Here is a 259,321-nt window from a genome sequence, read left to right as displayed (position 1 = left end):
TCAGATTAAGACCTGCTCTTGATCTAAACATCAAGCCTGGAACCTGTCTTGAAAACGTCTCTCAAACTTCCCTTCCTCCTCCTCTCCGTCCGTTAGCTGTGGCGATACACATCTTACAGCCAGGAAATTCCTCCAATGTAAAAGTCTGCCTGGGCTTCCTGTTTCAGCTGGGCTCCTGCTCTTCGCGTCTCCGTTACACTCAAACACACACGCTTTACATGCACACACACACACACACACACACTGGGTTCCTATCTGTGTCCGCTCTGACATTCCCCATGTGAAGGAGGACGGGGGGTGGTGAGGTGTTGCTGATTGCTGCAGCCAGGCCGAGGCATCGCACGCTGGACGACAGATCTGTCATGAAGGGCTGGAAGTCCTGAGCTGGCCGGCGTTACTGAGCGGACCGTCCATTGTTTTCAACACAAGCTCTTAGCAACGTAGTGGCCGAGTGAATCATATGATTGTTTTAGAAGGAGAAATCATCCCTCAGGCTCCTTACAAGGCAAAGATCACCCGCCCTTCTGCAATATGGTTTCCTCCTGTGAGCTTTTACTGTCAATCCAGACAAATTGGGACAACGTGTGTGGGTGAGAGAGAGTGATGATCCCAAACAGTGTCCATTGTTTAGCTGCCTCGTTAAAACGGCCGCAAAAACGCCTGAAAATGAGCAGTTGTGGTTTTATGTACATCTGCTAATCAGTCTGAGGAAGCAGAGCTGTAAAGCAGCGGCGTGCAGGGCTGCTGGGGGGGGGGGGAACGACCTCGCAACCAGCAGCTTCTTCTCCACACACCATAATACACACAAGTGTCCACAAACAACAACTCTCACCCCTGTGTACATCTACAGCCAGCGCTGTGCTCCACGGCCTGTTTAGTCTCCGTCCCGGCTCGCAGAACTTGTTTACTTGAAAACAAAAACCTTTTAAGAGGCGGCGTAACATGCTTGACATCCTTTAATGGGAGGTCACTGCGGTAGATAAACCCAGGCGAGCTGCGAGAACCTGAGCGCAGAAATTGGCAGAAGGTAGAAAATACCAGAATCGAGAAGCTGTTTTTTTTCCCCCCGAACAAAGGCGACCACTGTGTCGTTTTTGGATAGCGTGCCATCATTCTGGCACCAAAAGAGACATGACATGTAAGATCAAATTACAGGAGTATCAGTCGGAGGACAAATTTGGTTCCTGGAGCTCGGTCGACCTCCTCGATTGGCGGAGGTCATCGGGTCATGTGAGCTGTGTACCGACCCGGTCTTAAACCGGCCAAGCTGCTCACAGCCTTTATTTGTTATGGTGTTGGCAGGCAACAGTAAACAGCAATCGTACTACTTTTGACAGATATTAAAACTGATGGTTAAATCTAAACCGTCTCTAGAGGTTGAAGAGCTTCCAGAACTTGCCTTTGTCTCGCAGACATTTTCAGACATTGAGTTAGCTGCTAACAGCTGTTAGCTGCTCCTTACAGCGGTGATCAGCTGCTCCAGACGGCCACGGTGTTGTAAATATTTGTGTATCGGAATGCAATGAAAAATGAGAAGAGCCTTTTGTGTGTTCCCTCTTGAGCGGTCTGCTCGTGTGCTGATATGTATTTGCCGAACAGTCGGCCAGAGGGATTTCTCTCCGGGCTCTGATGAGGGCCGACTGGCTGCAACAGTGACACAAGCAAAATTTAGGGATGAGACGCTCACTGACACTTACACAGATGTCTGTGTAAGTGTCAGTCCCATCGTCTCATCCCTAAATTTTGCTTGTCAGTTGTGTTACTGTAAGGGTCCGTCCACATGGAAACACTTTTGTGTGCAAACACACGTTTTGCATCATTTTGGCCGATCGTCCACATGGATCCTGTAAACACACTTTTTTTAAACCTGGTCTCGGGGTGAAAACAGTCACAACAGCAAACTTGTAGCGTACTTGTAGTCCGCCAACAACAACAATGGCGGACTACATGCTGGTGTTCGTGCTGCAGAAGATATTGAGCCTATCAGGGTTACTAGGGCCAAATATTCTGCTCCTCTGCCACAACGCTGAGCAAAAAAGGATTATGGACAACCGTCTAGCCATTTTCATCTTCTTCTTGTGCTCGGTTTCTCCTTCTGTCTGTTGTATACAGTGCGCAAGTTTTATGTGCATGCTCCGTCTCTTCTTCTTCTGTTGGTGAATTTCAGACGCCACCTATAGACCTGGAATATGAACTAAAGCGCATTGAGTCGTTTACAATGGATCAATTTGGACGCAAATATTCTTGAAATGATGCAAAGTAAGACGGGGGGAAAAAAGATCGTTTTGGTATCATCGTGTGGACGTGGACTGAATCCGCTACCTGCTCAGAGGCAGAACAACAATGCTCGCCCCTTTCCTTTGTCTTCTTACCTTTCATACAGAACAGCAAGGTGTAACAAAGGTGCGACGTTCCCACCTTGAGCCGGCTGCGTAAAAGGGCGCTAGTGAAACATAAAACTGGTCACATTCTGTGCTGGATCACAGCAGGCAATATTTGCAGCTCATCGTAATGGAAGAACAACAAATAAAAACCACGGAGGGTACGATTTCAAAAATTCTTTGATTGTGAAAAACTCCTTACAGGAATGTTTGAGTCGAACGATGACATTAAACAAGACATGTGCTCACAGCCAGCCGTCCAGTTATGCATTCGTGGTCCCGTGTTTGGGGTGTCATGTTTTATTTGGATGGCCTATTTGTCTCTCGGAGTAATGGCGTGCCCCCCTGACCCCCTCCTGTGTTTTGCTATTGGGGCGGGCGTGCTGCTGAGGCCGCCGCCAGGCCCTCGGAGTTCAGGAATGTGGCTGTAAAATGTGTGTATCTGGGGGTACAGCAGGCGAGGGCAGTGAATCAGTGTGATCACTGGAGAGCCTCGGGGTATTGTTTTTCACACACACACACACACACACACACACACACACACACACGTTTAACCATTCACACATTCCCACCAATTTGCCGCTGTTGCTTTCCCACACCCACTCCCCTCGGCACCGAACATGTTCGACACAATGCATATGGAAACAGACGCGCCCGGCTTCCCATGCCAAAAACAAACTGCTTTCGCAACGTTAAAAAATAGATAAGCACAGATAGCAATTCTTCTTATATCTTAGACACAAACATAAACATTCTCTTGCGCGACAGAATAAACCGCTGCCGTTTTTAAACACACACCAGTTCGTATTAGACGTATGATTGAAGAGGGCACGCCAGGCTTTAAAAAACAAGGCCTTTGGAAAGCTCCACTTGTGTTGTGACTTGAGTAATCTCCTGGTAATGAATGGTTGGTGGCACCAGTAGACACAACACCATGGCACGGACTTTCAACATCTCATCAGATGTACGCCGACATGTACTTCCTCCACAGACGGAGACGTTTTTCAAGATGCGATCGATGGAAAAAACAATGGTGGCGGAAAACAAAAAGCTTCCCATAATGTCTCTGACATGCTGCTGTGGACAATGGAGCAGTCTATAGATTTACTATCATCATGTGTCATCTACCCCGACATTATGGGTGTAACACATGCCTGTAGTTTCCTGAATGTTTCTTGGTTTAATATGTTCAAGTTGTCTCTTCCTTCCTGTGGCTCACATTTATCACTGCGGTAATTTTCACTGTCGTGCAGCAGGAGATCGCCAGATACTCGTTACTATATGATTTAACAAAACAGTAAAGGTATACAAGAGTCTGCAGCCACCAGCAGCTCTGTTAGGCTGTACTTAAAGGCACGGCTTTGAGGCAAATGAGGACTTCTGCATGCTAAAACGTGCACAATGATACACTTTACCATTCTGAACACGCTCACCATATACATATAATTTGGTTTTACTTGTATTTTGGACACTAAAAACACATTCATTGCCAGAAAGCTACTTATTTTACTTAAAGGGATATTCCGGTGTAAATTTAATCCATGGTCTAAATCACAGTGAAACTGTGTTAGACTCCCTCTCGAGAGATCAAGTTAGCAGACCGCTAATTTACGGAGTTTTATCAACCTCAGAAACGACCGCACGACAACAATACACTGCAGTAAATGGATCCAAATATAAACCGCCACCAAAAAGTCACAAATAATGCTCAGAACAGCACCAAACTTCAGCAACAGTACAAATAGGGTCTCAGCACATAGTCCGGGGCATCTAACCTCCGCTAGCTTAGCTGGATTTCTGTTGTGAAGCTAAAAACAGAGTTCAACTCTCCTCCATCAGCTTCCGGGTCGGGGAAGTCCCGACGCGACGATTGCCGAGTGCGGTTAGAAATGCTCAATTCCGTTCTTTTCCCTGTCCGCTCTCGATAATAACTGTTATAAACTGGCAGGTAAGACACATATGAACTTTGATTGCTTTTCCATGGAGTCATAATCATACATTTTCATCCATGAGCCGCGGAACTCTACTGCACTCGGTAATCGACTCGTCGGGACTTCCCGTCAACAGGAAGCTGTTGCAGAAGAGTGGTAAATTTAGTCAGCTTTTCAGTAGAAATCCAGCTAAGCTAGCGGAGGTTAGATGCCCCGGACTATGTGCTGAGACCCTATTTGTACTGTTGCTGAAGTTTGGTGCTGTTCTGAGCATTATTTGTGGCTTTTTGGTGGCGGTTTATATTTGGATCCATTTACTGCAGTGTATTGTTGTCGTGCGGTCGTTTCTGAGGTTGATAAAACTCCGTAAATTAGCGGTCTGCTAACTTGATCTCTCCAGAGGGAGTCTAACACAGTTTCACAGTGATTTAGTCCATGGATTAAACTTACACCGGAATATCCCTTTGAGAACAGTTAAAATCAGACACTTTTTTGACATTACTTCACAGGCGTAATATTTTAAAACACAATATCTTTCCTCTTACTCAAGCGTGACACCTCAACATCTTGCGTTCTGGTGACCAGCGTTTCCCACTCTATCTCTCATCTGACCACTTCCTGGTGTATTGTGTGTTATGTCCTGTCCAGACTGCGTTGCTGATGAACAACACGGCGGGTTCTTGAACTATGTGGAGGTCTCAGAAGAATGTAACCGTACTTCAGCTGTGTCACCTTCTGTAAACATTAAAAACAATGTTTGGGGGGTGGTGAGTCACAATGCCCGGCCCTTCTCCATCCAGCTCCATTCAATCTGCCCCCGCCGCTCCTCCTTATAAGTCAATGTTGATGCTAATGCTGTCCAGACCACCGAGGTGTCATGCACACTTTGCACGGCCTTATATAGAAGCCATCAGAGGTTTATGATCGGTGCATTAGCGGTATCAGTCGGCCCTGATGCAACATGCAGAGGGGGTATTCTGTCATCTTGCTAATGTACAAGTCATAACAAGGTCAGTACCCGGCGGTGGTCTGGTGGAGAAGCTCGTGTATGTTACCTTATATGAGAGGGGGTCTCTCCCAGGATGAGGGGGGGTCCTGGGAAACGATCTGCAGGGTATCAGGGGGTTGAGATTAATGAAGGCGTCAGGGAAGAGCTGGCACGTAGCATGTCCTCTGCCTGGATTGGGTTACATCCCAAACAAACCGGAGCATGCACACAAGCAAACATCGCACAGAGGAAGCGTCCTCTCTAATGAAAGGTTGCGAGGTCAGCAGTGTTATGATGCTCCAACCGCAGGTTTGTCTTCCACTTGAAATCTGACACAACACAGCTTCACGAGTTTGAACATCTCCACCTGCTCTCTGGATTTATCTGTTCGATGATGATACGAGCCAGCAGATAATCGTATGACGCGAACATGTCGTCCAAAATCAACATTTAGATTCAGACAAAACACAATGAAGGGAGGAAAAGAAATCCTGGCAGGTATTTTTATTGCCGCCGCCTCTCGCTCTGGGACATCTTCATGGAAAATCTCCTCTTGCTCGTGGGACAGTCGTTAATACCGAATCGGCAACAGCTTGTACGACTTCTCTCCTGTCTGTAAGGAATCTATAATTCAAACAGCCTGCTGTGCCGACTAAAAATAGCTTTTCCATCCTGTCTGTTATTTTGCTCAGGAAAAAAAAAAGGCAGGTTTTAATCCAAACCCACACCGCGAGCCCAAAGCAAGAGGCGCCATCTTACCCCTGCGTAACCCTTTATTTGTGGTTATTATGAGTAAGGATCGGGAACTGGACCTCTCACCGACCTGCCGACCCGGTCCAGCCCATCAAACCACCTGCGTCTCATCAGCTCAGCCGCCTCCACCGTCCGGATGCCATCACCTGTGGAACCCACACAGGTAAGTCAAACCATCTCTCTCCCGTTCGTCTCAAGTTCTTATAACCGTCCCCCCCGCCAAGCCCCTCTCTTTCTCCACCATCCTTTGACATCTCCATCCCACAGCAAAAAGATACCACAGAAGAGGGACCAGGGTCATCCAGCACAGGAACCACGGGCGCGGGGGGGACTCCTCTTTTCTATCCTCTCCAAATATTCCCAACAATTTAAACAAACTACTTCATACAGTAAAACTTGGTCTTGTTAGTGAACACGTTGATTCTTTGCATGCTTTGTCGGTGGGTGGGTGGGTGGGTCGGAGGGGAGACACATTATTAGGAGAGTGCCACGCTGCCACAGCCAAGATTTTCAAACAATCCCAGTCTTCCTGCGTTTGTGTTGAGGAATGTTGTGTTTTCGGTGTCTGCTGATGAATCGCCCGCTCCTCAAAGGAAAAGCGACTCGTTTAACGGCTCGTTCAACGTCACATTTCGTTGAGCGGAATGTGTTGACGTCTCCAAATTGTAATTGCTCCATGTGAGGCCAGAAGGAATGCTGCTTCATTTCTAAAAAAAAAAAAAAAAAAAAACATTACACTTTAATCCTCCTAATTATATTAAACACACTGACAGAATGCATTTTCCTGACCACACAGAACCGGTAATGTAATATAACACAGCTCCGGGCTCAGTGATGGACCACCTACACGCTGCAGAAGCAAACGGTGTCTTCCCTAATATACATTTTTAACAGCAGCGCTTCACTTTCGCTTCCTACTTCCACTAAAACAAACACATTTTTCAATAATGGAACACCCAGGTGGGGAAAACAACAGGAAAGCATTATCTTGCCAGTAGCAAACATACTATTAAACTACCACAGGAGGCGGAAGGTTTGTATCACACACATAAAGTCAAACTCGGATGAGCCAGAAATTCATTAAGGCTCTTAATTATCTCAGCCAGGCGTAGACCTGGAGGGGATCATGTGTTAGGTCACGTATGAGTGAGCGTCTGTGTATCCGTCGGCACTTTATTCCACACAGTGCTGTTCTCAGACCAGTTGTTTCTGTGCAAATGTATGCTCAAGGACTCGTGGTTGCAGTGAGTCACATTTTTGTTTTATTCATTCCTCTGTAATAAACAGTATTGTTAGCTGACCCCTCACTCCTCTTAAAACAACCCTTTAGATATTGCAGACGATCACTCAGTACTTCTAAGAATACCAACAGAACTACGAACGATCAATCTGTGCCAAGTTTTGGGAACTTCAGAGCAGATTGTGTTGTGAATTCAAATAACTGCGAACCGTAGACATTCATCTTTGCAGCAGCTGTCACCATTTTACATGATTTGATTAGACATTTCGTGCAGTCGGCCAGAATAAAGATAAGACTAGTGTGCTGCAGGCCAAATTTAGATTAATCTTCATGCCTAATAGAGTATGATCCACTGACTTTAGACACAAATCAAAGCATGAATAAACCTTCTTGACTGTTACCCTGGAAGAGCTCTTCACTCTTTCTCTTTCAGGCTTTGTTTCATATAACCAAGTCTACCACAACATTTTTTTCCTATGACACTTTCAAAACATATACATGAAATTTCCCACGGACGATTTATGCACAGAGGTGGCTCTGGCTGTGGCTGTGGCTCCGGCGGTAGAGTGGCTAGTCAACTTAGGTTTCGACGGTTTGATCCCCAGCTGCACGTCAAAGTGTCCTCCGGTCAGATACTAATAACTCCAGATGGCTGTTATATCAGCGTGTGTGAGTCTGTGAATGGCTGAGAGTAGATATATTAGTTAGGAGGCGCTGTATCGATGAAGATTTCCCCCTCGAGCTGACAATAGAAGAGAAATAAGAGGAGCAGATATCAGATATGTCACGTTGTTGTCTTGTTCGCTTTGATATTATAGCTGATTTAAAGTTAACTGAATGAGGGTTATCTTTAATCAAATCAAATTAAATCATGACTGCTTTTATCTAATATCAAAGAAAACGTTCAGCTGCTGACACAAAATATCTCCCTTCAGACATAATTCATCATCAAAGTAGGATCAACTTGACCGATAAATAGATAAATGACGGAGAAATTAGTTTGAGACTCTATTTTTCAGGTTCATGCCAACGTAGAGAAAGAAAGACAGCTAACGAGCTGTTTGTGACAAGTTAGGTTAATTAAATAAAGCATCAGCGACCTCCATTTTTTATTCAGAGCAGCGCTACATCACAAGCTGTTCCAAACTGAAGCAGAATAAAATATTACCATTTAGTTTCCAGTCATTCAGGAAGTGACAGCCCTGTTCTAAAAGCTGATTCATTTCCACCACCTGGAGACTAAATGTCTCACTCTGAGGAGGAACTGACCATTCATGGTAATATCTATCTCTCACACAACGGCTGCTGAGCATAAACACCAACACCTTAATGTTTGTGCTCGAATGCTGATTCACTCTCTGCTAATGAATTCCCTTCAGGAGAGAGACAGTGTGCTGCGGATGCCTTGTGACTCAAACCCTCTTCCAACTGCGATTCTAAATAAGGCAGTGTAGTTCTCGGTAGAGTTTTATCAGCTCGCTCCCCGATGACTGGTACTCACTGTCCCTGCTTATGACCTGACATGCAGGCGGAAAAAAAAAAAACACTGAAGAGGAGCCTCTGTTCTTCACTCGCCGGATGTTCTCGCACATGACCGGCGTTGGAGCTTCACGGGGCAAAGAGAGGGATGATGGTAAGAAAAATGTGATGCCAGGGTAAGATTTATATGGAGAGGAGAGGAGAGGAGGCTGGAAAGGTCTGGCAAAACATCTGATTCACAAAATGATGATGATGATGATGATGGTGATGAGTCATCTAATCTGAAGTCCCAGTGTCCCAAATTACACAAGTATTCCCACTCTTCCCCCTCTTTTCCCATTTCAGACATAGTTTGTTTAGAAACACACTATTACGCCATATTCAACTTCTCAACCCTGTTCAGACCCGGTGTGAACATCTGCCCTGATGTGATCCCATCATAGTTAGTGACAGCTCCATCAGTTTCCACCTGGCAAATAAACACATGTAGCAATCGGACACAGTGTTATTTTTATACAAAGATAAATGGAACTTAATGTGTAACATTTGCCGAATTTACGAGAAAGCCTAGATGATTATGAATTTTTGTAATCACCGTTACACAATGTGGAATAAGTTTCTTTCTTCATCAGCAACTCAAAAAGTTGCACAATTTTAAAAGGGAGTCTGGTCTTTTTCTCCACAGGGTAACCACAGTGATTTTGGTTACTTTATCTTAAAATTTGACATGTTTGATATCAATAAAATGATACATTCTTTCTAAATGTTTCGTGAATATCAGTTGAAACTGTTTGTTCAGACAGCTGCGAAATGTTGGCAAGTAAGATGCACTGTAGCCACAGCAGCAGAGATGCTGGTACAGCTATGCCATGACAAAATAACACTCCACACAAGGAAAGAAACAATTTAATGTATTGCATTTACAGCCGAATTTACAAGAAGAACACAAAAGATATAGAATTTGTCAAAGACGTTTCAAAAAGTTTTTTAAGTTTCTCCTCACTCGACAACTCTCAAGAAATGTGTATTTTTTGAAGGGAGTCTGGGGACCACAGGTTAAAAAACCTTTATTGGTTACTGTTTGCTGTTTTTGTACAGTTTGATGTGTTTAACAATAATAAAATTGTCTGTTCTTTCATACAGTTCGGTGAAATCAGTTGTAACAGTGTGTTTAAGAGGCTGCTAAATGTCGGCAGATAAGATACATTGCCATGACAAACTGACACTTAATACAAGGATAGAAACAATTTCACGTATTGCAATTAATGCCGAATTTACAAGAAGTCACAAATGGTTTAGAACTTGCCATAACTGTTTTGCAAAGTTTCTCCTTACCCAACAAATCTCAAAATCATGCAATTTGTTAATGGAGTCTGGTGGTGTTGCAGCGACTAGTTCAGTGGTAAGATCGGGTGAAACAGACAGCATGTTCACAAACATCAGCTGCTAATATTGCCAGGTTAAGATGTATTTTTGTAGCTTTTGGTTGTTTGACGGAGGATGTCAGATAAGTAGGTAGTTGATGTGGACCAGGACACACAGTGAGGGCCTTCACACCTGTACTGTACCTGTACTGTACCTGTACTCTACCTGTAGCTGCCTGCTTGTGCATCCATCAGGACGGATGTTAATATCAGGTCCGAACGCAGCCGTTTTCTCTCTCTCCACGTTTATTGTCATCGCTGCTGGCTGCGTGTCAGTACGCTGTCAGTGAGTTCGCAGTTAAAGCTGGGTGGTTATCTGTGTGTGTGCATGTGGTTGTAGTTAGGTTCTTTATCCGTTAAGCCAAATCAAGACGACGTCGGGCAGCAGAGTATTTTCTCACATATACAGCAGACTCAGTCCTGAAGAATTATCTCAGTTAAGTGCTATGCCGACTTCCTGCTTATCGGTGAGGAGTGCTCATCTTGCGGGCTGAATGGAGAAATCTTAAATACAGAAAAAGGGAGTCGACGCTCCCGTCCCTGGCTGGCTCCGAGGGCAAATAACGGTTAAAAGTTTGTTATCTGCCCAGTTCCTTCTTGCTTTCTTTCCTTTTTTTTTCACCTACTTGACTCCCCACCTCCTCTCCAGCGGTTCCCTCTGGAGCTGTGCAGCGAAAAAGCCCTCACTCCTCATGTGTCTGGTTTCTATTAGTGAGTTGGAACAGGCCTCTGCGTGCGTTCTGCTTAGGTACGGGAGCTGTTAAGGCAGAAATTTCCCTTTTTTACAACACAGCCCCCATCCCTCAGTCTGTCTCTCTCACTTTGACTCACACACATTTGCTCTAACAGGATATATATAATGTTAAATCCCCCGGCCGCACCCCCAACTATCCCAAACCCTGCAACCAGGAGGGGGGCAGACGGACAACCCGGAACATTTGAGTAAACTCGTGTGTGTGTGTTAATACTTCTGTTTCCAGGGGTAACAAGGAGGAGTGGATTCCCTGAGGAGCGGCTGTCATGGGCGCGTCCAGCTTTTTTGGACGGGCCCACGACGAGCTCATCAGGATCTGGCCGAAATCTCAGCCGCGGAGGAGTTGGGTAACTCCTGGAAGACGTATGTTGTTGTCTTGTAACACCCCATGTGATGTGAACGGTAATAACCTCTGCATCGGTGAAGGAAAAAAAAAAAATGAAAAATAGTACTGGTATGATGGGAGGATCAGAGGAAATGTTGGCTGAGCCTGTGAGAAGTAAGCGGCGAGAGAAATTATCATCTGGATTTGGAAATAATTGCATGGATCCTGTGAGAATCAAAGCCGCTGGTGTGGATCCAGAGAGACTGACCGTATCTTTGGCCCTGCCTTTTTTTTTTTGCCAATTACTGCAATTTGCATGTTTTTCTTACATTCCTGCTCACCATTTTTAAAGCATACCAGGAGTTTTTGGATTGATTTGCTCTTCTTGTTGGCAGAAGCTTCAGTTACAGTATGAATGAGACAAACGTTTCAGAGCCATTCAGTCACACTTGTTTTCAAAGTTGTGATATTGTTGCATGATGCTACTAATATTAGAAGACACTGCTTTGAAAGTTTGTGTTTGTCTTTTTCTGGAGATGTCTCTTCATCAGAAGCTATACGACGCAGATAAGTTAGTTTTTTCAACACAGCAGGATTCAGTGACTTCTTTTTTAGGTTCCTTGGGCTTCATCAGGAAACCGAGTCAAAAACTTCAGAGGCTAACGTCAGCACAAAGCACACCGCCCCTGAGCCAAGTTAGCTCAATTAGCACAAAGCACACCGCCCCTGAGCCAAGCTAACCTAGTCAGCACAAAGCACACCGCCCCTGAGCCAAGTTAACTCAATTAGCACAAAGCACACCAGCCCTGAGCCAAGTTAACCTAGTCAGCACAAAGCACACAGCCCCTGAGCCAAGTTAGCTCAATTAGCACAAAGCACACCAGCCCCTGAGCCAAGTTATCTCAATCAGCATGAAGCACACCACCCCTGAGCCAAGTTAGCTCAATTAGCACAAAGCACACCGCCCCTGAGCCAAGCTAACCTAGTCAGCACAAAGCACACAGCCCCTGAGCCAAGTTAGCTCAATTAGCACAAAGCACAACCACCCCTGAGCCAAGCTAACCTAGTCAAGCACAAGCACACCGCCCCTGAGCCAAGTTAGCTCAATTAGCACAAAGCACACCAGCCCTGAGCCAAGTTAACTCAATTAGCACAAAGCACACCGCCCCTGAGCCAAGCTAAGCTAGTCAGCACAAAGCACACAGCCCCTGAGCCAAGTTAGCTCAATTAGCACAAAGCACACCGCCCCTGAGACAAGCTAACCCAGTCAGCACAAAGCACAAAGCCCCTGAGCCAAGTTAACTCAATAAGCATGAAGCACACCAACCTTGAGCCAAGTTAACTCAGTTAGCACAAAGCCCACAGCTACACCAGTAAAGCCTGGTAGCCTTTTCAAATTGAGGTACGTTCACGACTGCTATTTTGTCTGTGTTTATATGATTGTGTCATTTGACAGAGTTGTTTAGTTGTGTGTTTATTAAACTAAGAAAGCTATGAGAGCTTGTTGAATTTAGCAAACTAGCCGCTAACACATCTGCCTGCTGGCCAGTGACAGCTACCGTCAGGCAGTGCTCTTGCTGGTTTCCTCAGTCTTACCAACCCCTGATTTAATGAGATAAAACATGTAAACATCACATTAACTGCTTCTAGATGAGCACTACAATTTATTATGGCACTTCCATAAAGTTTGTAAGACATAGATTGAATTAAAAAAGGTTGATATCCTGACACTTCATCTGTAACTGAGTCCAAAAATGTGGATCCTACACGCCACATTTCTTCAACATGATAGCATCATTAGACACCCACCCTGTTCAAACCCTACGTCCACACTTTGTCATGCAGGCTTCTGTGTTGAGATAACCCTCATGACATCATCAGGGTTATTTTCATCGCTTTGACTTCACAAAGCTTCTCCAGAGCCACAGAGGACATTACACAGCTGACAAGCACTCCACGTAACCAGTAAACTGATCTTCAAGAGCAAAAATCAGTGTCGCTTTAACCAGCATTTGCTCTAATCCCCCATTTTCTGGTACAAGACGCTCATAAAAAGTTTTCCTTTCCATAACACCGCTCTTCCTGACGGGCCCTCCTGGATCAGCGCTCGGTGCGCTGGCATGCTCACACGAATAGGCAGAGCTTTGATTTTCGTAGGTTGCTCAGATTTTTTCGACTTCACCCTGCTGCTATAATTGCTTCCATGTCTCTCAGTTGTGGTGCAGGGCCATGCTGATGATGTTAGCGAGAGGTGGAGAGAGAGAGAGAGAGAGAGAGAGAGAGGAGGGTTTTTTGGATGAGGACAGCAGAGAACAGCTGGGTGGGGTCATTTACTGGCTGTGGAGGGAGCCCGTCCTCTCAGCTGAGAGGCCTGCACGCTGATGACACAGCTCTGGAGACCTCTGAGTGAGTGTGTGCTGTATGAGTAAGGCTTTCCTCTGCTCATAACGTGATGTTTCCATGGGAGTCATGTCGGGCGTCTTTACGTCTTTAACCGCAGCCTCCTACAGCTAATTACAGCCACCGCACGCTGAGCAGAGAAAGGAGGGGAATTAGGTAGATTCAGTACATGTAAACTGCTCGAACTCAGACGTGAACTGGAGATGTATTGATTTGAAACACTGTTTCCAGTTAAGAGATCTTTTTGATCTCTGTTGAAAATCTGCAGACGCTTCTGAAGATTTTTTTCTCTTTTTTTATCATCACATGTCAATCTGATTAAAAAAAAAAACCTCAGACAGACAGGTATTTTTAAGCGAAACAGAAAGAACGCGGTGTCCAGACGATATCCAGGTGTTTCGGACGCTTACACACACACACACACACACACACACACTCCTCCCTGGCAGCAGGTGAGGAGGATGAATTCCACAGGTGCACATCTGGTCGGACCAGGTGTGAAGATGCCTTTTTTTTTCTTGATAGGAGCAGATTCGAGGTGATCCCGGGACAAACATGTGCGTCTCTCTCTGGAAAGAGAACTGAAATGATTAACTGATACCAACCTCTGTCTCACCCCACATCACAGAGAAACTCAAGACGAGCCGGATCAGCGACTTCACCAGAACAACAGCCAATTGTTCCCCCCCTGCTCAGAAGAAGAACTGGAGCGTCTTCATTTACCACATTTACGACAGATTCAAGGGTGGTCCGCACTTTCTGTAGCTGATATTTACCACATTAAAAGCTTGAAGCTCAAATCACTCCGATAATACAATTGGATGCATTGTTAAAAACGGGGTTCGGTCGGCCTGACAGATGAGGAAACTTTGCAGAACAACTCTTACTCACTTCCAGCGTCTGAAAGTCCAAGCAGACGTCTGTTCTCTCTGCTGAGTCGCACACATCAGTGATGCAACACAAACAATCTGTGGTTTCACAGAGAGAAGTTCGCGCTGTGACGATGTCTTGACCGGGCGCAGAGACTTTCTGGAGTCTTGTCATCGGTGTGAGGTCGCTGACTCCTCTCTGTGGTTTCCCTTTCAGAACATACTTGACAGAATAAATAACAGAATAACTGTAAAAACTTTATTTGTTCGCTCGTAGATAAGTCGCGCTGAAACGCTCGAGTGTCGGGACAAAAAATGTCTCCCAGGAGATCCACGTGAAAGCCGCAGAACATCCGGTTGTCTGACTGTGAGAACAGACGAGCATCTCAGACTAAAACATCATTTGTCTAGAACAGTCACATCGAGTCAGTCTGTATAAATGTAATCATCTAAACACCAGATTAAAGTCAATTAGTGCAGATTTATCCATAAACCCTCTACATAAAAATAATGGATTTTCCAAGTGTTACACATAAAAGTGATGATGTTAAAGTGGTTATTCTTTCTCCTGTAATAAATAACACATCTCGTTATCCAACTCATACACTTTGACTCAACACGATAGAAATACGTTGCGATAAATGTGACACTTTAGGTACATATTGTGTAACTTCTGATGACATATGAAGCCCCACTCCTGTTTGGTGGATATGAAGCTAAAGAGCTAGTTAGCTTAGCACGAACCTAAAAATCCACAAACCAGCATCTCTAAACAAATTAGATCTTAGGGAGTTAATAACGGCGCTCTAGTGATGTTGGCGGGAAGATTTCAGCCAGGTCAGCATCCAGTTGTGATGCTAAGCTACGCTAACTGTCTCCTGGCTCTGCAGCTCCACACTCAACCACGGACATTAGAGCAATTGATCTTCTCGTTACATCTAAGCAAGAAAGCAAATTTAAGTATTTCCTGTTGAGAATACAGCCACCACTTCTTTTGTTGCAGAGGAAGAAAACAGGAAACGTTCTTCATTCTACAAAGAACATTTTATGTTTTGGAGGATGAAGCGTCCTTGCAGAAATGTTCCAGTTCATCTCAGCACAGTGTGTGATATTTATTTATTTATTCATTTGTTTATTTATTGGTGCATCGATCTGGAGCATAGACGAGAACATTGTAAGTAAAAGAATGCTTATTTGCAGGCACATTAAGTCTTTGTAGAGACGTTTATATTAACACAAATAATAAAAATTCTATTTGTTTGCCACAGTCGACATAAACACACAATAATAACTGCAACTGTGTTTCCTGGTTGAATCCATTTGACCCCTGACACTTGCTAAAAAGAGTAAAAAGAAAGCTGTTGCAACAGCATCACTGCGGTTTGAGCAGAGATAAGCAGAGCGAAGCTAAAAAAAAGGGTGTTGCTTCCTGTTTTTCATCACACTTGTGTCACTTCAGTGTTTCATCTCTGTCACGTCTCGTTTGGCCCCTGATGGCTCAATTCTCAAAGACTCACAAAAAGGTCAATGCAGAAGCTTTTTTGGGGTCGTTTTTCTGGTAACTTTCCTTCAGCTGAATGCAACAAGAGACGGTGATGATGGTCGATGAGAGTGTGTGACTTTATTTTCCTTTTTAGGGATTAAAGAGACTCAGACGGATTTAATGCACTGCACTAATGCCTATGTAAACTGAGATGATTAAAAAAAAAACATGAAACTTATCTCAAGTTGTAAAAACAGACTAATGCCACTTTTCGAACAGAACTGTAGCCGAAGAAATGAAGGTTTAAAGCATCACAAGTACAGAAATGAATTGAAAGTAGCAGATTGATACCAGTGTCACGTCTGCACACTATGTGAAAACCTGTTAGCTTAGCTTAGCTTAGCTTAGCTTAGCATAAGGACTGGAAACAAGCAGCAGCTAGCCTTGCTCTCACAACCTTCAGGGTTCTTACAGGGACATCGTGCAGGCCAAAATCTAAATACTGAATATTCATTTTCTGATTTTTCTGATCATCAGTTACTTACTAACTTCTAATCGAGCTAATATCTACACTACCGCCACATCTCTTCAGAAAAAGAGCTTCATCTTCGCCTGAAAATTCAAGGGGCCATCGATTAAAATCAGAAGACTACATCCACAATGCAGATGAGTTTAGAGAGGATACACAATGAAACGTGCTTACATGGCAACAGCTGTGTTTTCAAACAACACAGCATGAGCGTAGATGAGATGCTGTGGACTGATTTCCTCCTCGCAACTTATGGAAGAAGCGGCCTCGTGTTACAGACAGCGAGACTCATCCTCCGTCCAAGTTTCCTGGAAATCTTTTCAATAGTTTTTATGTAATCCTGCTGACAAACCTCGTGGGGCTCATGCCCGAAACGGGCACGATGCCTCCGGGTTGTCACTGTCTAGCACATTTAGAGAAAAATCCCCCTGTTTCAAGACTGCAAGCTAACCGGCTGCAGCTTCATGGTGGCAAAACAGCATTTTTCCGTTTTTTAATACACATTCACAATGTTTGAGGAAAGACACATATTTCATAACTTCCCTCCAAACCAGCTCAAAGTTTCCTCGTCTCTCAGATCGTGGAACATTTTTCTCAGTGCCTCTGTCGATCCCGTCCACTTCCTCTTTCTGCAGCTCAATTTTCCCGCAACCTTCTCCACATGCGGGAGCACCCATGCTGGGCCGAGGCACCGGGCACCCTCATTAGCACAGCGTGGGGCTTTGACTTCCCCTGCTCTCTAATAGGGACACGCCCTGCACCGACGGTGATTTACAGCCAAGCGTTAACAGCGAGGGTTCCTAAACCCTCCACACTCATATATCACCTGTCACAATCCGGCACTCATCACTCTCTTTACACGGGATCTGCTTCATTATTTTCCCATCGCCTCTAATCTTTGTTCCATACGTCTAAATGCGAGTCATAAAATCAGGGTTGGAGGATTGCTCAGTCTGATTCAAAACAGTCAAGAATACCACATAAATACAAGAGCGAGCCTTCTGCGATGACAAAGAAAGGAAAGAAAACATTAAAAGGTAACGACTGAGGAGCAGCTGTTAGTTCAAAACCCAACACAAAGTCTTCTGTGACTCACCCCGCAATCAGCGACAACAAGATTCGGGGGGGGGGGAAACAGACCTTCAGGTGATTCGACAAAGAGTGCGTTGATTCACCTGCCAGCTGCTGGTGAAGGGGGTCTGGCTGCTCAGGAAGGGGAGGAGGGGGAGGCTGTGATTAATAGAAGGCTGGGAGATGACCTCCCCTCCCCGGGTGAGCGGCCGCACTCTGCAGGAGCCTAATGAATGCAGAGGAAGGCGAGCCGGGTCAGAGCCAGAGAGAAACTGCAGAACCCTCTAATCTGCTGACACACAGCACAGTGTGTGTGTGTGTGTGTGTGTGTGTGTGTGTGTGTGTGTGTGTGTGTGTCACTGTATGATTTTGTGCTCTTTTAAAAAGGGTCAGTTCACTGAAAATGAACATTTTCTGGCTGTCTTTCTCAGATTTTCTTTCTAGATTTTCTCTTGATAACTTTGGTCCAAACAATACAGGTGACTTGTAACATCAGCACATCTTTTCAGTTACATATTACCTGTTGTTGCTCTGGACACTCAAGACAACCGAATTATTGTGTTAGTCCGGCTATGATCAGATTTTTAAGATGCATGTATACACCTGAGTCTGACTAAAATCAGGCCAGATCGGATTTCACATAGTCGAATTAAAGCACCCAGATTATTCGATTGAAAGTCGCATTACTCCTGCATGTATACGCTCCATCAAATCGGATCGGATTTTGCGTGATGCGCAGGCGTGAGATTTCTTTCCCGGGGCCGCGAGCCGGAAGTAGAAGGACAGTGACAGCGGCGTCTTTCCTCCGAAACAACCGCAAGAAAGAGCGCCATTGTGCATCTAGTTTGTGTAATTATCATGTACAACATATACGAAATGTACAAAGATGTAGCTTCGTCTCGCTCTTCGTACGCCATCTTTCTCGAATACCGAGGCAGCTGGTGACCTAAAGAGGTCAGCCGGAGGTGGCTCTGTTACCACTAGTTGAAATGGGCACAGCGCCACCTAGCGTACCGGGTATGACATGCTTCAGCCCAATAATCCGATTTTCTCATCGGCATGTATACTCGGATAATTGCTGTTGTCTGATTGAGTAGCACAGTCGAACTATGGCTGTAATCCGACTAAGCTGTGCATGTAAACGTACTGAGTGTCAATACTTCAACCTTACCCAACCATACCAAGGTGAACGCCAGAATAAATGTCTGCAGTGTTCGTTTCTGCAAACCACAGATATGTTGAAACTGTAAATGTCTTGATGTTGCTGCTACAACCTGTACAAACTTTGTTTTGTTTGGTTCAGTTACCAGTTTAATGTTGTGACAACGTTGTGTTTATGCTCTCATTAGGATCACGTCACACACCTGGTTTCCAAAACAAGTCGGATTGCATGTAAGCGTATGAGAAAATGACCCTACTTCTCCCCGGATGAATACCTCATTTAATTTATGATGGAGTGGAATTTATGGTACCAATTACAAGTTTTAAGTCTCCTTCAACACAACATGATGTTCATTTACTAAATTATGGTTCAAATTAGAGGAAAATAGGCGATAAATGAGGGATTGACACGCCGCTACCACAGCGTGTTCTCGGTCAAATCCAATCAGGATGTTCCTCCCCAGCTCCACGCTCTCGTCCTCATATGGTCACTCCTTCACAGACCGACCCAGTCACCAGGATTTTAATGTCCGCAGTCAGCATTTCCATCCATTTTTGTGGCGTCAACACTGGCTGTTTTTTAAGGAGAGCTGCAGACTTTTACACCGGTTTTTGTGGCGAAACAAAACTGCCAATTCTGCCAGAAACCGTGACGCTTTCCTAACCCTAACCGAGGCGGTTTCTGTCCCTAAACCTAAACAGAGCTTAAGCACAAGAGAGAAGAAGAAAACGCAACCTAAACAAATGGAGAGTTGCAACATGAAGAAACGTCCAGTTTAATTTATCTGTGATTTATCGGCTAACATTTGTCGAAACACTCGTCCACAAGCAATCTGTGACGTCACAGAGGATTTACATTTGGGCCGGATGCAGAGGAAGTGGAATTAAGAGGTGCTGGTTGGAGAGATTTTACCCTTTCCTGCTTCTTTATGCTAAGCTAATAGCCTCACATTTAGCATGAAAGTGGCCTCAATCTTCTCATCTGGCTCTTGTCAAGAAATCAGGTGTGTCTCCCAAAATGTTGAACTCTTTATTCAACATGTTGTTCGTGAGTTTGCTCAGTCAGACTGTTTGCATGGTAACCGCACTGGAGGTGCGTGAGCGTACATGTTTTTTTCATAATTACGGTAAACCGACCCTTTAAAAAGGCCAATTTGGCTAAATCATAAGTCAAACCGACCCTTTCAATGGGAAAAGTGCTTTAATGGTGGAACAACAACAAGGAGAAAGTGTTTCAGCCAACAATATGAAATATGGGGGATTGCCCATCAGTCAGTGGGACGCGAGCCCGGGCGTCTGCTCAGAGAAGAGTTCGCTCACGTATCCAAAACATCCCCGAGAAACACACCTCCAACGCAAAACACACAAAGATCTCATTTTAATGTGTCATTAGGCGAGGACGAGACGACTGAGTGCGTCTAATCTGAGCGTTTGTTCCCACAACAAACAGCGACTTTTCTTTGCTTACAGCCTCGAGGGAAAATGCTGGCCTGTGGGAAACAGCACCAGAGGGTGAAATGAGGCGGATCGGGACATATTCTAATCATTAACCATCTCGCTGTTCTCCAGTTCACGTTACGCCGCTAAGAATTTATGGCAGCTTGAACTCCTCGTCTCTTTCTCTCTCTTTCTCTCCCCTGGAGCTTAATCTCAGGGAGGGCGTTTTGAGTTTCTATTGAAACATTTTATCAGCTCCCAGGATGCTGTCTGACACGGGAGTCCTCTGATGTTTTTCAGGGAACGTCTCGTCAGTCTCAGTTAACCCTTAAAAAAAAACCCTGACGGATGAAGATCCACCGGTAACCAGATTTCCTCGATTGTTCCTTTGAAAAGTCATCCCATCTCACGAAGTGCTGAACCGTAACATTTTGTCTGGGAGCAGCTGGTCATTAAAGGATGAAGACGGAGATCAGATTGACATTCAGCAGAGTCGTGACCTCCTAACTCTGCCCTCTTGCTGCTGCATAATCCCCCCCTCTCTTTACCGGTTTTCACAGCTCAGGTGACTCTTCTTTTAGAGCTGAACACTGTAAACAAAAGAGGTGAAATGTTTCTCTGCACCTGGTTTGTTTTTCAGTGATTTATCTGAGGCATAAACGTGAAAAATGACCAAGACAGAGGGGTCAACTCGGCATTCCAGAGCGTCAGAGAGCTTAACCCTTAACGTTCATTTGGCTGAACTGATCTGTGATCTGTTATCGGCTGCTCACACTTAAAAACTTGACATCAGCTCACAGATGCAGAGCAGATCTTTAAAAAGCCAAACTCTGAATGACCTCACGGTACTTTTGTAGTCTCTCAGTGTCCGGTTTATTCTTAGAGAGCGTCCCCTGATGCTTCCAGTCTCTCCGAGGGGGGATCCCCTTTCCGCTAAAACCCCTCAGAGAGGCTATAAATAACCTTCCTGAAGTCACCACTGATGCGTAATTAATTTTCAGCGGCAGTTCCACGGTGATGAAGCGCCGCCGTGTTATGACAAGCCCCTCCATCAAAACCCGTCACCTGTTGGACTCACGCTACGCCTGTTTTCCCAGCAGTAACCCGAGACTGGGCCCCGATTCCCAGCACGCAGTGGCACCGATGAGACAGCGGGGAAAAAATAGAGTTTGTGTACGACGACATGTCTTTATATTTAGGATGGGAGAGTATTTAACGTATTTCTTAATAGCCAACAAGTTTAGGCACGTGTGAATGACGGCTGCAAAAGTTTTCCTTTTTGTTTCCTGTCCGCAGCCTCCCTGTTCTGTCCTCTCTTGTGAGTTGTGTGGTGATTCAGGCCCTTGGCGCTGATTGGTGCAACCTGCACACCTGTAATGTCTGCACACCTGCCGTCAATCACCTAATTAACCCTGCAGTACTCCTCTACTCCTCCTCTTCACTCAGGCTACGTTTACATGACGGTCTGAACAGAAGACGCAAAAGTGGCGTCGCGTCTTCACTTTTTATTCCGCGTTTAGACGAGCGTTTTCGGGAGGAAATCTGCGTGCATACGGTGATGCAAAAGAAGTGTGTGGAATTCGATTTTCACGCCACGCATTTTCATCAGCTACTCCTTCCACAATGTTATCCCACCATCGACGAGATCTCCCAGGTCTCGTCCAAAGCCGCCTGGGTCGCCTCCGACGAATTGGTGCATCCAAAATCTGATAGAGGTAAGTACAGATCCTCCTCTGATCCTCCTGTACATTTCGTGGAAAGACTCCTGTACGTTTATTAGAGCTGCCAGAGCAGCTTGAAGGTCCGATGCATGGAAATAATCCGACATGGTTTGTTTATTTCCCTGTACTGGCGCATGTATGTGACGTAAACGCGTACGCGACGTGAGCAGATCTGAGCAGAGTTTTGCGTTTTGCCAGTGTACACGGAAACGCTGCGGCGGAGCGTATTCAACTTTTCCACTCTGGAGGGTGGTTTCAGATTTTTGCGTTTTTAAGCCCCAAAAACGCCGTCACCGTGTAAACGACAGGGAACTTCCGATTAAAATATTTTGTCGCTTTTACCCGCAAGCGTCCTCGTGTAAACGGGGTCTCAGTTGCTGTGTCTAAATTCAGGGTCTGGATCCTTCGGAGGAGCGTTGAAAGCCAATTACGTCCCAATTCGAAGGCTCCTCCAGATGCTCCTTCTTTTCCCTCTTTTTGGAGGATGCACCGCTACTATCCTTCGTGGCCTCACATATCCCAAGATTCTTGCGCGCCCAAAAAAGAAGAAAGAAGGAGAGAAAATGGCGACATCGCGCGGCGTAGATCGTCACTTTCGCTGGCCTGAGCGGCAGAAATGGTGACTTAAGTGTAAAACATCTGGTGACGCAACCAGGAAATGCTCCAAAGGCTAGACCGTCACATTTAACAACGAAGGACTCACCTTCAGAGACCGCAAAGGCCGGGTCCTTCGAAGGATGCAGACCCTGAAATGAGGTCACTAAACACCAGTTTAGTGATCACCTTGAATCGTGTATTCAAGTTATTTCTCATGTTTTCTTGCCTGCATGTCTGCAAGTCTGCTCAGCTCGTCGTCACCATTTCCCCTTCAGATCACTCACGCTCAAACCTTCCACCGCCTCATTCAACGCTGTGAAATAAATCAGCTTTATTGCACCTTTAACCGAAGTCAGATTACACTTTCGAGCCCACCAGTTGTTTCGTAATAGGAAGTTTGTCCGTTAAAAGAAAGATCTTTGCAAAGCAGTGTCCGCGTGTCTGCAAGCCTTGAAATTCCCAAACTGATTGCTGGAATACTTTACATTTCTTTAGGTTCAATTTCTTGTTGTGATGTAGGTTTAGGCTCAAAAACTTGTTGGTTAGGATCAGGAAAAGATCCTGTTTTGGTCTTAAATGCCTGTTTTCGTTGCCACAAACACGACTGGAAAACGTCCCACGGTCTCATTAAAAACATCTGGTTTTGTCGCTACAAATGCGGCTAAATTGTGCCAAGGTTACCTCAAAATATCCAGTGATGTCACACTTACAAATGCTGAAACGCCATCTTGAAACTGAAAGCTACAACTGTCAGCATTTTAGTCAGGCGGGAAATCTTGTGTGAGACACTTAAAGGGTTAACAAAAACAGCAAGAAAAGCTTTTAATTGATCTCATTACTTGAATTATTTCAATCGCTGCTTTTACAATGACTCAGAAACAGCGAGTCAAAATACAAGTAATCTTATCAGCTTTAAAATAAACTGAACCTGAAGCCTCGAGCAGCACGTTTCCTGAACGCACTCCACCCTTTCAGATTATTCACAAATGGAAAGCTCTCCACCCTCCAACATCTCTTCCCCAAACACACACACACACACACACACACACACACACACACACACACACTTCTGCTTCTGCATACATGTTTCCATGACACCGAGGGCGATGAGAGGAAAAAAAAAACACTCCAACATACACAGTTTGGAAACTCTTATCCACAGAGACGACGGGGCAAAGCTTTGTTGTTACAGGTAGTCCGGTCCATGAAATGAGGTCATTTGGATAAAAAAACCTAAATCTAAAATCTATATACAAAAGCCGCTACTGAAAACTGGACTCCTATAAATGTCAGCGCAGTCTGGCCCCTGCTGGGAGAGACTACAACAGCCAGCTTTATGGAAGTGAGACAGAAACACACAGAGTACTGTTGGACCTGGTGTTGATTACAGCTGAGGAGTCAGTGGTCGTGGTCCTGATGGGGGTCAGACATTTACCAAAGCAGGGACTTTTTTACATGATTCACTAAATTGTCCGTTAGGGAATAGGGCACATGCACAGGAAGTGATTCTACATCCTTTCCCAGATCCGAGAAAAGCACATATTCCTCTTATTCCCAGCACAAAGTCTGACCCCTGCAAACATGCTATTGATCACGGGAGCCCGAGGCGACAGCCGCGTCGGGATCAATGGCAGAAAAGAGCCGTAACATCATTGTTAGTGCGTTCACACAGCCACATGTGTTGAAACGCAATTTAAACACTCCTCTTTCTCTCTCTCTCTCATTCTCAGGCTTTGATGCTGGAGGACAAAGTCTATTGACACGAGCAGCTCTGTGAGACTACACAAGCACAGAAGTTGTCACGATCAATCATTTCAGCTACAATTTATTTGTGTTTTCTGGGGTTTTCTTCCTCCTGTTTTCTTTCGCTCCTCACCAGCCTGATTTTTCCCACCAAACTTGTCCAGCATCTCCTTCGTTAGCCCGGTTCTGTTCCCATTATCACGTTGAGCGGCATTACAACTATGCCAAACCTATGAACGGCAGTGTAGAGAGAAGGATGAAGCCATGCAAGCCAATCAGAATCCAACGAATAACACGAGCGACTTCCTGTTCTTTTCAAAACAACAAATATGGCGCGAGGTTCGTTCATGTGGAAAGACAGCGATAGGGAATCAGCGAATCACATGATGTTAAGCATTTTCTGGCGCATGACGTGACTGTTTCTCCCAGTTGACATGGCAACACATAACCAGCGTTTTCAGAAATCTCCACTTTGGCCGGAGTCTTTGGAAATAATCGTTTTCTGTGATAAAAACTGCGTTTTCGTGTAAATGAGATGCCAAACCGCAGGGAAATATCTGCGTCTTCCCTTGGTGTAAACAGGGCCCAAGTTATCAGTGCATCCTTTATTTCCTGAAGCCTGGCAAGATGGATTTGCAAGATTACACACCTGTGATCTCGCAAGGTAAAAAGGTAAAAATCCACCTACATCTGTTCGGCAACAAATGATAGCTGGAAACACTGAGAGACGAGCGGGTGAAAAAAGTGGAGCATGGATATATCTCAGGATTTGGTAGAGACCATAAACAGAGCTGAAAAAGTGTGAATATCAGACATATTCATCAGGTGGACGGGAACATGACTCAAAATAAATGATTATGTCGCTCCAGAGCTGCTGGTCATATAATTAATCAATCTTCTGCTAATAATTGTGGTGGGCTGAGGCTGATTGGATGAAAGTTTGAGGGTGTTCGAGAAGTGTTGAACAAGATGAGACATCAGGGGAACAAACGTACCAGTTTTCACAACAATCCACCTTATAGTTGTTCTGTCATTCTGTCAGGGAGCCTTGAATATCCATACCAAACTTTGTGGCAGTTCAAACAGTTCATGTGGAGATATTTTCCCAGAAAAGTGAAAACACAGAGAGATTTCAGACGCGAGCGAAGCAGCCAACTGACCAAGGTCTTTATCTTGAGATGTGGAGCGAGAGCGTGAACTGTATTGTCATCGAAAATGAGCAACAACATTATTTTAATGACATAATATTACCTCATCAGAGGGATATCATCATTCATCCATCAGTCCGTGAACCTCGCCACCTTTTGTCCCGTTAACGTCATCCACTGTAACTGTTCACTTCCCACTTTTACACAATTAAAAATGAGCCGGTTCGTCTAATTGTTCACCCTCAAAGCTTCAGCGGTCGGACGAGAGACAGAGAGGGAGACTCCTCTTCCACCAGATACCTCTGATGTGAAGTCACCTCTTTTCTCTCCGCGGGGGAACATTCACGTGAGGTTACCCTGCTGGCTGTCGTTTAAGAGGCTGTGTAATCATATAGATATTCCACCTCCGAGGAAATCTGGGCCCGCAGCCAGCAGCTTAGCTAATGGGATGGTTTTTATTACGGGACTGAAAAAGAATCAAGAACATGTAACAGTAAGAAAAAAAGGAAACATCTGCAAGAACAGAAACTAGATGCTGCTTTTTTTTTTCTTTCTTTCTTTCTTTCTTTCAGGAACTTCCACGGTGTATATAGCGGTTTTGAGTTGTTGTTAGGGAAGTTGGATGTAGCGATGACGAACGTGTCCTTGGGGACCGGCAGGCAGCGCAAGACACACCATATTTCATACAGCTGTGGACACACAGCTGGTTTTCTGGTTGTGCTGGGAGTCTCTCTGCTGCGTTGCCATGCTTTTGCTTTCTTTCAGTTTTTCTTTTTTGTTGTTTGTTCAGGCGGTGCCATCGTGTACCCAGAGCTCGATGGGGTAATAGAAATCTGCGTGGGTTTTTTTTTTTTGCACATTCATGATCTCAAACTTTGGACTGCATCGCCACAGAGTGAATCATATGGAAACATTTTGTTCTGGTACACAAACACAAAAATACGATTCCAGTGGTGCTAATGATGATTTATGGAGTTTTCTACAGCTGTGCCTGTAGTATGGAGGAGCAAAGGGGTCACGGAGATGGTTTTAAAGCATCTACAAGCTTGTTGAGAACAATAATTCACCGTTTTACGGGGGTTGATGTGCCGTATGATTACTAATTCAGGAAACTTCTGGTCCGAGGGGAGAAATCTGGGGTTTAATCCCGCTTCTTGTTGTCCATTTAAAAGTCCATATGTTGATAAAAACCGAATATATTCTACTCTTGACCCAATCTGTTAAGTCATACAGTCGCTCTGGTAACGTCTTGTTTATCTTGCGGCTCTGATTCAGCAGTTTATGAGCGGTAGTTTTCCCAGTAAACACATCAACCTCTTCGGCCTCCTTCTTGCTGATCCTACAGTTTACAATCCGCCGCATCAGCTACAAACCAACCGGAAGAAAAACACAGACTCCAATACCGTTAACACCAGACGACTGTACATACAGTTAGGAAATACTACACTAGCTAGATAATTCTTGACTAATTTGGGGTGCGATTAAAGAGAAAATTCAAGCCAAGCCGAGGTGGAATCTGCTGCGGGATACATATTAAGTCATTGCTTCATTTTGAGTGAGAACCACTGCTTTAAGACACCCTACACAGCATACATTACACTTATTATATACTCGTATAATAAAAAGTAGCTCATATATCTCAAAGACCAGAGGCCGTAAAAGAGGATGGATTTCTTTGAGCACCAATTATGTCAAGAAGCTCTTACAGATTTATTTCCATTTTCGCTGACGGGCTCAAAGAGAAAGTAAAAGCAGTTTTCGGTTTTCAGTTTGACCTTCACTGCACTCGTCGTTTCCCCCCTCGTCGTTTGGATCCTCTCTCCCGAGCACACAGAATGAACTTCACGTCGGGAGGGTCTGGATTTCCCTCCTCAGTTCAGCCAGCATGCGAGGCTGCAGGACAGACTAGTGAAAATACCATGAGCCGGTTTTATGAATAGTGCCATTTAAAAGGGATTGGTTTCGGTGAGCGGGCCCTAATGATGCCATAGCGCTGGCGTCACAGCGAGGGGAAAGAGGGAGCATTCTTTCCAGGCGCTGGAGCTGCATTTTCAGACTGGTCGACTGGAGTGAGGCGGTGTGGCAGCTTTCCACCTCGCATACGTCACACCTAATGCCCGCTTGCTCTCCGAGGCCTTTGGCCAGTCACAACACTAAAAGTCCAGATAAGGCTGGCGATTTCACACATCTGTCAACGCGCTCTGAGGGGACTGTGGGAGCCGTTCCCCTCCTAACGATTATGATGGTTTTTTTAATGTCTTCTCAAAAATCTTTCCACGGGCTCGGGGCGATTGGCTCCGTCAGCAGCCCTGACACTATCAGACCCGGCTGAGTTCTTCCGGTCATTGGAGAGGTAGAACAATAGAGAGCCAGAGGCCGGAAAGGTTAAACAGATGATGCATAGCTCTCAGAGCTGTGCACCGCTGCCACAATTGTTCCACCGGTTCCAGAGGTAATTTGTTTCTGCATGTTTGTGGTGTTTTGTTTACGTGTGTGTGGGCCCAACTCTCAGACTGTTGGCTGACTCCACGATGGCACACATACAAACACAATCTCACCGTGACTGGCACAGAAGAGAAGGGGAATTTTAATCAGGTAACTGCGAGTGAGGAGAGGCTTAAAGCGAAACTCTCACCAAAATGCAACATAGGCTTTTTTTGTGAATGTTACACGAGTCGAACCTTCGTGTAAAAGCATAATTACGAGGATCTTTTAAGATTTACCGTATTTTCGTTTTCGGGTCAAGCTCATTTTCAGTGGGAGTGCTACGGGCACTTTAGCGATAGCATCAAAATCTCTATTTTTAAAACACTAAGAAGGCTCGACACAACATGAAACTTTGCTCGTAGTATCACCAGGGTCTCTACACATGAACACGAGCATTGAGAACATTGTTTGTGTACACAGAGTTTACTAAAAAGAAGGTTTTTGAACAACTCACGTTAGCAGTAGCTTGTTCCGCTCGCCGTCGTCATGGCAGTTAAGGTGGAACTACTGCCGTCCAGCAACAACTATCCACGCAAGATCTCTCTTGACTTTTCCGGCTTTTTTATTCAAGTATTGTTCCTTATATGAGGCTCCTTTTTCAACTTCAAGGTCAATATTGTTTTTCACTAACGACAAAACAACTAATTATCCGTGCATTTATATGGAACTAAGCTTTAGGAGCGTTCCACCTTAACTGTCCTCCAGGTTACGTCACATTCTGAGATCGACACTTCTCCACTGGCAGGACGGCGGCGAGCGGAACAAGCTACTGCTAACGTGAGTTGTTCAAAAACCTTCTTTTTAGTAAACTCTGTGTACACAAACAATGTTCTCAATGCTCGTGTTCATGTGTAGAGACCCTGGTGATACTAAGAGCAAAGTTTCATGTTGTGTCGAGCCTTCTTAGTGTTTTAAAAATAGAGATTTGCTGCTATCGTAAAAGTGCCCGTAGCACTCCCACTGAAAATGAGTTTGACCCGAAAACAAAAAAATCTTAAAAGTGCCTCTTTTATCGTAATTATGCTTTTACACGAAGGTTTGACTCGTATACATTCACAAAAAAAGCCTAGGTTGCATTTTGGCGAGCGTTTTGCTTTAAAGGGGCACATCAGATTTACTGTTGTACCTCAGCAAAGGACGCCGGTTCTGTTCAGAAGCACAGCTCGAAATGTGGTAAGTATTCGAGTCTTTACCTGATCTTGTGAACCCTGCTGGATCCTAGACTTCCCATAATGCAACCATCTTTCATCAGCCTGATAAACGCCAACGTCTTTAAAACTCCTTGGCTGTAAATCTGTCCTCTTAAAACCTCAACGTTAGTAAAAGAAACCTAATGATGTCTGGAACTTCATGTGTAAAATCTGCGTAGTGCCCTTTAATAAAACAATATGTATGCCCTCTCTTAAAGGGATATTCCGGTGTAAATTTAATCCATGGTCTAACACACCGTGAAACTGTGTTAGACTCCCTCTCGAGAGATCAAGTTAGCAGACCGCTAATTTACGGAGTTTTATCAACCTCAGAAACGACCGCACGACAACAATACACTGCAGTAAATGGATCCAAATATAAACCGCCACCAAAAAGCCACAAATAATGCTCAGAACAGCACCAAACTTCAGCAACAGTACAAATAGGGTCTCAGCACATAGTCCGGGGCATCTAACCTCCGCTAGCTTAGCTGGATTTCTACTGAAAAGCTGACTAAATTTACCACTCTTCTGCAGCAGCTTCCTGTTGACGGGAAGTCCCGACGAGTCGATTACCGAGTGCAGTAGAGTTCCGCGGCTCATGGATGAAAATGTATGATTATGACTCCATGGAAAAGCAATCAAAGTTCATATGTGTCTTACCTGCCAGTTTATAACAGTTATTATCCAGAGCGGACAGGGAAAAGAACGGAATTGAGCATTTCTAACTGCACTCGGTAATCGTCACGTCGGGACTTCCCCGACCCGGAAGCTGATGGAGGAGAGTTGAACTCTGTTTTTAGCTTTTCAGTAGAAATCCAGCTAAGCTAGCGGAGGTTAGATGCCCCGGACTATGTGCTGAGACCCTATTTGTACTGTTGCTGAAGTTTGGTGCTGTTCTGAGCATTATTTGTGGCTTTTTGGTGGCGGTTTATATTTGGATCCATTTACTGCAGTGTATTGTTGTCGTGCAGTCGTTTCTGAGGTTGATAAAACTCCGTAAATTAGCGGTCTGCTAACTTGATCTCTCGAGAGGGAGTCTAACACAGTTTCACGGTGTGTTAGACCATGGATTAAACTTACACCGGAATATCCCTTTAAGGTCCAGTGTGTAGGATTAAGTGGCGACATCTAGTGGTGAGGTTGCACATTGCAACCAACAAAATATCCCTCGCCTGGCTACGAAAGGTGCTGAGAAAGTGTTCCCCCTGAATTATACAAACAAGACCTTTTAAGATATTAGCAACCTTTAAAGGAACTCGCTGGACAATCGCTGATGTGACTTGTTATTTGTACCAGGGTCATTATCAGCACTTGATTTGCAAAAGCGAGAGGAAGGAAAGTGAACGTCAGCGCAGTGGGCCTGCATCCTGCATCCCACAGCAGAGACCTCAGAGCCGTGTGGGTAACACTGGCAACCGGCCGCTCACGAGAAGCCACTTCTGGCTCGGTCCAGCGGGGAATAAAGGGGAGACATTGTGTCACTTTCCCCCAGCGAGCGACTTCCTGCCATTGAGGAGAAAAGCCAGCAAATATTTTGGCTTCCACAATCAGTTGTTGTACCCGGCAGAGAAGCGAGAGGCCCCTTTTTATAAGCTGAGAGATAACTTTATAAAAAGGGAAGTGACTTGATGGTTGTTCTTGGGAATCAAACCTTTAACTGTCTGTGTTAATATCTATAATCCTGTGGCATGATTTCAGTAACAGCTGCAGTGAATATGTGATATATGTGACACATTTATCAGTACTGAGCATGTTGTGTTCAGGAGGAATGCGCTGAGTTTATGCTGCCATCTGGTGGTCAGAGGTTGTGCTGCAGCCTGCAGACAGTCTTTGTCATGACCTCCAGTGTCAGAATGAGGACAAAGGCTTCACATTTCACACAGGATGCACAAAATCCTCACAGTTTTAGATCAATAACATCAGTCTGCAGTGAGTAAATGTAATAATAAAATAGACAAAGCTCGGAAATAATAATCTAATCATTTTCAAACTAGAAACACTGAAATATATGAAAAATATTTGCTTTGGAGCTGATTTCTCCTCAAATTCATATCAAGGAAAATATGTAAGATTTGAAGAGAACTGAGAACAGTAAAATTATAATTCTTTTAAATAGATCAAGACAGATTTTGTGAATAACTGATCCATATCTAGCTAAATCAAGGTCGTGGCAAAAGGTCATAAAAATAGGAGTATGCTGCCAAAACAGTCCAAGGTGAGCAAGACATGAAACTCAAACTGTAGCGCTCCAATATCCACTTATTAAATGCAACATTTAACACATTAAATATCATTTGTTGTATTAAATATGTGGATTTTGGAGCTCTGCAGTTTCCTAGACATTTTGTTTTAAGGCAAAAGGTCATCAAAACCCCTACAATCATGCAAAATAAAGATTTATTTCTAACTAATATCAACACAACACACAGAAAACATTCTCCTTTTTAAAATGAGTGTTTTATTGTTTTTTATTTTTGTATAAAAAAAAACCTTTTTTGTCCACTTTAGGCAACAGTTAGCATGAGAGTCGCTCTCACAGCTTTTTAGATGAAGAAGTCTAAACGTGTCAGTCTTTTTCAACAATCACACACTCTCCTTTCACACGGAGAAAACACACAATCACGTAGTGTAGTGGAGTTGATATGATGCAGTGGTCCCAAACCGAAAGTCTATTAGTAGAAAGCCGAGGACAAAAGCGCAACAATAGGCAGCTTGTAATCATCATCACTTCAAAGATGGCACTATGTCAAGGCAAGTCACGCGAAACACAAAAGGGCCACAATGATTCTCCAGCCTCACAATAACTGCATGAGACCGCTTTGTTAACGTCTGATGGATGAAAGCGTCGTTTTTTTTTAATTAAGGTTTGAAACCACTGCTTTTGGCGCAACTCTTTAAGTAGATTTATATTAAGACGATTAAAGAAAAACAAAAAAAGAAGGCAAAGAAATACATCAGACGTCTCATACACAGCAGCACGTCCTGTGTTACCGACAGCAACGGCCACAAAGTCCCTTTCGGCGACAACACGGAGGACTGATTTTGTGTAAGAAGAGTCGGCACACTTACGCAGATCGGCATTAATCAGACGTAGTTTAGAAAAAGACATTTAAAGACCAGAAATGTTATACAATTTGCAATTTTTTTTTTACATACTCGATGACAAAAAACACCTCATTCCGAAAACAACAAAAAAAAAAGGAAATCGCCACATCGATGATTTGCAGTGCAGTAGCTATTGCGTTCCTACGAGAGGCTCTCCGACACGTCGTACATCAGTCGTCGAGGAACTTCTCCTCGAAATCAGATTCCTCGTGACGGCGGGGGAGAAAGATCGGTGAATTGTAAATCTATAACATCAGCACCTTTTTCTTTTTTTTTCAGGAATAAAATATGTATCCTCACTAATATACTCCCTCCCCCCCCAATTATTATTTTATAATAATACAGCACATACACATGTGCATGCACGACTCTCTCACACACACACACACACACACACACACACACAGATGTAAAATAGGCACACACACACACACACACACACATACTGTACAGATTGAACATAAAATATACAAAATCCATGTCGTGGTCAATCTGCTTCATAAATTAGTAACATCACATCGTTTCGTACAACTACTTTCACTTTGACTCTTTGAGTGTCAATGTCATCGATCCACAATCAACTCCCCATCGTGGTTTGACTCGTTAAAGGAGCTATATGTAAGATTTTTAATGTATACCGACAAAATAACAGTGTTGGCGTTCTGTCAAAGATCTCATGTTGCAAAGTTGGCTGCTAAAAAAAGAAAAAGGACTTAAACTTTCCTTTTCAGCAGATCCTGTGACCTCTAAGTTGCTTTTTTTTGCTAATGTTTTCTCGTTCACTGTTGCTTCTCCTGTAGCACTTTGAGATTTTTTTAAATGTATAGTGTGCAATGTACAAATTAAATGTATTATCATTATTATTATCATTACAGGAGTTAGCATGCTAACCATTTAGCAGCTAGAGTTGTCTCGTAGAACCACGTTGTCATCGCTCTCAGTCTCAGTCCAAAAAGAGACGCTTGTGTAGGGCTGCTGTCAAAGCTAACATATAGTTAATGCTAACATGTAGTTAATGCTAACATATAGTTAATGCTAACATATAGTTAATGCTGTCAATGCTATCATTGGCTATAGATCTTATATTAAGTACAGCTGGATGGAAGCTGCGATGACGACGATGACAGTGGTTTTGTATTTTTTGAGTTTTTGGGGTTGCTACGCTTTTCTAAAGCTGAAGTAGTGTGTCCTCTCTGAGTTACCGTACGAGGAGATATACGCTGCCGATCAGTTTGGTAGAGTGCGAGGGATTCAAAGAGATATTTCGGCAATCTTACCTCAAGTCTTGAGTATGTTGTGACATCTAGAGCTGCTGTAAACGGTTTAGTTACCTCCGACTGAAACTGAGGTGTTGGCTTCGTCTAACTGGGCAGGTTTAATAAGGAATAATAAACACGAGTGCACTGAGCAGCTGTAAACTTCTTTTCTACAGGTGAACGATTCTTACATATAGCACCTTCTTAAAAAAGAGGAGAAGATTGTGAAGATCTATTCTGGCATTTCATCGTGACAGGACACGACCGGACTACATGGCGTTACAGTGCAGCCGCGTGAAGAAATAACACTTTTCTTTCATTCATAAGAAAAAAAAAAACAAGGACTGCGAGGACTTCAAACCGACAGTATCTAAACCACAAAAGACACATTACTCAAAAGAAATAATAAGTAATATCATAGGCATTGTAACTACAGGTAAACTAGGGGTTTTTTTTCGTTGACAAATCGACTGCATTTGCACGAGCAGCCCAAGGTGAGCAGGAGCAACAACTAAGGCCAGTGCTGATCTGCTGCTCAGCGTTGGTTTACCTTCATCACAGCAGAGCCGCAACACTCGCTGCGCTCGGTTCACAATGTGCATACAGATCAAGTAAGCAGCGACCTCGGCTCTGCAAACGCATATACAGTACACAAAAACAAGTATTTCCAGGATTATTAGGTCTGTCTTCGGCGGAGGGTACGATCAGAGGCCTTTCATTTGGCTTGGCTTACAGCACGCGCGTGCCGTCATGGAAAGTGAGCCAGCGAGAGTCGAAACGCGCCGGGCTTCTCACGCGCGGCAAAACGATTCGTGTTTAGTGTTGATAGCTTAATACATCACCGAACAAAAAAGGCTTATGTCAGCATTCACACGTTGTGTTTTTCTGTTTGCTGCGCTGGAAATGAACAAAGCTCTACTTGCTGCACTTTCTCATCGACAAATGACGCCTACACACGCAAGTTATGTTTTCCATTAAGGCCGCGTTCATCACCCCCAACAGAGTTACGTACAATGTTGCCCTGTAACTGCATCCATATTACTTCCGGGGAGTGACTTCTTCTTCATGTATCGTACCACTCAGGCTCGTTCTCCACATTATTCAACGACAGCCACTACAAGAGATTGCAACCTGTAATCGTTCTTGATGATAGCGGTAATAATAATGTGAAACATGTAATTTTTTTTTCATCTTAGATGAAGCTATTGTGCAAAACATCTGCAGAGAAGCTAAGACTAAACTTCAGGAGGCAGTGGATGGACTTCTCCCTCCAGGCAGGACCCCCGGTGGCACTGATCCTCGGGGAGGCTCCTCTCCTCCTCCTCCACATCCACACGCTCCTCTGAGCGCAGAATCACATTGGACGAAGGCTTGCCCGAGCTCTGCCTGCAGGTGATCTCTTCAGGCTTGTCAACCTTCGACTCGTCTCCTCCTTCTTGTTTCCTCTCCAAACACTCGCCCCCTCCTGAATCTCTCGCCTCCTCCTGTTGGGCCTCCTCCGCTCTGGGCAGGGTCTCAAAGGCTCCGGGCTCTATGGGACTGAGCTGATAGTACAGCAGAGAAGTGGAGTCTTTGAGGAGGTCAGAGGGGCTCTCCTCCTGGTTGTCAGTGATGCAGAGCACCGTGGCCCCCGTGGGGAACGGCCCCTGCAGGAGGACCTGCTCCACGCCCGGCACCTCCGCCTGCTCCCCTCCCATGAGGCAGAGCGGCTGCTCCGCGAGGCCTCCGGCGCCCAGCTCCTGCTGCACCGCCTCCCCCTCGGCCTCCTCCCTCTCCCTCCTCTCCTGCTCCTCCGCGCTCTGCAGGTGCAGAACAGCTGTCTCGTTCTCTCGCTCCAGAATGTCCTGCTCTGCCAGGAGATCCTGCACCACCACCGTCTGCACCTCGCTCTCCTCCAGCTCAGAGTCTAGGCCGGCCACCGAGGACAGGTCCGGAGAAGTGGGGCAGGTGGAGGAGGGGGAGGACAGCGGGTCGGATTCAGAAAACTGGTCCCCGTTCCCTTGTATCAGCATCCTCCTCTTCTCCAGGTCCAGCTTCATGATGGTGTGCAGGTAATGAGTTCTGACACGAAGAGGGTTGAACTCGATGCGACCCGCCACGTTGCCGCAGCCGTCCCGAGAGCAGCCGCACGGGAACGACATCCTGTCCACCTGCGGAGGAACAAAGAGGATCTCAGCTCCAGTTTTATTTGACCTGAACAGGAAACAAGTCGAGCTAACGATCAGAATATCCTCATCTATTTACGTAAGTGTTACATTATGAGTTACGTAAGAGTTTGTTGTGGAAAAGCACAAAGACAGATGACACACACGCCGAGATAAGATGAAAAATCACGGCAACCGAGAGAGTGCGCGGTGTAATAAGTCGGCTGGAGATGAGAGTTGTGTTTCCTCCTAACGAGATAAAACAGAACTAGAAAAGAGAAAGATGATTTATAAAGTTAAACACTCCAAACATTACCAATACTAGAGCTACAAAGAATGAATATTTCCACGGTCCAGGTCTGTAAAACATCAGAAAATGGTAAAACAAAAAAAAAAGACAAAAAAATCCTCACATTTTTGAGAAGTTTGAACATCTGAAACATCAAATTTTTGATATTTTTGCTTAAAAAATGGCTTCAACTATAAATCCACTGTCAAAATATTTGCTAACAGCTGTTTAACACCTAATCATTAATTGCTTAAAGGGCTTATCGCAGCTTTAAATAATACATACATAGAGAGAAACAGCCTTTTATATTATATACTTTTCTTTCTGAGCGAGCAAACAATAAAATCTATACTTTTGTTTATTATTATTCTTTTCCTTTACTGACACGACGAGCATATGAACATTCAGCACGTACAAAGAGGTAAAAGGATTTTAGTATTAATAATTTTTGATCACCATCTTTGATTTCAGTAAATTGATGAGAGAGAAAGATAAATGAAGAGTACAAATATATGATGGTGTAATGATTTGATTCCCTCACTGCTTCATCGTTCTGCTGATTTTACAGCATCGAACAATAAAATAAACATTTTATTTCAACCTCAATGTTTTGTTCGCTTTCATTTTTCAAACAACGAGTCGCGTCTCAGAGGAACAATGGAGCCTGTCACGCGCTGCAGGCCTGGATACAGATTTAAACTTTGTTTGACCATAAAATCAAATCAAATCCACAGAACATTCAATATTTGTGTTGAATGAAATAAAGCGACCTTTTTCACAGCAGGTATCTTGGCCTGTCACAGCAGGAGAACCACAGGCGTTAGTGATAGCATTAATTAGTGCTCTTTCCTATTAAAGTGATCCGGTAAGATCATAACAGTGTGACAGTGAGGCTGCATGCACGATGCTGAAGCAGCTAAACGGAGTTCATCATTAATTTTACGATTTACAGTTTGTTCTTCCTGCTGTGACACGTAAAAAGATTCCCCCTGACAAAAAAAACCTGTGGGAGAATGAACTGCACATATTACTGAGTATATTAGTGAAATGATTCAATTTGATAAAGAGGGCACTCGTTTTATTGAACAGAGTCGGGGTCGTTCGAGTCTCAGCGATCTCCTTCCCGCACACGGACGAGCCGACGCCTCTCACCTGGCACTTGATGCCGGCCTGGCTGCAGCCGCAGTGGCGCGGGTCGCAGTACAGGCGGCAGTCGCAGCCGCACTCCTCCCGCGAGAGCCGGATGGTTCTGAGCTCCGCCTTCTCGCGGGCGTCGATGCGGGCGATGCCGGAGGCTCTCAGGAGGGCCCGGCGCCGCTTCGTGGGCAGCGGCTGGAGGAAGAAGCAGTCGTCCACCTCCACCCCGTCCACGTCGAGGTCCTCGTCCGATACGTCCTCCAGAGTCAGCAGGTCGGCCTGGGCGCACTCCACCGTGCCGTTCCTCGTCAGCTGTGGGCGACAGTTAGTCGAGAACTTTGAGCTGGAACTGATTCATTGATTATCAAAATAATCGGTGAGCTAATCGTAAGGGGCGGCTGTAGCTCAGTGGGTAGAGCTGGTGGACCAGTGATTGGAAGGTTCGAATCCTGGCTCCCCTTGGACTGAGCTACATGTTGAAGTATCCTTGAGCAAGATACTGAACCCCAGAATTGCTCCTGATGTGCAGTTGGCACCTTGTGTGGCAGCCATCGCCCATCGAGTAAACTAGATTTAGCCCCAGTTAGGGGGGGGGAAAAAAAAGTGGCAACATCCCCGCGACCCTCACGGACAAGCGGAAAGAAAACGCAACAGAACTAATCGTTAAATCGTTGCAGCTCTACAAGGATGCATCACATTTTGCAAGTCACCAGATGCACAAAATACCAACGTGACTGATTAGAAATGAACCCTACCTTCATCTTGCGGGCATTGAGCTTCTCTTGGCGCAGGTGCTGGCGTAAAGTGTGCCGGTGGCTCGTCTCCTGCTCGCGGGCGAACTCTCCCAGCGTGTAGTGTCTGATGGAGGAGTGATGGCGGGCCATGCCCAGGGAGCTGCCCCCCTGGCTGGGCACGCTGGTGAATCCCTGCCGCCGGGGGAAGTAATACACCGTCACCACATCGAACCGTACCCGCTTGCCGCCCGGTGACGGCTTGTGGTGTCTGAGGATGGAGGTGGCTGAAGAGGGGGACAAAGGTGGAAACATTTTGGGATGTTAAGACATAAAGACTTGTAATAAACTCTAAGTTGATGTAACACGTGTCTCCCGTTGGCGCTCACGGGTAAATGCAGTGCTAGAAGGGGGGTTGAGGCTGTCACAGCTGTCCGCGCTGTCACTGCTGGAGATGTCATCGTCTGAGTCCTTCGGTGTAGAGAATGGAGAGCTGTTGTCCACCTCTTCATATCGTCGTTTGAGGCTGAGGGACGAACCTGCCTCCATGGAAACTGGGAGTCTGGGGGGCACAGAGCAGCAACACGTGAGGCCGCGGACACAGACGGCACCAGGAAATGTGAACAAAGAGACGTGTGAGAGTGGATTATTATCATTCAAAGGATAAAAATCCCATTAGTCATCTCAGGAAAATGTCAGATATATTAATTAATGTCAGTTACAGGTGCTGATTATCTGCACAAATACTTTTTTGGTGCTAAAAACCTCTTTATTCGGACCTAAAGGAACAGTTCACCCAAAAGTTTTAATTCTGTTATTTCCACAGTGGTGCAGGAACTTGATTTTAAAACTGAAAATACACAAAATGGCTCCATAAAACTCGTCCGTGTCTCCGGAAGCTCCGAGGTGCAGAACTAATTTGAAAACTCTGAGAGGCAATCAAGCTCAATTACACAGATTTCAGCTTTAAAAAGACACGGAGTAGACATGGCCGAGCTGCGTGGAGCCATTTCCTGTCCATTTGTTTACATTTTAAACTTTACTTCGGTTGTTTAGCAGAATGCTCACCAGATTTTCAATCTGTGTGGACACAAACAGTCATTTTTTCTGGGTTAACTAATCCTTTTAATTAATGAGCAGCAGGGTGGATGATCACTGATGATTCACTAATTGAAGAAGACAGAAATGCTCCTGTTCTAACCGAGCGGGATCGTCTGTATCAAACAGTTCCTGTGCGAGGTGGAACACAGGAACCAAACGGTGACATCAGCTGTTTGTACCTGTCTCCTTTCATTTGTATTCCAGCTCCATCACTCCCTCCCTCCCTCCCTCTCTCCCTCCCTCCCTCATCTCACATGAAATCCTACTTTGAAATCATCAAGTCCCCGAAAACGTCACCATGGCAACTAGGCAAGCACAGTGCATGCGTGCAGCCTTGAAGCGAGCGATCTCTGTGGCTCCTTCGCTCTACTTTTCTATCAATTCTGACACAAACAGAGCAGCGGGGATCGATACGAGTGGATCTGAACGCCGGAGCCGATCAAACGAACCCCCCCAACAGGAGAAGGTCGAACAAGGTGAACGAGAGCAGCTGAACGTACGGCGTTACGCTCTATAGATTTGTGGTCGAAACTGCATCTCGTAAAGTTTTATATCCTCCAAAACACGATGCAAATCGATGACTACTGCCTGCATAAAGACAATATCTGTACCTCGGGCTTATTATATTAGTATTCCCCATGAATAAGGTATTTTCAGAGGTAATCAATAGTTTGCAACTCTACATCTGTGTGAGTTAAATGTTTAACCAGGCAACGTGCAACCAGCATTTCTGCATGTGACGGCGCTAAATGAGCCATTATCAAGGAGCTCTAACATGCAACATTTCTGTCAGACTGTACAGTGAAGAACAGAGAGGTGATGTAACGATGATGTCATCTGAAGACAAATCCTGGAGCTGCTGTGTGAATAATGAAACAACTCCTGCAGCCACAGTGATTCTGCCGCTACACACGGACTCCTTAAATGAGATGAAATGTCTTAAATATGAATTACAGCTGCAGGTTGGGAAACTAATTCAGGACTTTAATGTGTAGAATGATGCGTTAGAAGTTTGGTTGTGGCGTTACTGTGCAAAAATCAGCGATCGACGCATGTTTTTTTTGTCAGGGTCGATACCGATTATCAGAAATCAAGGAGGATGTTGAAAATATTCACATTTAAGAAGCTGGAATCAGAGAACTTTGACTTTCTTTTACTCAAACAGATTATCAGAATAGTTGGTGATTAATTTGATAGCAAGCGATGGAATGTAATTAACGCCTGTTTACTCAGTTTTGAGGTAATTAAAGGTGCATTATGTAGTTTTGGGACATTTTAATCAGAAGAGACAGATCTGCGTTGACTGATTTTCAAATGCCTAAACAAACTAAACTCATGATTTTAATGAATAAACTGAATAAACAAACTGACCTTGGAGAACAACACATTTCATACTGTCTTACTTTGTTTAAATGTGGCGGACCCCGCCACATTTCTAGCTTCAAACACTGTCCTGGACCTTATTTTCCTCTGAGAACAGCTTGTTAATTCAGTTTTTTTGAGTTTGTGTTATTACCTCATTAGTATTGTTGAGTTTGAACTTATTCTCTAAAACTACCTACTGATTAATTTATGTATTTATTTAGTTTATGCTGATTTATTTGATCACTTTGCAGACTCTTTGCAGATCGTTCATTGATTATCGTCTATTGCTCGTGACATGTAACCAATCAGATAAGTGTTTCAGACGGGACATAGAGATCAGATGCTACATCAGAGCCAACGTAGTGCATTTCTAAATCAATCTAAAGGTGCAGTATGTAGTTTTAGAAAATATTATAATCATTGAAATCATTACAGCGGCGCACAAACTCACAGTTAAATGTGAATTTGCCCTTTATGGAGTGATGTTTTAACCTAACGGAGCACATGTGAAGATGCTGTGAGGAAGAAGCACAAGTCTAAAAGTGACAATATGTACAAAAATTCAGGTGTAAACTTAAAAATATCAATGACAACATTCATTTTGTAAAGATATCCACTAATGTTTGCATGCTAACCAGCTAGCCCTGACCTGTACCGGTCGTGGATGTTATGTTACATCTGCACACAGCGTTCACTGATAGGAAAATACCAATTGAGCCGGCTAACTTCCACTTTAGCGCCTCGCTAACTTAAATGGGGATATGATCATTTAGTCCCGCGTCTCTTCTTGACTCTCTGAATTTTAATGGATCGAATGGCTTTAATTTTATCCAGCTGCTCTTTTTCACAATGTAATCTTGTGAGGAAAAAGGTCTTTTTGGGCCTCGGTGCATCACGTGACGATGTAATTAAACAGTTGGGACGCTACAAAAAACCGTCTTCAGGGCCTGCTGCTCCTCCTGAGGGGGCTTCAGTTCCTGCACTGTAAACACTAACACATCCCTGGCTGCATGGCTAACTGAGCTAGTTAGCATTGGCTAATTCTTACATATGGCCCCTTTAAACGTCCCATGATGAAGCTGCAGGTGTGGTTCCAGCACCAGTGTGAACCGAGCGCTCCACCTGGGGGACTCCAGTGTAAATAGGGCAAAACACAGAGCAGAGGCTGAATGTTGATTAGTATGAAAATGAGCCCGCTGTCCCCCTTTAAGCACAGACAGGATACAGTCCTGTGTTTACCTGTGTGTGTGCGCGTGTGTGTGTGTGTGTGTGCAGGGATGTATTTGTCTTAACTGTGTGTGCATGCAGCAGCTGATCAGACTCTGTGTGTGTGTGTGTGTGTGTGTGGAGGCTGGATTTTATCAGTCTGACAGGCAAAGACTCGACCTCTCTCTCTTTCTTTCTCTCGCTCTACCCATTTTTCACACACACACACACACACACACACACAATGGCAAGCCGCCCGGTTAATGAAACACTGAACCCTCTTACCTGGGGCAGAAACAGGGACCCTTATTCCAACCAGCTCGCAGGTCTGTCTCCAGTGTGAGCTGCACATCAATCTCTGATCGCCCTTTTCCTTTTTCCTCTCTTTCTTATTTTTTTTCTCTCTCTTTTTTGGTGCCAAACCCCTGAAAAACCCGAGTGTCCACACTTTGCACTCGCACTACGGCAACCCGAAGTGATCTGGCTTGAGAAAGCTTTGCGTGACTGTCAATTTTTGTTGGTGTTGTAGTGAAATCTGAGGCTCACTTCACTTCAGTGCTCCATGCTCATTGTTCTGCACAGATCTGTGTGTTGGACCTGCGGGCTTTTTTTTTTTTTTTTTTCCTGGAAACGTTGCATGCCTCTCTGTCTCTCTCTCTCTCTCTCTTTTTCTATCTGTCTGTCCTGTCTTGTCTCTTATCTATTTAAAGGGCAGACAGCAGAAACAGGGACGTCATTGTGTTCACTTGGTTTCCCCCCCAACACATGAATAATGTAAAAAAAAAAAAAAAAAAGCAAAAAAGAAAAGCAAGCAGCCTCTAAAATGTCTTATCGTCCTGCAGGAAGCCTTCATCAACTGCTTGCGATGGAGAGAAATCCGCTGACATCTGTGCTGGTTTTATCCCTTTCTTTCTCAGCGGGGCGGGTTCGGTTCGGTTCGGCTGGTTTTCTTTCAACCTCGCTTGTCTTCTCGCTTTGACGCGGGTCGGGTTTTTTTTTTTGGTGGTTCGGTGTCAAAATGTTGTAAATGGACCGAGAGAGAGAGAGAGAACGCCTTTTCCTTCCCCCCGGTTCGGCCCCGGCCCCGGTTGTTACAATGTAACAATGGAGGAAGAAATTCTTCCCTGTAGCCGTATATATACTTATTGTGACATCACAGGCATGCCTTGCGCCGGGGCATGCTGGGAAATGAAGTGCTTTTCCTCAAATCTGCTGTTTTTTGGGTCTTCTTTGTTCACATTGAGCGGAAGCACACGTGCACAATTTGATAGTATTGATACAAAGATGTTTCTTTTATCAATATCAACACAAACCTGCATCTTACATTTTTATTATTATTAATGCGTCTTGTTAAAGCTGCAGTTTCCATGGCAACAAAATGACTGTGCAAGTCTGTCATAAGCCTGCACATCTGTCCAGCCAAAGGTAAAAAATAATAAGAAGGGATGAAATCTGAGGTGATGAAACATCCACTACGATGATTAATACACATTTTCTTTCATTTCTGCAATGATTGTGAATAGGATTAGGACCATATGAAGATGTTATGTCGGGATTATACCGGACAAAATAATCGCAATTCATGATATTAACCAGATAATCAAGAAAGCATGGTTAAAAATCTTAAATTTGTAGTAAAATATACTGAAATCTCTTCACATTTTGTCCCTTTGTTGACAGTTTGTTTATTTTTTTATCATGAAATAAGTTTAATTTCTTCCTTAAAACTACATAATGCACCTTTAATTTACCAACATCGCTAAGTGGAGAAATATCAGCTCTGATAATTGTTAAATTCCTGGTAAAATCACGTTTCTTAATAGGACGATATGAAAATGTTATGCCCAGGACAATATCGACCAAAATTATTGTAATTTATATTATCCCAATAATCAACAAAATAAGCTTAAAACTCTTAAAATGACACTAAAACATCCTGAAATCACATCAGAGTGTTTGTTTATTCAAATTAGAAGTATGTAGTTTCAGAAAAAAGACACCAAACTCATATTATTTACTCATACTGGATATAAAATGTCTTTACGTCATTATTTTATCCTGTGTGAAATATTTGTGTGCAACAGTGTCATAATTATCATATGAAGCTCTATATCACCAGCACGGAGGTACACAAACTCAAATATCAATTGAATTCTCTTGTTTTTTGGGTAAAAATACTCTTTAAAGCTACTAAAGGAACTCTTTCAGACTCAACGTGAACTTTGTTTTAGCGCCGTACCACCAGACTGCAGAACAGCTTCTTCCTTCAGGCTGCGCGGCTCCTCAATTCATCCTCAGCACTCCGGCGTAACAAAAAAACATTTTACTTTAATCTAATCCAACTCTGTAAAGTCAGCGTGTGACCCACAACTATTCAAAGCTTACAGTTACAGCCAATCCTCTGGCTGAAGGCCTCATTTGCCTATGCAAAGAGGGATCAGTAGTCAAATGAGACCGTTTCAATATCAGATAAAAGTTCTTTGTTGGACGTTTGAATTTGCAAGATCCCAAATTATTAGTTATGTCATAAACTAAAGACAGTTTGTGCAAGAAGTCAGTCAATTAAAGTAAACTGGGATTCGAGTATAACTGGAAAAGACATTTGCATCTATAAAGATTGTTCTGGCATAAACACAAGAGAGAGAAAACCACCTGATTATGCGTTACCTCGTTTGTCTCTCAGGGCTTCTCTTTAACACCTTTATGCATCTTAACAGCAGCAACGGTTTGTAAGAAGACAGACAACAGATGGCGACCAGTACATGGGTCAGTACTTTAATAATGCTGATGACGTTGGGGGGCAAAGATGGACATCTAAAAAAAATGTCAAGCTATCAATTCCATGTAAGCAGTACAACGGACCAAACATAAACTAATCAAACCTCTTTCACATGCAGCTCTGGTGTGACCAACAGCCCATCACATGTTTATTAGTATCTGGAAGTGGTGACATCCAAAAACACTGATGAAGAGAGTCAAGTATGTTAAAAAGATTAATAAAAAAAAACAAAACTGCCAAAGTAACACACGATTCCTTTTGAAGACGCTTTAAAACAATGTAATCTATGTACAAATAAAGTCGGGAAATGGCTAAAAAAAAAAAAAGGAACAAGAAGGCGCAAAGACAATTTGCTGGTGTTGCCACTGTAATCACTAATATTGACAGTGTTTCATCATCATTCAAGATCCATACGTAACAACCACGAGTACCAGTTTACGCTCTACATGATATTCAAGGACCAACTGGGAGTCTGGAAAAGTTAAAAAGAAACAGTTCGATCCAGTGAAAGACTGTTGGCTTGTTAGCTTCTAAAGGAATCGCAGATGTTAAAGGAGAACAGCTGGATTCCAGCAGTTTCTCCTAATGTCCCGTTTGCCTCCTGCGGTTCTTTGATGCGACTGCGATTGTGTTAGCGAAACCGTGTTTCTTGCAGACTCTGCTTGACTGGATCCCGCAAGGCAAGACGAGAGAAATCAAGCTGCGCTGCCGAGTTAGAGAGTCAAGTCTGTCGGACTCTGTCCCGCTTTAATTTATCATTTTTTCCTTTCTTTTGGTTGTTGTTGTTTTGTTTTTTTTGAAGAGCTGACAGGCAAAGCTTTGGCACACCAGATGCTCAGCTAACAAAAACAGTGAAAGCAGCTGCAGTGCCATTCACCTCTTTCATGAGACATAAGCGACAAGAGGAAAATGCGAACGATTTAATAGTGGAGACAACTGCAGGGCGAGAAGGAGGTCGTTACTTCAGCTGTGGCTCCCTCTAAAAGTAAGACAGTAAGGTAAAGTGAGGAGAGGGCGGGTTGCTTCAGTCACATAATCCTCCTAGCAGCCTCAAGAAGTTTCTTGGGGGGGGGCATCTCCATGTATTCCAGGAAGAACGAGGAGTATGACGCTCTAGAGGGGCTGACCGGAAAAAGAAGACAGCAACGCTTTTTTTTCTCCAGCTCGGTATTCACTTCAGGATGATGTGGTAACCGTCATTTGTGTCATCTGGAAAAGAACAAGGGAAAACGTAGCGGGGAGAGGGTGTTATAAATAAACCCGCCATGATTGAGTTCATCAAAGCTCCGTGTTAAATATAGAAACAGATAAATCATCATCATTTATTAGTGCCGCGCTCGAATACCTTTCATTGTGTCCAATACAAAACATACTTCATCCTGGAAGTTCTGAATCATCTGTGAAAAGGAGAGTAGACGTTGACGCAGGCGGGAATCTGTGTGGTTTTGATGTTGCAGCGAGCAGAAAGAAAAACTTGACCTCACCTCGTCACTGACCAGTACGTGGATGCCGGTGGGACCCTGTTTGAAGATCTGATTTATCTGTCTGGGTGAGATGTTGAAGAGCTGAGCGATTTTCTCCGTCAGCTCAGCAGCCGTGAGCTCCTCAAGGTAAATGGCGTGATATACTGCAGGTGATAAAAACAGGTACAAAATGTAGAGAAATACACAGTTTTGCCTTCCATTTCTATAAAATAAGATCTGTAATTGACGATCTTGCAGACAGAGAACCTTAAAAAGCTACGCCAGCAACTTGTTTGACATAAATTCAAGAATCTTATAGTAGGCATGAACAGCAGCAGCTACAATTTCCAGGAAATGTAAAAGAAAACTACTTGATAATAATATAAAATCGTGTCATGAATTCAGAGTTTCTTCTTTACATTTTGCTACACCAAACACACGTGAACCTCTGATGTTCACCGACCAAAGAAAGTGTTGGCGGCAGCGTCTCCGTTTTCATGTTTCACTTGCTGCTCCCGCGTCTGCTGAGACTCCTGGCAAACGTAGATGGTCAGCCTCGGGCGTACGATCCTGTGCACGGCATCCAGAGAGAGAATATTACACAGTGTCCACAAATGGATGAAGCCGTTCTTTAGACGATAAACAGGCAAAATAGATGTTGTCAGATGGGATTCAACTGGAGATCACCCACCGTCCTTTCAGTGCATTAAAGAGCCTTATTCCATCAGCTGGCCCACAGATCTGAATCACATCCTCCCTGGTCAGCTTCAACAGGTCTGCCCCTGGTACACAGAAACAAGACCCAGCGTGTTATAAAACCACTTCCCTCCACATATGAACATGAGCTTTATCCCATCAGCAGAGAGGGTCAGCTACAGACCGGTCCTCGGGGCTCGTGTCTGGCTAAAAGACACTCCAGCAGATGCTTTGTGTAATGCAGGGTTAAAGTCTTGGTCCTCAAGACAATAACAGCCTCTTTTCATCTTGTTTTCTCACACTGTCACCCTCTAAATACAACATGATGTCTTGTCTGCAGCGCTCTTTTCACACATAGGATATGTAACACGGTCGGCTTCATCCATCTCATGAAGTCCTGACGTGGTAATGAGAGAATGTTTTGCTGGATATTTATGTATTCATCCATGCGTTCTGTAGCGATTGTAAAATGACTATTAAAGGGATATTCCGGTGTATGTTTAATCCATGGTCTAACACACCGTGAAACTGTGTTAGACTCCCTCTCGAGAGATCAAGTTAGCAGACCGCTAATTTACGGAGTTTTATCAACCTCAGAAACGACCGCACGACAACAACACACTGCAGTAAATGGATCCAAATATAAACCGCCACCAAAAAGCCACAAATAATGCTCAGACAGCACCAAACTTCAGCAACAGTACAAATAGGGTCCAGCACATAGTCCTGGGGCATCTAACCTCCGCTAGCTTAGCTGGATTTTCATTGGAAGCTAGACTAAAATTTCACCATTTCTTCTGCAGCAGCTTCCTGTTGACGGAAAGTCCCGACGAGTCGACAGATTGCCGTAGAGTCCGCGGTTGGATAAAATGTCAATCTGACTCCCTGGTCCGCACTCAAATTCAACGTTCTTACTGCAGTAAGACACAGATCTTGATTGCGCGCGGACAGGAAAAGACCGGAATTGACATTCTAACGCACTCGTAATCGCTCGCCGGGACTTCCCCCGCCGGAAGCTGATGGCAGAAAGAAGTCTGTTTTTCAGCTTCCATGAAATCCAGCTAAGCTAGCGGAGGTTAGATGCCCCGGACTATGTGCTGAGACCCTATTTGTACTGTTGCTGAAGTTTGGTGCTGTTCTGAGCATTATTTGTGGCTTTTTGGTGGCGGTTTATATTTGGATCCATTTACTGCAGTGTATTGTTGTCGTGCGGTCGTTTCTGAGGTTGATAAAACTCCGTAAATTCGCGGTCTGCTAACTTGATCTCTCGAGAGGGAGTCTAACACAGTTTCACAATGTGTTAGACCATGGATTAAACTTACACCGGAATATCCTTTTAAATGAACATTTTCTGACAGTGATACAGGAATGTTAAAGCTGTCGTGACTCCAATATAAAAAGTGACTCAGGTGCTTATTCAGACACAAGACCCTCGTGTGAAATTGCCATCACATTTACATAATGAGGCAAATGCCTGAGAGGGACTCGTTTTCCACTCACATTTCTGGGTCTCGACTCGCCAAAAATTTTACAAACGATCAGAGACAGGACACGGAATTCTGTCGAATGGTTTTTGCGACAGGTGATGTGTGTTATAGAGCAGTTTTACCTGAGAAGTTGGTGAAGAGGCGACAGTAGGGCGAGAAGCGGTTTATTAAAAGCCACTGTTGTGCATCTTGCGGTGTTGCTGTGGGTAACAAATTCTGAGAAGAAAGAAAAAAAAAACAAGACAGGACCCAGAATTAAATATTTAATTAGAACATACAACAAAGAGTATCTCAGAGTTAGAGGTACCGCATTGTCTGAAATCAGCCAAACACGTGTACAGTGTGCGTGTACTGACCAAGTCCCAAAGACGAGCGGCACACTGGGCAGTCTAAGGAGATTATTTGTAGCATCATCATCGTGCAGAAACCAACGACAGTTCAGGGAGAATAGCATTTCAACGTTAAAACATAAATACCTCGACAAAATGTCAATGCTTTGGATTTGATATATAAATCCCAAATATACAAAGAAATAATAGAGTCGTACTTTTTGTACTAAATTGACAAGAAACATGTAAAGACACACACAAAAAGAAATGGAGAGATTAGATCAAGGCTGACTTTTATGACTTCATTTTAAGGACATTTCAGTCGTCAACATATCAGACATTAACAATTACAGAAAGTCTATTTTAAAGTGACAGCGAGGAACTCCTAGCGGCTCGATTGACAATAGCTGCTGCTGTTGTAAAGCAGGTGACGCATCCAGGACAGATGTGTCACCTGCATCTGTCCTGGAAGTGAGTGACAGAGATCATACGATGGATCGCAATGAGGTAACGTATTTAAATGTGATTGGACCCGAGTACAGCAGTCTATTCGTCGATGGTCTCGTTTGCTGTCACAGGTCATTTATAATCATCAGAGGAAACACGAGACTGTTTCATAAACACTTTAAAGTTCCTCGTGGTCACTTTAAATAGAGAAAGTAACATGATGCAAGACTCAGGATCAACTTGTTAACAGACTAGTCTGTCAGTGTAAGAAACCAAAGCATGACGTCTCAGCAGACATCTATCCAAATATATAGCAAGCACAGCATGAAATATTCTGACAAGTCCTCTTTCAAGGTTAAACAATAGAGGCACTGAATCATTGTCTGGTTCCCAGAGAGAAGGGTTCTGATGTCATGTCTGTGATGTGAGTTGACCTTGTATTTCTGATTTATCATTGTTAAATTCTGTCATGCACACCTTCAGGCAGATTAGGCTTATTTTTGTTTACTGCCTCAGAGGATCGAGGCAGCGGTTTAACACGCAGATGTCAGCTTTGCATTTGTGAATATTAATAACCGACGCTTCAGTGAGGCAGTGAGGAGGAAGCCAGGCAGTAAATCCAGAGTGTGAACATGTACTTGTACTTACATCCGTTACCTGAACGACCGGTTCAGGCGGCTGGTGGTTTGGTGATCCATTTCTAAACAAAGGATGAAAAATTGACCGTGTCAGAAATCCACGATTAGGAAGAAACACAGTGCAACTATGTGGATTTTACGGTAAATTAAATTTGAAGCAGCATTAATCATTAAGTGCTGGCAAAAAACATGAAGCGCTCATACCCCTCTGCAACGGGGAAGCTGTTGTGTGTGCTGTTGAAGCCCGGAGAAGGGGAGTTGCTGACGTATGTGACCTCTGGCCAGGGACAGCACTGCAGAAGAACGACACTTTTGTTACTGTAGCTTTGAAATAACCTGATAAATGTATCTCTGCTCTCAACCGTTATAAACTGAAGCATTCCTTTGCATTTAATCTATCTGAACTGTGTGTTATTCCAATTGTGTGTCATCCAGAATGTCACTTCCAAGGAGGGGAAATCTCCATGAATCGATTAGTTGTTTGGTCCATGAAATGTTTAGAAAATGGTGAAAAATGTTTCCCAAAAGCCAAAGATGACGTCCTCTAACATCTTGTTTTGTCCACATCCCAAAGACATTCTGTTAACTGTCATTAAGGAGTAGAGAAGCCAGATAATACACAAGCTGAATCATTTATATCATTGTGAAGTGAATGTCTTTGATTTTGGACTGTTGGTGAGACAAAACAAAACATTAGGTGTCTGATTACGTGAAGAGCAGGATCCACAAAATCATTCTCTCTGTAACAGGTCAGTAACGAGCTAACCTCTGTCAGGATTGTTGTTTCATAGGAGGGCTGGTACTTTTCCTTCTCCTGCGGCGCCCTCTTCTCCATCTTCTCTCTGTCCGTCTTCTGCTTCCTGTCTGCACCTTTAGGCTGAAACCAGTCAGATGGAGGTCAATCAGGTGGTTGTCTCTGATAGCAAATGTTTTCATTGCCATACATCGATGTTTCCTCTCATTCCCCTCACCTTGAAGACTTTGACCTGACAGGAGGCAGAGTGGAGGTGCTCTGTGTACTCTTCGCTCTCGTTTGCTTTAAATGTGTCGATCTGGATGCGGAAAGGCACACCCTTTTCTCCTCCATGCTTGCGCATGGTGAATTCTGTGCTGATGCAGTGTACCTAAAAAAGTTTAAAAAAAAGGAACATGAAACTAAAATATACGGGAATGATGACATATCACAAATCTTAAATCTTATAGAGACACGGTTGTATTAGTTATTACTGTCTGCCATTTCTGCCAAACAGAACAGATGAGTGCACTAAATGTTAACAAGCTTAGCTCATGATGCTCAAAACTGCCTCAGATCACTGCCGTTGCTTTTAATGAATGAAAGTAATTTAGGACAACAGGTGTCCGTCATGCTACCTGGATAAAAACTGAGGTTCTTTTTGATGGGTCCCAAAGGAACTCCACAGTGTTAAGCTGAGTAGGGTTAGCCCTGGGGTCGATTATGCCGACGGACATGGGGATATCTGCAACGGATCAATGTGAAACAAGCTGTTATCAAAAGAGTTCTTAACACACAGCAACTTCTCCATAATATCACCACTGTCTTCTAAACCTTGTACTCACAGATCCTTAACTACTGGATGGTTAATACACATAAAAAAAGGCTGCACAGCAACATTCTTCTCACACACAAATCCAAAACAACACCCTCAGAACAAGAACCTTCTGGATTCATCAAAGTCAGCGCTCACCCAGGTCAAGGATGCGATCCCCGGGCCTGTTCCAGCGCCAGCCTTCCAGCTGCTGGTGCTCTGTGTACTGAAGTCGTCGGTCATGAAACACCACACGGATGATGCTCTGGAATTCAGTTTCGCAAACAATTCAAGGCCAATGTTAATGCTATGTAAGCTATATATACATAATACGTGTTAAAGCAGCATCTCAGAGACTCACCTTCACCATTTTACCAGTGATTTCCGGAAGCTCCCCAATTTTCCGATTGTCAAGCATTCTAATTTCATAGGACTGGCCTGCAATGGAAGATCAATACAGTTGAGATCTCAGTTCCTACAAGAATGTCACCAAACATTCACAGTTGACCTTCCAGAGTCATAATCATGACAATAATACATAATTTCTACATCACTGACAATTATTTTCATGACATGAGTCACAGAGTAAATCATCTCCCTCTCCTTTGTTTGGGTGACGATTTGGACATGTTCTTCTATATACGTCATCCCTGGACCCTCAACACAGTCTGGCCCTTAAGATCGTCTTAATAATCATGATACAGTATGTTGACCTTGGTCACAATGGCATGAATACAAACCCAAGTCTAGGGGTGGGTATTGGCAAGAACCTCACGATATGATACATATCACAATACTTTGGTAACGATACGATACGTATCACGATATTGCGATTTAAATAAAGATGAAAACACAAGTACCTGGATATGTACATCAGATGATATTGATCAGAGGACAAACTGAGTCAAAACTATTTCATTCAAAACAGCCTCTCCATTTTATTAATTCCCATAATATTTCCGGGCAGTAATATTCTCTTTGTCCAGCTCGTTGTTCTTGCTATTGCTCTTAACTTTGAAGCCAAAGTGCTTCCAAACATCAACTTTAATTGCGTAGGCGTTGTTAACTTGCCATCCATTTTGCAAAGACCTCAGCCACTCTCTCTACTACAGAAATACACCCGCCGCACAGCAGAGTCGCTCTTCGGCGATATATCGATATTTGGAGTTGAAAAATCAATATTGTATTGGGCGGCAAAGTATCACGATATATTGCCGTATCGATATTTTTGCCCACCCCTACCCAAGTCTGCAATACCACATATATTCATAGCTAATAATGGCACACCAAAATATCTGTTTAACAGAAATGAAAAGATATGTCTTTCAAACCTATCAGGAAAGAGTGCATCGCTCTATTGGCACCAGGGAAACACACACTCCCACGGACCATACAGCAATATTTTTCCATATCGATTTCCCCCCCGCCCAGACTCTCCATTATCATTAAAAATCTGTCTGTGAAGATTTGAAGTCACTCAATTATTAAAATATCTGGAATTACTTGTTCAAAGGGCAACTAAAACCTCTTCCAGTGGCGTTTTATTTAGTATTCTCAGACATCAATACATTTACAGAATGCTGGAAACCACACTGTGGTTGTGAATCCTGATGCTGACCTTGGTTGAGGTAGGTGAGTGTTTCATCATGCAGTTTAACAGCAGGCGAGGTAGCTGCACACAGAACATACTGAAATGGAAGGATCTTGTTCTCACTGTCTGGAGGCAAATTTGACTCCTCCTGCTTGAAGATGGGGAGTGCAAGCACATCGCTGGAGAACAGGAGAGACAAGAGAAAAACGCTTTTTATTAAATATATATCTTAATATTCAATTGTTAAAAATGATTTCAACCAGGATAAGTAAAATGGAGAGTGTACATCTCCCATTCATAACTAAGCTACACTGAATGATGGATTACTGTGTCCCAAAGCTTTACAGTTCATTAATTATACTGAAGACAACTGGGGCAACACTGCTAAATACTCAGGTATCCAGTCAGGATCTTACTGCGGCTCTCAACAGTGGAATTTCAGGAACAAGCGAGCACTTTGCAGCTGGTACAGTATCATTTACCAGTGCACTTAACCAGCCAGAAAAGGGCACAAAAGAGATGGATCTTCCTCCAGCAAAGCAGAGCGCTTGAGTCAGCAAAGCCCAAATGGATTTCAAATCATTTCCATCACAAAAGGCTGAGCACAAGCATCATCAATATCTACTGTGACTTAAGACTTAAGACAAATAGAATAAAAAATAAAAAAACACAGAAATGTCTGCAGATATCTTTACACTAATCTATCAGGGGACATGCTGCATAGTGGATGCCCCTTTCAGATTTCTCCAGAGTATTCTGAATTGAATAGTCGCTGCTTTGCAAGGCACCTGCATGTGAAGATTAATCTGCTATCTATAAGTGCAGGACGTCACGCTTCAATGTACAGAGATTTTTCAGCTCGACTGTCATGCTGACGTGGACAAAAAGCCAAGCTGGAGGAAAAGTTCAGTCTTTCTTATCTTTGCAAAGAATCTCTGATCCATTCCACAAAACATGTGCTGCAAACTGTTTTGAGGATGGATTTTCAAAACAAAAACATTTGAAAATAATAATAAAAAACATATATATATATATATCTGAAACAATCTACAGTAAAAGTTCAGCAGTCACACACTGTTAGGTCAAGTGAAAACACACACTGGTGAAATGTAAACTTTAGCAGCTGACTCAGATTCTCTACCTTTAGAAAGTGACACCTGATGAAGGAACACCTTGAGGGTGCCATTACTGTCCTTGTTTAGATCAATAATTAAGCCCTCACACAAGAGAAAGAGATAATTGTATATTAATATTAATGGCTGTAAGAAGTCCCAAATTAGATGACGTACTATCAATGTGTAGCATGTCTAGCTGGACTTCATCAGGATACTTAAACCCACACAGTACCTCATGCTATATGCCCCAGCACCGAGCTCCTGACCGATGCCCGAGAGACTGGCATCAAAGTCCTGTGCCAGCCCGGACTCGATCACTTCATCCGTGAGAGGCAGCTTCAGAGCCCACGCCATGGTGACGACGAGGAGATCTTACGGAGTGCAGTTCCGGTTAAAACTTAAGTTTTTACGTGTTTCCCACAACCTTCCAATCTTCAAGAGAGAAAGTGAAATAAGTTAATAACAAACGAATGAGGCTGAAACTTTTAAACCGCACAGAGGAGGTTTAATGGAGAGGAAAACTCACACACACACAAAAAAAAAACAACAAGACAATAAGGATCAAATTAGCAAACTGCGTAAGGGTTCTTTAATCATTCTTTAATGCAGAGCTTCTGTCGGTAACGTTAACAGCGCACCAAGATGAGAATAACTCGTGTTAAGCCATACCATTTCTCGTTTTTACTCATGATTTAGCAAGTTAAGATACTTCTCTAAGAAAATACACAGCATACCTTAAGGTGAAAGTGTAGCTACGCGCTAGCACTGCGACAGTGTCATGCCATCATGTCGCGCTCCTTCGCTCCAGCACTAAAATAAACATGTCGAGCTAACCACCACTACAAGCTGCATAGCCTGCCAGCTAACTCAGCAAGTACGATGCTAGCCCTTCTTTCCCTCGCTTATTGCGGATTTACGAAAATGAATTATTCCTGGTAGACATATCAATAAATTTATTACATCTAATTTGGCTATTTTTGCCCCTAAATTTCTGAAATATAATGTCTTGCTTTTGTTTGTTTATCTAGCTTCGTCAGGAAAAGGAGCATCCGTAACATCCGGTTTGTCTTCTTCTTCGTGGGATTTCAAGGTACATGCACAGAGCGATGGTGCTCATTAGCGCCTCCCTCTGCTTATGGCCAATACAACATAAGAATGTTTTACTGCTTTTAGAAGAAATATTAATATGTTTGACCTTTAAAATAAACTATTTTATTAATTCTCAGATCAGTGGTCACTATCAAATACAACAAATGCAAATGCTGTAAAAAAAAAATTATAAAAATCAACACACAACATGAGAAGTTATTAATAAAGACAAGATTTATTCGATTAATCTGACAGAAAATGACAAAAAAAATCATCCAACATTTGTTTTTCCCTTGTCTCATAAAGACCTGAACTTATGTGCTTTGCAGAGTCAAATAACTAAAAGGCTGATATCTTATAATCATAATTTAGCTCTTTTTTCTCCACTGATAACTTAGTATATTAAACAATATGATGTATTGTCTTACCATATTAAAACAAAAAAAAGACAAAACGCATGTTAAAGCAAGACCTTTGCATTATTAATTAGTTTCTATGTTTACTATATGTCCACTGCTATTTAGGCCTACTGTTATTCAAAAGGCAAACATGAGATGGACTATAAAATGCACCATATAACTCACAAATTCAAAGAATGTGATTAATGCATATTAGAGTGTATATTTAATCTGCAGTATTTTTTTACATTTCATCTGCTTAAAAAGTACATTTACTTAAGGATGCTGATGATTGCAATTTTGCCAGTACTGCTACATTTTATAAAGCAAAGATTCGTGCCATTCAAGAAACATTAAAATTCAGAAATTAAATTCTCTCACATTCATCACTGAAACCTTGCACCGGGCATTAACCATTTGTAACTCTTTTACGTTCCCTCCTGTCACTAAAGTGCAAAGAATTCTTGAAGAGTTGGCAAAGATAAAGAAAACCACCATTGTATTGTTCCTACAGCTAAGAACATCTCACTGCACATGCAAACACTCTTATAACCCATTCAGGTTGAAAGTCGTAACACACTGAACCACAATCCTACTTCCCTTGGCTAAACAGTAAGTCTTTTTTTCATTAAGTGAATCAATTTGATTGATATTTGGCTTAGTAAAAGTATCGCAAGGCGTTAACGTTCCGAGGCAACATGAGATTATTTTAAGTTGACTTCATAATAGTCCAATTAAGATCCTATTTTGCAAATACGCTTTATCTAACTTGTAAACTGCAGCAGAAGCATTGTCAAGCCATGAAGGGAACAGTCACAACAGTGAATAAAGAGGAAACACAAAATACTCTCAGAGTATTATAAGCACATTAAACCGAAAGTGTAAAAACAGGACAAAACTGTGGTGAATTCACACACGAATCACCCACATATGCAGTATAGTTGTGGCGTCATCGGCAAAGGCCATGGCTACAACTTTATTTCGATAAGAACCGTTTGTCCATGGAACATCAGAAATGACCCTCTTTATGGACGCACAACAGCGTGAGCATCAACGCCACACAAGAGGAAATGACATCAGATTTTAAGCCCATCTTTGCGATTATCAATAAGAAACATGAGATGATGATTGTCCCAAACTTTGTTGCAACTACAAGTCCATAGCAAAGTAATTTTTGGCGTTCCCTAGACAACTAATCCTGATGAAAATAAGGTTATAGATTATCTTTTTCAGTCAGAATCTTGTATATGTTTACAGAGCTGCTCATATAGTACAAATACTACGTGAATACAAAACAAATGAGCAGCTAGAATGTTAGAAACATCTGTGGTGGAAAAAGCATGTTATGAAATATCAGCGTAACGTCAGTCGCAAGTGACAAATATGTGACAAAAATCAATGTGACTCAATGCACTGCCACTTAATATTTTTAGAGGGGTATCCTATAAAATCACTTGTATAAAAGTTCAAATGTTTTTAAATATTACATGTTATCATCACTGTATTATTATCCCTATGTATGATAAAAGGACCATGCAGTTTGACTTAGTACCCACCACACATACGTACTGTACACTTATACAGTCTCGAAATACAATAACTCACTTTTTAAACTCTTTCATAAACACTCACATTACGATTCCTTTCTTTTCTCAAAAAGTTCATATTCTCTCAACCGTGCTGGAGTTTAGCTTGTATTTACAACACAATCTGAATCTGTGCTGCTGTTAGAAATGTTCAACTTGTGGCGAACCCTCCCAAAAACGAGGTCGCTATTGAACCTGGAAGACATTGATCTTGCTCGTGTTTTTCAACGTCTGTCGCCGGTTGCAGAACCAAACTCGCACAACCTCCCGGTCATAGTTTAGCTCTCGTGCAATTTCTGTAATCTCTTGGCCTGTTGGCAATGCGTTCTTCTCAAAGTAGGAGTTGAGAACTTCTATTGCCTGCGGCGTGAAACTAGTGCGTCGCTTGCGTTTTTTGGATGGTTCGCCGCCAACAAACTCCATCAGATTCTGCTGGCCTTTCTGGTTCCAGTGCTCGGCCTCAGCCAGCCACTTCTCCAACACCGGCTTCAGCTTCTGAGCACTCTTCGGGGTGATATCCAGCTTTTCAAACCTGCGGTACAAAAGAAAGTCCAGTCTGAGCCATTTAATGACAACGCACTTTGTATGAACTGCATCTCAAATTCAATCCTGTGAATTCACATAGACCCAATTTGCAGGAAAGTAACTGAGATATTTTGCGTACTTTTCTCTTTATTTTACTTCATGTACTTACGTCCCTTCATATAAGGATGATTCCATCGCATTTGTTTAAAGGAATATTTTTACATTTTGGGAACTATGCCTGCTCTATTTTAGGAGTTAGACAAGAAGATTGGTTCACAAACTTGTTTGGTCAGTATGAAACTACAGCCTGTTACTGGTTTACTCAACTGAGCATAAAGACTCGAAACGAGAGGAACCAGCCGGTCTGGGCTCTGCAGAGAATGAAGGAAACAAAATCCGATTAAGTTCGCTAATTCACACGTTATATCTTGTTTGTTTCATCCATACTAAACTAGATGCTAGTAAGCTAAGCTAAATGGCTGCTGGTTGTGGCTTTATACTGAATTAACAGTTTGGTATGAATTCTCTCATCACTCCTTAAAAAAGCAAATAAGCATATTTCCTTAATGTCAAATAAATCCTTTAAAATCATTTTGCGTTATAGGAAATAAGTTGCTGTTTTTTATTGATCAATTTGCTCTTATTTGGGCTTGACAATTTCTTTATTGTTATTACCTCGGTTACCACTATATCTGTTTTGTTTTATCCCGTATGCATGTGAATACAGGGCAATATTGCAAAAGAGCTTAATTCTCACTCAGTGAGTCGATGGATGATGATGATAAAACAATAATTCACAAGTTTTACAATTCATACTTACAGACATCCTTATTTTTATGTAGAATGGAGCCAAAACAAGGGAAATGATTTGACTGTTATCTTTACCGTAACACATTCACATCAATACATTATCTTAAGGATTTAATACTACAGACTTTTACAAATGTCCCACATTTGCTTTAAAAGCTGTAACAAATAGTTCAAAGCCTCAAAGCTTTATTCACAATGTTGACAATCGAATTCTAAATGGAAATTTTAATGCGGTGCAGGTTTTGTCTTGTCATTTTAAACACTGTATTTCTGCACAGCTGCTGATCATTGTTGTTATTATTATAACACTGTTTGTAGAAATGGACTCTTGCGGTGGCTGTGTAGAATTGTTTCCAACTCATGTGATCCAAACATTTCCAATAACTCCAGAGCAGTGTAAAGTCCAAAAGTCAAAATTGACTGAAAATGAATATTCTGCTTCAATCCATTTTTGTTTGTGTTTGTGTTTAGCCTTTAAAAGAATATATCATCACCTCACTCTAAAGACTGTTTTCTCTCCCTTTCCCGAAACAAGGAAGACACACATGTTTTAACGGAGGTATCTAATATTTTGAGTTACATTTACTAAAGGAAGCTGATTTATTAAAACAGAGGAGAAACTAAATTAATCCGATGAATCACTTAATTCAAATTGAACATTTTACTCCATGGTGGAGACATCATTAACTATGATGACAGAAGTTCAAAGCGTTAATGGAAAATCTGGATAGAAGCTTAAAATATTTTTTAAAATGTCTTTTCATCGCAGTCCTAATATGCTTAGTGGAGTGAGTGAATCACAGTGACACGACTGCTCTCAGATAATGAGAGTAGATGAGCAGACGTCTGCCTTCACTACATTCATGTTTTAATAATAGTATTGGAATTGTATGAATTTGTGAGATTCAATTGAATTTGTGTGCAAGCAAATTAGTTCAGCGTATACACATATGAAACCGTATGCACCCTGTCATTGATCAATCACTGATGCTTAAAAAAGAGTTTTTTTCTTATAATACATTAGTGAAGGAAGCTTCCATATGCAGGGAAACACCAACAGAGGAGTCACTTACCTGCAAATGGCAGACTGGCTGTAGGCCGGACCCTCGGTCGCAGTCAGAGCCTGTCCTACTTGTGTCTGAGTAAGCCCCAAGGAGAGCCGTCGGATCTTGAAATTCTTGGCAAACTCGCGGATTTCCTCCAGATTAATGCCTTCCTCACCGCTGACTACCTGCTGGGGTTCTACAATTGAGAAGAATCTGGTTAAAAATACCTACCTACTTAAAATGGATCTATGTTTAGATACATGAAGCAGGTGTACATACTGCTGACAAGCTGGCCCACTTTGGCTATGTCTCCACAGGTGATGGGTACTGTGGAGGAGAGGGTGGTGGCAGTCTTCAGAACAGACGGCTGCGGGGCGATGACAACCGGCGACTGAGTGGCAGTTGTTACCAAAGCCTGAAAGAGAACAAATCAAATATATTCTCAGATGTGACCTGCAGAAATGCATCATATATAAATATCTTCAGAAATAGCTGTGAGCATCGACACTGATGAATAATAACGTTCTGAAAAACAGCAGCAGCACTGAGCATTCGCTGCACGCTCCAGCAGTAATGGAAGCTTTGGGAACTGGATATCAATGTTACGGCTGTATGTCGTACTGAGAGACAAAAACAGAAAATCCCCAGAAGGATATGGTTTCATGAAATTCCTTTAAAGATGAGAGGAGTTAGGAGAGTCCAAAACTCTGTTAGGACAATTTTAATTTATACTTTTTTGTGTGAGTCTACACCAGTTATCCTGTCGACTGCTGTAAAAGGACATCAAAACAAACTTCAGAGACCTCATCAGCACCAAAGATTGTTTGGCAGTATGTCTCAGGTAAAGTTACATTTTTAATATGTAATTTGCAGAATAGTATAAGTTTAATAAACTGTATAATTAACAAGGACTGAGAAACTAAAGTAGACCATCTACAAAGTGTCTTCTAAATGTCATCAATTAGCTTAAATAAAAAAAAAGGTGTATACAGAAACCAATATTAAAAGCACTCCCTCTGGGAAAGATAAATGAACAAGAGCAACCACTTTTGTGTTGGTGACATATACTGTGCATGACATTGTACAAAAATAAACGTTAGTGGCACAATTCATGTCCTCGCCGTTCACGACAATAGAATTTTTTCTGAAATATGGTCCAATAAGGGACTTTCCCTTTCTCTTAACTGAGTCTAATCAAAGATCAAACTGTAACGTTCGGTCTGTTCTAACTTAAGATGATACAGATAAAGTGTAAATGCAGAAAGACGATATTCAGACAGGTCTGTGTTGTCTACCTGTGTGTTAGGTTTGCTGAGTGTCGGAGGAGCACTGGCTTTGGTCAGAACTGCAGCAGAGGTTACAACCGCTGCAGGTCCGTTCCCCACAGTGGCAATGATCTGACCCTGGGTGTTGAGAAGCAGCTGTGGGGTGACAGTCTGGACCTGGAGTCCCTGGAGCCCCTGGAGTCCCTGGAGTCCCTGGAGTCCCTGGAGTCCCTGGAGCCCCTGGAGACCTTGGAGACCCTGGAGACCCTGGAAACCTTGTAGACCCTGGAGAGGAAGGGTGGATGTCGCAGCCCCTCCAGCCAGAGATGCTGGGTTCACCAACAGCGGAAGGGTTCCTATGACCTGCAGATATTATTGGAGTGTAAGAGAAATATATAAAAGTATCTGTATGTAACCTCAGTCATAGTTATTTCGCTTACCAGCATCAACAAGCTGGCATGGAAGTGTTTTTGCCTCTTAGAAATAAATAAGTCCTATTAGCAGTTTACTAAAAATCATGTCTGTCAAGATTAAACACCACACTATTAACTCCAATGAGCTGCAATAATGGTAAGAGTGTGTACTGGAACTGTTTGAGAGGACAAATCAGTTTTCAGGGAAATGGTGTTATGCTTCACTGACTTGAATTAACACTGTTGATTGATGTTCTCTGGAGGCTCTGGCTTTTATTCCCAAAACAGAAACACAACACAGAAACATTCTGATAGTCCTTGGAGAGGGTGTGATTACCACTTACTACACATCAACACTAACACCTGCAAGAAGTGGCACTATATGTAAATTGTACAAACTAGTGTATGTGCACACTAATATCTGTACATTACTTGTTTTTACGCCTCTCCTGTTTTGTAATGAGGTCTGTAATGTCTCTCTTGGCTTATGATGCACCACTACAAAGACAGAGAGGACGTGTTTATCTTCTTAAAACCATCTTCCCTTTTGCTGGAAGGATAAAGTAGAGTGTGGGGGTTGGCACACAAGACGGTGATTAAAGTCGCCGCAGTTTATTGGACTCACCTGTCCCTGGGCATTTGTGATGATTTGGCTGGTGATACCAGCCATGTTGGACATTGCACTGGTGATGATGGGAGTGGAGGTGAGGGAACTGAGAAACTGAGGCTGAGCGCCCAGTGAAGCAGCATTGATCTGCGCAGAAATCCAAAACATGTGTAAAAACCACAGGAGACATAGTACAGTAGAGAAACTATGAACTGATATAATTCTTGGAGCAGCATTCTTACAATGGCAGGATTGATTGAGAGTCCTGCTGTCTGGAGTGCTGCTACAGATATGTTGGACGGAGACACGGTCGTGGTGGCCGAGGTCACCTGGGCTGCCGCCATCTGAGCAGCGGTGGCCTGTGCATTGGTCACCTGTGTTTGCTGAGACGTCACCTGCTGCACAGCGGCCTGCACTGGCTGTAGGGAAGCTGCTTGAGGCTGGAACATCGTCTGTGCATTTGTGTGCAGCTGGGGCTGGACCGAGTTCAGGACTGTAGCAGCTGAGGAAAATAATGCAATGTTTACTGTTATTGTTCTGTTCTGGTGGCAAGTACAAGTAGAGGTAAGTAAGTAGTCACTAGAAGTACAGAAACTACTGTACTTCTAGCCAAGGAAAAGTAGGAAAGTACGGGCTCTGAAATGTACTCAGAGTATTAAAGAAGATGTATCTACTTCTATACTGCGTATGAGATGCACTGACAGGTTGAAATCAGTCTTGTGATGTTAGGAAGGCGGCGTGCAATGATGCGAAATAAAAATAATCGATAATATATATACACACATATAATAATTCCCCTCAAATGTATTTAAAATAAAAACTAACAAGCCTGTTTACAAAATGTAACGGGTAGAATGTAGATATTTGTGTTACTTCCCACCTCCGTCTGTAATCAAGTTACTCATTGTGAGAAAACAGACGAAAGACATTTTGCTTTACTACCACACATAGTGCTTTGAGCTAAATGCTTCCGTCAGTACGCTAAGCAGCTCCAAATGACAATGCAAACATGCTTGTTTACACTTGTCACAAAAGGAAAGTTACCACATCACTTAAGTTAATACAATCCATCCTCATAAGAACATGAATGTCTGGACCAAATTTCATTACAATTGTTGAAAAGCAGTTGAGACATTTCACTTAAAATCACTAACGTGGACCTCAAGACGGTGGTGGTCATTAGGAGTCTTCCTATGAAAGTCTGCACAAACTTAAAAACAAACAAAAGCCTCGCTCTAGAAAAATCCTGTTATTGTCCATGTTAGAAGATCGCAATTTTGAAGTTAAGTGTCAGCTGCGATCTAGCCAAAATAAAGTTGTTAGATTGTGTTTGTGTTGTACCTTGGAGGCCAGCAAAAGGCAGTTTGAGGAGGTTTCCGGCCGCATTAGCTGCTGCGAACGCAGGGAGAGTAGCTACACTGGTGGTGGGCAGGGTGAGAACAGCCAGACCGCCCTGGCCACCGATGGAGCCGGCCATACTGAGGGGGATGAGCAGGGGCTGCCCCAGGGACCCTGTCTGGGCCATCATACCAGTCATCAGAGTGGCCAGACTCTCCTGGGTCAGCACCTAATGTAGCATGAAAATGAATATTTGCTTTACATCAACATTATCAAGCGACTGGCGATGCTTTTTCCGATTATGTTTGTACCTCATTTATGACATTTCTACTGACGTTCTGGTGTTTTCAAGGGGCCATTTTTCCTGAACTGTTTTCCTTTTTCACTCTATTATTTACTTGTTTTACGTTTTGTTGTTACAATGTTATGGTCTGAATTTTCTCCATTTCCTGGAAATCTCCAGCCTCAGGTTCTGCATTAAGGTGCTCTGGACCACATTTGTTCTATTTTTCACATTTACAATGCACTGGAGATGTCTGCCTCGGGCAGTGGCTCGGGTAAATCACCTACAGTAGTCTGTGGGTGAAAACAGCGATATTAATTCCTCTGACACATGAATATAGGGCAAGAAATAATATGTGAACAGGGTGAAATGCAAATAGGGTCCTCGTAAATCTAAGGATCTTTTGTTTCTGTCTCATTTTAAATTTCACAGACATTTACTGCACCAGTGCACCCAAAGCTCTTGTTAATTTCTGTCCCTGGTTTCAGATCAGGAAATAATCGCGACACACCCGAGTGTACTCACTATGTAAATTCACAATCGTACCTGAGGACAGCCTTGTACAGTGATGGGCATGGTGGCCTGGTGCTGTGACAAAGAAACACTGACGGGAACAGCAGGAGTCAAGGTTTGGACAGCAGGGGCCGAAGCCTCTACAGACACCAACTGCTGCTCGCCCAGCACTGCGGGAGCACAGCCAGGGTTCAGTCTCACTGACATTTGAAGTGGTTTTCACAGCTGCGATGAACATTTCTGTGCAACTCTGTCATATATGTATGAATAATAAGTCATCTGCAATCCATCATTATGATTTACCTACTCCCCCTGCGCTCTGGGGCACAGTGAGGCCATCCTGTGCACAGACATCCTCAGGTTGCTCTGCAGGCTGAGCGGCTCCCTCATCAGCTTTACCGTCTGTCTTCCCATCGGGTACCGATGATGGCAGAGACGCATCGACCTCCACCTCTAGCACACGAATGGTCTCATGACCAGACATCACAATGACCTGCACAGTAATAAGGAGTGAAAGATGAGATTAGATTTTTTCAGGCAATAAATCAGTTATAATTGTCTTATTTTTTAATGAAACACCTAAGAACCCAGTTACACCTGATATCAAAGGATAAGTTCACCCAAAAATAAAAAATTCAGTCATTATCTCCTCACCCCAGTGCAAAACAGTGTCGTGGCATTCTCCTAAAATACTACGTCAGTTTTGTGGAGTTAAAAACCACTTTCCATCGGCATGAGGGTGGGTTTATAATAACTCATGCGTGGAGCTGATCTGCTGTTAACAAGGCATATAATGTATCTAGTCAGAGAAAAACTTACATGCCAGTACTAAGAAAGAAATAATTTAATGTTTTACAATTGCCGAATTTAGAGGCGGGGAAAAACATTTAGAACTTGTTGTGGACGTCATTCTGCACATTTTTTCTAAGAGAGTCTGGCTGATTTGTTGCCATCTCAAATTGCTCACGTACAAGTTTTACTGTGGAGGACGAGGATCTGATCTCAGCTAGCAAAGGCAGGATCAGATTGTTTATCATCTGGATAATGATTTCAGATACAGCTTCCATTTCCATACCAGGTGAAAACAGGTCGAAAAAATAAAACATGATAAGTCTCACTTGATCTAGCACCTGAGGGGTCACAAAAATATCCAATAGCTACATTTACTATTTATCAAGTTCCCCTTGGACTACATGCAGGGATTTTGACCGTAACTTAACCCATAATTCATGATATGCATAAATGAAAGGCCTAGAGGAGACACAGCGAGACAACCTGGGCTGGAGGACAAGGCGCAGAGAGACAAGGCAGGAAGATAGAGGAGGAGGATGCATACCTGGTTGTCTTTGGCAGGGAATTTCAAAGTGCAGGATTTAAATGGCTGAAAAAAGACTTCTGCAGTCAGACAGTGAATGGCTAAGGAGAACAGAGAAGCCGAGCACATGTTAGGACACAATGACCCAAAACAAAACAAACACCAAAAAAAAGAAAAAAAGAGAGACACAAATGGAAAGAGCATGAGTACAACAAAAACACAACGATGAGAGCATCAGCCAACAAGCAGCTCGAGCAATGCTTTCGTCAAGCCTCCCTACGCACTCCCGTGAACAGCATTGCTTTTGTTTGCCGACTATGTCTACACAAAATGCTACTAGAGAGAGAAAAAAAACGCGATTAATTATTAAGCATGGCAGTTTAGAAACCATCACAAGCACACAGCAGCAGGTATTATCAGGTGATAAAACACAAAAGTGGGTCCTGAGCTGAATGACCGCGCGGGAAAGTTAATCGTTCCATTATGATGTGGTATGGATGGAGCAAAACAGGAGCGGAGCACTTGAAGGCAACATGAATTGTCAGGGTTCTGGTTAAGCTCGGTGGGGTCACAGCTGGAAGACATGGTCCTCCACTGTGCTGTAACAGACAGGTGAGGTGTTACCTGCTCATTGACAGTAAGTGGGGCATCTTTGGCAGGGAGATCCTGGGAGTTCATGGCTCGCTGCACCACCACAGGTCACTGTCTTCCTGGCATTCTGGGTAAACAAACATTTCAGTCAACAAACTCTGGAAGATTTGTCTTTTTGATTCACTGTCTCACTCCTTATAGTACTTCAGGGACAAAAACACATAACAGCTTCCATGCTGGTGGCCAGTTTAGGGGCAGATGCTGGTTAAAACAGACCCACCATGCAGAGGACGAGTTTGTTCTTTTTATTATACGTGGCTATTTCTGTCATTGCAGGACCAGACTATTTTGGAGGGGCCTACTATAAACAGGCCACACTGTGTTGCACTAAAAGCTGCAGACAAACGTGCCGAAACACGCTGATCGTGGGGACACGAAGTGGCAGCAAATTCACCCCGGATCAACAACAACAACAAAAAAAAAAGATCCACGACGGTGCATTTCCTACTGCAATGCCCCGCTAGAAATGAGGATCTGTCAAAACTTCAGCGGGGTGTTGATGGGCTCCCCACCCCCACATCCTGCCCAATAAAACTCTCACCGCGTCGGCCACTTTTGGAGACAAGCACTAACCACCAGGCACAGGCGACAGGAATCACCTCGACCCGTGCCTAGAGACCGAATATTATGTATTTCCCTCTCTTTATCATAAATATATAAATTATGCTAATTACGAACATTGCATATTAACCAAAACTCATTTCCTCTCGCCATTTCGCTGCTATGCGCGAACAGCAGGCTACAACAAGACTCCGGTTATTATATTCAACTTACCGCGTAAATGCAGCTTATTTCCTGTAATCCCCCCGCTCTTATATAGAAAAAAGGTCCTTGTCACAGTTTGTTTCAGTCACACATAATTAAAAATTCATCTCAGCTTCCCAGACAGGCGCTGTGACTGCACACAAAAGAGGTATTTGCATTGATAAGGAGGGCTGTGCAATGTTAGGATCTCCTTCTCTCTTAATATTTAATGACGATGCCCTTTCGGCAACAGTTCAGATCATCGGGAATCCTTCACGTGTCTCACAAAATCCTATCTGAGCTGGAAAGTCGGACAAAAATTGCCACAAAATTGGCCTTTTGCACTACGTCATGAACATAATTTATGCAAGGAAAAATCTTGCATTGAAAAATGTCTGCCTCGACTTGAGAGGTGCCATGGTTCTCTTAAAGGGGACGTGCCTCCAATAAGAGCCGACACACACACCGAGGCACAGACACAGAATAACAGACAAAAACACCGTGCTGACATGAGAACAGTCACTTCATACTGCCCTCTGCACATAAATAGTCATTTTAAACGACACACAAGCTGTTTACGTCCTTAAATTAATATAAACTTTTGAAATGAACACAAAAAGTGCTCTTGTATTTTTGGAGATGCTTTGCTTTTTTTAAAAGGCCTGATATGTCCGTTGTATATATATGCCACATTAAAGGTTCCCTGTAGTCTGGACTTCTCTCTGCCTAATGTGACTAGTAAGGTCTCGCCTGCCGTGTTTTTGTATGTTTTGTTCAACCAAGAACAGCAACAGACTGATACCGAGACTCAGGAAATAACAACGCCTCGCAGCAACACCCACGCAACACACACACACATAATTTAAATGACTTATTATTTAAATTTGATCACTGTAACTAAAACTGCACCTTCTGTCTCTTTATCTTGCACCTTAAAAATCAACTAAGTTCCACTTTGCTTGTGTATTTAATCTTATTCTGGGAACTGCTAAGCATCCTATTGTATATAGTGTATAGTTTTGCATATTGTGTACTGTACTGTTTTTAATATCAATATTGTGTATAGGACTATTGTTAATATCAATATTGTGTATTGGACTGTTCAACTTCAAAAAGACAGAAGAAAAGCATCTGTTTAGTTCACAAACTTTAAAAATATAAGCTATATTTTCTCTTATCAGTTGTCTTCAAACAACAAATTGTACAGACTTACTTGAACACTGTAGATATGCCTACGCTGAACATTTTGGGGCCCTATTCATTATATGTAGGTCTGAATCCTGACATAATGAAATAATCACTTCCATCCAACAGCATTTAGGTGCACTTTGTATCTGTAATTACTCGTTTCATTAACATGAACATATGACCTGTGTCAAACAATGTATTGATGACTTTAAATTGGCCTTTTCACAGCAGACATTTTGACTTGTACAAGAAAAAGCACAGGTGTCTCTAATAACAATGCCCTGAGCCGAGAAAACTGAAGCACCTGAAGGCAATGCAGCCATCCTTTCCATCATTTAAATATGTGTTTTTCTAACTCTGACATGTCATGAAAAATTTGCATTAAAAAAACCAGAAAGTCAAGACGATACAGGTATTGTGCCTGCAGGCTCACTGTTACACCTGTTTTTCTACCATGACAAGTCAAAATGTCTGCTGTGACGGAGGCAAACTGTGTAAAATTTATCTATTAAAATTATTGTATTGCTAAATCATATTAATAAGACAGAACTAGGACTATAAATTAGACTTGGATTCACTATTGACAAGTATATAAACAGGCGTTATCTTTTATATAGTAGTATGGGCTAATTTGTAGCCTTACTTCAGTTTCTAATAAAGCTATTTGAGGCTTTTTTTTCATTATTATTTTCTTGTCTACCCTTTCAATGTTCTATCTATCTATCTATCTATCTATCTATTTATCTATCTGCTGTGACTGTTGATCTGGTTAGCTAGCTAGCTAGCTAAGGTTAGCAAAGTCAACTATCTAGCCATCTTTGGTTGATTTTCAGCGTATATTCTCGACGTGAACACACCTTTGTCTTGCCCCCTGTATATTTAACAGTCTGTGCGTATGAACATATGCCTGTCTCAAAAGGTAAAATCTAATTATTTAGTGTTTTACAGGAGTCAACAGTTCACCTTCATTCACTCTTGAGCTCCCCTCCGCTTCTTAACTGTAGGGGGCGCGCGCACGTAAAGCCCTGTGCGTCGTACCACCGATAGAGAACGGCTGACGTCACCACTTCCACAACAACAAGAAGCTGAAAAACAAGGAAGTGAATGATTGTGAAGCCGTAACCAGTTATAAGGCCGTGACAAGACACGCAGAGCTCCGTTAAATCTGATATTCCTCAGTCTCCGGATCAGTCCAGAACAATGAACAACAAAGGTATTTATCCAGACATTTTTTAGGTAATAAGTCAGCTGTTCGCTCTGCGACGCTGACGTTATAACTAAAGATGAAGACCTGCCGTTATGGCTATTTGAAGCGGACTTCACGTTTAGCTACGTATGTGGCAATAAACGGACGCTTTTTTGATGACAAGTGTAGCAAACACGTCGAGGTTTGACATCTAGATTAATTATAAAATACTGTAGCCGTAAATAATGAGCAGTTAAATCCACTGTCACCTTACATAACCCCGGTTTTTGTGGCCAGGTCACATATTCTGTTAGCTAGCTTCACTCAACATAGGCAGATTTAAAGGCGAAGCTGACATGTTGTTTCTGTTTTGGTTACATCCATGAGAATCTGAAATCTGTTTCAAGAATCGTACGGTCGTTTCTTTGTCGTTACTTGAGATTAAACGGTGCTGTTAGTGTATTTTGTACATTATGTTTCTTTTTTCATTTTTTATACGAAGCTACATGCACCATTTTTGAACACACTCAGATCTTTTGTTGTTAGCCATACATCCATGCACTTGAGCCGTAGGGCTGCAAATAACGGTTATATGTATTTTACCGGTTAATGAACCGATTTTTCCCCCCTCAACTAATTACTTAGTTAGCGAATGAATGTCAGCTAACAGCACATATTGAGCATCGCATGTTAGTGATGCCTTAAAGACTTGTTTCTTCCGACCAGAATACAAAGAAAACCAGAAAAAAATGGACAAAACTGGAACCAAGTTTTTTTTTTTTTTTTTTTTTTTTTTTTTCTTGCTTTAATAATTAGTCAAAAGATTCATCCTTTAATCAATATATTTTTTGTGGTAATTAACTAATCTAGTCATTAACTTGTATTTTCAGCTCTATTTAGATGAAAATTTTTTTTTACTTGATTTTTTATTAAAAACATTTTTTTTAAATGATAAGTCAGTTTTTAAACCCTGGCCCTAAAAAAATAATAATTAACTAACTTCATATATTCTTATAGGATTTATTGGCATTGGCAGAGCATAAAATAAGTTCAACTTATGGTTTCAATGTCCATATTTGATATTAAAACATTTTCTATTAATTCAGAATATGTGGTATTCTTTACTTTATCCTCACAGTAAATAAAACATATTTGTCTTGCCCCCTATCACATATTGTGTTGGTTCTAAGAAATTGTGAATTTACAACATTGTCTCACAAAAACATCATTACTCACTTTACCTTGGATCTCTGTCAGTCACTGTGAAGATTTAAGGATTTGCTTAAAGAAAAATGTTGTTTTGCAGGTTCATATCCACAGCAGGCTGTGTACCCTCAGCAGAGCACTGCACCTGTATACCCTCCTGCTATGCAAATGTCTCCTCAGGCACCTCCTTACACAGACACACCACCTGCATATTCTGAGGTAACTATTCAATTGATTCGTCATACGATTACAAAATTAATACCTGCGGCAACAGATGATAACAGTTTTTAAACTTGGCTTTTCATCTCTGTGTCTGCAGATATACCAGCCCAGATATGTGCTTCCACCTCAGGTGCCTGGTCAGTTGCCACAGATGTCCTCTCCCTACCCTGGTGCTCAGGTGTTCATGCCCATGCAGCCACATATGTCTGTTGGGGCGATGGGTCAGAATGTCCCCATGGCTTACTACCCGATGGGAGCTGTTTACCCCCCTGGTTCAACAGTGATGGTGGATGGTGGCTTTGATGCCGGTGCTCGCTTCACAGCAGGCAGCAGTGTTTCCATCCCAGTGAGTATCCACCGAGTTCAATGACTTAAATGTGCAATATATAAGAAATTTTCTCTAAAGCAGAAATAGACAACTTTTTTAAAAATCTTTAATCCCTCCTAGCATTTGCCTGTGATATTACTGTTGGCAGTTACATGCAACATGGCTACCACTGGCAGCCTGGCTACTGTCCAAAGCAGAAAACAACCATAAGAATCTCAATCTGACCTAGAAATCCTTATTTCAGTGCTATGAAAAGTCAGAGTAAAACACCTGCTAAGTATAACACATAGGCAGGTTTTTTTAGTTACTGATTTAGTGGTAAGGAAATGCAAATCAACGGGGGAATAGACTGACACATCACCACTGCGTTTCTATCACCCTCCCTCTTTGCCTTCTTTGCCTCCTCCATCAGCAGGGATTTTTCCAGTGTAGAGCTTTCACAGTTATTCCAGTTCTTCCACCATTACCTAACGATAGCCCCCAGGAAAAACAATATCATTCCCTGTATTGGTTTAGTTGCGCAATAAGAGATTTGTTTCCTATATGACGTAAATCAGCATTCGCTTTTCCAGAAAAAAATCCAGCCAGTGCAAGTAATGCCTATAAGGAGCCAGTCTATACGCTGAGCTAACTAGCTAACAGCAGCTGGAGTTGGCAGCAGTCAGCGGTACTCTGGTCATTTGTTGCCCTCTGTGTTTGAAGTATGAATTCTTCTTGTCATCGTAAGGACAGAATGTATCAAATTTTAAAATGAATCTGTTTGTATTTGCCTTGTCTAGCCCCCACCTCCTGGACATCCCCCCAACGCAGCTCAGCTGGCTGCCATGCAGGGTGCCAATGTCTTAATGACACAGCGCAAGAATAACTTCTTCCTGGGTGGATCCAGTGGAGGTTATACCATCTGGTAACAGCAAGTCCTCAAGTCCTCCTCCATGCCTAAACCGTGTCCCCGTCCCAAACGAAGCCCCAGTTCTTCCCCCATCCCATATGCCTCCCTCTTCAGGCTGCTTGGCCATGCCACAATACTGATATCACCTAACGGAATGTAATATTTTAGAGCCCTCATTAAAGGTACAGTACTCCACTTCTGACCTAGAGATCAAATTAATGAGGACAAACGGACAAATGCAAATTTTTAATGTTGTAGAATTCATTCCATGATTCTCCATTGGGTCTAACTTCTTTGGTCATTCCAGATCGGACCTCGTTCAGGCATCTGTATTTGCTCATGAGACCTCGTCTCCTTTAATTGAATGGATCACAAATAAGATGTACTTGTATACCTGTAAAGCTACGTAAATGAAATGTTGAAATATCAGACCTGCATCATATAGTTTAGCTGCTTTATGGTAAAAGTGAAATGCATTTACAAAGTTGCAGTGAGAGCGTAAAAAAAAAAAAAAATCTCCATTTGTCTTTTTTGAAAACTTTTAGTGTAGTTGAATTAATAGATGTGTAACATTTCCATGTAAATACCAGTATGATGATCATGAGAAATAACATCTTGACTATACAAAAAAAAATAAAAGATTAAGCATCTTGGATGCTTTTTAGCTAGAATTGTCTTGTACTTGCACAGTATCCAAAATACCACACAAAATGTGTTGCACAGTGAACTGTCAATCTGACAGATTTGTTGTCTTTAAAATCACTTGTAAATTAAATAAATTAAAAACGAAAGCAAATAATTCAAGAAAAGATTTCATGCAATATCTAAAGTGGTTTACTGTACCTTGTTGGGCAACTTGTAGATGAACATAGTCAAGTGCCAAAGAGCACTGGGGATAGCCCTTATTTAAAGCAAATTAACTTCAGTAAACTTAAAGGAAAGAAATTTAAAGTAAATCCAAATAGTAAGTTGAATGGGAAGGGGTGGTTGGTGTAACATTTTAGCTTTTTTTTGTCTCCTGTTTCTGTTTCACAGTCGGATACCCAGAGTTTATACACTAAATGTTTTACTGTGCAGATTTCAAGAACTACTCTCCATTGTTTCTCTTTGTCTTTCCACACGAGTTCCATCTGGTAAAGTATTTATTCACCGTAGGAAAAACGTCACCTTTGTGATAGCATTAGTTTTTAGGCAACATTTTTAAAGGTTGAGGAGACTTTATTGAATATATAAGTGTTTACTATTTTTTTTTTCTTTCATTACTTCTCCACATGTAAGTGATCTACATGAGTAGTTAGGCTAATAAATTTGTTAGTATAACCAATGAGCTGGTTGTACCAAAGATTTGGTCGACGATGCACTTATGTTTGGTTGTGACCCTGAAATTTAAAATGTCACAATTTAAAAGCAAACATATCACGCAGTTATGAGATTGTTGGTACCTAAACCTTCAGTATCACATGTTAGTTAATGTATTAATGTCACTTTATGTGGGTTAATTGCATCTTTAAGTCGTTGCATACTTTTGCACCTTTGCTATGTAAAAATTTGATTAAATACTTTTTATCTGAGATGCACTGCTAAGCAAATCTGAGTGGTTGCAGATAAGGGGCTACTCTCTCTCTCTCTCTCTCTCTCTCTCTCTCTCTCTCTCTCTCTCTCTCTCTCTCTCTCTCTCTCTCTCTCTCTTTCTCTCTGTTGTTTTTTTTAATTTTTATTCTGTTTTCATGACTTTTTAAAAGGAAGCTGTGAGATTTTTGAACATTTTAAGATAGTAAAATTCATCAAGTTTGAAAGTAACAAGATGTGTCGTGTTGTTCAGTAGCCTGGAAGGTGTACGCAAACGTTTTCAATGAGGCTGTATCACTGTCATCATCATAGTTCATTTAAAACAACGTTTTTTTGTGCTGGTTTAAAACTTCTTTACAATATTTACCTTATATGTTATGTTTCAAACTTAAATAAAGTATCTAAAACTAGGTAAGTCAGTATAGATACCACGGACATATATGTGTAGATACTCTTCATTTTTTTGGTGTCTGGTAGCGTCAATGTGTCACTGGGTATCCGACACACCATATCAAGTTTTAACAGCTGTGGCCGCCAGAAAAAAACAAAAGCTGTTTCTGTCAACCAACATCGAGCGATTTCAGCCGCATTTAAGTCCGATAAAGAGCAGCTGTCTGGAAATGTGCTTCATTCCACGAGACGAACCTTCTCGCATCAGCTCATACGCAAAACCTACTTACACCAGGCGTGACTGACGCGTCACTCGTGTTTTTAAAAATGGCTCAGTATTCATTTACTCTCACTCATGCTGCCATTTCACACAGCTTTGCTGGGGAAGAGGCCACAGCTATCAAAGCTTTTAAATTATGATTCAAACAAATGTTTCGTTTTCCTTTTTTTTATCCATCTTCTGCTCTGATTGTGTGTAAAGCAGCATAACGGTGGCTTTGTCCCAGCAATATGAAGTACTGTAAATTACAGCTGACCAGTAGATGCTATGCCAACCACAGCCAGCAAATGGATCACCCTTTGTTGAAGGATAATGGACATTTATAGTTCAGGGATTCTCTTTACAATATTTTGTAAAAAATAGATGTATGTACTAAAGTGATGTGGTAGACTTTGGTACACGTTCTATCTTTTAAGATTACTAAAGGAGATGAGTGTCAAAGATGGAATACTTTGAAGAAAAAAAAAAGAACTTAGGTGCACTTAACTTTTTTATACTAAACTTAAAATTTAAAATGTAAGTTTAGAATAAAGGTTATTTTGGAAATTTGAAATGCTGCATGTTTGTTTTAATTTTATTCGTATATACAGTCGGGCCCAAAAGTCTTGAGTCCGCAAGTTAAAATACTTCTGTTCTGCATTTGTTTCAATTGTAATAATGTTTTCTTTCCTTAAAAATGATCGTATCAACTTAACAAGTTAAGTCAAGTGTTGCATGTTGTTTAAATGTAGATGAATTTAGGAGCACCTTAGTATTTGGTATTTCCCCCTTTTGCTGTAATGAAAACATGCACTTGAACTGGCATGGACTCCACAAGTCTGTGTGGAACCGGATGACTCATGTTATCACAGCATGATTTGACAATATTCCAATGAGCTTCTTGCGACGTCAAAGGATGCTCAGCTTTCTCAATCTTGGAGTGCCCCCGTAACTGTTCAGTGGAACACGGTCCAATCATGCTGCGATAACATGAGTCAGGACTACAGGGAGCCGTGGGATTCCTACAACTCTTTTTTTTCTTCACAGAATCTAAATAGGTAGTATTCTGCCTGTCAAACCCAGAACATTAACGCATTCCCACCCCCTTACGCATGTGTGTGGGACAGCCGTGTGTCATCTTCAGTTTGGGTTAAGATGAGAGTTTGTGGTGCCGTGTGACGATGCCTCAAAAACTGGATTTCTGGCTGAGGAACAAAATATTTATTTCAACCTTCATTAGATCATTTAAGGTTGTTTTAATGTGTTATGTTTGCTTATTTTTTTCCTCAAAAAAAGTAAAGAAACAGACCACTGCAATCTGCAGGTTTTCATTCTGGATCACCGCCGAAAGATCAGCAGATTCCGTTTGGACCTGCAGGTATTACACAAACTTGTGGAGTCCGTGCAGGCTGTCATTAAAGCAAGAGGAGGAGATGTTAGGGAAATTCATGTACATTTTTCACAACTGTTGAGCTGTTATTGTCATTTGTAATGAAAGTGATGGAAAAATTAGCATTACATTCAAAACAAAGGCTAAACAGAAGTATCTCGACTGGCGGTCTCTTTTGGACTCTACTGTACAATGTTTCAGTACAAGGGGAGGTATTTATTTCAAGATTGTGATCGGAGATAACATCTGGGGTTGTGCGGGTTATTATGATGTTGTGGTTATAACTAAATGTGGTATTTTCCTTGCCAGATTCATCACAGGTAATGGATAGTTTGATAAACCTGGTGGATGCTTCTACTTGCTTAGCCTTCATACCAAAATCCTGAAAGATTTTTTTGTCAGAAATCATTATCACCTCAGTATATGTACTGTATGAAAGAACCAATAGTCCCAGCTAAACTATTGTCACTTTGATATAAAAGGTATTGAGTCAAAAATGGATGTTTATTTCTGTCAGAATCACCTAGCATTACACTGAGCTGCCAGTTTATTGCATCAAACGCATTTTGATCCAACAGCCCACGATAAATCACACCTTAATGAGGCTTAAATTCATTTTCTGTTGATGGTGTCAGACAGGCAGTGAGTCCTATCCATGATAATTAGCAAGCTGTGGTTTGTTCTCTTGTATTGACTAACTGTAGTATTTTATCAGCTAATCATCTCTCACACGTAGCGTCGACAAAAACTGAACTTCAGCTCGGTAAAAGTGGGATTTATCGTATGTGACTGTACAAACTATAGCCTACAATAACATGTACTATGTGCTCTAAAACATTTAGATATCCATGTGCGCTCATCAACAATACATAATGCATTAAAAAGATCACTGTAAGCAGTCGGGTCGTATAATGACACTTGTCCAAAAACAAGTTTTATTGTCTTCCGTTTTCAAACAGGGAAGTCCATCAACAACCATGTATGGCACACAAAACCAGGTATAACAAAAATCCAATACAACAAATAATATCCAGCTGTTCTGTTTTTAAAAAGGATGATATTATTTGAACTAGCTTATAGTATTGCATCGAAAGGCCATTGTTTTTAAAAAGCAAACCAATATAAAAAGTAACAACCCCAGAAAACATCTTGTATAAGATTTGTTTTGGGGAAAAATACAGTATATCTGAATGTAATAACATGAGAAATACTAAAAGAGAATAACAAAAAACGTGGCTGATAAATAATGTAGCAAACAGGCTAATTTTAACATTTTGATTGTCACTGAGTTTTTAGTGATCACAGAGCCGTGGCATTTTTAAAATCCCACCACCTGTTTTCACACCTAGCGCCGCTAATCCCAACACACCTGTTGTCCTGTCACCTGCTTCTCATCCATCAATATTCACTCCTACTATAACAAATCTTATCTTTGGCATTGCTTGTGCTCCACTGCGTTTTTCATAATAAAATCTTCATAACAAAAAAGGTTTTTTTCCCCCTCAGGCCTGGTGTGCAGCGAGTAGCGGACTTCCCTCAAAACACAGATATAGAAAAAAAAAACAGTCCAACATCCTCTCAAACTTCCACTGAACCCATTTCCCCCCCCCCCCCCCCCCGAGTCTTCACAGGGTTCATATGAAGTATTCCTTCTTTTCGCTCGTAGCCTTGTTGCTGTACTCCTCGTCGGGGTCCTCTCCTGGAGCCAGCTCTCCTGTCGTCCTGTAGTCGCCTTTGTTGTGGCAGAGATACCGGTAAAGCAGGAAGCCCAAAGCAGCTACCGTCAGCAGGATGAGAACGATAACCACTGGAAAAAATGAGGCAAAAACGTCTTTTTTAAAATGCCCCTTTGAGGTATTAAGGCTTTCAGGATAAGCTGCGAGAGTTACCTGTAATAATGGTGGAGTCTATACTTTCAGGGGCGGCTGTTGTTACCACTGAGGGGAAGAAAAACAAAACAAGTAGTTTTAAACTGCTGGTGTCAGGTAACAGACGAGGAAGAGAAAGGTCGTGAGATTGTTCGAATGTACAGGATCTGAGAGGAAGTGAACTGTGCCGTGTTTCACAGCTGTGTGAGTCCAAGCAGAAACCGGTTTGTGTGCCAGCAACATTCAAAAATAAAAAATAAAAAACAGAAAGTGTAGGAGTTACCCTGAATCATGGTGGTGTCTGCTCGTGTGGGATGTGATGTTAAAAGTCCTGAATCTGAAGCTGAACATAAAAACACAAGCATGACCATGTGTTCATGAAACAGCACAAACTATAAAAGGTTACAGTATCAGGATACTTTCTTTGGCTGGAACTCAAGAGTTAGAAGCCGAGTTAAACATTCACAACAGCGGTTTAAAAAGAACAACAAGTGTACTCACCCTCTGTCACAATGGTGTTTGTATAGGAGGAGAGTGTTGTCGGGGGCACCATGTCTGATTCTGGAAGATAAAAAAGTATGTTAAAAATGTCGCAGGGGCTCTATCTTCAGCACACAGTGCGTCCGCCAGAAGAGACTTGTGTAACTGCATGGCTGCAGGCTGAGGAGGGAATATTAAGTGTTGGGACACAGTAATCTGATTATTGAGGGGCCGGAACTGAAACAAACCTTATTATTTATACGATTATTTCATTTTAAATCCTCTGTGTTGTAATTACTTAATCAGAGAACACACCAGTGGTCAGAGAAATACTGAGATCTTGTGCTGAAGTAAAAAGAAGTAACACCAAACAATAACAACACTCTCAAGTTGAAGATAAAATCCTGCATTTAAAATATAAAATGAGACAACAGCAGTGATTCATTTTTCTGGGTAAAAATGCTACACAAACTTTTGGTTTAAAGCCTTAAAATGTGAAAATGTTCTGGGTTTCTTGGTCACATATTCCTGCAAATGTAATACTTTTGTAATATTATCTTTGTTCAAACAAAACAAGACAGTTGATAAGGTCTCATTAGGGCTCTAGGGTAGATTTTTCACAGTTTTCTTATGTTTTATAGCCCAAATTCAGAAAATAATGCACACATTAGGGCTGCAATTTAGGATTACATTCTTTATCGATTCATTTGCATATTATTTTGGTCTCTAAAACAAGTCAAAACAATGAAAAATGCCCATTTCAAATGTCCTAGAGCACAAGGTGACAGATCAAAACCCCTAAAAGTTGAGTTTACTGTAATGGAAGACAATAAAAGGCAGCATAGACTTCTCATAACTGAGAATCTGGAACCAGCAACGATTTGTATCATGCTTGAAAAACTACTCAAATGACATCTTTATCACAATAGTTGGAGATAAATTACCTTTTGATCAAACTAATCGACCAATTGTTGCAGCTCTTACGCAGTCACGTGAAAGTTTATCGCTTAAACATCAAAAAACTAAGAAAAATGTCTATTTCAGTGAACCAGAGCACAAGATACTGTAATGAAATACAAGAAAAAAACTGCATATTCTCACATTTAAGAACTTGAAACCATCACGTGTTTGTCATTCATGATTGAGGAAAGACTTTAAATAATCCTTTATCTAAACAGTTGCAGATAAACTTCATTTTGATCCAACTAATTGACCAATCTTTGGAGCGCTAATGTAGTCAAGTGGAAATATAAAGCACAAAAAAGGTACAGCACTCATTAGGAAACAGATTGATTATTGGTACTGACACATTTTATTGCTGTATCAGGTGGAGGTGGACTAGTTTTAACAACTTTACACTGTTGGACAGTTTAATTTATGACAATACATCACATCTGTTTAAACTTGAAATCTGAATAGTAACTAAAGCTTTCAAATAAATGTACTTCAGGGTTGCGACTCAAGATTACTTTTATTACCTCGAAAACCTCTAAAAAACAAAGAAAAATGCCCTTTATGATATTCTACAGCACAAGGTGACCGTTCATAACCAACATACATTCAGTTTACTATAATGAAATACAAGAAAAGCAGCAAATTCGTACATTTAAAGCATAAAATGTTTGTCATTTATGGCTAAAAAATGTGGGTACAGATTCATTAATTCTAGTGGAAAATCTACTCTGGAGTATAGAGCAGCATTAAATCAAAACACTCTTGCCTCATAACTTACTGCACATATTTAAAAACATACCTACAGGAATAAAAACATACCCCAAAACCAGGGGCGGTTCTAGGGGGGGGGGCCAACAGGGGCCAGTGCCCCCGTAACTCTGAGTCTGGATCCCCCTGTGGCCCCCCTGACAGGAGTCTGCATTAATAATACAATGACAGATTTCTTGCAATGATTTTGTTCTGAAGGGAAAGGCAGAAATCAAGTGTCTCAGCAGTTTACTACCCAATCAAAATTGCTGAAATTGTAAACACTGTTTTGTCTGAATGAGGGATTTATCTTTGTATGTGCCCCCTAACAAAAAAGACGGCCCCAACCTGGCCCCCCTATTAAAACTGGTCTAGAACCGCCACTGGGGTACAGATTCATAAATTCACATTTAAATCCAACTTGAAATAGCGGAAAATCTACTCTGGAGTATAAAACAGCATTAAATCAAAACACTCTTGCTCCGTAACTTACTGCACATATTTAAAAACATGCCTCCAAGAATAAAAAATACCCCAAAACACACGTTTAACACTACAAACATGCACTTTAAGCAGATTTGAAATCAGACTTACTATTCATGGTTCCTGCTGGTTAACTTCCTGCTGATATACCTGAACAAACACAACACACACAAACCGATAAACAACCGCACATGTCGGTGACATTTCCGTTATCACGTTTCTAACCCGCGTCCTGTGGTCGAGACATGATTTACTGAACCGTTCAGCACCTTCCCCTCCATTGTTACAGACTTCATTAATCACCTCTTTGTCTTCTCACTCAGCCGGTTAGCAAATCCAAAAAAAAAAAAAAAAAAAAACCTCCCTAAAACAAGTTAGCTAACAGTTAGCATCACACAAAATCACTGAGAGTGAATTAAAAAACAGCGTGTGGGTTTAAATTTCCATATTATTTTAGATTCTCCCGACACTGAACAATCAGACGTTGTTGTCACAGCTGCTGTGTGTGTGAGAGAGAAAGAGCTTACCTGGGTGGAGCGGACAGAACTGTGTCACCGAACCGAGCTGAGCTAACCAACTTTTCACTCCGGAGCTAACTTTACTGTGTGTGTGTGTGTGTGTGTGTGTGTGTGTGTGCGGGGGGAGAACGAGCTCGCGCTGCAGCCGTTAAGATATTTAACTGTAATATCAGCTGTGTTCGAGGCGGTTAACGTGTCCGACCTGCTGCCTGTGACTCAGTCAGTCACGGATACTTCTCCCCCCTCAGCACTCGTGAGTCCGGCTCTCGCTTTCCGCCTCTCCCTTTCCTCCCCCATCTGCCTGTCAGAGACCGTCTGTCAGCTCAGGAGGTGTCACTCCACGTAGAAAAGGAAAAACCGTGGAGCAAGAGCAGTTCTCCTTTTCCTCAAGTGTTGCTATGCAAGGTTTGTGATTGAGGACATTTTTTGATATTTGTCATATTATTTTCTTAATTTAAGGTTAATCAGAAGTTATTTTTATGCCAAACGAAATGTCTTATAATGCCTGGATAGACAAACTCACCCTTAAAGCGGCAGTCTGAAAGATTTCTGGAAGTGGAAATCACAGGTGTATTTTTTTTTTTTGGACCTCACTGCCTCCCGTAGATCCAGTGTCACCTGTGTGAAAATGCAACCTAGGTTTTTTTTTGAATGTCCCCGAGTCAAACCTTCCTGTAAAAGCATAATTCCGACAAAAGAGCCACTTTTAAGATTTACCGTATTTTTGTTTTTCGGGTCCACTTTAACTGTCCTCCATGTTACGTCGCATTCGGAAATCGATACGTCTCCACTGGCAGGATGGCGGCTAGTGGAACAAGCTACTGCTAACGTGAAATGTTCATGTGTAGAGACCCTGGTGATACTACGAGCAAAGTTTCATGTTGTGTCGAGCCTTCTTAGTGTTAGAGATAGAGATTTTGATGCTAGTGTAAAAGTGCCCGTAGCACTCCCATTAAAAATGAGTTTGACCCGAAAACGAAACTACAGTAAATCTTAAAAGTGCCTCTCTCATGGTAAATATGCTTTTACACGAAGGTTTGACTCATATTCAATCTCAAATAAAGCCTTGGTTGCTTTTTGGCGAGAGTTCCACCTTAACTGTCCTCCATGTCATGTCACATTTAGAGATCGACACTTCTCCACTGGCAGGACGGCGGCGAGCGGAACAAGCTACTGCTAACGTGAGTTGTTCAAAAACTCTGTTTTTAGTAAACTCTGTGTACACAAACAATGTTCTTAATGCTCGTGTTCATGTGTAGAGACCCTGGTGATACTACGAGCAAAGTTTCATGTTGTGTCGAGCCTTCTTAGTGTTTTAAAAATAGAGATTTTGATGCTAGTGTAAAAGTGCCTGTTGCACTCCCGTTGAAAATAAGTTTGACGCGAAAATGAAAATACACTAAATCTTAAAACTGGCTCTTTCTTTAATTTTGCTTTTAAGCAAACGTTTGACTCAGGTACATTCACACTAAAAGCCTAGGTTGCATTTTAGCAAGAGTTTCACTTTAATGAAATATATGCTGTATCCCAATTCAGGGGCTGCATCCTTCGAAGAACCCGGCCTTTGCGGCCCTCGAAGGCGACAACCGTTGTTAAATGGGACGGTCTAGCCTTTGGAGCATTTCCTGGTTGCGTAACCAGATGTTTTACCCTTACGTCACGATTTCTGCCGCCCAGGCCGAGAAAGTGACGATCTACGCCATTCGATGTTGCCATTTTCTTTCTTTCATTCTTCTTTTTCGGGCGCGCAAAGAATCTTGGGATATGGGAGGCTGAGAAGGATAATAGGATAAGGATAATTTAATAGATAATAGGGAAAAGAAGGCCGCGTTTGTGGGGTGCATTTGGAGGAGCCTTCAAATTGGGACAGCCTTCGCACGGGGTTGTGACGTAATTGGCCTTCAAACGCTCCTCCGAAGGATGCAGACCCTGGATTGGGATACAGCCATAGAAGGATGGCAGTCTTTTCACTTTTCAAGGTCTGGTTTGCTGTTACAGGTCATTTCTAATCCTCGTAGTCACTTTAATATCATAAATATAGAAAATTCTGAGTTCGAATTTCTTCTCTAAAACGACGATGTTTTCGTGTCTTCGCTCAGTTTTGCTTTGCACAATTTGTTTCACCTGTGATCAGTCAGATTGAGTCTGAATGTACCGTAAAACATTTCTGGAGTTTCACAGCAGTGCTGCAGCATTCAGCCGGAGACAAATCAACTTAAAATGGCTCCACACAGCTCGTCAGGAGTAATCCAAGTCTTCAAATTTTAATTTGAAAGGCGTCATTACACCTTCACTGTAGATGCTTAGCTAAAAGCATTAGCGTGCACACCATCTGATGTAGGTTAAGGAGCTCAACAGATTGGGACAGACGTTAATAATGTCTTTTCAAATCAACCTGGGACTTTGGATGATGCAGAAGAAGCTGTACATTGACATTTTTGGGGGTTTTCACTTGGTTTTAAGATAAGTCTCCGTCTACTTTAGTTGTGCAGGTGAGCGCTACAACACTGTTTAGCTATGAAGCTCCAGAAATGTTCTGTGGATGATAAAAACTTCACCCAACTATCAATCAACATACGGGGTTAGTATGTAATGACTACATTTTCTTTCTGTGGGAACCGTTCCTTTAAGTAATAACTTCTTTCCTGTCATTATCAGTTCATTTCCCCAATCAGTTGAACTAAAACCAGTCAGAAAATAGTTTCTGTCTTATTCAACCATCTGTCCAAAAAGCCCAGTTATGAAAGACGTTATCATAAATAATGATTATACAGGCTGTATTAAAATCTATTGTTGGTGTTGGGGACCAAACGGATGAAAGTTAGCTCATAGGGTTAAACTTTGATTTCTTGTTATGACAGCTTTTAAGTGAGACAGACAATAAATCAAATCTGGCTCTTTTAATGTCAGATGGGTTCAATCATCTGGATTACTTCACAGTTAAAAGGAGGGATTTAAAAAAAAATGGTTCCCACAGTCAAATGTGCTTAAACTTGCAAAATGTGCTTGAGCGCTGTCTTTCAAAATGTTTGTGGTTCCTCTTCACACACGTAGTGACCCTGACACATAACATCATCATCAGTAAGTGGTGTCTGTTTATTCATTTCAACTTCCATAATAAAAAGTCCTTGTAGTTCAAATTCAAGAAGTGAGAGACGTTGAGGTCAGTCGACCACAACAAATTCCAAACTTACATGTAAAGCCTGAATGAAGCTTTTTGTTTGGAATTAATCTGTGCTTTATATTTTGATCCAAATAAACTCTCTAAATGTTTTAAATAAATGCTTCTTGAAGTACAAAGTAACACGGCTGAGCTTTTACATTGATATAAGTTGCGCATGAAGTCAGCTGAGAAACCTGAGCAGAGTGAGAGCTCGCTGTTTTTTGGCCCTATCGTTTTAAACCCACAGCTGTTGACACAATACTTTAAATTAAATGCATTTTTTTATTTATCATATACATCCATCCATCCATCCATCAGCTTCACCCAGGAGAGCGGCTGCGTATTCACCAAGTTATTAAAATCAAACAAATTAGTATAAATGTGATACAAAAAAAAAAAAAGTTCAGTGTTACACAATGTTTAACTTCAGTGAGCGGCTAATTAACAGATTTTATGAGTGAAAGTGATGAGACATACGTTCAGTTATTAAGTTCAAAGAACAAATCCCTGCCAAGAAAAAAAGGAAATAATCAAAACCTCGACTTAGTTTCAGTCTTTTCTTTTGGTCGGTGGCAATAAGAGTTCAGTTCAGTTCCTTCCTACATCTGCATACAGTGAACAAGCAATGTAAACCTCATGTTTGTATGTTTGCAAACATTAGATACGCAAGATAACGACTCTGATATCATCCTGTTTGGTGCAGAATATAATCAGTGGGATAATGTTCAATCTAAAAAATGACTTCAGCATAAATGTATCCTGATGATTAAGATGAAAAATATGACAGATTACTTTACTGTTTTTGCTGTGTGTACAATTGATTTCAAGAACAGATAAATAAGAAAACTAACAGCAACAAGTCGAGGCACAGAACGTCGCTCCTGACAGCACAGTTGGACACTTCAGTGCGGCTGTCTCCGCATTTTTTTCCCCCTCGTGCAGCTGCTGACTTCAATCTCTTCTGTGTTTCTCTGCTGGGAATCGACAGAGGGCAGACATGGATTCAGGAAAAATCTCAGCCAGATACAGAGATGAGTTTATTATGGTGCATGAAGTATCCTACAAACCTTGTATTAAAGTCTGAATACTTTAAACGGTTGTGCTTTTTGGGTCTGGAGATTTTTCTGCAGGAGCATCCTGGATGGGGTCACAAAGATCAGAGGATATTAATATTAACAGAACAGATTATTATCTTTATCAGCTGTGTGCTAATTAAATGACAAACCTTGTGAGAAATGCTGAGCTCTTTCATCCCGGAAACTTCCCCGTTCTCCAGGCCGTTTGGTTTGGACGTGTTGAGGTCTGCCGGGCTGTCGTCTCCCTCCTCAATGTGCAGCGGGCCGTCGGCTGCAGACAGCTGGAGATCCAAACTCACCGAATCAGACGAGATGTTCAGTTCACAGCTGCTCTCACTTGGAGCTTTCTCCCCGTCTCCGTTGTTATCAGACTCTGCAGGAGGCTCAGACTCTTCCTCCTTCGCGCCCTTCTCCTCTTCCACCTGACTGCTGTCTCCTCCTGACTGGTTTGCAGCCGCCCCCCCAGCTTCTTCCTCTGCGGATGAACTGGTGATCTCGCTGTGGCGCGATCCTGCATCCAGGTCCCCGGACTCGGTCTCTATGATAGAGGATTGTGAGGAGACTCCATAGGTGCTGCCCTCTCTGGACAGAGTGCTGCCGTCTCTGGACAGAGTGCTGTGGCGAGGTTTGTCCGGGGACCTGAAACTGAACCTCTGGCCAGATTTTGGACTGTAGCTCCTGTGAAACTCGGAGAAGCTGGCTTTCCAGGCCTTAGGAGATATCAGAGTTCGTCTCCTCAGGGAGCCGTACCTGAAATATGTTCAAACACAAAGCAAAGAAACTGTTCGAATGTGTCGCTTCTGTTCCCAGATAGAGAAGTCCCAATGAAGGTCATGGGAAAGCAGGAATTTTAATTATGTGGGATGTACAGCATCCAAGGCACTGCCAATGAGGATACATATGACAATTAATATAGTAAATATCCTAACTTTGGACCTGCGCTGCAACCACAAAGCATGAGGCCAATAAAGTTGCATAAACAACCCTGTTAGCATCAATAATTTAGGGTTAAGCTGTCAAACTATTCCTTTGAATTGACATTAAAAGTCTAGTGTGTAGGATTTCAGAGGAATTACTGGAACATAATCACAGTAATGCACTAAGAATTGTGATTTTGTTACCTTAAAGGGCCCTGATTTAACAATTTGTAGAAATGTACACGTATAAATCACTTTTTTATTGACCGTATGTGAGCAGATTGTAACGTGATGTGGAAAAATGAGTAAGAAAGCCTCACCGCTGCAGTGTCCTCACTTCAAACACCTTGTCGGGATGCTGAGCCTGCAGCTCCTTCAGCACATTCAGTAGATCCCCGTTGAGCTGAAAGACAGAAGATGAACAACTAGTTTAAAAAAAACCATCTTATTTTATATCAATAAGTCACTCGATGCTCCGGAGCGAACATACGTACCACGCTCATCTCCTTATAGAAGATTTCTCGTAGATTTGATACAGCTGAGAAGACGGAAATGTAGCATCCAATACGGCTAAAAGAAAAGATTATATATAACTTATTTTTAAAAATGCATACACTCTCACACATATTAATAATGCTGATATATATAATATCATGTCACCTGTCAAAAAGCCCGGGCAGCTCGTCCTTTAACTCATTGTTGATGCCTTCATACACACTTTTGGCAGCTTTCATCTCCTCATCTGCCTGTGAAATCATTTTAGAATATGTTTTTCAAACAGACGCAGGGCAGAAGGGTAAAGAAAAGAAAGAAAGACATGAATGTCATTTTTAATCACCTTGTTTATCTTGATGTCGTCCCTCTTCTTTGCAGACTGCAGTGCCTCCAGGTGGTGACGGGTAGAGTCGTAGTCGACTAGTTTTCTTCCCCTTTTGGCAATTTTCTCCTGCAGATTGAAAAGGACAGACGATCCAGATATATACTGAGTGTGTGTGTGTGTGTGTGTGTGTGTATTTGTGTGTGTGTGTGTGTGTGAGAGAGCACCACTTTGTCTTTATTGTTTTTTCCACATTTGCTCTCCGGCTTTGTATCTGTCTGTGTATTCACTTGTGTTTACTCTCCTCCTCTTGTCTTACCCTGACGTCTGGGAATTGGCCCACATAGGTCTCCATGTTGCGCACGGCCTGGTCTAATAGCTTCACCTCGAAGTCGTTCCACAGGAGATCCTCCCCCTTATTAAAAAGGCGGCAGCATAAATATTGCATTAATTATGTATAACGAGAGGGAGACGGAAGGGGGCTCTGGTCCCCTGGCGATGAGTGAATGTTTGCTGCTTCTGTGCTCGTGCAGCAGAAGAATGTGCAGAGCTGTGGCTGCTCTGGGTTTTACATTATCACGGATGATCACGCTCACCTCCACGATGCCTCCTAAGTCTTCCTCTCCAGCCCAGGAAGATTCATAAGAATCAAACAGAGACTGGGAGAGGCGTCTTGAAGCTTCACGCATATCTGTATATAAAAAAAAAAAAGCAGAATTGTTTATATGATCCCTGCAGAGGACACAAATCTACAACACAAACAGAAAAGCATTCCCACCTCTGACTGCGTTGATGTAGTTCCTCAGGTCTTTGTGTATTCTGTTCCCATCAGTCTGCAAGCAGACGAGAGGTGTGCACGAGTGTCACTCTTGAGATTTATTACTTTTTTATGATGTTTGATTCACTCACATAGTCAATAAAAAAAAACCTCCCAGTGTTTCCATACACGGTAAAATATGTCGAGACAGCAGTGAGGATTTATTTGTGTTAGCTCCACTCAATTATTGAAACATTAAGATCTCTTTCAGCGTCCAAAATAAACCCTGAAAAAGTAACTGCACACTTTTTATTTTCTCATTAAGCAGAGGAGTGATTACCTGCTGGTCGTTAAACTGTCGGAGACAATGTTCAAACTGTTCATCTTTGCTCTCGTCGGCCTTCCCCAGCTTTTGCAGCACCTGCAGGATAGAACGATACATCTCGAGAGCAGCAGCGACTAAATGCTAATCAGTTCTTTCTCTTGTTATTTGGGAAACTCGCAAAAAAAAAAACTTGCAGACTGTTACCTTTTCTTTGCCTCGGCTCAGCTGCCTCTGGACTTTTTTAGCAAAGACACCAGAGTTGCCTTTGGGACTCGTGCTCTCTGCCATGTTTAGTCTTGGCTGTGTTTTATTCCTTGATGAAGAAGAGAAAACATGCAAGAAAGATTATATTACAACAATATCTCAACACCGCTGAGTGTTTGGCTTCACAACAACACACCTGCAGCTGCTCCTCGATCATATATTAGTTGTTATTGGGGGTGGGCAAAAATATCGATACGGCAATATATCGCGATACTTTGCCACCCAATACGATATACATTTTTCAACTCCTAATATCGATATATCGCCAAAGAGCGACTCTGCTGTGCGGCGGGTGTATTTCTGTAGTAGACAGAGTGGCTGAGGACTTTGCAAAATGGATGGCAAGTTAACAACGCCTCCGCAATTTAAAGTTGACGTTTGGAAGCACTTTGGCTTCAGATTTAAGAGAAATAGCAAGAACAACGAGCTGGACAAAGAGAATATTACTGCCCGGAAATTTCATGGGAATTAATAAAGTGGAGAGGCTGTCTTGATTGAAATGGTTTTGACTCAGTTTGTCCTCTGATCAATATCATCTGATGTACATATACAGGTACTTGTGTTTTCATCTTTATTTAAATCGCAATATCGCAATATCGTGATACGTATCGTATCGTGACCAAAGTATCGTGATACGTATCGTATCGTGAGGTTCTTGCCAATACCCACCCCTAGTTGTTATGATTATTATGGGGCTGGTAAAACAAGTGGTAGTTACATAACACAACATTAAACTGCATTGTTTTCTACTGAATTTGATAAAATATAGACGTTTCACTTCTCATCCAAGAGGCTTCTTCACTTCTAACTAAGTGGACGGGAGTTGCAGGCTGTTAAACTCTGTGTGGGAGTGTCCTGACAGAGTCGTTAAGGACACGTGTGAGCTCTGAGTTGTCATTAGGGCCGCTTGTGGGTCGTTGACCGGCCTTCATGTGGGTTGTTCGGGCCAGGTGAGCCCTGTACAGCAATGTAGGTGGGTGATGAGTGATGTCTTAGTCTACATGTTGTAGATAATTGTTCCAGTTTGTCATGGATGGATTATTTGACTCCTCTTTTTAACCGTCTGTCCTTCTCTGGACAAGACGTTTACATTGTTGTCCTCAAAGGAATTATTCATTTTGCGTTGTTCTGATGATCAGAATCTGTGTTTTAATTCTCTACGTGCCAATAAAATGAGTATAAAATGATCTATGGCTCTGATGCAGCATGAAATCTGCAAAGTAACTAGTAACTAATGTAGTGAAGTACAATTCGCCTCCAAAATGTAGTGGAGTCAAAGTATAAAGAAGAATACAATGAAAGTACTCGTAAATGTAACATTATATTTTGTGATATTTTATATGTTTATACATTTAGACTGTTTTACTGCACTTATCTTATATAGTCTGAGTGATGGTATATAATATATACATCTTTTTAAAATGTAATTTCTCTACTTTTCTCATTTTGTGTTTGTATTTATTCTACATGAATAGTTTTTAATCTGTTTTCTGTCCTCGTCTCCAGCCTCCGTGCTGCTGTAACATGAGGTTTTTTTCAGACGAGTATTCAAATGATTCAAATGATATTAGATGAGGTGAAAAATTGGGAGAGAGCCCGTCCAAATAACCTCGCTGTATTGACGCCTCTGGGCACCTCAGTGAGCGCAGGAGAGAAAAAAAAACTCAGCGCTGATGGAAAAAAAGTCTTCAGATGTTTCACTAAAGTAAAAAGTTACACGGCTCCATGAATGAAAGTGCTCCGATATGATCAAAAGTCCTGCGTTCAAAGCCTTAACAGTTGGCTGGAGATCACAAGTTAGTGATAACATTTGAGTTCCATCATCTCATTTACTGAACACACTTGATTGGAGGTTATGAAGCAATTACATTTGTGCAACCAGAAACACCCAGATGGATTGAAACATGACACAGAATTTAAACTGGATTCCAGATTTAAGTACCGGACGACTGAAGATTTCACTGCTGACTGTAATATATCGGAGAAGAACCCTTTTACAAAGCTGTCAGACATTCATAGAATAATCAGATAAGTTTGAAAAGGCACACATTTTTTCAGATAATTACAGTTACATCAATATATTTTAATTCCAGCTGGAAAAAAATGAGGCGATTATGGAACCTAATGAAATAACATAATCAATGCCTTAGTTTCTTTTATGTGCTGTAATAGATATTGTGTATTATGCCATACTATATTACTACATTCCATCTTACAGGCTATTATATTTCATATCCCATACTATGATTATATAGATGTTAATATGTATTGATCATACATCATATTTATTTCTAAATGCATAAAAAAAACACTGATATAATCGCCATATCTTATAATATTCTGATATATATATATTGATATACAGCATATTTTGTATTATACTATATTTATTAATTATTGGGTACAAGTTCTTAATATGTACTATACTATAGTGTTATTATTTTTCATATTCTGTGCTGTGTAGCTTTATGAAATTCCATTTTATAAGCCTTAATATAGTTATTTTATATTCCATACTATGATTATATGAATGTTAATATATAAACACAACATCATATTTATTTGTAAATGCAGACAAACAGTGATATAATTGTGTATTGATGCTATAGTAGTTGATATTTCTATTAGATAAAGAGCACTTCCAGACTTTGCTGCTGCATTATTATTTTACAAACTTTCCAATAATGTTTTTAATTTAATTATCTGTACTTATTTGTGTCATTTCGCTGCAGTAACACCTGAATTTCTCCTCTGGGGGCTTCATGGAAGCTCAGGTTGTCCGTGACTACACTACCCACAGTGCCCCGCGGGTGAGGCCACGCCCACGCTGTAGAATGGCAGCCGTGAACTTTAACCAGAGTGTTTTTATTTCCCCGGGTGTCGGAGGAGGAGCGGCCCGATGACAAACCCTCAGATTGTCGCGCTGCTGGCCGAGCTGCAGGACGCGATCATGGGGAGCACTCTGGTCAAATGTGCCGCCACCGACCTGGGGATCCAGTGGGCCGGCTGGGCCCTGGCGTCCGCCTTCAGAACCGAGAAGTTCTACGATCTGGCAGGTAATTAAAAACAACGACCAGGCGAGCGTTTCAACTCCTGACTGTTCATTTAAGACCATGTGCTGCTGACTGACTAGTTTAACAGCCTCGACACAATTAATTAGTTTGAACTTGATTAGAAAAATCACATTTAAGCGACAAAACAAGCTGCAAATGTGTTTTTTATCCATAATTCAGCAGATAAGTTGTTGTTCTAATTTATTAAGCTTGCACTGTGATGTCGAGCTGTCGTTGTTATAAAACTGCTGTTATCTAAAGACAGCTTTGTTGTGAAACCAGCACAGAGCTCCTCCTCCTCTCATCCAATCAGCTTAGCTTAATGTCAGCAGCAGGGGCGCGCACAGGAGTCCTGGGAGCCTCTGGAGGGAAAGGTGCTGGGGCCCCCCAATGCAGAATGAACTCCAGTTGATTAATGCAACTTCATCTCAGTTTGCATCAATTAAAGAAACAGTTCAAAACCTCCTGAACAACAGTAAACAGCAGCGGGAGAGAGTTAGTAGTTAATCGACGAGTTGAATTTTAGATTAAATTGCTGAAACAACTCATAAATCGAACGAAATGTGATCAATATCAGTGATGGATTGTAACTAAGTACTGTAGTTTTCGAGGTACTTGTTCTTCACGTGCGTATTTACATTTTCTGCAGCTTTATACTTCCTTCTAACTACAGTCTGGAGGCTAAAATTAGTTATTTTACTGAATTTAATTACTCATTACTTTGTAGATTTAACGCTAAATCAGAGCCAATGTCTGATGTTTATAAATTAATTTATTTAAATGACAATCGGATTAAAAAAAGACACTGATTGAATCAAACAGAGCTTGATATTGGATTTCTTAATACGTGCAAGTTACTTTTTGTTACTTGAATACTTTAAATATCAGACTTTTACTTACATTTCTTCATGTGAGTGACATGATGTCTTTACTTTTACTCTAGTATGACTTTTACAACACTGTTCAGTATGTTTCATGTCATGTTTCAAGCCAAAATGACCTGAAATTCAAAGTTCAAAGTTTTTTTTGTTCTTATGTGATAATAAACTGAATACTTTTGGGTTTTGGAGCGAATCGAGCAGCGAGAACTTGTCGCCCTTTGGCTTGTGATCTGCATTTTTTCACTCCCTTCACTAAGCGATAATCAATCATAATGATCTCAAACTGCGGCCCCCAGTATCCCCCAGTCTTATTAATGTGATTGACATTTCCGAAAGCGGCGAGCGATCAAAAGTTGACACATGAGGAAGTTAGAGAATGAACTAAGGTGCCTGCAGGCGTGAATAACAAAGCAATCGTGAAGTCAGCTGTTCGGTGTAGAACGGTGCGGCTCACCTGTCGACACCAATGTCCGATTTCTTTATAAAATCACAAATGAATCCGGCGACACTTCTTCTTCTGCTCGTCCTCTCCGGGTTCTCCGCCGTCGGCTGTGCTCCGTAAGTTTTTACCCTTGAACTTTGGAACCAATTGTCTGCAGTGTCCTGGGTAAAAGATTTATTGAACACGCCTTTTTCTGCAACAAGTTGAGCCACCCGCCATGCCCATGTCCCAACCGCCCTGACTCTCTCTCTCTCTCTCTTTCTTTCTTTCTTTTTTTTTTCTTTAAACAGGGTCTGGCACTTTTATACTCCTCGCCCACCTGAGTCGGTTCTGGGGAGGAGCCAGTCACGTCCGTCAGAAGGTGCAGACTGGGCTGGTGACAACATGGGGACTCAGGTAATGTTAAAAAATAAAAATGCAAAGTTAAATAAAACTCCCGCAGGTGAATCAAAATCAAATGCTGGCAGAGTTTTCTTGTAAGTTACGGATCGGGTCCTTGTCGAGGTCAGAGGAGGAACTAATGAGTGTGAAACCTTTAACGTCAGGTTAATGAATAATGCCTTTTGGTTAATGTGAACGGATGTTAACCGCGTTTCTTCCCCTGCAGGCTGGGGACATTCCTCTTCATGCGGATCTTGAAGGACGGTCACGATCGCAGGTTCAACCATGTCAGAGACAGCCCGGGGACTTTCTTTGTATATTGGACTGTTCAAGGTACTTGCAGACGATGTGAAACGCCTTCTGCGTCCTTGACCGTGCCTGAAGGGAAGGCTGCCTTGTATAAATCACCGTCTGGTTGCCTAGCTCTTTATATATGCATTTATTCTGTGAGGAGCTGTTGGTTTCAGTAAGTTAGATGCATTTATTTCATTGGAGATGATTAATTTTTCCTCCGTGTTCTCCCTCAGCCTTGTGGGTATTTGCTACGCTCCTTCCCACCCTCATGCTGAACACCGAGAAGCGAGATGTGCCTCTTGGAACGAGGGATTATATCGGCTGGACTATGTGGGGCCTGGGCTTCGCCACTCAGGCTATAGCTGACCAGCAGAAATGGCTTTTCAAGGGCGACCCAGATAATGCTGTGAGTTAACCCGCCTCAAGTTTTGCAACCTTTAAACTGCATTAATGCCCTTGCTCTCTGACTGTAATGTTTGATTTTGCGTTCCTGCAGGGGAAGTTTATCCGGACCGGACTGTGGGCCTACAGCAGACACCCCAACTATTTTGGAGAGATCCTGCAGTGGTCGGGTCTCTGGCTCTCGGCCTCGTCTGTGATGCAGGGCCCACAGTACCTGAGCGTGGCGTCCCCTCTGTTCGTCTGGTTCCTGCTCCGCTTCGTCAGCGGCGTGCCCATCCTGGAGAAGCAGGCCATGAAGAAGTGGGGATCGGACCCCGCCTTCCAGGACTACATCCAGAACACTCCTCTTCTCTGGCCGTGGCCGAAATTCTGATGTTACATATTTGTTATGTTTTAACCGATATCTGCCTCCACATACAGAACAAGTACACGCTCAAGTCATCAAGCAGAATACTTTCAAATGACACTTTATCATTCCTCGTCTTTACGTAAAAGCCGTCTGTGTTCGATCTCTGTGGCGTGACATGATCGGGAGCTATATAAATGCACTGGAGTCAATATGATGAGGCTACATTTCATTTTTTACCCTTTATAGTATCTGGTTTACAGCGTGAGAATCTTAACAATAAAGATGTCTAAAGGTGCTCTGAAAAAGCTTACCTTCACTGTCTCTCACTAAAACACATCGAGCGACTCAAACAAGTTTTTAACAAGTCAAATTTTAAAGTCAAATTTTACTACATTACATCCGTTTTTGCAACCTTGCCGTCTCATTCACTGCCTTTGTTGGCGCGTGGCTACATTTTCTGCTTCAATATCGCCACAAAACTTGTGGAACAATGAGAAAAGTGGCAGCAGAAATACAGAGCACATAAAAGTAAATCACCCCATTAGGATATTTCCCCTTTTATTGCCTCTATAAATGGATTCGTCAATATAATTTTGCTTTTTTGACCAAAAATGTACCGAGAAAAAAATCCTCTAGTCAAAGTGAATACAGATTTCTACAAAAATGTCAATAAATGCATAAATCATCCCCCTTTAAAAGAGACTGACCTTATTCAACAGAGTTCCAGCCAATTAGTGAGATGGAGATCAGCTGAGTGCAGTGAATGTGTCTCAGGTGACTGTAGTGTAAAGACACCTGCGTCTGAAGGGCCAGCCGCTGCTTTAATCAATATTCCTGGCTATAATAACACCATGAAGACAAAAGAACGCTCCAAGCGACTCCGGGAAAAGGTTAATGAAGGTATAAGTCTGGGGACGGATACAAAAACATTTCCATGTCACTGAATATTCCCCAGTTAAATCCATCATTAAGAAATGTAAGGAATTTGGCATGTGGATGTAAAGTTGGGTGACGTTTGTAGTCCACAAAACATCTCTGGAGCTTCACAACATTCTCCTAAACAACTGAAGCGACTGCTGATTTGTTTTAAAATGTATAATAACTAAGATTTTAAGACATGAATGGGTCCAAACTTAAAAGAGTGAAGTTGCCTGTATATCCGTCTGAATCAACTCTGGTGAATGTGGAAAAGAAGGCAGGGTTTAAATGTCTCTCTCAAGCTTTTTAACATTTTGTCACATTAAAATTTAATGCTTCACTTTTCCTGTTTTGGAAAGTCTATGAACTGAGATGTTCTGAAGATGTGCGCCGTTATATTAAAACACCATCATGACTCTTCTCTCGTCAGTAATGGCGGCTTTTCACCTGTGAATGCGGAACATTCACAACGGCTTTTAATAATTTTGCTACACAGCATTCAAAACAGTCCTCTGCAAACACAACATGACCCTTTTAGTGCCTTCTTAACAACCGTTGCTAGGTAATTTAGGACCCATTGACAAAGGTGACCTACATGTGACCCCTAACAACTGAAGGTGTGAACTAACCAGTATCAGAACTGAAGCCTTTTCCAAATAAGTGTATCTGCGCCTTCCGATTGAAGAGTTTATTTTTTGAGGTCACATAATTGGATGCAAACACAAGGTCTCCCCTTAACACCCCCACAAACCACAGCGTTAACGTTCAGAAAGCTAGAAAAAGGGCACCAGGGACTGAACAGAAACCACAGGACGCATTCTTGGAAAGGTAAGAAATGTATTTTATAAGTTACATAAATTTTAGAGCGTGCATTTGTGTACAAAATTTGTGCTGAAAGTGAATCAAATAATGCCACAGCAACTGAACTGGCCAATCAGCGGGATTGCCTTTTTGCACAATATTACTTATGAGTATCCTCCCACAATACAAATATCACACAGAGCAATAAACGTCAGAGCAAAATGATCAGAGAGATAACAGCCTGCCACGTAAACCTGTGTACAAATCACCTGATGATCACTGGCCGCGCAGGATATACTGGAAAACACGACGACGGGAGATTTTTAAAACGATAAAGGCCAAATCAACAAAAACTTAACACGTAGTCGAGTTTGCAGACGATGACGGAGAGGAATCTTGCCAATTAGAAAAGTAGCAACTATAGGAAAATAGATTATAAAACATTTACAGCACAATTCACTGGGGGGGGGGATGAAGACGAAACCTAATGGAAACGAATTACAAACATCAAAACTAACGAAAACGTTAAAGAAATGAAATGCCTAAGAATCAGTTCTTCAACTTCTGAGTGACACATGAGTTGAAGAACTGGTAAAAGAAATGACTCGATGCAAAAGCAGGTCGCATTAAAACTGCATATTACAGTACATATTTTCACCTATACACACACATTCTTCAAAAAGAGTAATATGCAGAACATTCTCATGTGTTACGAGGTGAAATGAGAAGCTCTAAAGACACACAAGTGTGCATAGATGGAAAAACTATTTGGTTGAAAAAATAATTCTTTTAACACATAAAACCATGAAAATACAAGTGTGAAATATTAAAAACGATTAAAAGTGGGAAGACTAAGATGGAGGCGTTAATAATCGCTCTTATTAAAGCGGTACCATGCTATGTGTTACGCATGAATGCAAGAAAGGTATTTGTTGTTATTGCAGAATCAGTAAAAGGGTTAAAGTGTAGCTGCTTTGGATTATTTGAGGAGTGGAGACGCAAAGAATTTTCCTTGGAGAGAAAACCCGACTGCCGATTTGCTCTTGCTTCCAAATCTGCAACAAAGAGACATAATGGCGGTTAATGGAATTACGAGTCAAAGTCAATAAAGCAGAGTCCATGAAGGATAATGAGAAATTGTTCAGTAGATTAACTTCTATGAGTGATGCTTAAAGGAGTCAGCTTTTCTCTTAATCTGAAAAATGTTCTTTATAGCCGTCCAGAACATTTGAATCAGCAGTACGCAGCAGTCATTCTCAAGGCAATTAATCATGAGCTCATTGATTGTAACAGAGTAGAAGCAGTGCAGGAGGGGAAGCGTCTGCGTGTGTGTTTACCTGGGTGTCAGAGACGACTTCATGCGCTGAGACAAGGAGCTGGAGGAGGGGGTTTTATTGAGCTGATGCTCTGGAGTGGTCAGAGGTCCCAGCATGCTCACTGCAACAGTACAAACATTATGATGAACATCAAACATCGACCGGCGAACCAAGCCCAGACTCATATAATCACTGCCGAACAGCACAAAGTTAACGAGCTCGTACTTCTCTCGGGGGTGGCGTAGCAGTTTGCGTTCTCGATGATCAGGTGGTCCAAGTTCGGCTGCTCGTGTTCTGCCGCCACAAACTGTCTCCAGTAATCCGCCGGCAGAGACAACAGGCGCTCCACAACCTGAACAGAGGGGGATTAGTGAAAATGCAAAAGATCAGGTCCATTTCACTGTGTTGCCTCATCCCGTTCCCAACAGTGTCGAGCTGGTTATGCAGATGCCTTTGGCAAGACACATGGGAATGACTAAAAATAAGTCTGTGGTGTATTGTGATGATCTTCTGAAGTGCAGTATTAGACAGCAAATAGTGCTCTGGTGGTCTATACGTTACGATTAGGGTTGCAACAACGTACGAGATCACGGTACAAAAACGGAAAATATCAATACAGAATTCTCACATTATGTTAATATGTTTTATTGTTATTATTGTTAGATTTAATTAAGAAGTTTTTTGGTTGAATAAATGTTTTATTAATGTCAAAATAAATCCGTTCTGACAGAAATTACACTTATACAGCAGAATTCAATGCTGTGTATAAGCTAATGCACGTAGAATCGTAACATCACGTTTTATACTACGATATACGATGAAATAGGTTTATCAATGCAACTCTAGTTGTGATAGGTCAGTTCTATCAAAATTAGTTTTATTGCCAATAGTTTGATAATGACTATTGATCATAATAATTTGTTTTCATTACTCTACAAGTAACACAGCCATTTTTGTAATGCCATTATCTCAAGGTAATGAATTACTATTTCGTTACCTTGAGAAAACGTGCTTTGTTATCTCGAGATAAAGAGACCACCAACCACGACAAAACAAAAGGTCGGTGACTCTTATCAGTCAGGGGTGCAAGAGATCAGGAGTTCAATACCAGCATGAAAAATGGCATCCTGACCACTGTTACAACCAATTTAAGCTAAATATAGCGGCTCAAGGAGTACCCATTATTGATCAGACTGTATCTCAATCTTATATATTCATACTTCATTATACCATTCAAACATCTACCAGTGTAGGTGGTTTGTTTTCCAGGCCCGCTTTGCCAACAAGATTCATTTGGTTGAAGGACTGGACAGTAACATCTGCTTTAAGTTGACAATATACAGCAACAATTTAAATACCACCTTATCAAATCACCAGGGAAATTGCAAGAGTAATAAAGTTATAAATAAGAAGTTATTTGAAAACTCCCAAACCCAACCCACAGAGCACTGTTAGTATGTCAAGGTTCATTCATATGAGTCTTCGGAAGCAGTTTTCTCAGGCTAAATTATCTCATCATCTTCTAAAATCAGCTTTTTGTTTTCACAAGACAACAAAAAAAATTAACTTGTGATCTCACGATGACAGAAAACAATGAATAAAAGAAAAATGCAGATATGGCAGTTAAGGGCTTCCTTATAAAACGCTGATTTAATAGCTTGTTAGGATGTTAAAGCTCATCTAGACTTTGTCTCGTGATAAATATTTATGAGTTAAACTGATAATCCTTTGGATTTTAATGAAATCATCTTCAAGTTGGCAGCGTTTCAGCTGTAGCCTTTTTCATTTATTTACACTCTGTAATAACTTCATTAAGAGATAGTTTTCATGGTTATTGCTAGTGGCAGCGTCCACCGTTCATGTGCTGAACACAAATTGCTTCCTTATGCATGAGAAAACTCACAGGAAACAATGTATGTACCACACTGCGCTGCTACGGTTCTTAAGTTCATCTCATTAACATCTGCTTCACTGTTTACATTAGTTAGTTCACATTAAAAGCATTCAACTTGAAATACACAGGAGCCTACTGCTGTGAGGCAGCCGCAGGAAATGCAGTGCATTTGTCACAGATGTTAACACAGACTGTCGCATAATGTGTCTGCACGCAAACAAGACAAGGACGTTTTTGGGAGTTGCCACAGTGAGCGGTGATGAAGAGCTGCAGGCAACAGACTGCAGCTCTTCATCATGTAGCTGTTGTTACATGACATAATGTAAAAATTACAGCTACTTACAGACTTCTTAAACAAAACAACATGAGTTTGTTGCTCTGTTATTGTACTTCTGTTACAATGTTTAATGAGTGTTTAGTGCAAAATGATTCTGGGCTTGTAGTTTTTAATGTAGGGGAGTTGTATCAATAACCACTGAAGAAACACAATGTACAATAGTGCACGATGAATCGTTCAGGCCTACCTTCGCTTGTCGTTTGGTATCCTGCAGGATTGTCATAGGGTCAGGGTCTGGAACTGCATGGCCCACGATGGTTGGACCGAACACTCGAGCCAGGTTAGACACGTCCATCCGAGTGTCCAGACTTTGAGCAACTCTGAAAGATTTTATGACATTCAATTAAGTCTCTGATGTATGTGAAATACATTATACACCGTTTGAGAGTGAGACTTTATTTCTTGCCTTCATTAAATTGGTGTACAAGATACACTTCTGGTGTTTATTAGATTATGAATATATTCTTGCCTGAAGCCATTTCATCCAATTAGATTTACAGGATACAGCATAATAAAACAAATATCAGTTACAGAGAAAACTAGACCCTTCTGCGAGTCAGCAAATCCCAACAGATTTTGTAGCAGGCATTTCCAAGGCATCAAAGCAGAATTAATGCTTTTTAATCATTTAATAGTGTTTGCGATATGCATGGTTCAAAATGAGAAGAGAGTGTCTGCTAACCTCTGGAGGTGAAGCATCAAGAAAGCCAGAGTGTCTCTGTTGGCCGGAGGCAGGTCACTGACGGTTTGGTACATCAGAGCAATGCTGTTGTCGTCGTCTAAAACCTCTGAGGAGGTAAAAAGGAAAACAATTTTGTCAGCAGCGAACAAGAAATAAGAGGTTGTGTGGATGTATTTGCAACTTGATCAAAATTGTATCAGACTCTAGCGACAAGTAAATACTAAAAAGGAAAAAAAAGTGAAAGATCGATCTCTCTTTTTGTTCCTGCCTGAGGTTTCCATCACTGCTCAGAACAAATTGCAAAAACAACTTAGGAAACTGCATTAAACAGGTCTGTTGGGTAAATGTCTCCTGTCAGTTAGAAAAAGTTACACAAACTTCCACTTGTATCGATATTTACCATAAATTGTTTTTATTCGGTGTGCCATTACTTTTATTTCATGAAACCCTCCACATCAGAAACGGCTACTAACAACACCATCTTATATGACACACTCGTACACACCTGCTGCGTTCATGAAGGTACGGTTGAGTTGGAAGGTGAGCAGAGGCTCCTTCAGGTTCCTCAGGAAGTCCTTCAGGAGGCCGGTGATGGCGTGGATATCGTCCACCTTGCTGAGGACGGGAACAGTTTTGCCACGGAGAAACTTCTCCTTCAGCTCCTTCACTGTGCGATCAGCGCCGGACAGGCGGTACAGTCCAGTCTGAGAGGGAATAAACGCAACTATTCACCATCTACCATTTAATTTACTCGAATGAAGCTCGGTAAGCTCCACAAAACTCCCTGAAAAACACAACTTTCTTTGTTTCTTGGTAAATTAAACAAGATATGTCGTAATTACTGAGCTATGGTGATGCTGGTAGACATCATTTTGGACTAAGCTAGATGGATCAGCCTGCTTCCAATCTTTATGCTAAGCTAAGCTAGTTGGCTCCTGACTCTGGCTTCCTACTTGGAGAACAATTCTTCCAGTTTAATTCTTAGCAATAAAGTGAATGAAAATGTTTTGTTTTTTGTGCGACAAAAAATCTTTCCAGTCTAACCTTTCCCACCATCTTATTAAAAAAAAAAAAAAAAAAAACACGAGAGAAGAAAATAACATTTGTCTGCTGACATTTAAAAAACAGCTGACATCATGTGGTCAGGCTCACGGCCATTAAGATATTGAGACTGGAGCGAAACATAAAGCAGAAGGAAGAGACAGCAGCACATTCATGGAGAAAACAGATTTGGAGCTCTTCCACAGTCCAATTATGAATTTAATATCCTAGGAACAGATTGCAAAGTCTTAGTTACAGTTCTGCCTCAGCTTAAGGGAAAGACATTAAAGATAACGACTGGTATCTGAGGCTTTTACGCATTTCTCTTTTCTGCATATTATGAGAGGAAAACTCAGCTCACCTCATGCAGGCCCCTTTGCTCGATCTCACTGATACAGTGGACTACAAGAGGAGGAATCATGGGTGATGAGTCATGGACGTAGTCTGCAAGCACGCCCTGAAAACACATGAGATATGTGGGGAACTGTGGTTAACACCGGGATAAATGAAAGCAAATAAGAGATCAATCAGGTTTGGAAAACGTTCTCACACACCTCTCCGATTTTGACTGGTGTGCATCCCATGTTGGGGATGCATGGCAGAGGGCAACGCTCACGACACTCGGGGTGGGAGACCACCCTGCAGTCACGACACTTCAGGGAAATCTTGCCAAACTTGATTCTCTTTCCGCAGGGTACACATGATTCAGGCTTAATGACCTATAAGAGACATTCAACGTTAAGATTTGAGGGGGCTGGTAAAGATTGTGGGTCAACTGTACATTCAGCTAAACCAGGACGTGACACTGTCTCTTGGCAACTCAAGTAAATGTGCTGCAGCAGTTTGACATTTTTCAGTAAGAGTGCCACTAAGTTTCTATACAAAAAAATAAAATAAGCAAACTTCAGTGTCAAGTTAAGTCAACAAAAATATAACAGAATTGTCCGTAAATCCAAGAAGAAAATGTGATTTTCAAGTGAGATTAATTCACTCTGCAATCGTCTAAAAAAAATGGCATTCTTACCGTCTTGGAGACAAACTCATGAAGACGGACAGCTCCTTGCTTCTGCGGTGTGCTTGGTGGTGGCATTTTTGCATCTCCCTCGGGGTTGCTGGGCGGCTTGAAGATGTCCTCAGACCTGACGGATTCAGAGTCCCATTCCATGGCAGCTGATCAGGAGGCAGAAAATAAACAACAGGTTACATACCACTACCATTTTCAAGTTATGAGAAAATGGACTGTCGAATCACTGCTGCTGTATAATCAGACTCAAGATCCTCAAGATACAAATAATGATTTTTTTATGTTTTGATTTTATTTTGGCTGCATTACCAACAGGGCCGAGTACTGCACAATTTAACATACTGCATGATAACAAAAATCTTACCCGTCTTTCTCCTGCTGCGAGTCCAGTAAGGAACAGTCTCAATGGTGGAAACTGCCTCAACAGGTCCTCCACCGGGAGGGACAGTCACGGTGGTCCTTGTCACAAGAGTCTCATTTCCCTGTCACGGGAAATTAAATTAAAAAAGACAGAATAACCACAACCATCCAACCACTTTGTCACAGGCTTTGTAGAGCTTTACATGAATAAAATTTCAAGCACTTTTTAAGCTGCATTTCTCAACAAATAGTCAAATTAAACATATTCCTGACCTCGAGAAAAGGTTCAAATTAAGCATCTTCCTATCTTTCAAGACAAACCCTGTAGGTCAGTTCATTTTAGGAGCTGGTTCAATGCTTGAAATTAACCACCAGCTTTTGTTTGGTTGCCATATTGTATCGGTTTTATATTTGGAGTGATAGCGGTCATGTGTAATACCACCACATATTTCAGAAATTACAAGGTGATAAGGACATCCGGACCCTACCATCTCTGAAGTTCTGCCTGTTGATCGAGTCCGTTTGGAGGCAAGTGGAGGACCATCGATATGATTTCTCGAGGAGCGCTGAAATCAAGACGACACACACGACATTTATTCCTCCAGTGAACATGGAAATACCTAAAACGGATGTCTGAGGTAAAAAGGGTCGCTTACCCTTTTTTCTCGTTTCTTGAGGCGAACAGTCCTCACAGTGGAGGAGTCCCAATCCTGTCACAGATCAAACAAATATGAAAAAGATTTCAAAATGGAAGGCGTTTATCTTACTGTAGATAATGATAGTTTAACTCTCTCTATACTCTGACAAGTGAAGTACTTACGAGAGAGTCGTCCGTCTTATCGTAGCTGATGTCTGACAAGATGGAGGCAGACTCATCTATTCTTGTCAGTCTGTCAGGAGCAATAGAATGTATGTGTTAAGCAACTCAGCAGTATTTCCCATCGCCGCCACCAAAAACATTTTTTTGCAACTTGTTTTTTCCTCAAGAAAACTCTGAATGTGAGTTTTTTTTAAAAAGTGTGCTTAAATGGTGCATTCATGTGATAATTATGGGAGATGGAAGGTGAAAAGTGACTGTTTAAAGTCAGCTTGTGAATACAATTCTGTGTCAGAGGTGTCAGATGTTCCCACGTGCAAATGAGACCCCCTACGAGGTTAACCACCAGGAACCATGTACTCTTTGTCTCAAAAATACAAACTGTGTGGCCGGAGACCAAAACTATTAGTCACATGTAAAACATGTCTATGGTATGCAGTATGATATCAATAACAATGATATTTCATTAAACTTCTATAGCGCTTTCTAGCTACTCAGTGGTGCTTCACAAAGGAGAGCGAAAGAGAACAATAATCCATAGTTGAACGTGTGGGTTAATTACCTTCGGCTGGTATTCAGGTTCGCTCCTGCCTGGCAGTTTGTGTTCAGGAAGGCCAGAGCCGAGCGCTGCTCTGCACTCAGCTGGATGCTGTTACTGGATCCCTCACTGGTCAGGAGGTCCCGGATCAGCTGAATTTGACGATCCTGTATTATAGAAATGCAAGCAGAGCACAAACGAGAAACTGTGTGAAACAGATGAAATGACAAAGTAGACAAAACCAACATTTATTGACTAGGGTTGCAGCAAAATCAGACCCTGGTTTTGGTCTAAAATCTGTTGATTATCATTCTGTGCGTGTTCTCTCAGCTAAAGTACTCAAATCTACTGTATTAATGTTATTATAATTAAATATATTTGATTTTATATCAAGTGTCATGTTATTTTGTTAACCAAAAGTAAAATGTGGGGTAACATGTACTGCAATACCAATAAACCACAATATTTTTTTAGATGATTATTCCTACCGTGAAATCTAATTTCAAGGATCATCATTTAACTCAACATACCAACTTCTCACAGTCAGCCTCAGCCTTTTGTCTGCGCCGGATCTCCACATCAACTTGGTTGCGAGCATGTTTGAGTTTGACCTCCAAGGCTCCCCTCTCAGTCTCCGCTTTGGTGAGAACCTCTTTGCAAGATCCCAGTTCCTGTTGGGACCTCAGCCATTTGCGACGGCATTCATCAAAGTTCTGTGCCATCTGGATGAAGTCTGTGACACAGGATGCACATACATTACTGATGTGACAGGGCATCGTTACAGAAAACCAGGGGCATTCGCCTCAAATGATACATCATAAAGATAAAACCAAGAACCATTAACTACTCACTGGGTTCAATGTTCTCATTGAGAAGGTCAACTTGCATCCTCAGCTTATCATATAAGCCCTGGAGGCTCAGCACAGCGGTATCCATGCTGTTCTATAGATCCAGACCCTTAAAAAAAACATACATTACATATATTCAATTAATATGCTGGCAAGTTCTGAGCTTCTTTATACAGCTTGAGCTATGGCTGCCTTTCAAGCTAAAATAGGACATCTAGAAGGGGAAATCTAAATTATACTTAAAATGAAAGGCGACGAAACGAGATACAATAAATTCATATGCTAACGGCGGTTATGGTTAAAGAGTGAGGCTGCCTTCCAATGTATTAGCTGACGTTACAGTTAAACATCTGGCAAACGTTAAGAGGAAATCCTCATGTCCTCAGGCTAATGGCAACGAAAACAACGCATCCATATTCATTAAACCCCTTCCTACCCACGCTCACTTAAAATTATTTCTCATTTGCCACAACGTCTGATTCATCTGCTTAACAGTTATATAGTTTCTTTTCTGGCTACATTTAGCTAATACAAAAAGGGCTACTTAATCACCTTAACTGTAGAAACGGTTGAAATATAACATGGCGGTTACGCGAATGTCTGACTTTAGCTGCCAGCGTTAACTTTTGTTTTGTCCTCCATGCTAGCAAATGTTAGCTAGTCACAGTTACTCACCGTTTCCGTGCAGGAGAAACGTTGACACCACAACCGTGTCGTTATGTTTAGCGTACTGCTGTATTTCCTTTTCTTTCTTTTCTTTTTTGTGTCAGTGACCAGCTTGTTGTACCTTTGTCCGCATCCTTCCGCAGCCACCACTGCATTGACCGCTTAGCATTTCAAATTTCGCCGCTAGCCAATGAGTGAAGAGCGCGGCGCCGGCGTCAGTTAATGACGTCCGAGTGCGTATTTTCAAAATAAAACCAGCGTAACGGTCGTAAGGTACACACGAGGATACCAATCGAATGATTATTGTTGTTTTAAAAAATGTGTAATTTTGTTAAAGTTCATAAAAGAAATATAGAATAAATAAAAATTAAAAAATCAGGAATGAAGAAGAAGAAAAATGCTCGACTTCCGGTCACATCCTTCAAAAATAATATATTCCATACTGTCCAGAAACGGTTTTTTACAGGAGTGCGTAAGTGGAAAAATAACGAACTACAGGGTGTGTAGGCTCCTTTATTAATTACACTTGAACTGATACTGGGGAAAAGTGCCTTGAATTATATCCCTGAAGGGGCAGTCAAACGTTGGTTTAATTATCACCATGTGTCAAAAACGGAGCCAGTTTAATCCTACACGTGACTTGTTAGTGTTTTCGACTTTGACCAAGACCCCAGTAAGCATGTCTCTGAAGTTTCTTCAGAAATAAAGACACTGCAGCATTGCTATTCAAAAATATACTACTATGATCGTATAACACAACTAAATGATGAGTTATGTGTTATGGAATTAGACTATATGTCAGTATTCAATCACAGTACCTACTCAAAATGAGTAAGTAAAATAAGGATATTTTAGTATGTTCACTATTTTATGCATATTTGTGTTAATTCGCCTTTTACTGCATACCCATGCACATGCATATATGCACCTATATCCCAACATCCCTACCTAATTTATATATATATATAATCTACATAAAAATATCTGGATTAAATGTGATTTATTTTTCATTTTATCATTTTTTATTATTTTTTTTACTTTCTGTAGGGATGCTGAAACGACCTGGTAAACCAAGACACACAACCCCCCCTGTCATGATTAATTAATTAATCAATATAAGCAGATTGGACATGAATTGGCGTATGAGTGAGAGAGAATTGGGGTGAGGGAGGGAGGGAGAGAGAGAGAGAGAGAGAGAGAGACCACCAGCCCGCTGAGGACAAACTTGAAGAAGCAGAGCATGCAGAAAAAGCTCCGCAAGACAACAGTGCAGCAGCTCGGCGGGTTTGAAGCTACAGACGCGGCAGAGCTTGTTGGGGATTTACAATGATTGCCACAACTCAACAAAACATGACCACGGAGCTGGTATGTGTGTATTTTTTTTTTATTGTTTTACTAGTTTTTCTTCAGATTCAGAGCAGTGTGTGTGTGTGTTGGTGTATGTGTGCAGCAGCAGCAGCAGCAGCAGCAGCAGGGGATTCCTCATGTATGACCACAATACGATGACTATCGATTTGCGTTATGGCCATTTCACCCATTCAGACTTTCCCCGTCAATACTCATCTCCTGGACAGGCTTTGACTCTGTGCACTGCGGTAACACGACGTCCAGTGTGTCTCTCTCTCACTCTTGTTGTCTTTATGTCCCATGCAGACTTTATCAGGATAATATCTGCAGTCTAATATTCAGATATGAGGGATTGTCCCAGCAGCAGAGTGTGTGTCCCCCCCCCCTGCAGCCTGACTGGACCTGCACTGTGACAAAAAGGGTCTCAAACCTACAGCCTGCACTGTGTGATTGATTACCCCGCTGCTGTGTAGGTGTATTGTCAATGGACAAAGATTCTGGAGCCTCTGTTCTGTCTTCAAACTAACAACACATGACACACACACACTGAAGTGCATGTCTGAAATCTCATTAATGCTGATTGTAAATGATTGTTTGATGCAGCTCCTCCAGTCAATGTGACTTTTAATGGATCAGTTAAAAGGCAGCCCGCCTCAGTTTATGTGTCAGAGGCAAGTTTATGAGCAAAAAAAAAAATCAATTTGATGGAGATTACATGTGTTATACACCTACGTGAGATATAGATATTACGCAAGGCTCACACTTGATTTTATCGGCTTAACGTGAAGAATTGTAAATCAGTGTTTTAACTGAATGAAAACTGATGCAGGGATAAAATGCTTGCATCACATTAATCATCATCACGCTGGTGTTACACTTGGGAACACGACTCATACTGGATTTTGGGGAGTAGAAAAATACATAATGTATATAATGTATAAATAAATATACAGAGTTGCAATGATCCCTCAAATATAGGTGTTAAACTCCCGTGTCAAAGATATGTAATGGAGTTTAAGGAGTTTTCAAACGGTGTATATGAGCAACATCATCGTCAATAGCAGTAAATCTGTGACAGACAGGGCCCAACTCATATTCGATTCTTGGCACCAGTACCAATATTGGATAGTACAAATATTCCGATATCAATACATCAGCTGACGTACAAAACACTTTTGGACGTGTGAGAGAGAAGAGTGACTGAGGCGGGAATATTTTACAGCTGACATCAGTGCACTGAAACTGGACTCAACTGGAAAAGTGATAATTATACATTAGCCCGGCATTATTTCTGCGTTATGTTCAATAAAAACATACGCGCCGACACCGATATATCTGTGACAGGCCGATATCGACCAGCAGTATCAGCTAAACGATAAATCAGTCGGGTTCTATGAAACACTTCATATTGTAGGATATTGTACAAATTCACAATAACCTTTGTCCTCCAAAGTGACACCAGTGCACTGAAACAGTAATGAGTTCTCATATTGATACATATCAGCCGATAAAACCAGCCAACAGATATATATCGATCGGGCTCTAATATGCATTGCTGTGTCCATCCTTTAATAAAACCTGTTTCTCTACAATTCAAAGGTCTCATCAAACTATCACCCTCCTTCAATCACGAGATCATAAGAACACAGGAAGTGACTGAGAGACGACAGGAGCAGTTCATTTATTAGTCAGATTACATCTAATTGGTAATAGGAGCTGATGTTTGGCGTCAAGCGACGCGCACCGACCTTTAGTTCTTGTTGTGTGATCGCACCGGCTAATGTAATTAAACTAGTCTGAAGCATCTGAGCGGTAATCCTGCAGCGTTAGTGTCTCCTTCAGAGGGGCCACACAAGGCAGCGGCGGCGGCGCTTGTGGACAATCCATTACCGGTAAATGTCACAACATTTCATTGCAATAATCTCCGATCAATGTGTTTTACACGGCCAGGCAATTAACGGGGGAGGCAAGTGTTACTGACTGTCATGTTCGTCTCTGTTGGTGAGAAAATTGCACCGGTTTAGAAGACGATGTGGGGCCACGAGACGGAGGGGGCAAAGAGTAATTCAGCAGCCGACGTTAACCCGACTGGTGATGCCGCTCTTTGTCGTATCCAACCAAGAAAGCAATTGCTCAATTTCATGCCAGAAACAAAAAACATAATGCTTTGGTTCTGGTTCAGCTAATCCCCGGCATTAAGGAAGGAGATAGCAGTGATTTAATTAGTTTTTTTTTTCAAAGGCAATATTGTGTAACATTCATCCCCAACACTGATAATGTGGCAATATGTCACAGTGGATTCTTACAGAGCACACCATGAGCATATTACAGGCTGTATTTCCGTGTCAGCCCGCTGAAAAATGACTTATTTTATTCACATTACACTGTAACTGTACATCATGTCACCCTCAGCTCCCCCACCATGTGTTTCCCTGATGCTGTTTGTTTCCCCGAGGCAGGAAACTCGGTCAGCGCGAGGGGCTGGACATGCCGAGGAAAAGCTCCCCTTCACACAGGACTCCTTCTTCTTTTTCTGTAGAGTAATTTTCGTATGCGTGATGTGGAGCCTGAAAAGAATAAGACAGTAGGGGCAGCCTTGCAGCAGTGGAGGCTAAAGCGGCAGGTCTTTTCATTTCGTAAAGGCTTGTGCTGCATTGTCTGGCAAAAGCCTCCAGGGCCAAAAAAAAAAAAAAACTGCCCAGTTTGTCCCATATGGTGTTTTATACCACCTACTGCTTCTTCTCCTCTTTTTTCTTTTTAAAGATAAGGAACACAAAAGGGGAGAAATGGTGGTGCAGTGAGTGGGAGCGCACAGATTCCTCTGATAGCCTAGATATGAATCAATATTGAGCTGTGGTAGCTCATTACTACAGCAGGTCGGTTGCCATTTATTCCAGTCACACTGAAGTTACCGCTAATGATGACCTTCATTTCCAAACGGGGCATTGAGAGGTATCGACAAGGTGCTACAGACGTGGCTTACTTGCTAATCTACAGCTTCCCCCCCCTCGTGAGCTGTAACAGTGAATCATTAAAATCAGGAGCGTGTAGGTTACATTGATCAGACTGCCTCTGCATGGTTGTGGTGATTCCATTGATGCCTCTGCCAGTGACATGTGCCTTCATAAAACATCACCAGCCTGATGTGAAAGAGAAGGTTTAACGACGATGCAAATCCAGAACCAGAATTCCCCCCCCCCCCCCAAAAAAAAACTGCCTGCATCTGGTTCCCCCCTCATTCCTCTGCATGTGTGATTTATTGTCGGATTCTCCGCGCCTCAAACACACAGAAGATGGAGTTAAGGAGGTCTCCTGAGTCTAATTTATGAATTCTTAGCAGCGCCTGGATTTTGCGCAACCCAGTTGTGTTTGCATGCAGTGCAGTGTGAGTAATTGTGTTTAGTGTGGCTTGTTTTTTAAATTTTTTTTATTGTGTGCGAACTCAATCAATACAGTTGGAATTGTTTGATTTTGTGTGCAGGAGACAGTTCGCCGGAATCAGTTTGTCGGCAGTTTTGATAAAACTGGGTCCAGTCCAGAAAGGGAGGTTCTTAAGATGAAACTGTGGAAAAAGGTCAGAAAAAAAGGTCTCGCTCGTCCATGTGGAGGTGTCATAATTTGCAGGAAGCAGAGCCCAGCAGAGCACGTCTCTTTAAAAGTCTTCTTTATAGCTGTGTTCTCGCTATTAATTGTTTCCCTCTGGACCTTGTACAACCGTGCACCTTATCGATTCTCTCATTTGGTTGAGTGAAAACCCCCGAGCTCTGCTGGCAAACGCAAAAGCTCCCTCTTCTCTAATGTAGTTTTGCAGGGTTTGCCAAAAAAAAAAAACAGAGAAGAAAAACCCCCAAGAGGATTCCTTCCAGGAGAGTTATCCATAAACATAAAGACGTTATATCTGCATTCTCGCATCCTTTGGTGTTTGACTGACGCGTCATCTTCTTCTTACTCCGGCTCCCGTGGGATCACACAGGCTGAATAAAATAGATGGCCCACTTAAGAAGCTCTATGTGTGATTCATTTTTGCTCTGGCTCAGCAGAAAACCGGCTCTCGGATATATTTGGTTGTCCGTCAAGGTGCTGACTGAAATGAGTCCGGCCCGTCATTCAGCTCAGCTCCTCGTCTGTTCACCTGTGCCAGCAGTTTGTGCTGCATTAGACTCCCGCAGACATGGTGACCAGCCGCACTGGTGGACTCTGCTTCTGATTCTGCAGAGCCCGTCTTGTAAGACCGTCCTCATTCGCACAAATGTGGGATTTCCTCCGATCCGTCTTAACAATGTTGCGACCTTAATTGGAAGTGCGTTCTTATGTCTGGGCTCAGGGGAGCGATAGCAGCGCTGCATCCCATTACGAGGATGTTTCAGCTCTCACGTTGCACTCAGTAATTAGAGGGAGGTCTGGGGAATGAAAACACTTTGTGATGGAATCAGTCAAGTGGAGGAATTTAATTTAAAACGTCTATTTATACTATGAGGATCAATGTTAGTCTTCGTATTATGTTTCATGATGTGATGTGTCGATTCTAGACAAGAATAAGCTCATGTCTGGAAATGTTTTGTGGACTGGGAAACGTCTGGATGCTAGATAGAACCGACCAGGAAGTTGTCCGTGGAAGCCGTTTGGAAGAAGGGAAGAAACTTTTAAGGTGATTGGGCGAACTGTCTGTCCGTTGCCTTACATCATCAGATCTAAGAGAGGAGAGCGCCACCATCACCAGAGTCAGTTAGCAAATCAAACTTTTATAAGAAGAACATCAACAACTGAGAAAAACCTTCAGTGCTGCTCGTTGTTCTACCTTCAATGACACAAACTCTGCACTTCTGATAAAACTGATGCTCCAGCAGCGACGCTAACCAGTTGCATCTCCTGCCAGTCGTCCAACCAAAACCACGTCCGTGCACTCACTCTCGTAGGAAGCTGATTGGTTTAACATCTGCGTTGCATCCATCACGTGATCTTGTGAATCCAGCTGCCTCGACAAAGCAGATAAAAAAAAAAACCCTGAATTCTCGTTTTTGTGTGAGCTGTTCCTTTAAGGAGATTCACTTCGTAACAGTTCAGTCAAACAGAAAAGTGCCGAAGCTGCAGTGTTTGTCAGTATTGACTGTGCGCTCCCAAAGCCTTCGTAGACTCCTGTAGGTTTCTTTATCTGATGGAAGGATAACGGCGGCTCGCTGAGATACTGCGAGCCGAGAGGGGGAAGGAGATACGGAGCTCCTGGCATCAATCAGCGAGCTCTGGCCTGCACGGAGAGTTCAAACACCGCTTTGGCTCTGCAGGTGCAACTGGTAGTGGTTTTAATTTGAACATGCTGTGGTTCTCTAAGCCAAGGAGATCAATTAATGATGAGACCTTGGCAAGGGCTCTGTACTTGGCAACCAGTCCAGATAGTATCCCTCCCATTCATCTCGGGTGTAAAGCTCAACACGCTTCCTCACAATGAGAAGTTAAAAACTCCTCAAACCAAGTCTTCACAGTGATAAATGATGATTTTTTTTTTTTATCTCGCAGCTTCTGGATCGACTGCGCTGACCTTTTAATCTTTAACTCCTTGCAGAATTCTCCACTGTGACGTCTTCCCGAAACGCTATTTTGACTCCAGTTATGTAAGCGCTTTGTCAGTTTTTCGGCACTTTAACGCACCATGTGTTGAGGGGCTTTTACTCGGATGGTGAAGGGAGATAAAGAAACATATGTTCACGGCGAGGAAATGTGCTCGGTGGGTGTGTTGGTTGCGGCGAGTGTGTCCGATAGCACAGACTGTCGAGACAGCTGGTGTCTCGCAGGGAGCAGGGAGGAGCAGCAATCTGTTGACCGGTGAACCATAAGGATGCCCTCCTTCCTTTCCGCTGCCCGCCCGCCCTCCCTCCCTCGCCAAGGCCTGCTGCAGGAAGGCGATATAGGCGGGAGCGTGTGAGGGGTTAAGCGAAAGGGGTGGCCGGCTATAATGAAGGCGAGGATTTCATAGCAAGTCTACGATTGAACTCTCGCCCTCACAGCGGCCTTGTGGCTCCGGCGGTGGCAGCCACTCATTATGAGGGAGCGGAGCGCAGCGTGGGAACGCCATGCAATCGTGTTTAAATGTGACTGATACTGGTGCAGGCCTCATTCAATCACTTTCCCCCCCTGAGCGCGTGCAGAGGGGTAGACGGAGAGCCTACAGCTGAAGCTGTGCTGTCTGCTCGACTCATCGTGTAGTTAAACATTCCCATCCACTCCTCCTTATTTTTATTCCCTCGTTAACAAGCTGGTGAATGAAACCCCCCCGTCCACCGAAGCAGCGTGTCCTTCTATAAAAGCAGATTGTGATTTCAGGCACCACACATTTCCTGGTAGCGTCACCCATCCCTCCCCCATCCCTCCTCCAATCTCTGTTCTAGAGAGAACAGCCTGGCTCATCAGTCATGTAACAGGTGAAATGAGGCGATGATAAAGAAAAATGATGGTGCGGCCCAAAATTACTGCTGCAATTACAGCCTGAGCTCGCATATACGCAACAATTTTATGCAGTTCTCATATGGAAAATTAGTCTAATTCAGCGGGATCCGTGCGATGCAGGAGTCTGTCTCAGATTCCCCCCCGGAGGCTCGCTGCACTAATATGCCTGTCGGGGAGACATTTTAGTGAGACTATGGAAATGAAGCAGCACTAATGTCCTCCTTTCTAGGCCGTGTTTGCATTCAACACCGTGTTTGTGTGTGTTTGTTTCTCCTGTTATTAGGACCTGGGGAGTTCAGACGGTCCTCCGCGGAACTGGAAGGGCATCGGGATCGCCATGGTGGTGATCCTGGCTGTGATGTCTCTGGTCATCCTGTCCGTCATCCTGCTCACGCCGGGTAAGAGAGAGCTGTCGGAAAAGTGGAAGCAACAAAGTCATAGAGGAGAGGAGTTGCAATGTGGGGAATTAAAGGAACGCTGTGAGTTTTTTGGGGGAAATGTAGGTTCAGGTGGAGAGTTCGCTGAGAAAATCAATAGAGCTCAACAGTGACCGCCCACTTTTTTAACGGCTCCGGTTCCGGAAGTGAAATTGCCATTCATTTACTCCATTGACGTTTCATAAAATCCTTATATAAAGAGTTTTAGGCCAATCAGCTAGGAGATGAATCGTGACCATAAAACATTTAATTCGGCGCAAAAAAAATGTTGGAAATCGGAGAAAAAAGCAAAGGTACAAGACTGTGTACATAATTATCTTAAGAGTAAAGGAACTACTCATCCCATAAACCATTGCGAATGTAACAGCGACGTCTCTGATTGGTGGAGCTCGCTGTTACCATGTAAATGTTTACCAAACCTGCAAATTTCATGTTGGGGTGAACCCTTAATAAACTCTTCTCCTCATCACTAAATGAACGCAGTAGGTCAGAAAGTGAAATCATGGTCGCTCTGTGGTAAACGATCGTAGAGTTCAGTGTTAGCAGTGACTAGCTAACATGAAATTCGCGGGTTCGGTAAACATTTCCATGGTAACAGCGAGCTCCACCAATCAGAGACGTCGCTGTTACACTAAAGGAATGTGGGTAGTGTAGTACTTCTCCATGACATCGCGAATAAAACATGTTTTTCTCACAAAAGATTGATATCATACGGACCTGTGACTTCTACAGGATCATATATCATCGTTAGATAATCTGATAACTCGTGGTGAGTCTACTTTGGATGGTTACGACATTATGGCCAATAATCAAAATCTATATGCAGAATATGAATGGCATTTTAACTTCCGGAACTTCACTGTTGATCTCTATACCACTCTTATGTTTGTAGATTGTATATGAAGCTGTAGGCAGTTAGCTTAGCTTAGCTTAGCACAAAGACGGGAAACAGCGGGAAACTTTCCAGTCTGGCTCTCCAGAGGTAACACAATCCTTCCACCAGCACCCCTGAAGCTCATTAATTAACACATTATATCTTTGTTTTATCATCTTTAGTTTGATCCGTACAAAAACCACAATGTAAAACCAATTTAATAGAGGGTTTTTAATCTCAGGGAGCAGTTTCCAGGCAACCAGGAGAGAAATCCAGGAAGCTACTGCTCCCAGCCATGATTATAAACTCCTGTAAAAGTGTTGTCCTTACACTTTGGTACAGATTAAACGAATTATTGAGTATAACCTCTTCATTAGTGAGCTTTAGAGATGCCTGTGGGCAGGGCTCTAAATAAGCACCAGCCACGGGCCAAGTGCTGGTAAAATATGCAAGTGGCTGGAAGATTTCCTCGTCTCGCCAGCTGAGGAACAATAAGAAGCCGGTAAGCCATTGGCCACCGCACAAAAATATTAATTTAGCACGCTGCTTGTTGGACTAAACCAGACTAGCTGCTTCTTTCTGCTTCCAATCCTGATGCTAAGCTAAGTTTATTCAACATACAACATTTATAAAAGTTTATTTTACAAAAAGTCGACAAATGCTGTAAATGTGTGAAACATACAACTTGTTTTATTTTATGCATTTATTTGTTATCATTACTTTTTATTCTGTTATGTTTCATCAACAATTTTATTGTCTATCATTATTATTTTAGCGTATTTTATTTTATAAGCAGTTTAGTTTTTATCTTTAATATTTTTATTGTTTTTTTCATTACTCACATTTAAAAAACACAATATTTCCGAAAATAACAACATTTCACAAAACAACATTTCAAACATCGGGACATGTTCTTGTATTCTCCGACTTGTTGTTGCGTTTTGATCCTCAGAGCCAACACAGCTTGTTTTATCTTCCATTGTTTATCCTTTTATTTTTTTTGATTACGCATATTTATTTCTGTCTTATTTGATTCACTTTTTTGTTTAGTTGTGTTGGGGAGAGGAGGGGGGGGATTAGTCTCTAAATCCATGTTTGTTTTCCAGCGTCCTACGCATTTTCAATCACTTGTAAAGCGTTTTTGAATCGCGCTCTGATTCGTGTGGAAAGGTGCTTTATAGAGAAAGTTTGTCTGACGGATGCCAAGCGTGACATTTTAGAAATGCAAATAATGACTCCCAGGCAGGAGCGGAAATGTATTCCAGACTTTTGCTTTTCTTTAAACATGACGATGAACTAATTAACTCCCGTCTCGTTGCCTCTGAAGACGAATCTCACTTGCTGCTCCGCTCCCACCTCACCATGGAGGATCTGGAGAGTGAAGAGTTCAAAGTTCACGACCCCTGCGTGGCCTGGTTGAACGGTAATAATCCCCCGTTTTCACTCGCTTATTACTCCTGAGTGACACAGTGCCCCACTTTAATGATCTCACCTGAGACTGAGCCTCAGGTTCACTACTTGTAACCGCCTCTTTCTCTTGTGGATTTAAGTCGTCGCTGTAATAACACACGACCGTCTTCTCTGAACTGTCTCAACCCTGTCAGAGAACGAAGTGGCTGTTCGCAGCAGGGAAGGACACGTCCTGTCGTTCAGCCTCAACAGCAACCTCACCACGGCTCTCCTGGACAACAGCTCCCTGGTGAGTATTTCTAGCATCGCAGCTTATGAAAAGAGAGAGAGAGAGAGAGCGAGACGGGGGACAGATTTCAGTATTGATTGGCTCACATCCACTCGCAGACAGCTGGACAAATTGGCCGTCCGAATTCAAAGTGAACGCTTCCAGATCGAGAGAGGGAGAGAGAGTGAAGCTGTAGAGTCCCACTGTGCCACAACCCACAGCTGAGACCAAAAAATAGATTTGGCAGTGACAGTGTCAGCTCATTTTTCCCCCCCCCCCTCGAATCTGCCTTGCTCTGTGAGCCCTCAACATGTGCCTTCAAAGAGAATTTTCCGAGCAAGGGTATCATCGCCGCCTCTGCGTAGACGCTGACAGACTTATATGGGTCATCACCACGAGGAGCGCAGAGCCCGGGTTGTGTTGTCAGGTTGAAAAGAAGTCTCTCCTCTGTGCTTCTTATCTCTGCGGCTGTTGATCATTCCAGAAAGAAGAGAAAAAAAAGATAGTTTTCTTGTGTGAATACCAAGCAAACATGGGGTTTCCCTGAATATATAATTTGCTGAGGCAGTTTTTTTTTTAAACTGTACATAATGTCAAAGTTTGGGATTCAGATTCACTGTCGGTGAGAGGAAGTTTGTTGTGAGGCACTTTTCACAATCGGGGTCACAAAGTAATTCTCACTTACAGAAAACATCTGGAGAAATATTTAAATCAGAGGAACGAAGACTAAAATAAGGACCTTTCCTTACCTGTGTTTTATAAACCAGAACATTTTATGGTGTATGTCATTTAAACGGCAACATCTGTTAAGATTATCAGTACAAACGTTGTCATTTTAAAGCTGTTTTCACCGAAATCTGCTCAAAAAAACGACCTACTCGTGAGAAAACTGAGAAAAGTGCTTCATACTTTATCCACTGAGTCAGATTTTTACCATGTGTGGTATTTTTTGAGCGAACTTATCCTGATTCCATTCATCCTATCACCTGATAAATGTTTGTTTTTTGCTTACTGTCCTTATGAAGAGAAAATAAACATGAATAGGAGTTTTAAAGAAAGATTTGGTGCATGATTTGTTGAGGCTGGTGGAAAGATAAGAGGCATAGTTTTTTTCTCAATCGACAATAACAGGACTGACCTACGACTTTTATCTCAGCTGTACGACCCAACTTCCCAATCACATGTGGAAAAATACACACACCTGAGGAGTTTTCCTTTCAAAGATGTATTCAACGTTGCAAAAGAGCCAAACTATGTTTTCCTAAACTTACCCAAACAGCGTCAGAAAATAGAGAATGAATAATAAAGTGGCCTTTGTCGCTTTCTTGTTATTAGAAATGAAGTCATCCTGGAGCAACAACAACACAAGTCATTAAACTATGACATCAGCTTGACTGGTCGGTTGCATTTATCGTCCTGAAACAACAATAACTGATGATTTTCTGGGAACAATGCCAACATGCCGATATCAGATATAGAGGAAGCTATTTTTAGCTAAAAAAGCTCTAAAACACGCTCCTTAAATGACCTGCTCAGCACTGACAGAGACAATTAGAGACCTGCTGCGGAACATAATGAAGCATTTAGCAGCTAAAGATCCAAAAACAGGTAAAAGAGAGTGAATGTTGGACTTAAGATTCATCAGGTGGCTGGAAACATGACTCAAAAGGAATGATAATAATGCTGGACGTACAAAAAGGCCACAGATTGTCCATATCAGCTTTAAATTTGATGATTCGTCAGTGTTGTGCTCACATTTTTATTGTCCCCAAGGGGGAAAAACATTAGTTACTTGAGGTCTAAGATAATTAAGTAGTAGATTTGAAAGTTCCCCAAAGCAAAGATAAGCAGCTGAACCGCCCTGCAGGGAGAAAACGCCAGGAACTCCTCATGACAAATCACACAGTTTGTCAGCAATCGATACGAAGCCGTTATGAAGAAAAACATCCAAAGCGCCTCGAAGCCGACTCGCTCCATCCACAGGAGAGCAAACTGAACCTGCTGCTGCTGCTGCTGCTGATGTTGTCTGTTCTGTTCTGTCTTTCACCTACAGGACCTGACCGCCACTAAATTCCAGGTGTCTGCGGACAAGAGGTTTGTCCTGTTGGCGTACAACATTCGCCCGGTAAGTTTTCCCCCCTCTAAATACCAAGTTGACTCCAGATTTATTCCAGAGCGGGGCGACATCAGGCCTTTCAGAGGAAACAGCCAGGGCCATAAATTACCCTCAAGTATCAAAGACGAAGCTGTTTGCTGCCGCTCACACACCTCCACGTGTCTGGCGGGAGAAAACAAACGGGCGACATGCATCTTAATCAGAGCCTTCGATGAAACAACAGAGAAGAGGTTGAGGACGAGACTGTGTGTGTGTGTGTGTGTGTTTGCTGATTCTGCTACTGCAGCAGTCGTTAGCTCCGTATCACACTGACTGGAATAACATATGGGGGAATTGAATATTTAAACCGGCTGAGGGTGGAAGGTGCAAGGGGGGGAAGGTTGAAGGAAAGCTTTCGGAGTGAGTGATCAGTGTGTGAGGTGGAGGAGGAGGGTGGGGGGGGAGGGAAGGGGGAGGTGACGCCAAGGAGATGAAGAGGTAAAGTTGGAGCTGCAGTAATGAAACAGCTCCAGCTAGTTCGGCGGAGAATTTTAATGAGGAGCGGCTGACGAGAATCACAATCGCAGGTGGTTTTCCAAGATAAGCGTCGCAAAACACAGATCTTTTGCTCCCTTTACTTAACTCAGTGCCTCCACACACTCACACACACACACACACATTGCCGTCTGACTCTGCAAACACCCGCACCATTAATAAATAGCTGAGACGTTCCTCAAAGGGCAGGCAAGTTGTGTAATGTGCGAGTAAATCGGCGAGGGGAAGAAAAACAGAATTAGCGGGGAAATGAAAGCCCCTCAGCACATTTCCCCCGCATTTTTATTAAAAAATCAGAGAGCAGATCTCGCCGCCGCCGCTGCTCTCTCGCTCTCTCGACACTCTCAAAGCCACAGTCGCTTCTTTCTCTCCCGGGTTTGTTCCTTTTGGAGATCTGCTGTTGCGCCTAATCACTGCGCATCACATCTTTTTCTCCGCGTTGTGTGCGGTTGAATGAGCCTGTTGCTGTGCTACAGGCAGCGCATCCCTCTTTTTGTAACTGAATTATTGAGCGGGTTAACAAGCGTCCAATCAGTTCTCAGATATCTAAAGGGGGGGGGGGGGGGGGGGGGGGGGGGGCTCAGATCTTTGGTCTTCTTTTGGTTGATTCACGCCATGTCATTAGCATACTTCCTTTGATGTCAGCAGGAATTGTCTGCCCTCCTCATCTGTATGCTCGGCGTGCACTCGCGCTCGAAGAAGCAGAAGAAGAAGAAGGAAGAAAAGCAGGGACGGTGGTGGAGACGCCACCTGGAATCATTTGTGGTGTTGTGGAAATGGATATGTCTGTTTGTGTGTGTGTGTGTGTGTGTGAGGGTCCCTGTCGTTCTAGCTTCCCCGTCTTCTCTCTCTCTCTTTCCGCCGCTTCATCTTCCTCACGTCTATCTCTCTCGGGGCGGGGGGTTTGTGCTGACTGAAGCAGTTTTTTGCGCCCAGGCAACCGGGCTTTTGCTGTTTTGGAAGAGGAGCAGGAGGCACGCTGTTGAGAGTGGCAGAGGATGAAACAGAAGAGGAGAGAGAGCGATGGGGGGAAAGCCACTCGCAGCGGAGAGAGAGAGAGAGAAAAAAAGAGGGGGCTGGGATGAAGAAAAAAATGGGTTATGCACCATTTGCCCTTAGATACACTGCCCAGTGGAAATCAATCAGAATGGTTATCAAAGAATGACAGAGATGCTAAGAGGAGAACGCTGCAGTACAGAGGGATGGATGAGTGCGAAGTTAAAAGATGCCTCTCTGGATCTCGTTTTAGCTCTGGAGGCTTCGTGCCTGCTGTGTGAAAATAAATTGATTCTGATAAGAGGGGTAATACGTAGAAGTGAGTTCGGGATTTGAACGCGAGGAAGCAGATTTCCTGCAGGAATATCGGTTTGAATTAAACAGGTTTGTTTGCAGGAGGGGGAAGAGAAGACCGACAGATATTTACTGAATAAAAAAAGAGGGATGCTGAAGAAGTTTGGGAGTAGATGAAGGCTTCTGGGATTGATGAGCGGAGGCAAACGGACCGGTGCCTGTCAAGACAGTGTAGTGTCGGGACAAACAAACTAAAAAAAAATAAAAATAAAAAAAAAGCCCAGGGAGTCGAGTCGGCACTCTGCAGCAAACGCTGATGGGTGCTGTTACCAAAGACAGCGCATTGTGATGCTGCTCCGAAATGCTTGTGAGGCAGAAACGCCGATCAGACGGAAGGATGCTGTTGGTGTGCCTCGTGTTAAAGGTGCTGTAATCTCTTTGTCACGTTATCCCACGGCATCTTCTGAGTGTCCCCCCCCCTTCCTCCTCCTCCTCCCCCGTTTTGGAGACACAGATCCAAGAGGGGGGGTTGGGTAGTAACCGAGGAGGAAAGCGATCTGGAGGATTTATGATATGTTACTGGCAGCCACATTAGAATTCACTCCTGCCTCTCGGAGACAGATGCTCTCACTCTCTCTGTCTGTTTATCACGCGGACGCACAATAACGTACAGCCCTCTGCCACCGGCTCCATAATGTTAAATCATGAGCAGGATCTCTGGGTTCCTTAACAAATCATAACCAGCTGATTGAACACGGCGCTCTTGGCAATGCTGCCCCCTTTGGTCTCGAAGAGCGATGCCCCGTCAGCTCCCTCCCTCCCTCTCTCTCCGCATCCTCTCCTCTCTTCCTGTCTTTGTTTCTTTCTCTCTATCTGCCTCCCACACTTCCAGTCCAAATCCTTCCTCTTCCCGTTCTTTCGCAGTCACTTTCCTCTTGTAACACAGCTCTTTTTCCTGCACACACTCTTGTCCGCCTCGTGCTCGGACCTCACACCGCAATTAGATTTCAAACCTCATTTAGGGTAGCCTTAGGATTTATTTCCCCTCCTTTATCCCTTGCAGGTTTACTCCTGTATCACTCCATCCGTGACTTCCTGACAAACAGGCAAACAACAGGGAGGAGGAATCCAATTTCGCTGCTGAGTGTGCTGTATAGAGGATGTGACATTTCATTTCTTTAGGGAGGGGAGTTTCCAAGGAGGCTCTGGCTTCCATCCCTTTGCTTGAGTGAACGGTACCAATCAATATATTACCTGGAATTCATCAGGTAGTGCTGTGATCAATTGCGGTCCGCACACACATGCACATACGCACATTCATTGATTCCGATCCCTTAGTCTTCCTCAGCATGTTAATTTAATCAATCATCGAGCTGCTGACGTCGGTGAGAGTTGCCAGCCACAATAGAGCTCAGCGGGAAGGATATTAGCCGTAATGATGCTATTTAAGAAGAATGCTCGTCGTCGTTTCGGCACTTTTCCTTCTGACATTTCGTCCCTTTCATGTCGTCCCTTTCACTCAAGTCTCAACGGGCGCGCACCACTCAAATTCCCGTTATTCAGATGTGATCACAACAATGATGTAATATTGATGAAATGGCTGCAAGTGGTTTAATGAATCGTACAAATTAAGAGTGTTAAAAAAAAAACTGCGGTTGGATCAGAAACAATCAAAGCAATATTAAGTTAGTATGACTTTAAATGACCTCATGTACGTTACGACTGCTGTTTTAGGATATGGCCTGTATATTTGTTTAAAGAACATTTTGAACAGATAATGAGGAAACAATAATGTTGTGTCAAAGACGTCTGTATTATGTTGCAGAGTCTGACATTAGCATGCTAACCAGCTAGCTCCAGTCCACCCTGTCTCCTAATACCACCTTGTAGCGCAAGATGCAATATTCCATTTACATATTTTCATTTCTCTCGTAGCTTTTAGCGTTGAAAATCCACAAAATAAACTAAAAAATGTCAAGAAACACAACCGTACACCTTCTAAATTCAGCTTTTTCTCTTATAATCGACTAAGACAAGTTTAATTGCTTCGCTAATTCAAACCTGACACAAACAAAATAAAGCTCAGCAAAACAGTCTTGGTTTGTTCCTCCACGATCATCTCTGGTTCGGCAATAATAAAAGTGAGAATATTCTCCCTCTACACACCTTTTTCTGCCCCACTGTCCCAGCCTGCCGTATCTTCTCGTCCCCAGAGTCATACCCGCTGTAAATCGCCTCCATATAATAGTGTTCCATGATTCAAGTCTTTATTGTCCTCGTGCAGAACAACAGAACAAGCGAAGCATCTCCCTGAGCTGTGCTGTGCAGAACATAAGAACAAAGTAGTGATGAGAAAATAAAATAAAATAAGAGGGATCAAAGGGATTTTCAACGCTTAAATATTCCAGCCGGTTAGCAAAGAGCGGCAGCTGCCGGTTACTCTGGTGATGGTCGCCCATATTTCACACATTACACCTTTAAACTGCATTAAAATGTCATTAAAAGAACAGTTTAGGGCTCATTCAACATTTTCCTCTGTACTTGTGAAGCGTCACGGTGCTGCTGCCCTTTCATTAAAGCACTAAGCCACTCGGAGCTCTGCAGTGATTTCAGAGGAGAATGCAAACACAGCCTCTTGTTGCTCAGTGCTTTACTGTAAGGCTCTTGCCTCTGCAGTGTCCTTCACAGCCCCTCTTTCATCTGCATTTGACTTTCTTTATACGTGTGTACGAGCGTGTGTGAGCGCTAGATAATATCTGTGTGTTGTCATCTAAGTGCGGCACACCTGTGTGCATGATATCCTCTACCTCTTTCAGGTGTTCTCTCAGTCCTTCACAGCCTCCTATGCTATCTACACTGTGGCTAATGGGTAGGTGGAATCATGTATGCTAATGCATGGGCTGCACTGGGCATGAGCGTTACCGATGCAAGCAGACCGGCGGATTGAACAAAAAAAAAAAAAAAAACCTCCCCCAGAGTGTGTCCTCATCGAACCAGAACCTCATGTTTCTGTCAGACATGCATTCATTTCGTCAGTGTCCTCTCCAGGTTTCACATCCAAACGTAAGGTTTGCACTTTCTGTACTTCTGATTTCACTGCCTGAGATTCATATCCAGCATTATATCAGCGGGGGGGAGAAAAAAAAAGTAGCTGTGGCTGTTCTCTGGAACTTCTGAGGAGGTGGTTCTGGTTCCTGAAACCCAGGAGGACCTGCAGCATTGATCATTGCCTGAGTATGCCTTGGAGGAACATGTTTGCCTGTCCCGAGGAAGATAATAAGCGCGTCTAGAAATAAGCAAAGAGAAAAACGTTGCACTCTTGCATGAGCCAACCCCTCCGTTCTCTGTTTTGTTTTCCTTCTCTGCATCTTGCTCTTTTTGTCCTCACAGTTCAGTGTCTCTCTCTCTCTCTCTCAAAGTTCAGGGCCCGGGCATGGGTGGACCTCAGAGGGCTTAAAAAACAAGGCGCTCGTCCCCATCGGACGGCTTACGTCTGCGTTTTTGTGTGTGTTCCAGGGATCTGCAGGAGCTTAACCCTCCGGAGAATGAGAAGGCAGCGCTGCAATACGCTTCCTGGGGACCGCAGGGGAACCAGCTGGTACGCCTGCCGCCTCCTCATTTACCTAATCGATGTGTTGTCTTTGTCATCTGCCCGTCAATATACTGAGAGGATAATAGACCATCTATATGATTCGTTCTGTGTTTAAACAGAGCCTCCACTGGCCCCATTTTCATTACGATATAAGTGTTTTCATGTCTTTGTCGGTATGAAACGACGCTTAGAGGTTATTGCAGTGACTGTGCTGCTATAATGGGGTTGTTTTACACTCATAATATAATTCATCTACCTTCCGTTTAATGTAATTGGCTGATGCTGCTGTGTCGGTGCTCATCTGCAGCATATTAACTGGAGAGTAAAGATGTATTGGCTCTCACTTTGCGTGTGTGCCGGACGATGATTCATTCACTTCTTGGACGGCGTCCGACAGTAGATTCAGGCGATGCCAGCGATGATGCCTGCAGCCTCGCTGTCACTTGATAATGGATTGGCGCTGTCTTGTCTCCGCTGCTCCCTCCAGGCCTACGTGTTCGACGGAGATATCTACTACAAGCCGAGCGTGACCGGCAAACCTTTGCGCCTCACGACCACCGAGGAGCTGAACGTGGTGAACGGGCTCTCTGACTGGACTTACGAAGGTAGGAGGTTTTCACAGCTTCATCAAAAAGAATCAGTAAAATGAAGCTTTAAACAATAATTATGAGTAACAGGTTTGATAGTAACAACTCACACGGCCTTTTTATAAAAACAGAGGAAGTGCTCTTGACGTATGTTGCCCACTGGTGGTCCATGGACGGGGCCCGGCTGGCGTACCTGACCGTCAACAACTCCGCCACACCTGTGATGGAAATACCTCACTTCTTAGGTGGTCTCTACCCGTCCAATGTTGTCTTCCCCTACCCCAAGGTAAAAAAATTTAATCAATGAGGCTTAAAGTGAAACTCTCTCCAAAATGCAACCAAGGCTTTTTGTGTGAATGTACCCGAGTCAGACCTTCGTGTAAAAGTATAATTACGACGAAAGAGGCACTTTTAAGATTTACCGTAGTTTTGTTTTCGGGTCAAACTCATTTTCAATGGGAGTGCTACGGGCACTTTTACGATAGCATCAAAATCTCTATTTTTAAAACACTAAGAAGTCTCGACACAACATGAAACTTTGCTCGTAGTATCACCAGGGTCTCTACACATGAACACGAGCATTGAGAACATTGTTTGTGTACACAGAGTTTACTAAAAAGAAGGTTTTTGAACAACTCACGTTAGCAGTAGCTTGTTCCGCTCGCCGCCGTCCTGCCAGTGGAGAAGTGTCGATCTCCGAATGTGACGTAACCTGGAGGACAGTTAAGGTGGAACTACTGTCTTCCGGCAACAACTATCCACGCGAGATCTCACGTGACTTTTCCAGCTTTTGATTTTAGTATTGTTTCTTATGTGAGGCTTCTTTTTCAACTTCAGGGTCAATATTGTTTTTCGCTCACGACAAAACAACAAATTATCCTGCATTTATATGGAACTAAGCTTTAGGAGCGTTCCACCTTAACTGTCCTCCAGGTTACGTCACATTCAGAGATCGACACTTCTCCACTGGCAGGACGGCGGCGAGCGGAACAAGCTACTGCTAACGTGAGTTGTTCAAAAACCTTCTTTTTAGTAAACTCTGTGTACACAAACAATGTTCTCAATGCTCGTGTTCATGTGTAGAGACCCTGGTGATACTACCAGCAAAGTTTCATGTTGTGTCGAGCCTTCTTACTGTTTTAAAAATAGAGATTTTGATGCTATCGTAAAAATGCCCGTAGCACTCCCATTGAAAATGAGTTTGACCCGAAAACGAAAATACGGTAAATCTTAAAAATGCCTCTTTAGTCGTAATTATGCTTTTACATGAAAGTTTGACTCAGATACATTCACAATAAAAGCCTAGGTTGCATTTTGGGGAGCGTTTCACTTTAAGTCTACAGCCACACTAGAGACTCTGTGAGGCAGTTCAGTGTTTCCTGAAGTGGGCGACAAGAAAATATGAGAAGTCATACCTCGCCATCGACTTCACCAGTCCAACAGACTTTACTAATGTTATACATGGAAAACTTAAGATGCACGAGGCAGCGTCACTTTTTAATGCTTCACACTGAAACCTGTAGTTGTGCATTTATTACGAAGTAGTTTAAAATACGTTCTATTGGAGCTTGATGATGGCTCTAGATGAAAAACAGAAGGATCAGCGAAGGTTTTACAGGTTGAGAGGGAACATGAGTGGATTAAACCTCATGGTGGCGCTGAGATATCTCAGAGCATCACCAACATCACCAGGATTTATCCTCTGGACACCATGAAAGTCTGTACGAGGTTTTTGTATCCTTCCAAACAGAAGATGGCGAGATATAAGTGAAGTCAGACGAGCCTGAAAACCATTAGGATTAACTTCTCTGGCACCAGATTTCATGGCAGTTCGTTCTCGTTGAGACATTAAAGTCTGGGACGAATCGACAAACTGGCTTTTCGAGCGCTCGCATGACTACAAATACTTGCCAATATTTACTCTCCGAATGTTTCATGAGTTTTATTTGATCGTCTGTCTTTTCCTTTCTTGTGCTCGCAGGCAGGCTCGAGCATCCCGTCAGTCAGTCTGTTTGTGGTGAATCTATACGGTCCAGCTCACACTCTGGAGATGATGCCTCCCGACTCCCTCAGGGCGAGGTACTACATCTCTGTGAATGTTAAAAAAAACAGAATAAACCTAGAAGACTTTCGACACCACCTGCCAGAAATGATTGCACATCCAGGTTTCTTCACTGCTTCTCTCTCTCTCTCTCCTTCTTGCACAACTTTCCAATCTGTTTTTCCCCGTGTATCATTTTCTGCATCGGCTCTTCAGAGACAGCTACATCTCCATGGTGACTTGGATTAGCAGCACCCGCCTCGCGGTTCGTTGGCTGAATCGCGCCCAGAACCAATCGGTGCTGTGCGTGTGCGAGGCCACCACGGGGGCATGCTCCGAGGTGAGCGGTCATCAGTCCGTTCCACATTAGTAATCCAAACGGACCCCGCCGCTGTACACAGCTCTTAATAGAATTTTTTTTTGCTTCTTCTGCTGTGTGTTGGGAGGATTGATTTCCTTAAGCTCTCAAACGTCCACCGGCTGGATTAATATTTAAGGTCATTTGCTGCATGAGAAGAATTTTCAGCGGTGTACTGCAGTATTTTATTGCTTGTTTCTTTTTTTTTTTCCTTCGGTAAAATCCTCATGGATTCAAGGCGGTCGTTAATAAATGATTCATTATTGATTTATTTAATAATCAATATAAGTAATAAGCTTAATTTATTCAATGCGGCTGTAGGTGTCCGATGCATGAGGCCTCAGCCAAGAGGTGGCAAAAGCACATTGATTGTTTACTAAAGTGGAAGTACAGAGCTAGCTGAAGCTCAACTTATTATTTATACCACTCAAAGACTATTAGAGTTAAAGGTAGAATCAGTTGGATTTGTCCCAGCTGTTCCTGAACGCACCACAAAGATAGATGATTGTTGAGTCCAGGACGTCAAATAATCACATATTGAGTTTGTAAAGCATCCCGAGCAGCAACGAAGTGAGAAAATAAGAGACTCTCTGCAGATCCGAGACACTAACACGCCTCTTCAACGTCTTTTACTTCTTTGTTTCATCTACATCTGCCGTGCCGTTCAGTTTTGATTCAACTTCTTTTCTCAAGTGACAGTAAAAAAGTACAGACTCAGTCAAAAGTCTCCCTCTGAAGGACATTTGTGGTCAAAGCTAACAGAAGCTCACGTTACAGTAATATAACTCAAAGACTGTTAGAGTTAAAGGTAGAATCAGTTGGATTTGTCCCAGCTGTTCCTGAACGCACCACAGAGATAGATGATTGTTGAGTCCAGGACGTCAAATAGACACATGTTGGGTTTGTAAAGCGTCCCGAGCAGCAACGAAGTGAGAAAATAAGAAACTCTCTGCAGATACGAGACACTAACACGCCTCTTCTCCGTCTTTTACGTCTTTGTTTCATCTACATCTGCCGTGCCGTTCAGTTTTGATTCAACTTCTTTTCTCAAGTGACAGTAAAAAAGTACAGACTCAGTAAAAAGTCTCCCTCTGAAGGACATTTGTGGTCAAAGCTAACTGAAGCTCACATCATATTAATATAACTCAAAGACTGTTAGAGTTAAAGGTAGAATCAGTAGGATTTGTCCCAGCTGTTCCTGAACGCACCACAAAGATAGACGATTGTTGAGTCCCAGGACGTCAAATAGACACGTTGGGTTTGTAAAGCGTCCCGAGCAGCAACAAAGAGAGAAAATCAGAAACCCTCTGCAGATACGAGACACTAACACGCCTCTTCTCCGTCTTCTAATGTCTTTTACGTCTTTGTTTCATCTACATCTACCGTGCGTGATGTGCACTGATAGGTCGAAATCAGTCTTGTGATGTCAGGAAGGTGGCATGTAATGAGGCAAAATTACTGAATTAAAAATTACTGAAGTAGAAGTACAGATACTTGTGTCAGAAAAGACTGATTCAGTTCTGATTCAACTTCTTTTCTCAAGTGGCAGTAATGAATAAAACCTCAGAGGGACATTTGTGGTCAAAGCTAACTGAAGCTCACATCATATTGATAGAATTTAAAGACTGTTAGAGTTAAAGGTAGAATCAGTTGGATTTGTCCCAGCTGTTCCTGAACGCACCACAAAGATAGATGATTGTTGAGTCCAGGACGTCAAATAATCACATATTGAGTTTGTAAAGCATCCCGAGCAGCAACGAAGTGAGAAAATAAGAGACTCTCTGCAGATCCGAGACACTAACACACCTCTTCAACGTCTTTTACGTCTTTGTTTCATCTACATCTGTGCGTGATGTGCGCTGGAATCAGTCTTGTGATGTCGGCGCGTAATGAGGCAAAAATAATAATGATAAATCAACGAGCCTCTTTTGAAAATGTGAGGAGGAGAAAGTTTGTATATTTGTGTTAAGATGCAGAGAGGGAAAGTCGAAAGTTGTCAGAAAAAATAAATCTATTGAGGCACGACAACAAAATATTATTTCTACCTCTGACCTTCGCTTGATGCTCTGACTCTGAAGGTTTAAAAAGTTTACTTCAACACGAGAAAAGGTGCTAGAGAATAATTGTTCATTTCAAAAGTTGTCAGACTTACTGAAGCCACGACTGTTTTGACAGCTAGAGGTGAAAAAATACAAAATAAATGTCTGACTCCACGCTGCCTGGCAGCGACACTATTCTCAAAATGGAAAATCATCATAGTTGCCGACTCTCAAATATCGCAAATGCAACATAAATGTTAAACTATTTTATTATTACACACTTTTAAAGACATTTTAACACTTAATTTACTTAATTAGTCTTTGTAAATTACTTGCAAACTTAAATTATTGAATGCTAATTACTTAAAGTAATCTCCTACAGCTACTTAACGCAGCGCTTGATTAGGAAAAGGCCGATTATCGGGTCCAATATTCAGACTTTCCCAGATTTTTTGGTTTTGGTAACTTCTTGCCAGATTGCAGAGAAAATAAAGTTATTTAAAAATGTGCTTCTTTGTCCCGACAATATCTGATTGGTCAGAATTTACAGCCCTTAAAATCTGAATAATCTGAATTTGCAAAGTGACTTGCCAACAAATAAATGTAGTAGAAAGTAGTATAAAGTAACAAGTACTCAAGTAAAGTACAAATACCTCCGGATTGTACTTAAGAACAGCACTTAAGTAAATTGTCATTCCGTCACTGGTTTTTAATTTTAAGATTTTTATTATTACTGTCAATGATTATCAGTTCCAGATATCGGTTATCTGTCTCCTTGATTTGTAATATCAGGCCTGAAAAAGCTTTTCATTAACAGCGTGAGTGATTAACTTCTCTATATTGTGTGATTTTACATCAACAGAAACACAAAATGACCATGGACATAATGCAGAACCAGCGTCAGGTAACCACTGCTCACGTTTTCCTAAAGTTTGTGTTTGTCACCACCGTCTCGTCCTCTGACTCAGGACTTTTCTCCTCCGACAGGACGAGCCGTTGTTCTCGGCGGACGGCTCCGTGTTTTATACAATCCTGCCGGCGAAACAAGGCGCTCGGGGAGAGTTTCACCACATCGCCGGTCTTTCAGCTCAGGTCAGTTAACTTTCACTCCCTCGTGTCATTCTCGAATAATCTCTGACAAAATTGGTCGTTAACATTTGAGCAGTGGGGTTCACATAAACACAGTGTGATTACAGAGGACGGACTCAGAGGTCGTGTTCGCTCACGACGTCCTCCTCTTCTGTTATTACCGAGGCCGTTTGTTTGCATTTGTTTTCTCCCTAATTACTTAAGCACCGCTTTAATCTAATAAGACGTTTTACTCATTAATCCTTTGACGGTGGTTTGGCCTTTACATTATAGAGGGAATTCATTTCAGTTCATTTCAATTCAGAAAGTTATTCATCCTCAGCGGAGTAATTCAAAAATGTTTGATGTTTCTTTTTTCTTTTATAAAAACATTTTCTCCACGGAGGAGAGTGACATCGTGTTTCTTTTTTCTTTATTAAAGGATTAATTGAATCTGGCATTTAAAAGGGGGAGAGTGTTTTAAAGTTTGTAGTCAACAGCTGCAGCTAATGATTATTTTCATTTTCAATTACTCTGTTGATTTTTTTCCCTGATTCATCTTTTAGTCGAAAATTAAAAACAATCATATAAAATGCTCGTCACAGTTTCCCAGAGCACAACGTGACGTCTTCAGATCGCTTCGTAAGTCCAAGCGAAGCGTCCACGACCCAAAGAGTCTAATTTGTTATCATAAATGTCAAAGAAAAGCAAGAAATCGTTGCATTTAAATGCCGACTTCATTAATTTTACACATTGAAGTGTGTTTAAAGTAATATAAAACCTTTTGTGGCTCCAGAGGAAGCTGCGTCTGATGAATTACCTCCAGTGATGTCACTCAGTGGCTGAGTTGCATTGTGGGTAATGTAGGTTATGGAAATGAAGGTGATATCTCTGGTTCTGCTGTCACAACCTGTCCACAGTGAGTCCAACAGTGGAATGCTTTTCAAACCTACATTACCCACAATGCAACTTCGCCCCTCAGTGACATCACCTGGAGGAAATTTATCAGAAGGCTTTAAACTTTTGATTTCACACATCCAGTAGTTTTACCTAATGTGTAAAATTGGTGGAATTACCCTTTAAATGTAAGGATTTGCTGCTTTTCTTTGTCAGTTATGATAAATATTTGAGTTTTGGACTGTTCTTCTGCCAAAAGAAGCGATCTAATGATGACATTTTGGTTTCTGTAGTAAGCATTTTTCACAATTGACGACCTGTAAACAGACTTTAATGTTTAAAATTGGTGGAATTACCCTTTAAATGTAAGGATTTACTGCTTTTCTTTGTCATTTATGATAAATATTTGAGTTTTGGACTGTTCGTCTCCTAAAAGAAGCGATCTTATGACGACATTTTGGCTTCTGGGAAATGGTAATGAGCATTTTTCACAATTGACGCCCTGTGAACCAACTTTAACATGTAAAATTGGTGAAATTACCCTTTAAATGTAAGGATTTACAGCTTTTCTTTGTCATTTATGATAAACATTTGAGTTTTGGATTGTTCGTCTGCCAAAGGAGGTCGATCTAGTGTTGACATTTTAGTTTCAGGAAAATTGTAATGAGCATTTTTCCCAATTGACGCCCTGTAAACAGACTTAAAATCGGTGGAGTTACCCTTTAAAAAGCTGAAAAAAGGAAAAGTTTGACATTTATTCTTTGCCAGAATAGTTGGCGATTCATTTTCTTGAGATCTAATATCAACCTTTCCTCTCCCGCTTCTCTCCATCTTGAGTCCTAATATTTAAAGAATAATAATTTAATGACACGTTTTCTGAACTCTCTCTTCTCTCCAGCCGTCAGTGCCTTGAACCTCCATCCTGACACACACTCTCTGTATCGCTGCACCTATTTTTACTCTGTGTATCTTTCCTTGCCTCGACGTTCCTCTTCATCTCTGTTCCTCTGTGCACCGCAGCCTGCCATCCCCTCCGTCCCTCCTCGCTTCTTGACATCAGGGAGCTGGGACGTCACCTCGCTGTGCGCCCTCGACGAGAAGGCTGGAAAAATGTACGTGAGCGCCACATTGTGTGGGAACGAGGGGGGTTGAATCACCCGTCAGCTGCCTTTAGCAGCCTGCAGCTCCTCCGTATAAATGTACAAGTGACAGGATGGAGGGCAGAGTAGTGGCCATCATTAAAACGATCATGTCTCGCTGTGAGGTGAGATCAAATTCGAGACCTGTCGGATCCTAGAGAGCAAATTAATTCGACTGTTTGTTTAAAAATAACTAACGGGGCCATTTTAACATGTCTCATTGATCTGGGTTTATTGGAGGCTTTGATCCTGACTCTGCTTGTGGCGATGAAGAGGCCAAAGGATTACTTACACTTCACCAGAGCAGATCATTGCTTAAATCTGTCTTCATCTGCTCGGGGGGCAGAAACCCCCTCAGGAAGTGATTGACTGAGGTGTGTGAGCATCACCGAGAATCGAGGACAGTCAATCGTGGATCTCGTTTGCGGGCCGGGAGCCCGTCGGGACGGTTCTGCTTTTTTTTTACCCTCCAAACAAGTCGGCTCACTTCCACACAAACGTCATTAGTCAACATACTTTGATGTACATCCTCTCGTCTGATGTTGCCAAAGCTGATTTACAAATTAAACACGATACCGTATTTTTATTATAAACACGGCGGGGTATGTAAATAAGTGTAGATTGATTCTGTCCATGAATAATTGATATCCTGAATAATTATGATGAAGTGGAGATACCCCAAAGGTTGAATAACTTGCTGCGTCTGTGGTTTATTTGTCTCCTCGTCAGCTTCTTCCTGAGCACAGAAGAATCCCGACAGAGCCGACACCTTTACAGGTGAGCACGACTCACGCAGCCATGAACCTTGAGCAGGTACTCTGCTTCAAATGCTACGTAACAGACAGAAAGTTATCATTAATCTGAAAAATACAAGGTTTTCTTATTGTGATGTGTTGTGTTTTTTAGTCCTGCTTTTTCCTTCAGTCCTTTAAATGTCTGATTTTTAATTATAAAGCAAGCCTAGGTGATATATAAATGTCAAAATGCTTAATCCACAGAGAAACGCACGCATCCCGTGAGGTAAGTTTGTTTATATAGAAGCTTAATTCAGGCCCAAGGCAACTCAAAGTGCTTTACAGGTTCATGAAATTACATTAAAAGATGTTAAAAACAAGAAGGAAAACGTCAAGAAGCTATAAAATGCAGCTGCAAACACAAAAGTCTTCAGCCATGAGTTAAAAAGAGGCGAGAGTTGGAGCGGACCTGCAGTTTTCTGGAAGTTTTGTTCCAGATACTGTTTGTCCATGTCTGGTTCTGACTCCATGGACCAGAACCTGACAACCTCAGATTAATTCAGTGCTTTATAAACCAACCGCAGGGTTTTAAGAATCAATTCTTTGACAGACAGGAAGTCAGGAAGAACTGGACTGATAGGGGAAGTTAGTATTCTGAAACTTTGTTTGTAAAGGAGTCTCCAGAACCTCAGTGAGGTCGAGATGTCACAACTAGATTGTCAGTATATACTATACAGTATAAACACTAGCCCCTTTTAGATAGAAAAGTTGGCACATTTGCAGCAAGGTAAAGGCTGCAATGTGCCGCCTTGTCTTTCTAAAAGGGAGGTGTTATATTCCTTCTTTTCCAAAAAGCTGCCACTGGGGTAGGCGTAAACATGTGAAGCACGAAGTTGGCCGTGAACAGTTAAACAGGTCGAATTTGTCTTCAAAATAAGAGCTTTACATTGCACCCCATTGGAGTTTAGAGCTGGGTTCTTAGCGGGGGGCTTTTAATTTGAAAGCAGCGACCGTTAGCAGCTTGCCGCCACAACAACAAGCGGACAACGAAGACAGCTACAGAGACCGAGGAGACGCTAGCATCTCCTGGATCTCAGCGGCTGTCCAGTTGCTCGTCCGCGGATGAAGTGATGGACTGACTGCTGTGATCAGCTGTTTCCTGGTTTTAAAACTCCCCGACTGTGGGTCGCACAACGGTGCACGTCATCGACACCTCCGCCCGTCTCACGCAATTGCCGGCACATGGACAGCTCGGATTTACATAGCAATGGAGGTGGAAAAAAGTGTAGCCTCCGAGGTGTCATATTGGCGGAACAAAACAGACCCCCAATTTCCCGCCTTCTGTCTAAATCCGCGGACCTAGCTGCAAAAAGGACGGCCAGATTGGCGGCTTGCTGCCCAGTACAAAAACGGCTACTGACTGGTGCCTGCTCAGGCCTGTGAGAGCTGACCAATCAGAGAGATAGGGTGAATAGAGGTGCTGCAGCAAGGGACGACATGACACAAAATAATGTGTTTACCGAGCATTAAAGCAGGTTAACGGTTGTCGGTATCAGAAAAGTTACCAAAATAATACTCTGCACACTCGATAACGCTCCCGTGAACATTCATCACCTCCACATGCGACACTTCTTCAGACGTAAAGCAAGGGCAGGGATTCAACACCATCCCCGGAGCCGCACTGCTAACATGGCTAAAAACACATTCAGAAGAGTAACTGCTCACTAATGTTTGGATATGCGAGTCTTTATTCTGGACGCTCGAGGCGAAATTATGATTTGACACATTTATAACAGAAGAAACACACACTGAGTGGACGAGGACCGTCCGTGCTGCTGAGTCACTCACAGAAACTGTCTGTTTCCTCATCAACCTCCGAGGTTTCATATCGTTTTATTACCTCACATAGCTTCAGGCTTTCGACAACACAGTATAATGGCGGTGGAGGGGACAATGGCTTCTTTAAATGTGCTCTGTGATTAATATTGTATGAAATTGGTAAGCAGCTGCGTGCAGAGGGACATTAGAGGCTCGCAGTCTGTGTAAAGACCATCATGTCGTACCTTAATGAACTACATCTGTTCCTTAAAAGTCAGCTGTCCTAATGCTTTGTCTCTAGACGCTTTCTCTCTTTTATCTTAGAAATCAATTGACCTCCTCTTGGAGCCAATCAAACCGCTTCAGACCGCCGTGTTGTGGTCAATAACCCTTATTTGTCTTCCTCCCAAGTGTGGACCTGGATGGAGTGTTTCAGCGCCAGTGCATCTCCTGCAACCTCATAGATGGATGTCGCTTCTTTAAAGCCGTATTCAGCCCCAATCAAACCCATTTCACCCTCTACTGCTTAGGTAAGACGCCGCATGCAACGCACACAGACACTGGAGAGGAATATGAAAGCTTCACGCCGCTCAGACAGTTAATAATGTTGCCTTTTGAAAACCTCCCCAGGCCCGGGAATCCCTAAAGTGACAGCTCACAGTACAAAGGACCCCTCCAGTGAGTGTTACATCTGCTTGTCTGGCTAATAGCATAATCGCACAATCACACACACACACAGACACACACACACATACAGAGGCGGTCTGCAGTTCCCTCTGACAGCCTGTAGGCGGCGATATATTCAAGCCCTCCGGAACATGGATTGATTACTCTCGCTTGTGAACGCTGCCCTCTGATGGCGGCTCTCGGTTACAGCTGTCTCCTCAGTGATGATGAGGGTTCAGTCTGCAAACCTGATGATCCACAGTGATGTAAGAATAAAAAACATGCCCCACTCTTGTCTTATCTCCTGTAGGATATGTGGTCTTGGAGGATAACAGCCCGCTATCTAAAGCTCTGGAGGACAAAAGGCTCCCCGAGACCCTGTTCAGGACGCTCCCAGCAGAAAACCACGGTACAAGAAAGAAACAGATGTGTTTCACAGAGTGGTTTGACACACAAAGACACACACGAGTTTGTTTTTCTCAAGCAGTCCCATTACAGTAATCAGCGGCTGAGTGTCTCACCCTTGAAGACACAAATAAGGTTAAGCACCAACCAAAGCAGTAATTTCTTCTTATTTGGTGATTAGCTAATTAGTGTGACTCATGCGTGCCCTGGAGGACCAAGAGCCGAGCACTCTGTCAGAGCGTGGCCGTGCTTGTTGGTTTATGTTTATGGTTCAGACTAAACGAAGGGCCACAGGGTCGATTTTTGACGTCCTCTGGATGTGATTCAACAACAAACTGTCTTCCTGCAGTGAAGGTGCAGCCGGCGGTGCTGTCAAAACAAAGAGGCAAAGCAAAGTGATCGAAGTGAAAAGTGTAGTTGTTCTTTTTGTGGGTTTTCTTTCCGGTTATATACAGATTCTTTCTTCCACCTCCTTAAACTTGCCAAAAATAAAGTCACAAAACACTCACAACACAATTAAAGACAGATTTGATTGATTCCATGTTCTTTTTTCAAATTTCTATAGATATTTAATTAATAGTGTTATCGTGAATTTTTTAAACTGTGATAATCATGTTGTGAAAATCGATTATTGTGACAAAACATTACAAAAATTAACAAAACATTATCAACAGAATGTAAATAAATAACAGTTTTTGCGTGATGACATCTGTTGCGGTGCAGACTTACAGTTTCAACTGATGTTAGCATGCTAACCAGCTAGCCCTGCGGTCCAAAGCTCCTGTGCTTCTCTGGTGCAAGAACCGCTAAATGCACGACTAACCAAGCTAGCTAGCTAACAGCAGCAACAGTTAGCAGCATTTAGCTGTTCACTTGTGATATGCTGGCACCTATTTGTTTTGCATATGACATCAACAGCGAGCTTATTTTTACATACTGCATCTTTAACATTCAAAATCTCATATATTTAATCTTTAAGGTTTTGCTGTTGTTGTTGTTCTTAGTCTTAAGTTTGCAATTGCTAGTCGAAGCTAATTGAACCTCTACGTCATATTGATATAATTCAGGATTAGTAGGATTTGTCCGAGCTGTTCCTGAACGCACCGCAGAGATAGTTGATAGTTGAATCTCAGTCCCAGAGCGACAAATAGCAACGTTTTGGTTTGTTAAGCGTCCCGAGCACTTTGTTCCGCCTCGCTATGTCTGCCGTGTGTGACGGAAAGGCAACGTTCAATGATGCTGAATAAAAACAACACGTTACATTACGCCCATCTCTGCATAAGACTCAGTTAAAGCACAGAAACAGACACAAACAGAAAATAGAACAAGCAGGTGGTGAGCTCCTTTTTAAAGGTTTCCACAGAAGATTTGTGTGTTCACATGTATTTCAGGCAGAGGCTCTAAATGTAGGAGCGGTCCTACCAGTCGACCTTGTCTAACCTCTGTTTGCATTCCTCAGATCTGCACCTGAAGCTATCTCTCCCTCAGGGTTACGAGGCCAACCTGCACCCTCTCCTAATCATTGTGTAAGGACAAACGCTAAACCACGACTAGGAGCTATTTGAATGACCTCTTGTAAAACTCACAGAAGCCTTTTTTTTTGTTTTACTTCCATGCCTAGCAACTGTCAGTGATCCTATTTGTCTTGTTGCTCAGCGATGGCGTTCCAGGCAGTCAGTCGGTGACGGAGGAATTTGCCCTCGACTGGCCTCAGGTTCTTTCCGGCACTCACAACGTGGCCTTGGCCTGGGTGGACGGCAGGAGCGGGGTCGGCCGCGGGCAGAAGACGACCGCCGTGGATTCTCGCAAGCTCGGCTCGCTGAGAGTCAAAGATTATCTCGGAGTTGTGCAGTCAGTACAGTTACGCAACAGCATAAAACTATATAACGGACATGTGAGAGTAATTAAACTCACAGGATTTTATTGCATCTCCACAGGTTGTTGATGCAACTGCCGTACATTGACGATCGACGGATGGTCCTCTATGGAAAGGTTGCGGGGTTGTTTAAATTTGGACACTCGATCCTCCTTCAAAGCTGTGAAGTGCTTTTCTTGCTCTAACTCTTTACTCTTTCTCCCACCAGGCCTTCGGTGGTTACTTAGCTCTCAAGATGTTGGCTACAACAGATAAGCTCTTTCAGTGCACGGCCGCCGTGGCGCCGATAACTGACTTCAGGCTTTACAGTGAGTCGAGATCACGTCTTTAATTATTCACACATCGGGGAAAGCGATGAAATTGAGGCCCATTCTGTGAGATAGTTTAAAAAGTTATTGCACGATTTTCAGGCGCCGCATTCTCAGAGAGGTATCTCGGCCTTCCAGCGAAGGAGGAGCACGCGTACTCGGTGAGGCTCTAATGCTCTGAGGTATTCAGGTGGAAATGGGTTTTTAAATCTCCGTGATGGTTTTCTAATGGTCAGTTCTTCTTGAAACTGTTTCAGAGTGGTGCTGATTCAACTTTATGGTCATTTTTGGCAGTTTGATTTCGAGGGGCAGTTGATTCGTGTGGTGAAAGATGTTTCTAATATTTCAAAAACCCCATTTATATAAATGGGGGGCGACTGAATAACGGAAACATCTCAATTCGACTGCACTTCAGTCTGCAGCAGATGACCATAAAGTTAAATCAGCACCTCTCTAAAACAGTGCCAACAAAAACCGAACAATTAAACTTTTATGAATGTGGAATTTATCGCAGGGCTGGTGTGTGATATGGTAGTTCCAGCGAGGTTGTGTGCCACATGATAATGTGATGGTGTATCTTTTCAGACTGCCTCTTTGCTGGAGGAGGTGAACAAGCTGAAAGATGAGAACTTCCTTATTCTACACGGGACCGCAGATGGTGAGGTTTCTTTCAATATTATGCAGAGTCCACACGTACACAGGTATCGTTGAAAATTGGGTTTGCAAACAAAAACAATCTCTGTCCATCTTCCTGGATAGTTTTTATTAAAACATGGTCAGCAGCTTTTTTTTGTCCCCTTTGATCAGCATCATATTGTCAATATCCGCTTGTGTCTCTCTAAATATAGACAATATAACATTCATTCCATCAGTGTACAGCTTGAACACTCCACAATACCGTCACACAAACTCCCAAGTCCACATTTGCCAGTTAGGAAGGAGATATGTGTGTCTGCGTCAACATTTCCAAAAATCTGTTTCTACCAGTCCAGATTTAAATACTGAAAATTGAGCTTCTGAATATTTTATCTCTGTGAGGTCTATTTTCAGAGACACAAAATGGTTTTAAGATATAATATGTTGGAATTCTGTATTTAAATATCATAAAACTTCATAAGGTGGACGTTGCTACCTCCAGGACAGGTAAGTCGACGAACGAGACTAAATGTGAGGTGAATAAAACTTTAAAACACTACGTAGTCGCATCATCTACAAAACCGGATGTTTACTGGGTGCGTCCACCACAAGAAAAACAAGTTTGATCACAAGATAATTCGCATTTAATTGTCTTAGACAGCGTTCATCTGTCACAAACAGCCAGATTACTTTTCCTACGTTAGCTGTGTTGAGCTAACGTGAGCCAGAGCGAGAGGAGAGTGTGTTTGTATTCAGGTCAACTCTCACTATGTGGCACTCAGCAGAGACTCAGACTCACACTGTCTTCCTCCCTCCTCTCTGTAACGTCTCCATGAAATAAAGTACGTTTCCCCTCCAGCTCCGGTCAGCAGTCGATATAACAGTAAGGTGACATAAACACAGATAACGGAGGGGTCACCTCTGCGGATGGCAGCTTCAGTCAGGTCAATAAACCCAAAGATGAATAAAAGATAAACGATAAATCTGTTTTTAATCCAAATAGGTAAAAACTTTGAGCTCTCCTCAGTAAACAGTTCTGGATCAGAGCAGAATCCGATCCCCACAAAACACACCACACCGCCAGAAATGACATTCTTGTGTTTATATTTCTTCTCCTCTAATTTCACCGTGTGTTTGCCCGAAGCGAGGGTCCACTTCCAGCACAGCGCTGAGCTCCTGAGCCGACTGGTGAAGGTGGAGGCCAACTACTCCCTGCAGCTGTACCCGGACGAGGGCCACGTCCTGAGAGATCCGCGCAGCATCCAGCACTTCCAGCGGACGGTCGTGAACTACCTCCAGACCTGCCTGAAGAACAGCATCCTCATAGATCCCATGGAGGACGAGGAGGAGGAAGACAACTGAGCCCAGAAGGGACTTAAATCTAAAAGACTGTATGCCATCTTATGCATTACCTTGGGTTGGATTATATGGCACAAGCGCACAGGAGTGGGGACCAAGCACATCAGATCACCTCCTACGACAAAAAATTGATGTATGGTATACCTTGTTGCACACGATTATTTCCGCTGTTACACTGTATGTTTGAGGCCCCCGTTTGTTTACACAATTCACCTGAGATGATGTGGACCAGAAGGCCACTGGTGTGCCAAAAAGTTTACAGAGATTTTAAAACATGCATGTCGTAATGGCTGCATGACGTGGATTAGTTTACACTTGCATCTTCTGTGTTTTTGCAGGTCCAAGTCTCACCCATCAGGGGTTTGAAAATGCAAAATCTGCCAACAGCTGGGAACACACTCGAAGACTTAAAACATCTTTATGGCCTATAAAAAAAAAAATACATTTAATGACTGCATAAAACACTTGTGGTTTTCAGTACAGGGTTCTGATTAAAGCAGCTCGGACCGCTACAGATTAATGCAGGTTCTAGTAGTACATATTCAAACACCAGGGGTTGGATCTTTATCTCAGATAAACTGGCCGCTCTGGTACTGGAAAAACTCCCCACAGTCTTCAAGATGTCATTATAAAATCTGAGTTATTTTAGGTCTATTGTTCAGTGTGTTCCCGGCTTACGTTAAGTATAATGAAGACTATGGATCATTCTAAATGTGCCAATTACATTTTGTGGACTTTATCCACTGGTTTTATCAGCATTACTTGCATCATGTGATTAAGAATGAGAATGCAACTGAGACTATTTACACAGCAAGCTCGGATTCAAGATGACTGCAGGAACGTCCATGTTGGCCTGTCTATGAACTGTATCTGGAAGTACAGTATGTTTCTGTTTTGATACATCCTGGCATTTTAATCATATCTTGTGTATTGCAGAATTAAATTATTTCTTTGGACTATATCGTCGAGCCATTATATTATCCACAAGGGTTAGTGGACGGTAGGCTTGACCATCAAGCAAACAGCCGAACCGTACCGGTAAACTGCATGCAGTCGGTTTAAAAATGAATGCCCTTGACTCTAAACGACCGGCTACTCCTTTTTTTCCAACAATCCTCGACAATAAAGTTTGAACTTCTTGTTTTACAGCAAAAAATCTACTTTGGTTTCCTTCACTGAACATCGTAAGGGATAATTATTGTTATATAACAAATTATCTATCAAAAACGCCAGTGAATATTGACTTTGATCTCTGTTGAATGTATGATTGTGACATTCACATTAATGATTATCTGCTATTACTGCTCCTACAAAGATCACAGTCACTGATAATAAGTTTTATAAAGCAGGTCTCAAAGGGATCCATTTATAGCATCTGTCAACTTTGATTTATTATATAATATGCTAGTATTGAACGCCGAATCCATCCCAATACAGATATAAATAATATACAGGTGCCAAAATAACCACTTTGATGCAACATTTTAAAATAGTGGAGACTTTTAAAGGTGCACTATGTAGTTTTTATCTTAATAAACAAACTTTATGACCTTAAAGGACAACACAATTAAACTTTGTATATATATGGCGGACCCCACCACCTTTTCAGCTTCAATCAGACCTTATTTTCCTCTGAGGACAGCTTGTTTATTCAGTTAAGGGGAAAACAAATATGTCTTGAGTGTTATTGCCTCATTAATACTGTAAATATTGAATTCAGACCTTGAATATCTTCTCCAAAAAACTCAAACTCCAAAAACACCTTAAAGAATAAAACATAAGAGTAACTGTTTTTGGGAGATTCATGCACGATGCCCTTAATTGCACCTGGGCATCTAAAGCCAATAAATGAATTAATGTAGATGTAGATAAGTATTGTTGAATTATTGTCCAGCTGTCATCGGTATCTTTGTAAAGTTTGTTTTCCTTTTTTTAAATTGGAAAGCGAATAGTTTACAAAGACTTCAGGTATATCGAACAGTAGCACATATAAAACAAATATAAGTGAAAATATAGCTAAATAAAGACATTAAACAACGAGAATATAAATAAATATATGATCAAATAAAAATTAGCTACAAAAAAAATAATTAAATAGACAGACGGGTACATATATAGATCAATATGAATATCAGACAGAGATTTCAGGGTATAAAGTTTGAAAATGACTCGTATTTATTAAACTTTTTGTTATTTTTTAACTTAAGTGGTTAAAGCAGTAATTTCAGATCTAACAGATAAAGTGCACAATTGTAAAACTTGTTCTTGAACAGATCCTGATCTGCAGTTGTCGTCACAGTCAGAGGGTAGGCCTCTAATCCAATCAGCGTACACCCAATGGCCCTCCAGCCAATCACAGCCAACTACGCAATTGAACCGATCCAGCCAAACGTCCAATCACTTCTGCTGCTGCGTGCGGGCCAGAATCCCTCTTCAACCTTCTGCTTTCTGGAGGGGCACCTTCAACCAACTCCGCGGTGCACGGGCAGCGGCTTCCTTAGTTGTAAAGAATAAGTGGAAATAACACTTTTACACAGACACAATGTCCTTCCTCTCGGTCAGCAGGCTAGCGCCTAAACTGCTCAATTCAAAGGTAAGAGAACGATAAACAGCCTCGATGCCACTTTATCCAAACTGTGAACGTTACATTGGAAGCTAACGCTTTGCTAGCCGGCTAACGACGTAGCCTAAGTGGCAAGCTAGTTAACGTTAGCTAGCTTAGCACCGTTAACCACATTGTGAAATGCTGTCGACCAAGAACTTGGGCTAGAACTTGCTACAACATGTGTAACTGTATAAAAGTTGCCGTTGTTTCGTGTTATATTCTATATGGATGCCGTTGAGTTACATGTGAACTGTTAGCTAACGTTAGCTTATGAACCGTTGCTCCCTGTGTTGGCCTGGTATTGTCACCGCCTGGTCATGTTTCTTTAACCTGAAGTGAGCAGACCTTGTCAGCTTCGTGCTACGTTCAGTCATTCCCCTGTCACGTTTCTCTTTTATTAGCAATCAGTAATCATTGTCTATCGATTATATACGCTGTGGTAGCTTAGAAACTCGGCTCCAACGTTGTAATTCTTCACCACCCTCGTTGACCTTCACGTTAAGATATCAGTCGATTATCTAAAGCCACCTCTTTGAATTAAGTCCTGAGAATGATTTGTGCAATCTGCAACATTTCAAAGTTATGCAGCACTGCAGAAAGGATTGTTTTACTGTATATTCTGGTGTCTGACTCCAGGTTAAAATATGTAACCTACATAAACTGATCATAACAGTTTAATTTCCCAATTTACTTAATTGAGTCCTTCATTTATTTTACCTCCTTCATTAGTATACTTTACCCAACCTCCCTTCCCGTGATGAAGCAATTGCCCTCCATGCTGACTGTAACCTTCCAGTAACTCTAACCCACTGTCTTACTCCACTGACTTCTCAGCCCAGACTACTCACACTAAATGACCCCTCATATCAACTTTACCCACAAGATGCCCACCTCCCCCCTCAAGCAAGTAGTAATGAGTGACACAATAGTTACCTTACTTGAACTCTGCACAGAGTTGTGTGGAGGTGGTGTAGTGTCCCTGTTATCAAGTCTTCCAATTAGGGATATGAGATAACCTGTGTCACACTCATCCTGTGTCTGTTATCAGTTGTAGTCTTTGCTCAGAAGAGTTATTTGTGAACTGTTGGATATCATGCTCCGAGCTGAAAAAACTTTAGCCTCTGAAAATCACATGATTCACAAGATGTAGATAAGGATCGAGTGCACATGGTGGTGTCATAATAGTTTCTCTCCTCAGATGGTGACAAGAGAAAATTGAGCTTTTGTGTACAAAGATATTTTGTGGCCAAATCTGCAAATCTTTACTCTGAAAAGAGAGCAAATGGTCTCTGTAGTGTTTTTTTCTGAGGGATTAGAGATTGATTTTTGGATGAAATGCAGAGATTCTCACGTGTTGTAGTTAATGTGCCACTACAATAAGTCACTGATATATCAATTTGTGTTTTTCCATTTAACCATTTTCTCAGGATGGACTCCAACACAGTCCTGTCCAGTGTAGTAGCTTTAACCTTTCTCCCAGACAGGAAGCCTGGAGTGACTGAGGGAAACTGGTGCTCTATATTTAAGACCCTGAGCTGTTACATAATCTCTCAGCTGTGTAGAGTGTGTGCGGTGACGCAAGGTCCTACCTTTTGTTTCAGCAAGCCCTGTCAGACCTTTAACCAGTCTCACCAGTTGTAGATATGGGGAGGGGATCCCTTTTGGAGTACAACCAGCCAGCTGTCACCCAGACTCCTCCCTCTGTCATTGATGATTTTAATAAGCTGATGGAGGAGTCCTGTTTCAGTGGCAGCAACAGCAGGCTCAACTTCTCACTGCTGTCACTGAGCTTCCAAAGAGATTACTTGCCTCCAGACACTTTCATAGCCAGGACCAGTAGTTTTTTAATCTCTTTTACATCCCTGAGTCTTGTCTCATTTCCTGCAACAGTCCAAGGCTTAAGAACCCAAGGGTAGAGGAATGTTTGGGTGATTTAACATAGCTTGTTTGGGCAAATAGTTTCAAAATGTCCCTGAGGTCCAAGCTAAAATCAACAGTATTTCCAGACTAAGCTCAGTCATGCAAGTTTTTAAACATGTGGTTTGTTTACCCTGGAGTCATATCTAATTTCGGCTTGGTTATACTAGTTGTGTCATTCATATACAAGGCCCTCTGGTTACAATACAGAACAATTGCTCCATTTCCTGTCATGTGTTGAAATGAAGGAGTTAATCAGCTGGCAGCATTTCAGATGAATCGACTGACTCAACTTATTTCATGGTGTCTTTGAGACACGCCCGGAAACACGTGTAAACATTTGGGTAAAACACTCCCTAGTTTCTTTGGCACCATTGTCAGAATTATGGGAAAACTGAAATGGAAAACTTGAGCACAAAAATCAGTTGTACATGTATGTTGGTATGATAGCACACCCTGCTGTTTGATAGAAAAGGAATAATATTTATATGACTCAGAACATCTTTACATTGAGAGTTGGATACAAGGCTTCGGTTTGTGAATAGATTTCACCAGTTGTTACTTGGTGTAGTTGGTAGTGATCTGCCCAGTCTCCTTGTGCAGGGGGGAGAAATAAAGTGATTGTCGATAGACAGATAAGGAAAGAAGGATTAATCATTTAGATCCTTGATTAAATGCAAGCATTAATGTCAGTCGTGTACTGCAGGGTAAACGCTCAGTCACAGCTCAATGTAAATTGGTCAGAAAGAACCTCTAATTGTAATGTGAAGAACTGGAAAATGTTTGGGTACGTACTCAAGGATGATTGATTTCAAGTCTGTCTTGGTTTTCTCAGCTCACAGATATCAACTGACGGACCATCAACAAAAAGCCTTTTAGTTTTCTTATGTGTGACATGGTGCCGAGGGGCTGAGAAGGAAAGTCAGTTATTGTCTAAGAAATATTGAACGAGTGAAAGGTTGTCTCAGCCCATCAGCTCGAAATGCTGCTGTGCCCTTTAAATGTTTTATGAGGGTTTGTGTTTGTGCTACTAATACTCAAAATCTTATTATACTTTATGTCTTTCGTACAGAATGCCACCTACTTCCTCGTGGCAGCAAGAAATGCCAGCGCATCAACAACAGTAAGTACACTGTTCTCCACAAATTTACTCCATTAATATTCTGAAGTCAAAGTGGTTACTTGTCTGAGCTGTGTTTTCATGAGTATTAATAGAAAATGCTGACCGCTGTGGAGCTACAGATCAATTTCCATCATTAAATGTTTGCATAGGGTCTGTTTAATTAACCCACATTAGAGGAATGTGATGTATTTTCTGACTGGTGTTTGATGAAGTGCATGGCTGATTTTAAAACGTTCTATTTCTACAGAATCTGAAGGATGTGCTGTCAGACCTTATCCCTAAAGAACAGACCAGGATCAAGAACTTTAAACAACAGCATGGCAAAACCAACATAGGACAAGTTACTGTTGACATGGTGAGTGAATCTTTGAGATGCTGGACAAAATAAACAGGATTGTTGCCAAGGGCTTGTAACACAATTAGAGCAAAGACACAAATTAGATTTTGAGAAGGAGCTTGTAGGCTGTCGGCTATGATGTCGATCAGACGTTTCCTAATCTGTCCAGGCCTGCGGCCGTATTTACTGTGTCAGGTATCACTGTTCGGTCGTCTCCCTCAGAGGTCACAATATGAAGCTGCACTGCCTTCTGCCAACAGAGACATTTTAGCTGAGTCACTCAAACCTTTACTGTACCCTGCCAAAACACACACACACAGACACAGAGACACACACACCAGTGCAGCAACCACATCATCGTGTTTTCTCAGCCACATATCTTTGACCCCCTGGATAGCTGCCATCAGCATGTTGGACGAATTTCTTCGGTCCTGACATAGATCTGTTTCACCTGTAACAACAAAAAGAAAAACGTTAAGCGCTGGCCTCTCTATGTTATGTAAATAGTATTAAATCATGCCACTGCAGGGTATTACATGCTTTATGTAATATATCGGATTTAGGTAAAAGACTTGGCAGCTGTTGATAACCAAAATTGGCAGTTGTTGAGTTTCAGTCAGTAGATTTTCACTCCAGTGCAAATAACTGCACACACATAACTGCATGTGTTAACTGGGGGTGTCAAGATGTCATTATAAATCTAAAATCAATTGGAATTAGCGTATGGTTTCAATGATTAAAAGCAAAAGCAGGATCAGCGAGTCTGCCGGGTTCCTTTTCTTGCAAGCGAGCCTTGTTGCCGGCCTCCAGATCTGTCAGACGAGAAAGAACAATATCACCTGCTGCTTCTCTCTCTCACACACACACACACACACACACACACACACACACACACACACACACACACACAGGGGCTGCTGCTGTGATGAACTATTCACCCCAATAAATAAGCTTGTGTCAACACTGGCGTTACTTTTTACAAGAGATTGTGCTCATTACTCTTAAAGTTCACTAACAAAAACAGAACATTTCCTAGAGTTAAAAGTGTTTAGCTGGGGAATTGTGGTTTGACTTTTATTATAAAGTAGGCTACTTGCAGAATGCAGTGTGTTTAGCACTTAGTGTTATTGTGTATCAAAATTCCATCTGCAGACAAGAACAGTGTTCATTTGTTGACAGCGGATCAGTTTGAAATATATCAGGAGTCGTTGTGTTCAGTCTGGGAGGGTAATGGAGCGAGATGGAGCTGTTAAATGAAGTGCTGCGAGAGAGAAGCTGCACAGCTCCAACTTCTCAGTGTGGTACAGAACTCACTTTCGCTTTCATTAAGGTTGACAGATTCCCCCCAGCATTCTGGTGTAAATCCGGAATACTTGCGCTTTGCTCTGACAACTAATCGTCTGCCGTCATCTCGTCAGTCAACTCTCCTTACCTTCATCACATCAGAAGTAAAAATTGAGTCCTACTCTGTGCTGTTACTTTACTGCAGCTGCGCAGAGCAGACGCCTTCAGTTTGTAATTGCAGCATCCATCTTCTGAATAAATATTGATTTTTAAAAAGTAATTTAGAGGCGAATAATGAAAACGATGTATGCCTAGAAAACAATAAATACTGGTACCACCAGCAACCACTGCAATAATATACACGCCGAAAAAAGGAGAAGAAACATGGCTGTTAAAACGCACTTAAAGTTTAAAAGAAGAAGATTAAATGCCAGTTGTCAAAGCATGAAACCAATGATCTATATATAGTCTATCAATATCATAGCTGTCAGGAATTAAAATGATGTTGGAACTGAAAAGTCAAATCCAATCCTGAATTTGGAGATTAAAGCTAACAAGACAGTTTCCTATGTGTAAAATCTCCGTCTGCTTGTTTTCACCCACAGGTCTATGGAGGCATGAGGGGGATGAAGGGTCTGGTGTATGAAACCTCTGTTCTGGATCCTGATGAGGTCAGTATGCCTCAGAAGTGGCACAAACTATTAAGATCCTTACAGTGATTCTGTGAGTGATCTGAGCTCACCTCGTAGACACTTATCTTGATTGCCTTCCTCCTGAAGCTGCCAGTTTTTAATCCCAAAGTGGAGTTGCTGTTCTACATCTTGTTGGCAGGCCACCACATGGAATGAGATATTGAATTATCGTAATTCATTGTTAGAGCCAGAGTCCACGGTGGCCGCTTGCCAACACTCGCTTGACGGGGCATTTAAGGATAATGTTAATATGTATACTCACATTGTGTCACGTCCCCTCTCTCCTTTTGATACACAGGGCATCCGTTTCAGGGGCTACAGCATTCCAGAGTGCCAGCAGCTGCTGCCTAAAGGTCCAGGAGGTGACGAGCCGCTGCCTGAAGGCCTCTTCTGGCTGCTGGTCACAGGACAGGTGCCCACTGAGGAGCAGGTGAGTCAGATAAAATCACTGGAGCTGCAAAGATGATTTCTACCGTCGTTATAACGAGGCAGCTGTTCATTCTCTCGCCATCCATCTGTCCGTTCTGGTATCTCAAGACACCGCTTGTCAGATTCTTTCAGAATCACCTCTCACCATTTCAGCCTTTTCAAAGATAAATACGCCTGCAGAATAATGAAGGCGACAAATTTGCTTCTGTTGAAGAAGGAGCTTGATCGTGTAAGAGGTAACATGTCTCGTGTTACCTTCTTATAAACATGGGAAGGTTAATCTCAAAATGTTTGGCAGCAGAGGTTTTGGAAATGAGTCATCAATTATTTATGACTCCAGAACATTCTTCTATAAACCAGACATGATTATATAACTGTTAAACAGCTGGTCTATACCTTAAATGGGCATTTTGTTGCCGTCAGCTATCTCCTTGAAGGATGATAGGAGGATAACGACTGATAAGCCATGTCCTTGTAGCTGACTGCGACATTTCCCTGGAGGAATAGCTCTCACCTCTTTTACCCTTTGGCCTTGATATGATTAATTTTAGTGCGTCTGTTGCTGCAGAAAGATGTCAGCTAAGGACAATACCTTAGATCGCGTAGCAAATACTTCAGTTGTAAACTACTGTGGCACTTTGATTGTGTGTAATATGGTGGGAAAATGAAGGAACAACGAAATCTGTGTGTGTATCTCTGTACTGCGCATTTTCAACAACAAATCTAATTCAGAAGGAGCAGAAAAGCATTACTGTGTGGTTCTGTTGCTCCAGGTGAGCTGGGTTTCCAAAGAGTGGGCGAAGAGAGCAGCGCTTCCCTCCCACGTTGTCACCATGCTGGATAACTTCCCCACAAACCTGCACCCCATGTCTCAGTTCAGTGCTGCCATCACGGCTCTGAACAGCGAGAGCAGCTTTGCACGGGCTTATTCTGAGGGCGTCCACAAGTCCAAGTACTGGGAGGTGAGTTCACGTCGACAGGTTGGTGGAAATGTTTGTGCAAAGTGAAATATCAGATTGCCGTTGAGCGTGTTACAGATTCATGAACTTAAGAAGATGAATCCCTTTTAAAACAATCCAACAATGTTGTTTTCTGCTTCACGGTGCTGATGGCATGGCTGTAGATTCTTGTTGCCAGGTTTCATGTTCTCCTTCCAAACATTTTTACACGTGTTCCCCTCAGTTTGTCTATGAAGACTCCATGGACTTGATCGCTAAGCTGCCCTGCATTGCTGCCAAGATCTACCGCAACCTGTACCGCGAAGGCAGCAGCATCGGCGCCATCGACTCCAACCTGGACTGGTCCCACAACTTCACCAACATGCTGGGTTACGGAGACGCCCAGTTCACCGAGCTAATGAGGCTCTACCTCACCATCCACAGGTACAGCTTGAAACACCAGATTATAAACTAGCTTTGATTTTGTTTTTTTAAATGGGTTTCTCAGTTTTGTGCTGCGTTGCTGTTTCTGGTCACAGTTTGATCAAAGTCAGGCAGTATTCATGTAAATTAAATGTCAAGCTTGAAGCAAAACTCAGATGAAGTGTTTGAAGAATTGGAACCCACTTCAAACAGATGATCTTTTTCTGTACCCAAGATAATATTTAATTTAAAAAAGAATCAAAGGGATGAGGTGTTGAAATGAGAATTGTTATTTCTGACATGCACCAGAAGATGTGAAGCCCTTTTGCCTGTTATTGGCTTTCTTATCTGGCAGAAACACACTGGGATTAAGCACATGGTGTGTGTGGTGAGAAGAAATAATTCTGCAGAACACAATGTTAACAGAGGGTCGACTGCACAGCTAACAGACATATATACTATGTGTGGGGTGGTGAAAGCACAATGCTTCACCAGCAGCACTCGGTGTCTGACTGATCTGCTCCCACAAGTCGGCTTTTCTGTCTCCGTTACGGGAGAATCTATCTGATAAAGCCTGAACAAGCGTCTCCTTCATTTGCTTGGTTACCATGGAGACGGGATGATTAGCTACAGCCCATTTAAAATGATTTCCTGAAAAAGGAGCCATTCAGTGTCTTTCTGAAAAGTTCAGATGCAAGTAATGATGTCGACCAACACGCTCTGTTTACCTCTCTAGTGTCGTGATGCCAGCGTGTTTTAATTCGTGATCATTTTCTTGTGTTACAGCGATCATGAAGGAGGGAATGTCAGTGCCCACACCAGCCACTTGGTGGGCAGTGCTCTGTCTGACCCCTACCTGTCCTTCAGCGCCGCCATGAATGGTCTGGCTGGTCCTCTGCACGGCCTGGCCAATCAGGTTTGTACCGAGCAAACCATCATATTCACTGTACTTTTATTCATGGAAGAGATGCAGTTGTGTCTTCAAAGGTTTGTGTAAGACGGTGATTTATCGCCACCGCTCAAGGTGTCTCAGGAGACATTTTGACATGTTCCAGTAGGAAAAACTCAGTTGCATTAAATTTAACGATGGCTGAATTGATTCAGCTGCTTCACTCTCAGGATCCTGGTAATTATCCATGCTTGATCGCTGTCAGGGTGGACTGGGAACCATTTTTAATGTTATAAGTAACACCTGTGCTTTTCTTACAATGACAAGTCAAAGTGTCTCATGGTGAATATCTATTGGAACGATTTTATGCAGGTTCTTTACACACAACATGACGGTTCAGGATAACGTATTTTTTTCTCCTCACCACTGTGGAACTTTACAGCAAGTGAACAGAACTGGGGATTAAAATAATGACACAACAGAGAAGGATGAGGCCTCGGTGTTGAATTTATAAAACTTATTTTGGGAGTTAAATTAATCTCCAAAGCTTGTTTGCCCACAAGTTGTCAAAGCTCCCTGTTCCAGCTTTAATAATGTTAAATTAAACGCTCCGACAACGTCTCCGAGCTGTTCTTGTTGTAATGGTTGTTGTAAGATTACAGTTTTGGCGCTCGTTTGCTTCTTAGTTTCCTCACATACTGCTCATGCTGACACATTGCCAGAGTCTTATAGTAAAATTAATTGCAGCTTCTTTCAAACGTGATGCCAACATTTAAAAATACCAGATGCAGAGAAGAGTGCGTGTGAACCTGTTTCACACTCCCTTCTGTGGTATTTTTACTGTTTATACTCTAAACACTGTTTTGAACTTTGAGTTTTGACTCATAAATGTTTTTTACCTCTTCTTGTCACAGGAGGTGCTGGTGTGGCTGACCGCCCTGCAGAAGGAGCTGGGCGGAGAGGTGTCTGATGAGAAGATGAGGGATTACATCTGGAACACACTGAAGTCTGGAAGGGTAAAGAATTATCTCAGGAATTTACGAATTCATGTTAACTTCTTCAAATGGAGTTCGATTTGAATCCGAAAATCTTTATCCTTTGTGATAAACCTGTGATAGATCTTCTTTATAACCTGACACAGTTTCTGTCTCTTCTTTTTTTATTGGACACTTAAAAACTGTTTCTATGCAAAGATTTATAGAATTAAGTATCCTGGTGCAGTTTAAAGACTGAGACGATCTTGTCCTCCGTCTTCGTAGGTTGTGCCCGGTTATGGCCACGCCGTCCTGAGGAAGACCGACCCACGTTACACCTGCCAGCGTGAGTTTGCCCTGAAGCACCTGCCCAACGACCCCATGTTCAAATTGGTCGCCCAGCTTTACAAGATTGTGCCCAACGTGCTGCTGGAGCAGGGTAAGGCCAAGAACCCCTGGCCCAATGTCGACGCCCACAGCGGAGTGCTGCTGCAGGTAAGACACATTACTAGTAGTTACTTTTAGTTCGGACTGCAAGATAACAGAAAGAAAAGAAAACACTCAATTTAAGATTATTCTTCTAGAGTGGATTCTAGAGTCTACTTGGTAAATAATCCATTTTGTTTCCCCCACAAACTCAAAACAGTTGAATTTGCTCAAATCCAGTTCACAACCACAAAAAAAAGACACAAGTTTTATCAGGGATCCCCACAAAAATGGCTCCACTAATATATGCAAGATTGTGAAAAACACACATCCAGCACTTTTCCTTTTAGTCTTTGGTGTTCTGTGACTTTTTCTTGGAAGCTGTGAGTATCCTCTTTTCTGGAAGACTTGAATTTGCTCTAAATTAACTGTAATACCAGGGGAAACCACCTGACGCTTACATTAACGCTCTCACCTGCCGGCTCTTCTTGGTTGTTGCTGGAAGTTCTTCATTTCTGTGACAAGTTTCCAAGGATGCACACATGGCAACACATCCAAAAACCACTTAAATGAGAGTAAATTATGCTATTTTAGACAGACTTCTCTTGTAGATTAGTTTCGAGCAGGAAACAAAGTTGTAGCAGGATGTGTTGGAGTTTATTTGCCTCACTTGACATCACACGTCCTGTGACGTGACTATTGTACATGTGCACATTACGATGTTGATGCAGAAACAAAATGTTATGCAGCCTTTCTTTTAATCCCAAATTTGCCACAAATGGAAGCCAGCTCAGATCCTGACATGCCCGTCTCTGTTTGCCCCGTCTGTGCAGTACTACGGAATGACCGAGATGAATTACTACACTGTGCTGTTCGGTGTGTCCCGGGCCCTCGGCGTGCTGGCTCAGCTGGTGTGGAGTCGAGCTCTGGGCTTCCCATTGGAGCGCCCCAAGTCCATGAGCACGGATGGACTGATGACACTGGTGGGAGCCAAGTCGGGCTGAAGAACCACCTGAAAGGAGCTGTGGGTGTGGGGGGGGTTAGTGTGAAGGGTGGGAGGAGGTGCAAATATCAAACCGCAGACATAAGTTGACCCCCTGTCATTTCCAACCCCAGGGATTCAATGGGATTCAAAGAGACAGTACGCTTTTAATGTCATTTCACAGAAGAAGGGCCTTTTTTAAAATCGTCAACCATTTAGTGTTTGAGTGTGTTTAGTTAACCAGTGACCAGTCTTCTCCTCGTGTCTCCATATCTGGAACACCAGTGATGAAAACGTCAGACACACATACATGTAATCAATAGTCGGCTCAAACTATGTTCCAGTAGAAGTCTGCTAGCATCGCTAAGATTTTCCCCTGTGCAGTGCCTGCGTGTTTGTCATTGGGCACTGAGTCTGAACTATGAATAGGCAGTGGCATCCAAAGGGAATTGTGGGAGTGAAATAAACTTCCTTTTGTATTCGTTTAAACATCTAAAAGTTACACCAACCTTTTTGCTGCTTTTGGCTGATGCAGTGATTTTGTTTTAGAGGTTATCCCCCCCAAAAAAACGAAACTACCTGTTTGTGTTTTTGTTTTTTTTCCCCCCGAATCAAGACTCTCAACTTAGTTTCTTCTATGCAAAGGTTGCCAGATGACATCCCACCCCGTTTCACTCCCATTTATTGAACACTCCAGTTTAGAAAAAAAAAAAAAAAGGTCCTTAGAGTTAAAATAACAAAACATAAAAACATTTAAAACGATGAATATCAGTTAAAAGATACTGCCCCTTTAAATCTTTGGTCTCCCCTCTTTTTTTTTCTCCAATTTGTATATTTTTTTCTGTTTTAATGATGACCTGTGTTTCCCCTCTATGATCAAAATAAGTCTCGTCGATATACAAATTATGTTCGTCCTATTTGTATGGGTCTCCCTGCTCAACGGGCTCCTCTGAATGGTAGATAAATCACGAATAATGTACAGTAACGGTAAATATTTGAGCAAAGGGTGTTGTAATGGGCAGCCTGTCGTCGATCCTTAAGAGCAAGCTTGAATTCACAAAAACGTGGGATAGGGGGGCTTTGTACTAAAGTCCCGTCTTATTTGAGTGTTTTGTTTGTTACTTGATCCCCACAGGAGAGCGCTTTGAACATCTACTCCAAAAATGAGCACTTGCTTGATTGGATATCCTAATTTATTAGCAGTTAGAATAAAACCCTCCCCAGGTTGATTGTGTCCCCTTTTTACCGTTTTTTCTTTTTTTTTTTTGGTGTTGAATATGTATAAAAAAAATTATAATCTTTTGGCAGGTTCTCATTTTGTGGTTTTTATTTATACTTTGTGTACATAGGTATATATATGTATAGCTTGAATGTATGAGCTCTGTGCGATCACTTGCTTGTAACAACCACAATGATTACCGTAGTTTACCAAAACCAACCGTGTAGAAGTGTCCAGACTCGCTGTAACGTTCAGTCGCACTGGGTCGCTGTGAAATTCTGACAACGAACAAAACAAAAAAAAAAAAAAAGGAATAAAACCTGCAGCTAACTTGTACATACATGATTTCTCGCCTGAATGTGGGCTTAGCCGGTGCTGTTTTCAGGTGTTTCACTTGAATGTTTCAAGCTTGCTCTTAAGCTCTGGGTTTGTCAACACTCCATTTTTGTGTAGTTTAAAAAAAAAAGCTCTCGCGTCGTCTTTTTTTTTTTTTTTCTTTTCCGCCACTTTCGCCGTGTTTGTCGGTAGCTCGCTCAGCGCTGCTCTGCTTTAACACCGTCTTTTTTTTTTTTTGGCTTTACTAGTTTTGTGTTTTGATCGTAGTCTTCTTCCGCGTGGTGGATTCACAGGAGACGTGGTTATTTTGATCGTAGAGGAGCAATGAGGGTTGTACATGATGACTGGGAGAATTCACTGCAGATGGATTCATCAGAGAAACGCTCGAGGAGGAGGAGGGAGGAGGGAGAAGGGGGGTGATGATGACGATGATGATGATGATGATGATGATGATGGGGCTGGACGGGTCACCAGGGCAAGAAAAGCTTTGAAGAGTGAATATTGGAAAAAAAAAACCTAACAAAAAAAGAAAAACAATAAAGGTTTTTATTAACACTTCCTTTTGTCTCATTTTGTTTATAGCGTATAACAGTGGCTGTAAAATAAAGCAGGACATTTGCTCTTTAACTCCCAGTTGTCTTGTAATTTGTGAATAATGAAATGCAGAGCTGAGGAGAGAGATCGGGTCGGGTCGGGTCGGGTGATGGATTATTCTGTCTCTCTGGGTTTTATGAGAATTCCTGTCATCTCTGTAACGAGAGGATGACGCTGCTACCTCGTAAAAACACTTTGACTCTGTTAACAAGCAAATTCTCTCTCTGTAAACCTTGACTCACTTTTGTAAAGACATACAGCATCCCACTTCTGACTCTTGGACCTTTTTAAACATAATCCATGACGTGATTCAAGTCCGAAGTCATTTTTTCCTCGAGAAAGTCAAGTTGAGTCATGTCACTTTCCCCTCGCACAACATCCTGAAGTCTTACCTGCAGTATCGGGTCTTTAAATGGATAGAAAAGATAAGGGATCTGTCTGATAACGATCCTACTGAAGAAGTGATCCAACCCACATATAATAAATATATCAAACAATTAGATATTTTCTCAGGATATTCCCTCAGTTGAGTCTAAATCCATTTATTTTCTGTCGAGTCTTTAAAACGTCGTGAGTCGAAGCTGTCGTATCAATAAAGCCCCAAGAAATAATATAAAATGTGAGTACCATCTCCCAAATCAAGAAGCAGATGCCCTTGTCTCTCTTTTTTTTTTTAACCTATAGTTATTCAGGGAGGGTTCACTCACATTCTCCACCCGGGGTTTGTCTGGGGATTTGAACCAGTGACCTTTCGATCACAAGCTCATTGCTCTGACCTTCAGGCCTCCACTGCACCTAAATCAGGATGATACGAGGAAGATGACAAGATGCTCGAAGTACCTCTCGAGTAACTTTAACTTCTTTTGTTCTCAGAGGTAAAAATCGTCTAAAGGAGGATTTGAGAAACACTGAATTCTTTGACTGAAAACACATCTTACAATATAATTTACACTTCAGTTAAGTTGTGTCTAAATATAGGAACCAATACTCAGAATATACCCCTGAGAGGACGGATGTATTTTCAGTCGCACAAAAAAGAAAAAGATGAAATAATATTTCCAACATCTCTTATTGAGAACGATAGATATTGTTTTTACTCACCATGTTTGACATATAAACTACTCTGCTCTTGTATGAAGGGGTTAATATTTAGTTTTATGTCTTCCTCTGTGACTGTACACGTTTGTGAGGCTTCAGTTTTACGTCATAAATACAATTGAGGCGATCAAGAAAGAGGAGATGTGTGATCGCCCTCCTCTTCTCTCCCGTGAGCTGTTATAAATAACTGGCCCACATACCGTCGGCCCGCTCTGGTTTCTTGTCGGTCGGCTGCGTTCGACCTCTGTCGCTGAACCTTCACTCGCTTTACTGCCACAAAGTCCAGTTCTGCTGCAGAACCTCAATTTAACGCCTTAAAAAATGGTTTCCAATCAACTTTACTGTGAGACAAAACACGTGAACGGGGTAAATCTCTTAAGTAACATAAGATTTCTGACATTAAGACAAGTTTTGGAGATTTTCTGTTTAAATATGCAAATAATAGGGATTAAAAAGGTTTGTTTTTTGGATTAATGTGCTACTAATCAAGCCATGAATGATATTATGAACAAATAGGAATATAAATAGAGAAGTTTTGTACGACTGAAGTGAAGATTTCTGTCTCGTGGTGTCAGAAAAAACACATTTTGAGGAAACAACCTTTGTAGAAGTGTGTTTTAAAAGGTAAAGAGGGTAAAAAAAATATCTGATAATGTGTTTAAATATGCACACAAGGGTTTCTAAATGTTCATTTTGGACATTTTCCTTTCTACAAGTCTGACAGAATACATGTTATGGAAGAAAAACAGCCCCTCAAAATAAAACAAACGCAGAGACGTGTGGACTAAAAAAAACTGCACACAGACGAAGATTCCTCCTGCTTTTTTATTTAAATAACAAAGCTTTTGAAACACAACCACAGTATTTACAAAGATACATTTGAGCTTGCACTGTGAAGTGATTGGACTGCAAGACGACGGCGAAATATTCTACTGTAGCAACTCTTCAGTCGGTCAGAGTAGTGCGTCTCCTTCCGTATATACAAACTCGGACCAAAGTATAGTTATTCACCTGTAATGTGACAAAGTGTGTTGATTATATAACAAGCTCATTAATATTTCTTGGGTTTATGTTATGTATTATATCGTCTCTTTAAAAAATACTTTTGTGACACGTATTGGCACCTATGATGGTGAAACTTGGTGAAACATACTAAAAACAAAACTTCTCTGAACTTGAGGTGAAGATGCAAAAATGATTTGACAATATGAACAAAAATCCAACATGGTCAGAAATAAACTTAAAGGGTCAAATTCACCCTAAAATTAATATTCAGTCGTCGTGTCCTCGCCTCAGTGCCGACGGGAAGTTGGAGGTGAAGTTTCGTAGTCCGCAAAACATTTCCGGAGCTTCGCGGCAAAACGGCAGCTGAAGTAGACGGAGACTCGGTTTAAAACGTATAAATAAAAAACATTAAATGGCGCCGTTGATCCTGTGCGGTGTAATCTACGTCTCAAGAAGCCCAGAAATCCCAAATTGATGTGAAAAAAACGTTTTTTACACCCTTGACACGCGGTCAGACTCGTGCTTTTAGCTTAGCAGCTAAAACTATTAAAAAAAGATGTAAATAACGCCTTTTTAAATTACTCTGGGATCTTCAGGCTTTTTTACTTTTTACATTTTAAAACAAGTCTCCAGTTACTTCACTTGAATTACGCAAAACTGTTTTGCCGTGAAGCTCCAGAAATGTTTTGTCGACTGCAAAAGTTCCCCTGACGTTCCGATCGGCGCGCAGACGAGCAGATGACTGAATTTCTTATCTCTAGGTGAACTTATCCTTTAATCTGTCGTCGCTTCAGGATGTAACACTCGCTTTAATAATCCTTTTAATAAGTGAAACTGTGGGCGTTTCTTTACGGAACAGCGCTTCACAGACCCATTTTGATTTAACAAACATTCGTCATGCATAGATGATCAACAACATAAGAAAATAAACCACGTCAACGTCGAGGCTAAAATATTACCCAGTTTAATCGGAGTTCGGTACTTTGAGCGTGTGGACATATTTAAAATGCCTTTCATGTGTTCCACCGACCTCTAGTGACTCCGAATCAGTCGCCTCTAAAGATGGAAAAACACAATCCGTGGACTTTACGATGGAATAAAGCGACGAGCTTCTTCGACATTAAAATATAAATCCCAACTAAATGTAGTCGTGCCTCAACAATGCAACACAGACACACTTGGAAATGTTGTTGACTATATTTGCCTCTATTTTTTTTTTTTTTATTACATTCATGCATCATCATGTTCATAAATAAAAGCAGAAAAAAACATCCCAAATAATAAAAAGAAGCATGAAACCGACAGATGATGATAAATGATCGATGATGTTTTATTCTACAGCCCAGCAGGATGTGCGAGACGCAGGAGGGACGTCAGGCGGACCGCAGAGCAACACAAAGCAGAGCGGGAAAACTTTTAATATAACCTGTTACAGAAGTGCTTCTATCGCTGCAGTAATCAGATTACTATTAATACATTTTCCATAACTGCAGAGTATTCACTGATCATCTGAATTATCCTTTAAATCTATAATCTTCGAAAATAAAGATAAAACAACACCACATATTTGAAATATAACGATCCAGATCATTCTGTACGATCGGTCACATTTTTGCTGTTTCTTGTTATTTCACAGTTTTTTCTCCAGCAGGTTCTGCGGATTCATTCAGGTGCCCCCTTTTTCTTTTGTGCAAAGTGTTTGTTTCGAGTGCTGGACTGTAAAATAAAGCATCGTCAAAATTGGCAGGTCAAGTCTCACTGTCCCAAAACACTCACAGCAACAACAACAACAACAACAGCCGAGTTAAAGCTCGCGTTCCCCAAAAACCCCTCACAGCCCATCGAGGGAAACAGTTAGCTAAAGAAGAAATGACCTTTTTTTTAATGTTTTCCCTTCGAATACTTCAGTGATGCAGCGACAACTTCTCAAACATGGCACATTTAATTTGAAACCCAAATAAAAACTATAAAAATGTGCATTTAAACTCTGATGGTAGAAATGAAAAAGGATGAAATGAATTATTGTTTTGCACCAAGTTCACTACTATATGTCAAAAAATATATATTAAAACTTCCGTTTGAAACAAAAGGGAAATGATAAAAAGAAAAAAGGCAAAGAATGAGCTTTTCTAACACAGCATAATCAGCTGATCTAAGAGCTGAACTAAAAAAAAAACAGACGCACGTTGATTTACAACGTGTCCGCGTGGCGAGTGGCCTTCAGGTCACAGTGGACTATTAGACTTGATCCCAGTTGAGAGCAAAAGTCTGCACCTTTTATTCGTATAAAGGATTTCTGTTTTAGTGTCACTGCGCTGTTCGTTTTAAATAAAAGTCGACTCTCTACCATTGGTGACGTGATGTTGCAATGGTTTACTGTTTCGTTCACATAAATACAGCTTGTAACGGCCATGGAGCAAGAGCAGTGACGGGTCCCTTCAGCTGACAGAAGGATCCCTGAGTGGAGGTAGACAGGAAGTGGACAGACGCAACACGAGGAGGAGGACGAGGAGGAGGAGATGATTAGCAAGAGTTCCAACACAATGCTTACAAGAGTTGGATGTTTTTAACAGCTTCAGGTGTAGCGGTGGAGACCTGAAGTGATGGGCGACTAAGCAGCATCATGCAGGTTGGTTAGGATAAGAGGGGAATAAAGGTTGGTATGGTTTAAGGCCAGAAGAGGAATACAGGTGCCGGGATCACGTCTGATGCACCTCGTGAAACATCAGCTCTCGAGGGATTCGAGTCTCTGGGCCGTAGAGCTTACAGGCGCGCCGCTCGAACGCGGCGACGTTCTGCTTTACGACCTCGTCGAAGAACATGGTGGCTAACTGGGAGTGCAGCAAAGAGCGGAACTCGAAGGAAATCTGTTAAAGATACAAAGATGATCATCTCTTTAGTGACAGAGAGGCAGACGAGTCATTAAACACGGTAACAACAGAAGCTGGTTACAACTGTTTGAACAGGAAAAGTTAAAACATGTTGGAAGATTACGCTCATTTGCTTTCTTGCTACGGATTAGATGAGAACATCACCATCACTCTCATGTCTGTAACATAACTATGAAGTGAACTACAGCAGAAGATAGTTTTTATATCTTAGCACAATGACTGGAAACAAGAGGAAAAAAGTAGCCTGGCTCTGTCTACAAGGTAACAAAGGTTAATATCTACAACCATTTCTTGGCACAGTGACTTCCTGATGTGTTGTCATTGCAGAGTCGAGGCTCCAGGAAGTCCAGAAATAGTCCGTCACATAACAGCTCGTAGAACTACAACTCACTGTTTTTACACCGTGTGCTGGCTGTTGCTTTCTTATATTTGCCGTACAGACTTGGGAGTGCTGTTGAGTTTCGCAGAAATCCAACGAGTGTTTTCTCTAGCTCTGTTTGTGAGTGACTCATCAGCTCTGTGGGAGGCAGTCTCAGATGATGGTAGTTCAGCCGTCTGTCAGGACAACCAGCCTTCATCATCTTTAAAAGCCTTTCTCTTGTAAAACTGAAAATGACTATACTTGAGACGATGACCTCTGTGATGCTTGTCCAAGTTTGTTTTTTAGGTGTGGAATGGGCTCATTGTTGCCCTGAAGAAAGGAAAATCACCCACTACAACTGATGTTCTCACCATTGTTTAAAGTATTTCACTGCTGGACAGATGGACCCTGAATTAAAGTGATCTGTCTGTGCAGTAGAAGGACGCAAACATCTTGAAAATTTCTGCTACGTGACCTTTACTCAAAAGGTAGAAAACCTACGACAACCAGTAACTTCTAGGATGAAGACTAACTGGTTGGTTTGGTAAAAATATGTCCATTAACTTTACTTTGAACTTTAACAAAACTTTTTGCGAATGCCTGTCTTCCACTCTTCAGGGCTACGTTTTACCCAAAAGGTTTAAATACTCCTCAAGTCATGATTATTACAGAAAGAACATCAAGAGTGGTAGAGAGTCTAACACACATCTGATAAATCACCACAGGAATCACGCTGCAGGATACTCACAGAAAAGTCTACGGTGCAGGTGCGAGGGTAACCAGGAATGCCGGGACTAAAGCGCCATATCGTCTCCAGGTGGTTGAAGAGCTTACCGTCTGTACACACGGCCTACAATCACCAAAAAGAGAAAGTCTGGGATTACAAATGAGAAATTTGAACAATGTTTACTTGGTGACAAAATAAACATTACTTGCTCCAACTAAAATGTGTGTTGGTGTTTCTTATTTAAACTGCAGCAGCATCAACACACACAGATGTTCGGAGATATCTTCAGTCACAGGACACACAGGACGCCACCAGCACTTACTTTAACTAGATGAGGCCGGACACAAGTGATCATAGACGTGTATCTCTCCACCACTGGAGGGAATCCCACTTCCAGCTGGGCTTTACAGTGGCCTGCTCTCTTCATGACGGTCACGGACTTCTTACACCAGGGCACAAAGTGCTTGTAGTCGTCGACGTTGGCCACCACATCGTACATCTCCTGCATAGAAAACCTACGACAGCAAGCGTTGTAAAGGTTAAGGACTTTTAGAAATAAACAACATAAAATTCATAGATTAAGTTATCACTAGCTGTAATGAAGAATGAATTACCCAATGATCCTACGCTCGGAGTACTCCTTCCTCTTGTTGGTGAGACTGATGAAGTTTCTGCTTTGAGGAAAGGCCGTCATTGTGTCCCAGTCTTGAAGGCAAAGCACTCTGGGAGTTCTTGTCATCAAAATGCCACATGATGACAAGTGTCTAAAAGGTAAGAGAGGAAATGTCCTGTGAGCCACATTCTGGAAAGATTCAACCTGCCACACAGTCAACAACAGCAAATAAAAAGCACCACTATGTTCCAGTTTCCAGCTGCTAACGTCAAAGAGAAGACAAAGAACAACGGACCAGGAGGTGATGGAAGGTCTCTGTGTGGACAGTGTGCTGGTGTTTTCTGAGTTGGACCAGTTGTTCCGGTACGTGACCTGTATTATGACTAGTGAATAACCCGTGTGATCAGAAAAATCCATCATTACTTATTGAGGATATGGATGAGAAATATTGCCTTAAAACGGTGTCATGGTATTGCCGGGTAGTTTTAAATGAGCCGTTTCTACTTTTTAATGGAGCCTTTCTGCCAGTTTTGTTCCTTTTCAGTTTACAGATTTGTGTTTTCAGATGCTGATATATTAAAACTGTATATCTGAAATGGTTTTAATATTAATTTCCTACAGTACTGATGCAGTACCAGAAGCCTCTAACTCTCTTATCTCCAGCAGCCAGTGACGCATTATTCTTAAACACCCAACCTAAAGAGAAAGTAAAACTACATATTTTTTAAAAAGTGTGGTAATGTGTGAAGTGCTACAAGCTAAGAAACGCTGAATGTCCTCATAATGTTATAGCCTTGTCTATAACATTATAGACAAGGCTATAATCTTCTATAATCTTTTAATACTCAATGTTGAGCAACAACATGAGTACAGACTGTACATTCAAAGTCATCAGATATAAAACAGATATGATCATTAATTATATGAGATCAACCCAAACTGAGCCTGACTTATAGTCACAAATATACCGTATATGTAACAAGTGCAACAACTACTCCATTAATTGTTCTAATAGTCAACTATTTTGATAATCAGTTTTCAAGCAAAAATACAAATCATTTGCTGGTTTCAGCTTCTTTAACGTGAGAATTTGAAGATTTATTTTTGTATTTTCTGACAGTAAATGAAGAGTGTTTGGGTATTGGACTGTTGGTTGGACAAAAGAAGCAATTTGAAGATCTAACTTGCCTTTTTTACAACTTGTGATCAAATAATGGAAAAACTCATTGTTATAGCCTTGATGAATATCAGCTGGTATAAGCTTTTAACAGTACTGGTCCAACATTCAGTAGTTATTCCTCATGACTACATGATTATGAGCACTGTATTAAAAGAAACATGATGGTATTGCCTCTGTCAGGTTATAATAAAACTCTTGTGTTTTCTTTTGATTAAAGTAAAACAACAAACTACATTACGATTAAAGCCGTCTGATATATCAGCTGGCCAATATTATCAGCCAGTCATTGACACATCAGCATTGGTGGATATGTTGTCCGATATGCATAGAAATTAAAATGCCGAGAAAGATAAACATTTATAATAATGGTGTCATTTAAGACAAGAAACCCCATTATTACATGTCTTTGTCACAAGTGTTTGATAACCATTGCAAGAAAATTAATCTGCCAATAAATCCAGGAAAAACACAACCAAAAGTGAAAAGTCTCTGTGTTTATAATCTTTAAATGCATTATCAATATAGGCCAGTATTGATCAAGCAGTACAGGATATTGGCTATTGGAATTTGTGTCTCTGACGTGTCAGTGTCTGCTTCTTGTTCTCACTATAAACAATAATGTCCAGGCTGTGACACAAACTAACAGGGTGTCAAAATATCACAGCTCCTGTCTTTATGGAGAACCGTCACACTTCTTTGATAAGAAAAACATAAACATGTTAGCTTGTAACCTTTCAGCTCCGTACCGCTCGGTCCAAAAGGAGACATACTGTCACTCTGCACTGAAGGTCTAGCTGTGTGTGTGTGTCGTTATAATAATAGACTCCAGGGTCTCCGTGAAGGTCTCACCTGATGTTCTGTCGCTGGCATCCTCTTTGAACCACCGTACGACACGACCGAGGGGAGCCCACAGTGGCGATCTGGAGAAAGTCACTGAACGTCCGCACACCCATAGGGAGCCGCCGGGCGCTAGCCGTGGCTGCCATCAAACCAGCCACTGTAGGGAGGATGATGGGTCCAAGACCGGGGAGTGGGGATGAAGGTCCAAACACCCTGCTTCGATCTGGGTATATTAAGTCGTAGCTAAAGTGCTGCCGTGCCGGAATTCACTTAGCATTCGCTGGCTAGTTCGCTACCTTCACCGCCGCTTGTCAACGTAGCTAACGTCTAGCAACGGCTAACGTTAGCTAACACGGTTTCATAACGAGCCCGAACCAAACGCGACGTTCAGCCGCGTCTCTCTGTTTTACCAGCAATACTCACATCACTCCGCGTCTCGAACACCAGCCCCGCTACAGAAATTAGTTTGGTTTTTATAGGCTAATTTCGGTTTTCAGTGCAGTCAAATACCGCAAAGCTGCGGACGACCTTCTGCTGCTAAATAAAACGCCGGTGGGACAAACTGTTCCTTTCTTCTGACAACCAGCGCTCCGGGTAGACAAACGGCTGTGAGGCGGACTGACACCCCTGCTGGTCAGGAGGGTCATTGCAGTTTTATGAAAAAGATGTTTTTTTAAAATTATTTTTATTTTATTAAATTGTATTTTATTTGAAAGTATGTATGTTTGCCAGATGGAGACACCTTCTTTCTATTTTTATTTTTTTGTATTGCTCACAGTTCCTTTCTTCTGACAACCGGCTCGCAGTGTAGTCAAACGGCCGTGACGTGGACTGCTGCCCCCTGCTGGTCAGGAGGGTCACTGCCGTTTAAAAATAAATAAATAAATAAAAAATATATATATATATATATATATATATATATATATATATATATATATATATATATATATATATATCCTAAAATATAATTTATTTGTATTATATTCTATTTCAAAATATTTCTGTTTGTATAATGTATACACCTTTGTTCTATCGTAATTAATTAATTTGTTTATTTATTTTCACATTGTTCACAGTACAGATGCACATTTTAAACCATTTCTATAAAGATGTAAGTTCTGGCTACCGTTCCTTTCTGTGTGTATTTGAGATTGAGCTCCCCTCCATTAATACAAGATAATTACCACCCATCCCCTTATTTTTAATTAATGTATTGATTTTTTTATCATCATTATTTTCTTTTAATTTTTTCCTTGTTTGTATCCGACATTATTGTGTTTTATTCCGTTTCTATGTATTATCTACATGACTACTACTACACTATGTTCACATAAAGTTCCTCAATTTTCTGTGTTTTCACACAAAAAACATCCGTAATGAAGCAGATAATCAAACATAAGAGGTTTATTATAATCTGAATTAGTTTACAAAACAACCAAAGTGGAGTTCACAAAGTACTGCAATGCTCTGAATGATGCACAGTCTCACACATTAAATGGTTCCAGTACAGTGTATGTTTACTGTATGCAGCTTTCTACAACATATGTACACCAGGCACACAATCAGACATGGATAAAAGTGTTCTCTTAATTGGATGATCAATGCCTTTTGTTAACGTGGACACACACTCTCACACACACACACACAAAGAAACGCGCACATCATCGGTCTCAGGGCTGCATGCGGATGGCTCCGTCCAGCCTGATGACCTCGCCGTTAATCATGGGGTTCTCGGCCAGTGATGTCACCATGTGGGCAAACTCAGCGGGGTCTCCCAGGCGTGAGGGGAAGGGCACCTGGCGGGCGAGGAAGGAGCGCACCTTCTCTGGAAGTCCAGCCAGGAGGGGAGTGGAAAACAGACCTGGAGGAAGAAAGAAGAGGAAGCATCAGATGTTAATGTCTCTGCACATATACAGACGCAGAAAAGACTGTTTATTTATGTACACTCACCAGGAGCTATTGTGATGACCCTGATGCCCATGGGCGCCAGATCTCGTGCTATGGGGAGGGTCATTCCAACGATGCCACCTTTAGAAGCTGAATACGCCGCTTGGCCGACCTGGAGAAAAGAAAACGTACAGAAAATAAAGCTGATAAACAGAGCGATCAATGAGTTGTTTCATTTATGTGTGTCGTCTTGTGTCTGTATCAAATGACCTGTCCATCGAACGCTGCCACGCTGGCTGTGTTAATGATGCAGCCTCTGTGTCCGTCTGCATCGGGCTCGTTCTTCCCCATCGCACCAACAGCGAGACGAATCACATTAAAGGTTCCTGCGATGTTCACCTGCAGAAAACACACAAAGAGGAGTCGCATATAAAAGTCTAACGAACTGCGAGTGGTGTTTATTTTCCTCTTGCACGTGCCTGCTTCTTTGTCTTACATTGATGACACGCTGGAAGTCCTCCAGACTGTGAGGGACGTCCTTCTTGGCATTGTAGGTTTTAACGGCGACAGCGATGCCGGCACAGTTAACAGCCAGGTCCAGCTTCCCAAACTTCTCTCTGGCCAGGGACACTGCTGACTGCACATCTGCCTCTGATGTCACCTAGAAACAGACACGAGCGCTTTAGACGTCAAACTAACACGATACAGATTCATAGGGCCCGCATGGAAAATGAATGAGGGGACAGAAGAAACCTGGAGGGTCAACGTATCACATCCAATCATTATCGATAGTGCTGGAACATGTGAGAGTGCCATCAGCTGGATGGAGAGTACAGCTGATAAACACCAGCACGTGATAATATCAGATCTACTGTTTCCAGGCTGAGTCCATGTTTTAAATGAATAAATGGCATTAACACTTAGCTGTGTGCTGTGCAGGAAGGGAGGAGATGCGTCACATTTTCACTGCTCGATTATCACGGCCAGACAAATTCACAATAATAATATTATCATGATATGTGTAGGAGTTTTGATTTGGTGATCAAATGAAATCCCAATGGACTACATTTATAAAACGGTTACAGATGGTCTGCTGAGAAGTTATAGTGATTGATCTGTGCTGAAAGGCCAAATCAATTGTGTCCGGCAAGTTTCTTTTGGACTCACATCTGCGGGAGCGAAGGCACATCGGTCGCCCAGAGTGGCTGCCAGAGCGGCTCCATCAGAGGAGGGGAGGTCCAGGATCACAGCAGCGGCTCCGTTCTGCAACAGCCGCTCCACAGTGGCCCGGCCCAGACCAGACGCACCGCCTGTCACCAGGCCGACCATACCCTGCTCAACACACACACACACACGGACAGGGACGGAGCAGGGGGAGGGGGGTAGTGCAGGAAATAAGAAAACAATAAAAACAAAAGAAGGAATAAACATGGGTCACTGAGGACGATGAGTGGAAGGAGGAGGAGTGAGCTTCCATTTATCTCCATTGTATCAGACGTCAGAGAGGGAAATCTTAGAAACAGGGTGAATGAAGCCAAAACTACCTGCTCAGTCATGAAGCACAACATGTAAGAAACAAACTACAGCATGTTTGTGATTTAGGTGGACTAACCCTTTAAACGTGTTAACATGTTAGTCTGTGTGTGTGCGTGGGACCCCATTGATCCCAACATGTTAGCTAACAGCGACACAATGAAACTTCTGAACTACAACGAAAACAAACCAACAGGAAGGAAAAATATCAACACGCGCTAGTTTAAAGTCTGAGGCGTCATACTGTGTCAGATTGGACGACAGAAGTGACGCAGCGTGCAGCAGCGACAGGTTTATCTTTCTCGTTCCTCACCTTGACACATCGGATGTTCGCCATGTTGGTTCTGGGATACGTCCGTGACGTCGCGCACAAAGATCGTGTATCTGACACAGGAGTCACCTTTTACATCTTCTTCTCGACTTGTTTTTGGCGGAGGGGAATTATCAAAATGGCGCATTACCGCCACCTGTTGGTGCGGAGTGTAGGTCGTGACTCCTAATTATGTTTTAGAAACAACATTTAGTGACTGTAATTGTTTATATTAGGGTCCCTCATTTGAACTAGATGTGATGTGTTGTACAGGTTGTGAAGAATTATGGTTTGTGATACTTTGCTTTGTAAATTAAACTAACTTTACTTGATCTTTTTGTATGTTTACTGCCCTTATTATTATTGTTGACCACAAGCCTGAAAACCTGTGGTTTCTCACTCTACAATTCTTGAATGTTGTAGAAAATGCCTATTTATTGAATTGAATCTATTTACATAATAGCAATGCCTTATTAATTACTTGAATTGGCCTTCCCATATATATTTTCTATTTCATTCTATATTCTAAACCTATAAATCGTATTTACTTAGAAGTCTGATATGGCAGTAAAGCTGTGTCTAAACTCAAATTCATTAAAATATCATTTGTTGAGAAAAATAAGCTAAAATCTTGGAAAAGCTCCAAGAAAACACAGAGTGAGAGCTCTGTCAATATTACTCCTCTCCGACCACTGGATCTAAGCCACACCCATTTCGGTCCGTTTTGACCAATGGGCGAGCGTTTCAGGGAACGCCCCCTCCCGCTATCGACTGATTTGCAGCACAAATATGAGGGTGTTGTCCAATCAGAGCGGCCCTGCGGCTCACCAAGGTCAGCTCAGGCGACCAACTGATGCTTCATGAGCTCTTCTGAGGCCAGTTTACAGAACAGATTCAACACTTTAACGAGGTAAACGCTGAAAACCTGTCAGTTTATGTCCAGTTTACATGATGAATGACATTTAGTTTAACGCACTGGTACAGATTTCACCCAACATTCAAGCTAAAGATCACAAATTAAATGATCCCAATACAACATTAAGCCAAACACATGAATCAGATATACTCTTTCACAATATATATCCTTTATTTTCAAGTGGATGAAATGCAGCATTTAAAATAATCCCTGATCTTTCTCATACACCTTGCACACCTTTTACCTTCTTTTAAGGAGAATGGAGAAAATAAATAAATAGTAAACCTGCCTAAACTCAAGTATTATATAAATTACTCTCATTATCAGTTAAACTGTCCTTTATTTCTTGATAAAGTGATTCATCCTTTGGTCCAAACAACAGTCCAAAACCCAGAGGTGCAATGATTAGTCATCCATGAGAAAAAAAAATGAATAACGGTGTCACTCGAACACTCCAGTCATTCTCCGGTGCAGCTGTTCTGATTCATAACACTTCAATCTGAGTATTTTGGGGTTTTGCGACTGTTGATTGGGCAAAACAAGCATCTCAAAGCGTCTCTATTTATGAGCAGTTTTCATTCATTTCTTAAAAACGAAAATATAAAAACAGCAGAGGACACATGAGCAAACATTTAAGAACACAATACATATTTTTTCACAGAAAATATAAACCATGACAAGCTTACCTCCTACTAGGGCTTTCCAAAGGATGCCTGCAGACACTGGAGAGGCTGGAACAAAGCGCATTACGTTGCCACATTATGGAAGGCAGTAAGTTGTATAGTTGTATCTCCAAAATAGGGGTTGAAATATCCCACACCCCACAACAACACAACTTACTACCTCACCACAGCACAGCTAGACACATCTGCTTCGGCACACCGTAGAAACAAAACTGTAATTCAATTTTTTTTCCCATTCTACAGTGAATTTGAAACTTGATTTTAAACATGTACAACTGAGCTGCAGTTTTAATAAGAAATAATATCAAAAATGTTGTATTCGCCTGTATTTTAGTGCATATTTCTGTCATTTTTGAAACAGAGGATTCTCAACAATAATGACTGAATATTAGTCAGATCATTAATGAGACAGGTGTCCAATTTGTGAACAGCCAGGAACACACCAGGACGGCATGATACACAATATAACCAGCGAAAAAGGATCCAACGTTCATGATGTAAATTTGGAGCACTGTTGGTCACCAACGGCAACAGAGGCTTCAGTCACCGTGGCAACTGAATGCAAGATGTAGACAGGCTGATGAAGGTGATGGTTTGGTTGCCGTGAGAAAGACAGTAGGCTGTATAGTTATCTCCCAGATCTGGTGTGATCCTAAAACTATACAAACTACTACCTCATCCCACAGCCCCCCTTCTCTTCTCTGGAGTCCTGATCCATTAGGTCTTCACTCTTCCACATTTTAAAAGCTGACTGCAACATCAAATAAATATCTTCCCGTTATGTTGCTCATTTGTACTGTAGTGTACGATGAATCATTTCTGACAAGGACGGAGGACAAAGAATGAGATGTGAGAGAAGAGATGACCAATCCCTAGAATTTGATGTAGTCTACTTCTCAGGAGTCTTCCTGTCCTTGAGGAGGGTCTTCAGTGCCAAATGAGCTCCTGAGAACAGAAAAAAACAAAAATAAAACACTCACTATAAAAAGAATACCTTGGGAACAAACATACTATAAAATGAGCAGGAGATGACGAGCTGGCTTCACCTCCAACGCAAATAAAAATGAACCAACAGCTTTCACTGAGCGACCGCTAACATTTTCTGCTGGTAGCTTGTTTCCTAAATCAGGTGAGGCTAACAGGCTAACCTGAGCACCATCTCAAGCTAGTTACCATTAGCTGCTAAGTTTAGCCAAAAAAGCCCTTGCTGCCATTACGACGCTATCTACTGAATGAGAAATGAGGAGAACTAGCTGCTGCTGTTGCAAGGTGGTTCATTTAGCTTCTCGCTGCAGCACCAACAGCCTGCCTTGGAAGTCAGCTAGCCAGCTAACCAACAGTGTTAACAAGCTAGCTGACAGCTAGCTGGAATTGGCGGTTCTCGACCTCTCAGTCCGGCGGCTGCTGTCACATCCGCCGCCCCGCACGTCCGCCCGGGCCCGCGGCTGTGAGCGTCGTCTGTATCTGTACACACAGTGGGGATGTTCCAGTCGGAGCGGACTACTCGCAGCCAGTATCGACCTTTCAAAGCAAAACTATCGCAGCAAGATGTTTCGTTACCTCGCTTCACCACGCCAAAAATCACGTGACCGCCCCCCAAACGAGGCCTCGCTACGTCACGCTCGTATCACCGAGGTGTCTCTTCCCCGGGTGTTGAATGCGGGGTGTCCTTCTTCATCTGCCTCAGTGGTTTCACAAAACACATTTATACAGATTGAAAGTCGTCCCCGTTATAATACACACTTTAATCAACAATATAAAATAGTAAAAACGGTGAGACCAAGTATAAATGTGACTGTAAACCACAGAATTACAGGACGACGGGACCAACGGTTTGTCCAGCAGATGTCGCCATTTTGACCGTTGCAGACGCTTCGAACCCGTTTTGAACAGGTTGCCTCTCAGTGATTCAGAGCTTTATAAAGCCTCGTTTCTCCCGCCACCGTGTAAATGTGTGACACATTTCTCTGAGTCAGCGTCTCTTTAGGTGCCACAAAGAAGCGGCGGGTTTACTTCACGCCTTCATGTGGGATCCGCGGATCCTCCTCGCCATCTTTCCATCTAGCGGAGTGGAGCTCATGATAACGTGAGCAAATATCTCGAGATTTACGTCCGTGGAAGGCGCCTACAACGAGACTTGGAATGCAGCCTGGAAAAAACTTAAAGGGCAACTCCACCAATTTCTCACTTTAAAGTGTGTTTAAAGGTCTGAGTGAGTCCTGTTACATATGTGAAAAAATATTATAAAGGTCTTTTGCAGCTCCAGAGGAAGCTGCATGTCATCTGATAAATTGCCTCAAGTGATGTCATACAGTGGCTAAATTGCATTATGGGTAATGTAGTCACCAGATCTTGAAGAAGAAGAATATGAGGAATAAAGCAGGGGATATTTTTGGAGTTTGCTGCATTAATTTTCTAACTATCCAAAATGAGGACAATATTGTTATATATGAGTGATATGCCAGATCAGTTGACTGCTTTTCAAAGCCTGGTGCCTACATTACCCACAATGCACTGAGGCCACATTAGCAATTAGTCATTTACGGTGCAAAATGTATGAATTGTAGTTCCAAACATTTTCACCTGAATGAGAAGAAATAACAGTCAAAGAAATCTGTAGAATAGAAGACATATCTACGTAAATTGTCAAGACTTCACATTTCTAAACCAAAAACATCTTCTAAATCTTCTAGATTTATTTTTATCATTGGCAAAAATATCTTTACAGCCAACATCCCGATGTCAAAATTGTCTTTGCGCTTTCAATATTGAAGCTAAATCTAAAAATCAAGACGCCGCACACAACAAATACTTTTTTTTTACTAAAAGAATAAATTTTATTTCAGCACTGTAAGTCATTTCCCAACCAGTACAAACATGACTGCCATCTTTTGTCTCTTTCTGAACCATTCCTCCCCTCCCTCTGTGAGATCAGACCACCAACAGCCAGACAATTAAAAAAAAAAAAAAAAAAAAGCTTTCTTTTTCTCGTCTTTCCACAAACAGTCTGGTGCTTCCATAATGCTAACAATGATGACAAATTATACCAACCATAATTATAACAGCAATAATGATGATGATAATATTTCTATAACAATAATATTATGGATAAATTTTAACCCTTTTCGCTGCACAGGTAGTTTTAGGTGGCCCTGGGTACAGAAGTACATGCATTGGTAGACTTGTGGCTGTGATTGACCATGACAAGAACTGGCCCACAAAGATCAACTCGAGCCCTTTGACTGGGACTCGTCCATGGGGGGCAGGGCTGGGGGGATTATACTGGAGCTTCTGAGGGGGGGAGTGGCAGTGTAGAGAGAGACAGACAGAATAGGGACCTTTATTCAAACTGGACAAAATGCTGTGAGAATCCTGCAAATAGATCAGAACAGGTACAACAAAACCGATGATTCCTTTCCACACTCTGTATGACAGACAATAACACTGTTTAACGTCTACAACACTACATAGTACATCTCTATTCTGGGACTTTGGGTTCTCTTTACATTGTCGAGCTCTTCAGTGAAGCTCCCATCTGCGTAGGCAGCGAGGCAGGATGCTCTTATCATTTCATCATCAGGCACAGAGGCGGAATTTTCCTCGTGACAACTTCAGCTGAGATTTTTGGCCGTTAATGTCTTCCTGGAAGTTAACCAGAAAACCTTTTTTTTATGGATTATTATGGAGCTGAAATTCATGGGTTGTAAATCGCTGACAAAGCCACACGTGTAGGTTTTCTAGGGCTGCAATGATAAGTTTCATTACCAATCAATCAATCTGTGCATTATTTTCTCAGTTGACGTTAACAGTTTGGTCTATAACATGGCCACCAAAGCCCAAGGTGTTCAGATACACAGTTTACTGTCACATAAAGAAACAAAGCCATTTTCATCATCAATTAATGTTATTATTTCAATTTATAATTTTTCCCAGTGTGATGAAATCAAATTACTTGTTTTATTCAACCAACAGTGTGGCAAAGTTAAGCATGAAATTGTCATTTTTCAGGCACTGGAACGAGCAAATGTTTGGCATTTTTGCTCTAAAAGTGACTTAAATTTCTGTCCATCAACTCATCACTGCAGCGCTATGAAACATTAGAAACAAGACCACTAACGGCATTTCCCTCAATAAAAATAATAAATTTCATCCATTTATAGACTAAACCGTGTTTGGGTCTCGATCTTCTTACTCATGCTGAGATGACAACTTTTGTTTTTGTGACATCTATTTGAAGACCAGCAAATCTCAGATTTGTTTATTTGAGGAAAATCCAGCCTCTTTCAACAGCCTCCATGCTCACACATGTAGAGACTCGGAGTAGTAATAAGTTGCTCTATCATTCTGGATCTGAGAATTTAAAAAGGCAAGCTTGAGAGAGCACAGCAATTACATGTGAGAAAAAAAAATGCAAAAGAGGGCGCCAAAACCCCAGCACGTCTGAAAGCATATTTGTCAGGTGTCGTTCCTTCCTGTGTTATTAGTGTAGATCTGAGGTCAACGCGTGCGGTGGTTCACACAACCTTGAATTCAGTCAATATAGAAGTTACGACCGAGCGCGAGCGTGAGCGCCAACGAGCGAGCGAGCGAGCCTGAACACTTTTTGCAACTCGCTCGCTCTGTCCACACAAACACACTTCCTTCCTTCTTCCCTGTCTGTCTGCGTCTCCACAGTGTTTAAAACAAAAAACACCATTGCCTCACAGACTTGTCAGATAAATCACACGTGCTGTAATGTCATAATATATATATAATCATACTCATCAGAAAACTTGTTACTCGGGGGGGCAAACCATCAACGTCGGGGGGTCGGGGCAGGGGGACTATGGGGGCTTTATAGGGGTGTAGAGGGGGATGCTAGGTGTACTTTGGTTCTCAGGTGTTTACAAGAGATGTTTCGCTGCTTTGTGCAAGGGCGCAGAGTTCAGCTTAGATTGATAATGAGTCGACCACAAAATTGTTATCAGGGATATTATGAGAAGAATCATAATACATAGTGCAGACGACGATTTTCAATTCGAAAAAACGGGCAATATTTACTTACGTACATAATAAACGGTGGTCTAAAGATGCCATATAAAATACAGGTAAGGAAAATCGCAATCATTACAGTTCAAATCTCTAGGTTGGCTAAGCGTATTTCAGTACTAACTGAAGCAATGGTAGAAGGATTAGATTAGAAGATGTAATAACATTAAAAATAGTAAGAAAAAACACATTTGCACAATTGAATAAAACCGTTTTTGATTTTTTTTTCTGATTTTTTTTTCCAGACTCTGGCTAGATACATACAGAAACTGATTATCAACGTTAATATAACCTTTACTGTTAGTTGGGTTGATTAAGGGGCGGGGCAGCCCACAGAGAAAAAGAGAAAAACGGCCAATAGAAACGGTCCTACGGGCTAAAGGAGAGGCAGAGAGGGAGGTGGAGAGAGTGAAAGAGAGAACTGAGATACAGGAGGGGGGAGATTAACTGTGTGTAAAATATCTGAGTGTGTTTTATGTGTGACTGTTTTTATGAGAATCAGTGGGTATCGTGTGTGTGTGTGTGTATGTGTGGCTGCATGTAACTCTATGGGGGATATTGTAGGGCAGAGAAAAGAAATGAATGAACAGTTTGGGGGTGTAGAGAGGGATGGGGGAGGTGAGAAAGTGTCATAGCAGGGTGGGCGGGGGAGTTAGGATAACAAGCATAAAAATCACTGATCAAATATCTATCGAACTAAAACAGACAAGGACAAGAGAGGGACACTACATCATGTATTGTGTTGACTTTTTTTTTTTAATCCATACTAGCTACTGTGTAACTCAGGGTTTAACATCTATGTATCTGTGTGTGTTTTGTGTTTGTGTATGTTTGCGCGTGTGTGTGTGTGTCTGTGTCGATGTGTTGTGGATATATGGTTGCTTCTGTGCCTACCGGACACCTCTAACGTGTACTTTTTTTAAAATCCGTCCATGCAAACTCGAACGTGTGGGATTTATTTTCATATTTTTTATTTTTTTTTTTAGAGTCAGTAGAATGTGTTACCAAATGATCTCTGATGAACTGACGACCACTCCACTGGGAACTGAAACTGCACAAAATCACTTCAGCACAAAAGCAGAGAGAATGCTGCTGGTAACAAATGCAACTGAATACCTGTCTGTCATGTGTGTGTGTTTGTCTTCATATATATGTATGTATATGTGTGTGTATGAGTGTGTGTGTGTGTGTGTGGTTACTGTTATCTGGCGAGCGAATCAAGAGAGGGCATCGTATACCAGATCACACTCTGGCTCGCCGCAGAAAAAGCCATCTTCTAACAATGTACTGTTGCGATACACGTATTTGTACTAATGTCAAAAGTTGAAAGCAGTTAAGTATATGACTCCTAGTAATTCTAGACTTAGTATTTCGGCCAGTGGAGCTATATTCTCTAGCCTAGTCTTGGTGTCTGTTTATTACAGTCCTGTGTTAAGCCCGACGCTGTTACCTACTCTTAACCTATGAACACCTACAGCAATCACATGCTTCATCTCTACCGATATCGGCTAACAAAAGTCCGAACCTCTGGTTTCGTTTGGTGTTGGTGTAAGAGACGGCGGCGTGGCCCAGCCCTGTGACGATGAGCGTAGGCCTACACTCATGGCTGGCTGAACTGTCAGCATTTCACTGTAATGGTTGAGTTCATAACTGAGGGGATGTCTGACGCGACTACATTAACACTTACATATATAGTCAGGGTTTTGTCCTTCAAAATGGCATTTCAGAAGAGCTTTTTCCATGTCAATTTTGTGGCACACGATAGAGCACAAGTCATCAACATAGTAAGAAAATAAGGTGCTTCTTGTTGACTTGCCTTTTTTTTTTTTTTTTAACATAGTGAGCTCATTTCAACCTCTCTTAGTAGTAAGTTTATAGAGATTACAATGTTCATGGCCAGCATCTCTCAGGCAGTTATCTGTCGGTCTACTGCTTATACATTTGCAGTTGTGCTACCAGTAAATGGTAAGTTGTATTTCCGTAGTCAGATGAAATCTACTATGGGGGACACATCTCATTCTCTACAAACATAAGTGCTCTAATAAAACAATTCATTATCTTAGAAGTCTCAGATTGTGAGCGGCACACTCGGGTCCGCCATGAGGCCTCTCTCACTCTCTCTCTTCTGTCATGTGATCCAGCCCATAAAGCCTCTGCTGTGTTGGGCGGAGGTACTTCAGGGCAGGGAAGTGCTTCCTGTTGGTCTAAAGTGACACACCGGAGCTCTGCGGGGCAACAGCTCTCAGTGTTGCTCAATCACCACCAGAGGGTGGAGGGATCTTTGAGGCGTTGTTGCCACACCCCTTTTATATCACTGGCTGCCTCAGTCGGCTCGCCGTATTAAAATACACTTTGGAAATAACTTTTAAGAAATCTGATTTGCAGGAATCCTTGACATGGAGATCAGGAGTCCTTTCAGCTTCATTGCAAAGTTCTTGATTGAACGTGAGGCCAGTCTGAAGGGAACTCTGCCTGGCAGCAGTTACCCAAATCCATACCATTCATTTCCATCTTTTTGCCGGGCAGCATTATTCTTTTTCTTTTTGGCCTTTAACTCCAGAAGGTGCCTCAGAGTTTTTCATTTCTTTATCACCTGGTAGAGGACTGTCCAGTGTGGTTTAACATTTTTTAAAACAAAGTGCTTCTTTGTCTGAAACCACTCTGTTCACATTCTGACGTCTCTCAAATAGATCTCTACCTTTAAATGTAGTTCTACATGTCATAATGATTTACTTATGCGCGGGGGACACCCCTCACACACTGTCAATTAACCTGTATAGGGGCTTTTTAAATTTTCATTATATTTAAATACAACATCAAGTGCATCTGTTGGGGAAATACAATCAAAGCTTTGGGACAAAGGGACATGGGGGATGGGAGGATAATATAATAATGCACTTTTTCTTTTTTGAGGAGCGGGGTAATATCTTGCATACTTTGGGGCTTAAGGTGCATAAATTCATGGGGTTTCTTAGCACAGCTAAGCACTAGGCTATGCTACATAGGTCAAAGTGAGATAGCACGCCAATACCATGGTGGTGCAGAAGTGCTCCTTTGATAGATAACCAATCAATCAATAAAGAGATTTGTTGTTAGTAAGTATACTAACACTGTGTGTTTAGCAGTGCTGCTAGCCTGCAGGAATGAGGGTCACTGCACATGTCCAGAGTCAAACTCTGAACAACTCTCTGAATTCATGTAAGACAAACCTCACACAAGATGGCTATGGCAACAAACCGCATCAACACACAACTACCAACCATGGCGACCAGGCCTAGATGCTGTAACCATGGAAACCACATCCATTCTGTCACCGTAACCGCAAGCTTAACATCTGTGTGCAGAGATTCATACAATGGGACCATTTAAACACAAAATAATAAATTCAAACTGTACAGATTCTCATACGTACTAGGGGGCTCGTTTAAAAGGTGGCTTTAAATGGGGAGGGGGCGGGGCTTCAAGCTTATTTTACTTTGAGTGCAGGAGGGAGGCGTTTAGGATTTTTGAGGGGTGGGGCGCTTACAGACTCATGGAGAAAACCTCTCTTCATAAAACAATGTAAAACCACATGAGAAAACTAAAAAGGAAGTAACAGCTAACTGCTTGAGCCAATCACATGGAGCAGCAGGTAAGAGGAGGAGGAGCCTCCGTTCACTTCCTGCTCCATGTGATGATGTGCACAGCTAGCAGGCAGGGCTACAAAAACAGGGAAAGGCAGTCGAACACAGAGAACTCTCTCAGAGCAGTGCATCCTGGGAGGGATGCCTTCACTCCTCCTTCTGTAGTGCTCCGTCTGACGGGCAGTCGTCAAGGCAACAGGGGGCCTCCACTTCCACCCCCTCTGATTGGTTGTCTCTGCTGGCTAAGGCACACGGGATTGGCTGGGCCAGGGGGGCCAGCTCCAAGGGCTGGCCGATGGCGGAGGCTGCTGAGCTGCCATTCAGCTGCTGAGTCGCGACCTCTGGCGTGGAGCCCGCCTCCTCTGAGGGCTTTGGGGGAGAGCTGGGTGGGGGCGGTGACGACGTCTGGAGGGGGACAGACAGAATCTTAACAGAACAGCAGGAGAAGTGATGCCAAGTAGGAATGTGACAGAGGGAATGTATAGCTGTGATGTTCTCTGCTGATCATAACTCCTGAAGGAAAATGTACAGCAGGATTTAAGAGCTTCGTGTACAGGTTTGGCCCATGTCTCATGACGTACCTGTGTTCTGTTTGCAGGTGTCTTTTTCACTCCCCTAACTTTCGCTGGAATCTCTTTACCCCTCCTGTGATGAAGACATGGAAAGAAGTTTTTATGTGGAAAACAACCAGTATCAGTAGTCTGCTTTAGGGTCCAAACCCAGCAGTATTCAACACAGATTTCAGTAAATCCATGCAGGATGCTCACTTCAAGTTCAACTGACCTATGTCAAGACAATTCACTCATCAATCCCTACATCTCTCTGAAAAAGATAGAACTGTTGGAATGATTCTCAACTTCACTGATTCTGAATCAAGTCACAAATGCCAGAAAAGAGGTTTTTGTTAATTAACAAAAACCCAGAGCGTTAGTTAAATCTGGTTTTAACAGAGAAAAAAGTCGAAACTCAACATAGAGGGCACGGGGCCGCACCCGAACAGTGTAGGGCACGCACACATTAGACTTATCTTGTGGTTCACCTTCAAAAAAGCAAAGAATCTAAGCATGTTTCTGCACAAGATAGCTTGAAAGATGAGGGCAAAGCATTTAGTAAATATGCTGCCACCTAGAGACATGTGTTGGTGACCTGCTGGCCAACACACACTGCAGCAAGTTACAAGACTTTAACGAACCTGGTGACCTGCAGATTAAACTATTATTCAGGATCATGACATCGTCAGATAGAAACATAAATGCAGGTTAATGACAGTAAGTGTGCTGCAAGATCAGCAATATTGACACTGATCATCAAAGTTGTATGTAGATTGATGTACAGCCAAAAGCATCTGTTCTAGGGCTGGGTATTGTTAAGAACCTCACGATTTGATTTGATTTCGATTCTTTAGGTCGCAATTCAATTCAATATCGATTTGATTCAATATTGATTTAAATGCTTCGATATCGACTAAGTAATACGTAGTAAGTAGTAGCACCTGTTGATCATTTTTAAATTAAAAAAAGTAATCTTAAATTATTAATCTTTCCTCAAGGAAGTTCTAGTTCGAACTGAAATGTAAACAAAGGCACACGATGTATTTAATTATAAAATAGAGCAACCATGAGAAAGTGCCATAAGAAAGTGCCATTGTTTCTGGGACTGCATGGTTCATTTTTGTCTGACATAAACATAGACATAACCGCCGTCCCTCCGCCCTCCGGCTAGACGCGAGGGGGTAAAACGTTGACACTGAACCCCCCTCTCTCCCCGGAGGAGAGTGCTACCCGCGGGCGCACGGTGCAGCGATCAGGGTGAGACCGGCTGCACTGAGAGTTTACAGTCTCTAAAAGAGCGGTGCGTCAGACATCGGCTACCCGCCTCCGCAGCTCCGACGGTGATTCAGAGGATTTTCTGAATCGATACTGAATTGGGAAAAAATATATTGCAATGCATTGATGAATCAATATTTTTAACCACCTCTAATCTGTTCACACATCTAAATTAGTTGCAAATCTGTATTTTTGCTTGTTAAACGGGGAAATTGCAGTAAAATAACTACACTAACTGTAAAAAGGTGTTGAAACTGTGACAGAGGACGCATAAGATACTTCCAAACTGATGTGGTTAATTTTCTAAAATCTACCTTCACACACGATTAACTTTTCCTTTGCTGTTTTTTCTCCTCGGCAGTAATTTAATTAAGACCACTTAGGTTAACTGCATGATTGCATGGTTACAATTGTTAGATTGTCAAAGATTCCCACCTTTACAAAAATGCAGTGAAAAAGCACTTTGGTGTGCTTTGCAGTCAACTCTGATACATAATGAAGTTAAATGTGTTCTTAAATGTGCTTTGTTAGCCATCTAGCTAATGTTGCTGCCTTAATTGAGTTGTTATCTTCAGGTATTGCCGGTAACTGCAATGACTTGCAAAACATAAATTACTCCACCACTCTCTGGAGCTGAGACTGAAGGAATATTTTCTATAAGCATACAGTCTGTAACAGTACTATACAGCAGCCTGTTTGCCATTGAAGAAAAAGATATTATTAATGCATGCTAATGCTACTTGCCATGACTAAAAGGCATTTCAATGTTTTGAGAATGGACGTAAACATTGTAACATGACAACATATGCAATGTTGGAAAGCTGGTGGTTTAATGAGCCAGAGTGTCAAAGTTGTATCGATTAAATTTCATCATCTTGCTCACCCTCTCCCTGCTCCCACCGACACCACCTGCATGTTGAACCCTCCTCTCCCACGGATTGGTTTGTTTCCAGCCCACTGGCCAACGACCATGCCAGCGATCTCCAGCTTCCCTCCCTGAGGGGGGATGGACTGGATGCCTGAAGACATAAGAAAAGACAACTGAGACAGACTCAAATAACAACCTAAAGATTTGTCCCACTTACAAACTACATACTAACTTGTTTACAATATGTACCATCTTCAACTTTATTAAATTCAATCTGGGACTAACATGCACTGCATTGTAGCACTTTCATTTTCATGTTTTATCTTGATGTTTCAAACAAAAAAGTCTACATCCATTTAAAAGTCTAAGTATGCTTTAAAGTGTCCATGTAGAGAAAGCAACAGGTGGAAAGAGAGCATCATTGTACCTGGGAAGGCTCTGGGTCTGTGCTGCGCTGGGTGATGTGGATGATGTGGGTGATGATGAGGAGGCATGCCGCCCATGGGGCGTGGTGGGTAGATTGGAGGCATTGGGTAGAAAGGGGGCACCATTGTTGGTGGGAGGAAGGCAGGAGGTGGAAGAGGAGGAGGAGGAGGAGGAGGGCGGGAGAAGTTGATGCCCTCGAGGATTGCCTGACGCATCTTCTCGACCTTGGACACCAGCTCCTCCTGCAGAGCAGAAAGACAACTGTGGTGAACCCGCGACCATCTAAAAGCGACCCGCGACCATCTTCATGTCTGCCTACACACACACAGACACAATGAACTCAGGTTCGTACCTGCCCCTCACACATGTCCAGCAGGGCGGCCCGGTCACGAGCAGCCCGGGCCAGTTTGCTCTGGAACAGTTTGCCGTCAAAAAAGCCCCAGGGACAGCAGTGTTCCCATGGCAACGGCTGGCCGCAGACATCATTGATGAACAGCGCTGTGTCAACGCCGGCCATAAAGAGAGAGGCCAGCTGCACACCACGGGCATCCACTTTCTCCACCTAACAGACACCCACAAATGTAGAATTACAGCATTTTTTAGGTTTAGCAAGTGTAGGCTGCCGGAGACGAGTAGTAGAGATGCTAGAAGAAGAAACAGCGCTGAAGAGTTGTGAATCGTGAAGTCCTGAACACATGGTATGTGGGCACACATCACATCTTGTCTCCTTTGAGACAAGATGTGATGTGTGAAACCTTTTGTTGCTTATTAATGAACCAAAAAGGAGTCTTCTAAGATTAAGACAACATACCGGTTCCCAGAAAAGTTGGAACACTCTTAAAAATCAAAAGTATAAACAGAATCCAATAATTTGCATATATACACTGTTTATTTACAAGAAGTGTTCCTGAGGCAATCTATTAATATCCTTTTTTACAATCATGTTTCACAAAGTGTTGAACTTGGCCCCATCCTTGCTGGTGAAGAGCTCAGCCTTTCGTCATACTATCACCTGTTACCATTAAACCTGTTTACCTTACAAACAGGTGAATTTGGAGCATTCCACAACTTTCACAGTCTTCTGCTGCCGCTGTCCCAACTTAATTGAAAAGTGCTGCTGCCATGAAATTTACAAAAAGCATAATTGTACAAAAATACACAGAGTCTTGAACATCAAGGAGCTGTACCACTGAGTCTGATGATGCATTATTCTTATGCAACTAAAATGTGTTTATGTTACACCAAGACCACAAAAAACAAGCCAACTCAAAATATGCAGAAATCGTTGGTATTCTGTTGCCTATTATTATCTGACAATGAGGGAGTGTAGTCTTACCTTGAGCTCCTGTAGCTGGTCGGGTTCGTAGAGCTGACTGGAAACAGCCTGAGCCAGAAAGGCATCTAGCTCATGTCTCTGGAGGATCCTTCCCCCAGGCCACTGCATCATATACCTGAGAGGGAAGAAATACAAAGCTCTCTTTAGAATAGGGACACAGAACTAAAGTGAAAGCAATACAGGTTCCCACACAGCGACTCTCTCTAGGCAACGCATCTGTCCGACACACAAACAGAGAGACTGATAGCAGCTTTTCAAGGCTGTCAATTCTACAACGCTCTGCATGCAACACTGAGTGATGGTCACTCAGTCTAAACCGTGTCCACTGACCCTTCGCATGACACACTATTTAGGCAATAAGGCCTCCCACAGTCGTTGCTCCCCCACTCCTCTGTTGCAATTTTTAAACATTTTGAGCCAATTCTGAGGATGTCATTTCCCTTTAAAATCTGTCTTTTTCTGCAAAATGTCCCTCTGAGAAAAAGGCGAATTAGATGACATTTGCACGCAGGGCACTTCGAACAAAAGTCTCGTGCCTTAAAATGAATATGACAAGAGAAACAGGTTTCAACAAAAGAATATGCATCAGTTTTTTCTCGAGCCAAAGATGATGATTTCAAATGTCTTGTCCAAATTAACATTCTTAAACCCAAAGATGTTCTATCATAAAACACCTAGCATGAAATTCTTACATCTGAGGAGCTGAAACAAGCACATTTTGGGCTTCTTTGCCAAATGAAAATTACTAAAACGATTAGTAAATTATTAAAAAGAGTTGCGCATAGAATTTAATTCGTCTGCAAACATTTCAGCCAAGTAAGAGCTAAAAATTGAAATACACTCTCTCACTGAGGGGCTCATGAGTCATACCTGAGCACGCAGCACATGAGCAGCAGATGCTGTGGGACCTGTGCTGGGTTGAGGAGGGCTGGGCAGTCAGAGCGTAGGCAGGCAAGGAAGGCCCTGGTTCTCCTGGAGCGGTCCTCACTGGCACGGCCCAACCACAGCCGCCGCAGGTTGGGGCAAGTCCACTCCCGGAAACACAGGGCCGGAATCAGCTCTGGAGTCAGGGCTGACTTGGCTTTACCGCTGCTCCACTCTTTGACAATCACTGGAGGAACTGCATCACGGAGACAGCAGAAGCATGTCGGTATAAAAATGAACAATTTGGACTGAAGAAGAATATTTTGTTAGCTAAAAACATTTTGGAAATTACATCTATTTCAATAAATTTGGTCTTTTGGTCTTGACAGCCCTCTGGAAATATTGGAAATGTTTGTATCACATGAGTCAGAAACAATCCTACTCCCACTGCCGAAATCTTATTCAACAAATAGTATAACACTAATAAAATTAGTGCAGACTGATCTTTATCTACGACTATGGAATAAAGTCCTAGCTTCTCTCCTGCCAGGCGGCTGAACGATCCACTCAACAAGTCGTCAACCTTTAGGCAGCAGCCTGAAAAGCTAATAACTATTTTTTATTCAATATCCAAATATTCTAGGTTTATGTGACATTAAAAAATGGCTGCAACAACTACATTGGTGAACAGTCACACAATATCTATCTATAAATACACGGAATCTCTGTCTGTCTGTCTGTGTGTGTATGTTCCTCAAATATCTCTGCGGATCAGGATCAGACTGACCTGAGAGTTTCAACATGGCTGCTGCGTGGTTCAGTGGTGTGCTATTTCGCATTTGTTTGGACTGCAATGATACCGTTAATAAATTATTTCATAAATGCTTTACAAATTCCACGAGCATTGTCCACCGGAGCCACCACAGTCACGTGCGCACCAGAGCCAATCACTGCAGAGCCCACCGCGACCCCCCACCTTAAGAAACAAGCGGATTTATACCTGCAGCGGCGCGAGCTGGACCGGGATTTTGCCGGCGGTTCGGTCCCGTTCTGTTCTGTTCGTCTAAACTGACTGTTGTGGATTAATGAGATTAAACGAGTCCGGACCGAGTCTGTTCGGGTCTGAGGAGATCCGGAGACGCGCAGACAACAAAGTGGAATCGGAATCTGTGGATGTTTGTGTGTAGCTAGCCGCTAGCTAGCTGCTAGCCGCTACTACACGGCCCACCTCCCGAGGCGACGGACCGGAAGCATCGGCACGTCCAAAACCGGACCTAGGGTAAATAATGTCCGCCACGCTTTTTCGCGAACATTGCCGTCACGTTTGCTTTGTTTCTGGTGCAGGAAGAAACAGTAAAAACTGGCTTTTGTCACGAAAGTGTCCAAGCAGCAAGTTTGGTTGTTGAGGAACAGGAAGTTGTGGGAGGGACATAGGCGGATGACTGACAGGCAACAATGGTCGGTGTGTGAGAGTTGAGAGATTTGTGACATTTAGCGTGTTTGGAGTGTGTAGTTAGTGTGTTATGTAGTGTTTGGTGTAGTGTGTTTAGTGAGTAGTGGAGTCGGTTTTTTGTTTAATGAGTCTAAACAATGAGGAGAAGCTGAATGTGGAGCAGGCAGTGCAGCTCTTCATTCAGCTGGAAGGAGCTCAGGCAGACCTGAGCATTGCCTGCATTTAAATGTAAATAGTTACATATAACTTTGTAATTTTTTAAAATGTATGCATAAATTTAGATAAACAACAATTTATATTTGCATTATAAGTAAAAAAAAAAAAAAAAAAAATTGGTTTGTTAAACATATTTGTGGTTTTCACAGTAAAATAATCTAACTTTTTCTACTCGGATTTCATGTTTTTTTTTGTGATTTTAGGTCCATTGTGTTAATACAGTATGTCAAAATAAAAAAAGTAACTGTACAGTCACACATGTGAGGTTGTGCTGAAAATAATGACACCAAGTAAATAGCTTTTAAGATGAAATATAATGGCAAAATCAAAAATAGTCAAAAACAGCCAATTATACCCTGGAATATCAGATTTCACAACAAACCTAAATATCCCTGACGTCCCACCTTCAAACACAGCCTCATTTGGCCATCCATGAAAAAGCTCCTTCACCTCCCACTTTTTTATAGGAATACACTTTTCTTACGGGCACTGCACTAGTAACCTAAATATAAAAAACATCCATCCTGAAGTTACCTGGCTGCCCGGAAGACAACATTTCAGAGCGCAGCTAGCTAAAACTCCATTTCAACGTTCTAATCGATCCCCCGGTCAGTGAAAAAAATACCTGTATAATAACATTTATTTCTATGTTATAGCTCTGTGGAAAAATGTCTCACAATCAATGAATAAATGTGGGTATATCTACAGTCCACATACACGACAATGATCATTATGTCTCCCATCATCCATCTCTTCTACTCAGTCCCGGGACCTACCTTCCAGGGGAGCCCTCTTACGGAGAGCGAGCCTCTCCAGGCGACGGTGTGTTTCAGCCAGACTGAAGAGGACGCCGTATGCATACTGTCGGGCAGCACGGAACAGCAGAGAGGCAGGAGGCAGCTCAGAGTTACACTCATCCTCTATACACACTGGCATCTTCATCTCTCCCTGAGGGGTGCGGTGGGTAGAGTGAGAAGGAAGAACAGAGTGAATAACAGGAGAGTTTAAAGTACCAAGAGCTTGACCTCCATTGTCATTTTTATAACTCTTGTTTAACTCAAGAAGAGGTGGCCTTTCAAAGACAGAGGTGCAAAGAAAAATGAAACATCATACCTTGGTCAATATGTGGAAAATCTGGGGGTACATCAGTCCTCTTCTGTGTCTGTGCTCGGCTACACGAAGAACCTCAGCACTGACCTAAAATGAGCAAACACAGTGACAAAATGTAACTTTTCCAGACGTCCTACAGCTGTGTTTAGTTAACTCTCTAATGTACACACCTGAGGCAGAGGGGGGGTGGTAATGTCCATGTGACTCCGCGTCGCCATAGACAACAGTGACGGAATGTTTGACCCGCTCCCGTTGCCTTGGGAACCGTCTCCAGAGGCCGAGCCCCCCCTTCCGGCAGGATCCTCCCACCGAGAGGGCTTGTCTGTCAAATGGCTGAGAAAAAAGGGTTGATGGGAGAGTTTAGTCATCCTGGCCTGACTCCAGAGCTTCGGCAGAGAAAGTGTTTCCTCAAACACATTTTGCATAGATGTTCATTTTGTTTTACCGTCTCTCAGACTCTTACCATACTCCACAAGTCAAAGGTATCACAATTTGGACTCGTAAAGTTTTCATTTAAAAGACAACAAAACATGAACAGACAAAACCGCCCAAACACACGCGTATCCTCAGTAGATGATTTCCCCTGCAGCTCCGTTCTCCTTCTAAGTAGTTGTGATCCCTGAAACTCTAAGCCGCGGCACTTAACACCGTACGGTTGTTGACAAAAAGTCAGCCAACAAGTGTGTGCGATATGATATAGAGCTGCTATGGATCCATTGCATCCTGGAAAGAGCTTTCAACCATCCAACGGACTTGAGGGATGTCCTGATCAAGTAACTTTTTGGCCCCAGTCCCATATCTGATATTTACATAATGGTTGGATAAATGTATCTGATTTGATACAAAATATTACATTTATCATTACATTTATAAGCTTAAATTACGTTGATATTATATGGATGAAAGTTTAATTTGGAGAATGCGACTCCTAAATTTGATGTGACCTGATCTGCTACAGAGGAGAGAGATCACTCCGTTGAGATTCTCGTTCTTCCCTCATAAACAATCTTCAGCTGAGAGCTTTCAGAGAGCACTTTAACCACATAGCAGACGGGTCTTATGTTGGCCTGTCACCAACTTAATGCTAGAATTAACGCTACTTAGTGACAGCTGATATGATCTGCTACCGTAGACATTTGACGTCGGGCTGAGCAATATAATCCATATTATATTGTCTTGGTGATCTGATTGTTGTCTTTTCTTTGTTTTAAAGGCTTCATTACAGTAAAGTGATGTCATTTTCTGAACTTACCAGACTGTGTTCATATTCAGGAGTTTAATAATCCTAATCCATTTTGAATACAGATTGCATCATGCACATAAAGAGAATCTTCGCAGATTTTCTTGTCTCTAATCTCAAACATGCACCGGCTTGAAAATAATGGCGCATCACACACTACAGGATGTTATTAAGGAAGCGATGCACCACCTCATGGGGACGCAGAAATAAACAAAATGGAGACTGTGACACGACAAACTTGCTGCACTAACATAAGCACTTTGATGTGAGAAAGCAGGAGAAATTTGTCTGAATGAGAACATTTTGGGGAGACAAGATTAAGATGGATTGTCCATTCTCAGGGAGAAATGGAGGTGAGATTGTGAGACTGTCAGTTTAATCTGTTTTATTTGTCAGTAGTATGCTAACTAATGTAAGCTTCAATAGCTAAAATGTTTACAGATACGTGGCTGCACCATCAGCTGCTGCGTGATATCGCTCTTAGAGGTTATTGTGAAAGCACTGACGTCATGACGATCGCAGTCATCTGGATTTAATTAATTTCTTACACATCTGATATTTATAGACACATCCCCAATGAGTCAGTTAGCAGTTTGGGATTTTTCCTTTTTCACTGATTTATCTTGACAATACTGCTGAAGACTGGGGGCATCCCAGCAGCTAGAATGGTTTAAGACTGGATCTGTACAGCCGTCACATTACCAGACAAGCTGTGCTGACCTTCTGGACCGAACTGTTTATCGGCAGGGCGAATCTGGGTCAAATCAGCCCCAAATTCCTGTAGCGTGCACCCTTAATTTTCACTCATGTATACAGTGAAATGCTCATTTTATAAGCTGTCTTTAAGGGGATGAACATTCATAGAAATTGTTTATTTCTTGTACGTTTGTAAAGATTATTATTGTTTATAGTTTAGTTTGCACTGTGTATATACATCAGGGTTCTCCCCAGACGATGGAACAGCGGTGCTGCGCCGCTATACCGCTAGGTCAGCGCCGCTATACTCCGCACGTGACGGTGACGAGCATCCGTCCCCCGGTTGACGGCGATGAGCGTCCGCCCATCCCCCGGCTGACGGAGTTGATGACCGTCTGTCCGTCCGTCCGTGTCCCCCCCCCCAGGACTGACGTTGACAAGCGTTCGCGCTTGCGGACGCACTGCTGCTGTAACAAAATAATTTCCCAGTCTGGGATCAATTAAGTAATTCTATTCTATTCTATGAAATTTCAACACTCGCGGGCTAAAGTGAGAAAAAAACGTTATACTACATTAAAGAAAGGATCGACTTCGATCAGGTTTATTTTAGCTGAAAACAAACCATTATAATATGTATGCACACAGCATGATTTATTTATTGCAGCATTTGATTTACAATCTGGGATTCAGCTGCACTTTGCTTACTCTGTCATGTCAAGTGCCCTTTCCCTCATGGGCACTATCATTGTGAAGTGTAAGCTGTACACATACCTTGAAAGCTAAGCTCCTCTTGTGTTTACTCCAAACAAGTGTTATGTAAAGTGCTTCGCTCCACCTAAAAAGCCAAAGCCCGCCCTTCGTTTGAATCTAACTAAGGAGCTCACAGTCTGCTAATGCCTGAAAAGTGTAAACATGGCTCAGTGTCTTACTTTGTGTTGTTGTCGTTGGGTTCATCTCCATCTGATGACGAGGAAGGAGACGGAGAGGGACCAGACTGAGTGCTGGTGTGATGGTTGGGTAATCGATTTCCCCCCTGAGTGGAATCATATGGAGCTGACCAATCAGAGAAGCCCATCTTGTTCGTCAGTGAATCGTTGCAGTCTTGGGACGGCGGCGGTGGGTTCTGGAACAGAGGGGTGGAGCCAGGTCCATATGGAGCATTTTGATAGGGTGGCTTAAACCCTGGAACCTGGGGAGGTGGGAACTGTGATTTGACAGAGAGGAGAGGAGGAAAGGGAAGAAAAGAAGTATAGGAGCAACAAGAAAAGAAGGAGCAGAGAAGAGAAAGAGGGGAGGGAGGAGGAGAAGATGTCTCAGGGACGGGAACTACTGCCCTATTTTATTTCAGATCAAACTAGAAGCATCTAATCAAGGCTGGTGGGGGGGATTTGGGATGGAAAGGACTGCAACCCCCCCCCTCCCTCAGCCAGTGTTTCCCCTAAATGAGCACATGCCACAAAGGGATTTCAAAGAGCAAAAAAAATACGTAATCCACTCTACTACATGTAGATTCATGCAGAGCAGAGAGCAAATTACATCAAACAGGACGAAGGATTACAGAGATTTGGAATCTACCTGATTCTTTCCAGGCTGCATCGGTCCCATGTGACCAGGTGGTCCCCCAAATGGATTGGGTCCAAACCCAGGTACTACAGCAGAGACAGAAAAGTCAGGGAGGTAAATTAACATATTTAATGAGCCAAAAACGATGACACAGTGACGTATACTAGTGGTGCTATTTTCTAAAGCTCGCCGTTTACTACTCACAGATGAAAGACGAGGGCCCCATGTTGGGCGAGCGTGGTTTGGAGGCAGCTGAGAAATACTCCACAGCTTTCTTGAATCGCTCCACCTTGTCCTCCATACGAGACTGGAAACGAAGGAAACAAAGCATTATGTTGTCTGAATATCATGCTGGGATGCTGACGGTTAAATGTCCTGAGTAAGAGCTGAGTAATTCCCTGAGTAATTTCACAGTCAAAGTGGTGATTTATTAACTCCGTGTTGGCTAAATAATAAATAATTAATATAACCGGCTTCATCCAACTGCCAAAAAGATGTTCAGTTTACTGTCATATGGGGCAAAGAGAGGCATAAAATACTTCCAGCTGGGTTAGGATGGGTCCCGAAACCCAGTTTAAACAGGCCCTGAGGCTAAACTATAAAATGCTGTGGTATTGATAAGCTCTGACGTTAACAGTTATTTATTGGTGCTTTGTAATGATCAGATGTAATTTACTACCACGTTGTTGCAGCCGCTCCCCTGCTGAGCTGCTCCACACACACACACACACACAGACACACACACACACACACACACACACACACACACACAGACACACACACACACAGAGCGAGGTCAGCAGAGAGGCAGCGGTGGAAGTGAAGTGAACCAGATGAAGATAACTCCAAATATAATTGAGTGACTGACAACAACTCTAATTACTGTAAGTGCAATAAAACCTTTGCAAGTAAAAAGCCAATATTATATTAATATCTATACTGTTCAACATGGATACGTAGAAAGCAATCATGTCATTGATATCAGGAATATTATTCATTTTATTGACATTTTAAATTTGTTTCCAGTGAAATATTATAGTGTCAACAAAAAATGAATTATATTTCCGTCTGAATGTATACTGTTATATAATAATGATATGTTCTTGAAAACACAATGATTTCATAAAGAAGAATTTACTGAGGGAGTATTAACAAAGCACCAAATCAATGGAGTATCAATGAAAGTTGTAATACTGAAATCTTTTGGCTTTTGCAATGACACTTGTTGATTCATTTTCTGATAATCGACAGACAGATTAATCGACTAATTGCTTCATTGTGTTAGATTTTAGCCATTACAGCTAGTGGTAGATGGATACATCGGCTGGCCGATATTATCGGTCGATTTTTGCGTTTTTTACATGTATCAGCATCAGCCGATGCGGGCTGCTGCGTTCGCCGGTCCGGCATTATTTACAGACAGGCGTCCACAGGCAGCTCCGTGTTGCTGGATTACATATATACATTATTTGTGTAATTTTTATGATGTAAATTGAGGGAGCAAAAGTAATATCGGCTCCAAATATCGGCTCAAGAAAATCAGCAGTCCGTATCGGTCATCGGCTAAGGCTGATGAATCGTATCGGCATTGGCCCTAAAAAATCCATATCGGTCGATCCCTAATTACAGCTAATGCAGTTTTAGCTTGACCACCAAATGAAGCAAACATGTTTCACAGTAATACTTATTGTGTAATATCGTGATATCATGAAACCATATTTTCAGGAAAGGTTATTGCACCATGATAATCTATACGGTTGTAACCCTTGATTCAATAAGGATAAGGATGCAGATTTGACAAAAGGCTCCTCACACTGCAACTCTACTTGCTCAAATCAAAGACACTCAACATGACTGGATACCATTGTTATAGACATTTAGACACAATGTGTCTTATATGAGTAATCAACACTTCAAACGCTGCTGCAGCTCAATGCGATGATGAACTGAAGCCAGACAAGCCTGTTCAGCACACGGATTAATCTATAAGGCGTGGTGTAATTCTATGGTTCAGCCCTGATGTGTGAGGAAGTCCAAATGCTGACTCAGATCTTGTGTCAACAGCCGTGACCTATTGAACCATCAGCAACAGGATGGTGTGTCAGGTCAGAAACCAGCTGTTATATATAGCTTTCTTTCAAATTCTGACACGTAGATCTTATATTTACATCAAGATTTCACCGCATAAAGTGGTGGATGGAAAAAAACTGGAAATCACAAAGTATTGATCATTGACAAAGGTCAGTGTACACATGACCTACCTGTGACTGTTTGAAGACATCTCTGGCGATGGCATCGAGGTTTCCCAGGTCTTTGATGGAGGATACGTACTCTGAGACGGCCTTGATCACCACCTCACAGGGCGGCAGCACCAACTGATGGGCTCGCACCTGAGAGAGAACAACACAGGTTTTTATCCCCATATACCTGACTGGGTGGGGTGGACACTTTGAAAGTTATTGAACATTTGATTTCATGCGAGTAGACAAAAACATATTGCTACTTATTGTACAGTGGTGTTGTAGAGGACAGGACTGACGGTTATCTAGTCATGAAAAAGCAGCAGAGCCCAACAGATGGACCGAGTCACTGAAATTACAAGTTGATGATAGTTTACAGATTTGGGCATTATTCTATTGACAGAACATTGCAGAGGGCATTTGTGTTCTATTGTGAAAGTAAAGGGATTGACCTTTACACAAGTCAAACTCATTACATCTTTGTAACTGTTCAGTTCTCACTATTTGACACAGTTTGATTCAAGGATAAATTCTGGTTATCCAAATACTTCTATGGAGCCCATGGTGGAAATAAAAAGAGACAGCATCGAGAAGATGGCTTCACTTCAGGCTTTCTCATTAATTAAGCTGCATCTGATTCTGATCCTGCTCTTCTCTGGCTCATTAACTTAAAAATGTAATTCAGATGTTCGGTTTTATGAGAGATGAGAGAAAGACTAGAGAGTTTTTCACAAGAGCTCACTGTCGGCCAGATATCTGAACATTTGCACATTACAACATGTTCTTACTGTTTCAAGTCACGTCACAATCACATTTTTCTTATTTTATTAACTATATCTTTAAGAGAAATGATTTTAAAGTCAGACAGATAGATTTAAAAGGTATCTATCGAAACAAACATTAGCAGCTATTGTTCGCAGCTAATGTATTTTCACTGGGGATGTTCCATAATAATAACGGTATCAGAGATGCCTCTGATATGTTATAAATGCTTATATCGGTATTAAGTTTATAAGTTTGTACACAGCTGCCTGATTTTTTACTGCATAAGTAGGCAATCTTCAGCATGTTTGGTTTGGTATGTAACTTCCTCAGCTCGTTACGCTCAATGACCGAATCAATTCCTGCCAAAAACGTATATATATGTCCACACAGTCGCACACGAGGAACACATGTGCAGCGCATCAACTGCTTATCAGCTATGGCGTAAAAGTTGGCTTACCACGGTTTGTCAATGTTCACAGTTTTCACAATAAATGACTTTTGAAGAATCTTATTCCCTCCTCTTTTTGTTTTCCCTGCTGCAATGAAAACATATCAATCTGTGACCCTCAAAGCGAGGTTCACAGGGAACTGCTAATTTTGTGTACTGCTACGAGACAGGACAGTAGTTCTGGTGTCACTGGTTACCAATATAGCACAACAGTGTGTTCACATATATGATAATAAGAGACTAAGCGAAGGCGAAGAATGCCATGGCAAGCAGGGAAGTGGCATTTTCTCTGCTCAGTCTGTTTTCATACATCACACCACCTCCAAGTCTGCTATCACACTTACACCACGAACACACAGCACTGAAAAAACAGAGGTTCGATCTCTGTCAGTTTTTGATGACAGTTAATCAAACATGGTCCAAGTTGTCTGGACCATGCACCAAATATTCTAACATTACAAAAAAGCTCTCAATCTTTTTATATTTCACATATGTTCCATGTTTGCAGACAAGTGTTGGGATTATAAAATATTCTTCTTTGTGATTCTTGTTTGTGGTTGTCATTTTGTAATTAAGTGGATGTTATTTCTCCTGATAACTATGCTATCTTTTTTTCATATCACGGATGCATTCATATAAATGTCAAATTGTTAAGAAAAGTAACCATTTCCTGTGACATTATAAAAGCCTTACATCGATGGGAAAGTGTTATGCCCCATAATCACTTAAAGGATTTTACTGTGAAGAAGAAGCACTCAGCAACAGCAAATTAATACAGTTGTAAGGAGAATAACAAGGAGGCTTTTCTCTGAATGATAATGAACTAGAAAAAAATGGATATAAAGGTCTATTTCTGTTTACATTTAAATCAAATCAGGGCTCATGTATTTCAGTAATTACTGTATGACATGACAGCTAGTATTTTTTCCAAGATAAGGCTGTTGTTTAAGAGGACTTAGAAACATACCTTGAGAGAAGCTAGTGGGTGTTCTGGTCCCAGCAGACTCCAGTGGAAGGCAGCCAGGTCCTCATCAGGCAGAATATGATTTCCTGCAAGAAAGGAACATTCTCAAATGTTTGTTGTGTCAATGAACAAGGACGACAGACGAAGAGGGGAGCCAAAAATACAAATCACAGGTTGGAGAGTGTGTTTCAGTGACAGAGCGTCAGAGAAAAGTGTGATACATGTTTGATTTGCCGTATTTGTGTGTGAGTTTGTGCTGCTCCTTACCCAGCAGAGCAGCGAAGCATGGCAGGTGCTGTGTCTTGAGCCCGAGCTGCCTGGCGGCCTCAGACAGCAGGTACTGGTGTGTGGTCAGGTTCTTGCCGTTCCAGCTCAGTTTGAGCGCGTGTGAGGAGAAATAGGCGGGGACGTTGCAGAGGGCGAACTCAGAATCCTGAGCGATCAGGCCAGCAAATCCAAAGTCCCTGTAGAGAGACAGCACTTCCTGGTGGTGGTCCTCCAAGGTCTGTACAACCTGTAGATGCGGAGAGGACAAAAGCTGTGTCATAACAAGACAAACTCTGGTACGGCACCTCGTGAAATGTTTACATCCTGCTCGGAGTAATGTGTCTTGCTCCATGTCCCATTTTGATTTTGTATTCTCATGTATTTTGATTAAAATGTATTGAAAGATTACAGGTATAAATCCTCCACACTAGAATGTAAGACAGAAAAGAAACATACCATAGCATGCATACTTAAAATCAAAACATTTTCGAAAAACTATTACAAATTAGCACTATAATTATGTTAATGTGCTTTATTCCTATTTTCAGTAGTTCAGTTTATAGTTATTCTTAAAGAAAAAAGGGTCAAAATTCCCTGATTCCACCTTCTTAAACATGAATAGTTTGTTTTTCTCCTCTATGACAGTAATATAATTTAATGATACCGCATAATTACATTGGTTCGTTAGGTTCTAAAATTCCCCCAGCATCAATAAAGTAATTATGTGTCCATCTAGACAAAACAAGATGTTTGAGGATGTCATCTTGGGCTTCAGGGAAAAGCTGAAATGTCATAGAACAAACAACTCATTGATAAAAACAAAAATGATCAACAATGAAAATAATCACAAGCTTCAGCCCTGATCACGATAGTTTAGAACTTCAATGAGTTGATTAATTGATAAGTTTATCAGAAAATGCATCTTGAAATATTTTGATTATTGCTTAAGTCATTCTTCAAGCAAATATGCCCAACTTCATCAAAAAACCTTCGTGATTAAAGGCTCATGTAACAATTGGCCACCTGTAGAATTCATACTGCAAATAACCACCAGTATAACCACTAACTGCTGTCAACTAGAGCTGCTGACAGCTAGTTAACTCAGTTAGCTGCGCAGCTAGCGCTGTTGACTTGGACACAACAGCGAGAACATCTGAAACACACAACAGGTTTTGACTTCACATCAAAACTGTTTCTTCAAATTCTGTTGATCATGTTTTAAACTTCTTAAAAACTTTCTATCCTTGGATATTTCTTTAAATCAGGAAAATAATAATCATTAGTTTCTGTACAATCTCACAAAGACCATGAAACACCCAAACACAGCAAAAGATGAACTGGCATCTATGAAACTGATGAGCTACCATGCTAGCAGTCGCTGCTGCATACTCAGTTTATTAAGAGGATAGAGATGACTGACAGCTGACACACTTGGCATACAAACTACATACTAAAGCTCAATAGCAATGAAAAGAAAATAATAAAATTGGTCTGCTTGCAAAAATAAGTGTGTGGAAAGTTAGTACTGTGCCAATCAGTTCCAAATTACTGGTTGTGATGAAGATACCGGGGCTTAGGGCAAAATAATTGCTTTAGAGGACATTCATGCAGAAACCTTCTGGTGAATGAGGTGCATGGTTATGCCACATAACGAGAACAGGGGAGCTTCATGATTAAGCCAGAATCGTTATGTTAATCTTGTTAATCAACGTCAGAGTTAATCAACGTGAAAACTAAATAATTTGATATAGTTACTCCATTAAAAATCTAGTTAACGAGCGACAAATTTGGGGCAGGGAAGGCAAGGCTGATTGAGGAATCGGTTTCATGACAAAGTTGTTCAAACTGCTTATTAATTCTTGTGTCACGCACCTATAAATAAAACTGAAGCGGATAACCAATTTCACCCAGAATAAAAATGTATGCAATCATTCCAAACAGACAGACCAAACATGTGTGCAGTACTTGTAATGCTGAGTAGGACACCAAAGCAATATCTGCACAGAGGGGGAAAAACAGTGACTTTAGTAAAAGTGTAATCCAAGCAGAGGTGAGATACTTGAAGGCGCAGAAATAGGACTGTATTTCAGAATACAGGAAGGAAAAACAAGCAAGTACACACGGGAACTGTGAGTAATGATGCCGTACACGCACAAGGAACATCAGAACGAGTTGTACTGTAATGTGGGTGGGATTTTTCTATTCTAACAAGAATCATCTCATACACTATTGCATTGTGTTTTTTTAATACTAGCATGCAAGGAGATGGGAGGGTAGATCTAAAGCAAAAAAAAAAAAAAGAGACCGCTGGGTAAAGATGACAGGAGGGAACCTTGAGAGGCAATCAGCGGTGTAGCTGCATTTACTGCAGGCCTTCAATGTAACGTTATGACTCACATTTCCTTTATCAAACATGTTATTCTTTAGCCTATAACCCGTCTGCTTTGGAGAGTCGGATGACACAGTCTTTATTTCACCTTACTGTATTCTCTAGTAATAGAGAGAGGCAGATATAGTACATCCACCTTACTCTACTTTATTTCATATCAGATAAAATAGTAACAAGCCAATAGGTTACTGAAATGCACAAAGTAAGTCATTAGTAATGCACTACTTTCAGGTATGGGGGACCTATAAATAGTCTTTCCACTCAGCAGTTCCTCAACAATGTATGACAGGTTCATTGAGTTCATGTTATGTAATATATAGGCTAGGCTAGGTCATGTTGAACAAGGATGCACATGCTGTTTTAGCCAGTAGCCACTGCTTCTGATATCTAAAAAAAAAAATAATCTGTTGCACTGGATGCATTCCTCCTCCCAGTGGACCATCCCAAATACAAGAGAGCAGAGCAGGCCCGCTACAGGCAACAGATAGAGGCAGAAATATATGCTTGTAGAGGCAGTGAGAGCAAAGCAGCCAGTTTATCAGATTAGGTTTGTATTTGTGTATAACCTTAAAATAACAGAATTCCAGATTGACTCATTTATTTGTGGTTAGAGCAGGTAGTTACATTTGGTTGCCAAGTGGAAGGAGTTAAAACATCGCTGCATGATGTCAGCTACTACATGGGCGTGCAACAAGAGAGTGCAAGTGTTAAATGCAATGCACGCCATATGACCACAATAAAACAACTTAACAAATTGCTCACCCGCACTCGGAAGCGGAACATAGCGAGGCGGACGCAGTGGCTGAGGCAGGCCGGGGGCAGGAACCATGCCCTTGGAGGCGGGGTGGCCTTGCTGCCGACGTGGTTGACTATCAGCTGTGCCGTCTGTCTCTGGCCCTGAGCTCGCCGCGCCCACTCGGGCCAGCGCTCCTTCCCCAGTGTGCCGTTGAAAACCACGACCAGCTCCAGGCCACCCTGGTACAGGCACGCCTGTGACAGAGCAGCCAGGTAGCCCAGCATGGCGTTCCACTCACCCCCGCACACCCAGTCCGTCTGGTAGCCGCCGTAGAGGCGCTGCAGGCCGGAGTCAGCGTCGATTAGGATCCTGGCAGGCGGGGGCGGGGGAGGCATGGGCCCGGGGTGATGTGGGTGGTGGTGTGGGTGATGGTGGTGAGGGGGCTGGCGGGCCGCGGTACGGGCAAGCTTCAGGAGGTCCACCGGGACTGCGGCCCCGGGACACCGCTTCTCTAAATACTCTTGAAAACCCTGCACTCCCATGACGGTGTTGTTGAGCCTATGTGTCTGGCCGGGAGCAGGCTCTGAATACGTTCTGTACGCCGTGTTTGAAATGTGATGTGGGGCGAGACTGTAGCTAGCTGTGCACTTCAGGCAAGCTAACTGGTCTCCGATGTAGTGACTAACTGTAGTTTAGTTAACCCTGCAAAACAACTTATCTGTCACCCAGACTATTGAAATGAGTCACCATGCACCGCTGAACTAGTGTGTCAGCTAGCGTTACTTATCCAGAGATATCAAAATGCCAATTTCTCAGTTTTGGTCGTGGGTGCTCAGTTTAGTGTCCATCGCTGTGGATTTTTGGTTAGATGCCAGCAAGGCCAGTGTAGCTACCTACTACCAGAAAAAGTTCAACATTTTTCCTGATCCCATAATTTGGCTTTAACATAACCAGCTTCAAAAATGTAGTTGGCAGCAAATAACGGAAATGCAGCAAGGTGGTGGATATTATCGACAAATGCCTACAAAACAGTTATTCTGCTGGTTTGTGCACATGAATCAGATGCAATACTGCGCATTAGTTAGCAACCCACAGGCTGGATGGCCAGTTCGCGGACATGATGTTAACCGAGCAGCTTGCAAAATCTTAATTTCTATCTGACAGCTACAATATTTGACATTTACACTTGCACTACCTCGGGCAAATGTCACCACGTGCGTAGCGGTAGCTTGTTGGGTCGCAGGTGTCAGAATATCAATTAAAACAAACTAACAAGCTGTGTGCCTGGCTCACTGGCTAGCTGTACTAACATTTGCTAACTGTGTGGCTAGCTGTTAGCTGCTGGCAGGGTCCCCGGCGTGATTTGACGCGTCAACTCCCGAAGACAAGTCCGGGGCGGACACGACGCGGAATGAGATGGATGTTTGACGAAATAAAAGAAAAGTAACTAAAAGAAAAGAAAAATAAAAGCCCGATGGTGCCTCCCTCGCTTTCTTCCACACTCACGGCTTCATGTTGCAGAGGGGAACATTACTTCCAAGCGACATCAGCCATCTTGCGACTTCCTCGCGGCCCAGTGGAGTGGGAGGGAAGGCGGAGGGAGTGGAGGGAGGAGGCGCGGCCGCGGGGAAGCTGGGTAATGGAGTCCACAAACCCTATCACGTCCAACTAGGAGAGATGTGCTCAGAAACAGAAAAAAACTACAACTACCAACATGACGATACCGACGGTTGAACGAGGATGAAAAGCTGGAGAGTAGAATTTCTCCAAGTGGCCCACAAGTGATTCAACTACAACCGCTGACATTTATCCGTTGGCCATCCTGAATGCTGTCATATCAGCACGTATATACACGTAACTACGCTAGCTGAAGGCTGCTGAGGTGGTTTTCGCCTCATGTCACATCCCCTCCTTGACAAAATACTAAACAAATACTTAAGCCGCGATGAAGAACGCATAAGTAATAACAACCCAGTGAGTTTAAAAGAACCAAACATGAATGAGTCGTTACTTGGTGAAAAATGACTGAGAGGCGTAACAGGTAGCATGGCGCTGTCCCGTTCATGTTAATCTTTGTGTGTATGTCGCCTCCCTGTGGTTCGGGTCAGTGCTCTCGGATGAAAAAGTGCTGTGAGAAAAAAAAAAATAAAAAGGGGGGGGGGGGGGGAACAAACTAACTGGGCCAAGACTGTCTGTCAGGGTTGCCATGGCGACGGGAAGCTAGCTTGAAGGACTGCAAATTCACTGTGTGTGTTTCTATGTGTCTGTATCCTCTCTAATAATAGTAATTACAACAACAACAAAAAAAAACTATGCCGAATTACAGTCTATTGAGTGAGTGAACTGTGGATGTGGGAGTTTGAGAGAGAGAGAGACAGAAAACAGGAGATTAACGGTGAACGCGCAGCTCGCCCCCGTGTCGTCCATCTGCATCCGCGGTGAGAGTGAACATGACGGCCCGGTCTGTGCGGTCCCTCCCCGGAGTCCTAAAGTCCGTGTTCAGCAACCGGTTGTCAAGGGTAGGAGCAGCCTCTGAGTTCACCAGCGGACTTTTAACTGCCGCACAGACTCTATTGTGACATTTTAGGGGTTTTAACGTGACTTGTTAGATTTGCCAGGACAGCGGTGAGTGTAGCTAAGCTGATTATCGGTTGGTTAGTTGGCTAACGGAGCTAGCTTGCTTAAATGTCGCTGTCCGTTCAGCACCACTCACGTCTGCTGTCAACTTAATGCCAACTGGGAACTCCCTGCGGAGAGAATTTACTACTACTTGAGCAGCATTCCTCTATTTCTCCCAAGCGAAATAAGGTTGTAAATGCACACTGTAAGTGCTCCCTGCAGAGTCATAAATTATTCAAAGACTATTGCAACAGTGCTTCCTCTTCTAATGGTGGCCAGTTAACAAGTTTACTTCCCCGCAGAAAAAAGGACCGAGGAGAAGTCTGCGGATGAAAATCTGCAACCAAACTTTAGAATACCTAATATGCATTAACACGAGTGCTCAGCATGTGTTGATGCATTTATGGTGCAACAGTTGAGAACCTTTTTCTAGCCTGTAGGACACCACAGAGGGCACTGCATCGAGTTTTCTCCATTTAAAGGGCATCCATCAGTGCATTGCATCACATTATCCTCCATTGGAAGGGCTCTTTATCATGTTTACTTGCATGTTTGTTTTTAGAATGTTTATCTACCACAGGGGAATACAGGTCGTGTAGCAAACAAAATACATGGAAACAATTTTGATAATCAGCTTTAAAATAAATGTGAAACCTGTGAAAATGTTTGTTTTCTATGACTGTAAACTGATTTCCATTTTCTTTGGACAGTTTTTTAGTACAATATGAATATGTTAACTTGGATTATGGGAAAAGTAACTGCTGATTAACACATTTAACTGAGATAATAATTAGCTGATTGATTGAAAATGAGAATACCTAAACAAGCCTTGAGTTCCTGACAGTAGTGATCATATAATCTTATCAGCTCCTAAATAATGGTTTAAATCCCAAATTAAATGATTGGCTTCTGATTTATCACTTAATTTTAATGTATAACCACCTTCTCTCTGTATTCGCAGGTTTATGGCGCAGCTGCATGTAATCAGAGACACAAGTCCACTTATACCGTAAGTTGTTCAGGATACAAAAATGCATGAAAAAGGAGTCGCTTTGATTTATGAGGATTTAACAGCGGGTTTGTCACTTCAGGAGCTCAGTCAACACACCCACACTAACTTTACCTTATGACCTTCCTGACCCAGAACCCCACTGTTACATCCCTCTGGGAATTCCTGAAAAACAAAGATCAAATACCTCAACGTGTCTTTACTGCATGTCCACTGGAGTTTCAGCGTTGTTTTGTCTGATTAATGTGCTTGTGATGCCACCAGGAAGTTGCTGGTCGACATGTGTCTGCCTCCTCCTCACTGTCCTACTAACCTCCCTGTTTTCTCTCCTCCGTCCTGAATCCCTCCTCCTTCCATCCACCCACACCAGACCATAGTGAGTATGGCTGCTCACGACACACACACAAGACAGTGGGGTAGCATAAGCAGTGCTTTAGAACTTTTTACTAAAGTCAAAAAGATTATACGTCTCTGCAGTATCTCTCTAGCTTAGTCATAGTAGTTTTGAGACTCAGCAGTCTCTACAGGACTGTATGTAGAGGAGTGTGACTTTCTGTACTTGTGTCTGCATGATAGCCTCCACCAGCTCGGTATGGAGGCAGGCACACTGTGACTCTGATTCCCGGAGATGGCATCGGACCAGAGCTGGCCCACCACGTGCGCGAACTATTCCGGTGCGAATTCACACATCCTGCACACACGCACACACACACACACACACATACTGGGTCACAGACGCACACACTCTTGCAGACACACACAGACACACTCGCAGACACACACACACACACACACACAGCCACACTGTTGGAATGAAGTCAGTGACCGACTCATACACTGACTGAATGACTCAGCTCAGTCACACTGATGTGAACTCCATCTGTTTTTATTCTCAGGTTCTGCTGCGTGCCAGTGGACTTTGAAGTTGTCAATGTGGACTCATCTATGGCGTCAGAGGATGACATCAATAATGCCATAATGGCCATCAGACGCAATGGCGTTGCACTGAAAGGTAAGTGTTTTATATGTGCATATGTCTCTCAGTTTGTGTATGAAACAGGTTCCTATGAAGGCCTCAAAAATCTATAAATCTCACAATGCACTGGATATAACAGACACTCAGTTGCCAGTTTATTAAGGTACACCTAGCAAAAACTGATACAGTCAAACACTGCAGTTCCACAATAAAGGATATAATGTTCAGTTTTTATTGAAACTGTTATTGAGAGGTGTTCATTCAACTGAATGATTATTTTGGAGGCAGCAGCTTGTGCTGCAGTTGAATTGTCTGTAACGCAGCACAATTCAACAGCAACGCAAACGGCAACCTCCAAAATGATCATTCAGTTGAATCAACACTTTTCTAGGCAAGGCAAGTTTATTTACAGTGGTATAGAAGTAAAACATTTGACATTAAGACATGTTAAAAATATCATAGCAACAACAAAGAAATCATCGGAAAAGACAATAAAAACAAAAAGCAAGAATAAGCAAGTAAATAGCTACAGATTCAAAAGAAGTATCTAATTATTTGAAATCCACAGTGAACAGTAATGTTTTAAGCCCTGAATAAAATGAGCTGACAGTTTAAGCAGATTTCAGATATTTAAGGATCTTGTTCCACAAGTGGGGAGCTTAGAAACTCACCTTGCTTCAATTTAATCCTGGGAGTTAATCTGGATGCTTCATGACAAATTAGTAATAAGATCTCAAAGTCCATCCGTTCAAACACAGGAAGCCATAGACAACATTATAACCTTTATAAAGGGAGGATTTGTTGCAGGAATGTACTGCTGTCTCTGTTTTAGTCGTCGTTCTTTAGGCGCAACTTTGTTTTTTCATCCAGGTAACATTGAAACCAACCACAACTTGCCACCATCCTACAAGTCCAGAAACAGCCTGCTCCGGTAAATCTGCCATGTTTCACCACTTTCCATCTTCCTTATCTGATCCTAAAGTCACACAGTGTGAGTTCTTCAGCAGCTATCTTCCCATTTCTTTCTCTCTGCAGCACCACTCTGGATCTGTATGCTAATGTGATGCACTGCCAGTCTCTACCAGGAGTGAGGACACGCCACAAAAACATCGACATCATGATCATCAGGGAGAACACTGAGGGAGAGTACAGCAGCCTGGAGCACGAGGTATGTAATCATCACTTTGATGACATACACAGAATTACAAATAATCACCTCAAATCTACCTCCATCTTCACTCTTGTCTCCGTCCCTGCAGAATGTACCAGGTGTTGTTGAATGTCTGAAGATCATCACCAAAACCAAATCTTTGCGCATCGCTGATTACGCATTCAGGGCTGCTCGGGCGACAGGACGCAGACGAGTGACTGCTGTACACAAAGCTAACATCATGTCAGTTTGTTATGGCTCAAGTCCCTGACCTTTTTTCTTTTTATCTCGTTATTTATCTTCCTTGTGCTCTAAAAAGAAGCGATACATCTTAACATGTGTGTGTTTGTTGGAGCAGGAAGTTGGCTGATGGCCTCTTCCTGGAGTGCTGCAAGGAGGTCGCCAGCGGTTACCCTGAAATCAGCTTCGACAGCATGATTGTGGACAACACTACCATGCAGGTAATTACGGCATGTAACGAGTATTTTCTAAATTTCTACCAGAAGAACACAAACTAGCACTAATCCCCGTCACTAATCAGGTACTTCAAGTAAGTGCCTTTTTCATAGTTTAAGATAAACGTTTTCAAGCAATTGCGTTCAGAAATTATGTTTTGGTGTTGTGTGGTAGCTTGTTTCCAGGCCCCAGCAGTTCGATGTGATGGTCATGCCCAACCTGTATGGAAACGTGGTGAGCAATGTGTGTGCCGGGCTGGTTGGTGGACCAGGCCTGGTGCCTGGAGCCAACTACGGGGAGGACTATGCCGTGTTTGAGACGGTGAGAGGATTCACATCAGACAAGAATGTCAGGAATAAAAGGCGAAAAATAGAGACAAAAAAGTGATGACTGATAAGATTTGGATACACGGTGACTATGTACTAGTTCCACTGCTTCCCAACTGTACAGCATGTCGATTGACGAGAGTAAATATCCGATGTTAGAATACTATTTGCACCACGTAGGCAGGAGGCAGCTTTTTTCTCTGCCTAGGAAAACCTAATCCTTCATCAATTTTAAATGACGACAGGCTGTTGCTACACCAGGCTCTCAGGTTACAGGCAGTTCGACCAAAAAATGTATCAGTTGACCAATGTTGAATGTCTTGCATAGATAAAGAGATATATTAAAAAATAAACATTTCCATAATTATGACCAGATATAAAAGCTGTGACATGTACCTCTGTTTACAAAGTCAACATGCTCCTCTATGTGCAGGGCACCAGGAACACCGGTAAGAGCATCGCTAACCACAACACAGCAAACCCCACGGCCATGCTGCTGGCCTCCTGCTTGCTGCTGGATCACGTAAAACTCCACGCCTACGCCAGCATGATCCGCAGGGCCATCCTCTCCACGATCACTGAGACTCGGGTACGTCCTATTCTCACTGCGAAACAATGAAAGCAGAAAAGAAAATGTTACTGAATGTGATGTCTGTTGTACAAACTTCCACCCAGTGATGATGCGTTACATTATTGTGCTCCTTTGTGTCTTCATGCGTCATCTCCTTTATTCTCCAGCTGCACACTGCGGACCTGGGAGGCCAAGGCTCCACATCTGAGGTGGTTCAGTCCATCATGAATGCTGTTCAGAGCACTGGGCCCCAGACCTTGAGCATCTAGATCAAACACGCAGAAATACTGTAATCTCTCTCACAGCAGAGACATTTACTAGTGTGCCTCTGTTCAATGAGTCTTCTATGCAATTTCATAAGGTAGTATTACTGAAATAAAACTGTGTCCACGCACAGTTTGGATGTCTATGCAGCAGTATTCTCCCTTATCTTAACAAAGATTGTGTCCTCACCTCCCAACTGTTATTTGAAGTTAATTGAGCACTTTGCACCCCCTTCTCTACTCTTCACTGTATGAATCACTACACAATACTACACCTGTTTGAGTCACACCCAATCCTTCCCGAGTTTATTAGTTTTATTAATTCATATATGATCAAATAATAACAGCGATGAAATAATGAAACCAGCAATTGAAATTTAACTTATTTTAAACCAACCACAGCTGTTGTTCATCTACTGAATGACAGCTGTCTTACTACTGAACGTATTGGGCTAAACTGACCTCTAATAAAGTTTATAAAGCTCATGTCTCTGTATTTTATTCTCTTGTCTTCAGAAGTGTCTGTGCTGAAGCAAACATGTATGAGTGCCTGTTGCACTGTCTTGTCTCGACCACAGGGAGGCCACATTGTCTTGTGTAACCACCACGTTCAGTCTGATCGTTGTGACTGACTGAATGTGACTCTCTCTCTCTAATAACTTTTTTTGCAGTAGGAGTTCCTTCAGTAGGCGCACTTGCCGTGTTTTTATGAGTAGCAGTAATGAAAATAAGCCCCGCAACCCCTTAGGGGGAAAAAAGCGGCAACATCCCGCGACCCTCAAAGCGGAAAGAAAACAACGGAACGGAACAGTAATGAAAATATCTTGATTCGAAATGCCCGCTCTAAAATCCAAAGGGAGGGTATACCACAATTTGTATTAAATTTCTTAAGTTGTCTGGTTAAAATCTAGGTAATCTCAGATAAAAACCTCAAAAAGAGAGAGTCACCAAAATCACTCCCAGACATGTAACCTGTGTTTTAGCCTGATTGGACAAACAGCCAAACACTGACTGTATTAGTCGTAGTAACAACTGTAGTGCAGGTAGTTCAGTGATAGTAGTGGCAGCTTCACTGTACTACAAGCAGTAGTGGAACTAACATTATGATTAAAGAGCTACATGCAGTGTTGCTAATAAGTAGTTAAACCAAAGATATAATGTGCTTGAATGCAGGAAAACAATGGTAACATTAGTAGACAAGTAAATAACTGCATCACTCTCCAGCCTTTAAGAGGATGGATGAGGTGTACAAAGGCTTAAATGTACTTTGTGCGATCAATGTGGTTGAAACATTGATTTTAGTACAAATCAGAGGGAGAAGGCTGTGATACAACAGTTGTCCTTAAACACAATTTCAAGTGCTGACACTTTATGATTCAGTGTTGTAGTTTAAAGGTTATCAACATTAAAATACAGTAATACAGGTTAATGCATCAATCATTTCTCTGGGGGTTTTTTTGGAGGTACAACCAACAGCACAGAGATGAGAGGGAATAAGCAGACTGACAGCGAGGGGGAAAGTCCAGTGTGGGAAGTTGAATTTTATGGTCAGTGCTTGAACATGTAGGCCACCGCAGGAATCAATAATTCAACAATGCCGCTCTGCAGAATCTTAACTTTTAGTGTAAATACTTAGACACATTTCACTGCTGATATCTGACATTTACTTCACGGATCAGTCTGGTCAGATATGTTTCCCTCATGAGTGCATCTCATGAAAAGACCAATACCAACATTTAATTGATTGTAAAGCCGAACTGTTATCAAAAGTTTGATAAATGTAGTCCAAAAACTATTTTTATAAGAACATTACTCAATAACCGTACCTCAGAATGGGTTTCACATACTTTCATGTACTTTACTTCTATTTAATGCCACTTTTTACTCCACCACACAAATGTAGACCATTTTACTCAACTAAATGTTTTTGCTAACTTTAGTTACTTCAAAGATTCAGATTACTTGTGCAAAAAGTAATAATCAGCAAATACATCATGATGTATTATATAGGGTTATATAAAACTTTATCAATACCCAACAACATATAATAAAAATGATAAATAAAATGATAAATGAAGGCATTAATATCATCAATATAATCCTATAAAACAACATGTTCTGAAATAGGCCATTCTGCTAAATAAGAAGTTCTATCACTATGAAAAACACATAAATAATCCACATTGTAGCACTTGGTGAGATGTTACCATGAACACACACACTAGTTTATTTTGACTCCATGCCACATGCACCATCCCGCTGCCCTAAATACTTTCTATATAGCACCAAATGTGTGTCGATCCACATCTGAAAATAGACCCCATCAAATGCTTGCTTGACGCTGAGCGGCACGGAGGATGTCAGCCAACGCTTTGCTGGTTTTGGACTTTTCAAGGGATTTCTTGACAATGGCATCTCATAAAAGCACATTTTTGCCAATGCTTGTTGTTTGTTTGTTTTGCCTACAACTAATTACACCCATTAATCAAGGTTACTGACACCCAGATTCTACTTAACAAACAATGGAAACCTTTTTAAGAAAAATATCAAAAATTGGAAGGAAACGGCTTGAGCAGCGACCGGCGTCGTGTGTGTTACGTGTTTCCATGTTTTTGTGTGTATGTTTAAGGTCGCTCAGCGGGCCCCTCGATAATGAGACGCTTCTCCAAATGAGGGAGTAATTGAGGGGAAGCAAACAGATTACTGCACCGTCAGAGAGGGACAGAGAGGGGGGAATGCAGGAGCCGGACAGAAGAAGGAAGGGGGAGTAAAAAAACAGGGAGCGGGGTCGAGAAAGAGATGGCGACTCTCCTCCTGTTGCTGCCGTCTTTACATCCCATCTGTCACAACATCTGACACTGACTCTCCTCTCTCTCCGTTCCCACCCATCTCTCTCACCCGCTGATGCAAAATCACACGTACACTTATCAGTTTAACGTGTGTGTATGAAAGGTCTTTGATCATTATGGGAGGCTAATAACAAGAAATCTCATTTGATCTGCTGGTGTGCACTTTAGTTCTGCACTGAATGTTGATCAAAGTCGGGCCGAAAGCGTCACCGTTAGTATCTAAACAATCAGCGGGAAATCACATTAATTCACAGTCGCAGCCTGGGCATCACGTCCTTTGAACAACAAGCCCCGCTTTCCATTCAGGAGCCCCGTCTGTCTTTTTCCCCCCTTTTCATAAAATCCAGGAAGGGCGAGAAGAGGGAGGGATGTGTTAAAGAGGAGGGGTAGAAGGGAGGAGATGTGGAGACAGGAGTCAGCAGCCTGAGCTTGCAGAGGTCACCATCAGAGTAATAAGCTGAAATCTCTCTCTCACACACACACACACACACACACACATGCACACACACACACAGACACACACACACAGACACAGCATGGATGCAGCTAGTGTGTGCAACAGCAGATCAGGTTGTCCTGGCTCCTGCAGATGCTTCACAGGACGCTGAAGAGGAAGACGAGGTGAGTAAGTCGTCTACGTTTACTTGCACTTTGCTTCTGATTTTCTTCTCTTCGTTTGCTACTTAAAAGGGAGATTAAAATCTGTAGGACTGGCTCTCGAGGTTACAGGTGGATGTTTGGAAGTGTTAAGAAGAATCAAAGTCGATAAAGGAGTATTTCTGGCAATGATCATCTTCACGAGAACAGTTAAAAAAAAGACTCTGGGGGGGATGAGATATTGATTTGAGCTTTTTGCTTGGTGAAAAGAAAAATGAGTGTTAGACAGCAGGTGTCCGGTCTTGTAATTGGATTAACATTGCCAAAAGATGTCAACAAACTTGGTGTAGCAGTTGCTGCCTCGAAGAGAACCTCGGATGAACCGACCACCAGCTTTCAGGGCTGAAATTGATTCTGTATTTAACGTCTGCATAGTCTTTTTTAAAGTGTATCCTCCGGCTGCACGCACAGATATGAAAGCAGTAAGTTTCTCAGCTTCAAACTGAAATATTTACATCCCGGTGCCAGGACAAGACTATATTCCAGCTCACTTTGGACCAGTTTTCAAAAGGAATTATAAAGAACAGATGATTTCACCTTCACAGGTTTGTCATTTTGTGATCAATGGACTCATGATTTTAAATCAAAAACAGGTTTTAAGATGTTTCACTGCAGCAACTGCAGCAGAGGAAAATCTTAATTTCCTGTACAATTGTTTCCATCTTGTGTTTCGTGGCAGGATTGGAGTCAAAAGGCTGTTTTTCAAGACAAAGACTCCCGTGTGCACACTGGAAAGAATGTTTTTTGTTAATAAAGATAGATGATACTATCAATGGCTTATCCTGTTGACAGCGTTGGAAGAAGAATTCAAGTCTTTTACTGAAGTATTATCGTCAAAACAAACTTAAAGTATCAGAAGCAAAAGTACTCACTCTGCAGAAAAATGTCCCCTGTGGCTGAAAAATGATTAGAAATGACATAATTATTACTGATGCATCAATTTATAAACACTATTTAAGTATGATACTGAAACTTAAGTACAGTTATTGCCAGAAATTTACTTTTGATACTGAATACTTGTGCGACTTTAGTGTACTTTTTTAGGAAAGGAGAGAAAACTTATTTCTGCTTCACAGAGTTCTATTCAAATCAGTGTTTTACTGAACGTATGGTGGGTAGCCGCAACTCTGTTGTATTTATTGTTTTTTAAATGTTGCTTATTTGCTGTTTTTATTATATACTCATCTCTTTGAGGCATGCTTTGTGATACTGGATGATAATAAACTTTTTCTTGACTTGTCCACAGCTGTTGGATTACTACATGTACAATATTATCCTCTGAGATTTAGTGGAGTTGAAATATAAGGTACCATAAACTGGAAACACTCAAGTAATGACCCACAACATTTTACTCAAGTACACCACATGTGTATACGTACACAGTAACCTTCCACCACTGTCCTTGCACTTGCTCTTGTTGGTTCAGCCCTGCCTTACTGTCAGTGAGTGTGTGAAGCGGATCTCGGGACATTGGTCAAAGAACTCAGGGTGACATTTGGCCTCAGTAAATGGTCCCACATGAGGGGCCCCCTCTGCATGCCACTGCGATTGTGGGTGTGTTGAACTGTAAAAGTGCACAGGCAGTGCTGTAAACATGCTTCATTGTTTTACTAACTCATGTGCTTACACACTACACACACCCCTATTAACTATAGCTGTGTGTGGAGGGTGTTGCCAGGCAGAGGTCACGTAAAACAGACATGGTGTCAACTTGGACCATAAACAGCAGCCATATGGACGCGTAACAATGTCTATACTCTGGGGAAAAAGGGATGGTGATTATCCACCAACCATGAACTAATTGAGGTATAAATGTGTTCCATAATCAGAGACGTTACAATACATCCTGTAATCATCTCTGGTAACATGATCGAGTTCTACAGAGAAATGATTTCCGTGAATTGCTATGTGGAATTCACTAATTGGGTGAACTAACATGCAAATAATCAACACCGACCTATGTACATTTACTCAAGTTCTATATTTAAAGGATTAGATCACCCCAAACTCAAAATCCAGTCGCATCCACTCACCCCGAAGATGATTGAAATTCAGCTGAAGTTTCTGGAGCTTCACAGTGAGGCAGCGTAACGGCAATCTATTGAACAACAGAAGCAGATGGGGACTTGTTTTAAAATGTAAAAAACAACTGGAAAAAACCCCACAAACTAAAATAGCTCCATACAGCTTGTTGTAATAAAGTCTCCAGAAACCACGAGATCCCACGTTAATTTGAAAAATGAAAGACATTTACACCTTTAATTAAGCCAAAATGTGTCCAGTAGCTGCTGAGCTGAAAACCTGCACATCTCATCTGAAGCTCGACTGCCTGTCAAAGCTTTAAATAACGAGTTTCCACATCAGCTGATTGGGATCCCGTTAATGACAGAAAATAAGCCTGTTTATAGCATTGTGACGATGTATTCTCCAGCTAATCCAGGAGGGTTTCTAAAGAGTTTATTTTTATCTTAAGACTCAATACGTAAAGGAACATTTCACCCTTCAGATTATCACAAACATTCAACATCAACGCATCTGGAGATGCATGGGAACTGGACAGGAAGGATCTGAAATAAGAAATGTAATGTGAAAAGCACCTAGTAATTAATCTTGGCATATAAATGTAGTAAGTGTTGAGTGAAAATAACAATATTTTCGCTGCAATAATAATCTTCTGCTCTCCCCCTCTTTTCCTCTCCTCCCCTCTTCTTCCTCTCCATCCAAGCCAACATGTCAGTCTCCATGGTAACAGACATAGACCCCTCCATCGATTGGTCGATGGCCTCTGTGACCCCGGCGGGTACGAATGTCACAGACTGGGAGCGTGACGCCCTCCTGGCCGTGGGAGAGGTGGTGGTGCTGGCTGTCATCTTTGTGATGGCGCTGCTCGGCAACGGGCTGGTGCTGGTGGTGCTGCTCAGGCGGAGAGGACACCACAACCCGCTGCACCAGTTCATGCTCAACCTCTGTGTGGCCGACCTGGTGGTGGCGTTTTTCCAGGTAGCACACACGCACAGGTGCACACACACACACTAAGGGCACCCCCTCCCTGCGTCTCACCTCGCCCTTCCTCCTCCTCCTCTTCCTCTCCGAGGTGTTGCCCCAGCTGGTGTGGGATGCTAAAGGTCGCTTTCCTGGCCCGGACTTCCTGTGTCGTCTGGTGAAATACCTGCAGGTGCTCGGGATGTTTGTCTCCTCCTACATGATTGTGGCTATGACGGTGGACCGGCACTACGCCATCTGCAGCCCCCTGCAGGCCCACCGCAGCGGGGCCACCCAACGCTGGAACAGCTTCATACTGCTGGCCTGGGCGCTGTCGCTGCTGCTCAGCCTGCCACAGGTGGGGTGACACAGTCTGTCGTCTGCTGTCTGTATGAACCTTCGTCAATTCTGAGATACTCAGAATGGCAGAAATATGTTAATTAGTTACTTCAAAAAGATTTAAACCCCTCCAGGTTTTCATCTTCTCCCAGTCAGAAGTGGCTCCAGGCGTCTATGAGTGCTGGGGAAGCTTCGCTGAGTCGTGGGGCCTCAAAGCCTACGTGACGTGGATGACCCTGGCTGTCTTCATCCTCCCTGTCCTCATCATCACCGTCTGCCAGGTACAGGAGGAACACGCCAGAACGGAATGCACTCCTGGTATACCAGGGCTTTAACAGTACTGGACTTTTCATGTCCCTTTTCCCCTTAGGTGCGAATCTTCTTGGAGATCCACAACAATTTGTACCTGAAGTCAGAGCGCCACCTGTCTCCCTCCTCTCTCCCTCCATCCAGGCGGGACAGCCAGAGAGGAGGAGGAGGAGGAGGAGGAGGAGGGGGAGGCAGCAGCAGAGGGAGGTCCAGTCTGCCCCCGTATGTTTCACCAATCATGTTCAACAACCCGGCAACTCACACCAGCTTTGAGCCCGGATCCACCTATCAGCACCTGCCCATGGGTCCACTCAGGTCCAACAGCACCACTTCACATTGTGACATTCACAGCTACACGGCTGTTCATTCAGGTGAGACTCACACTCAGTATACCTGCAAAAATAATGACCTTTTCACCTACCACAGATGCTCTTCTGTTGAGCAAATGTTAGCATACTACAGTAGGATGGTGAACTCAGTAAACATAGCTGCTAGACGTCAGCTTGACGCTGACGTCTAGCAGCTATGTTTACTGAGTTCACCATCTTACTGTAGCATTTGACCATGCTAACGTTAGTATTTAGTTCAAAGGACTGCTGTGCAAAGTACCCTGTAATGTTCTGACTGTGTTCCCTTTCAGCTGAGCTGCAGCCCGATGTGCTGCCTGACCCGGCAGCGCCCTCTGCTGTCTGCTGCCCCCCACCCAAACCCCCCCCTGCCCGTGGCGGAGAAGTATCCGCGGCCATGTCGAAGACAGTGAGGATGACGCTGGTCATAGTGCTCGTCTACTCTCTCTGCTGGGCCCCCTTCTTCAGTGTCCAGCTGTGGGCCGCCTGGGACCCCGACCCCCCTCAAAACGGTGCACACATTTATGTCATTTATTCCTCTGTTTCCCACAATTCACCAAACACGTTACAGTATTATGTGAGGGCTGGGGCTAATGATTTCACAAGTTTTAAAAGAAGCTAAGATGATCTGCTACATTCTTCTCCTTTAACACAAGAAAAACTCAGAATACAGACAAGTCACATTAGCATATGTCTCAGTCAGGGTGCTTAATTATTAAATAGTAATCGATTAAATTCACAAATACATCAGCAGTACTGTAAATCATTGGAAATCCTTGCTTGACGAATGTATAAAAAAATACATTATGACACAAAAAGACATTTTATACAAACAAATACTAACATTAATCAATATTAATAACATTTTGGCCATTTAGTAGCCTCAATATGAGTTGAATTTTATTGAGCCAGTTGTTGAATATTGACAGATGAGAGCTGATTCTTAGAATTTTTAAAATGGAGTCAAAATTTTGTGTCATTAGTTAAATTTAGTGATTTAACTTGGTGTTTCATTCATCTATATCTTTCCAAAATCTCTGATTTTGCATCAAACACTGATCATGTCATTGGTTAAAACACATATCTAATGGAAAAAACTGTCCAACATATTTAAAACATCAGTAACGATTAACCGATTATCAATTGTTAAGGCAGTCGATTAGAAATTAAGAAATACCTTTAAGTCACTGAATCAAATCAGTGCACAGATTAGGAGCATTGCTTTATCAATACATTTAATCAATGAGGCCTGCCTCTCTGTGTGTGTGTGTGTGTGTGTGTGTGTGTGTGTGTGTGTGTGTGTGTGTGTGCGTGCAGGTGCTGTGTTCACCTTGCTGATGCTGCTGGCCAGTCTGAACTCCTGCACCAACCCCTGGATCTACTCCGCCTTCTCCAGCAGCGTCTCTCCGGAGCTCCGGCTGCTGCTGCTCTGTCGCGCACACACGCCGCGCCGAGGCTCCTTACCGAACGACTCCACCACCACACACACGTCCGGCTACTGAACAATATCCACCAGAAAACAGTGAACAGTGTGACAGTCACGACACGCCATGATGTGCCACTTAAAACACAGAACTGACTCTTGAAGAACGCGTCAAAAGTAGTGTGATTACTTTTCCACATGTTGACTGTTGTTTAAGAAAGTAACGTTAGTTGTTTTTTTACACTTTGGGTAATACACTTACTTGCTTTTCTTGCAGAAAGTTGTATCAGATAATATATATGACTCTCATAGTTGTCCATGGATGGTCACGAGAAGGCTGACAGACAGCCAAAAGATTTTTAAGCTAGCTTAGCATAAAAACTCGAAACCAAAACAGCTAGCTTTGCTCTGCCCGACTGAAACTAAATCCACACTTATCAGCACCTCTAAAACTCACTAATTAACAAGTTACATCTCAAGTTTAACGTTATAAAACAAAGTGTAGCTAGCAACAACATTTCGTTTTTGTTTTTTTTCTGGGGTCTGCATCTGACCTTTCTGGAATTCCACCTGTTGCTAGGCAACCAACAAGGCTCTGGCTAGGTGACGAACGTTAGCTCATCCAAGAAATAGACAGACCCATTAAAACGTCTAGCTGTCTATATGCTAAGCTAATCGACCGTTAGCGCGGTAGTTTCAACTTGAGTGGCCAAATAGTTTATTTTCCTACCAGCTTCTCCTTTACAATTGTTGCTGTTAAAAGAACAGTTACCATTTTGGGAAATACACTTATTAGCTTTCTTTTAGAGAGTTGTATCAGATTGAACTCCCATAGCTCGCAATGAATTGTGACGTTATAAATGATTCAAGCTAACTTGGCTTAAAAACTAAAAACCAAGCAGACACAACTAGGTTGGTTTAGAAATGTTAGAGTAAGATAAAAATAAATAAATAAATAAAATCCACATACCAGCGACTCGTTTTGTGTTTTAAAACGAAATGTAGACAGAACTATTCACGTTCTGGAAAGCTAACCTAACTGACTTGGCGCTGTTGCTAGGTAACCAGCAAGACTCTAGCTAGGTGATAGCATAACGTTAGCTCATCGAAAGAAATAGACAGGCCCAAAAAACATGTATCTATGAGACAAATTGTCATTTTCACACCAAATTTTTAGTACAAATTAAACAAATAAAATATGTCATGTCGATGGGTGAGCTTTGTTGTGCTAGGAGACAGATTTGGCTTCTTTCAGATACTGCCAGCTATCATCTTGCTGTCTTTATGCTAAGCTAACCAGCTGCTAGTGTGGTAGTTTGACCATGAGTAATATTATTCCCAGATAGTCTAAGGGTGTTTATCCCAATCCAACTATTCCTGTAAAACAGATCGTTTAGTGACAAACCGCTGTAATTAATTGTATAAAGTGTAATTATTTGAAATGCATGTGTCTGGGTGATTTTTTGCCATATTTGTATTTTTCAGCAGGACAAAACAAATGCAATGCGATTTGTTTCAAAAACACTTTTTTATTCATTCTCTCACCAGTCATAAAACACTTTACATATTAAAAAAAACATCTACCACTACTAAGATAAAATAAAAATAAAAAGTCACGTTATTGTCCAGAAACTCAATACAATTATTTGTTCAGGGTTTTTCTTTTCTTTTCTTTTTTTAAAACATAAAGGTGCCGTGGATAAACAATACAGTTTTCAAAAAACCCCTGCACTGGAAAAGACTCACATTCAGGGCTTCAATGTTTTCAAAGTATCACCTTTCATTTTCAAAATGTTCACCTCTAAAAAAGGTAAAATAAATGAAGGTTCAAGTTAATTCTGAATCAGAAAAAGAAAGTCTCCCATTGAAAAACACTATAACGTCATGATGAGTATCAGTCTGCTGTAACTGAATGTGGCTGCAGTGAGACAGCAGGTCTGTTTACAGCATGTCTCTCTACTTGTTCCCCTCAAACACGGACCTGTCGCATCACCTGAACACAAATCTGCTTCAAGTTCATGTCCATAGACGGGTGGACACTCGGGGTACAACAAGAGAGAACTATTCTCCCATTGATACCAACAATACCTTAAAAAGACGTCTGTTAAAATAATTACTTTTAGAAAACGTTGTCATTAATTCTGTCAAAATCTAATACATTTGGTCAGCGTGATTACCAGAAAGTCTGTCAGACAGACACAAAACGGTGTAAACATACACCCTTTTTAACAACATTCATGTACATTCCAACGTAACAGAACTTGTGATGCATGTCGGGTCTGCGGAAGTTTCTCTCTCTGAAGAGGGAAATCTTGAATAACATATAGAAGCAGCAGGACAGTGTATGTCCTTATCTTGAATCACTAAATGTTGCATTATATTGACTTTCCGCCATTTTAGTGCCTGAAATTAACATTTTATAGTTCTGTCTGAAATATCAATTTACCTGTCGCTATGGAATGAAACTATTTAGTGTCTATTGAAAGCTGTTTTTTTTTTTTTTTTTTCATAGAATGTCCTCATATTTTATAGTATTTTTATAAAGCTCAGAGCAGACATCACTTCCACTTCAAGACATGATCAGAGTGTAAATCTTTAAATGAAGTCTGTAGATAAGAAACAGGTGAAAATGCTGAACTTTCCTTCATCAAGCATAATTTAGAATAATAAAATATTAAAGTTAAAGCATTTAAATAGTGAATTGTTTAAAACCTCCATTTAGTTTCCCAGAAAAAGCAAAATAAGGAAAGTTTATCCAGAGGGGAAGAAGTCTGGACACTAAAACTGCCCTCCAACAAAAGCCTCTTCAGATCATGTTGGCAGTAAACCCAGTCGTTGATCAACTGATAATCATTGAGTGTCAATTTTGATCGATTTTAAACTGAAACATTATGGATCTGATATGACACATTCCGTATAGTTTAGAGACAAACTGCGTGATGTGTTGATATACTGCAGCGGCCGAATGACAGACATGATGAAACCTGGCTACAGTCAAAACTGTCTGCTGACAACACACACGCACACACACGCACACACACACACTCCTACTTTCATCCGAACACATTAAATCCCATTAAAAAGATTACTTGTTGTCAGATTGTCATTATACAGCAAGCTAAAATAGATCTCTTTTTAAATTTACAAAGGTTTTGCTGATACAACTGTAAACTACAAGTGTTATTCACAATTTTTAAAAAAAACAACACTAGGATACTGTGAGGCCTATAATCTGAAATGATGACACTTTAGCATGGTGTGTGGTTCAGAGAGGGATTTGTTCCTACAACGGCATCACAGCCGGGCTGGTGACACCAGGTAAACCCATCGATCTGGTACAATCACAACCTCTCGCTCTCATTTCACCCAAAAAACAGCGTGTGCTGTTACTTAATACTGCGAGCGGTCTCCTCCTGCTGGGTGCACAGCGGACACATCTGCAGGGTGGAGGAGCGTCGCTGTGTGGTCGTTTTTTTGTCCGAATGTGTCTCGTCTTTGTCGACGCAACCACGCGCGATGGTCTGCTCTGGTTGGAGGGTGTATGATACAACATTACACACACAAAGTGCACACTTATTTATGTACAAGCGCACCATTAACAGCGCTGTCTACACCACGCTAGCATTGTGACCTTGTTTGCCTCTATATTAATTTTCACGTTTGTTACCGTCTTTGTATTTCTAAGCTCCGTTTTTGTACCAGGTGACCTTCACTAAGAGTTAAATATGTAACGACTGCTGACATTAAAACTACTCCCTTTGTGTCGGTGAACTTACAGATGACTATCTGTAAAGTTTTACTTCATTATTTTGTGAAAAGGTTCTCGACTCCATGCCCTTAACCAGCATGTGAGCAGATTCACTGTGCTGGCAGTATTGTGAATGTGTCCTATAAATGTATGTCCAGCCCTTTGAGGGGTGAATCAACGCAAGTGTGAATATGTATGTGAGGGAAAATCTCTAAGTACTGCAGCAAAAAACAGTTTCTGTGTGTTTGAGGTTCTGAACCTTTACTGCAGCTCAAGACCCTGAGAGTAAAGTCCTCATTAGTTTACTTGATTTTTTTTTTTTTTAATCTTACAGTCATTCTGTCTGTTGTGCGTCTTTATGGAGTTTATGTAAGTGCTGCTCCTGGAGGACTTCAGTTTACCAAAGGCACGTCAAATACCGAAACCAGAGGTCTCGACGCTGCTCGACGAACTTTACACTCGGGTAAGCTTCACGTCACAGCAGCAGGTCTCACGTTATATTGATAAAAGTAAGTGCTTCTATGGCTTCAGGGTTGTGTTCGAGGGTATTATCACTCTATAAAGACAGTGTGAGGTTGTACTGCAACGTCTGTGTGTTTCAAAGCGTGTGTTGCGTCTTTCTCAAGTCCCTTTTTTGTCATTTTTCTATACAGTGTCCTCGTCCATCCTGGCGACCTCATCCAGTGTGACAGCTCCCGGTGCGTTCTCCGCCTCCTTGTCCTTGTCCGATTTTGACGGAGAGGGAGGTGTTAACATGGCGGTGCGCTCCTCCTTGGGTTCCTCCCTCTCCCGTCTCTCCTCTTCTTTCCTCTCTCGATCCAGCAGGCGGTAGTTGATGCCCATTCCAATAAAGAGGATCACACTTGAGACAATAAGGATGATGCCGCAGGAGATGTAGGTGTAGCTGTAGTGGTGGTAGTAGTTATAGAAACTACCTGGAGGTGCACAAAACAGAGAGGGACCATTTAGAATTAACATTTAACTTTCAAGATCAATATTTTAATAAACTCCCTGTGAACCAGCTCTGAACCTTCCACCCCTCCCTCTAACGCAGCCCTCCCTCTCTCACTGATGCATGTTCAATCTCTTACCTGTCAGCGGTGGGCCCAGCAGCACCGGCCCACACTCCACTATAGTGACCAACCCCACGGCAGAGGAGAACCTCTGAGCTCCCACCAGGTCCATGAGCGTCTCAAACAGAACCGCACTCAGCCAGCCAAAGGCGAAACCAAAGAACATGGCGTAGATCACAAATCCAGTGTAGTCGACTGACAGCGGCGCCAGCACGTGACACACTCCGTTGTAGAGGACGGCGGCGGCGAAGAAGTACTGTATCCTGGGCCGGACCCACTTGGTGTTGGCCAGCATGCCCATGGAGGGCCGGGCGAACATATCGACGAAGGCCAGAACCGACAGCAGGAAGGCTGCCTTTTCTTTGCTGATGTCTTTACTCTTGGCAAAATTGGAGAGGAAGACGAGCGGAGCAAAGAGGCCGAAGAACATGAAGACGTTGCCGCCGAGGTACAGCAGGAAGCCGCGGTGTTTGAACAGCGTCAGGTCGATGAAGGAGTTGATGGTTTGCATGACTGTCTTCTTCTGCTGCGGCTTCACTTGATCCACTGCCTTGCCCTCGCCTGCCTCCGAGTCGGGCTTCGGCGGCTGAGGTTTGGGTCCGATGGGGCGCATGAGGGAGCCGGCCACGCAGCAGTTGAGCAGAAGTCCTCCCAGGATGAGGAAGCTGCCTCGCCATCCAAACTCATCGTACAGCCAGGAGTTGAGAGGAGCCAGCGTGGACAGAAACACAGGGCTGCCTGCCATGGCGATGCCATTGGCGATCGGCCGACGTATGAAGAAGTATTTACCGATCATGGTGAGGGCTGGATTCAAGTTGAACGCCAGTCCCAAACCTGGAGGGAGGAAAACAGAAACGAAGGGCTTTGTAAAAACATAGAAAATGACATGTGGGGTAACCCATCAAGATGCAACCTTAAATATGAGGACTGTATAAAGCAGAAACAGCCTCAGGCAGCACCCTGATGAAGGGCTGCCAACAGTAAATATAATCATCTGACCAAATCACGACTACTCAAACTCGACTTTGTATATACTGTATATGTGTATCTACTAAACTACTGACCTCCAATTACTCCTATGAAGAAGTAGAGCTGCTGCACTGTGTTACAGAAGGAGGCTGCCACCAGACCGGACCCCGCGAGACAGCCGCCAAGGATAATGATTGGTCGACTGCCAAATTTGTTCACCAGGATACTGCTGATAGGACCTGGAGAGAAGAAGAAGAAGTGATAAGTCAGGTGAAGTAAATATGCACACGTCATTATAAGGAAGGAGGAATAAACTGATGAGATATAGATGTTTTTCTTCATTTAAAACAGGAAAGCGTCTGCTGGTTGCAGCTTTTCAACAATAAAAGATTTAAGTTTCTTCTTTTTCCTGAGAAAGTGTGATGGACATTTTACAATCCAAAGACAGTTTTTGACCGAACGAATAATCATAAAATAAATAATCAGACTGAGCATTACTGAAAATCATCAGCTGCAGCCTTCACCCCTACACCTTGGACATTAAGAGAGCTTAAGAGCCACTTTTCTTATTTACTGACAGTTTATTGACCAATAAATTGTTGGATGAATAAAATAATATCTGCAGATTAACCAATAAAGAAAGCAAAAAGAACACACATGTAAAAGGCTGACAAACTGCACTAACGCAACATTTAATGTGATTACATCAGTTGATTGTGTCAGCTGTTCACCAACAGGTGGAGCTGTGGTGGCAGAAATAGAAAAGTGACAATGAGTGATTGTGTAAAAACACCACTGGTTGCATGGATGTTACATGAGAGGGAAGAGGAGGTGAGAATGAACGGGGGGCAGTCGGTACAATGAATGGCATGTCACATGTTAGTGGGAGGAGAGGAGGAGAGGAGAAGAAGAAAGAGGGATAATATACGAAGAAGAGGAAGAAGAAAGAGGATAGAAGAAGAAGAAGAGGAAGAAGAAAGAGGGGGTAGAAGAAGAAGAAGAAGAGGAAGAAGAAAGAGAGTAGAAGAAGAAGAAGAAGAAGAAGAAGAAGAAGAAGAAGAAGAAGAGGAAAGAGAGGATAATAGAAGCAGAAGGAGAGGATATAGAAGACAAGAGTGAGGAGAGATGAAGAGAGGAGGAGAGCAGAGAGCAGGAGGGAAGAGAAGACCGTAAAGAGAGAAGAGAGGACGAGGAGAGGAAGAGAGGAGTGGAGTCAGGGCGATCCACGTGTCTGAGCTTGCGTGCCAGCCTCAGCCTGAATGGGCCTTCACATGGATGGAGGCTGACACTGGCTCTGCTGGATGTGAATACAAAGTAAAGGCCGCAGCATCTCTACAGCAGCTCTGTGTGCAACTGTCCTGCTTCAACAGTCAGGAGTTGACTGACAGGAAGAGTGATTCTCCTTCCTCAGGCCTGAACGATGGATATAATGTGAAGTGACGAAACAGTTAGTCGGTTGATCAATTAGTCGGTCCCAGACCATTTCTTATATCGTACTGTATCTGGATTTACTGTACAACTGTACTTTCTAAGCTTTTCTCCTTAAAAAAATAAGTGGATTTTTATGACAACAGCTTGAATATAATCTAGTGTCTTTTTGCTGGTTACGGTTAGAAAAGTTCAAATAATATTCACCAAAAATAACAATTCCAGAGTTTGACAAAAAAATATCACACCCCAGGACTTCAAGAATAAAAAACAAAAGATAGAAATACACTGTGGCACAAAGTTTGTGTCCTCAGACCTGCCCACAGTAAACCCTCTCTCACATACAAATAAATGAGCTGTGAAAAAGAAAATAAACACATCATCTCCAACACTAACGCAGTTAGTTCCTCCGGTTCAACTCAGTACACCGCCTTAATTCAGACAGGATATGAGTCTGGAGGTGTGGCTGCAGACTACCAGTAAGCCAGATGTGTCATCTCTGAATTGTTTGTTTGACTTTTTTTCTTCTTGGTGAGAAAAAAAAAAAAAACAGGGGGGAATCAAAGATCCTGCTTTTCATTTTGATGATCAAAACTGAAAATGTATTGAAGTTCAACACCTGCCATGTATTTCTTCACTATTCATTTGTCTATACTGTATAACCAACATGTAATAATTAATCATGAAAAGGGGAAACAATCGCTGGTTAATTATGCGCGACAGCTAAGATGGTGGAACGTGAAAATAACACATCTATAAAATATTATTCATCTCTGTAGACGCACTCCTTGATCTCAACCGGGTCGCTCTCGACCGGCATCCATTTCCTCACAACCGGCACTTCACATGGTGGCTTTGCCCTTGAAACTTGGCAGCTGACCACAGAGGCCGGGGGCGCTCTGGATGCACGAGCATTCATTCACGTACTCACTAAATACCTCGCTCAGACACCTACTATAGTTTCTGTGTTGTGTCTGTCACCGAGGGGTCCGACCAGCTGGCACGCAGCCCGTCCTGGTGGGTTTCCATGTTCGAGGGTTGGTGGGTTTCCACGTTAAACAAAACGTGCATGAAGGCTCGTGCGCGACCCCAAACACACACCAGACTTTGGCATTCTTTCTGAGCTCACTGGAGCTCGGCGCTGAACAGAAGAGAACCTGTACATGGACAGGAATGAATCTGCATCCACTCAACACTCACGCTCGCATTAATAAATCAGGAGTGACAGTCTTTGTTGCGGTCTGGCAAAACACAAAGAGGGCAGTGAGTAGTGTTCTCAGAGATATTACATAAACGATTAGTTCTCCCCCCTCCCTCCATCGTTTGCTCTCTTTCTCCCTCCGTGACAGAAAGAACAACACTGAGCGGAGGAGACTTGTCCTCGGCTTCACTCTTACGCAGCATCCTCGAGTGAGAAAAACACATGTCGAGAGTGAACCCAGCTGTGAAGAGCCAACCTGAGTCTAATTTTAGCACAGACGCTTCTGCTTCTTACAATACAAAATCAAATTAAAGATATTATTCCATAAAAACAATCGCAAACGCCCGATTCTTGTTTTTGTTAATTTCATTACACAGAAAATCTTCCTGATCAGATTCAGAGGCCGACTGAGGGGAGAGAGGGAGAGCAGCAGCTGGTGATGAGTCACACCTCCCAGAAAACAAAACAGAAGACGGACAGGAGAAACAGCTGATTGGATTTGTCCCAACAGATCAATGCATCACATTTCATCCACCCGTCACATTACAAGCAGACCAACATCCGTCCATCCTGGCTGAGCCTTCATAAAAAAATGCCATTATAATCAAAAAAGTAGATTTTATAGCAGGAAAAGTTTAATTAAATCCTATTACATCGTACATGTGTATGATAAAGTTGCCACTGGGAAAACGACTTTAACAATATTTTCATGTAGTTCTGTTTTTTCATTCATTTAGTGAACTGGCATAAATCCAGGCTCTCCCTCTGCAGGCCAGTTCAGGGCTTAATCATATCAATATCCTGAGACTCTGAGCACTTATTATATTAAAACAAGCTGATGTGCACTCATGCTCTAAATCTTACGCCATTTCTTCAGGCTCTGAAAGGAGGGCCAAGTTTTTTTAATAATCCTCGTTAGGTTTATTTCAGATCACTTTATTGAGTGTTTCTATATCTGCGTTTTCCATTGTTGGCGTTCTCAGGCCACACAAAAAAAGACTAACTCATTCCCAAGATTGTTTTGCTGTAGGAACTACCGCCAAGGAACAAAATTGGCACCGGGTTTCTCAAAGAAAACAAAAAGAGGATAAAAGATCCACAGCTCCTGCCAAAGTTGGAAAGTTTATTTTTCCACCATTGAAAGGGTGCGACAGTGAAAAAGCACAATGCAGAGCGCTCTATGACAATTTACAAAGAAATTGACACTTTTTTTATAACAAAATATGGTTGTATGTCTCTTTCACCATTTCCTGAGATCAGTGTTGTCATTGGTGTTGTAGTTAACCTGTGAAGCACCTTGTGAACTCACTCACTGAATCATCACTCACTGCAGGTACATACGTCAGTGTTTTTTCCTTCAAAATATAACAATTACTCTTTTCTGACAGTTTCCACAAAAGTATTTACATGAGTTCTAAAAAAACATCACTTACAGCATCCTGTTTATATCCTCAACAGTAGGCCATTACAAAGAACTCTGTCTAACACACCAAATTTAACTCGACATGACAAGCGGATTTTTAAAAAGATGAACAAACATCAGGCGCTTGGCACCATTACTGATTTACTGCTGTGCTTTTGTACTGAAGCATGTAACGGAGCTGTGGGGGGAGAAACAGACAGAAGGTCCCCTGTTTGTTTTTCTCGCCCTACATTCTGCCAATTCAGAGAAAGATGCTCCTGTTCAAATGACAGCAGAGTCAGCGGGAATTGAAATTACACACACAGAAAAGTTCTTCGTTCAACTTTTGACTTAACTCGAGCAGAAGTGGTGAAGAGCGGTTTATAGATACTGACAATTAAAGTTGTCAAATACTTAGTAATAAGTATCGAAAAGGTAAACTTCTGTGTGGTTAAACACATCAAAGAACTGATAGAATTAAAGTGTTATTACCAAGCAGCTATAAAGCAGTGTTAATGGAGCCCCCATCTGCCCTTCTCCCACACACTCCTGTAATCCTAAATGCATGCAAAAATATGCAAAATACTAAAGTACGAGCACCTGGTGCAGAACTCGAGTAGAAATGTGCACTGCTGAAACACACATCACACGCTTCAGCTCCTACAGTTCTAGTCTGTTTTCACATGTTTTGGTAATTTCCTTTTCTTGACAAACTTATAAATACTCAATAATATCTTGTATTTCTGAAATCAAAGACACCTTGGTTATATATTTTGTGGAGTTTTGTACTTCCATTATCCTAAATGTTTCCAACAATGTTGAAACCCAGAAAAATCCATCATTTTACTTAAAGTAAGTGTGTGTGTGTGTGTTTTAGCTGACTGCCCCATACCTTCCAGGAAAACATCAGATTATACGTCACAGCGTGAGGAAGGAAGTTTGCGAGCACGACTACACATGATGCGAAGAAAAGTTAAATATATCAGGACTATGTATGATGTCTGGTGTCTGGCAGGAGTGTATGTTGTGAGTGAGTGTGTGTGTGTGTGTGTGTGTGTGTGTGTGCATACTGATATCTCTCAGACAGAAGTAGATGGATCTCAACTCTTCTGACAACCTCATCCATGAACATTTCTCACTGAGTCACGTCAGACAGATTTTTATCAGCCATGGTGGTTTCCACTACTTATGCATGTTGTTTCTGCTCTGTAGCATAAAGGGACTCGGTTTTGCTTTGCAACCCCGGTGTTAAAAAATGATAAAGAAATGAGCCTTGAAGTATGAAGATATCTTTGGTCCACACTCCTCTGTTAAAGCTTGTTATGGTCAGGAATATCTTTACGAGAAGCTTGAATAGTTAAGGGTCCTTTTCTTTCTAATATTAGCATATCTAAGTGTATTTATCTAACTGTCGTATCTTTTGTTGTTGTGGCTGTTCATGTATATCCTGTGTTTTTTGTTGGTCTGTTACAGTGTTGACTAAATAGCAGCAGCTTAAAATGCTGCAACTTCTTCCTCTTATTGTAGTTTGTTCGCTGGAAACTAATATACATATGCGACACACATCTTCCTTTTCCCCTACCTCCACTACGTGCAGAGCGTGTGTGTGCAGTTTCAACCGGCTCGCACCATTAGTCAGCTGCTTCTGATGTCATCCAGTCACAGTAAAAAAAAAAAACCTTTGTAGGAGTACGTACGTGCTGCGCCTCATGTGTTACCAGGGGGGGAACAGTTTTGGTCATTTTTGCCCTGGTTTTGTTTCACCTCACAGGCACAAGCAGGCACGATGATGTCATTAACTGATGATTTAGAGAATTGTGAAACGAGAGAGGGAAAAAAAAGAAAACTACTCCAACATCTGGCGGCCGTTATGCAACACTCCTCCCCTCTGTTCCTCCCTCAGCAGTTTCCTCTTCTAAACGAATAAACCTACCGAGTAAGGCTGCAGGCTGGCACACAGCTCTGACGACGAGTGAATGAGTAAGTGGAAGGAGCAGATACCATTTTTAGATGCAGAGATTTTAACTGACAGAGAGAAAGAGAGAAAATGGGACCATGTGGGATTTGCTGGAGAGAGGAGAGACTGTGTTTGTCTTCACCAATTCAGAGAGAGAAACCTGATCTGAAACCTCACCAAACCTGAAACTACACCTGCCTCTCTTTCTTTAATCCGGCCTCAACATGCAAATGGTCGGCTTTTGTTGCAGCAGTGCCAATACAAGGTTAACTGAGTGCAAGAGCTGGCTGTGTTGAAATCGTTTTAATGGCACCACCAGTTCTTAAGGGTAAGCAGCGCTGCAGACAGTCCTCTGCTGAGTTTGAGGGATGGCAATGTCAATCAACCACTTCACTCCCGACTGATAAACATTACAGACATTAATGCTTCCTGGAGGATGTATCCCACGGACTTTGGTGATTCCTATACGTTTCCTCAAGCACCACCAGCTCTTTTTAAGTGAAACATCTTGACCACTATTAATTGGATTGCCTTGACATCTGATCCAGACATATATGTCCCTCTCAGGATCCTCTGAGTTTTCATCTATCACCACACTCAGCTAAGTGGTGAATATTTTACCTGCTGAACATCAGGATGAAGACTTTTGAGCTTTGCAGCTGCTCTCAATGATTTCTTCCAATATTAATGCATAGGCAGAGTATTATCTCAGATCGATTACAACAGAACCAAAATGTCCCGATGCTTGTTTTTATATCCACTAAGTGTTATTCAAGATGTGACTGAACCGGAGAGATGATGGACTGATACAAAAGGTTTGTGTGTATTTGGTTTCACTTCACTGAAGGGTGAACAAAATAAAGACGGAGCTTTAAAACAAAACTCTCCCTGGTTTTAGGAAAATCTCAGAAAAATCTCTCTCGTCTAATTTCCTTTCACTTTTTTTGTAGAATGCTGCATCAACCACAAAAGCCACAAGCTGTGCAGAATCGGTGTTTGTTTTGATGTCGTATTCACTGCAGGATCCATCCGCCTGCTGCTCTTTTGTTTATGTTCGCTGAGAATCTGCTAATTACAGTTATTAAGCGTGTGCCTTAACCTTTTAAATGTTGCTCATGATGCTCAGCTACTGTTGGATTTGAACGAGGAATATTTCTGATATTTTAATGGAACGTTGTGGAGATGCTTGAACTTTAATTTAATCTTTTCACAGATTTTAAATGTTGGCAGAGGCAGTTCAATCTATGACAAACCAGAATGATTTAAAACTTTCACATACACACACACACGCGACTCACCTCCAGCATACATGACAGCCAGCATGATGGATGAGATCCAGGACACCTGACTGGGCGTGGCGTCGAAGATGATCTCGATCTCCTTGAAGAACACGGTGATAGATTTGGGGAAGGCGTAGGAGAAGCCGATGGAGATGAAGGCTCCCACCACCACAGCCCAGCCCCAGCCACCCTCTGGAGGGGTATACCCCTGGGGCCCACCCAGCGCTGGAGGCATGTCGGCTCACGGGGAAGAAGACGACAAAGACGGAGACGAAATCAGCTGCAGTTGCTGGAGGACAACTGGGTGCAGAGGAGAAGAAAATCCTGCAGCAGGTGCACTGGGGTCAGGAGTCAAAACCTGTGGGAGAAACAGAGCAGAGAGCCGGTTAAAATCAATACAGGAGTGAAGGGCAAACACATAAATCCTCCTTTCATACTTCTCAGCATTTTTATCTAATTTGCTGTCAGCTAAGGGATGAATTATGGCGAAAAGGAGGAATGAGGAATGAGAGGAGTAGTACAGTGGTGAAGTCAAAACACGCAGAAAAAAAAAAAAAAAGTTTGTAATTTTTATGAAATCCTATCGGCCAAGCGCTGTCATGGTGAGAAAGAGCATCTGTGCCGGGCCCGGGCCGCATGCCAACATACCAGAGGTAGACAAACATTTGTCTTATTTATCTTACAGACTGATAATCAAAGACTAAACCCTGAGAGCTTCAGTGTAAATTCTTTCCTCATTTTACCAGTGTAGGTGGGAGCGAACGAAACATACTTAACTCTCTATGAACTTTTACTTGAGCCAGTGTAAGTACCCACCTTTTTCCATTGCACAAAGCTACAGCCTGTACTTTTTGTTATGGCTACAGGAGGGTTGATTAACTAGGCACTTAACCGTTTGGAATGTCTGTTTTTAATACAAACTCGACATTTAAATGTTGTGAAATGAAACACGTGTTTACTTAAATGCACAGTTTGTCATGTCTGCTGCTAGGGGTCTGTCAGTCACATCAAAGGATGTACAGTAAGCAGCATGAGTTTGTGGAAAGTCTTTATGATTAAACAACCATCATGTTTAATGAAAGTTGTCTGTGTCATTCTGGCAGAAATGTGTAAGGACAAAGTACTGTCTTAAAGTTTCATTCACGTTCTGTCACAATCGCTGACTTCCTTCCTCCCTCTTTGACTCGCTCTGTAAAGTTATTGCGAAAGGTGACCAAAATGAAACACATTATTACTTGATCATTTTCTGTGGTTAGAAAATGTCCCATACATTTTGAAAATGCTCATCACAATTGCCCTGAAGCCCAAAGTTTCATCATCAAGTGTCTTGTTTTGTCTACTGGGGATGAATGAAATGTACCAGATGATGATTGATTGTCTTATTGTGTTCGGCCAAGAGAAGGGAGTCATTTTTGGTAAAGGAGACATATTTTAATGTGAGATAGATGTCATGCGCTGAAACTAAAGAATTGCTTGAAAGCTTAAATGATCAATTACGCTGATTCATTTAGTGTAGAAAGACTAATTGTGTGGGAGAGCAGGCTATCACAACTCGGCCCTTTCTAGTGTAAAATGAGGTGCCATTTCCTTCCAACTGTATCATAATGTAACACAATACCAGTTGGTGCTGGCTAACATTTGAAGGAGCCTGATGACTCACTTCTTGTAGTGCAATAAAAGATAGCAAACCGGTTCACACTTCGATAAGAAAAGTCTGTAATTACACACTTAGAAAAAGGCTTCCTGGAGAATATTTGGTACACGTTACACTTGATTTGTGTGCTCTTTGAGGCAGAACTCACTTAGAACAACACATTGGGCCTCATTCACCAATATCTTCTTAAGAATCTTCTTAGATTCTTTCTTAAGTTGTTCTTAAGAGGTTCCTTAAGAAAACCCTACGTCAGATTCACCAACTCGTTCGTAAGCCTCAGAATTGTTCTTACATTGATGAAAGCCGCAGGAGCAATATATATGCCATTGTTTTGCGGGCCTTGGATGGAGAAATGCCACGTATAAATAGGGTGGGGGGGTCACTAATTGATGGCATGTTTCCAATTTACTTGATTTATCTTAAATCATTGGCACATTTAATTTATTTTAAAATTTTAATTCTTTGTAAATCACCAAAAATATTAAATGAATAAATAAATGAATAAATATGACAGAATTATCACTGTAATATTGCATTTTATTGAACTACACAAGAGAAGAAAACACAACCATGCCAACATTTCGGCACTGAAATGTGCGTAAGAGTACTCCTGAGTGTTCGTAGGATTTGTTCTTGCCTAAGAAAAAATCCTAGATAAGAAAAAATTCATGAATGCCACAATCTTTGTAAAATCTTCGTAAGTGGGACTTAAGAACAAATTTGTTCGTAAGAACGGTTCATGAATGAGGCCCATTGTCCCTAAAGACTACAACATATCTGCTGAGCTCAACATCAGTCGTCAGCATTGTAATGGAACAGCTTTTATGTCGAATGCTGTACAAATTGATATGACTAAGTATTTTATAGACTGTTGCCAAAACAGCCTCTTCTTCTTCGATGAATGCATCCATCTAAATGTCCTCTTTTCCACTTGGGGCGCACATTACTGAGCTATTTATGGCCCGCTCTGACATCCACTGCGCTACTGTTTGGGCCATTTACCTTACATGGCCTCTTGGATGCAAAACCACAAACCACACTGGCACTTTACACTAAATCTGTACTAGATTTGAAGGAAAGCTGAGTAATGCCATCATGTAAGACAGAAAGAGAAATTTGTCCAGGAATGGAGCTGGCTGATAAACAGAATGTCCTAAAATACTGATTCAGCTAGCCTCGTATTAAGTGATGACCAGCCAACTCAGGCGTTTAACCTGGAACATGCTCTAAACAACAATGCTCTAAAAATGATTACAACGGTCAGCCTGTTACAGTGACTGGTTAACTCGGCTGAGCTCACAGTGTGTGCAGACAGATCGGGCTGCTGACAGCTTTCACTTCTTTCTACTTATTTCCCGTCTCTCCACCACAAAGGAATGTTTGCAAACAGTTCCAAGGACTGACAGATGTGTCAGATATAACTTGACACATGACTAGAAATGTATACATAAAGACACATATACGTACAGCGATTTACACAGCCACACTTTTCTCCTCTGATAACACTTAAGTATATTCGTCTCCAGTTATCTAATGTGCAACTGGCGACAGTTTCCGGTGGTCTTGCATGTTTTAGATCATTCTCTTTTAATGGTGAACTTTCATTTACTTCCTTCCTTCCAGGAATTTTCAGTTCGTTTTTGTACACTTCGAAAATCTTGACCTTTCTTTGCTTGTTAATATTCAATAGAAATGTTTATATTAAGGGGTTTTCAGCAGTTACCCGGTGAGAAGGATCATCTAACTCTTTAGCGATTTGTTAGCTCATTGTTAAGGTTTATCTAGTGTGCACACAAGGACTGAATGTCCTATGACTCTGGCAAGAACTCCCATGTAAATCCGACAGACATGATCTGAATGTATGCTACCTGCCAGCACCAAATGACAAAGCTGAGGTAAATCATCAGCTCTTCTACACCATCTCTCTCTCTCTCTGATCATTCATCAGCAAACATGACATAAACATAAAGCATGCGACTTAAAAGTAATTTAATACAGAAGAGATGAAAACTCCATCTAAACAGTAGCTCACTTATCAAACATGGGTCCTTGCTGTGTGACGTAGCATCTCTGCTCTTGTTCCCTGAAAGCTCATGCTGCATTTCCTAAGAGTGGAGTTTGTTGCTGACATTGGCAGCGGCTGTGCTTATTTCGTTTGTGTTTATATTTGATGAATCCTTCAGGGGTTGTCCTGCTCTGCCTGGTGCCCACACACACAAACAGAAGCACACACACACACAGACAGAAGCACACACACACACAGACATAGACACACAAACAGAAGCACACACACACACACACATACACACGTTGGAAAACATGTTTATGTGTTTCTCAGGAGTTGGTGGATTAAACCAGATTCACTCAAGGAGTGAATGATGAATTTAGGCTCTCATTTGCTAACACCTAGCAAAACCAGCCATAAATGGTGTATTAAGTCACATGAAGTTACAGTGTAAGAGTTATTACACGATTGCCTGGGCTCCAAATCAAGACTGCAGGAGCTCAGGTTAAAGAGTAGTGGGTAAAGATAGAGCCTGCACAGTCCCTGTTGGACTGCGCTCTGCGTTTCATTTAATGAGTTTAGCAGATGGGTTAAATTACCATACACACCAAAACAGATCACATTTCCTGGAAAGGAAACCATCATATTCAGGCCAGCACAGTTTTACCTGCATAAAAATAATCTGACCTTCAAACCCTATCATATATAGCTGGACGTGAAGTCTTCTGCGCACACACATTAACCCACCGACTCATGAGGAGAGTCTGAAACTTAGAGTGAACTACAGCAGGCTGCACAGTCATGAGGAGCTGTGAAAAGCTCCTCATGACTGCCAACTCTGGTAAAAAAAAGACTGATGGATTCACCAGAATTTAGTTTCAAGTTATTAAACAAAGGGAGTGTGCTTCCTTCTATTCATTTATGATTTACAGTTACACTGTATTACAGAGACAGCTTCTCCATTTTTGATTCTGTGTACCACGTAGTCCGGGTCAAACTCTTCTGACTAGTCAACAAATGCAGACGTGTGCAGGGCTCAAAACCAACAAACAGTCACACTGATGACGTCACAAAACCAAACAGTCAGCACACCCAGAAATGTGCACGAGCATATGAAGTTCCACTTCCTCAATACTCGTCTCCTCTGGTGGTGTCAGTTACCTCACTTTGGCGCTTGCTAACACACAGCACAGACCTAGACGTGAACCCTAACAGTTATACGATAACTTTGAGTTGGACAGTCTTCAGTGTTGGATCCTGTGCCGATGGTCAGACTCTTCACCAACAGCAGCACCACAGACATCCACTGTCAGTGTGTGAAGTGTCGGGGTTTCACTAAGGATTACTTTCATCACTCAATCTGCCACTTCTTACTTGGATCAAGTGAAATAGCGACAAAAAATGCATCTAGAGCAGGTTTAGTTTAGGGAACTAAAAGTGCTTGGTTAGGTTTTTGGAACAGTAAGATTTTGTTTGGTAAAGGGAACTTAAATTCTTGGTTGGGTTTAGGGAACAAAACTACTTGGTTAGGTTAAGGGATCTAAAATACTTTGTTAGCTTAAGGGAACAAAAGGTATAAGTTAAGTTCAGGGAATCAAAATTCTTGGTTAAGTTAAGAGAAGTCAAATACTTGGTTAGGTTTAAGGAACAAAACATATTTGTTAGGTTAGGGGACCTATAACACTTGGTCGGGTTTAGGGAACTATAATACTTGATTATGTTTTGGGAACTGTAATATTTGGTTGGGTTTATGAGACTTAAATACTTGGTAAGGTTTAGGAAAATATTGTTTTGGCTGAAATATAGCCTTTCACAATGTTATAGAGGTGTCAGACTGTGCATTACAGGAAATTATACCATTAATGTCTAGTAAGCCAGGAACCCAGCCCAGAAACTTAGAGATAGATAGACCAATATATGGGAAATCCTTTCTATCTGTTTTCTCTTCCTCCTCAACACTTGATACGCAACTGACCATCCTTGAAATACTCGAGGGTGTGGATTAATTCGTAACTAATGTCATCCCTTTACACCCTGGCCTTGGCCTTTACTTTATTGAAATCTTAGAAGAGTGTGATTTATGTGTATCAGCAGGTCAGCCAGTAGCCAGAGAGCAAGACTGGCCAAGATGTGCAGGACTTCTTATGTTTCTCACGGAATTGTTTGCCACATAGCTCTTCCTCCAGTGACATCACCAACACAGCCATGCATACTAACACATGCTTGTGCAAACACTTATCTATCTCTGTACTGCTGCTACTCAACCTTTCATCTGTTCCATTAAAGCCTTGATATTCAAAATACAAAACTTTATGTGGTATTGATCCAAACATGGTTCAGACCAGACCTTCTTACAAAAACAAGTCCAAAAGTGGTGACATACACATTAGTGCTAACTAAACCAACAGTATGGTAATGACCAGGTCCTGACCTCGGCTGCAACTTAGCCTTCCTGTACCGTGAAAGAATGTGATGACTACAGGAGGAAATATTAAGCAAGTCCTCCTTTAGTTCAGACATGAAAAACTCCAGATTGTGTTAACTAAAATACAAAATACACTTTTTGAAGTTAGATTTTAGTTCATTCTCAAGGCTGCCCTTCACCAATCTTTGAGAAAACAACCACTGACTGAGCCAGAGGAAAACGTGACTTTGGACTTGGACTGTACAACATGATCTTTATATACTATTAGCATAGGTGATAAAAACACAAAATTCAAATACTTATATGGCTAACAAACAATGTGCATACTGTGCCTACAGAACAGTGTAGCAGCAACTTCACTGCTTCAGTGGTCTGATCATGCACATTGACAAAATCTAGGTCTAGGTCATACAAGTAAAACTGGGGCAAACACACAAACGTACATCTTTTTACAAGCCCTCAGTGCGATTGGATGTGCTGATGTACCAGAATGTTTGTCGGCAGAGATCAGGGAGACAGATGCTATCATAACTCAAGTTATGATGCTGACACGAAGTTAATGAATGTTCCTCAAACTAGGACTATAAAAGATTGTAACGTGTGCATGTATTATTCAAAACAAACCGGTGCTGAAAGATAAGGTTTTACTGAGGCTCACATAAAGGTTTTTCATGTGGCCTGTCAATGGAACTGATGTCAATTATAATTAAAGATATCCGTCTCTTGAACATTTCCACTATCTACGCTGTACCATTGTTAGTCCAACGTAAAGGGCAACTTCACACCCCTTTTCAGCTTAAACACGCCCACTTCACACATTCAAAAAATGCATTCAAACCCAGGCACCCCACCTCCACTCCCCCCGGCCCCTCTCAAAGCTCAGATTGTGAGCTTTCCCTCTGACTTTTTCTACATGGCCTGTGCCTGCCATGGTAATGCCTACATATAACAGCTGGCAGTCATCCAGAGGTCAATGAGTTTTAACAGGCTGGCAACATGACAACAGTGTCTTTTATGTCCAAAGTGTATGGTGGCAACAGTGACTCCCTCTTCACTACTGACGACCAAGACTGGGGTTCAGAGCCTTATGAAATACTAGCTTAGCTACGCCAAAAGTGGTAACTTGCAAGTGTTTGATCATTAAGTCGTCATTTAAGACCAATTTATAGCAATTATGGGGAATACAGTTGAGTTTTGGACTTTTTCTGAGACCAAGTAAGTTACCCATTTACTGCATGACCACATATAAAACAACTTTTCTCACGTTAATGTCCTTATACCTAGCTTTCCAGTTGACCGACCTGCGACCTTGTCAGGGACTACCACTGGACCAATAGCTGTCTATGAACTTGGGACCAGTGAGGTCATCCAAGGCCCAAGCTGTCAGCACAAATCAGCCATCTCAAGTACTCACACGGTTGGAAATGGAAGGGGAGGTACAGTGGGCCGTAACTAGAGCCTTCTGGTTGCATAATAAAACCAAATTTAGCAGGACAGGACCAGATAAAGTTATGCTTCTGAGTAAATAAAAAAACAACATGACAACATGACATTCAACACTTAACGGGATTTGAGTTAGAACTGAAGAAGCCTCTTGGATGAGAGGTGGAATGTTTTTAAGAAACTGAAGTCCAGTTGCCTACGATGCAGCATTTAAGCAACTGAGGAGAGAATGTATTTATTTTGGATTGTTGTCCTAAATTCAATTGGCTGCCCCCTAAAGAGCTATTATCTAATCTACTGTAGTACCCTAACCTAGTATGTGTTTTCTTACCATATTTGTCATCCTAGAACTAACTGGCTCTGCGATGCAATAAATTAACAATGCCATTTCATTATTTTTATGTCCTCTACATGAGGAAACAAATGTTGCTGACATCTTGCCTGGAACATGTAGCTTTAACCTCACACAGCATGATATTATGTTTGTAGTCATCAAGTCCATACTTGGGATGTTAGCTTAATTAGCTAGCTAGCTACAACTGTTATTTCAACAATGTAATGTTTGCTTCTTGTCAAGGCGCAGAGCTGCTTGTCAGATTAGTTCTTTATCTAGTTAATGTGGGGGTTGATAAGCAAAAAAGACCGACTGATACATGATTTCTTTTCTATTTAAAAACAAACAAAAAAAAAAGGCTGAACAATAGTGTGGGAGGTACTACTGTAATCGTTTATGGCCAACTATGTGTGACAACACCCACGACTGTTGCAAGCCTAGTAAACTGCATATGTGCAGGGCGAGAGCAGAGTTATTGACAAGCTTAGCCCCACAAGTAACTCAGTGGGGGCAGGGCTAGACGAAAGGTCAATGGGTGGGAATCAAAAGTGTCCTGTTTAGTTAAAGTACAGCTGGCAACATGGAGCACAAAGTGGGTTTGAAACCTTTCAGGGGTTTTGTCTGTCTGACAAAGTTAGACCCACTTCAGCTGCACCAGGGGTTAAAATGGAAAAAGACAGAGGAGGAATACGATATTCACTTTGGGCTTAATGTGAAGCATTCTTCACAAGTGGGAATGGATTTGGGCTGCCATCTCCCCTGAGGTCCCACTGAACTCTCTGTGCTGGAGCTTGGTTAGGTATCTGTCCGTGTGTGTGTGTCCGTGTGTGAGCTTCTGTTTGTGTGTGTGGGCACCAGGCAAAGCAGGACAACTCCTGAAGGATTCATCAATGAGGCCATTCATTCTGCAGCAACAAACGCTCCCTTTACCAAAGTGTGTCGAGGGGCCGGAGTTACCTGAAATCGCAAGTTTTGGGAAATCCCAAGTACCCTACGTATACCTACGTTTTATTTATTTATTATATATCATTTCAGGGTTCAACCTCAGGGGAAACACTGTCACAACTATTATTAAAGATGCTTTGTCTTTGTCCTAATGGATTTCCCAAAATCTCCAAGTAGTGCACATAAAAGACAGGATGCTGAAGCCTCTTAGAAAACCTGCGGTGAGTGGGAAGGAAGAATGAAGGCAGGAAGGAACCTTTCATTCCTTCCATGAATGAGTGTCATTTTACAGAGTCACCATGACTGTGTGAAATTTTTTCCTGCACAGAAATAAAGACTGATAAAAGAACATTAGAGGACATTTATTTATACCACTGAACAATTTTAAACCTATGGTGAAATCCTCCGAGTCCAGGCTGTCTGTGTGCGAATAATACCATTTGTTTATTTCCGTGTGTTTTTATGTTATTCACTGTTGTGTTACTGCTATTCATGTCCAGTTCTCCCTCGTAAAATAGATCCACGATCTCACAACACTGAACTTTCAGCTGGGTTAAATGCATCAAACAAGGCCACTTAAACAATTTAGTCTCATTACCGAGCATTACAAATGTGTTTTCTGCAGCTCAATGGCTTTGTAATACTTGCTAGATTAGCACTAAATTAGCTCCACTTAAACCTCATTAAGTAATGTTAAGGCCACCGCATATATCCCTTTCACACACACACTTGTAATCCTGAGTGCACTCAAAGGGCGTGCACATATAGCCCTGCAACCACGCTGACTCAAACATGTGCAGCTGTGCTTGGCCTTTACATGCAAACACACATGTAGCTGCACATGAAGACACCCGCCGCCACGGACACTGAGCTGCTCAGGTTTTTGGTTACTTGTATACTTCTAACACAGTATTCGTCCACATTCTCCACAACATCAGACCTGGTTTTAACATGCATTCTGGGTGATCTGATCACAGGTCGGTTGCTCTAAATACAGGTGTGAACGCCCCCAAGATGCACTGAGGACGCATTTGAGAAATGATCTCTCAGACCGCATTCGGAGGTGGTCCACGTGTGTGAGCGCATTCTTTGGAAGTGGGGGCCCACATGTGTCCTGGGCCTCATTGAAGGACCACCAGCTAAACTGATGTCCACTGTGAAACGGGAAGAAGCCACAACAACAAGCAGAATGGATTACACGCCGTCTAATTTCCTTGTCTGTTATGTAGATTACATGTTTTGGTTCTCTCAACCTGTCAATGTTAACAGCAGATGTTTGTGAACACACCCTCCCTTAAAAAAATTGCATGATTGAGAGCTGTTACAGGAGGAAACACTTCAACTTTGCAAAACAGCTTAAACAAATTCGAAATTCTGTGCTAAACTGGGCAGTTAATGCAAAACATTATCCGTTTCTTTCCTTGTGTCAGTTTGTCACACCATCGCTGTACCAGCCTGTCTGTTTCTGTGTCTGAAGTGCGTGTTACCTTTAGCATTTAGCAATTTAGATGTTAAACTAGGTTTATGAGAGAAGGCACCATTTTGTTGATGGTGAATATGTCAAACTTTACAAACACTGTAAACACTAAACATTGGAGAAAGTCCCCAGACTCTCTTAAAAAAACAACTCAATTTTATGAGTTGTTGAGTTATGAGAAAGTTTATCAACTTTGTGCAACATGTATACAACAAATTTTTAACCTTTTCGGCCTTTCTCTAAATTCGGCAAACATTGTACATGAATCCAGTGTTTATCAATCAGTGTTAATGCCAGGTTAGAACTGATGGGCATAAAGCTGTCTACTTGTGATCGGTTCACTCAAGACAGATGTTGACAACAGGTCTGAATTCACTCTTGGACCCCAGTAAAACTATAGTTTGAGGGCTCTTTCCTCTTCACCGAACCCAATTTAATCTCTAAAATGCTGAAATGTGGCTGGTTACCTTTGGGATTTTAAGGCCTATAAACGAGTGAGGACTGGCAGACACTAACAACTTCAGACATAGACTCGCCCAACATCTGGTTCTACTAGTGGCTTTCTGTTTTATTCATTACCACGCTTCATTTCTCACAAACACACAGTCAGAGAGAACAGACCACAGACATATTTCCAGTCATTTTCTGTCCCCTCCTCTAAGCCTTCTTGACCAACATTCCTCATCATGAGCTTTCATATTTTGTGTCGCATCTCTTCCATTTAAATACTCCACTTACGCTCACCTATAAAGCTCCATCTTTGATCGTGATATCCAGATAGCACAGTTTCTGCTACTCTGCCCACATTTACTGATTCATGGACACCCGCCAACAACCACACACCAAACACTAATAGGCGAGTCAGCACTGGTGAAGGTACACTCGTGTTATGAAGCATTTTAACTTGAGTCAGTGACAAGTCAAAACAATAAAGATTAGGCAAAACTGGATTGTGCAATGAGGTACAATTGAGTGTATTTTCAGCTTAGAGCCGGGCTCGAGTATAAGAACATGTCCTGAAAGCAAGAAAAATTAAAAGCACAACTTGACAGCAGCAACGTGACCCTTTTAATTAAATTGTCATTACAATAGGGGGTCGATCAAAATGGCTTTTTCTTGGCCAACACCAATTATTAGAAATGAAAAAGACAGATAACCCGTATTTGGGACATTCATGTGCAGTAGAAATTAAAATCTTTGCGTCGAAATAAAAGAAATACAACTTACTGAGCAACAAAAGTACAGCTCTTAAGTGCCGCGATGTGGTAGTCTACGAAACATATCATGCAAAGATCTCAAACTTGACTCTACAGATGTTTTACTGACATCCAGAGGGAAATATTCAGTCCTCCAGAGAGTTCAGAGGACGGCACCCCTGGAGCTGATGCATCCATCCAGTCACCAGAGGAAACAAAAAAAAAGTTTGCATGTAACCCGGTCCTGTGCTTCTACATCCACTCTCTGCACTACAATTACACAACACCCCCCTGGTTACACAATTATTAATAGACAGGCAGCTCTGGCCGTTTAGGGACAATGAGGACTGCACGGGAGGCATCGCGTGTGTCGGTCGTGTGATCCCTCCATTGAGGTCGGACCCTTAAAACAGCCGGCATGTGAGGCTCATTCAGCTCTGCTCAGGACAGATAACACATGAGAGAGAGGCCGCGGTCACATGCACCGCAGCGCCGAGTGGCAATCAAAGCCATGGCCGATGATCAGCTTCTCCCCTCCGGGCTGTGGCTGAATCAACTTGCGGGTTCTGGCTCCGGGTCCAGTGACCTTGAGGGACAGGTGCTGTCAAACGAGACAGACACCGGCTGGCTCAGATGTGCAGCCACGGTGAACCAACATGTGGATGTGTTATAACAAAACAACATAGCGCCAGCATCATCACGCCACACTGAGTGAAGCTACGTCGACTCAAACTGCCCTCATAAAACCACTTATTTGAATCATGTGCGTCCGGGCGGAATGAAAAGGAAACAACGGCGACAGCGCGAGAGTATCGACTCGTCAAAAAGCTAACGGAGCTAGCTAATTAACATTGGCTAATTAACAACTTAACTGCTCATTCAGCTCAAGTTGAGATGTGAGGAGGCTGAAAAAAACAGCCGTTTCATTCAGCAGCTGCCTCTTTGTCTCGACACATCGCGCGCAGGGCGGTTATTAGCGCACTGCTCAGCCGTTCACTCACCGTAGAGGAGAGCGGGGTGGAGGGTTGTGTCCGGTGGAGGCTCGGTTCGGGTTCGGGGTTCGGTGTGTGTATGTGAGAGATTCGGCCGGGGCGTCCTCGCTCTTGACAACGGGTCCACGCTGATACGATGGCAGCTCAGGGTACCACAGACTGGACAACTTCTGGGGATGGTGATGAAGACAGTTACGTTCAGCGCGCATGCGTACGACTGTAGAAGAATCTGACAAACCTCACGTGCGCGTAGAGGGGGAGAGGCCACGAGCCGTCGGTGTACCCCGAACACAGCTGCTGTGAGAGGAAGTAATCGGATACTACAGAGTACAGCTGCAGGAGAAGTAATCCACTGATAATGTGTCTTCAATACAGTCAAGTAGTATTATCAGGACGATGTACTCAAGGTGTAGAAGTACTCAATACCAGTGATGGAATGTAACTGTTTACTCAAGTACAGTGAGTACTTGTACTTCCATTCCAGTATTTCCATTTTCTGCTACTTCACATTTCCTCTCCACTACATTTTGAAGGCAAATATTATACTTTTACTGCACTACATTTATTTGATAACATAAATTACTAGTTACTTTTCAGATTGCTTATTGCACCAGAGTCAAAGTAGTGAATTTTCTTTATACTTTTTTTTTGTTGGTAATTGGATTAAAAGAAAATAGCTAAATATCAGATCCAATGATTAGCGTCCCACTGTATACAGTAAATACCAACATATAAACATTTACTTTTGATACTGAGGTACATTTATTGCCAGAAAATTATGTGTAATACTGAAGTATGTTTGATATCAGATACTTTAAGAAGCACATTTTCGATAAAAAGTCAGATTGGATAATCAGCAAGATGTGTAATCAGTAACTTACTTTTTACTTGTACTTTTAATACACAAGTTCATTTAATATCAGATACTCTATGACTTTGGTCCTACTAGTATGGATAACTCTCACTTTAGCAAAATAAGATTTTAGCACAATACTTTTACCTTTACTCAAGTATTACCTTTTGGTACTTTTGCTTAATACAGGAAAATAACCCATATTGATGCATATAGTATATAGTATAGTAACAGATGCTAGGGTTGTAGGGAAAGTACCCAAGTTGCAGAAACCAGCTTCAGGATTGCAGGGGAATTTAAATTGAGATTTTATAACTCTAGGGGCTTCACCGTTTTATAAAATCATTTTTTGTTAGAGCAGCCCGTTGTCATTCAAAAAACTACCACACACTGAATGCCTACTTCCAATGTGATGCAATCCAATGACACAGTAATGTAATAGCTTTGTGAAGCTTTGTGAACTTTGTGCAAGCAGGATGATGATTGCATAAATTTGGAAGATTGATGCCCAGACTGGGTGGGCCAGAGAGAAACATGATGATCAAATCAAATGAGGGTTGAAGAAGTTACTTAGAATTGCACCACAGCTTTAGATTAAGTCAGCGACACCCTCATTTAGATCCTGCACTCTGATCCTTCTTATCACAAGGAGCTCAGATATGTGCGCTGTATATACTCTGTAGGTTTATTGAACAAACTGTTAGTCTGTGCGTCCTCATTTGAAGAAAGTAATTGTGAAAGTTGCTTTTCTATCATGTGAAAAAGCCCGTGCTGTACACTCCCACAGCACGCACACAAGCCACTCCCGCGCTAAAGTACAGCTCATTAAATTAACATTCCTCGACCTCCATCACATGCTCTAGACCCTGTAACAGTAAAAAAAAAAAAAGAAAAAACTAAATCGGACCTGACCGTGCAAGAATAACGCCTGAAAGACGATGAACTCTGAAGTCATGTCTGGACAGGCTCCAACTCTTTAATGTGCGTTTTGTTTAATTACCACAGACTTCACCATCTTCTCTCAAATGTTTTCCAGTTGACAGCATGTGAGGATGCTTTTGGCAGAGCGATGTGAGTGTCCTTAATTGGTATATTCACTCTGATCCCGTTAATGAGGAGGACGAACAAAAGAGGCCCGACAGTGAGTGAGTGGGAGTCTGGATGAAGACGCTTTTGTCTCTCTGGAAGAAACTTGATCTGTCCTTAAATCCCTTTTCAGGATTTTAAATACTGAGACATTCACAATGTGGGCCTGAGAGGCTGCTATAAAATCTGTTGGCCTCTTTCCCACAAGGCAGCTGATTTCGCCACAATATTTATCTGCCCCCGTGTCCTGCAACAAGCAGGAAGTCCGAGACCGCCTAATGGGTGTTTCTGCCTATCCACAGGGCTCGCTAAGACAATAAACAGTTCAAGGGAGATGGGCACACACACTCCCGTGTTGTTGCTTCATTCCAGAGGGGGAAAAGACAACAACAAAGACATGGAGTTAAGCCTTAAACCTTTTTAAAAAAGTCGGGGGGGATGGGAAAACACCGGGAATGAGAAACAGATTTTGTTTAGAGGAGGGTTCAGCGGGAGATTTTGGGGGGTTACGGATGCACGCTGTGAGTGAGAACAGCGTTTTGTGTGTCGGTGATCTCCTTTTGCTTCTCCCCGCACATGAAGGGATCTCGGGCCACATTAGCACCCTGAGAACAAAGCCGCCATATAGTTAACATGTTTATCAGTGCCAGATAAACTTTGAGACCATTAAAAACTGCCGATGTGCAGAGTCCAGTATGTCACAGCACACACGTGCCCATTAAAGCAACAGACACGAAGTAAGATGGGAGGTGCTTTATCAATTCAATTTCAAGATTCCTGTCATACATGCATGTATTATCTGTTATTCTTTCTTGGCTCTCAGCGTTTGTTTGCCCGGTCCACACCTTTTACAGGTGCAGTATTTATTCAAGTACTTAAGTCCATCTGAGACCGGACTCCCTCTTACACACATACCTACACACCCTCTGCTTCTCTACTGCAGCCACACCTGTATGTGCTTGTAATATGCTTATATGAGGATTTAAATGCAATAAAAGCTAAACTGCATAGCGTCATGTTAGCTTTCACTAAATCATGTTTGTCGCGCTGTGTGAGGACTGTAGTTCTGCTTGCTACACTGCCAGTTAGTGTGCCACATGTCAGCTGACTGAAGCTGAGCTCCCCATTTGAATACTTGAACTGATGTCATTTCAGACAACGACTTGGATTGTTCAACTGTAAAATGATCCTGCCTCCATTACATATCTTTGTGTTTGATAACACGGCTGTGGGTCAGGGGGGTAGAGCCAGCGACTTGTTATTGGATAGGGCTGGGTATCACCAGGTACCTCGCGATACGATACTATCACGATATTTTGCCCACGATAACGATAATATCACGATACAGCGATTCTGCGATAATCGATATATTGCAAGGAATTTCATCCACGATACATCACGATATCTGTGTCACTGAAGAAATTCAGAATTTATTGACTGCACTGAATCCATTTCACAGGAATTACAAAACATTGTCAATCAATTTCACATGAATGACAGCCAAGTAAACAAAGAGTGTATTGCACAGTGTCTCTTCTTAACACACACTGACTACAACTATCATTAAATATCTATATGTGTGGGTTTCAGAGCTACTTAAACCATTTTTTTAATTTAATTTGGTTGTATACCTATGTTTGAATAAAGATAAAGCTGTCCTCCGAAGAGGGGTGGTGGTGGTGGGCCAAAAAAAAAAAAAAAATTTTTCTTTTAACATTTTTTTTTTTTAACATTTTTAAATATCGATATTTGGCACCAGTGTATCGATAACGTACCTCAAGACGAAATATTGCGATATATCGTAGTATCGATATTTTGGCACACCCCTATTATTGGATGGTCGCTGGTTCGATTCCCCTGGTATGCTGATGTGCTGGTTGGCCTTGCATGGCAGCCACTGCCATCAGTGTATGAATTACTGTAAGTCGCTTTGGACACAAAGTGTCTGCTAAATGACGTAAATGTAAATATCTCCCCATTTGAGAGATGATATATTTCGATATCAGATTTTTTTAAATTCTCTAACAGCATTGGCTCCCAAAAATGTAGCATCTTTTGGGCTCTACTAGGACAGCAACAGATGCATGAGTAGGTCTTCCTTTAAGTTGCATGTACACTATGTAGGGCCTCTGCAGTACATACTAAAATTGAGAAAAGAAGTGTATGATATGAAAGGCAGGTGCGTTTTGCCGTGGAATAAGGGTCTATAGACATGCTTTTTATGTGCAGCTAAATGCTCACAATGAAGACACAGATGCTGGTTTTTAGCAGGTATAATACTCACCTTGTTTACTACCCTAGTTTTGCAGGACAGAATGCTAATATTTGCTGACTGGCAGGAACACAGAGTGCAGCTGAGGCTGGTATTTAGTCGTAAAACAAAGAATTAGACCTGATGATGGCGCACTATGAGACACCGCTGTGAGCTCAATGCTGTGACCTCAGCACGCTGAAAAAAACTCAATGTTCATGGGTTTATTTACTTTAGTTCTTATCATTAGTTTTGCGGATGGTTTGTCATCAACTATGCGTTTTTTAACTCATTCAGTAGTTGTTGAGGCATTTCACTCAAATGTTAACCTCGTGTTGGCTTCATCCTCTCGAGACTGTGAATGTCAGAGGGTGCGAAATCTTTTGGCAATCCATCCGACAGCTGTTGAGACATCTCAGTCAAAACTAAGGCGTTTACTTTTATTTCTGTGGCGAAGCTTTTCTGTGCAAGAGAGCTACAGCCACCGTCCAGACAGCAACATCAGTTGACCTGAACTCTGACTTCCAAAATGGACAACATGCAGTCGTTTAAAGGCTTGGACTTTGTTTTTACTTCATTATTCCACTGACAAACTAAAAGTACATATATATCAGTTCAATACGACCTGTACTGTTTGTTTGTCTGCACACAATTGAGCCATCTTCCCAGCATTGATCTGACTAATGACGTCCACAGTGTGAGAGATTAGGGGAGTTTTTTAGGTCATCGCTGGACCTGATCAGCCTCCCAGTATTGATCTGTTTATCTCACCCACTGTGCTGTTGAACTCTTTGGCTCCCTCACCTTTGTCCTACAGTCGATGTACCCACTTACCTTTGTCCCACTTACCTTTGTCCCCATTTTACTCATCATGTCACTGCCTCACCTTTAAGGATAACTACGAGTAAACACAAAACATTCACGTATCTATTAAAACCAAGACAATCAACAGAATGAATGTTAGCAAAGTATGTTTCAGGCACAAAAACACTTTGGTTAGGGCCAGGACAACATCATGGTTTGGCTTAAAATACCTGTTTTGGTCGCCACAATCACAGCTGGAGATGTTCCGACATCCACTCAACAACATTGGGCTTTTTGTTGCCCGATTTGTATTCCGTTTATTTAGCTTAAGTAAGAGATCACACACCATCGAGGCATAATTATGAATCTTTTATTACATTTTTTCCATCTAAATCGCCTTAAATCCTTCACACTGGACCCTTAATCCAGCTGTTTATTTGATAAGATAAATGATTTTCCATGAACAGGATGGGAAAAAATTGTATTTGCACTGTATTTGTATTCAAGTAAAGACAAAGCATCTTGAATTTGCACGGTACTCGCTCAAGTTATTGTACTCAGTTACATTCCACCGCTGCTTAAAATAAACATGCCAGACATAGAGAGAGATAAAGTGAGAGGGTCGGAGAGTTTTTACGGTCTCAGGACTCCCTGAGCTCTTTCTGGACGCGGCTCATTCAGGCATGAAACAACACTGTCATCACTGCACCACACAAGGCAGCGAGCCACAGCTACAGAGCAACACAATTACCGCGGCATTCCTGTTTATCCCGAGCATGAAACAAGTGAAGAGAAACTGTAAGAGAAACTGTAAAAAAAAAGAAAAAAAACCAGCCTGCTCATCCTACATCCATCCAGTTACCTTGAGTTTGACAGTCAATCCTCTTGTAATAAAGCTGTCAAGATCATTAATTATTTGAAGCGAGTGTCTGTCATTTAATGAATAATCTGACCGAAGTAGATGATTTGCAGGAAAAAAGGATGAGTGGGAAGGAAAGCTGGTTGTTAAAAAAAGCAGTGCGGCCTGAGGGGGGGGGGATACAAAGAGGGTCTCGACTCTGAGCCCAGTTGCTGTTGGACACATGACATTTATCTGGAATGGTGGCACATGAATAGATCAGTTGGATGTTCAGCTCAGTGATTAATATGGCAGTAAAGAGTCCGAGCTCAGGTGGATCACATGTTTTCTTGTTGAAGGTCGGACGTTCCCGCTGGTACAACACACGAGGGTCACATTTCTGCCACCATGGAATGTCAATCCACTCAAGTATTGTGCTAAAGTGCTAAGTTGTGCTAGTAAGTTACCCGAGTATTTCCATTTTATTCAACTTCCAGACCTCTCACGGAGACAAATATTGCACTTTTTACTTCACTGCATTTGTCTGACAGCTTAGTTACTTTTCAGATTAAAACATTTTCATATATCTCCTCTCCGGTTAAAATCACGTATCTCCAAATCTAAGTGTTTGTTTATGGTTACAGAGAATTCTCCTTCTACTTAAAGGAAAAGTTTGCCCCTAAAATACAAAAATTCAGTTATCATCTCCTTCCCACATGTGAAGTTTTGTAGTCAACAAAACATTTCTGGAGCTTCAGAGGAAAACAGCGACGGAGACTCTTACGTTTCAAAACGTAACAAAAATAAAACAACCAAAAATAAAACTGAAGGAAAAGACATTATTTACAGTATCGACACACAGGTAAGATTAATAACTTCTTTTTAATCAATTTGGAATCTCAGGGCTTCCGGAGATTTGGATTATGGCGGACTGTCTGCATGGAGTCAGTTTTAAAAAATGTATATTTACGTTACCCACAATGCAACTGAGCCCATTAAGATTCAGCTTCACTGAATTGTCGTTTCTCAGAGTATTCACATACACAAAATGAAATACAATACAGTTTCCCACAGTCTCCAATATGTATATCACTGCTTTCAATGGACTGGAGGAAAGAAAATGCAAACGTCTGTCAGGCTGCTGTGACATAATCATATTAAAACGTTCAGAAATGAAGTTTTTGCCTTTAATCTATCATGTGTAGTGTACCTTTACTTTCGATACTTTACTTCATTTTGCTGACAATACTTGCAAACATTTAGTTGAATGTTTACAGGACTTTTATTGATGTTCTCTAACATTGTGGTATTGTTACTTGTACTCCAGTGAGGTATTGGATGCAGGACTGAAAGCCTGTACCTTTACAAACGTAAAGGGTCTAAATATTCTTTCATCTTGTAACTGATGATGATGATGAGTGTCAGCTCCAGTAAAAGTGAGTGCATCAACTGTTGGGAATGACGGAAAAGTAGGGCAAGCATTTAAGTTGCACAACGTAAAACGTGCTGAATGTTTGAGGTTTACTCAACGAGTGCAACAAAACAAATTTGAGAAAAACAAAAAAAGGCTTGATCTAAACCAGATGAAACAGACTGCCAAGGACACTTTGTGTACTTCAGACCAAAACTAATCACAGAGTAAAACAAATAATCAGTGTCAGACTGCTGCAGAATTAAAACATGGCACAGAAGGTCTGATCTTTATTTATTTTTTTTTTTACTCTCATCTCTTTTTTTTTATATGCATGTTTCCTGTACCCTGAAAAAGACGGACCCTCAAGTCCAAATCAAAGCCATGTGCAGATTCCACCCAAGTCCTTCCTCCAATCAGAGCCGAGCTGGAGCTATAACTTCCCACCCCCCCCAAACTGGGTCGTCAGTGTGAAAAACGACTCTGCTGCCTCTTCAGACACGAGAACATGTGTGTCCGCATGTGATTCAGCTGCCTTTCCTTCATGTCAAGTGGACACAACCTTTAAATCGTTGACGTCAAGGTCCTGGACTGTCCATGCAATGTGAGACAGACACACACGACATGGACATAACCCACATGTGCATTAAACACAGACGTGTATTCTCAGGCAAACACATTCGTACTGTACAACAGAGTGCGTACACGGTCAGATCTGGGTCAGTTTCAACATGGACAGTTCTGACTCCCAAAACACTGTTATCATATCTTTGAGTGACTTTGACATGTTTTGAAAGATCAGAAATGTGGTGTAAGTTTGCAAACAGAGAGAAGAAAAAGTCACCTATCTGCTACAGTTCTATAAACATCTGGTTTTATTTAAATCCAGACGTGTCAGAATATATTTGTTTCTTGTGAATATTAATATTCAAAAGTTTAAAATATCTTAAGACAATATGTATGTTATTCCTTGAATTGTGATGATGACATGTACAGACGGGGACATCTTACAGTTAACAAATGTTTGTAATTGTTGGATGATATCATTGGACAGGATGACTGGATCTCACCGCTCCCTCAGGATCAATATTTTTTTTGTCTTGTGTCTGTATGAACGTTGAGAGAGTCTGAAGAAAGTCTGGAGAAATTTATGAGCAAAGAATGTGTGTGTGTTTGTGTTTGTGTGTGTGTGTGAGGGGGCCTTTTAAAAGCCACACATGTCTGTCTGCAGCACAGGAATGTCATACATGTGTGGAGGGAAACTCACACACAAGAGTCCTTACATTTGCCCTGAACGTTTTCTGTGCGTTTTCTCCCTTTGAAAAGCTGAAAAAAAAACTTCACTTCCTGCTGGTCAGATTTCTGTCCATCATGTCCATCATGTCCGTCATGTGCTTTTTTTTATGAATAGGTCTTACTAACTTGACTGTTGAAAGTCTTGCTAGTCTCAAAAGTAGTCTTGTTTATTACTTAACAAACTCAGAAGACATCTTGACTTGTTGTGGTATAAAAAAAAGAAGTTGTTTATCATTATCCTCTCCTCTGCAAGTGTACCAGTCAGCCATGACAGTGTTGCCCTGTCCTTACTACATACGGCTGTTGGATCAAAGCAATAAACTTACATTTATACGATTCACACTACAAAAGTGACAAAATCAAGTATACTGACACCAGACAGCATGCGTACTACAAACTATACGTTTGTTAATATTTGCACTGAAGGTGGTTAGACAAGACCAGAGAGAGAAACGACGACAACAACAACAACAAGGAACTGGAACCAGGATGGACAAGGTGAGCTGGGTCATAAGAAACCAAAATATTACAAAGACAGATAAATAATGCAAACGTATCAATAAATTAACTAAAATAAACACCTTAATGTATATTTGGGACATTCTCCTTCCTTCAGTCAAAGAGGTAAAATGGCTTAAAATCTACAATGCTCACTGACACTAAACTAAATGGAATGTGGCCATTGTATATTTTATTTCGATGCAAGTTTTGCTTTTTTTAGTCATTGGGGGTTTAAATCAATGTACCAGAGTCCAATATATCCTGTCTTTATATATATAGTATGTGACATACCCCTGAAACTGATCTGAAAGTTTCCATAATGCAGCTCAGTCCTTCATCAGCTCCTCTCTGCCTGCTAATTGCCTTTTTCTTTCAACCAGACACCGCCTGTGTGCAATAGAAGCATCTTGTTAGAAAGTATATGACTCAGAGCAGAGATTGTATGACTTTGGCTGGTTTTAGCGCCATCGGCTGACAGTAAACTGACCTTCATGTGTAGTTTTGGCAGAGATCCCCTTTAAAATGGCAAAGTTATTAATGGTGACATTTATTCTCTGCTCAGCTGCTTAAAAGGTTGGTATACTTCTCATATGTTCCTGCGTGGTCTCATATCCGCTGCTGTTTTAAATGTTAACCAGTGACCGCACTAAATTTAGAAGTGAGGAGAGAAGCTGCAGGACACATTATGTAAGTATGTAGGTGGGTTGCCAGGTATGTGCAATGACATAGAGTACAGGCCAGTTATTGTCTTACTGACAATGTCCTGGGCAATAAGCAGCGCTGCATGTGTCAGTCAGATAATTGTTTTTGTCTGCCATCTAGTGGTGAATTAGGAACTTTACATTATTAGCTCCTTTTAAACTTAAATGTTACTGACACAGCGCCACCTGCTGAGCTTAAAATTTAATTGTGTGTAGCTCGAGCTGGACCATTGAGGTACTGTGAATTGCTAAAATGCACATGTAGTAGTGAAATATACTAAATTAATTGAACAAATTAAACATTTCTGTAAAATCCTTGCTTTTGCACTGCTTGACTATCCATTTTATGCTCCATTTCAAAGGAAAATGTTGTATTCTTTATAGCTGTACCTTTATTTTCAGAGGAAGACTTTGTATTTTATTTACTTATTCATTTTATCTAGAAGATACAATTCATACATCTGTGAAATTTAAATTAGTGGTAACTCTCTTGTCATGTTTCAGATGTCCATGAGCTGTTGGCAGTTTTATTTAACAATAAACAATAATAATATTACAAAATAAACAATATAATAATAAAAAGGTAAGAAAAAGATTCTATTATACATAATATATACAAGTGCCCCACCCCTTTCTGTGACATCATCCCCATGAAGTCATCATTCACATTTAATTTAAATAATTTCATGGTAAAAGTACAGAGCAGAAATCAATAACACTTAAGCTGAGGTGTCCAAATTACCTGAATTCACCCAATTACAATATTAAACTAATGTAACTTGATTACATTCCGTTAGTATTGGAATAATAACAAGTAAAGAGAAATGAAATATGAATCTTTTAAAATTGTATTTATACTTCTATCTGCAATGGATGTACTAATGTTTGTTTTATACTTATTTTAATGAGGCAGATTAAGAGACAACAGGATGCAGTGATGGACCTCAGACCGGACTAGAACCCCGGCTAAGCCAGAGGTTCTGCTCACAGGATAACTGCTCGACCAACTGAGCTAAAAGGCATTGGACAGTCTGCCAACTCTCTGGTTCCATCCACGTAAACCACGTAAAATAAGTCCCGCCCACAGATCTTCTGACGAATGCAGGTGGTGCGCGCCCAAAGGGGCGGTCTCGCTCTTTTCCCGCGTGAAGTTTGTGCATTTCCCTCCAAAACCTTGAATACCTATAATAATGGCTGACAGATCTCCACTCTGTTTGGAGCGGCTCTTCTCTGAGGACACGAACACGGTCAGTAAACTGCTCTGTACTAATCTGCTTTATGTGTCCAGTTACCTGCTCAATACAGGTGTATTAATGTCTGTTTGGGAGGTGTACAGTTCAGTTATTAGGAGGTGTAGATCTCAGGTAATAAGACCAGGTGATGTTCGTTCATATATCAGCGAGCTCCACATAGTAACTTTCTAATTCTATGCATGTGCGGGTTAAAATGGAGCCAGCGTCCCTCTCATGTTGGTGAGATCTGATTACCTCTAATGTTTCTGAAATAACTCTGAACAGGAAGCTGAAGACATTTCATTTAACTGTTAAAGGTTGAGGTAATGTAAATTTCGGCTGGAACATATTCCTCTAACTACATCCAGAAAAATCCGCGATGGACGTTATGTTTTGCTCGGTGCACCAAACTCCATTGTGATCTTGGTTGTTTTATCTCTGCCATGCTTATAACATGAATGACGCACAGTTAATCAAATGTAGGTCACTATCTCTCAACAAGTCGCTAGTTTCGGTAAAGTCGGCATGAAGTTTCTTTAAATGTATTTGTTATTTTGAACGGCATGAAAGCTGGTTAGCTAACATTTACCGGTCAGTTTAAGTGAGAGGTGATGTTATGTTAGCTAGCGGACTTTAAAGTTGTTGGAGATGCACTGCACGTTTTGGGAAACACGTTAGCAGCAGCTCAGCTTCCTTTATTAATGGGTAAGGAAACATGGACCGGGTACTACTGACACTGTAACGAGCTTATAAAGACGTCTGACTCATTTAATCGGCTTGTTTTTACAGGCAGTTTTGCATGTTAGCTAACGTGTGTCTGTTGGAGAGTGTTAGCATGACGCCATCATCGTGCTGTGTAATGTTAGCTTGTTAATACTAGCATGTTACAGCCAAATATCAGCGTGCAGCACAGTTAGCGAACAGGCTCCATGTGTTGTGTGTAATAATGTCTCAGTATGTTAGTATGTCAGCATCTAGAAGGTCATTTTGAGCAGCTAAAGTAGTTTATACACACAATATGCAGCCTCATTGTAGCCTGCACAGAATGTATTCAGTGTGTTTGTCTTAGTTCTGGTTAAGTGTCAAAAGATAGACTTTAAAATTATATTACTTGTGTATAAAGCACTAAATGTTCTCAGGACTTAATACATTTGGTTTACCTTTAAAAAACACATTTATTAAAACAGATTATAGTAGATTTTACAGTGCAGAGTGATGTGAGGCTCCTGAAGTGATGTCATGCACATGGTTACAGACCGCTATATCATTCTTTATTATAAAATTATAACCCTGTAAGAAACCCCCTTTTTGCCGGATGTGACTTTAATCTCATTACATCTTCTTTTTTCTGTTACGATCAGACTACATATATATACACACACACACACACATGCATGTAGTCATCATGTTATATTAAAGTACTTCCTCCTCTCTCCAGGTGAACAGTGGATCTTGTCTTCAGCTTCAGGTGGAGCAGCTCTTACCTGTATGGTGATCAGACCCGGAGAGGAGAGACACTTGGTCCAACAAGGTCAGTGCAATTGAGGTGCAAAAATTAAAGGCAGAAAGTGTGAGATTTGTCAGTTGCTGTTCATTAATACTCTAGGATCAGTAAATGATTCTAGAAGATAGTCGAGTCTCATTCACTGGTCGTTGGATTCCGACAGTTTGGGTTGGCAAAAGCCACTATAGTGTCACTGTTGGGACACTAGTCCCTCTCCCACTTTTTCTGTTTATCTTTTAAAAAAACTAATTAAAAAAGGCAAACAAGCCACGTACAAGTTACTTCAATGGGTAATAAAAAAAGGAAGTAAAAGTAGTGCTATATTGTAGGCAACTGGCATTGTTTCAGTTCAACATGTTAAATGGGTTTTGTTTACTGAGAGGAAATATAAACAGTATGTCTGTTTAGAAAGCCTGCATTTATTTTAACTCATTTATATATAATTTAAATGATATAATTATATTTTATTTAACATGTATATCTCCACTGTTCAGCCACAACATTAAACCAACTGACAAGTGAAGTGAGCATTGATCATCTTGTTACAATCAAATGTTCTACTGGGAAACTTTGAGTTCTGTCATTTCTGTGGATCCTCTTTGACAAACACCACCCACCCAAACATCGTTCAGACCAACTACAGCCCCTCATGGCAAAGAACCCAAGGTGTCAAACTGGCCTCCTCATTCTCCAGATTGCAATCCAGTTGAGCATCTATGGGATGCGCCAGAACCAACTCCCATCCACGTTGGGGCCCCCGTGGATCGTTCTTGGTTCAGACTGCATCCAGTGGAAGCTCAGTTGGATTGAGATCTGGGGAATCTGGAGGCCAGGTTGACACCTTGAGCTCTTTCCCACGTTCCTCGGGTCGTTCCTGAGCAGTTTTTGCAGTGTTGCAGGCGCGTTGTCCTGCTGGGGGGGCACTGCCATCAAGGAGTGCTGCTGCCATGAGGGGGTGTACTCGGTCTGCAGCTGTGTTTGGGTGACTGGTGTTTGTCAAAGAGACATCCACATGAATGCTAGGACTCATGGTTTCACAGCCAAACATGGCATTGGAACACTATGATGTTATTTATTTCACCTGTCACTGGTTCTAATGTTGTGGCTCTCAGTGTGTACACATGTTAAAGGCTTTTTACAGAAAACCTCCCAAAAAGACTGGAAATCTTCACCATGAATACACACAAAAACTCCACAAAACTTGACAAATTCACTAAAAACCTTTACAAATACACAAAAACCTCCCCCCAATGACACACAAAATCTCCACAAAGAGCCTCAAAACCTCAACAAAAACACACAAAACCTCCACAAATACACACAAAATCTCCACAAAGAGACTCAATACCTCCAAAATGACACAAAAAATCTCCACAAAGAGACTCAATACCTCCCTAAAAACCTCCACAATGACACACAAAACCTCCACAAAGAGACTCAAAATCTCCACAATGACACACAATCTCTACAAACCTCCACAAATTCACAAAAAAAGTCCACAAATACACAAAACCTCCATAAAGTTACACAAAACCTCCACAAATACACACAAAATCTCCACAAAGAGGCTCAAAACGTCTACTAAAACACACAAAACCTCCACAAATAGACACAAAATCTCCACAAACCTCCACAAATTCACTAAAAACCTTTACAAATACACAAAAACCTCCTCAATGACACACAAAATCTCCACAAAGAGGCTCAAAACCTCAACAAAACACACAAAACCTCCACAAAGAGACTCAATACCTCCAAAATGACACACAAAATCTTCAAAAAGAGACTAAAAATCTCCACAATGACACAAAATCTCTACAAACCTCCACAAATTCACAAAAAATGTCCACAAATACACAAAACCTCCATAAATATACACAAACCTCCACAAATTAAAAAAAAAAAACTCCCACAAATCCACACTAAACCTGCACAAAGAGTCGTGAAGCTACCACTGCTCTTCTTTCTCATCTTGCAGGTGATGGACGGTTGAAAGGAGGGATCACCGAGACGAACAAGACGAGCCAAACAATGGAGATGAGCCGCCGCAGGAGCCTGAAGGAGAAGTGTGAGCATCTTTTACCTGTACTTTACGAGGGGGATCAAACATGGCTGATATAGCTGCAGAGTACTGATGGTCACTGTCACTCGTCCAGAAGGAGAGGAGCCAGAAGCTGAAAGTGTGGGGAGATGAACAGGCTGCTGAGGACGAGTTGGACGACGTTTTCCTGAACTGAATCCTGATTTCCTGTAATCAAGTTTTGTGGACACAAACACTGTCTCCATCTTTGTATTCCTCCCACAAAAACTCAGTAAGACTTTCAGAGAAAGGCAGATCTATGGAATTAGATTTGTGCCAAAAGAAACAAACAAAACTTCTTAAATGTCAAACAAAAAGAGGAATTTGAGAGAACATAAAACTCATTTCAAAAATAAAACTTAGAACTTGCAATCAAATCTTTTACTCTTCTAATAATGCATTATTTTGTTTACGGTTCCCTCTGCTGGTCTCTCTCCGCTCAGACTTTTGCGCTGACTCTCAGCTTTGCGGTCTCTCTGCAGCTCTTTCTCGTTTGCGCTCTCTGACTTTTTGCTTGCAGTTTTGGCACAAACCTCTCGGGTGGGCGGGCCTTTTCCGCAGAGCGTCCCCATCGGCTTATTAGATTTTGACTGACACCACTCAGTACCTATGTGTAGATAGCTAGCGCGCTAAATGACCCCAGCTTTAAAACGGAGAGAAGAAGAGATGATGATGACAACAATGACAATGAAGAACAATATATGTATGTCATAACTACTTACATTTCATTAGTTTTTTTCTTGTTGTGGGTTGTTACTGTTGTTCTTCATTGTCGTCGTCATCTTCTTCTGTCCGTTTTAAAGCCGGGGTCGTTTAGCGCACTAGCTACCTACACATAGGTTCTGAGCTGTGTCAGTCAAAATCAAATTAGTCAATAGGGACGCTCTGCTGAAAAGGCCCGCCCACCCGAGAGGTTTGTGCCAAAACTGCAAACAAAAAGTCAGAGAGCGCAAACGAGAAAGAGCTACAGAGAGACCGCAAAGCTGAGAGTCAGCGCAAAAGTCTGAGCGGAGAGAGACCAGCAGAGGGAACCGTAAACAAAATAATGCATTATTAGAAGCAGTGTTTCCCACAGGATTTTCTGAGACTGTGGTGGGTGGATGTCGGACCCTCTAGGGGGGTCCGGGGGCATGGTCCCCCGGAAGATTTTTTTTTTACATTTTAAAGTTAAATGTATCAATCTGGTGTACTTTGAAAGCAAAATTAATCTATGAAGAACTGTGTGCTCTTGTACAAAATTTAATCACAAACACATTGGTTGTATAGAATGGTGAAAACACAAAATCAACTAGAGCATACATCTAAGCCATCAAAGAAATAAAGCAAAAGTGGTTACCTGTGTTGAATTAGTTTATTTTTTAGTTTATTTTTTAATAAATAACTAAACTGTAAGCTAAATTATGATAAAAAATGAAATGGTTTCGGAGGGTACATCATCAATTCATCATTAGTTGCAGCCTTAAGGCTTTCCATATGGCAGGCAAAAACATTTTGGGCTATTTTGCTTCCATAACATGTCTTCTTTCAGACTAGTGGAAAGAAAACATCCAAAATATACATTTATACAACTCTCCCTACATTCCATTCATGCCAGCGATACACAGACAGCTGGGTCACTCGCTGCTGCGAGCCCAATTTTTTACTTTCACTTTAATTTTTGGAGCAGTTCGCATATTTACATTTTGCCGGCTGTAGGACAGAGTCCTGCACGGGTCTTATTTTGCAAACCCGCACCTGGCTGTATCCGCCATACTTAAAACCGCATCCGACCTGTTTTCCGACTGTATCACAAATTACATTCCGCACCCGAGCCGACCCGCTATGAATTGATACCGACGCCCGCGCCGCACCCGAAGCCGAGTGTGCGCGCGCCACGTACAGCGAGGTGGGGGGGGGGGGGGGGGGGGGGGGGGGGGGGGGGGCAGAGCTGACTGACTGGGAGTGAGAGATGCTTTGCTGAAGCTGCAGCGCGAAACGCAAGTTACAGATCTTTTATGTTATTATGAGAAGTGTAAGAATTTTTTCGGTTCACTCTGAGACTGTGGCGGGACAAATTAGACCATGGTGGGCCGCCACAGTCTGAGTAATTAATGGGAAACACTGTTAGAAGAGTAAAAGACCAATATTTTACACTATTTGACAATTATTTGATTGCAAGTTCTAAGTTTTATTTTTGAAATGAGTTTTATGTTCTCTCAAATTCCTGTTTTTGTTTGAGATTTAAGAAGTTTTGTTTGTTTCTTTTGGCACAAATCTAATTCCATACAGATCCTCCCAATCCAAAGAGCTTGGAAAAAAAGGTTTTGTTGACTTGTCTGGTCGAAAAACATTTCCCCTTGGAGCTGTTGTGGTCAGGTGGGGATGGACTGAAAAGAAATTGCGTTTCTTGCTAACATTTTAAACTACTTATGGAAATTATGCCTAATGTTGTAAGTTAATTTAACTCAAATGGTTTAAAAGTAAATGTTAACTTCTTACCTTTCTAATTCAGCATCTTTTTAAGGATTTACTTTAACGTTGCCTTCACTAGACTCACAAAAAGCTGTCACACCATCTCTTCGCTAGCTAGCGTCAGCTACTTGTTCCAGCTAGCTAATCAATATGGTGGCCAAGTTGGGACACTGTGTGTTAAATTGTAAAACTGATGATATTTGCTGTATTTTCACATCACCTGTTAGCTGAATGGTGACTGTGAGCCTCAGGTTAGTCAGCCTGAAGTGAGTGAGTGTCTCACAAACTACCTGTTGCTTCTCAGGTGAGTATGAGCCATTGTGAAATAGAAGTAACTTGTGCTCACATGACTTTTCACACTTCAGCACTTTGAAGACCCGTGAGTCAGTGTTCACCTGAGCTGTAAAATTACCTGTGTCACAGTCTGTTGGGAACACCTGTCTGCTCACACCTTTCAGGCCAGAAGTTCGTCTGCTTATCTGTTTTTAATCCCTGGAATCAGGTCAACCAGTGAAAGAAGTACCAAGTTCTGAATTCAATAAGTCTTTTAAATAAAAAGTGCCTAAGCAGTTTGACCATTATTATGAATTAGGCCACATTATTTGATTGTTAATACCGATGCATCATTGTGTTAAAAACCGTTACTGCTTGATTTGAGATAGTTTTAACATCTTTATATACAATGTTGTTGTTAGTCCAATGTTTTCACAAACTTCAGAAGTGACTGAATATGCTGACTTTTCTGCCTTCATCATCCTCATACAGATAAACACTGTCACATTCACCTCTCAACACACTATAAACACTTTATATGAAGGTTAACAAAGACCAAATCAAGATAAAAAACAAGATAAAAACACATTTTTGACCTCAGTTTCTGTCAATCAAACACGTTGGTTTCCTTTGAAATGAGTATGCAGCCTCAGTGTGTTGCAAGTGTGGCTAAATATTCTCTTTTTAAAGGGCAACTTTGGTGTTTTATACAATTGGGGAAATTGCAAAAAAAAGTCGAACTCAGTGCGTCAGAGGCTGAGACATATTGACCTTTAGTTTCTGATATCGGTCAAACCTCAAGAACACAAGATCTTCTTCCCAAAGTGCAACAAATTGCATCGTCTTTTTGTTAGACTCCCAGCACTAATGGCATTGCCAGACTCAACACAGTTCCTCTATAACCACAAAAGACATTGTACTTGTTGTTTAGTGGTACTTCCTGTGACTCTATGAACTCTGTTTCATGGGTAGAATCTGGATTCCCCCTAGCTGAAGATATTACAACATCCACCGAGTATTACGAAATTCCCTTCCCAGTACACGGGAAGGAATCTGTCTTCTGAGCATGTTTACTTTCGTTCTGTCTAAACTTGTAATTCTGCTCGTGTTGAATTTTAACCAAGAATGGACGTGAGCTATTCTGATGATAATAATCAGAAGAACAAGCAAAAAGTTGCCGGGTTGGACACATAGCGAGATTAAATGATAGACTAGTTGTGTTCGTTTGCGTGGGTGGACGTCATCCGTCTGTTCTGGCAGCAGATTATCTAAACATTAAAACAGGTTTTCTGTGCCTGAGAAGTCGACTGGATATAAGACAGGACTCATCTTTTTCTCTTTCCTAATGAAGCTGTGAGTCACGACAGATGCTGATCAATGCTGATGTCATACCTGATGAGTGCGTCCCTGCTTGAACTGTTACGTTTGTGTATGGATCTGTTCAGATCGTAGATAAGCCTTTATCAACAGAATAGTACCGTGTACGTAAATGTGTCATGTGAGATAAAGTCTCCATGTACATCACGTCACTGTGTACAGACATACAGCACACCCACATGTGCACTGACAACCTTTAATCAGTGGTGGGATGTAACTAAATACACGTACTTAAGTTCTGAATCTAAGGTAGGAAAAGTGGTTTTATTGTTGGTGCTGCTCACGTAAAATCAACAGGATCACTTTCAGTTTTTCTCAGTGTGGCAACTATCAAAAACAAGTTTATTCATTCATTCATTCATTCACGACATTCACGAGACGTGAAAGTCAACATTACTTCAAAATTGTATGTTCAAGGAAAAAAACTTTTCAATTGCCAGTTCAAGCCCAATTTTGAGTTTCTTGGACTTTAGTTTTTTTTTTTATTATTTCCATTTTAATTAACTTTATACTTCATCTCCATCACATTTACAAGTCAAATATATTTTCTACTCCAGTACGTTTGTTCTCTGTTACCTTGCAGAGTCAGATTAATCATAATGGCTAATAAATGATTATGTTTTTTACTAAGTGGAGTTGCGATAGGATGATATTATCTCATAACATTTGACGGTTTCACAATATCACGGTGTTACGATTCTTAATACTTATTATTGTTCCTATCATTAAGTTACAGTTATAGTGACCTTAAAAGGAATACAACTTTTATTATAATTTCACAAAATATTATACCCTGTCAGACGTGATATAAACTTGAAGTATGTATATTTTTAATAATACTTATATGGTCGAATTCAAAACCTTAGATAAACAAATGTACACTGTACGATAACTGTATACTTTAACTAAAGTACCATATCCAGCATTAAGGAGCTCACAGAGGCTTAAAATGCATCAATATAATCCAATAATATAATGTTAATTATTTTAAAATGGGTCATTTTCTGCATAATGAGTCTTATTTTTGGCACTTTTAGTGTATTTATGTGAATACATGTAATACTCTGTGGATTTGCTGCTTCTACTTAAATACAAAATCTGAGTAAAACTCCATTGTTGATTTGGATAATGATTTTTTTGTAAGAAAATTGTGAAAAATTATAACCATATGTTCGCAAGTATTCAGTTGATTTACATTCATGAGCAGGAAAAACTTCACATCCCCCCAATAAAAGGAAGCAAATACCGATTATTTTTAGCTTTTAAGGACTCAGACAATTAATTGATTATCAAAGTAGTTGCGGCTAATTGATTAATTTTTGCAGTCATAAGAGACAAACAGGAGTTACTCAAACCACCTCACCATACTGTCCACGCTTCACCCGCTTGTTTAAGTGTTGACATTTGAGAAAGAAAGAGAAAGTTCAGTTCGAGTGAAGAGTCCTTCCTGCTTCACCTCTCCTCACCTCCAGGCGCAACCTAAACAATGAAGATGAAAACGAAACTAACTTTAACCTTTTTTTTCCATTGGAAATTCTCAGGAATCCCGGGGAAAGTTGTTGGGAATTTCTAAAGGTGAGATGAAGAGAGGCAGACCCTCTGTAGAGCTTAAGAATCTCAGCCATCATGTGTTTGGGATTAAAGACGTGACACTGATGGAGCTGAAAGTCTTTTGAGCCGCCACAGAGCCTAATCACTCCCAGAGGGCCTCAATGTAAAGGGGATCAACGTATTTGTTTTAAGATGGTAATGGTGATATAAGTGATTAAAGTCATTATTTAAAGCAAAAATGTCACATTTTAATGGTTTTGGCTTCTAATATGTCAGAATGTAAACATTACTTCTCTTAGATTATAGAAACCTGAATATATTTTGGTTTTGGACACATGACGACATCACTTTGTTTTTGTGTTATTTCACTATATTCTGATGTTTTAGGGACCAAAATCAATTTATCCAATCAATTATTGAGAAATTAATTGACGGATGAATGAGTACTGTAAACAATATATTTAGTTGCAGAAGTATCAGTGTACAAACAGGCTTAATGCATCTGTTTCATGCAGGTCGGGGGAATTCTTAACACAAATAAAACTGTAAACGAAACATTGTCTTCATTCCAGTGAATGAGAAAATGAAAGCACACTGGCTCTTTGAAACATGAAATGACTACCACATCAAAAAAAACATGAATTAAACAAACACACATATGTAAAGATCCATAGAATATCAATAAAAACAGATTAAAGTGGTAAAAAAAATTAACTCCTAATAATTTCTTTTATCGCTGAAAACAAGTTTAAATTGAAGAACTGGGAGGCAGACAGGACAATAACCAGTCCGAGCCTTGAATCAGACCTGGGAATATTTTTATAACCTTTTACATTTCTTTACATTAATCAAAACAATCATAATGTTTCAGAGGTCTTCCACTGAAGACAAACACAAAATAAATGATGACTATTAACTAGAATATGAAGTTAAACGTCTTGAGTGAGTGAAAATACTTTGATGTCTCACAACATCTGGCATATTTTAATGCACTAATATGAACGATAAATATGAAAATACTGGAAATAATTGTATTTAAGAATTATCAAGTAACTAACAAGAGATTATTTGAGGACATTCTTTTTTATCTGCGTCTCTTTAGTCGATGCAGGACGGGTCACATGTTGATGAATCTCTTGAAACAAAAGTCTGTATGAACATTAAAACAGGTTTTGTTTGCTGATGTCACTCTTCCTGTTCACACTGTGCTATGTTAGCACAAGGCGGTAAAAAGATTCTCTTTCTAACAGCCTTCATTATCCTGGAGTTGAAGGGGTTTTCTTCCAAAGTTAAAGTTTAATTAAACATTTCCTCGTTGTGTTTCACGTGAACTGCAGCGGAGGGAAAGTAAGAAAAAGAGGTATTTCTGTATTAAACACATGTATGTTTGGTTGATTTTCACTTTTTTTTGTCTTAAGTCACATCGCTGAAGTTTCCTTTTAGATTCAGAACAAGAACTGGATCTTTAACCGGGCCAGTACATTTCACTGTACATGTGGACTCTGTTTTAATATAGATTTTGAAAAAGTCTAAACCTTTCCTCTCCTCTCATTCTTTACAGGTTAGATGTTTATTTCCCTTTTGTGTCTTTTACAAACAAAACCTTTTATCTTTAATAATCATCTAATTTTCTC

At 42.0% G+C, this 259,321-nt stretch overlaps 16 protein-coding genes and 1 long non-coding RNA gene across 35 annotated transcripts; 6 read left to right on the top strand and 11 right to left on the bottom strand.

Annotated features, from left to right (window-relative positions):
* Positions 1-31,552: 31,552 nt before the first annotated feature.
* csrnp2 (cysteine-serine-rich nuclear protein 2) lies at positions 31,553-42,560 on the bottom strand. Its single transcript, XM_030423941.1, has 5 exons — positions 41,734-42,560; positions 38,166-38,338; positions 37,801-38,063; positions 37,061-37,357; positions 31,553-35,625 (listed from the first exon to the last, which is right to left on the bottom strand). Exons 2-5 carry the CDS (start codon positions 38,323-38,325, stop codon positions 34,711-34,713), a joined length of 1,635 nt encoding a protein of 544 aa, XP_030279801.1. The 5' UTR covers positions 38,326-38,338; positions 41,734-42,560; the 3' UTR covers positions 31,553-34,710.
* A 1,641-nt stretch (positions 42,561-44,201) lies between these two features.
* tfcp2 (transcription factor CP2) lies at positions 44,202-54,628 on the bottom strand. Of its 2 annotated transcripts, XM_030422491.1 has the most exons (17): positions 54,275-54,628; positions 53,773-53,972; positions 52,453-52,604; positions 51,196-51,272; positions 50,994-51,099; positions 50,659-50,765; positions 50,259-50,411; positions 50,054-50,164; positions 49,492-49,580; positions 49,298-49,349; positions 48,230-48,262; positions 47,996-48,089; positions 46,382-46,472; positions 46,154-46,260; positions 45,712-45,854; positions 45,573-45,624; positions 44,202-45,436 (listed from the first exon to the last, which is right to left on the bottom strand). In XM_030422491.1, exons 2-17 carry the CDS (start codon positions 53,892-53,894, stop codon positions 45,399-45,401), a joined length of 1,527 nt encoding a protein of 508 aa, XP_030278351.1. In that variant the 5' UTR covers positions 53,895-53,972; positions 54,275-54,628; the 3' UTR covers positions 44,202-45,398. The 2 variants fall into 2 exon arrangements, with proteins under 2 accessions (XP_030278351.1, XP_030278352.1); XM_030422492.1 differs by lacking the exon at positions 48,230-48,262.
* Positions 54,629-54,845: 217 nt separating this feature from the next.
* pou6f1 (POU class 6 homeobox 1) lies at positions 54,846-68,335 on the bottom strand. 6 transcript variants are annotated; one of them, XM_030422487.1, is made up of 12 exons: positions 68,275-68,296; positions 65,353-65,446; positions 64,750-64,829; positions 63,717-63,906; positions 63,447-63,583; positions 62,621-62,846; positions 61,522-61,781; positions 61,298-61,426; positions 60,290-60,622; positions 59,274-59,409; positions 59,022-59,190; positions 54,846-57,145 (listed from the first exon to the last, which is right to left on the bottom strand). In XM_030422487.1, the coding sequence occupies exons 4-12, from the start codon at positions 63,895-63,897 to the stop codon at positions 56,800-56,802; spliced, it is 1,917 nt and encodes a 638-aa protein (XP_030278347.1). In that variant the 5' UTR covers positions 63,898-63,906; positions 64,750-64,829; positions 65,353-65,446; positions 68,275-68,296; the 3' UTR covers positions 54,846-56,799. The 6 variants fall into 6 exon arrangements, with proteins under 6 accessions (XP_030278347.1, XP_030278348.1, XP_030278346.1 ...); XM_030422488.1 differs by lacking the exon at positions 68,275-68,296 and adding an exon at positions 66,154-66,543; XM_030422486.1 differs by lacking the exon at positions 64,750-64,829 and having other exon boundaries at positions 68,275-68,335.
* Positions 68,336-68,363: 28 nt separating this feature from the next.
* Positions 68,364-73,939, top strand: dazap2 (DAZ associated protein 2). The gene is made up of 4 exons (XM_030422497.1): positions 68,364-68,524; positions 69,804-69,922; positions 70,023-70,271; positions 71,033-73,939. The coding sequence occupies exons 1-4, from the start codon at positions 68,512-68,514 to the stop codon at positions 71,159-71,161; spliced, it is 510 nt and encodes a 169-aa protein (XP_030278357.1). The 5' UTR covers positions 68,364-68,511; the 3' UTR covers positions 71,162-73,939.
* A 1,715-nt stretch (positions 73,940-75,654) lies between these two features.
* On the bottom strand, positions 75,655-80,122 carry LOC115584777 (uncharacterized). 2 transcript variants are annotated; one of them, XM_030422498.1, is made up of 6 exons: positions 79,810-80,121; positions 79,394-79,432; positions 77,120-77,179; positions 76,902-76,961; positions 76,640-76,687; positions 75,655-76,557 (listed from the first exon to the last, which is right to left on the bottom strand). In XM_030422498.1, exons 2-6 carry the CDS (start codon positions 79,398-79,400, stop codon positions 76,385-76,387), a joined length of 348 nt encoding a protein of 115 aa, XP_030278358.1. In that variant the 5' UTR covers positions 79,401-79,432; positions 79,810-80,121; the 3' UTR covers positions 75,655-76,384. The 2 variants fall into 2 exon arrangements, with proteins under 2 accessions (XP_030278358.1, XP_030278359.1); XM_030422499.1 differs by lacking the exon at positions 76,902-76,961 and having other exon boundaries at positions 79,810-80,122.
* Positions 80,123-83,225: 3,103 nt separating this feature from the next.
* bin2a (bridging integrator 2a) lies at positions 83,226-91,735 on the bottom strand. Of its 2 annotated transcripts, none has more exons than XM_030422495.1 (13): positions 91,508-91,735; positions 87,060-87,168; positions 86,871-86,951; positions 86,552-86,606; positions 86,370-86,464; positions 86,093-86,188; positions 85,795-85,902; positions 85,617-85,702; positions 85,451-85,526; positions 85,277-85,359; positions 84,189-84,789; positions 84,031-84,100; positions 83,226-83,934 (listed from the first exon to the last, which is right to left on the bottom strand). In XM_030422495.1, exons 2-12 carry the CDS (start codon positions 87,141-87,143, stop codon positions 84,053-84,055), a joined length of 1,413 nt encoding a protein of 470 aa, XP_030278355.1. In that variant the 5' UTR covers positions 87,144-87,168; positions 91,508-91,735; the 3' UTR covers positions 83,226-83,934; positions 84,031-84,052. The 2 variants fall into 2 exon arrangements, with proteins under 2 accessions (XP_030278355.1, XP_030278354.1); XM_030422494.1 differs by having other exon boundaries at positions 83,226-83,937; positions 91,508-91,732.
* LOC115584775 (uncharacterized) lies at positions 89,923-93,608 on the top strand. Its single transcript, XM_030422496.1, has 5 exons — positions 89,923-90,175; positions 91,786-91,891; positions 92,103-92,209; positions 92,404-92,576; positions 92,667-93,608. The coding sequence occupies exons 1-5, from the start codon at positions 90,019-90,021 to the stop codon at positions 92,943-92,945; spliced, it is 822 nt and encodes a 273-aa protein (XP_030278356.1). The 5' UTR covers positions 89,923-90,018; the 3' UTR covers positions 92,946-93,608.
* Positions 93,609-94,659: 1,051 nt separating this feature from the next.
* On the bottom strand, positions 94,660-104,354 carry racgap1 (Rac GTPase activating protein 1). The gene is made up of 17 exons (XM_030422490.1): positions 104,173-104,354; positions 103,501-103,606; positions 103,180-103,382; positions 102,674-102,816; positions 102,115-102,184; positions 101,951-102,004; positions 101,783-101,860; positions 101,299-101,416; positions 100,935-101,080; positions 100,465-100,629; positions 100,272-100,367; positions 99,375-99,573; positions 98,870-98,975; positions 98,375-98,507; positions 96,182-96,308; positions 95,978-96,077; positions 94,660-95,695 (listed from the first exon to the last, which is right to left on the bottom strand). The coding sequence occupies exons 2-17, from the start codon at positions 103,583-103,585 to the stop codon at positions 95,620-95,622; spliced, it is 1,899 nt and encodes a 632-aa protein (XP_030278350.1). The 5' UTR covers positions 103,586-103,606; positions 104,173-104,354; the 3' UTR covers positions 94,660-95,619.
* Positions 104,355-105,347: 993 nt separating this feature from the next.
* Positions 105,348-139,559, top strand: LOC115584868 (inactive dipeptidyl peptidase 10). Its single transcript, XM_030422734.1, has 25 exons — positions 105,348-105,528; positions 112,235-112,349; positions 114,590-114,685; positions 114,867-114,961; positions 116,994-117,065; positions 121,697-121,749; positions 122,397-122,478; positions 122,960-123,077; positions 123,191-123,345; positions 125,041-125,138; positions 125,317-125,440; positions 128,360-128,401; positions 128,485-128,589; positions 130,483-130,574; positions 131,331-131,378; positions 133,565-133,683; positions 133,784-133,831; positions 134,130-134,228; positions 135,684-135,750; positions 135,881-136,075; positions 136,162-136,216; positions 136,309-136,408; positions 136,511-136,569; positions 136,994-137,066; positions 138,189-139,559. The coding sequence occupies exons 1-25, from the start codon at positions 105,490-105,492 to the stop codon at positions 138,404-138,406; spliced, it is 2,367 nt and encodes a 788-aa protein (XP_030278594.1). The 5' UTR covers positions 105,348-105,489; the 3' UTR covers positions 138,407-139,559.
* Positions 139,560-140,810: 1,251 nt separating this feature from the next.
* On the top strand, positions 140,811-153,604 carry cs (citrate synthase). Its single transcript, XM_030423088.1, has 11 exons — positions 140,811-140,996; positions 143,998-144,048; positions 144,296-144,403; positions 146,275-146,340; positions 146,660-146,791; positions 147,564-147,752; positions 147,973-148,172; positions 148,938-149,067; positions 149,955-150,056; positions 150,300-150,509; positions 151,274-153,604. The coding sequence occupies exons 1-11, from the start codon at positions 140,946-140,948 to the stop codon at positions 151,442-151,444; spliced, it is 1,410 nt and encodes a 469-aa protein (XP_030278948.1). The 5' UTR covers positions 140,811-140,945; the 3' UTR covers positions 151,445-153,604.
* Positions 153,605-155,476: 1,872 nt separating this feature from the next.
* coq10a (coenzyme Q10A) lies at positions 155,477-162,882 on the bottom strand. Of its 2 annotated transcripts, XR_003984681.1 has the most exons (6): positions 162,296-162,432; positions 160,268-160,417; positions 159,976-160,168; positions 159,675-159,776; positions 156,765-158,541; positions 155,477-156,706 (listed from the first exon to the last, which is right to left on the bottom strand). XR_003984681.1 is itself a non-coding variant. In XM_030423541.1 (5 exons), the coding sequence occupies exons 1-5, from the start codon at positions 162,430-162,432 to the stop codon at positions 158,374-158,376; spliced, it is 750 nt and encodes a 249-aa protein (XP_030279401.1). In that variant the 5' UTR covers positions 162,433-162,882; the 3' UTR covers positions 155,477-158,373. The 2 variants fall into 2 exon arrangements, 1 of the variants encoding a protein (XP_030279401.1); XM_030423541.1 differs by having other exon boundaries at positions 155,477-158,541; positions 162,296-162,882.
* Positions 162,883-163,672: 790 nt separating this feature from the next.
* hsd17b10 (hydroxysteroid (17-beta) dehydrogenase 10) lies at positions 163,673-166,150 on the bottom strand. The gene is made up of 6 exons (XM_030424511.1): positions 166,020-166,150; positions 165,341-165,505; positions 164,670-164,834; positions 164,444-164,572; positions 164,237-164,345; positions 163,673-164,147 (listed from the first exon to the last, which is right to left on the bottom strand). The coding sequence occupies exons 1-6, from the start codon at positions 166,041-166,043 to the stop codon at positions 163,957-163,959; spliced, it is 783 nt and encodes a 260-aa protein (XP_030280371.1). The 5' UTR covers positions 166,044-166,150; the 3' UTR covers positions 163,673-163,956.
* A 4,274-nt stretch (positions 166,151-170,424) lies between these two features.
* Positions 170,425-197,283, bottom strand: fam120c (family with sequence similarity 120 member C). 2 transcript variants are annotated; one of them, XM_030422194.1, is made up of 17 exons: positions 195,700-197,283; positions 192,549-192,795; positions 192,285-192,367; positions 190,126-190,254; positions 188,069-188,171; positions 187,877-187,950; positions 187,231-187,424; positions 184,536-184,698; positions 184,369-184,452; positions 184,032-184,203; positions 181,593-181,842; positions 180,723-180,837; positions 179,739-179,948; positions 179,388-179,628; positions 178,976-179,111; positions 176,848-176,911; positions 170,425-176,671 (listed from the first exon to the last, which is right to left on the bottom strand). In XM_030422194.1, exons 1-17 carry the CDS (start codon positions 196,213-196,215, stop codon positions 176,414-176,416), a joined length of 3,039 nt encoding a protein of 1,012 aa, XP_030278054.1. In that variant the 5' UTR covers positions 196,216-197,283; the 3' UTR covers positions 170,425-176,413. The 2 variants fall into 2 exon arrangements, with proteins under 2 accessions (XP_030278054.1, XP_030278053.1); XM_030422193.1 differs by having other exon boundaries at positions 187,231-187,505; positions 195,700-196,215.
* A 583-nt stretch (positions 197,284-197,866) lies between these two features.
* Positions 197,867-203,189, top strand: LOC115584780 (isocitrate dehydrogenase [NAD] subunit gamma, mitochondrial-like). Its single transcript, XM_030422505.1, has 12 exons — positions 197,867-198,192; positions 199,254-199,301; positions 199,672-199,677; positions 199,878-199,975; positions 200,198-200,313; positions 201,148-201,208; positions 201,313-201,445; positions 201,537-201,670; positions 201,786-201,888; positions 202,058-202,204; positions 202,643-202,798; positions 202,948-203,189. Exons 1-12 carry the CDS (start codon positions 198,124-198,126, stop codon positions 203,047-203,049), a joined length of 1,173 nt encoding a protein of 390 aa, XP_030278365.1. The 5' UTR covers positions 197,867-198,123; the 3' UTR covers positions 203,050-203,189.
* On the bottom strand, positions 200,494-213,039 carry LOC115584781 (uncharacterized). Of its 7 annotated transcripts, XR_003984611.1 has the most exons (9): positions 212,212-212,354; positions 211,857-212,024; positions 210,789-211,029; positions 209,610-210,572; positions 208,583-208,647; positions 207,929-208,113; positions 207,422-207,445; positions 202,899-203,045; positions 202,521-202,814 (listed from the first exon to the last, which is right to left on the bottom strand). It is a non-coding gene; the product is annotated as an uncharacterized LOC115584781 (long non-coding RNA). The 7 variants fall into 7 exon arrangements; XR_003984612.1 differs by lacking the exons at positions 209,610-210,572; positions 210,789-211,029; positions 212,212-212,354 and adding an exon at positions 212,920-213,039 and having other exon boundaries at positions 200,494-202,814; XR_003984608.1 differs by lacking the exons at positions 209,610-210,572; positions 210,789-211,029 and having other exon boundaries at positions 200,494-202,814.
* On the top strand, positions 206,306-214,429 carry LOC115584779 (vasopressin V2 receptor-like). 3 transcript variants are annotated; one of them, XM_030422501.1, is made up of 7 exons: positions 206,306-206,513; positions 209,275-209,549; positions 209,644-209,889; positions 210,005-210,151; positions 210,241-210,550; positions 210,820-211,038; positions 211,844-214,429. In XM_030422501.1, exons 2-7 carry the CDS (start codon positions 209,280-209,282, stop codon positions 212,026-212,028), a joined length of 1,377 nt encoding a protein of 458 aa, XP_030278361.1. In that variant the 5' UTR covers positions 206,306-206,513; positions 209,275-209,279; the 3' UTR covers positions 212,029-214,429. The 3 variants fall into 3 exon arrangements, with proteins under 3 accessions (XP_030278361.1, XP_030278364.1, XP_030278363.1); XM_030422504.1 differs by lacking the exon at positions 206,306-206,513 and adding an exon at positions 206,537-207,094; XM_030422503.1 differs by lacking the exon at positions 206,306-206,513 and having other exon boundaries at positions 209,165-209,549.
* A 7-nt stretch (positions 214,430-214,436) lies between these two features.
* Positions 214,437-237,690, bottom strand: LOC115584778 (monocarboxylate transporter 1-like). Its single transcript, XM_030422500.1, has 5 exons — positions 237,488-237,690; positions 225,026-225,365; positions 217,835-217,978; positions 216,789-217,604; positions 214,437-216,632 (listed from the first exon to the last, which is right to left on the bottom strand). The coding sequence occupies exons 2-5, from the start codon at positions 225,240-225,242 to the stop codon at positions 216,343-216,345; spliced, it is 1,467 nt and encodes a 488-aa protein (XP_030278360.1). The 5' UTR covers positions 225,243-225,365; positions 237,488-237,690; the 3' UTR covers positions 214,437-216,342.
* Positions 237,691-259,321: the final 21,631 nt, after the last annotated feature.

This window comes from Sparus aurata, chromosome 7 (assembly GCF_900880675.1).
Source record: "Sparus aurata chromosome 7, fSpaAur1.1, whole genome shotgun sequence".
NCBI lineage: Eukaryota > Metazoa > Chordata > Actinopteri > Spariformes > Sparidae > Sparus > Sparus aurata.
This window is presented reverse-complemented; position numbering and strand designations above follow the sequence as displayed.

Excerpts from the sequence above, each read along its gene's own strand:
- csrnp2 (XM_030423941.1), bottom strand. The coding sequence starts at position 38,325 with ATGGAGGCAGGTTCGTCCCTCAGCCTCAAACGACGATATGAAGAGGTG. Across the intron at positions 38,064-38,165 it reads TTCTAGCACTGCATTTACCC|CCACCTCCATCCTCAGACAC; the intron begins GTGAGCGCCAAC and ends CCCCCTCTTCAG. Across the intron at positions 37,358-37,800 it reads TCAATGCCCGCAAGATGAAG|CTGACGAGGAACGGCACGGT; the intron begins GTAGGGTTCATT and ends TGTCGCCCACAG.
- tfcp2 (XM_030422491.1), bottom strand. The coding sequence starts at position 53,894 with ATGGCGTGGGCTCTGAAGCTGCCTCTCACGGATGAAGTGATCGAGTCC. Across the intron at positions 51,273-52,452 it reads ACTCACCTACCTCAACCAAG|GCCAGTCCTATGAAATTAGA; the intron begins GTCAGCATCAGG and ends CTTCCATTGCAG. Across the intron at positions 48,263-49,297 it reads CGGTCGTTCAGGTAACGGAT|ACTGCCCAGTGTGCCGCTCG; the intron begins GTAAGTACAAGT and ends TAATCTCCTTAG.
- pou6f1 (XM_030422482.1), bottom strand. The coding sequence starts at position 64,932 with ATGCTCTTTCCATTTGTGTCTCTCTTTTTTTCTTTTTTTTGGTGTTTG. Across the intron at positions 62,847-63,446 it reads CTGTACAAGGCTGTCCTCAG|GTGCTGACCCAGGAGAGTCT; the intron begins GTACGATTGTGA and ends ATGCTACATTAG. Across the intron at positions 59,191-59,273 it reads AGTGGGCCAGCTTGTCAGCA|AACCCCAGCAGGTAGTCAGC; the intron begins GTATGTACACCT and ends TCTCAATTGTAG.
- dazap2 (XM_030422497.1), top strand. Across the intron at positions 69,923-70,022 it reads CACCACCTGCATATTCTGAG|ATATACCAGCCCAGATATGT; the intron begins GTAACTATTCAA and ends CTGTGTCTGCAG. Across the intron at positions 70,272-71,032 it reads GCAGCAGTGTTTCCATCCCA|CCCCCACCTCCTGGACATCC; the intron begins GTGAGTATCCAC and ends TGCCTTGTCTAG.
- LOC115584777 (XM_030422498.1), bottom strand. Across the intron at positions 76,962-77,119 it reads AAACACCATTGTGACAGAGG|CTTCAGATTCAGGACTTTTA; the intron begins GTGAGTACACTT and ends TTTTATGTTCAG. Across the intron at positions 76,688-76,901 it reads AGACACCACCATGATTCAGG|TGGTAACAACAGCCGCCCCT; the intron begins GTAACTCCTACA and ends TCTTCCCCTCAG.
- bin2a (XM_030422495.1), bottom strand. The coding sequence starts at position 87,143 with ATGGCAGAGAGCACGAGTCCCAAAGGCAACTCTGGTGTCTTTGCTAAA. Across the intron at positions 86,952-87,059 it reads TGAGCCGAGGCAAAGAAAAG|GTGCTGCAAAAGCTGGGGAA; the intron begins GTAACAGTCTGC and ends TCTATCCTGCAG. Across the intron at positions 85,527-85,616 it reads CTGCCCGGGCTTTTTGACAG|CCGTATTGGATGCTACATTT; the intron begins GTGACATGATAT and ends CTTTTCTTTTAG.
- LOC115584775 (XM_030422496.1), top strand. The coding sequence starts at position 90,019 with ATGACAAACCCTCAGATTGTCGCGCTGCTGGCCGAGCTGCAGGACGCG. Across the intron at positions 92,210-92,403 it reads TGTATATTGGACTGTTCAAG|CCTTGTGGGTATTTGCTACG; the intron begins GTACTTGCAGAC and ends GTTCTCCCTCAG. Across the intron at positions 92,577-92,666 it reads AGGGCGACCCAGATAATGCT|GGGAAGTTTATCCGGACCGG; the intron begins GTGAGTTAACCC and ends GCGTTCCTGCAG.
- racgap1 (XM_030422490.1), bottom strand. The coding sequence starts at position 103,585 with ATGGATACCGCTGTGCTGAGCCTCCAGGGCTTATATGATAAGCTGAGG. Across the intron at positions 101,861-101,950 it reads TCAAGAAACGAGAAAAAAGG|CGCTCCTCGAGAAATCATAT; the intron begins GTAAGCGACCCT and ends TCTTGATTTCAG. Across the intron at positions 101,417-101,782 it reads CAGGCAGAACTTCAGAGATG|GGAAATGAGACTCTTGTGAC; the intron begins GTAGGGTCCGGA and ends TTCCCGTGACAG.
- LOC115584868 (XM_030422734.1), top strand. The coding sequence starts at position 105,490 with ATGATTGCCACAACTCAACAAAACATGACCACGGAGCTG. Across the intron at positions 122,479-122,959 it reads GACCGCAGGGGAACCAGCTG|GCCTACGTGTTCGACGGAGA; the intron begins GTACGCCTGCCG and ends TGCTCCCTCCAG. Across the intron at positions 136,409-136,510 it reads AACTGACTTCAGGCTTTACA|GCGCCGCATTCTCAGAGAGG; the intron begins GTGAGTCGAGAT and ends CACGATTTTCAG.
- cs (XM_030423088.1), top strand. The coding sequence starts at position 140,946 with ATGTCCTTCCTCTCGGTCAGCAGGCTAGCGCCTAAACTGCTCAATTCA. Across the intron at positions 146,341-146,659 it reads CTGTTCTGGATCCTGATGAG|GGCATCCGTTTCAGGGGCTA; the intron begins GTCAGTATGCCT and ends TTTGATACACAG. Across the intron at positions 150,510-151,273 it reads ACAGCGGAGTGCTGCTGCAG|TACTACGGAATGACCGAGAT; the intron begins GTAAGACACATT and ends CCGTCTGTGCAG.
- coq10a (XM_030423541.1), bottom strand. The coding sequence starts at position 162,432 with ATGGCAGCCACGGCTAGCGCCCGGCGGCTCCCTATGGGTGTGCGGACG. Across the intron at positions 159,777-159,975 it reads TCCGGCCTCATCTAGTTAAA|GCCGTGTGTACAGACGGTAA; the intron begins GTAAGTGCTGGT and ends TGGTGATTGTAG. Across the intron at positions 158,542-159,674 it reads CCTGCACCGTAGACTTTTCT|ATTTCCTTCGAGTTCCGCTC; the intron begins GTGAGTATCCTG and ends TATCTTTAACAG.
- hsd17b10 (XM_030424511.1), bottom strand. The coding sequence starts at position 166,043 with ATGGCGAACATCCGATGTGTCAAG. Across the intron at positions 164,835-165,340 it reads GTGCCTTCGCTCCCGCAGAT|GTGACATCAGAGGCAGATGT; the intron begins GTGAGTCCAAAA and ends GTCTGTTTCTAG. Across the intron at positions 164,573-164,669 it reads ACTTCCAGCGTGTCATCAAT|GTGAACATCGCAGGAACCTT; the intron begins GTAAGACAAAGA and ends TGTTTTCTGCAG.
- fam120c (XM_030422193.1), bottom strand. The coding sequence starts at position 196,215 with ATGGGAGTGCAGGGTTTTCAAGAGTATTTAGAGAAGCGGTGTCCCGGG. Across the intron at positions 184,453-184,535 it reads CCACCCCCCCTCTGCCTCAG|GTCAGTGCTGAGGTTCTTCG; the intron begins GTGTGTACATTA and ends TGCTCATTTTAG. Across the intron at positions 179,629-179,738 it reads TGGACATGTGTGAGGGGCAG|GAGGAGCTGGTGTCCAAGGT; the intron begins GTACGAACCTGA and ends TCTGCTCTGCAG.
- LOC115584780 (XM_030422505.1), top strand. The coding sequence starts at position 198,124 with ATGACGGCCCGGTCTGTGCGGTCCCTCCCCGGAGTCCTAAAGTCCGTG. Across the intron at positions 200,314-201,147 it reads CAATGGCGTTGCACTGAAAG|GTAACATTGAAACCAACCAC; the intron begins GTAAGTGTTTTA and ends TTTTTCATCCAG. Across the intron at positions 201,209-201,312 it reads TCCAGAAACAGCCTGCTCCG|CACCACTCTGGATCTGTATG; the intron begins GTAAATCTGCCA and ends TTCTCTCTGCAG.
- LOC115584779 (XM_030422501.1), top strand. The coding sequence starts at position 209,280 with ATGTCAGTCTCCATGGTAACAGACATAGACCCCTCCATCGATTGGTCG. Across the intron at positions 209,890-210,004 it reads TGCTGCTCAGCCTGCCACAG|GTTTTCATCTTCTCCCAGTC; the intron begins GTGGGGTGACAC and ends AAACCCCTCCAG. Across the intron at positions 210,551-210,819 it reads CTACACGGCTGTTCATTCAG|CTGAGCTGCAGCCCGATGTG; the intron begins GTGAGACTCACA and ends GTTCCCTTTCAG.
- LOC115584778 (XM_030422500.1), bottom strand. The coding sequence starts at position 225,242 with ATGCCTCCAGCGCTGGGTGGGCCCCAGGGGTATACCCCTCCAGAGGGT. Across the intron at positions 217,979-225,025 it reads GGCTGTCATGTATGCTGGAG|GTCCTATCAGCAGTATCCTG; the intron begins GTGAGTCGCGTG and ends TCTTCTCTCCAG. Across the intron at positions 216,633-216,788 it reads GCTGGGCCCACCGCTGACAG|GTAGTTTCTATAACTACTAC; the intron begins GTAAGAGATTGA and ends GTGCACCTCCAG.